The 288358-nt window shown below is 43.0% G+C and overlaps 1 protein-coding gene, 2 long non-coding RNA genes, 1 other non-coding gene and 1 pseudogene across 4 annotated transcripts in view; 3 read left to right on the plus strand and 2 right to left on the minus strand.

Annotated features, from left to right (window-relative positions):
• The window catches only part of LOC115932159 (U6 spliceosomal RNA), a 107-nt gene extending 75 nt beyond the window's left edge, over nucleotides 1-32 (minus strand). Inside the window, exon 1 of the small nuclear RNA XR_004068481.2 lies at nucleotides 1-32. This exon is cut by the window's left edge and continues 75 nt beyond it. This is a non-coding gene — a small nuclear RNA (U6 spliceosomal RNA).
• A 12864-nt stretch (nucleotides 33-12896) lies between these two features.
• Nucleotides 12897-136946, plus strand: LOC109029174 (uncharacterized). The gene is made up of 4 exons (XR_002008230.3): nucleotides 12897-13010; nucleotides 13174-13465; nucleotides 123009-123230; nucleotides 136857-136946. It is a non-coding gene; the product is annotated as an uncharacterized lncRNA (long non-coding RNA).
• A 7006-nt stretch (nucleotides 136947-143952) lies between these two features.
• On the plus strand, nucleotides 143953-144364 carry LOC101128984 (protein yippee-like 5; annotated as a pseudogene).
• A 64780-nt stretch (nucleotides 144365-209144) lies between these two features.
• LOC109029261 (uncharacterized) lies at nucleotides 209145-216936 on the minus strand. Its single transcript, XR_002008339.3, has 3 exons — nucleotides 216789-216936; nucleotides 211627-211728; nucleotides 209145-209467 (listed from the first exon to the last, which is right to left on the minus strand). It is a non-coding gene; the product is annotated as an uncharacterized lncRNA (long non-coding RNA).
• Nucleotides 216937-264859: 47923 nt separating this feature from the next.
• Nucleotides 264860-273685, plus strand: ZNF648 (zinc finger protein 648). The gene is made up of 2 exons (XM_004028008.5): nucleotides 264860-265079; nucleotides 268584-273685. The coding sequence occupies exon 2, from the start codon at nucleotides 268647-268649 to the stop codon at nucleotides 270351-270353; it is 1707 nt and encodes a 568-aa protein (XP_004028057.4). The 5' UTR covers nucleotides 264860-265079; nucleotides 268584-268646; the 3' UTR covers nucleotides 270354-273685.
• The last annotated feature ends 14673 nt before the right edge of the window (nucleotides 273686-288358 follow it).

Raw genomic sequence — 288358 nt, forward strand, 5'->3', positions numbered from 1 at the left:
AATTTTAGTATATGTGCTGCTGAACTGAGCACTAATCAAAAATTTTAATATTTCTTTCTGTGACTATTCCCACTGCTAGACGATGAGCTACTTTTATCTCTATATTACTAGAGTCTAGCATATAGGATTTGTCTCTGAGAGTGGGCTAAATAATTGTTGAACTGTGGTTTTTTTTTTGAGATGGAGTCTCGTTCTGTCGCCCAGGCTGGAGTGCAGTGGTGCAATCTTGGCTCACTGAAACCTCTGCCTCCCAGGTTCAAGTGATTCTCATGCCTCAGCCTTCCGAGTAGCTAGGATTACAGGCATGCACCACCATGCCTGGCTAATTTTTGTATTTTTAGTAGAGATGCAGTTTCACCGTGTTGACCAGGCTGGTCTTGAACTCCTGACCTCAGGTGATCCGCCTGCCTCGGCCTGCCAAAGTGCTGGTATTACAGCCGTGAGCCACTGTACCTGGCCTGAACTATGTTCTTAATCCTGGGCACCATCTTGCAAAAATCTGGTAATATAAGTTAAGTAGCGGCTTAAGCAAAGGAAGATTTCTGCTCATGAAGAATTTTATCTAAAGTAGCCGTTGAATTTACTAAATGAGTTGCTGAGTCTTGTTATTGGAATAATAATTGTATTAGTTCTCGAATAGCTATAAAGAAATACTTGAGACTGGGCTGGACGCAGTGGCTCACACCTGTAATCCCAGTACTTTGGGAGGCTGAGGTGGGTGGATCACCTGAGGTCAGGAGTTCGAGACCAGCCTGATGAACATGGCAAAACCCCATCTCTACTAAAAATACAAAAATTAGCCGGGCATGGTGGCAGGCGCCTGTAATCCCAACTACTCGGGAGGCTGAGGCAGGAGAATTGCTTGAACCCGGGAGGTGGAGGTTGCAGTGAGCCAAGATCATGCCATTGCACTCCAGCATGGGTGACAGAGCAATACTCTGTCACAAACAACAAACAAACAAACACCTGAGACTGGGTAATTTACAAAGAAAAGAGGTTTAGTTGGCTTAGGGTTCTGCTGGCTGTACAGAAAGTGTAGAGGCTGCTTCTGGGAAGGCCTCAGGGAACTTATAATCATGGCAGAAGGCAAAGGGAAAGCAGGCATGTCTTACATGGCTAGAGCAGGAGGAAGAGAGAGTAGGCCGGGGATGCCACACACCTCTAAACAAACAGATTTCAGGATACCTCACTCACTATCACCAGAACAGCTCCAAGGGGATGGTGCTAAACCATTCATGAAAAACTGCCCCCATGTCCCAATCACCTCCCACCAGGCCCCATCTCCAACACTGGGGATTACAATTGAACATGAGATTTGGGTGGGAAATACAGATTCAAACCATATCAATAATAATATTTCAATAATAATTCAATAGATACCTTTCACTGAGATTTGACCAAGGCCAGGTGAGGCTTTACTCACATCCTCACTTTTCATCCTCACACGACACAGTCAGGAAGAAAATGTCAGCATCACTATTCACAGAGGAAGAAGCTATGGCTCAGGGTCACCTGGTGTTCTGGAGGTCACACAGAGCAGGGTGCAGGCTGGGACTATGAGCAGCTCTGTAATGACAGCTCAGAAAGCCTCTAACACAAACTTGACCTCATTCTGCCTCTTTAGCATCACCAGATGCCTAGAAGTAGGGCACAGCTCTCCAGCTAGGACATTTCTATACAGGACCTGTAGTATCTATACAAAAGGGATCCTAGGTGAGAGTCTACATGTAAAAGTTAGTGGGGCTTACATTTTGGCCCAACTCCAGAAGAAACTTTCTAAACTAGAATTGTTTGAAGTGGAACCACTCCCAGCAGTGTTAGAAGCTTTGCACCATCCAGCTGGACTGTGCAACATCCACCAGGCATTGGAACAGGTCCTGACAGAGTAGTACCCACTCTCCACAGATCTCATTTCCAGGTCTCCATTCTCCCATTGTCCTGAGGTCCCCATTTCTCTCAGAGCTTCTGTATCTTGAGTATTCGATAAACATTGCTCGAACCCCTCTTAGTTGTCAGGTACTGTACCAGGTGCCAGGGGTGCAGACATGAATAAAAGAGAATTATCCTCAGGATGGTCCACTGAGGCAGAGAGATTCATTAACATTATTTTATTATAATCTGGTAAATGTTAAGATGTGCACTGGCTCCTATAGGATCCCAGAGAAGGGCCCCGGTCCTAACAGGAGGATGTCTGGAAAAGATGCCTTTTGAGATGAATGCCTCTTGAAGGATGAGGAGATGTAAGTCAGGCAAAGAAAGGCCATAGTGATGGGGCTGGGGGTGATGGAGAACCCTTGCCACTCTAAGAACCAAAGAATAGTGACTGGACACAGCGGTTCATGCCTGTAATCCCAGCGCTTTGGGAGGCTGAGGTGGGCAGATCACCCGAGGTCAAGAGTTTGAGATCAGCCTGGCCAACACGATGAAACCCTGTCTCTACTAAAAATATAAAAATAAGCCAGGCGTGGTGGTGGGTGCCTGTAATTCCAGCTACTCGGGAGGCTGAGACAGGAGAATCACTTGAACCTCAGAGGCGGAGGTTGCAGTGAGCCAAGATCGTGCCACTGCACTCCAGCCTGGGCAACAAGAGTGAAACTCCATCTCAAAAACAAAACAAAACAAAACAAAACAAAAAGAACAAAAAAACAGAACCAATGAGTATCTTTGAATCCCAGCATAGACTGCTTCCCTATCCCTCAGCTTTTCCCCTTTTCCTTCTCCCTGGGACTTTTCCCAGTCTTTTCCCGGGATAGAAAGCCTTGGAGTTCTCCCATTACCTGTAATTCTTACCTGTCTCCAGAAAGTCATTTATCTCTTGACCTCTGTTTTATTTTATTTATTATTAATTTCTTTTTTTGTTTTGTTTTGTTTTTTAAACTGAGTCTCACATTGTCGCCCAGGCTGGAAGTAGAGTGGTGTGATCTTGGCTCACTGCAACCTCTACCTCCTGGGTTCAAGCGATCCTGCCTCAGTGTCCCTAGTAACTGGGACTATAGGCGTGTGCCACCACGCCTGGCTAATTTTTGTATTTTTAGTAGAGATGGGGTTTTACTATGTTGGCCAGGCTGGTCTTGAACTCCTGACCTCAGGTGATCTGCCTGCCTCTGCCTCCCAAAGTGCTGGGATTACAGGCATGAGCCACCATGCCGCACCTTGACCTCTGTTTTAATTCTGATTATGTGCTGGAGTCTAAAAGTTCATTGTAAGGCAAACTCTCAGAGATAGTAACTCAGGAAAGGAGTGGAGAAGGCTCCAGACCCAGCATCTGCAGTGTACACTGGCCTGCGGGGAGCAGAGTGAGTGAACTGTGCATGGTGCACAGCACCACTTGAGGCCGAGAAACCCCTTGGCTGCCTAAACACCACTTAGCTCCTCCCTGGTGGCAACCAGGTGTGTGGAAAGAGCTTCCACTCCAGAAAGACCTGGAGTTAAATTCTGGCCCCATTTCCTAGCTTCTTCACAGAAAGTGACTTGACTTGTCTGAGTCTCAGTTTGCTTATCTGTAAAATTGGTAGGAAATAAGTGCCCTTCAGGGTTGCTCTAGAATTAAACAAGATGGCCCATGGAAAGAACTGCCGGGGAGGTGCCCAATCAATGTCGCTTTCATCTAGATTTCTTTGTGTGAAAGAACTGACTAGAAGAAAATACCCCACAGCAATCAATACTTTTTCCCAAAGCATTAGAATAAATTTAGAAATTTTGCACTTAAAGTCTTATTTGTGGTGGCCAGGCGCAATGGCTCACGCCTGTAATCCCAGCACTTTAGGAGGCTGATGTGGGCGGACCACTTGAGGTCAGGAGTTCGAGACCAGCCTGGCCAACATGGTGAAACCCCATTTCTACCAAAAACACAAGAATTAGCCAGGCGTGGTGATGCACACCTGTAATCCCAGCTACTGAGGACGCTGAGGCAGGAGAATCACTTGAACCCGAGAGGCAGAGGTTGCAGTGAGCCAAGATTGCACCACTCTACTCCAGCCTGGGCAACAGAGTGAGACGCCATCTCAAATAATAAAAATAAAATCTTATTTGTGGAAAACGTAAGCCTAGGGATATTCCTAGGGTCAGAGAGTGGGCAGATTTACAATTTTTTTATTTTTTTTTTTTTTTTTTTTTTTTTTTTTTTTTTTTTTTTTTTTTTTTGAGGCGGAGTCTCGCTCTGTCGCCCAGGCTGGAGTGCAGTGGCGCGATCTCCGCTCACTGCAAGCTCCGCCTCCTGGGTTCACGCCATTCTCCTGCCTCAGCCTCCCGAGTAGCTGGGACTACAGGCGCCCGCCACCACGCCCGGCTAATTTTTAGTATTTTTAGTAGAGACGGGGTTTCACCGTGTTAGCCAGGATGGTCTCGATCTCCTGACCTCGTGATCCACCCGCCTCGGCCTCCCAAAGTGCTGGGATTACAGGCGTGAGCCACCGCGCCCGGCTACAATTTTTTTAAAAAGCTTTAATATTTTATACAGATGGAATCACACTATGTTGCCCAGGCTGGTCTTAAACTCCTGGCATCAGGTGATCCTCCCACTTTGGCCTCCCAAAGTGCTGGGATTACAGGCGTGAGCCACCATGCATGACCCAAAGAGTGGGTGGATTTTGGAGGCAACTGGACTTGAGGATCTTTTTCCAGCAAATACTAGAACAGATCATCTGAGAGATGAATGTTGGCCCTCATCCCACTACACCTTCTGAGGGATATTCTGCAAGCACCCACATGTCTGACTCTGTCTCACAGTCCTTATATTATTGAGAGTCCTTTCTGTTATCTTACTTAAAGTTTCTTGTGCTTCAGCATAAGTCATGCTCTCTTTTCATAGCAAGGGAGCACTGCTACAAAATGGACATTTTAACTACATAGCAACATCCTGTTTCATCTGAAGCTCTGTCACTCCTTCATTTGCCTGGTTTACAAGTTATGATACTATAATGTGGAATGCTGGGCCTAGGCCAGACCTCTTCATTCACATGAGGAAACTGAGGCTCAGAGAAGTCCATTACCTAGCTATGATTCTACAGCCAGTATGGCACAAGAGCTGAGTTAGAACTCAAGTTTTCTGAGTCCCAAATTTAGAGTTTTTTTCTCTTCCCTTTCACTGAAGGGCTCCTTTTACTGGTCACATGTCTGGAATGACCCAGGCCCTTTCATATGTCTCTAAGAGCCAGTGTCAGATGTTTTATCCTGGGAGTCAGAAGACCCAAAAGTCCCAGTCTTAAGCCTCTTCAGAATTGCTCCTCTGGGCTGGGCGTGGTGGCTCATGCCTGTAATCCTATTTTGGTAAGTCAAGGCTGGGGGATTGCTTGAAGCCAGGACTTTGAGACAAGCCTGGGCAACAGAGGGAAACCCAGTCTCTACCAAAAAAAAAAAAAAGGATTTTTTCCAAGGAGAATGACAGCAGAGCTTTTGTTTATGTGCTTTTTAGGGATACCAGATACCATTGGTGAAGCAGGAATGTCTTTTGCAAACTGGGACCTTTGCATGAGAAGATTCAATTAGAGATAGATAGACAGATAGATATAAAAATGTAGTAATATGTATTGTAATTATATATGTATAAATTATGTAATATAATAACATATTTTATATTTTTGAATATATGTATTTTGGGGATAAGGTAAGAATCATAACTTCCACCGATTTTTTTTTTTTTTTGAGATGGAGTCTCCCTCTGTCGGCCAGGTTGGAGTACAGTGGCACAATCTCAGCTCACTGCAACCTCCACCTCCCGGGTTCAAGCGATTCTCCTGCCTCAGCCTCTCGAGTAGCTGGAATTACAGGCGCCCGCCACCATGCCCAGCTAATTTTTGTATTTTTAATAGAGACAGTGTTTCACCATGTTGGTCAGGCTGGCCTTGAACTGCTGACCTCAGGTGATCCACCTGCCTTGGCCTCCCAAAGTGCTGGGATAACAGGCATGAGCCACCGTGCCCAGCCACTTCCACTGATTTTTTAAAAAGGGGTCTAGGACGTGAAAAAGTCTGAATCATTCATTCATTATTCATTCATTCAACAATTTTTTTTTGAATGCTTATTTTATGGAAGGCACTTTACTAGGGCCAGGTAATGTAATGGAAATATGGAAATAAAATACACATGTTCCTACCCTCATAGCACTTACATTCTAGTGAGAGAACTAAATGATAAACAATAAACAAATAACACACAAAATGTCACCTTAGGACAGACTGCAAAAAAAAAATAAGCTAAGAATTACTGATCTGACTATACTTTGTATTTCTCTCTGGATTTTATATTTTTCACTTTCCTTCTGAGAAAGTCAAATTTCGCTAAAAACATACCCAATTTAACTTTTCAGTTATAATTTAAAGGATAGTTAAGTCTCTAAGTCCTCCAAACCTCCACTTCAATGGTTTTGTTTGTTTGTTTGTTTGTTTTGAGACAGAGTCTCATTCTGTTGCCCAGGCTGGAGTGCAGTGGCATCATGTCGGCTCACTGCAACCTCCGTCTCCTGGGTTCAAGCAATTCTCCTGCCTCAGCCTCACAAGTAGCTGGGATTACAGGCACCCACCACGATGCCCAGCTAATTTTTATATTTTTAGTAGAGATGGGGGTTTCACCATGTTGGCCAGGCTAGTCTTGAACTCCTGACCTCAGGTGATCTGCCCACCTCTGCCTCCCAAAGTGTTGGGATTACAGGCGTGAGGCGCCACACCTGGCAATGGGGTTGTTTTATCCACCGGGCTATTGAAGATGAATGCTGCTTTCCTCCCTGCCTTGCAGGCAGGCAGGCAGGCAGGCAGGATCATTCCAGGTCTCTAGAAATGACAGGTCTGTTTGCCCAGCATGAGCAATGTGGTTTCCCATTGCAGAATCTCCCTCCCTGTAGATTGCAGCTGCTGCTCGTGCAAGACTGAATGATCTGAAAGACTCAGAAAAACAGACCACCAAGATGTACCAGTGAATTTTTAAGATTTGTGAACTGTCAGGATATTGTTCAAAATTGTATCAGAGATTAAATCTTTGCTTATTGCTAAGTGAATTTTTCATATGTGCATATCTGTTTTATTCAAATGCAAGTGATTTACACAAACCCCCATCTGCAATCCTTAAGACACTCACAGAATGATGCAGTGTTAGGTAACTAGAATTGTGTCTATTTTTTTGTTGTTGTTGCCTCCCCTGCCATACCTTTTTTTTGAGACGGAGTCTCTGTCTGTTACCAGGTTGGAGTGCAGTGGTGCAATCTCGGCTCACTGCAGCCCCTGCCATCCAGGTTCTACAGGTTCTCGTGCCTCAGCCTCCCGAGTAGCTGGGACTACAGGCGCACACCACCACCCCTGGCTAATTTTTGTATTTTTAGTAGAGATGGTGTTTCACCATGTTGGCAGGCTGTTCTCGAACTCGTGACCTCAAGTGATCCATTCGCCTCAGCCTCCCAAAGTGCTGGGATTACAGGTGTGAGCCACTGCACCTGGCCATCGTACCTGTTTTCGAACTGGTTGTTCTAAATTCATCTATGTGAGTGGGCAGTAAAAAGAAGGGGTGACCTGTCAAAAATCTTACAACTCAAAGAAAACAAAAAATAAATAAAACAAAGAAAATAAAGTCCTACAACTCAATGGCAAAGGTGAAATTCAAATCTAAGACATGATTTCTAGATCTCTGCTCTCCAGGCACGAGATTAGATCCGACAGCCTGACTCAGATTACACCTGTTATGTGCATACGATATTATCAGAATGCTGTGGGGCTCCAGCCTATTAGAATTTTCTGTTTTAGCTGGGAGTGGAGACTCATGACTCTCAGCATTTTCGAGGCTGAGGTGGGAGGATCTCTTGAGCCTAGGTAGTCTAGGGTGCAGTGAACTATATGACAGTGCCACTATACTCCAGCTTGGGTGACAGAATGGGACCCAGTCTCTAAAAAAAAAAAAAATTAAATTTAAAAAACAAATTTTCTGTCCAGTGCTGTGGCTGCTCACGCCTGTAATCCCAGCACTTTGGGAGGCCACAGTGAGAGGATCGCTTGAGCCCGGGAGTACAAGACCAGCCTGGGCAGCCCAGTGAGACCCCATCTCTCCCCGCCAAAAATAAAATATTTGCTGGGCATGGGAATGTGTACCTGTAGTCCTAGCTACTTAAGAGGCTGAGGAGGGAGGATCGCTTGAGTCTGGGAGTTTGAGGCTACAGTGAGTTGTGATCACACCACTGCACTCTAGCCTGGGCGACAGAGTGAGATCCTGTCTCTTTGGTTTGTTGTTATTGTTGTTGTTTTCTTTTGAGACAGAGTCTCTTTGTCAACACTGTCTCTTAAAAAATTTTTTTTTTCTTGTCCTTACTAGTTTTAGGGAAGGTGTCACGCCATTGACTGAAAGGCCAGTTCTGATTTAGAAAAAAATAAACCTTTTCAATTAAATATGAAGATGTAGTTGTAACACTTTGGTCCCAAAACACAAGTAAATGACACTTAAAAAAAAAGATGTTGGTGAAGGGCATGGACATCACTTGGAAAGTGAGTCATGTAAGGTTAGCAATGAGATACCATCAGGTTCCCAGGTGAGTGTCTGAAGTCCCATTGGTTGTCCGAAGAGGGTCTGAATTGGTTTGAAATCAGCTGTTGACTTCTCTTTTTCATAACCTTTCTCCCTACATCCATCTTCACTGAGTTTCTCCCTGCCATTTCTTAATATATTGGATTTGATGAGGAGATGACATTCCCTTCCTCTGAGAGTCTCTTTGGAGACAGGCTTCAGGTCATGGTATTCCAGCATTTAGGCTACATGGCAGCCCTCCAGTGAAGGCATTGGAAAGTGTCAGAAAAGGAAATGGGCCTGAACTGGAGAGACAGTCCAGCTTCCTTCCCAAGGAGCCATTGGATATTTATAGAGAGCCAGGCCTAGGATGTATGCCCATTGCTGAGAAGGTTTTGTGGCCCGATCTGGTATACATTAGAGGCTCTATCTTTCCATCTCCTCAGTTCATGAAGCGTTGATTCCTGGCCTAGGAGAGACTGAAAGCCAAACCAAACAGGGGATTTTTCTTCCTTCATAGTTATTGTGAGCCAGCCAATTCCAGGATTTAAGCTCAGGCTTGTTAGGCTTTAGTCCTTCTGGGAAATGCCATCTGTTCAGAGAATGGCTTTCTGGGCAGCACAAGTGCTATTAATTCTATTCTAGTGTAGTTGCTGAATGGCAAGGCTCATATTATCCTTCACCCTGGGGGCAGGGAGAAAGGGTTAGGATCAGGCATTTGCCACCATTAAATCCACCCTCTTTTTTGTACGGTCTGCCTGTTGCCCCAGTTCACTGCCACACCCTCGCCCCACACATACACAACAGGCCTCTCCTTTAGTTTTCAAGCCACTACGCAATTGAAATGTTTGTGTGAATTTTCACATAAAGTCTAGTCTTTGTGTCAAATGTGCAATAAGGCTCAACATTTGCATAGAGCAAACAAGGAAGTCTTGTTAGGAAATTTGTTCCTTAGGAGCTTATGTCTTAAATTGGACTGGTGCCTTTTGTTGTCACAGTTGTTTTTATAATGACATGCACATAGGTTTGCCTTTCTGAATTCTTATGTTGAATCTACTGTTGGTTGGCACCTGCCACTAGCATAAATTTCTACTCTTTCAATCAGTGGGACAAATTCACATGCCAGTCGAGGCTGATTCACCTGTTTAGGGCTGTGAGTGATTTGAAGAGGACTACCTTCTCAGCACTTCTTTGGCCCAGAGTCACAGGAACAGTTCTCAAGAATGTGGTCCTGGTAAGAGAACTTGCAAAATACTTACACATTTCAGGAGTCCACAGTCTCAGGCAGAAGGAGAAGAGATATATCTGCTGGTTTGAAATCCTGGAGACAAATTTTTGTCCAATGCCCAGGAGAATTGGTTTTCTGACCAAAGACTCAGGGAGACTGGAAACTCTTGGGATGTGGATGACAGAGGAAGGGGTTAGGGATGGAGAAGGGAGTAGAAATCCATGTGTTCGGGACAGAATCAAAGACAGCATTCTTGATTTCTCTCTCCTTCTTACTCTTCATAATCTATTAGCAGGCCCTGTCAGTCCCACCTTCAGATCACGTCCTTGATGTCATTCACATCTCCCTACCTTCACTATCATCACCCTAGCCAAGCCTCTGCCATCTCTCACCTGGTCAACCCCAATACCTCCTCTGACTAGTTTCTGTGTATCTTCTCTTGCTGCATTCTAATTCATTCTCCATGTAGAAGACAGGGAAATCTTTTGCAATTGCAAATTACATCACAAGGCTTTCCTGCTGGCATCCCTTGGGCCACTCTCCTTTGTTCCTGGAATTCCATCAAGCCACCTACCATGGCCTACAGAGTCCCCGGTGTTTTGGCTCCTGCTCACCTCTTCTAAGTCTTCTCATTCCTCTCTCCCACAGCCACGGTGCTCCAGTCACATGGCCTCCACTCTATTCCTGGCCAAGCATTTTGGTTTTTTGTTTGTCGTCTTCTTCTCCTTCTCCTTCTCCTCCTTCTCCTTCTTCTTTCTTCTTCCTCTTCTTCCTCCTCTTCCTCTTCTTCTTCCTCTTCTTCTTCTCTTCTTCTGCTTCTGCTTCTGCTTCTTTCTTTTTTTTTTAATAGGGAGTCACTCTGTTGCCTAGGCTGGAGTGCAGTGCAGTGTCCCAATCACAGCTTACAGCAGCAGCCTCAACCTCCCAGGCTCAAGAGATCCTGCCACCTCAGCCTCCTGAGTAGCTGGGACCACAGGTGTGTACCATCACACCCGGCTAATTTTAAAATTTTTTCTAGAGACAGGGTTTCACCATGTTACCCAGGCCTGTCTTGAACTCCTGACTTCAAGCAATCCACCTGCCTGGGCCTCCCAAAGTTCTGGGATTATAGGCATGAGCTACTATGCCCAGCCTAATATGGATCATTTTAAGCCCTCCTCAATGTGCATTAAATACTGTACTTGTGTTCGAGCATGGTGGCTCATACCTATAATCCCAGCACTTTGGGAGGCTGAGGCAGGAGGATTGCTTGAGCCCAGGAGTTCGAGACCAGCCTAGGCAACATGGGGAAACCCTGTCTCTACCAAAAATACAAAAAAAAAAAAAAAAAAAAAAAAAAAAAAAAAAAAAATTAGCCAGGCATGGTGGCATGCGCCTGTAGTCCCACCTACTTGGGAGGATGGTTTGAACCTGGGAGGTGGAGGTTGCGGTGAACCGAGATGGCACCACTGCACTCCAGTCTGGGTGACAGAGCCAAACTCTGTCTCAAAAAAAAAAATACTATACTTGTTTACTGAATGATTGTTTATTTGCCTCCACTTACCCTTTGAAATTTACCAAAGATAAGTGACTAGGATTATCAACTATTCTTTTTCCCTGTTCCATCTGTTTTGAGTTAGGAGAAAGACAAAGCAAAATGCAATCTCACCAACAGCAATATCAACAAAAGAAATCCCTTGAGCCGTCTAGCCCCTAGCAGCTAGCCAAGGAAGGCAAGTTGGGATTAGGAAGAAGTGGGTAACCCGGAACGGCCACAGTAGGGATAAGCAGCTTCAGCAGCCAGAGATTTTCCCTTACTCTTAGGAGGTGACATAAGCAACTTTCCCAGAACCGTCTTGACACAAGCAGTAAATTAAGTAAACAAGGCAGAAGGTCGCCAGAAGCTGGTCTCACCCAGTCTTGCTGCGACTCTCTGGCATCATGTGGACTAGGAAGCTGGAGGGGAAGTCTTCTCATCCACCAGTCCACCTAAAAACAAACCTAAAAACCTTTCTGCTTGTGTGGCGGAGCAATTGCAGAACTTGTAGTCAAAGCGTGGTGGTGTAAGGGAAATCACTGTGGGGACTTGAAACACCCTAATGATTTTTTTTCCTAGCTCTCCTTTTAAGAGCTTCTGGAGACAGAAGGGGATTAAAACTTCAAATGAGGGAAAAGTAAAAACTCAGTTAACTCATTAGCTGGGCTCACCTAATTAATCTTGGTAGCCTGGGGCACAATTCAGCCCAACAGAATTTACTTATCTATGGAGATTTTAATAAGCTCTGAAGCCAGAGGCCCTGCCCCCACTGCTGTGGGATGGGAGAGTGGGTGCGGGGAGAAGGAGATAAGGCTTGGAGGTGACTAGTTCTGGGGACAAAAGAGCCCTAGGCAGGAGGAGCTGGCCCATGGCTTTGCTCCCTTCACTGGATCTGAGTCTTCCATTCTAACCTACTTTCAGCTCCACTTACTCATTCAGCCATTCATTCATTCCACAAATGTTAAGTTCCTACTATGCCCCAGGCTTGCTAGGGCTGTAAATTGACTACAGTGTTAAACAAGATATGCAAGAGCCCCAACTTCTGGAAATTTACATTCTAGTAGGAGGGCAGACAACTGAAAAATAAACAAGAGCCAGACATGGTGGTGGGTGCCTGTAGTCACAGCTACTTGGGAGGCTGAGGTGGGAGGATCACTTGAGCCCAGGAGTTCAAGACGAGATTGGGCAACACAGCAAGACCCAGTCTCTACAAAAATAAATAAATAAATAATACAAAACAAACGAAGCACAGGTAAACTGAGAAGTTCTGTGGAACAATTAAAGTGCATACCCACTGAGTAAAGACCTCTTTCAGGAAGTGACATTAAATCCAGTATCTGGAAGGAAGGCTTCCTCATTGCTTCATTTCATGCTTTGGAGATTTTATGAGTGCATTTCTCCATTCATCAAACATCTAGTGGTAGTATATAGATGAAATAATTTTTAAAAAAATTTAGTGAGCACCTTTTACGGCCAAACCCTTTGCTTGCTGGGCACTGCCAAAGGAAAGATAGATAGGTTAGGGATCTCCCCTAGACGAATTTATAATTGAGTGGCAAAGCCTGACAAGTCAACAAGAAAACACTTACGAAGGATAATTTGGCACAGCTGAGCCAGATGGTCTCTAAGGTCATTCATTTGTCTAAACATTCTATTGTCTAATAAGTTCCTACTGCATGTCTAGTACTTTGGGGATGCCCATTCTCTCCAAGGCTCTCATAGCCTAACTGTAGAGAAAAGGCTTACATGTATGACATATTAAGATTGTAGAAACCAGCACCTGTGGTAAATGATTCCTATGTTCTCACTTTGGCACCTATCTACCCCAGAGACCACTGAGGCTTTTAAGATCAATTAGGCCTAGCTCTTCCCCCTTAACCATTTTTTGGATTTCATCTAGTTTATGGCAAAATATACGCACATTGCGTTTTTGTTTTTTTTTTTCCAGGGACCTCTGAGAGGGTCTGGAATTAGGGTTCAGGTACCATCCGTTACGTGCTTTGAAGATGCCACTCCATCTGTGGGATTCAATTTACATAAACTGAAGACTATTCTTCTGAGTTGAAGTGAGGAGAGGCATCAATCACACTGGAAAATTATTTGATCTCCTGGAAGCAAAAAGCCCACCATGAAGTTGTTCTTGCCATGGACTTCTAGAGGAGCTGACTGTCCTTTGGGAAGCTACAAATACAGCCTTAAAATCTGTTAGCAGGGAAGAGAGGCTTTTTCTGAGTGATCAGGTAGGCGAATCCTCCTCTTCCTCCTTTTTTCTCTTTTCCATAGCCATCTGCAATCCCAACCAACCCAATCCCCTGATATTTTGCTGAAATCGCTTCCACTAAATTCCTGATGACCTCCAAATCCACTTGTAACTATGGAGCATCCGCATCTCTTGAAATTCTGTTTTTCTTTGGCTTTTGGGGACACCTCTCTTCCTTGGTTCTTGTCCTGTATTTCTGGCTGATTATCTTTTAGTCTTCACCTCCTTTGGCTGCCCTTTGAAATGGGTATTCCTGGAAGTCCTTAGTTTTCTCCTTTACTCACTCTATTCACAGTTTTGGGGCATTGATAACCAAAATCATGACTTCAGTTTCCATGTAGACATGGATTTCAAAACGGTGGGATCAGCTCTCCAAAGTGCATATGAGGTCCTTATCTGTCATCTGATTTTCAGACACACGTATTAAACTGCCTGCTAGACTTTCATTGGGTGAATTTAATTCTTAAACCAGTTGTCCTTTGTTCCAGTCTTAGAGACTGGTACTATCAAAAACCTATGGGCTATTTAGACTTCTGCTCTCTGTTATATCATTTGTTCAGTGGAAATATATTGATCTTTTACTATATTCTAGGCACTGGGCCATGTGCTATAGGTACAGCCTCTGCCCCAAAGAGACTCATAATCCAGAAGACAGGTAAACAATCAGAGAAACACACTGTATGATGTAGTCAGAGGGATAAGTACATGAATAGAAGCACGTACTAGATGCAAGACATAGAGAAAGCACAGCAGAAGACTGACCAGGAGATAGAATAGGAAGAAAGGCTTCCTTGAGGAGCTGATGCCTAGGATGGGTTGTGAAACACAGATGGGACCAGATGCAGAGGTGCATGCCTATAGTCCCAGCTATTTTGGAGGCTGAGGTAGGAGGATTGCTTGAGGCTGAGGTAGGAGGATTGCTTGAGCCCAAGAGTTAGAGCATGTAATGTGCAATGATGGTGCCTGCAAATGGCCATTGTACTCCAGGGTGGGCAACATAGCCAGACACCATCTCATAAAAAACAAATCAACAAACAAAACAAAGGGAATGGAATTCCCATGACAAGCAGGGGAGGTGTGGTGTTTTAGGCATTTCAGACTTCATGTAAAAGGTATGGGTGCTTGAAACCAAATAACATTTAACTAAAAAATATGGTCGGGCGTGGTGGCTCACACCTGTAATCCCAGCACTTTGGGAGGCCGAGGTGGGCATATCACGAGGTCAGGAGATCGAGACCATCCTGGCTAACATGGTGAAACCCCATCTCTACTAAAAACACAACAAATTAGCCCGGCGTGGTGGCGGGCGCCTGTGGTCCCAGCTACTCGGGAGGCTGAGGCAGGAGAATGGTGCGAACCTGGGAGGCGGAGTTTGCAGTGAGCGGAGATCGTGCCACTGCACTCCAGCCTGGGTGACAGAGCGAGACTCCATCTCAAAAAAAAAAACAAAAAAACAAAAATACAAACAAACAAACAAAAAATGAGCAGTTTGATATTGATGGAGTATAAAGTTTAAGGCAAGGGGAGATTTGACAGGAGGTGAGCCCAAAGTAGTAGGTAGAGGCCAAATCATAAGGGGTCTGTATAATAATAAGAGCAATAATAGCTACAATTGGCTGGGCTCTGGCTCATGTCTGTAATCCCAGCACTTTGGGAGGCTGAGGTGGGCGGATCACTTGAGGCCAGGAGTTCGAGACCAGCCTGGCCAACATGGTAAAACCCCGTCTCTACTAAAAATACAAAAATTAGCCAGGCATGATGGTGCATGCCTGTAATCCCAGCTACTTGGGAGACTGAGGCAGGAAAATTGCTTGAGCCCAGGAGACGGAGGTTACAGTGAGCTGAGATCACACCACTGCACTCTAGCCTGGGCAACACAGTGAGTGAGACTCCATCTCAAAAAAAAAAAATAGTAATATTAATAATAATAGGTACAATTTATAAAGTACACTTTACCTACAGAACCACTAGTGCTCAATCACCCTGTATTATTATTCACACTTTACAGCAAGGGACCTAAGAAGCTGCATATCCGATAGTTGTTTAGCTGAAATCCACATCCAGGATTCTTTGATTCCAAATTGTAGGTGCTGGCCAAGAGCTTTGGCTTATGCTTATAATCCTAGCACTTTGGGAGACCAAGGAAGGAGGATCACTTGAGCTCAGGACTTTGAGACCAGCCTGGGCGACATAGTGAGACCTCATCTCTACAAAACAATAAAAACAAATTAGCTGAGCATAGTGGCACACACATGTAGCCCCAGCTACTCAGGAGGCTGAGGTGGAAGGTTCCCTTGAACTCAGGAGTTCAAGGCTGCAGTGAGCTATGATGGTGCCATTGCACTCCAGCCTGGGTGACAGAGTGAGCTTTTCTCCCTCTTTCTCTCTCTCTCTATATATACATATACATATATATATATATATGTGTATGTATGTGTGTATATATGTATATATATGTTTGTGTGTGTGTGTATATATATATATATATATATAAAAAACCAAAGCTTAGGCTCTTTGCTGTCTACCATGCCTCACTTGCACGATGCCCAAATGTCCTTCCCTCATGGGGTTTATAATCTAGTGTAGGAAACATTAGCATCCACATGTCTGTCCTTTTGTGTGAGTCACTACTTCAGTTGGAGGAACTGGCACTGAAGCTATAAGGATGGAGGAGGATTACAAAAGCCAACCATGGCAAACCCATCCTTTTTGACAGTGGTTGGTTTAAAAACCAAGGCTTAGTCTATCAACTGATTAAAAGATATATAAAATGTGGTATATTCATACAGTAGAATATTATTCAACAAGAAAAAGGAATAAAATACTGATACATGCAATAACATGGATGAACCTTGGAAACATTATGCAAAGTGACAGAAGCCAGTCACTAAGGACCTCATATTGTATAGTTACATTTATATAAAATGTCCGCAATAGACACATCTGTAGAGGCAGAAAGTAGAGTAGTGGCTGCCTAGGGCTGAGGGGAATGGGGGAGTTGGAGGATGGTGGCTAAAGGGTAGGAAGTTTATTTTGGAGATAATGAAAATATTCTAAAAGTGATCGTGGTGATGGATACACAACTCTGTGAATATACTAAAAGCTATTGAATTGAATACTTCAAATGTTGAATTGTATGGCATGTGAATCGTATTTCAATAAAGCTGTTTTAAAACAGGCTAAAGTTAACAGTCCCGTAGAGGAAAAAGTATTTAGTGCAGGGTGAAGAAGGCTGGATGCCATGAATTGGGAGGGGAAGGGAGATGACCTCTGCTGTTTGTGAGGTCAGAAACTAGGGTGAGGCTGCCTTGGCCACAGATGGTGGTGGCGTATGGTTCTGAGGTAAGTAGACACGTTTTTAGTTCCCTAATAGTTCTTTCCCCTGGCTTCCCAGGCTTCCTACCCTGCTTCCCAGGCTTCCTACCCTGCTTCCCAGGCTTCCTACCCTGCTTCCCAGGCTTCCTACCCTGCTTCCCAGGCTTCCTACCCTGCTTCCTCACCACTTCCCACTTTGCAGATCATCTCTATCATCCAAATCTGACTTAGGCAGTTCCCTACTTAAAATCCTCCTGGGGACTCTTGCTGCCTTAGGGATAAGGCCCAAATCTTCACACTCCTTTGCCGGCCTATGAAGCCCCTTGTGGTGTTGCCCTCCCACGCCTCTGCTTTTGTCTCCCACGTGTATCCACAGCCACACTGGTTTGTTGTCTCACACCTCTGCTTCTCCCAGGGTGCTGAAATTCCTGCCTGGAATGCCCTCCCCCTTGCCTGACTTCCTAATCCACCCACCATTCAGTGTGCCTCAAATATCACCTCCTCCAGGAAGCTTTGGACTTGTCCAGGCTGGGCTAAAGGTCATCCCTCTTTTGTGTTCCTAGCACGCTTTTATGTACATTCTGGCTGTCTAATCTATGCACTTGTTATTACCCGCTTCCAGTTGTGTTAGTTTCAACTCTTAGTCTGAATTCTTACTACTTGACCTTGGCCAAGTTACTTAACCTCTCAATATACTGATCAAAAAGGGGATTAAAAACAATATCTTCTTCCTAAATGTGCTGTGAAGATTAAAGTTATTAAAAATAAGAAAAAATGTGTTAAAGCCATATATTATATACTGTATATATTATATATTAAAAATATATGTTCAAATGCTTTGCACAATGTCTTGCACAGTGTAAGCACTTCATAAATGAAGATTTTATTCTGGCTGTTATTATTGATCATTCATACTAAACTATAAGCCCCTTGAGAGTAGTGACATATTTATCTAGTCTACTGCCTGACATCTGGTATACTAGTATACTGCCTGACATCTGGTAAGCATTCAGTAGCTACCTGGGTCTATGTCTCTCCCATGTTTTCCAGGCTGGCTTTGCCACTTTAAGTATTTTGTATGCACAAAGACTTGGTAAAACTATAACTCAACTCAATTTTTTTTTTTTTTTTTTTTTTTTTTGCTTTTTCTTAATTAAGTAATCCTCCCTCCTCAGCCTCCACATAGCTGGGATTACAAGTGTGTGCCACCCATGCCTAACTCTACTCTTGGACTTTTTGATTTTCAAAGAATGTGGTAGTGTGGGGGAGGAGGAATTTGCATGGGGAAAAAATCCAGCTTTCTGAGACAGTCCCAGAAGAGATGAAGAAAGATGAGTTTTTTTACTTTGCCTAGGTGCCTGGAGGCTGGGAGGCTTTATGTGAACAAGAATATCTGCCTCATCCTTGAAGACAGAGAGGGAATCATTCCTTTCCATGTTTTTATTGGAACATTTGGAAATCCTGAGAACAGGGAGTTCATTTGTCAGATAAAGGCTCAGGCGAATGGGGAGCTAGACTAGATGGAGTAATTATTGTGGGTATATTTTCCAAACTCCAAAGAGGACAAACTACGGCTCAAAAGAATTGTTTTTATCCTGATTTGTGATTTTATTTATATAGAAAGTTGTGCAAAGATATAAAACATTGAAACTGCATGAATGAATTATCTTTATTAAAGATAGACAAAAGAAACAAGTGTAGTCAAAAATACTTCAGTGTTTGTAATGTTTTATGATAAAGAAGGTTTAATTCACCAGGCACATTGGCTCGCATCTGTCACAAATAAATAAATAAATAAATAAATAAATAAATAAATAAATATATAAAGGCCTGTCGTGGTGGCTCACGCCTGTAATCCTAGCACTTCTGAGAGGCTGAGGCAGGAGGATGACTTGAGCTCAGGAGCTCGAGACCATCCTGGACAACATAGTGAGACTTCCATCTCTAAAATAATAAAAATAGGCCAGGAGTGATGGCTCATACCTGTAATTGCAGCACTTTGGGAGGCCGAGGCAGGTGGATCACTTGAGGTCAGGAGTTCAAGACCAGCCTGGCCAACAGGGTGAAACCCCATCTCTACTGAAAACACAAAAAATTAGCCGGATGTGGTGGTGCGTGCCTGTAATCCGTTACTCGGGAGGCTGAGGCAGGAGAATTGCTTGAACCCAGGAGGTGGAGGTTGCAGTGAGCCAAGATTGTGCCACTGCATTCCAGCCTGGGTGACAGAGTGAGACTCCATCTCAGAATAAATAAATACAGAAAGGAAGGTTTAATTCAAGTTTTATTGCCCACTTTCACACTGAGCTATCTTTTTTTTTCTTACTAATTTCCAAGAGTTCTTTAAGAATATTGGTTATGATTCCAAATACATTATCTCACTTAGTGCCTTGCTTATTTATTTATTTATTGAGACAGTGTCTCACTCTCACCCAGGCTGGAGTGCAGTGGCGCGATCTCAGTTCACTGCAACCTCCGCCTCCCGGGCTTAAGCAATCCTCCCGCCTCAGCCTCCCAAGTAGCTGGGACTACAGGAACATGCCACCAGGCCTGGCTAATTTTTTATTTTATTTTTTGTAGAGATGGGGTCTCACTATATTGCCCAGTCTGGTCTCGCACTCCTAGGCTCAAGCGATCCATCTACCTTGGCTTTCCAAAGCTGGGATTACAGGTGTGAGCCACCGCACCCAGCCTTTTTTATTCTTTTAATGGTGTCCTTTGATTAACAGAATATTTACTTATTTTTTGTTTGTTTGTTTGTTTGAGACAGGGTTTCACTCTGTCACCCAGGCTGGAGTGCAATGGTATGATCTTGGCTCACTGCAGCCTTACCTCCTGGGTTCAAGTGATCCTTCCACCTCAGCCTCCGAGTTAGCTGGGACTACAGGTGCACTCCGCTACACCAGGCTAATTTTTAATTTTTTTGTAGAGACGGGGTTTTGCCATGCTGCCCAGGCTGGTCTCAAACCCCTGGACTCAGGCAATTCTCCTGTGTCAACCTCCCAAAGTGCTGGGATTACAGGTGTGAGCCACTGTGCCTGGCTCAGAATGTTTACATTTTAATGGAAGTCTACATTATCACTCTTTTTCTTTATGGATAGGTATGTGTGTGTATATGTGTGTGTGTGTGTGTGTGTGTGTGTGTGTGTGTGTGTTCTATTTAAGAAGTGTTTTCCAGGTGCAGCGGCATCTGCCTGTAGTCCCAGCAACTCTGGAGGTTGAGACAGGAGGATTGATAGAGCCTAGAGGTTTAAGGCTGTAGTGTGCTATGATTACACCTGTGTATAGCCACTGCACTCCAGCCTAGGGAACATAGTGAGATCTCATTGCTTAAAAGAAAAAAAAGAAATCTTTGCCTGTCCCAAGGTAATGATGATAGTCTATGTTTTCTTCTCAAAGCTTTATTAATAAAGAGAATGTCTAGATGGCTAATAAACATATGAAAAAATGCTCAACATCATTATTTATTAGGAAAATACAAATGAAAACTATAAGAAGGTACTTCTACACCAGAACAGTTAAAAAGTAAATAATACAGGCCGGGCATGGTGGATCACGCCTGTAATCATAGCACTTTGGGAGGCCGAGGCAGGAGGATCACGAGGTCAGGAGTTTGAGGCCAGCCTAGCCAATATAGTGAAACCGTGTCTCTACTAAAAATACAAAAATTAGCTGGGTGTGGTGGCATGTGCCTGTAGTTCCAGCTACTTTGGTGGCTGAGGTGGGAGAACCGCTTGAACCCAGGAGGCAGAGGTTGCAGTGAGCTGAGACCATGCCATTGCACTCTAGCCTAGGTGACAGCGTGAGACTCCATCTCAAAAAAAAAAAAAAAAAGAAAGAAAGAAAAAGTAAATAATACAACAAAAACTTGGAATATCAAGAGTTGAAAAGGTTGTAGAGCAACTGGAACTCTCATATTCTGCTGGTAGGTGGGTAAATTGGCACAGTAGATTACTGCAATCACGTTGAAAACCTTTTGGGCCATTGCACTCCAGCCCGGGCAACAGTGCAGGAGTCTGTCTCAAAAAAAAAAAAAGAAAAGAAAAGAAAACCTTTTGGGCAATATCTACCAAAGCTGAACATAAGCCTACCCTATGACTTAGCAATTTCATAGATAGGCTTATAACCAACAGAAATGTGTAAATGTATGCACCACAACACAAAACTTTTCACAGAAGTTGTACTCCCAGTAGCCCCAAATTGGAAACAATCCACAAGTCCATCAATAGTAGCATGGTGTGGCAGATATAGTCAATGGAATACTATGCAGTAATGAAAAAGACCAAATTATTATTAAATGCAAAAGTATATATGAATCTAACCCATATAATTTTGAACAAAAATAGCCAGACACAAAAAAGGACATATTTTATGATTGTATTTATATGAAGTTCAAAAAAGAAAAGCCCAAATATGGTGAAAGAATTTAGAATGCTGACTACCTTTGGTGGGAGTGGGGCCAGAGGTTCATCAGAATGGGGCAGAAGGCAGTGTATGAGGTGTAGATAATGTATATATTGATCTGAATGGCAGCTTTATGGTTGTATATATTTGTAAAAGTATATGAAGTATCATTCAAAGATTTGGGCAATTCAATGAAAAAGTTCAGGGAAAAAATGTTAGTTAATAAAATATTTGAATTGTAATTCTCACCATTTGTTTACAGTAGAAGTTGGTAGAGTATTGTTTTACTCATATTTGCATTTTTGATGAACTCAGCTTACTAAGTCATTGTGATGTTTGCTAACTTAACTCTTTCAGATATTGTTTGTAGGAATATTAGAATTTCTGTGAAATGTCAATGATTTATGGGATCTAGAATATTTAAATTTGATATAGTCCCCAAAAATACAATGAGTTAGGAGCTCTCTAAGATCCCTTCTGGTACTAAGATATAATGACCTGTCTGAGATCAAATATATATTATTAGTGACATATATTAATGTAATAATTTGATTATAAAAGTAATGAGATATAAAAACCAGTTTGAAGTCATGTATAGTAATCATAATAGTATCATCCTTTATTATAAATGAACATTTTGAGTTTTGGCTTCAGGACTGTTGACTAGATTTATATTGACTGCATTTTTCTTCAGAAAATGTTCCAAGTATTTGGATCTTATATTTTTGGAAGAGATTTTTCATATATTGTATGATCAGCTACTTACAACATATTGAATGAATGAATGAACAAAAGAACATGTTATTCATTTTTTGATGCTTGGTGCTAGGGTCGTAGTAGTAAAAAGGCAGACCAGCTCCCTGCCCTGATGGATGCTTAATATTCTAGTAGGAGAGACTGACCTTAAACCACCGACACAAGGCATTTGAGTGCTAGGAAATAAACATATAATCTGATCTAGGGGTCTAACCAAGGCTAGGGAATTGAAAAGAGTTCCCTGAAGAAGCTGGCATCAAAACTGAGAGGAGTTCAAGGTTGCCAGATAAAGTGTGAAAACTGAGGCCTCTAGGGAGAGGATCAGTACATTTCAAAGCCACAAGGAGAGAGAACAGCATGTTGCTTTGGAAGAAAAAAATTCCACTTGTTTGGACAAGAGAATTGGAGGAGAGATCTAGCAGCTATTAGATGTGGAAGGTGCTGTTTGTTCCTACTAAGGATACTGAACTTAATTCTAGGGCAAGGTGAAACCACACTGAAGGTTTTAAGCAAATGTATTAATCATATTTGTATTTTAAGAAATCAAACTAGAGTAGGAAAACTCTCTCTTTGGTAGAACCTGGGGATAAGAAGTAGAGCTGGAACTAGAACCCAGCTCACCAGGGACCTGGTCCCACACTACCCTAAGTTCTCCACTTTTTGTTGGTCTCAAGCTAAAGTAGGAAAGAAAGCTTGGTGTTAGAAGAGAAGCTTGAGAGTGCAGCCGCCCCATTTTCCTTCTTCACTGGCACCGTGCCATTCACTGGAGAGAGAGGAGGACTGACTCCCTACGCAGACCCATGGCAGACCCCTTTACAGGGGTACCCATCCTGTGGGGTGTACCCCCACTCCCCCAGGGACTTTTCAATCTTTTTATTGATTTTCTCTAGAAACACTTTTTTGGCAAGAGCAAAAACCCTGCAAATCATGGGTTCCTGTAAGACCCTCTTGGAATTCTGTGAAAGGGTAAATGTGACCTTGGAGAGTTATGGAAATGGATTGGTCTATTTTTGGAAAACAGCACCCAGTGAACTGAAAGCAGAAGTGTTTTCCAGGACAGACAATTGGTGTTTAAGAGAGAGAGAGAAAAAGAAACGAGGAAAGCATAAAACAGTTGTAGAAATGCCACTTTTGAAAGTGCATGCTTTACTTCTTGTTTCTATTTCTTCAAATCCACTGACTTCTGAAACCATGTAAATTTGTCTCTGCTCCTATTACTCTACTGAAATGTTTCCTGGCTGAGTCACCAATGACTCCTTTTTGCAAACCCGACAGCTGCTTTTTGGTGCCCATCAAAACCAATTGTCTGTCTTGGAAAACACCTCTGCTTTCCAGTTTATTAACCCTAGGCACTGAGTTCTGGAAGCAGGCCAATTGATTTTTATAACTCTCCAAGGTGACACCCTTTCACAGAATTCCAAGTGGGCTTTATGGGAATCCATTATTTGAGAGAGTTTGTGCTTTGTGGGGTTTTGTTTGTTTGTTTGTTTTTTAAATTCTCTTGACCCTCTCCAGTGGCAGAGAAACTTCTGAAACATCCTTCTTCGAGGCTTTGGCAATACTTTTCATTCTGGGTTCTCCTTTTTTCCCATCTTAGTTGGCTTCTCTTGCCTTGCATCCAATTAGATGCTGGTATTCCCTAGGGTTCTAATTGTAGATTATTTTTTCCACACTTGCGGAGCCCATGCACGAATGATGCACGGGTCCTCTGCTGTCATGCATCATTTACTGAAAGTTATTAAATGTCTATTTCTAGCTCCTGCATCTTCTGGGCTCTAGACCTAGAGTATCAGTAATTGCCTACTGGATTTCTTCACCTGGATGACCTAAAACCATGTCATATGCTACAAGTCGAATACCACATTATAAGCCCAAATATCTTTTTCATCCCTCGTCAAACTGCCACTCCTCCACCATTTCCTGTCTCAATTAATGGCACCAATATTTGTCCAGGTACCCACTCCAGAAACCTGGGATTTATCCTCATACTCTTCCCTCTCTTTCGACTGTGAGTTCAATATATTGTGAAGTTCGATGAACTCTACATCCAAGATCTTTCTTCCCACCACACTTTGCTATCATCCATCACCCATGACTTTTTTGTTGTTTTGTTTCTTTTCTTTTTTTTTTTTTTTTGAGACAGAGTTTTGCTCTTGTTGCACAGGCTGGAGTGCAATGGTGTGATCTCAGCTCACTGCAACCTCCGCATCCCAGGTTCAAGCGATTCTCTTGCCTCAGCCTCCCAAGTAGCTGGGATTACAGGCATGTGCCACCACACCTGACTAATTTCATATTTTTAGTAGAGATGGGAGTTCACCATGCTGGTTAGGCTGGTTTCGAACTCCTGACCTCAAGTGATCCCCCCATTCTGGCTCCCAAAGTGCTGGTATTACAGGCATGAGCCACCTTGCCCAGCCCTTTTTTAAATCCAGGTTTTCTTTGTGTCAGCACATCCCTCCACGTTGCTTCCCATAATGATCATCTTCAAAGCACACATGTGATTTTCTCTCTCCCCTTTTAAAAATCTGCAAAGACTCTCCATCACCTCCAGGATAAAGTGCCATCCCCTGAGGGTGGTACAGAGGCTCCTCTGCAGTGCAGCCCCAGCTTGTCTCCTGGAGTCTCCTCCTGCACCCCCTGCTGATTGAACATGCCATACATGTCCTCCTCCCTCTTTGCTTTTGCCACTGTTATTTTCCTGTTCTACCAAGGATAAACCCTCTCTTCTCACCTAACCAACTTTCCCCACTCTTCAAAGCCACCTAGGCCAAAGCTGTCACCCCCTGTGACTTTTCTTGATGCTCCTCTTCAAAACCTAGTAGAATAAATTATTTTTTGTTCCCTCAGCGCTTTGTTTATGTCTCTATATAGGAATTATTGGATTATTTTATAACTACTTGCCTTTTTGTTTGTCTCTTCCTCTCTCAGGGACCTTTCCTTATTAATACATCACTGTAATTCCAGAGTGCCTGGCATATAGCAAACACTCAATAATGTATGCATTTTAATGCTTCCTCACTCTCTTCTTTCTAACCCCTTTCTAGTCAGCTGATTAAGGTATAAACAAAACCCAACTCATATTTTTTCCAGCTGAACCAGTTCAAATGAACACAGCAGGCCCTGAGAAGTTGTAATAAGAATGAAAGATCAAGGACTTGGAGAACAAAGAGCACATTGAGTTGTTTCAGTAGTGTTGACTGGGATTGCACCACCCCCAAGTGCTTGCTCAGAAAATAACAGTAATGCTTTATAGCCTAATCTGGTCTTACACTTTCCAAAGTGGAGGCCAGCTGGTGTTAACAGCATCACGGTGAATAAGCCAAGTGGCGTGTGTGGTGTGTGTGTGTGTGCGCGTGTGTACATGCTGGTGAGGGTTTTTCAGTGACAGAGAAGGTGTTATCTCTATTTGGAAGGTGGGAAGCAGGGCTGGAATTGGACTGCTGATCCTCTAATGCAAGGCTGATGAAACTTTTTTTGTAAAAGGCCGGATAGTAGATATTCTAGGCTTTGTGGGTCATACATCTGTGTTGTACCTGCTCAGCTCTGTCATTGCAGCGGAAAAGCAGTCTTAGAGAAGATACATAAACAAATGAGTGTGGTTGTGCTTCAGAAAACTCATTTATGAACACTGAAGTCTGAATTTCATATGTTTTTCATGTGGCATGAAATGTTATTCTTGTTTTTGACTTTTCGTACCCCAGTGATTAAAAAATTTAGAAAAATGTTAACTCTTGGGCTAAGTGGGCAGCAGGCAGGATTTGGCCTGCAGCCATGCCATCGTTAGGCCCCGTGCTCTAATGCTTAGTTCATCACGACATACCCGGAGTGGCTGGATTTGGGGTGGGGTCATACGGAGGGTACTGACCTTATGCAGTACTGACTACGTGCCAGTCTCTGTGCTTCAGCACGGTGCATATGCCCACTCATTTCTTTCTTTCTTTTTTATTCTACTGGGTGTTCTCTGAACCTGTCATTCATTTCTTACAGCAAATGTGTGAGGGAGGAACTAGTGTCACCCAACTTGGCAAGTGATCAGACTGCTCACCCAGCTTGTAACTATCAGTGTCAGACTTTTACCCAGGTGTCTGGTTCTGAGGTGCATGTTCTTACCACCGCATCCTACTACTGCCTCCTATAGCAAAATATCATCGCCATGGAGATCATATGTGATGGGTTATGTTTTTCAAAAACACAGACATTCTTATCAAAATGGGGTCAATTTTCCAAAAAAAAAATTGGGGACAAGGAGGACCGAAGGACAGATGTTGACATATCCAGCTGTGGGAAGATTGGCTCAGAATCCCCCAGGACTTAATACACTTTTCTGAATTTGTTATCGAGTTCTTTCTCCAGAAATTTGGAGGAATGCAGATAGTCCTCTTACCCTCTCAAAAGATCTTCCCTCTTGCTCCCCTTCCACCCACCCACCCTCTACCAACACACACACACACACACACACACACACACACACACACACACACAGAGTTCCTAGTTGTGCATATTAAACTACTGTCAAGTAATCTATTTGGCATTAGTAGCTAAAGAACAGATGTCAACTTATTGCTGCTTCCAGAGGGCCCTGCCAGATGAATGCAAAAGTTATCAATTCTCCCAGTAGGAATTACCCACAATACTTTTGTGCCTGCCCTTTCCTCCCTGCTGTTTCCAGTTTCTTCTCCTTGGACACCCACCCACTCTGAATCCAACAGTTGACAGTGGCTCAAGGCTCTGACCACAGTGACAATGTAAGAAGAGTGGGTGGTCTCAGCCACCCTCTGCAGTTCTGGGAAGTTTACTCCAAGCTTTGCTTCTCCCCAGCCCCCAATTCCCCCTTCCTCCCTGACCTCATAAGCTCATTCCCTTCAAAAACCGGGGTGTGTCTGTCACCCCAGGCAGCAGCAGCTGCAGGCCCTGGGAGCTCAGTGGATGGTGATGCAATTCAGTTGGGGGTGGGGGTAGAAGCTGGTGGCTGGGTGAGGGAGATAAGAGGAAACAAAAGGCAGTTAAAAAGATCTGTCAATGAGAAGGATGGTTAGAGCCAGAGGAGGACGTGGGTGTCCCTGAGCTGATGTGAACCTTGCCTCAACTCCTTGGCTTTCTCCCAGTCCTTCTCTTCTGACCCTCAGGGGTCCCTGGAAATCTGCTACCTCCTGAGCAGGGCACTCTCCTCTCCTCTCCCCTCCCCTCCCCTCCCTTCCTCTCCCCTCTCCTCTCCTTTCTCTTTCTCTCTTTCTTTCTCTCTTTCTCTCTCCCTTCCTTCCTACCTTCCTTTCTTCCTTCCTTTCTCTCTCTCTCTCCTTCCTTCCTTCCTTCTTTCTTTCTCTCTCTCCTTCCTTCCTTCCTTTCTTTCTCTCTTTCTTTTTCTTTTTTGAGATGGAGTCTTACTCTGTTGTCCTGGCTGGAGTGCAGTGGCACGATCTTGGCTAACTGCAACCTTCACCTCCTGAGTTCAAGCGATTCTCCCGCTGCAGCCTCCTGAGTAGCTGGGACTACAGGTGCCCGGCACCACGCCAGGCTAATTTTTGTATTTTTTTTGGTAGAGACGGGGTTTTGCCATGTTGGCCAGGCTGGTCTCAAGCTTCTGGCCTTAAGTGATCTGCCCACCTTGGCCTTCCAAAGTGTTGGGATTACAGGCGTGAGCCACCGTGCCCGGCCCAGGGTAGTTCTAATACTTTCCCAGTAATCCCCTTTTTATCTCCTTTGCCTTGTTCCCCTCCTACTCCTCGAATCTTTTTGGAGCAAGCTCTGGGGGCGCATTTAGGTTGGGGCATAGCTGTGGAGCTACTGGCCACAGGTCTGTCTCTGAGCTTGGTCCTACAGGCCTGTATATGCCTGAGCCACCTTTTCCATAGGGCTTTAGCTCACCTTCTGCCCTGATATAAGGGTGATGGCCTTCGCCAGACACTGTGCTAGACAACAGGAGGGAGTGCCTGTGCCATGGGGTTGGAGGATCTGAGGGCCTTAGTACTGAGGTCACTCCTCAACTTTCAGGATTTTTTTTTTTTTTTTTTTTTGAGACAGAGTCTTACTCTATCGCCAGGCTGGAGTGCAGTGGCACGATCTCAGCTCACTGCAACCTCCGCCTCCCCAGTTAAAGCGATTCTCCTGCCTTAGCCTGCTGAGTAGCTGGGACTACAGGCATGTACCACCACGCCCAACTAATTTTTGTATTTTTTGTAGAGACAGGGTTTCGCCATGTTGGCCAGGATGGTCTTGATCTCTTGACCTCATGATCTGCCCGCCTCGGCTTCCCAAAGTGCCTGGATTACAGGTGTGAGCCACTGTGCCCGGCCAGGTCACTCAGCTTTCTTCTGGGATTCTTGATGACACTGGGAGACAGGGCAAAGTGTTCTACAGTTGAAAAACAAATTAAAAAATTATCAATCCCCACCATTACTAGAGTCACTTTTGCTCACAGTAAAAGACTTGGGCAGCACAGAAATATACAGGAAAGAAGAAAGCAAAGATCACCTATAACTCCAAACCTGGAGAAAACCTCTCCGGGCATTTTGGTGTATTTCCTTCTCTCTTTGTTCAATGCCTATCTTTATCTCTATCTCTGCTTATAATGCATGGTGTCTATTGGACATCGTGCTTGTCTCCCCACCCACATTGGCATTGTTTTCTGAGTATTTCCCATTAAAAGTTCTTCCAAAGCAATGATCATTTAATGAACAGGTATTCACCTTCCAAGATGAAGACAATGTTTTTATCTAGGTATTAGTATTGAATTAGTCTTGACTAAGACAATGTTCTTATCTAGGAATTAGTATTGACTATATTAACATCCCCATTTAACACCACACACACACACACTCACACATACACACACACACACACATTCACACATACATACTTCTGTCTGAAAGTTTATTAGGAAGGCAGGTAGATGAAACAGCCCTCACTGCAAGGCACAGGCCCTTTATGTGAGATCTATGGGGAGGATGTGGGGCAGGAGGCTGGGGTAAAACGTGGGCCTGGGAACATGGCTTCCAGCTACTCGTTGCCCCTCTTGAAATTCCCACCCCTTGACCTAAGAGCTTCCTCTGGGATGGAGTGTGAACCAGCTACTTGACAGGTGGGACCAGGGCTCAAAACTATGTGGGTGACAGGGTGAGGTGGCTCATGCCTGTAATCCCCGTACTTTGGAAGGCCGAGGCGGGCGGATCACATGAGGTCAGGAGTTTGAGACCAGCCTGGGCAACATGGTGAAACTTTGCTTCTACTAAAAATACAAAAATTAGCTGGGAGTGGTGGCATGTGCCTGTAGTCCCAGCTACTCAGGAGGCTGAGGCAAGAGAATTGCTTCAGCCTGGCAGTAGGGAGAAGGGGGGCAGCGGGCAGAGTTTGCAGTAAGCTGAGATCTCGCCACTGCACTCTAGCCTGGGCGACAGAGCGAGACTCTGTCTCAAAACAAAAACAAAAACAGACAAACAAAAAAACCCTATGCGTGTGTATGTTTTGATGCTCAAGAAAGTAAAATGGTCTCTGCAAAAAATAAAACTGGATTGGACAAGGGAGTTTTATCTGTTTTCCTGAGAGTGCCAACATTATGCTCCCACATCATTGTTTATATTCCACATTCCCTGGGTTGCCCTTACTCTGGCACATACTCCAGAACAGAATGCACTGTTTTCCTCAGTGATGGTGGCCAGCATACCCTGAAGGCCACCAGCACAGCCTATGGGTCCAGTCTCCAGAGGCAGGACAGAGGTAGTCTTTTGGATTCTTTGGGACTAGCACAGTACAGGAGAGTGGAGTGTAGGTGGGGAGGGCAGCCAACAGCAGCTGTGAACCCATCTCAAAGAAATCCCACACGAGGCTGGGCATGGTGGCTCACGCCTGTAATCCCAGCCCTTTGGGAGTCTGAGGCGGCTGGATCATGAGGTCAAGAGATCGAAACCATCCTGGCCAGCATGGTGAACCCCTGTCTGTACTAAAAATATAAAAACTAGCTGGGCATGGTAGTGCACGCCTATAATCCCAGCTACTGGGGAGGCTGAGGCAGGAGAATCGCTTGATCCTGGGAGGTGGAAGTTGCAGTGAGTCGAGATGGTGCCAATGCACTCCAGCCTGGTGACGGAGTGAGACTCCATCTGGGAAAAAAAAAAAAGAAAAGGAATCCCACACGAGCTTCAAGGGGGTGTCCCAAGGAACGGCTCTAAGACTCTAAGGGTCATGTTTCTCAGCTTTGAGGGTTAGCAGCCAGACGACCCAGGGACTGAGACCACTGGAAGTGGGAAAGAAGTGAGTAGAAAAATGAGGGTGAAGATGAAGAAATAGGAGAAGGGCTGGATTACTCAAGAGGGATACGATCATTCTGAGCCATCCAGAAAATGAGGGAATCATCAGGGTTTTGGTGGGATTTTTTTTGTTGTTTTTTGTTTGTTTGTTTTTTGAGATGGGGTCTTGCACTATCTCTCAGGCTGGAGTGCAGTTCACTGCAGCCTTAAACTCCTGGGCTCGAGAGATCCTCCTGCTTCAGCCATCCAAGTACCTAGGACTACAGGTATGCACTACCACACCCAGCTAATTTTTATTTTTTGGAGATGGGAATCTTATTTTTTTGCCCAGGCTGGTCTTGAACTCCTGGCATTAAGCCATCCTCCTACCCCAGCTTCCCACAGGCATGAGCCACTGTGCACAGTTTGGGAACCATCAGTTTTTTAAAAAATAGGATTTAATATTTAATATTTCACAAAGAGCATCTATGTATTGCCTGAGAGGATGGGGGAGGGTAGGGCAAAGGTAGAGAAGGGGAAGGTAATCCCTCACTTTTAGTAATTAGGGCCTCAGTTATTTTTAGTAATGCAGGCTCAACAGGTCCTGAATGGGCAGGAAGGAGATGTTAAAGGAGGAAAAAGAGAAAGATGGAAGATAAAAAAAGATAAGAAGGTCAGTGTGGTGGCTAATGCCTGTCATCCCAGCACTTTGGGAGGCCAAGGCAGGAGAATTGCTTGAGCCCAGGAGTTCAAGACCAGCCTGGGCAATAAACAGTGAGACCCTGTCTCAGGAAAAAAAAAAAAAAAAAAAAAAATTTAAAAAAGAGAAAGAAAAGCAAGTATGAGTATCCATTGGCAAATATGTACTAAGTGTCTACTATGTCTTAGGCTGTATGCTAAGAACTGGGAATGTAGAATTAAAACTTTCTGATCTGCTGAGAGAGAGAAGAAGGAGGAGGAGAAAGAAGAAGCAGAAGCAAGCAAGAGAGAGAGAGAGGAAGGAAGGAAGGAAGAAGGAGGAGGAAGAGGAAGAAGGAAGAAGAAGAAGAATGAAAGCTTTCAAGCCCTGCCTTCAAGGAGCAGTATGCCACAGAAACTTGGTGTACAGATTGTCACTGGTTGTGTTACTGGGCTGCTGCCGAGCTGCCATCCCTTTATGGTTGCTTGTTCTTCAGGAGGAAGTCCAGTCTCCACTGTTAGATGTAATTTGTCTTAGAATCTTTGGAGGGGCCGGACTGTATAAGGCAAACCAAACAAATATCCTTTTTCTTCATTTAAATAGGGTCTGGCATGTTTATCATTCATTCCCTTTTTTTCTCTTTTCTTTTCTTTTCTCTTTTCTTGTCCTTTCTCCTTTCTTCTCTCTCTCTCTTTTCTTTTTTCATTCTTTCAGATGGCATTTTGCTCTGCTGCATAGGCTGGAGTGCAGTGGTACAACCTCGGCCCACTGCAGCCATTGACTCTTGGGTTTAAGCGATTCTCCTGCCTCAGCCTCGGGAGTAGCTGGGATTACAGGTACACACCACCGCACTCAGCTAATTTTTGTATTTTTGTAGAGACGGGGTTTCGCCGTGTTGGCCTGGCTGGTCTCAAACTCCTGTCCTCAAGTGATCCGCCCGCCTCAGCCTCCCAAAGTGCTGGGATTACAGGCATGAGCCACCATGCCCAGCCTCATTCATTCATTTTTCAAACCTCGAGGTTACACCTTACTACTAAAGGCATGCTACAAAGGATCTACCTAACCATTTTTTTTTCTTGGCACTTTAAAGAACAGGGACCCTTATGACAGCCTCTCTCTGAGGCATTGACTATCTTGGAAACCATAGATTAGATTAAGAAGGGAGGTCAAAACATTCTTGAATCACTTAAAACTGGAGACTACATGGTTTCAAGATGAAACCCCTGGGTTGCACATTGGGAACTGACATGGGAAGTCTGCTTGGAGCTTCCTTTTTTTGGCTTTCGTTGGTATCCCAGTGGCTTATTGCCTGAGCAGAATCACTGAAGGTGTGTGATATGACTGAATCAATGCTCTGCGCTGGCAACCAGCAGCCACCTGCAGCCACCTGAACCACCAAAGACTTTTGGGACACTCTGCTGCTGTCATGCAAGGCCCAGCTTACAGAGATGAAGAGAGTGTGTTCCCTTCCCTTGGGTTGCTTACAGCCTAAGAGAGGAAGCAGAGAGGTAAACAACTGATTGCAGCTTTAAACAAAATCAAATGAGTTCTAAACTGTGGAAGAGGCACTGGGACCATGAGGACTCAGATGTGAGGGCACTTAATTTTGTTAACAGAAAACCTGATGGAGGGAATATTCATTTCAGCTGAGCCTTCAAGGATACATAGGATAGCACAGGTAGAAAAGATGGAAGGTGATTTTCCAGCTGAAGGAATTATAAGGGATTTGCACAGAAACATGAAAGCATGCAGTAGTTCCAGGAAAAGTAGCTCTTTGGAGGTGGCTTGAAGGGAGGGAGAGTGCATGGGGTGATTAAGTAAAAGTCATGGGCCGGGCATGGTGGCTCACGCTTGTAACCCCAGCACTTTGGGAGGCCGAGGCGGGTGGATCACCTGAGGTCAGGAGTTGGAGACTAGCCTGGCCAACACAGTGAAACTGCGTCTCTATTAAAAACACAAAAACTTAGCTAGGCATGGTGGCAGGTGCCTGTAATCCTAGCTTCTCGGGAGGCTGAGGCAGGAGAATCGCTTGAACCTGGGAGGCGGAGGTTGCAGTGAACCAAGATCGTACCATTGCACTCCAGCCTGGGCAATAAGAGCGAAACGCTCAAAAATAAATAAATAAATAAATAAATAAATAAATAAATAAATAAAAGTCATCTGAGAGACTCACAGGAAGAAACTACAGCAACCTGCCCACAGACGGATGCTTAGGTGGGAGGTAGTGCACGTAGCCTGGCATTCCAAGTCAGGCACACCAGAGTTTGTCTCTCAGCTGTCTTATTATTGCTGACTGATGTTGAACAACTTATTGAACCTCATTTTCATATTATATAAGTTGAAGATAATATATCTGCATTTTAGATGGGTGTTAAAGTGCTGAACGAGTGAAAATGACAGACCCTCAATAAATGTAGCCCTTTCTTTTTACCTCTTCAGGCGGAAACATAATTGAGCATCAGATGATTTTCTATATTGTCATTCATTTCACAGTTATTGACCAACTTCTCTGCATTGGGCCCTGTGCTAGAAGCTTGAAGGGTATTCAAAAATGCAAGCCATCAAAGAAAGGATAATATGGTTGTGAGATGATATGAGGAGAGATCAAAGGAGAAGTCAATGTCCAAGATAGCAACCCATCAGAGCCCTCACAAGGCTGCGCCCCATTCATGAACAAAGGAGCATCCAGGCAGTGAGTGCTGTGCGTGACGTACAAAGAGTGGTGTGCATGGTGGACAAAGAGTGCTGTGAGTTCAGAGTACGGTGAGGTCACTGAGGGCTGGGATGGGCTGGAAAGGTTTCAAGGAACAGGAGAAATGTGAGCCAGACCTGGAACCTAGTTAGCATTTGGAGAGCAGAATCACTGGACGTGTGTGAAGTGACTGAAGGAAGAAGAGAGGAAAGGAATGATTGTGTTAAGTGGCAAAAACCCAGCCATGGAGCGAGGTGAGCTTAGGGGAAGTCTGGTTTGACTGTATAGGAGGAGTCCTGGGAGATAGGGCTGAGAAGGAGATTGGTGTCAGATTATGGAAAGCTTTGGAGGTCAGGCTAAGGACTTCAATTTCCATGATAGGCAATGTGTTTTTCATTGTGTGCTCTAGGGCACACAGGTCCACCTCTCACCTACACCCTGCATTTTTTTAATGCCACTTATTCTGTAGTATTCATATACTGTACTATTTTCTCTATTAGAAATATGTGTCATACTGTGCCCTAAGCAAAACTATAAATTCCACAGGATAGGTCCCATGAAGATTTCCTAAGTTGACATGATTTAATGAGGTAGCAGATCTTAGAAGCTGGGAGGTAAAGAAGGTTTAGGGATGTCCATGGAGAAGCTGGGAGCATACTGCTCTGATGGTTTGTAGAAAGTGCCAGCCACTGCACTGTCTCCACACTTGATGCCTCTCCAAATGTTGATTTTAATGCTCTTGGAGTTGCCTTGATGGTTTGGACCTCTAGTTTGAACAATATCACTGTAGACCATATTTGATGTTACTTCCCATACACTAATATCAGAATCCTGAAATATAGGTGTGATGTGGTTTGGCTGTGTCCACACCCAAATCTCATCTTGAATTGTAACTCCCATAATTCCCACGTGTCATGGGAGGCACCCAGTGGGAGGTAATTAAATCATGGGGGCGGGTCTTTCCCATGGTGTTCTTCTCGTGATAGTGAGTAAGTCTCACAAGATCTGATGGTTTTAAAAATGGGCGTTTCCTTGCACAAGCTCTCTCTCTTTGCCTGCCATCATCTGTGAAAGACATGACTTGCTCCTCCTTGCCCTCTGCCATGATTATGAGGGCTCCCCAGTCATGTGGAACTGTGTAAGTCCATTAAACCTCTTTTTCTTCCCAGTCTCAGGTATGTCTTTATCAGCAGCGTGAAAACGGACTAATACAAGGTAGAAGGCGCATTTCTGCTAAAGGGTCTTAGATCTTCCAGATTCTTTCAGATTTTGCCTGATCAAACTCCTTCACTCTCCTAAAACAAACCAACCAAAGTAACAATAGAGCTATAGTAACAAACTCTTCAAGTAACAATACAACTGCTGTGTGTTTATAACTCCCTTGCTCTCTAGAGACCCCTGTGCTTTGATATTACCAGTTGCTCTTTCTCAGCTTAACTCCGAGGAAGAAATCAACCAAGAACCTTAGGAATCAAGTGACCAAGGGCAGAAAGCAAGAACGGTGCAGTGCAAACATGGCCTGCCTGGATGTTTGCTTTGGTTTAAAGAGTTACTAGGGATAGTATACTAACCTTTTATTTTGCAGGGGCCTTTACTTTCCTGGTAAATAGCTGTTTTTAAAGTAGCAGTTTCTCCATGTGACTGGGCAAACAGATCCTTAAAATAGATCTGACCCTTCTTTCTGTGGATCAGCCAGGGTGGCAGCAGTGACACCTGGGCCACTGGTCCCAGTTGCATGCCAGGAAAATAATCAAGCAGTAGTGTCTGGGTACTTTTCTATCCAGGGCACAGCTGTTTATCTCACTGCCTCTTGAAGCCATAGCCTGTGGTGGCCCCGACTACCAACAAGTAGTAGACTCCACACACAAGTGTCTGCAGCCCCAGGCACTGAGAGAGACCCTCCCAGTGGGGCATGCGCAGAGACTGCCTCACTGGCCTGGAGTAGATCACTTTGGTTTCACAGACTCTTTTTAATGTGGTTTTCCATAGCAAGGGCAGCTAACTGGGGTGGAGGTGAATATGGGGACTGGGAAGAGGCCATTTATAGTGGTTCCTACAAGGAACAAGGTCAGTGTCTCCCCTTCCCAACAGGAGCCTGCTCCTGCAGTTGGGGGTCTGTTGCTAGTAAGTTGACTGGGTCATGCCTAGCCCTCAAGGCCCTGGATGCTGACCATCCTCAGCCTGTTTTTCTGCCCCCCTCCATATGTATTTCCTGCTGGAGTAAGACCAGCTTTTTACAGGCATTCCCCAAAACATACACATACGTGAAACTTGTGCCAGTCTTCTCTTCTGGCCTTTGTTCATGCTGTTCTTTCATCCTGGTAAGTTCTTTCCTTTCCCCTGTATCCATTCAAATCCTTCCCACCTTTCAAGGTCTGGTGTAAACCTACTGCCTCCATAAAGCCTCCTCAGAATGTTCCTGTTTGGCCCTGGTTCTTGTCTCATTTCATGTGGGTCAGTTCAATCTCCCCATGTAGTTTGCAGGCCCCAGGAAAGCAGAGTCCATGTCAGGTCCTTTAAAGGTGTCACCCACATCCCCTAAAATAGCTCTCATTTCCTGTATCACTTATCTCTCCTTTGTAATTCACTGTTTAAAAAAATACCTTTTTTTCCCCCCATAAGTGACTGGGAATGATGCTGTTCACTTCTGAAATGCCCATAGCTACTAGCACAAAGCTGGTGATCAATAAATGCTTGCTGATTGGATAATTTATCAATGGCCTATATTGAAGAGAGAAAATAGTAACTAAAATGATAAAAGCTTGAGCATGATCCTTGATTCTTACTTTGGATCCTTGAAGATGAACACGTCTAAACACATAATGGCCTTTTCATGCAGTTCTCTTTCATTTAATTGCTTAAAGAGGAAGTTTGACTCCAGCCTCTCTTATATTCAGCTACAACCATTCAAACTAGTAAACTTTAAATGAACATCCTCACTGTACTGGATCCTGCTCATGGGATCTGAGGCCCTGCTCCTGGAGAAGAGAGTGGAAGAGGCTTTATTAGTCACCAACCAATCATTTCCCGCTTAGCCCTAATGGGGAGTAAGCATGACAGCTATGAGCAGTAGCCACAGGCTGTTTAGGGCAAGGGAAAACACAGGGAAGGAGATCCAAGGGATGCGAAGCTGGAATGAAGGATTTCAGCTTCCAAGAGCACAAACTGATTGATTCTCAAAGTACATACCGTAACCTGAAGTGATTCATGACCAATTATGCAAGTGGCATAGCAGACACCAGAACCAAATGAGACCTCCAAGGGAGGGAAGCCAGGCCAAAGCTCTCTCTGGGGAGCAGCCAAACCTTCAACAGTCATGGAACAAAGTCAGGAAAAGGCCCTGAGAAGAGCTTAATTTATCCAGGTTGCCTGCGGTGCCTGAGGGCATGAACTTCAGGGAAAAAAGAGCAAATGAGGAATTACTCATATGCCAGAGAGAGAGAGAGAGAGAGACCAGAAAAGACAGGACAATAGCTATGGCTGGTGGTTTACAACAGCACAAGAGGGAAATCTCACTAATGTTGACCAGCAGCAGCTGCCTAGCCATATCACTCTGTGTGTGTGGGGGGGGGGGGGGGGGGGGGGGGGGGTTGGGTGTATGTCTTTAAACTGAGGACCTTTATACTAGGGATTTAGGGTGGACAGAAGATCAGGAACCACATCAAGCTTCCACTACCTCTGATGGCTCCTAGAAAGGTAGTATTTTCCCAGAGAACTACATAAACAGCTGAGAGTTACAAAGGCAGGCCAGCTCATACCCAATGATTGGAGCATGCAATACCCAGGGTACAATAGCTTGGTGACATAATGGTAGAATCCTACCTACTGATGGATCACAGAGAAAATGCTGAGATCATTGTCAGTCTGGACAATGTTTCTAATTTGGAAGGAGTTGGAGGAAGCCATGATAATGGGTTATCTTGCCTACTCAAGGGTGGCTCTCAAAAGTAAGGTGGGCAGGAGGAAGCAGGAGGTGATGGAGCACTTGCTGAGTAGCTATTGGTAGTTTTTTGTAAATACGCTTTCATTCAATCCTTTGAGGTAAGTATCATCTCCAATTTATAGATGACAACACTGAGACTCATGGAGTTTACGTAATCTTAACAAGGTCACCCTGATGATCAGGATTGAAGTCATGGTTCCAACTTAGGCTGTTTGCTCCAAAGTCTGGGCTTTTTCTACCCTACTGCCGTGGTTCCTAGCTCTCTCTACACCTCTCAAGTCTAAAATCCCAGCCAGAGAGAACCTCCAGGGAAAGCCTAGTGTAATCAGGACATGGGGGTTGAGATTGTGAGCTCTTTGCTCATAAAACCTCCTGCATCTTGGAGCAATCAAAAGCTAACAATCAACCAACACCTTCCCTGGGCCGACCAACTACTTTCCTACTTGGAATTTCTTCCAAAGTGACATTTTTTTAGAAAATACACTTAGTGAGATGAAAGGTGACTGTTGTTGCCTTTTCTCTTTGCTTTTAGCATGTGATAACCTTTCTTTCTGGTCATGTCCCAGTCTTCTTGGTCTTTGCCCTCAGCACTGTGAAAGTGCATATTTGCCCAACCTTTATACCACATAGCTCTGAGCAGCACATGTTCTGATCTGGACTAAGTTCACTTAGCAGAAGAGTGGGTGGCCTCCTACTGACCCTTTCTGGAAACACCTGTCTTCAACAGGTTCTCCTGAGGCCCATCCTGGTGGCAACTGTGCTAGGATGGGGGCAGAGTGGGTGGGAGCCCATTTCTCCACAGGAAATCCAGAAACAGTCCCACCAACTTCTCCAGGATAGACCTTAAATGCCTTCACCCTCCCTTAAATCCTCCCACTTCCTTCCTTTTATCACTTCAAGCATTAGCTACATATCATTGTAACCCATGTTCAATACTCAAGAGGAAAAGAAACAATCAGAAACTCACACCTTGGCTTGCTTATTCAGAGACTAGGGTCCATTCTAGGAGTTCCCTGTATTTTCCCTTACTCTTCCCATCCTAAGGCTGGTGCTCCTTGGGATTTGGGCATCTTCTGTTCTCAGTGTATTCATTCTCCCCGGGCAATCTCATCCTTTATTATGACAATGATCACCATCTCAGATCTCTCTCTTCTTAGACGTCAGCACCCACCTCTCTACTAGACACCTCCATTTGGAAGTTCCTCAGGACAAAATACATGCTCAATAACTCATTGCTGAATGCATGGATTGTTTAAACCCCCAAAAATGGGCAGCTCATGCAAAAGTAAGCCTCTGATTTGTTGGATTTTATAGTTCCCCCTTTATTTTATTTTAATTTATTGTTATGGATTTGTGAGGCAGTTTGGAGTGGTGGAAGGATCAGAATCCTCAGAATTACAACTCTGTTTAGATCCTGACCTTGCTTTAACATCTGTTTCTTTTTTTTTTCCTTGAGACAGAGTCTTGCTCTGTCACCCAGGCTGGAGTGCAATGGCACGATCTCGGCTCACTGCAACCTCTGCCTCCTGGGTTCAAGTGGTTCTCCTGCCTCAGCCTCCCAAGTAGCTCGGATTACAGGCACGCACCACCATGCCTGGCTAATTTTTTTGTATTTTTAGTAGAGACGGAGTTTCACCATGTTGGCCAGGCTGGTCTCAAACTCCTGATCCACCCGCCTTGGCCTCCCAAAGTGCTGGGATTACAGGCATAAGCCGCTGCGTCCGGCCTTTGACATCTATTTCTATCTGTCTATCTGAAGGTTACAGGCTAAGCTCTGAGCGAGGCAGTATGGAGCCCCATCCAGGATTCTAGATCTGGTTCTGTTGCAAAACGGCTCTGTAGCTTTGGGCAAGTCACTTTGCCTCTCTGGATCTCCTAGTCTCTGAATAAGCGAGCCAAGGTGTGAGTTTCTGATTGCTTCTTTTCCTCCTGAGTATTGAACATGGGTTACAATGATATGCTTGAAGTGACAAAAGGAAGGAGGTGGGAGGATTTAAGGGAGGGTGAAGGCATTTAAGGTTAATCCTGGGGAAGTTGGTGGGACTGTTTCTGGATTTCCTGTGGAGAAATGGGCTCCCACCCACTCTGCCCCCATCCTAGCACAGTTGCCACCAGGATGGGCCTCAGGGGAACCTGGTGGTTGGATCTCCTGGTTGAATTGCTAAGCTGAATTATCTAAGACCCATCTAACACTTACCTTTCAGGGTGAAGCATTCTAGCACCTGTAGGTAGGAAGTGTTTTTCAGACTAACTAACTGATAGTTTTTTTCTGGAAGGAGATACTATGAATCTCAGCAACTTGGAAGAGTTCATTCTGTTTTTCTAAAACTTTGTTCAGACTCTCTGAATGAGGGTGATAACTAGAACTAGTTGTTGTTTTCAACACTATCCAAAATTCAGACTTCTGTCATGGTAGGTGTCCACATAGCAGGCTTAAAGATGAATGTGAAAATATCTGTCTCCACAGATGCCTATGTTTGTCTAGCGTGTCCACTTTCTTTCTTTCTGATACACAGACTTGCAGAGGCAGCTGTTGCCTGAATACACAGGCAAGAGTTTCTCTTCATGAGGCTTAGGCGGCCCCATTCCCCCACAGGATCCACCGCCACCCCTTCGGGTGTGACCACTCAATAAAAACAACACACTATAAAAAGTGTTTTTAAATCCAAAAAAAAAAAGAGTTTCTCTGCATGGATGATTGGCTGTAAGGGAGCTGCCACTGCAGGTTGATAACTGCTTGACAAACATGCCAGACACAAGAACCACGGCTCTAAGTTAACTTTCCATGTATTCACCTCAGTAGGTATGTATAGGGATGCTAGGTGTTTGAGGGATACTATTTAATTCTGATAGTAAATTTATTTACATTTTATTTTGTTATATATATATATATTTTAATAGAGATGGGGGTCTCGCTACATTGCTCAGGCTACTCTCGAACTCCTGGCTTCAAGTGATCCTCCCACCTCGGCCTCCCAAAGTGGCACCTAGATCTCATTTAAATTTTAATCAAAGTGACACAGACCCTGAATTTAAACAAGTTAAATGTGCTAAAAACACTTAACTCAGCAGTCCTGTAGCCTCCTGACCACCTTCTCCATGTCCTGTTCCCCAGAGGTACTTGCATTCAAATCTTTCACTCTTTCTAATGATATGTACTTTCATGTTTTATTTTATTTTTTATTTTTTTTTATTTATTTTTTGAGATGGAGTCTTGCTCTTGTCGCCCAGGCTGGAGTGCAATGGCGCAATCTCAGCTCACTGCAACCTCCACCTCCTGGGTTCAAGCGATTCTCCTGCCTCAGCCTCCTGAGTAACTGGGATTACAGGCACCTGCCACCATGCCCAACCAATTTTTTTTTTGTATTTTTAGTAGAGACAGGGTTTCACCATGTTAGCCAGGCTGGTCTCAAACACCTGACCTCAGGTGATCTACCTGCTTTGGCCTCCCAAAGTGCTGGGATTACAGGCCTGAGCCACTGTACCCAGCCATACTTCCATATTTCAAAGAATATGCTCATACTGATGTTGTTTAATTAATAATTTGATACTACTATTATTAGACAGGGTCTGATTATGTTGCCCAGGCTGGAGTGTAGAGGCTATTCACAGGCATCACAGTGCACTACAACCTCAAACTCCTGGGCTCAAGCAACCTCCTGCTTCAGCCTCCTGAGTAGGTGGTACTACAGGTGAGCACTACTGTGCCTGGCTAACTTGAAATAATTTAAACATTTTATTGTAGATGAGGTTTTAGATCTCTATTGCTCCCTTTTTCTTTTCATACAATTCCAGTTCCTCCAGCAGAGAAGTCAAATAATATTCAGCATTTAGATTATTATGACTATTGAAAGATTGTTCATGCTAAGCCAAGTATTGGATTATAATTTCAATTTTTGATTTTTTAGGTAATTAATGATTGCCTGCTTACATCTTTTGTTTTCTTATTACCTTTTTTTTTTCCTTTTTCTTTTCTTTTCTCTTTTTTTGAAACAGGGTCTCACTCTGTTGCCCAGGCTGGAGTGCAGTGGCATAATCACGGCTCACTTCAGCCTTGACCTCCTAGACTTAGGTGATCCCCCTACTTCAGCCTCTCAAGTAGCTGGGACTACAGGCATGCATCATCACACCTGGCTAATTTTTTGTAGAGATGGGGTTTTGCCATGTTGCCCAGGCTGGTCTTGAACTTCTGGGCTCAAGTGATCTGCCTGCCTTGGTCTCCCAAAGTGCTGGTGTGAGCCACTATGCCTGGCCCTTAATTTTTTTTAACCTATAGCTAAATCCCTCTACCCCATTCAACATCCTCTCTGTATAAAGTTCCATGTGGTCAGAGCAGGTGTCTGTGGAGGATGGAGATATTTTTACATTCATCTTGAAGCCTTCTGTGTGTACAGCGCTATTTTTTCTTTTTTTTTTTCCCTGTAGACCTTCCTCCAGGAGCTTCTGTCTTCTTGCTCCACTTTGGGTGATCCTCCAGGCCTGTAGCAAAGCTGTCCTTGTGGGACTTCCCTTCACGGTCATCCCAGGAATTTTCTTCATCTTTCTCTTATATTGCATCCCCTATTTCCTGCATCCCATGTTTTCCCCTTTCTTGGTTTACATTTTCATTTTGGTTTCATTTTATTTTCATTTTGTCACGGTCTCTAGAAATCTCTAGTAAAGGATACATAGGAGGCGAATTTTTAAAAAGTTTTGTTTGTATGAAAATGTCTGTATTTTATGTTCACATTTAATTGGGACCTTCAGTTGGTAATAGTTGAAAATAATTTTTCTTCAGAAAAACATTTTTTCATCTACTAACTTTTAGTGCTGATATTGAGAAGTCTATTGCTATTATTATCATGTGTTTCTATGGAAACTATTTTCTTCCTGGAAGCTTTTGATTATCCCTAGTATGTTATAATTCATTGTTTTTATTTAACAGTAGGGTTTGTCAGAGCTGGGTGCAGTGGTGGGTGCCTGTAATCCCAGCTATACGGGAGGCTAACAGAGGATTGCCTGGGCCCAGGAGTGAGTTCAAGACCAGCTTGGATAACATAGACTCCATCTCAAAAAAAAAAAAGTAAGATTTGTCAATGGATGGGCTACATCTTAGGGTCCTCAGGTGGCAAGTGGGCTTTTCCATACACACAATTGGTCTTATTTGGAAGACAGGAAATGCAGTGCAAAGGCCAGGACTTTGAAACGGGGTCAATGAACTAGTGTGGTAAAAGTTTAATGCTTTTCCTTCTGTCATTTAGGTGGTTTCCGCTCCCCTCCTCAACCATTCTTTCACTTTAGAAATTATCAAAGGGATTAGATAAGTGATTACCCCCTTGGGGTAATTTCAGATTCTGTCAGAAGCCTGGAAACTTGGACAGGATGTGAGGTTGGAATTTCAGTTCATTGAGCCTAAAGAGCACCCTCTTTGAGGATGGACACCAACAGCCACCTGGAAAAGACTGGAAGAATCCAATTCCACTATCAGTGGAATTGGAGTCAATGTGATTATGCCAAGCAAAAGAGTGAAACTGTTGTATAGATACGAACTTCTGATGCTATAAGTTTTTTACATTTTGTTTTCAAGACAGCAGCTTCTTGCAATATCACTCCATGATTATTGCTGTCAATCAGGAAGTAGCCTGTAACAGGATACTCATATAGAGAAATAATAGATAGCATTGCCTGCAGATAAGTTGAAATGCCTTCCCCCCGCTCTGAAAACTAGACATTTTCAGATTTAATTTATTTATTTTTGAGATGGAGTCTTGCTTTGTCCTCCAAGCTGGAGTGCAGTGGCATGATCTCTGCTCACTGCAACCTCTGCCTTCGGGTTCAAATGATTCTCCTGCCTCAGCCTCCCGAGTAGCTGGGTTTACAGGCACCTGCCACCACCCCTGGCTAATTTTTATATTTTTAGTAGAGACGGGGTTTCTCCATGTTGGCCAGGCTTGTCTCAAACTCCTGATCACAGGTGATCTGCCCACCTTGGCCTCCTGAAGTGCTGGGATTACAGGTGCCAGCCACGGTGCCCGGCCTGAGTTTTCAGATTTTAAATGAAAGGTACCTGATCTATGCTCCTTCTTCTAGCCACAGTCTGCCATGTAAACGTATCTGGTCTGTTCCTGAACCCAAGGGGAATTCTTTTCTCTTTCATCTATCCATCCATTTATGCATCCAATCATCTACCTTTATCCTACCTGCCTGTCAGACCAAGTCTAAGAAGCTTTGCTCAACTATTTAATTCTACTGATTTCTCTCTTTTTTGAATACCTGCCACATAGTTATTGCCATCCCTCATTTTAGCATGTAGCAGTTCATGACTTAGATTGACTTCAGCTGTAGTCACAAACACAAATGCCTACCAAGGGCCAGGCGGATGACGTATCTGAAGTCCGCTCCGTAAGTCAGTTAGTAGACCTCTGGGGACTGTGTGAACTGGAGAATGGGTGCTCTCAGTAAGGGACAGCTGCCCTTTACTCCAGTCAGTTGCTGCCCACCAAAAATCCAGGTAGATGTAGATGTTCCGGTTTTTCAAGAGAGAATAGATGTCCAAATTTTTATGACTTTTTAAAGTGGTGGTTTAACTTTACAAAATCACGGTGTAGGACAAACACAATGTGTGTTTCACACTGTACATTTGCAGCCTCTGAGGTGATGAGCTTCTTGAGCTTATTGTTTCTGAATTCCATATGGCAGCTCATACATTAACTAACATATACAGTAGGTGCCTGATAAATGCTTGCCACCCTTTCCAGAGCACCACATCCAAGCCAAGTAAAATTATTGCCTCAGCTGATTCTCTGTAGCCTGTAGGTGGTATAAAAAGAAATTTTCCCCTAAAACTTATTTATATATTAAAGATACCCTCCTTGCCCCCAAACCTAGTGGGGCTTGATGTATTTGCTTAGCAGGTTAAATGAACTATTAGTGTATTTAAATGTTTTTTTTTCTTTTCTTTTTTCTTTTTCTTTTTTTTGAGAGACAGGATCTCACTCTGTCACCCAGACTGGGGTGCAGTGGTGTGATCACGGCTCACTGTAGCCTCAAACTACAGGATTCAAAGGATCATCTCACTTCAGTCTTATAAGTAGCTGAGACTACAGGCACATGCTGCCACACTCAGCTATTTTAAATTTAATTTTATTTGTTGTAGAAATAGGGTATCACTATGTTGTCCTGGCTGCTCTCGAACTCTTGGCCTTAAGTGATCCTCCTACCTTAGCCTCCCAAAGTGTTGGGATTACAGGCGTGAGCCACGCACCAGGCCAGTGTGTTCTTTACTATCTTTAAATAAAACCTTCCCTCAACCTTCCATTCCTCTACGGCTACCACTAATGGTATAAACTTGCCTCTTATTTATCACATCATTTGCTTTTCTGTTATCCTTCCACATATACTGCTCCGCAGAAATCACGCTCAGTAGGACCACCAGTGACCTCTTCATTGTTAAACACAGTGATGCCAATCAGCCCTGGCCATCCCCTCAACTGACTTGAATCAGCTGATAGCATTTGATACTGTTGATCATTTCCTCCTTCTTAAAATTCCCACTTTTCCTGGTCTTTGCAGCTTTACTCCCTCCTACATTTTCTTCAGTCTTTCTGGATGCTTCTCATCAGGCTCCTTTTCCTGCCCAGTCCCTAAAATGCTGATTTTCTGCTGGTGTCATTTCAGGCTGTCTCCCCTCTCCCTCCACACATTCACCCTGGGTGACCTCATCCTCTCCCATGACTCTCCCCCTGCATGAGCGCTGATGATGCCCAGTTCCACCATCTCGCTCCAGACTCATCTAATCAGCTGCCTTCTGGCAGTGTCTGTCTCCATTGATACTTCTCACTCAGCACGTCCAAGGCTGAGCTCATCACTCTCGCTCCACCTCCCTTCTCCTCTTCCTGCATCCCTGTCCTCTGTGAGCAGCATCGCCATCTACCTTGTGGCCTGGACGTGAATCCTGAAACTTCCTCCCTGTGTTGGATTCTCCAGCGAGCACAAAAAAAGCACAGGCTTGGAACACCAGGGAAACAAACACAGAGTGCCAAAAAATTATTTCAAAAGTGTGTAGTGACTTACATGCATGTTTATAGCAGCACAATTTGCAATTGCAAAAATGTGGAACCAACCCAAATGCCCATCAACCAACGAGTGGATAAAGAAACTGTGGGGAGTGTGTGTGTGTGTGTATACATATATATATATATGATGGAATACTACTCAGCCATAAAAAATTATTAATTAATGGCACAGCAACCTGGATGGGATTGGAGACTATTATTCTAAGTGAAGTAACTCAGGAATGGAAAACCAAACATTGTATATGTTCTCACTCATAAGTGGGAGCTAAGCTATGAGGATGCCAAGGCATAAGAATGACACAGTGGATTTTGGGGACTCAGGGGGAAAGAGTGGGAAGTGGGTGAGGGATAAAAGACTACGAACTGGGTTCAGTATGTACTGCTTGGGTGATGGGTGCACCAAAATCTCAGAAATCACCACTAAATAATGTACTCATGTAACCAAACACCACCTGTTCCCCAAAAACCTATGGAAATAAAAAAAAAAGCTTAAACAAACAAGATTGTAGTGCTTTAAAAAAGCATCGAAATGCCACCCTAGAAAAAACAAAGCTTATTGGCTTTCTTATACTTATTTTACGATTAGACAGTACTTTTATTGTGGATGTTGTATACAGGGTGGACATAACCTTTCCAGGCTTAGAGCCACTAATGTTCTTTCTACAGCCTGATCATCCTCAGCCACCCTTTCTCCATGCCCAATTGGTTCCTAAGCCCTATTGATTTTGCCTCATTGACAGCAGCTGAACCATCGCTAATACTGTCTTAGGGCTTCTAGTTGTCTGTGACCTGGATTGCTATAGCGGCCTCTTGACTAGCTTTCCCTTCCCACCCATCTATCACAGAGATGTCATCTGTTTCTTGTATGTCACTCTTCTTCCTAAAATCTTTTCCTTGCCATCTAGTAACTTCAAGGGAAGTTTCAATCCCTCAGCCTAGCTGACAGGCTGTGTGCTCCTTTACCTCCATGCTACTATTTCACATGCAGCCTTCACTCTAGATTTCCTACATTTACCCTACTCCATGCACCCCTCCCCTCTACCCCTCCCCGGCTTGGAAGGGTCTGCGTGACAAGTGAGAGAAAAGGTGGGAGACTCTTACCCTGTGTTCTCTAGGGAAGAAAGGAATTCTCCCCATTTCTAAAAAGCCTCCAGAGGAGAAATGATCAGACATACAGAGATAGAGGTCAGCCAAGAAACATTTTCCTTCTGCCCTGGGCTTGTCTTTTGGTCATAGCTTTTGCCCTTAAAATGCAGGTAGATTTGTCACTGGGGCCACATGCAGAAGAGGGCCATTGTCTTCTTTCAATGTTCTGCTCAGTGAGAACATCTTCACGTCACCAGCCACGAGCAAGCTCGCTCAGCTGACACAGCTTATGTCCTCTATAAACAGGGCCCGGGAGAACGCTCTGTGTGCCTCTGGTCAGGAGCTCCGTGGCTCGGCCTTGGCAGGGAGAAGGGCATTACTCACTGGACCCCCGTCCTCTCCCCAACATTGTTTGCCCATTTTCACCAGGGGACTGAAAGGGGGATGGGGGAGGAGGGCGGGAGAACACAGGAGAGTGGAGCTGTTTGTTTTCTCCTTCCTGTTAACAATGCAACATCTGTTCCCCAGCCTGGCAGCTGGACCAAAGTGAATTGATGAGAGCATTCGTGCCTCTGGATCAGGGGGTGGAGAGTGGGAGAGGGAAGGAGGGAGGGCTGCCCCAAGGGCTGAAGCCTCTCTGAACAATAACAATAGCAACAATCATGAGAATATCTTCAACACCATTTGGCAGGCTGACTGTGGAGCCCACAGAGCCCGTGGAGCTGGGTAACTTGATGTTCCAGCAGATCCACGTATTGTAACGAACACACTGAACAGAGATCTGAGTGCCTTCTTTTTTTTTTTTTTTTTTTTTTTAAGAATCGCCCAATTAAAGGAATAGTGTTTACCTAGTAAATATCTATTTTGGCTCATGCACAGTGATAGAAAACATCTTTATTTACCTAAGAATGAATCTGAGAGAGGTGAAGCTGACAGAGGTGGAGTGACAGCAAAAAGGCAAAATGAGGGTTAACGAGGCAGCAGTGAGGAGAAAGAAGGGCCCACCTTCTCCTGGCTTCCTCCTGCCTCCCTCCTGTTCCTTCTAGTTCATCTTTGGCTACTTCCTTCTCAGCTCTGGTGTCTACTGGTGGCCTGTCCCGGGCTCAGTCTCTCCTCTACCTGCACTTACTCTCAATGTTTTTGTCTAGCCTTGTGGCAGTGGGATCCATCTAAATGCTGACCATTCTCAATTTATACCCTTGACTCCCCTGAAGGTCAGCCTCATGTATTCAACAGCCCACTTACCATCTTCAACTGAGTATCTAAAGTCATCTCGAAGCTAAGCATCACCAAATGAGCTTCTTGGGTCATCCATCCACCAAACTTGATCTTCCATAGTTTTCCTCATCTCAGCGAATGGCAATTACATTCTTCCTGGACTCTTCTCTTACTCTTATATCCCACAATACACTGTAGGCAAAGCCTGTGGGCTCTGTCTTAAAAATGCATCCCAGAACCTGGTCACTTCTCCCTGCCTCGACTACTTTGTTCCCTGTTCTAAGCCATCATCAGTTCTTTCCTAGATTATTACAACAGCTTCCTGACTGGTCTGCTTCCGCCTTTGTGCTGCCTTCCTCTTGCCCAGCCTGTTCTCAACACAGCAGGCCGAGAGACCCTGTAAAACCATGATTTTGATCAGATTCCTCCCCTGCTCAAAACCCCCATATGCTCCCCATCGCAGAGGAGAAGTCTGCGAGGTTCTCTCCAGTCTGGCCTCCTGCTAACCCTCTGACTTGTCTCACTGCTAACTACTTCAGCACTGCTGGCCTCTTGTGTTTCTAGAACATGCCAGGCACTCCCAGCTCCAGGCCTCTTCCTGGATGGCTCTTCTCTCAGATGTTTGCTTATCTTGCTTTTTATCTTTATGTCTTTACCCCAGAATTCCCTACCCTCATTTTTTGGTCTATTTTTCTCCATAACACTTGTCACACCTGAAAAGTTCCATCTTCCACTGATTTATTTTGTTTATTTCCACTTCCCAGTGATGACTGCACTCTGTGTGAGCAGGAATGCTTATTGTTTTGGACTCTGCTGTTCCCCTGGCACTGGAACAGTGCTTGGCACACAGAAGGCACTCAACAAACATTTGACGAATGCATGAACTGATGAATAAACAAACAAATAAATAAATGGATGCATGAATTCTGCTTTTATTTCTGGCAGAATGGCTATGATATGGTTTGGCTCTCTGTCCCCACCAAATCTCATCTTGAACTGTACTCCCATAATTCCCATGTGTTGCGGGAGGGACCCAGAGGGAGATAATTGAAACATGGGGGTGGTTTCCCCCATACTGTTCTCACGGTAGTGAATAAGTCCCACGAGATCTGATAGTTTTATCACGGGTTTCCGCTTTTGCGTCTTCCTCATTCTTTATTTGCCTGCTGTCATCCATGTAAGATGGGACTTGCTCCTCTTTGCCTTCCGCCATGATTGTGAGGCTTCCCCATCCACGTGGAACTGTAAGTCCAATTAAACCTCTTTCTTTTGTAAATTGCCCAGTCTCAGGTATGTTTTTATCAGCAGTGTGAAAATGGACTAATACAGGCTAGATTGCTAGAGGCACATCCTACACCCTCTGAACCAATGAGAAAGTGTTGAGTGTTTATTTTGGGTGTAGCATCTCTCTTCCCCTGAAAGAATGGTGGGTCAGAAAGGCAAGGTGGACTCTTTGGTCCTGGGGACCCATTATGGCTCTTGGGGAAAGGAATGTGGGACTGCCCTCAGTAAAAATCATGAACAAAGACTTTTGTTCCAGTTTACTGAGCTACCTCTGGTGACTTTTTCAGATTGACTGCTATTAAGTAGTCTTGGGAAAAGGCAGTAGATTACAGATGAGGGTGATATGAGGACAACTGTCACCAGACACAGGAAAGAGATGAAGAATGGAAGCTGTCAGGTTAGGGCCTGAACCCTATTCCTCAGCAGGCGGTCGTGACCCTTTGCTCTGTAATCTCTCTTGAAGCTACCTGGGTCCTTGGACGGTGGTGACCTTTCATATGATTTTGATTCTTGACTCATCTCTTTCCATCCTTTAGAGACCAGGGCTGAAAGAAAGAAAATGCGACAGCGTGGCTTTTCCTTGGGTTAATCAAAGGCTTACATTTGTACAATTTGCTAAGAACTTCCATATGGACTCCTTCAACATTGTTTGAGGGCCAATTATATGCAAGGAAACTGTGCTAAGTATTAATGATACTAAAGACAGCTTTAATACAGCATGATGAATGCCGTGAAATGTTAATGTAATTAAAGCAACACCAAAAGGTTGGTGAAATGTTAATGTAATTAAAGCAACACCAAAAGTTAGGCAGCTTATTCCTTTTATGTAGGTTAAAAAACAGATTTAGAGATTAAGTTGCTCAAGAATACATTAGAAGAGGCCAGGAGTGGTGGCTCATACCTGTAATCCCAGCACTTTGGGAGGCCGAGGCAGGTGGATCACCTGAGGTCAGGAGTTTGAGACTAGCCTGACCAACATGGCAAAACCCCATCTCTACTAAAAATACAAAAATTAGCTGGGCATGGTGATGGGAGCCTGTAATCCCAGCTACCTGGGAGGCTAAGGCAGGAGAATAACTTGAACCAGGGAGGTGGAGGTTGCAGTGAGCCCCACCCAAACCTGGGCAACAAAGCAAGACTCCATCTCAAAAAACAGAAAGAGTACATGAGATTAGAGGATCCCTAGGAAATGGATTTGACCCCATATGTTCTGGTGCCCAGTCCAGTGCTCTGACCTTTATGTTATATGCTATTCAAGGGTGACTTCCTCAATCATTTTCTAAGCCTACACATAGTCACACTAGTGCGTGGCCTCAGCTACCTGTTCTAGAAACACTAAGCAAAGAGGTGTATGAGATTGTTTGTCTTGAAGTCAGCTTGCTGAGGTGGGAGATAGGACCCAGACATCCTTGAATTAGGATTCTTAGGTTTCTGTCACTCACAATTATCTCAACTCTGCCACTTGTGATTGACACTGATGAAATTTTTTTAACCTTTATAAGCCTCAGATTCTTCATTTGTAATATGGAGATTATAGTTCCTATATCAAAAGGTTGTTACAAGGATTAATGAGCTTATAGTTATAAAGCACTGTATTAGTTTGCAAGGGCTTCCTTAACAAAATACAACAGATGGTGTGGCTTAAGCAACAGAAACTTACACAAAAAATAAAAACAAAAATAAACCAACAGAAATTTATTTCTTACAGTTCTGGAGCGTAGAAGTCCAAGATCAAGATGTTGGAAGGGTTATTTTCCTCTTTCATTTTTAATTTTTTTTTTGGGACAGAGTCTCATTCTGTGGCCTAGGCTGGAGTGCAGTGGTGCAATCTTGGCTCACTGCAACCTCTGCCTCCCAGATTCAAGCAATTCTCCTGCCTCAGCCTCCCAAGTAGCTGGGATTACAGGTGTGCGCCACCATACCTGGCTAATTTTTTGTGATCCACCTGCCTTGGCCTCCCAAAGTGCTGAGATTACAGGTGTGAGCTGCTGTGCCCATCCTGGGTTAGTTTCTTCTGAGGCCTGTTTCCTTGAGTTTTGGATGGCCATCTTCTCACTGTCTTCATATGGTCTTTCCTCTGTGCACCCTTAGTGTACCTTTGTGTGCCCTTATCTCTTCTTTTAAGAACGCTGGCCAAACTGGATTAGGCCCACCCTGATGGCCACATTTTAACTTAATGCCCTGTCTCCAAATACAGTTACATTGAGAGAATATGGGTGTTAGAGCTTCAACATAGGAATGTTTGAGGGACACAATTCAGGCTGTAACAACCACCTAACACAGAGCTTGGTATATAGTGTGTTAAATAAATAAAATAAAAGTAAAACCTAACACTTTAATTGAATCTCTGTTCTCAGCCTGTGCAGCTTCTTAGGAATGGTGAGTCCTGTAGGCTCGTTACCATGTGTGCTCCATCACACTTCTCTCTCGTAAATGCATCTCTCTCAAACTTCCAGAATGGTTCCTAGTCCTGTTATTTTTATACTGCTGGGTTTTGGCAGATTCTAAATTTACTCACTTCATATCCTTTGTGATTTTCTAGAATTTAGAAATATCCTCTCTCAGCTTTTAGCTTTTCAGATGGAATGGTCCCCGGCACAGCAGAAATATCCTGGCCCGGGAGTCAGGAGATCTTGGTTCAAGCCTCAGTTCTACTGCAAACCAGCTTTGGACAAGTATCCTCAACTTTCTGAACTTCTGATCGTCCAGATAAAGACAGTGGGTGGGTGGGGGAGGGGAATGGACTAAGTGCTACAATTTAATATTCAGTGAACATTTCACAGAACATGGTAGATAAAAGCATGGACTTTGGACTCAAGACAGATGTGGCTTTAAATCCCACCTCTACTACTTTCTAGTTGAGTACCTTTGGGCAAGTTACTTGAGCCCCAGTTCCTCATCTGTAAAATGAGAATAATGGTACCTCCTTTCGTAGGGTTGCGGTGAGGCTTACATGAAATAATGCATATAAAGTTCCTTCAGTATAATGCTTGGATGTGCAAACTCCCTTCCTAGCTTCACTGTATTACTGAGCCATCTTTCCCGGTGCTTATCTTTCCATAGAGCCAGCAACCAGACCACACACACTCTCTGCTCCAGGTGTAGCAAGAGATTGGTTTTGTCTGAAGAAAGAATAATGTTCTCCGTTTTGTTGCTGGTTCATAACGGTGTTCAGCATTTTGATTTTTTTTTTTTCACTAAAGGAATACATTAGTCTCATGCTCTCTGTGGGTCATAAATAGATCAATTCAACAGCAGGGGCCGGGTGCAGTGGCTAATGCCTGTAATCCCAGCACTTTGGGAGGCCAAGGTGGGTGGATCACCTGAGATCGGGAGTTCAAGGCCAGCCTGGCCAACATGGTGAAACCGTGTCTCTACTAAAAATACAAATGAAAATTAGCTGGGCATGGTGGCAGGCACCTGTAATCCTAGCTACTTGGGAGGCTGAGGCAGGAGAATAGCTTGAACCCGGGAGGCAGAGGTTGCAGTGAGCTGAGATCATGCCATTGCACTCCAGCCTGGGTGACAAGAGCAAAATTCCATCTCAAAAAAAAAAAAAAAAAAGAAGAGAGAAAGGAAAAAGAAAAATTCAACAGCAGGGTGAACAGGCACACAACAGTGCAACTGCTCAGTTAAGGCCTTCATTATAATCAGGATATGAAAATCAGTGTCTGCAAGATTTTTTCACTGGGTTTTATTATCATACTTTTTATAGTTTCTTATTATAGCAAAGTGTCAAATCATTTCTTTTAAAATTTTTGTCTAACCTTCATTGCAGTATATAATAAAAATTTATATGAAGAAGTAATATTAACTTTGCAGTATTAAATCCATTTTCCTTTCAAGCCATAGAACAAATGAAAAAATAGAAAAAGTGCTATGCCCTCCTCATTGTCAGTCAAGGCAAATATTTAATTAAAACTTTTTCTTGGTCCCATCTCAAGGGCTGACAGATGTCTAACCCCTAAGTACAAGTCACAGATCTATCCTAATAGCTCTCGAGATCATTGCTGGAGGATATGGTTGAAGGTAGTGGTAAGAAGGTGCATCCTGCTTAAAGTTAGTGACTCAATTTCAAACCAAACGGGTAACAGTTAGGTTTCAGTTGGGAGAGCATTTTGAAGTTCCAGGTTTATTCCACTTAGTTGTTTTTAAAATCAGAGGTTTTAATGCAGCTAAATGTTCTTTAAAAAATACTTCTGGCATTTTGTAAAAAGAAAGTGCACCTAAAGGGATGTCAAATATTCATCTAAATTTGATTCCCAAATGATAGTTTCTCAAGTGTTTAAAGACAGTTGTTATGTCTTGTGGGCATCTGCAATTTTCCTGGCTAAATTCTTCAGCTCCTTCAATGACTTCTAATGTGACAGCATTGCCCAGTTCTGAATGTCTTGTTCAGTTGTCATTCAGTGTGCTTGTCAACCTGAAAGTGATGAAGGCACCCAGAGATGAACTTACCACTTTGGATGTGGATTGACCTGTGAAAAATGAAGTCATTCTTCTCCCATCCCTCTGTGGAATTTTACCCTTCCATTAACCCTAGCCACGTAAGTATTAGTTTGTCAACAACATCACAATATTAATTTATACTTTCTTTTAGTCAGCAAAAACCTCTAAATGATCTGCTGTTATTTCCTTCTCCCTAATAAGAGTAATTTAAAAAACCTTTGGTTTTGAAATAATGATAGATTTTCAGGAAGTTGGAAAGATAGTACTCAGAGGTCTGGAGTATCCCTCCCTCAGTTTCCCCCAATGGTTACATCTTACTTAGCTATAATACAATAGCAAACCCAGGAAATTGATATTGGTACAATGTGTGGGTACAGTTTCATGCCACTTTATCTCTTTTTGCCTTAAAGGAATAATCTGAGCTCATTAAATAACAAACCCTATAACTACATAAGCATCTTCAGATGCCGTCCTCTTTTCTCCCATTTTGGAATCCTTTGTAACTATATTGTCAGAATTGAACTTTTGAGAGCTTCTCATTTAACTTGAACTTTCCTCTCTTAATATGTCTTAATCCTTCTCCAGACCGAAACAAAAAAAACAAAAGAAAACAAAACAAACCAACCAATCAAGCAAAATACTCCTCCCTCCGTTCTCCCCATATCGATAAATTGGCACCACCATTTGCTCAGTTACTCAAGCTCAGTTCTGAAAGACAAGCTTATTCCTCCCCTTCACTTATACCCTTTATCCAGTCCATTAGCAAATCATGGCAAATCTGCTTTCGGAATTCATCCAGAAGCCCCATCATGACCATCCCTGCCACATCGAAGCCACTGCCACTCTGGCCTCCACCACTGATCTCTGGCCTCCTCACTGACCTCTCCTCTTGCCTCCTTCCAGTCTGTTCTCCCCAGTGAGCATAGAGAGAGCCTTCACAGGAGTAATCTAAGTCACTGGCACTCTTCAGCTTAACCTCGCCAGGGGCATTCCACACAATAATAGCTAAATACTTATTTATACTGCACTTATTATGTGCCGAAGGAGGTTAGTGCTTTACAGATTGTCAGTCTTCACAACACTCCTGTGAGGCCAGCTGTGGCATGATCTACATCCTATAGCTATTATACATCCACCTATCAGAGAAGGCATATGACTATCCTGAGGTCTTACAGCTCCCATGTGGAAGAGTCAGGATAAGACCTCCACAGATTAGCTCTGGAGTGCACTCTATGCCATCCTGCCTTGTGCCTCACCCACAAAAGAATTCACATTTGCATGGCCTAAAGGACTGCAGCATCCTGCCCTAGTACCTCCCTGACCCCATTTCCTACCACTCAGCCTCCTCCATACACATTGGCATCTTTGCTGCTCCTTTGACATGCTAAGAGCGTAGCAAAACCCTCTGCAGCAGCACCCTCCTGCCAGCACCCCCCTGCAGTGGTACCCCCCTGCCAGCACCCCCCTGCCAACACCCTCCTGCAGCAGCACCTTAGTACCTGCTCATCTCTCTGCCTGCAATACTCTTCCTCCAGAAAGACTCATGGCTTGGCCTCATTTTATTTAGGTCTCTGTGCAAATGTTTCTACCTCAGACAGATCTTCCCTGACCACCAAAATAGCAGCCTTCCATCCTTGCCACTATCTCCCGAGCTTGCTTTATTTATTTTTAAAATAAACATTTTTAAGGAATACCTCCTGATTTACCAAAAAAAAAAAAAAAAAAAAGAATAGTACAGAGTTCCTGTATGCCTCACATTGGGTTCTTCCAATTACTGACATCTTATTTTGGTATAATACATTTGTTATAATTAATGAACAAATATTCATACATTGTTACTAATGAAAGTCTACACTTTATCCAGATTTCCTTAGGTTTAACCTAGTATCATTTTCTGCTCCAGGATTCTATCCAGGGTACCACATGATATGTAACTGCGATCTCCTTAAGCACCTCTTAACTGCCACAGTTTCTCAGACTTTCCTTGTGTTTTATGACCTTGACAGTTTTGAGGAGTACTAATTGGGTATTTTATAGATTGTCTCTATATTGGGATTTGTCTGATGTTTTTCTCATGGTTACACTGGAGTTATATGTTTTAGTTAGGAAGATCACGGGGGAAAATGCCATTCTCATCATATCATATCAAGGGTACATACTATCGACATGACTTATCACTGTTGATGTTGACCTTGATCATCTGCCTGAGCTGTTCTTTGTCCTGTTTCTCTACTCTAAAGTTATTCAAGTTACTCCCCCACAACCCCTTTTCATACTGTACCTTTTTGGAGGAAGTCACCCTGCACAGCTCACACTTAAAGGATGGGGAATTAAGCTCCATCTCCTTGAGAGTGGATTATCTCCATGTGTTATTTGGAATTCCTCTCTGCCTGGAAGGTTTCTGTCTTCTCTCCCCTTATTTATTTTTTTATTCAGTCATTTATGTGTGCCGGTGTGGACTTATGGTTATTTATTCTGTACTTGGGTTATAATTCAATGCTACTTTATTTACTTTCCTGCTCAGATTGTTCCAGCTTCGGCCCTGGGAGCTCTTTCAGTTTGCTGCTGTATCTCTTGGACGTACTGCCATCAATGTGGGGTTGTTTTGTTTCTCCATTTTTGAGTACTTTCTTACTTTCTGGCACTGTGTTTTAAGCTTATCTTGTACATATCCTACATTAGTCCTAGAATCAGCCATTTCTCCCAAGAGTTTGCTTTATTTTTCAATAACACTTATCACTACCTGAAATTATATGGTATATTTGTTTGCATATTTGCTTTTTATTACTCCCTCCCCCAATAAACAGCAGGTTCTGTGAGGATAGGAACTTTGCAGTATTCCTAGTTATTGAGTAGTGCCTGATACAAAATATATGCTCAGTTAACTTTGTTGAATCAGCTTCAGAAGTTGGTTGTTCATAACTCACAATTTACTTTTTGGCACATGGGAGTTTTGGCTGTCATGGTTATTTTTTCCTAAAGTTTTCCTCATCTTTGTAATCCTGATGCCTCCTTACTTGTTGATCAAAATTAATTCTGGAATAGCAGTTCCTTTATTGCTTCTTTAATTCTGTATCCAAAATAAGAATTTAGAGAAGTTCTGTTTTTTTTTAAAAGAAAATGAGACATGCAACTTTTTTCCAGATAACTGAAAACAATTTCCTACCACATCTATATTTTCTTTCTTTTTTTAAGACAGGGTCTTACTTTGTCACCTAGGCTGGAGTACAGTGGCATGATCGTGGCTCACTGCAGCCTCGACCTCCGCAGCTCAAGCAATCCTCCTGCCTCAGCCCTGTAAGTAGCTGGGACTACAGACAGACTATATATATATATATATGTGTGTGTGTGTGTGTGTGTGTGTGTGTATATGTGTATATATATGTGTGTGTATATATATATGCATATATATATGTGTGTATATATATATGCATATATATATGTGTGTATATATATATATATATGCGTATATATATACAGAGTCTCACCCTGTCACCAGGCTGGAGTGCAGTGGCGCGATCTCAGCTCACCGCAACCTCTGCCTCCCGGGTTCAAGTGATTCTCCTACCTCATCCTCCCGAGTAGCTGGCGTTACAGGCACACACCACCACACCCAGATAATTTTTATATTTTTAGTAGAGATGGGGTTTCACCATGTTGGCCAAGATGGTCTCGATCTCCTGACCTCGTGATCCGCCCGCCTCGGCCTCCTAAAGTGCTGGATTACAGGCATGAGCCACCATGCTGGGCCGATTTTTGTATTTTTTTTGTAGGGATGGGATTTCACCATGTTGCCCAGGCTGGTCTTGAACTCCTGGGCTTGAGCCATCCACCCGTCTCAGCCTCCCAAAGTGTTGGGATTACAGGCGTGAGCCACGGCGCCCAGCCCAAAATTCTGCTGGCATTCCCTCTTCTCTTCCTCTTTCCCTCTTCTCTTCCTCTTTCCCTTTCTAAAGAGGTGGCTACCAAATTGCCAATTTACCATGTGATAATTAAAACGCCCTTCAGGTTTCATAAATATTTATTGAGCACCTATTCTGTGCAAGGCCTTTATTAGGAATTACGGGTAAGGAAACTTTATGGCTCTTATAGTAGGGATTAATGGCAAGAAAGATATAGACAAAAATAATTAGAGCAAAGCAAAACATGTAAAATCCTAGTAAGGCAAAAGTAAAGTGCTTTGGAGGTTTGGGGCGCAGAAAACTGCATCTATTTGGCAGGCAGGGGAACTGGGAAACTGTCATTAATCCTGGGAATAGTTGTAAATGATGGTTATAGAAAGAAGATATATCTGGTAGAAGGTGCAGGATAACTCCTGACATGAGGTTGGGAAATTTAGTTACGTTTTGAAAACAGCAAGAAAAATAGTTTGCCTAAAGTTTATGAGCACATGTAGAAAAGCAGTGACAGGCAGGACTGGAAGAAGCAAGGGATTACTTTGGAAAGAACTAGGAATGTAGGTAGAGGAATTTGAAGTCAGAGGTGTTTGAGTTTAAATCATAAACAGGAATCCCAGAAGGTTTTTTAGGAAGGGGTTCTTTGAGGAAGAAGTTATCTTGGAGGAAGTTGAGGTGAAGGCAGAGAAAATGATCAGGCATGTTTTGCAATAGAGTTAGAGAGCATTAGTGAAGGCATAGACCAAGCTTGTGTCTGTGAGCATGAGAAGGTGAATAAAGATGCAAGGTGGAGCCTGACAGAACTTGACAGCCAGGGGGATCAAGGGGAAGGGGCACCAAGCATGATTGAAGAACTAAGAGTGACACCTAGGAGAGTGGTGGAAAGCCACAAACACAGACCAAGGGGAATGAAGAAGAGGAAACTATGAAGAGCCCAGTTTTGCTCCTTGTTCCTCTGGTCTGTCCCATCGGGGCAGCCATATAGAGGCCAGCTGTTTGGGAGGTCCAAATTCCAAGGACAGTGAGGGCCCTCTCTGGATAAGAGGCTGGAAGTTTTGCCTCTCCTCTCAACCACAGTGCTTCCAGAAATTTCTGATACAACTGACCACTTTGATTATACCTTCTGGTTCCTTAACTGCCTTAGGGAAAACCGCTGAAAAACAAGCCTCCTAATTCATTTGCCTAATGTTCCCAATAAGATGGACTCTTTCTTTCAAGTCATAAAAACAATCTCCATGTACCAGTAGTACAAGGAGTGAACCACTCAGCTTCTTGGTATATATAAACTTGAACTATGGATTGCATTTTTCACATTGGAGTAAATATGCCTCCAGGATTACCCCACTTGAAGGTCCCCTACATTCAGTAAATGGATAAAGAGCTCCCAGACTTGCTGACATACATCCCAATACTGGGATTACCCTGGTCTACTTTCAAGGTAAAATATTTTTTTAAAATGTAGTAAATTCCTATTTTTCACAGATTCTGTGTTTGCAAATTTTACTCACTAAAATTTATTTGCAGCCCCCAAATCTATGCTCAAGACACTTCCCTAATCATTCAGATGCATGTGCAGAGGGTAGAAATATTTGAGTAGCTGGACATACATGTTTCAAGCTAAGATGAAACAGGTGATGCTGTGCCTTCTTGTTCCAGCTCTCATACTATAAACAAGTGTCATTTTTGCAGTCTATTTAGTGCTAAATTTTCATATTTTTGCACTTTCTTTTGGTGATTGTGCTGTTAAAATGGCCCCCAAGCATAGGGCTAAATTGCTGTCTGGTGTTGCTAAGTGCAACAAGACTAAATGCCTTATGGAGAAAATACATGTGTTAGCTAAGCTTGGTTCAGGCATGAGTTATAGTGCTGTTGGCTGTGAGTTCAATGTTAATGAATCAACAATATATATTAAATAAGGTGTCTTTAAACAGAAATACACATAAAACAAAGGTATCTATTGATTGGTTAATGAAAATGTGGCCAGTGGCTTGTGGGAACACCATATTTCCCCTGGGAAAAATGGTTTGGCTGGCCTGGTGCAGTGGCTCACACCTGTAATCCCAGCACTTTGGGAGGCCAAGGCGGGTAGATCACCTGAGGTCAGGAGTTCAAGACCAGCCTGGCCAACATGGTGAAACCCTGTCTCTACTAAAAATACAAAAAAATTAGCCGGGTGTGGTGGTGGATGCCTGTAATCCCAGCTACTTGGGAGGCTGAGGCAGGAAAATTGCTTGAACCCGGGAATCGAAGGTAGCAGTGAGCAGAGATTGCACCACTGCACTCTAGCCTGGGCAACTCTGTCTCAAAAGAAAAAAAAAATGGTTTGGTATTCATAAATTCAGGGCTTACAGAAACTTTATAGAACATAACTACTTCAAATGAGTATCAACTGTGATCCCTTCTAAAACCATAGCTACATGCTAAAACACAAGATGCGGACAGTCATAGATGGGCTTTGAGTTCATCTGAGCTGAAATCATTCCAGTGGATAGATAAAAATCTGTCCTATCCTGAAGATCCCATGAAAGAGGCATCAGTACCTCCATTCTTTCACCATTGTTTATGTATACATGTATGTACGTACATACACCTTCATCCAAAAAAAGATTTGAAGTGACTTATTCAAAAGATAACATAAGCCAGAACTAGGTAAAATAAGAAGTGTTAAAGAGAAAGGAAAAGGAAACGCAGTGCTAGGCACAAGGTGGTACCAGGAATGAAGCAAATACAAAATGCACTCTTAGTCTGGGCCGTTGTGACAAATGTACCATAGACCGGATGGCTTGAGCAACAGACATTATTTATCATGGTTTTGGAGGCACTGAGATCAAGGTGCTGGGAGATCTGGTGTCCAGTGAGAGCCTGCTTCCTGCTGTGCAGATGGCTGTCTTCTTGTAGCCTCATGTGGCAGAGAACAGAGAGGCAGAGCAAGCTCCCTCATGTCTCTTCTTATACGGGCACAAATCCCATTTCACCTCCAAATATCACCACATTGGGGATAAGGTTTCAACATATGAATTTGGGGGGCACAAACATTCAGTCCGTAGCATACAGGATTGGATCCTAGGTATTTAACAAAGTTGGGTCATAAATCTAGCCCTAAGCTTTTGAGCAGGGAATGAGAAAAGGAAATGGATTCAGATATACAGGTTACAGGAATCATAAAACAAATATGACACTGTTTATTCAGAGTAGCTCAGATGTGTTTCCAAGTTCTAACAGCTTCCCACTGCACCTCTGATTCCTGCAAGTCCTTGCTGGACCCTGAAGCCTTGTCAGCCAGCACCTCCCTGCTTCTCCACCATGTTTCTCACCCCTCATCTCCTTTTTGTTCCTTGAACATGCCAAACTCATGCCTGACTTGAGGCCTTTACACCATGTTTTGTCTCTTTCCGGAATGCTTGTTCCCCACATCTTCACATGTTGAATTTGCCATTCAGGTCTCAGCTGAAAGTCTCATCTTCAAAGAAGTTTCTGACTTTCCAGTCTAAGAAGCCTCCCTTCCCTTATCTCCACCCTTGTCTTGCTTCACCTTCTTTAATTTTTTTTCATAACAGTTAATCACCACATAACATTCTTTTATTCACTTATTTAATCATTTGCTCATTATATATTTCTCCTATTATGTGAGGCCCATAAGCACAAAGACTGTACCTTCCAGAACACTGTCTGGCAAATAGTGGGATGCTCTGTAAATACTTGTTGAATAACGAACACTGAAACTAAAACTAGGGGAAACTTTTTCCAAAGGGTCCTCATTAAAAGGGACACTGAGCAATACAGTGGATATATTCTTAGCAGCACCCTCAAAGCAGACACAGTAAAGAGTCCCCAGAGATTCTTATTTTGTTTTTTTTTTTTTTTTAAAGACAGGGTCTCTCTCTTTTGCGCAGGCTGGACTGCAGTGAGGTGATCGTAGCTCACTGTAGCCTAGAACTCTTGGGCTTAGGCAATCCTCCCACCTTGGCCTGCTGAGCCACTGGGAATACAGGCGTGCACCACCACACCCGGCTTTTTTTTTTTGAGACAGAGTCTTGCCCCGTCACCCAAGCTGCAGCGCAGTGGCACAATCTCGGCTCACTGCAATCTGTGCCTCCCAGGCTCAAGCCATTCTCCTGCCTCGGCCTCCTGAGTAGGTGAGATTACAGGCACACCACCACACCTGGCTAATTTTTATATTTTTAGTAGAGACAGGTTTTGCCATGTTGGCCAGGCTAGTCTCCAACTCCTGACGTCAAGTGATCTGCCTGCCTTGGCCTCCCAAAGTGTTGGGATTACAGGTGTGAGCCACTGCACCCGGCCTAATTTAATTTTTTTTTTTTTTTGTAGAGACAGGGTCTCGCTTTGTTGCCCAGGCTGGTCTTGAACTCCTGACTTGAAGTGATCCTCCCACCTTAGCCTCCCAAAGTTCCAGAATTACAGGCATGAGCCACTGCACCCAGCCCCCAGTGATGCTTAATTAGTGTCAAGTCAGCTCAGAGCAGGAGGCAGCCAAGACATACCAGAGTAGTTCTGTCTACACTTTCTAGTTCTACTTTCTCTCTGACTGTAATCTCTCTTGTTGCAACCAAAGTCTATTATGCCATTTCAATAGATTCAGATAATGGTAGGCTGTTATCATCTGCCTAAAAAAAAAAATCATTTTATAGATGTTTACAATGGCATCAATTTGCATTATTTGGAAGGTCCACTGAATTAATATAAAGGTGGCTTTTTGGAATATATTTGAAAGAAGTATTTATTGTTATTGAGTAGACACTCAATAATTGATATAATTGCTAATACAAGCAGATATCTTCTGGGCCTATTCAAATTATTTAAACAAAACATTACGAATTAACTCATAACCCTATTTGTAAATTTATGTTTACTAAAGTCACTGACTATTCTGTACACTAGTAGTCATTAATATCTTTTTCATCAACTTTAAGATAGCACCAATTGTAAGCAACTCACATATTGATAAGAAAGAAAAAATCTAGCAATTAACATTATAAGACTCAGTTTTAGGATGTATCTCATTATCTATGAAAAAAATAAGAGCTAACATTTATTAAACACCTGTTATCACTTAGGCACTGTGAGCTAAGCATTTTACATAAATGTTCTCTTTTATTCCCTGCAAAATACAAGGGATAGGTACCTTTATGATTTCCAGTTTACAGATGATGAAGCTGAGGATAGTTATTCCATTTCACAAAGCTGATATATGACAGAGAGCTAGAGTGAGCTCAGAACTGTCTGACACTGGAGCCTGAGTTCCAAGCTACTATGTTTAGAATACCGTCTGTCTTAGTCTGTTTTCTGTTGCTATAGCAGAATAACTGAGACTGGATAATTTATAAAGAAAATATGTGTATTTCTTAGAGTTCCAGAGGCTGCGAAGTCCAGGGTATAGGGGCTGCATCTGGTGAGGGCCTTCTTGCTGCTGGGCACTCTCTGTGGGGTCCTGAGGTGGCTCAGGGCATTGCATGGTGAGGGGGCTCACGAGAGATGTCCAAACTGGCTTTTACAACAGATCCACTCCTGTGATAACTAACCCACCCCCTCCACAACCCATTAATCCATTAACCCATGAGTGGAATTAATCAATTTGTGAGGTTAGAGCACTCATAAACCAATCACCTCCCCAAAATCCCATCTCTCAACATTGCAGACATGAACTTGGAAGGTACACATTCAAACCGTGTCACCTTCTACAATCTTATTTACTCTATTGCTTTTCTTAGTCATATCCTCTTGGATCAGGGATGTGGAACCTTCTGTTTGTCTACCAAAAGAGTTAGTCAGTCTAATAGTGTATGCAAAATAAAAACAACCTAATTCAGTTTTTCCCCCTAAGAATCAAATTTATAAAGCCCTACACATTTTTCAAAATAAGAACTTAAAAATTTATTTAGTATGGCAGAGGCATTCTACAATGGCAGCTACTCTGAGTGATGGCATTGATTATTAGAGCAATATATTGAGAGAAATGAACCCAATGAAACTTTGGACCAACTTGCTCATTGTTCACAGACAGTGCTAAGAAAATTTTTAGCTCTAGGTTTTTCAAATGATGCAAATTTCTTAAAGGTGATGTTCACTCTAATGAGAAGAAACTGTATTTAAAGGCAGCCAAGTGACTTTCCTGTTTGTATTTCCTTGATTTATTTGTCCATTGCTCATAAATAGCTGGTGTAGGGATTCTCACATACTCCACTAACTTGGGTCTTCCAGACATTAAAATTAAACAACTATTCCATGGATTTAGAGGTTTGCAATTGGTTCCTTGACCAGGGGTGCACATCAGAATTACCTGGGAGCTTTCTCAAAATACGTGTGCCTGGGCCCTTCCCCCAGCCTACTTACATGGAGTTCCTAAGAATAGGCTGAAGTGTGTGCATTTTAAGTCTCTCTTCTGGATACTTTTGATGCTAGCTCCAAGTTAAGTGGTCTGGTATTAATTTTCATCAGAGCCAAATTTCTAAAGAAAGTGGTGCCTGGAGATGCCACAGAGCTATCAGTCAAAAGACCTGGCTCTACTTTTCCAGTTACTCATGACCATTTTCTCGATCTATTTCTCTACCTGCAAACTTTAGAAATGATCAATAAACCAATCAACAAACATTCAACACATTCTCACAGTATTCATAGAACTAAACTATAGCCTGGAAACTGTTGCGTACATGCATTCTCTCTTCTCCTTAATGACCTTGCTCTCTGCTTAAAAGGAAGAGTCCTTAACTCTTAGTCTGGCAAATTTAGCCTGGATCCACTTTTCCTGGATCATTCCAGGTACGAACCTCACAAACACATTCACATACACAATTTCTAATAGTATCTCCTCACTCCCCAGCATAGTAACACAAAATCCATATCATGATCTACATGACCTGCTCCTCCTCCTATGACCTCCCTGATTTAATCTCCTGCTGATTTCCTCCTCAGTCACTTGGCTCAAGCCACATTTTGCTATTTCTAGATCATGCCAGGCTTGCTCCTGGTTCAGGACCTTTGTGCTTGCTCTTCTGTCCGTCATGCTTGTTCCTAGATAACCACATGGCTCACTTCATCACTTCCTCCTGCACTTTACTTAAAGTGCTCCCCTCAGTGGGGCCTTACCTGGTCATGCTATCTACAATGTCAAACTCCATCCAGGCATTTCACACACTTCTTGCCTGTTTTACCTTTTCTCCCTATCCCTTATCACTATCAGCCTTCAAAGCCCATCTCAGAATGTGAAAAGAGAGAAGATGCCTAAGAAAATGCAATAAAAACAAAAAATAGACAAAACCCCAACCAAAAACCCCACAGGAGTTTGGTATTTCACTGTATAATGAACAATGAGAGAGGATAAAATTCCAGCCAAAGGCAGAGTAAATCCAACAAGGATGAGGAAGAAGGCGACAGAAAGGATATTCATTTATATGAATAAGCAGATTTTCTACTTTCTTTTTCCTTTTTCTTTTTCTTTCTTTTTTCTTTTTTTTTTTAGGGGGGATAGAGTCTCACTCTGTCACCCAGGCTGGAGTGCAGTGGTGCGATCTCAGCTCACTGCAACCTCTGCCTCCCGGGTTTAAGTGATTCTTGTGCCTCAGCCTTCCAAGTAGCTAAGATTACAGGTGTGTGCCACCATACCTGGCTAATTTTTGTATTTTTAATAAAAACAGGGTTTCACCATATTGGCCAGGCTGGTCTTGAACTCGTGGCCTCAAGTGTTTCACCCACCTCAGCCTCCCAAAGTGTTGGGACTACAGGCATGAGCCACTGCACCCGGCCAGTTTATATGAATAAGCAGGTTTTCTACTTTCAATACTACTTTATTTTTTTGCTCAAATTGTTCTAGTTTTGGACATTGGGAGCACTTTCAGTTTCCTCCTGTGTCTCTTTGACATAGCCCCATCAGTGTGTGTTTGTTTTGTTTATTTGTTTTTTTGTTTTTGTTTTTGTTTTTGAGCACTTTCTTACTTTTTGGCACTACAAGATGTTTTAAGCTTGTCTTGTATATATCCTGTCCTGGTCAAAATCTAGAATTTAAAGTATGAGAACACATCTCAAGGTAAAAGGACAAAATCAGATTCTATGAAGACTGCTAACAGTAGCAAAGAGAGAACACAGAAAATGGCCAACAAGAGGGAAGACATAAGAGTTCAGTAGTGATACTAGAGTTTAAGTAACAAAATAAGCAGTCAATTTCCATATAAGAATGCAAATGTGGCTGGGCGTAGTGGCTCACGCTTGCAATCCCAGCACTTTGGGAGGCTGAGGCGGGCAGATCACCTGAGGTTGGGAGTCCGAGACCAGCCTGACCAACATGGAGAAATCCCGTCTCTACCAAAAATACAAAATTAGCTGGGCGTGGTGGCATGCACCTGTAATCCCAGCTACTTGGGAGGCTGAGGCCGGAGAATCACTTGAACCCGGGAGGCAGAGGTTGCCATGAGCTGAGATGGCACCATTGCACTCCAGCCTGAGCAACAAGAGCAAAACTCCATTTCAAAAAAAAAAAAAAAAAAAAAAAAGAATGTAAACGCATTGTTATGGATTTCCCAGAGACTTGGTGGACAATGTTTGGTGACTGCAACGTTGCTGTGGGAGGGCATGCTTTTGCAGGTTTGCTGGGCCCAGCAGACATGGCAAGTCCTGGCTATCCATGAACTCAAGCACAGCAGCCTAACGGGCACATTTAGGGGAAAGCTCAATACAAGGAAAACCAGTAGTAACAACATGGCAGGACTGAGGATGATGCTACCTTAATATAGCATAAAGAATACAGATGTGGCCAGGTGTGGTGGCTCGCGCCTGTCATCCCAGCACTTTGGGAGGCTGAGCAGTTGGATTAGATAACTTTAAAAGTTATCTGGAACTGCTGTGGGAGTCTCACAACTGTTGTAGTCTCCATAGGCCCTTAGCTCATGGGTCATTTCAGATGTGGCAAAGTCACTTCAGGCTGACCACAGCTTTCTGGTTCCCTCTATCCTTAGGCTGCATAAGCATTTGAGGCTTTGAGGAGAAGATACACAGGCCAGGGACCTTGTCATGTAACGTCGACCACCCTGCTCCTGTGCAAGCTGCCATCTTTTTTAAAAAAAATCTGCCATCAGTGAGTACAGAAAAATAAAAGGTCAGCACTTCATATGGGTATATGACTGGGGATGGGGCAGGGGAGATTCACTTATGGATTAATAAAGATAGTGAACAAAGAAAGGGGACAGAGATTATTCTATGGTAATAAAGTAATTTATATCTGTTTTGCTATAAAATAACTATTTTTCTCTAAATCTAATGTTAATGTCAGCCAAAATCACCTCTATTCATTTATTCAATCATCAAGGGATATTTATAATCTCTTGAGTGTCAGTTTGGTACCAAGCACTTTTCTGGGCACTGGGATACATTATTGAACATGACAAGCTTCTCAGCCCTTCAGGACAGTTTGGAACATCTGGCTGTGGTGACCACAGTCTGTCAATGTTCCCTACTGCACCGAACCTGGTGATTTCCTCTTGAGTATAAGACAATACCACTCAATGAACTGGACAGAGACTTCATGAAAGAGGACCCAGGTGAATGCAGGGAAAGAACTGGGATGTTGGTTTTTACTAGTGCAAACTTCTGTCATTTTAGTGTACAACTGAAAGGGCTGCACATTCCTGTGGCTAATTCCACAATGACATGACCTCTTCCTCTGCCAACCCACTGTGCATCCTCTTTGCAAATTTTACATGGGCTTACATGTTAATTTTTCAAACCATCACCCCTTTCTTCTATTCCCTTTCCTCCAAAAGAAAATCCACAAAAACAAAGGAAAAAAAGCTCTGAAACAAGAAAGTGGAGGGTATATTTCCTTTTCATTATTTTGCCTTTTCATGCCCTTCACATCTGGCCTCTGCCACAACTGGTAGCAGAAATGCTAACCTATCATGAGAAAGGCTTTTCTGGGGAAGTGTGCCCCTGGCAGCAGCGACAGCAGTGGCAGGAAGTACAGGAAACCTCATGAGATGGCCTGTTCTTGAACACTTGCCAGCCTGCTTCTGCAGACTCATGAGGTTAAGAGAAACATGCAAGCTATCAGGGAGGTTATTGGAACAGAGCCCCAGTTGTCGATTGTTTAAGGTTCACTCATAACTGGCAAAATGACCACAGGGCACAACCACAAGAGTTCCAGTCACAGCCTGTGGCCCTGGTGCTACGTGTTGAGATACTTCTGATGTTAAGCCCCCAGGAAGGCTACTGGTTTGAAGCACCCAGGAAGCCCAGCAGTTAATGTTGGCAACAAAAGGCAGTTAAGTGAGGCTGGCTCTGCTAGTGCTGTGACACGTGGGCTCATGGTAAGACACTGTAACTGAAGCCTTGCAAGGTCATGTGAGAGGGGAGGGAGGGATGATAACCCCTCCCTGTTTTTATGAGGCAAGAAGGTGGCTGATTCTGAGGGAAAAGGGAAGAAGTCTGGGTCATAGACCAGAGTTAACCTCCGTGGAAGACTCAGGATGGGTCCCTGTGATTACTGTTTTGCATTTCTGGACAATTTAACTAACTGGTCACACGTGAATATAAGCTCTGAGATAAAGACACTGGGCCCAAGTCACCAAACTTCCAAAAGTTTCATCACTTATTATTTTTATTTTTGTTATATTTTTGAGATGGAGTCTCACTCTGTCGCCCAGGCTGAAGTACAGTGGTCGCGATCTTGGCTCACTGCAACCTCCACCTCCTGGGTTCAAGCAATTCTGCTGCCTCAGCCTCCCGAATAGCTGGGATTACAGGCTAATTTTTGTATTTTTAGGAGAGATGGGGTTTCACTATGTTGGCCAGGCTGGCCTTGAACTCCTGACCTCAGGTAATCCACCTACATTGGCCCAAAGTGCTGGGATTACCGATGTAGTCCCAAAGTGTTGGGATTACAGGCATGAGCCACCATGTCCAACATTCATCACTTATTTTTTTAAATATTTATTAATTTATTTATTTTGAGATGGTGTCTAGCTCTGTCGCCCAGGCTGGAGTGCAGTGGCGCGATCTTGGCTCACTGCAACTTCCACCTCCCAGGTTCAAGAGATTCCCTGCCTAAGCCTCCCAAGTAGCTGGGATTACAGGCGGCCGCCACCATGCCCAGCTAATTTTCATATTTTTAGTAGAGACAGGGTTTCACTGTGTTGGCCAGGCTGGTCTCGAACTCCTGACCTCATGATCAGCCTGCCTCAGCCTCCCAAAGTGCTGGGATTACAAGCGTGAGCCACTGTGCCTGGCCTCATCACTTATTATTAAGAAATGGAAAGATAGAGAGGGAAGGAAGAAAAGAAAGAAGGGGAAGAAGGAAGGAGAGGAGGGAGAGAGGGAGGGAGAGAAGGAAGGAAGGAAGGAAAAGAAAGAAACAGAGAAAGAAAAGAAAAGAAAGAGAAAGAAATAAGAGAAAGAAAGAAAAGAGGAAGGAACAAAGAAAAAGGGAAGGGAAGGAAGGAAGAAAGAAAAAGGGAAGGGGTGGGAAGGGAAGGGGAAGGAAGGAAAAAGAAAGAAAGAAAGAAAATTCTTCTGACAAATATTGTTTTCTGAACAGCAAGCTCCATTCTGAAAGTGCTGCATTAAAGCCAACCCGGAAGGACTGGACCCAGTCCTTAGTGGAGCCTTAGTGGAGCTAAGGCTCCACCCCATGTAAATCCACCCAGGCACATGCCCAGCTACTGCACCCTTTGGTTTTCTGCCAGATCTGGTCATCTGATTGCACACCTTGAGAGCTGGACCCCTGGGATGGTTTGGCTCTGCCTTTTGGACACAAAGGCACTAGGCCAGGCACAGAATTTAATGGGCCTAGCAGATGCCTTCTTCCAGCAACGCTGGTAGGTAGCCTAATTTGGAGGAAGAATGGGAGCCCAGCCATTCTATGGCCAAAGACTAGAGATAGGCCCTGGGCCAGTCACCGCTCAGGCCTTGGATTTTGAAAACCCACCCTGCCCCTCCTTTCTCCTGGAGGGGAACTCCCCCCTAGGCTGGAAACTTAAAGAGTAGAGCTGGGGATTGTGAGGCTGAGATGAATGACAGCCCTGGAACTGGGCCTGTGAGTCAGGAGACTCAGAGTGGGGCCCAACATTGTTGTGCTCAGTTGAGAATTATCATCTGACTCCTATACTGGGGATGCTGATAAGGCCCTTAACCCGCTGGTGGGAGTGGTGAGAGGCTTTCTGGACTGCTGATAATTTGGACAGAGGTATTAAATAATTGAATTATAAAATGCAGTTGATGATATAGATGCTAAAACACTTAATTTGTCTTTTTAAAGCAAGCTCCAACATCATTATTAAGTGGATTCTCTTCTCTCTGCTCCCCACCTTACACAGCTGGCTTGGAGATTTGACTCATCTTACACACTCTTTCTCAATCTGCCGTCAAGCTCCAATAGGGAGCATTTCTTTAACAGATACCAATGCAGCTAATACAATTAAAGGTGTATTAGAAAAAAAAAAACAACGAAAAACAAAAAACTCTTTTCTAAAGCCCGGGTGTGACCCATTTATTTAAGATAAGAGGGGGGTGCTCAACTTCTGTTGGCTTGGGGTGGAAGATGCAGGGTTTATATCAGTATGTCTCCTTGGACAACTACTAAAAATCAGCTGTCTCCACCACCATCACCACCAAAGACATAAAAACACACGAGAAACCCTGCCACATAGATTGCTTACAGGCTGGCCAGGCAGATAGATTCTTTGGTTTTGTTTTTGAGACGGAGTCTCGTTCTGTTGCCCAGGCTGTAGTGCAGTGGTGTGATCTCAGCTCACTGCAACCTCCGCCACCTGGGTTCAAGCAATTCTCCTGCTTCAGCCTCCTGAGTAGCTGGGATTACAGGCGTGTGCTACCATGCCCAGCAATTTTTGTATTTTTAGTACAGACGGGGTTTCACCATGTTGGCCAGGCTGGTCTCAAACTCCTGACCTCGTGATCTGCCTGCCTCGGCCTCCCAAAGTGCTAGGATTACAGGCGTGAGCCATCACGCCCGGCCTAGATTCTAAGCAGTATCTTCAACTAGAGCTATTGTTAAACATTGCTTTTTTGTTTTGCTTGAGATAAAATCCTTTTATAAGTAATACCATAGTCATCAAAAGGCTAGAATAAAAAAAAATTAAGTCTCTGCTCACCGCGAATATATTTCCAAGCAACATCCAAAGTAACAATCTTTTCTGCAACAATAATGTTGTGATGGTATAATACTTTTACCAGCCTTATCTACTCTGATCCTTATGATGACTCCCGTGAGGTAAATTAACCCAGTTTTACCATTCTCACTTTCCAGTGTGGATCAAAACCATGCAATATGCTGATGAAACATGTGCCTTTAAAAAAAATAACTCCAGACATGGTACTGGGCTAGAAACTATGATAGAAGCAGAATGCCTGCCCATGTGACACATCAGAACTGCTCTTTTTTTTTTTTTTTTTTCTGAGATGGGGGTCTCACTCTGTCACCCAGGCTGAAGTGCAGTGGCACAGTCACCACTCACTGCAGCCTTGACCTCCTGGGCTAAAGCGATCCTCCCACCTCAGCCTAGCTGGGACTATAGGCACACACAACCATCCCTGGCTAATTTATTATTTTTTTTTTTAGAGACAGAGTCTCACTATGTTGCCCAGGCTGGTCTCTAGCTCCTGGGCTCAATGGATCCTCCCGCCTTGGCCTCCCACAGTGCAGGATTACAGGTGTGAGTTACTGCACCTGGTCAGAGCTACTCTTCTTGAACTGGGTCCTGTCATATCCGTCAGTCATAAGGTCAGATGGCCCCAGCAAAATTCATTATACAATAGAAGTGGTATACACTTGGAACTGAGCAAAGCAGGAAGAGGGCACAGCAGGCTACACAGCAGAGAGCTCAGACTCCTGGCACCCACCACTGTTACACTGGCACCCATCCCTCTTCTAACACCCATGGCTATATGGGCAATTCTTAACCAACAGCTAAAGGAGGATCAAAAAGCCCAAGCTTGCTTTATGGATGGGTTGGCTTGGTACTCGTGCGCAAGTCGAATGTTGATGACAGCTGCACTTAGTGTCACTCAGGCCTGACCTTGAAAAAGACAGGGGTAAGAGAAAATCTTCCCAGTGAACAGAGCTTTGAACAATGCACATGCCTATCCACTTTGTCTGGAAAGAGAAGTGGTTCGAGGTTAGAATATATATAGAATTGTGTACTGGAGTATAACTCAGTCAGAGGTTTGGGATTTTATTTTCCAAAAATGACCTTTGCCCCCTGGGGCAGCTTCCCTTAGCCCCCGGACTGGCCTGTCTCCTCTCTGGGGCCCTTGCTGTACTCAGAGTGCCCCTCATAGGGTTAGGTGGCCTACTCTCTCTTTCTAGGGAGCTGATGGGCCACGATGGCCTAGAGTCCATAGCTTATATAGAGAACATGTCACAAATACTTTCTGAAACTCTATCTCCAGCTCTGGGTTAGGGCTCCTCCTGGCACAGACTTCTGAGAAGCCTGAACAAGGCCCTGTCATTTTCTATACGAGAATTAGTTAAGAACAATACAGATCTAATGCAAACATATTTAGGGGCATGTGGCAAGTAGGTTTAAATTTGCATTTATTTATTCATTTTTAATTGTAATTATTATCTTTTTAGATGGAGACTCACTCTGTTGCCCAGGCTGGAGTGCAGTGGTGTGATCTCAGCTCACCGCAGCCTCCTGCTCCCAGGTTCAAGGGATTCTTGTGCCTCAGCCTCCCGAGTAGCTGGGATTACAGGCGCCTGCCATCACACCTAGCTAATTTTTGTATTTTTAGTAGAGATGGGGGTTTCACCATGTTGGTGAGTCTGGTCTTGAACTCCTGTCCTCAAGTGATTCATCCACCTTGGCCTCCCAAAGTGCTGGGATTACAGGCGTGAGCCACTGTGCCTGGACTAACTTTGCATTTATAACAGTCTGGTTGAGCTTTGCAGGGAGAAGGAGAAGGAGATTTCTCAATTAGCCACTTGATTGGTGATATAACTTAAATATTTCAGATTGCAATTTAGCTCACAGTCAGATTAAGGGAGAATGAAAAACTATGCGGAGACCTTTCAAGAAATTTATTTAATCGACAAGCGCCATTTCTTTATCATGGAAAGACTGGCCTAGGAAAGCCCTGACCCTTTCCTCTTCTGGTTCTGCAGCTGCCTCAACATCACCAAGCTACCAGGAAAGCATAATATAAAAAAGGGCTCATCCTGGAGGATGATGCCCTTGTTGCCATTAATTCTTATAAAATTAAACTGGCAAACAAACATGCAAGAATCATGATCATGATGACAGTAGTAATATTTAAAGTAATACTATAAGGTAAAATTGTTATCTGTGGTTTTCAGCCTTTACTTTATATAAGAAACACTTGGGGAGATTTAAAAGGCACAAACACCTGGCCTCTATTCCCTGCGATTCAGATTCAACTGCTGTTGAGAGAGGAGCTAGGCATCTATGTTTTGTTTTTTGATTGATAAATAATAGTGTTAGCAGCAGATCCATACAGATCTGCAGCAACCTCAATTCCTTTTCTTTCCTTTTTTTTTTTTTGAGATGGAGTCTCACTCTGTTGCCCAGGCTGGAGGGCAGTGGCACTGTCTCAACTCACTGCAACCTCCGCCTCCCAGGTTCAAGCAATTCCCTGCCTCAGCCTCCTGAGTAGCTGGGATTACAGGCGCCTGCCACCACGCCCGGCTAATTTTTGTATTTTTAGTAGAGACAGGGTTTCACCATCTTGGTCAGGCTAGTCTTGAACTCCTGACCTTGTGATCCACCTGCCTCCGTTTCCCAAAGTGCTGGGATTACAGGTGTGAGCCACTGCGCCTGGCCAGCAACCTCAGTTCTTGCCTCCTCAGAAAAAAGAATTCAACCCAGGGGCATAAGGCAGAAGGAGAGACCCAGGCAAGTTATACAGAGGGAGTGAAAGTTTATCAAAAAGTTTAGAGCAGGAATGAAGAAAATACAGTACACTTGGAAGAGGGCCAAGTGGGTGACTTGAGAGATCAAGTGCGCAGTTTGACCTTCAACTTGGTGTTACGTATGTTGGCAGGCTTTCCGGGTTGTGTTACATCTCTTCTGATTCTTCCCTTGGGGTGGGCTGTCCGCATGTGCAGTGGCCTGCTAGCACTTGGGAGGGGCCACATGCACAGTGTGTTTACTGGCTTTGTGCACGTGCTCACTTGAGGCTCTCTTCCCTTACCAGTTGGGTGTTCTAGAAGGTCATATACCAGTTAAACTCTGCCATTTTGCCCCTGAGTGTGCATGCTTGAGCCCACTCGCCCACCTCCTGAGATCTTATCAGGAAGCTGCTGCTCACCAGTTTCAGGTGTTTTCTGTCTATTGGGAGACACTAGCTGCAACCAATTATTATTGATTTAGCCACCACCTGACCATCACCTGATGGTCACCTGACATTCCTGGTGCAGGGGGAAGTGAGGGGGCACCTTGTCCTGCCCTTCTCATGTCTGCCTAACTACCTACTGCTATAACAATAGCTGAATCGTTGTACATGTAATTTTGGGGACCATGTGATATTCTGATACCTGTACACAATGTGTAATGAGCAAATCAGGGTATTTGGGATGTCTATCACTCAAATAGTTATCTTTTCTTTGTGTTGGGACCATTATAATTCTTCTATTTTGAAATATGTAATAAATTATAGTTAACTATAATCCCTCTACTGTACTATCAAGTACCAGAAGTTATTCCTCGTAATTGTATATTTGTACCCCTTAACCATCTTCTCTTTATTTCCCCTCCCTACTTTCCTTTCCAGCCTCTGGTAACCATGATTCTACTCTCTACCTCTATCAGATCCACTTTTTTAGCCCTTACATATGAATGAAAATATGCAATATTTGTCTTTCTGTGCCTGGCTTATTTTGCATAACATAATGACTTCCAGTTCCATCTGTGTTGCTGGAAGTGACAGGATTTCATTCTTTTTTATGGCTGAATAATATTTCATTGTGCATATATGCCATATTTTCTTTATCCATTTATCCATTGATGGACACAGGTTGATTCCATATCTTGGCTCTTGTGAATAGTGCTGCAATAAATATGGGAGTGCACATATGACTTTGATATACTGATTTCCATTCTTTTGGATATATACCCAGCAGTGGGATTCCTGAATCATATGGTAATTCTATTTTTAGTTTTTTGAGAAATCTCCATACTGTTTTCTATATGGCTATATTACCACACATTCCCACCAACAGCGTAGAAGGGTTCCTCTTTCTCCACATCCTTACCAGCATTTGTCACTGTTTCTTTTATTTATTTTTTAACTTTTCTTTATTTATTAATATTAATTATTTTTTTGACAGCTCTCACTCTGTAGCCCAGGATGGAGTGCAGTGGCACGAACATGGCTCACTGCATCCTTGACCTCCCAGGCTCAAGCCATTCTCCTGCCTCAGCCACCTGAGTAGCTGGGAATACAGGCACACACACCATGTCCTCCTAAGTTTTTGTAGAAACAGTGTTTTGTCATATTGCCCAGGGTGGTCTTGAACTCCTGGACTCAAGTGATCCACCCACCTCGGCCTCCCAAAGTGTTGGGATTACAGGTGTGAGCCACCATACCTGGAATATTTTATTCTTTTAGAGACAGGGTCTACCTCTGTTGCAAGGCTGGAGTGCATTAATGCAATCATAGCTGACTGCAGCCGCAAACTCCTGGCCTCAAGTGATCCTCCTGCCTTGACCTCCCAAAGCACTGGGATTACAGATGTGAGATACCATGCCAGGCCTATTTTTTGTCTTTTTGATAATAGCCATTCTAACTGGAATGAAATTATATCTCATTGTGGTTTTGATTTGCATTTCCCTAATGATTGATGTTGGGCATTATACCTGTTGGCCATTTGTATATCTTCTTTTGAGAAATGTCTATTCAGGTCTTTTGCCCATTTTCAAATTGGATTACTTGTCTTTTGCTATTGAGTTGTTTGAGTTCCTTCTATATTCTGGTTACAAATCCCTTGTCGGGTGGATAGTTTACAAATATTTTTCTCCCATTCTGTAGGTTGTCTTTTTGCTTTGCTGATTGTTTCCATTGTTGTGCAGAAGCTTTTTAGCTTGATGTAATCTCATTTGTCTATTTTTGCTTTTATTGCCTGTGCTTCTGAGGCCTTATGCAGATAAATCTTTGCTCAAACCGATGTCCCGTACCATCTCCCCAGTGTTTTTCTTTTAGTTGTTTTATAGTTTAAGGTCTTACACTTAAGTCTTTAATCCATTTTGAGTTGATTTTTGTATATGGTAAAAATGAGGATCTAGTTTCATTATCCTGCATATGGATATCCAGTTTTCCCAAAACCATTTATTAATGAGGCCATTCTTTCTCCAATGTTCTTGGGGTTTTTGTCAAAAATGAGTTGGCTGTAAGTGCATGGATTTATTTCTGGGTTCTCTATTCTGTTCCATTGGTCTATGTGTCTGTTTTTATGCCAGGACCATGCTGTTCTGGTTACTATAAGGTTTCTGTCTTTTTAAAAAGCCCACAGAAAATTTAATGTGCAGTCTAGGTGGGAAACCACTGAACCAGACCTTTACCTATTACTAGGTGATTCCTGTCCCCATAGAAGAAAATACACTTGTTGTGACTGGGGATGAGGTGGGAGGCAAAGATACAAAAACCATCAGAAAGAGGCTCTACAGAAACCAGATAAATGAAGGCATATTTTCAATGATACCCCGTGAGTCTCTATATTCAACAAAGATCCTGTGAACCTTTCAACACACACTATTGTATAAAATCCACATTTCAAGCATTAGTCAAATTGTTTATTAATAGACTGTAAAAGTAAGGATATTGTTTTAAAAATTTCTTTGATTTGAGTTTCTTAAATGGGCAAGAAAATTTCCTATTAGAGCTTTGTTCTGTTTCTTACATCAATGAGTTATTTAACTGAAATTCTTTTTTATCTTTAAAATGGAGATAATGATTATTTTAATAACTTGAAAGTAGTTGTGAGGCCAAATTAGACAAAAGCACTTTTCAAAGAGCTAAACATTTATATATAGTACTATTATTATTTACTATTATTTCATTACATTTTCATTCCACATATGACTTGACTCAGTGGGCCTTAGTCTTGTTTTTCAAAAGGAGAATTTGGGAAATTACTCTGGTTATTATAATCTATCTTCTTAATGTCCTTATTTTTATTTTGGTTAGCATCCTTAGTAGCAAAAAACTAGCAGAAGTGCTAAATAGGTGACCCCCACCAAGTGACTCACAAAGGCAAAGTATTATAAAGTGTTCTTCTCTCCTAGGTTATTTAATAGTACTTTTTCTGACCCTATCTCTACTCTCATACTATAAAAATACTCATTTGAAGGCCCAAGGAAAAGCCAGTGATTTTAGTACACATGATCACAACAACAGAGCTGTCCACAGAGGGCTGTTGTCAGCACAGAGTGAGAAGGTGAATACGAAAACACTTGGTAAACTATGAGGTGCTGGGCATGGTGGCAATGGTGGTGGTGGTGATGATGGAGATGATGATGTTAATGACAATGACACACACCAGTTTGCTAATCCTGCATAAATATGTAGGAACATGAACTACTGGTCCCCACTAGACTAATAGGTGTACCAAGGAGATAGGACAGCCTCAGTAAAAAGGATAAATCCTGTGGAGTGAAGCCAAGGACTGACCAGCAATGACGATGATAGTTCTAGGTCTCCACCCCATCCCTCTCCAACCTAGGAAATGCCAAACAACTTCTATAGCAGTCTTCATTGGGTTTTCTTCTGCATGTTACTGTTTTTTTTTTGTTTTTTTTTTTTTTTTTTTGAGCTGCAGTCTTGCTCTGTCACCAGGCTGGAGTGCAGTGGTGCGATCTTGGCTCATTGCAACCTCCGCCTCCCAGGTTCTAGCAATTCTCCTGCCTCAGCCTCCATAGTAGCTGAGATTACAGGCATGTGCCACCACGCCTGGCTAATTTTTTGTATTTTTAGTAGAGACAGGGTTTCACCATGTTGGCTAGGATGGTCTCGATCTCCTGACCTAGTGATCCTCCCGCCTCGGCTTCCCAAAGTTTTGGGATTACAGGCGTGAGCCACCGGGCCTGGCCTGCATGTTTCTTCTTAGCTAGTTCACTGGAAGCTTTATTATACATGCCTCTTGCTTAACTAAGCTCCTCCTCTCACACCATCTGGGCAGGTTCCACCCTGGAGACCTTAGGATGGGACGCAAACATTGTCAAAGGGCGGAGTGCAGGAAGGCAGGGGCGGCGGCGAAGGTCTGTTTACTGATCCTCTGGAAAGGTTCATGAATTACTTGTTCTTACCACCGACTGACTGCTCATTCTCTCACAGCTAAGTGCTCATAAAAGAGCCACACTTTCGAGAGGAAATCTGTGAGCTAAGACTAAAAGCCAGGATGCTTGTTCTGAGTCAGAAACTTTCAATGTGACTGCAAGAAAGTTAGTCTTAGGTTTCTCGCTTGGTAAATGGGAATGACAGTACCTACCTTTCAGAAGTTATAACCTAGAAGTTCATAGGTTGAAATTTTGTTTACAGTTGTATTTTAAGATTTTAAAAAAAATGCTTTAAGCAGGACATATATTCAGACAGTCCTCATCATTCACTCCCTGTTGTTTTCCCAAAGTATTATCTAACTCAAAGCTTTAGTGAGGGGATACCTTGAGGTAATAAATGGAATGCCCAGGGGTTCATTCATTCCTTTAGCAAACATTTCACTGCTTACTAAATCCCAGAACCTAACCCAGCAAGGGCCTGGGGTTGCGGGGAGGAATGAGATGCCATGGCCACCCTGGGGGAGTTTCCAGTTTTGTGGGGAAGGCAGACACAGAAAAGCACTGGAAATAGCAAACTAACGCAGGAACAGTAAACCAAACACCTCATGTTCTCACTAATAATTGGGAGCTAAATGATGAGAATTCATGAACACAAAGAGGGGAACAACAGACACTGGGGTCTACTAGAGGGTGGAAGGTGGGAGGAGGGAGAGGAGCGGAAAAGATAACTATTGGGTACAGGGTTTAATACTGGGTGATGAAATAACCTGTACAACAAACCCCCATGCCACGAGTTTAGTTATATAACAAACCTTCACATGTACCCCTGAACCTAAAATAAAACTTAAGAAAAAAAGTACATGCAGTTACCCCAAGTGCTCAGAGCAGGCAGCTGCAATTCCATTTTGGTTTGAAGATTTAAATGACTTCATAGGCGAACAGGAGTGGGAAAAATGGAAAAAATTGGGTTACAAACTAAACCAATGTGAAAGATTTATTAACCTTCCAAAGAAGTTCACTTGTATTTTTTTTTTTTTTTTTGCAAATATAAGAAGTATCATTATCTCTTTTTTAAACATGGGGAAAGATGGTACTAAAATGATGTGAACTATATATAGGGTCAAGACAAAGAACATCTTGGCAGCCTAACTCCTAGCGAATGCTCTTTAAACAGTGCTCCTCAATTCTTGTACCTGCCTAAAAGTTGCCTTAACTTCTTCACCTCTTCTCTCTTTCACATTTGTATATCACCCTTCTCTGGCAATTTTTTTTTTTTTGAGACCGAGTCTTGCTCTGTCACCCAGGCTGGAGTGCAGTGGCATGATCATGACTCACTGCAGCCTCAAACTCCTGAGCTCAAGTGATCCTCCCACCTCAGCCTCTTGGGTAGCTGGAACTACAGGTGTGTGTCACTGTGTTCAGCTAATTTGTTTTTGTTGTTTTGTAGAGATGGGTCTCACTATGTTGCCCAGGCTGGTCTCAAGTTGTCTCAACTCCTGGCCCAAGTGATCCTCCCACCTCGGCCTCCCAAAGTTTTGGGATTATAGGTATGAGCTGCTATGCCCAGCTTCCTCTCTTTTTTTCCCCGTGCAGATGTGGCCCAAGTTCTGCCTCCTTTTTCCCAACTCCATCACCTTCCTTTGACTCCCTCTGGGTATTCCTTTCAGGCTAAGCTGGTGGCTGGCTGTGAAGTCAGGGAAAACAGTCACTCTCTCTAGCATCACAGCTTGTGGGGGCCTATGGCCATCCCACGCTGGTCTTATCTTTGAGGATTCTTCTGAGAAGTCCCATAGCTTCAGTAGCAGGTTTGAATGACTCAGGGGACGATTCTTTTGTTTCTTTAGGTCTCAGTGGCTCCTCTCTCTAAAGAACTTACATTGGATGGAGAAAGCAGAATCATCTCTACCTTAAGTGACCATTCCCGACTCTAGAGGGGACTTGATGTCATTCCTTCTTCTTCCTTTTTTTTTCGTCAGAGTCTGGCTCTGTTGCCCAGGCTGGAGTGCAACGGCGCTATCTCGGCTCACTACAACCTATGCCTCCCGGGTTCAAGCAATTCTTGTGCCTCAGCCTCCAGAGTAGCTGGGATTACAGGTGTCTGCCACCATGCCCAGCTAATTTTTGTATTTTTAGTAGAGACAGGGTTTCACCATGTTGGCCAGGCTGGTCTCAAACTCCTGACCTCAAGTGATTCTCCCTCCTCAGCCTCCCAAACTGTTGGGATTACAGGTGTGAGCCACCGTGCCCGGCCTCATTCCTGCTTCTCGAGGGAGACTTTCAATATACTCTGCACAAGCTTCCCATCCGATTTGCATATCACTTCTGAAAATTGGCTCCTAAAAGAAGCCAGCCAGTCATGTTGCGTGGTGTTTTTTCTGCATGGTCTAGCATGCCAAGTAGCAAGCTATACCTGCAGGCCAAATCTGGCCCACTGCCTGTTATGATGCAACCCATGAGCTTTGAATGGTTTTTACCTTTTGAAATGGTTGAAAATAATCAAAACAACTGTAGTATTTAATGATGTGAAAATTATATAAATTCAAATTTCAGTGTTCCTAAAGTTTTGAATGTTATCAATAAAAGTTTGGGAACTTTGTTTTCTCCCTTGCTATATAAGTATTTAAAGAATCTCTTTGAGTTTGTTTCTTTTCTTTTTCTTTTTCTTTTTTTTTTTTTTTGAGATGGAGTTTCCACTCTTGTTGTCCAGGCTAGAGTGCAATGGCATGATCTCGGCTCACCGCAACCTCCGCCTCCTGGGTTCAAGCGATTCTCCTGCCTCAGCCTTCCAAGTAGCTGGGATTATAGGCATGTGCCACCATGCATGTATTTTTAGTAGAGATGGGGTTTCTCCATGTTGGTTAGGCTGGTCTTGAACTCCGGATCTCAGGTGATCCGCCCGCCTCGACCTCCCAAAGTGCTGGAATTACAGGCGTGAGCCACCACACCTCGCCTTGATTTTGTTTCTTAGCCTTTAAGGCCTAAAATATTTATTATCTGATTCATTTTTTTTTTTTTTGAGATGGAGTCTTGCTGTGTCTCGCCCAGTCTGGAGTGTAGTGGTGCGACCTCAGCTCATTGCAGCCTCTGCCTCTTGGGTTGAAGCGATTCTCCTGTCTCAGCCTCCAGAGTAGCTGGGACTACAGGCATGTGCCACCACAGCTGGCTAATTTTGTATTTTTATAAAAATACTAGAGAAGGGGTTTCACCATTTTGGCCAGGCTGGTCTCGAACTCCTGACCTCAGGTGATCCACCCACCTTGGCCTCCCAAAGTGCTGGGATTACAGGCCTGAGCCACCGTGCCCAGCTGTTATCTGATTCTTTATAGAAAATGTTTGTCAGCTCTGTCCTTTTTCCATTTCCTTCTCATTCCTCTTTTTCCAGGAAGGAGTTGAGCTTCAGCGGAAGAAGTTTGTAAAACCTGCCTGAATGCCCTAAAAACTCCCCATTCTCTTCATGTGCTCCTAAATCCAAAATGTCTTTCTTCAGAAGGCTGAATCAGATGTGAAGGCTCTCTTCGACACTCTAGACCAGTGCTGCCCAATAGAACGTTGTGCAGTGATGGGAATGTTCTAGAATTGCTGCTGTTCAGTGTGTTAGCCACTAGCCACATGAAGGTATTGTGCATTTGAAAGGTGGCCAGTGTGACTGAGGAACTGAATTTTCAATTTCATTTAATTTTAATTAACTTAAATAGCCACATCTGTCTAGAAGCTAGTTTATTAGACAACATTATTTGTTCAGAGAACCTGAACAAGTGTCAGACTAATTCAAGAGGGAAGTAAGAGAAATTTTGGTGGTCAGCAATCCGAGTTCCTACAGAGAACCCTGATTTTTATACTGACTAGTTTTTAAGTTTGATTTGCTTATTTTGATTCTAATCAGCTTAGCAAACATTTATTGAGTACCTACTATGTTCCAGACATTTGCCCAACATTTACATATTAATGGTAGCATAGGTTCCTGATGTCAAGAGCTCTGAGTCTAGAAGTGAGATAACAAAGTAGGCACTTATTCTCCAAAGCAGGAGTAGTGTTTCCTCAAGTGCCACAGCTTTTCTTGTTCTTCTCTCTCTTTTTTGTTTTTTTTTTTTGTAGAGCCGGGGTCTTTATCTCATGCTCAGGCTGGAGTGCAGTGGCTCCTTCTAGGCTCACTGCATGCAATCTCAACATCTGGGGCTCAAGCTGTCCTCCCACTCAGGCTCCCAAGAAGCTGGGACCACAGGTGCGTACCACCACACCCGGCTAATTTTGTTTATGTTTTGTAGAGACAAGATTTCACATGTTGTCAAGACTGGCCTCAAACTCCTGGGCTCAAGCAATGTTCCTGCCTTGGCCTTCCAAAGTGCTGGGATTATAGGCACAAACCACTGCACCCAGCCTAGTCCCACAACTTTCTTCTCAGTGGCTGTACTGTCTCTTCACAATGGCGGTTTTACCCCTTGCTTGAACCTTCACTTTCTCAATTCTGGAAACTTCTACATTGCTCAGTGCTTCTTCCACATCTTGTAGATTCCTTATGCTTGGCGTTGGAAACTTCTTCCTCTAACAGTGGAGATTTTTCTTCAGAGAACCACTCCACCTGCCTGTTACTGGCTGATACATCTCTGACCAAAACAACTGTATACAGGACTAAACCTCAGTTCTTCAGGGTCAGGGTAGGAAGTCAGAGGTAAGAGATCCATAAATCTGTACTGCCCCCAAGCCACAGGCTGTCTCTTTGGATTAGCATAGAGTAGCAAATAGCCATGGGGCGTGTCCGTTGGGTCGCCTGAGTCTTGTGGAACTGGATTAGTGACATAACTGTGTTAGGCCCTGCTGCAGACAGTGCTCTCTCTGGAAGGACATGAGGTGGTGTGAGAAGTCACACAACTCGTTGTGAGACCACAGGGGCAGATAACGCCTCATCTGCCTTCATCACAATGCTTGAACCTTAATCCTTTGATGATAGCTTTGCCACATAATTTTTTTAAATCTCTGGACATTTTTCCAAACTCTGTTGAATTTCATTTTGCTGACTTCATCTCATCCTGTGTGTTCCAGGTACTGGTGTCTGGTAATTCTATTATAGCAAACTTTCTCTTGAGGGTTTTGGGGAAAAGAATGAGACATTCTTCATATTGACTCTGTTTAGAGGGAGATAGGGCAGGAGTCCAGGAGTGCAAATGGATAGACAGCCATAAGAGAATGCTTTGCCTTTGAGCAGATCCCAGAGCGTCATGGGCATCCGTTGGGGATGGAGCTTGACCAGAAGCCTGGTAAAGACTTATCCCCTCCCTAACCCCTACCCAGGGTCACTGCAGAGTGAAATTCTGGCCCATGGTCTGTCTCCCACGTGGTCAGCATGGCCTCTGTGGCAGACTGCTCTGGCTTTGCAGGTGCAAGATTTCCCGTGAGGCCATGCTGGAGAGCATCACCAGAAACAATTAAAAACACCCTCGGCCTATTGTCATGGTCACTTGTGAAGCCAAATGGAGAAGGAATGTGAGGGGGTAAAGTTTGGAGGGGGGCAGGGAGTGAGTGGGAAAGAAAGAATATGAAAGATGTCATCTGGGTGAGTTTGGGCCCATTCACAAGAATGCAGCAAAGTGCAGAGAGGTGGGGGTGTCTGCATGAACCTGAAATGGGCTCAGATGACTGTTAATTTATTCTACATCAGAATTTCCCCATCCAATCAGTGACCTTCCAAAGGAAAAGGCTATAGTTTTGTTGAGTGTATTTTCAATGTATTGTATATGTGTTTTTAAAGCTAAATGTGTGTGTGTGTATTTTTAAAATCAATTTTTAAATGTAATATGAATCTTCGCTAAGTTCATATCCTGAGTGCTCTAGGGTAGAATAAATTTAGTAGGTTTTTATTAGTACAGTAATAAGGGTGAATAGCTCAAAATGAATGCTTGAGGTTTGGAAGGTTGTATCCTCTCCTGAGTTTCTGGAACATTCTATTACAAGATTATTACAACCATTACTTTGGTTCCAACTTCCTAAGAGCCAATGGTTGAAGAACTTGGGCTCTTTCACCTTGGGCAGGCTAAGGGATGACCGAATTTCATGAAGAAATATAAATAACAATAACACATGGCTTCAGATTTGCTCAGGCCAAATCAAGAATAAATGAGCTGAAATAGCAGCAGAGAGAATTTTGGTTAAAACAAAACAAAACAAAACTCACAGACACATACGTTGTGTCTTTTACTGCTCCAGTCCTGGCAGACTCTGTGGGTGAATCCAGTTTTTTGAGAGGGAAAAAAATCTGTGAAGATATGAGCAGAGGCAGGTAAGCAGACTGAATTCCCAAGATCCAGCCGATGCTGTTTCTAGGAGGCTCCTCCTTTCCCTTTCTGACCTTACCTAGCCAGAGTTGAAGCTGCACCTTCTTAGAGCAAATACCAGCAAAGCTCCACCTAACGGGCTTCCCAAAAGAGTACCCTGGACAGAATACCCCAGCCCATAGCCCAAGTTCCATTTGACTTAAGGCACCCTGGACTTCCCTCAAAGTAGTATGTGCTTAGAAGACACTTTCTCCCCATGGACAACAGAAGTCCTCAGTGCCCTACAAACATGTGAAGAATGTCAGGAGTCCATCATGTGTCATGGGCTGAGCCTCCAGAGAACTATGTTCTACCCTGGTTATGTTGTGAACTGGTAATCAAGCAAGGGTGGGTAGCCTATCCTGTTTGGGCCTTGCTATCATCGCCTGTATCATGAGGGATATTTGACTAGATAATCTCTAAGATCCTTCCCAGCACTGACATTTTATAATTCTCCTGTAACGTGTGCTTTCCCTGTTCTACACTTAAGTTTCCAAACAGGGTCACATTAACAATGATCATTGCTGTCCGATGGGCTCCTGCATCCTCCACCCTCTCTGTGAGATCTCTCCTTTAGGTTTCATCAGGAATCCTCAGGAATCTTATGCATGTGCCCACATGATCCCGCATGGACTCTGCCCCATGAGGGTGCTGATGTCTGCCAACGCTGCTGCCACCATGTCCCCAAAGATATAGATAGTTACAGTCTCAGAAGAATTCAAGATCCCCCAAATGCTGCAGGATTAGCACAGAAGCAGACAGAATATTGCTCCTTCCCACTTTAGCTACCTTTTCTCCCCCGGCATCAAATTGTGCTGTTCACATCTCCCCTAGCTTCTGAAAACTGGCTATTGCAGCTTCAGTGTACAGTTTCTTTTTACCTGGAGCCAAGGGAGGAGCCTGCTGATGTCTGAAGTACCCAAGCCGGCTCCACTCCAGGGTATAGACTCCCACCACCAAAATCCCCTTCCAAAGTGACCCTTGCCCCGCCTTTCTGTGACACACACCCAGACAGGTCTGAATTGCTGAAATGAACGCTATTTAGGCTGAACTGGGGGCCCTGATATGCTATTTAAAGAAAAAAGAAATGAGAAATCATAGGAATCTTGAAGCTATTCATCTTGAAGACCATTCACGGAAGCAGTGAAATTAAACATAGCATCCTTCAATATATTCCCTCCACACATAAACTTGGGCTATTGTTCCTTCATAATGCCAGTTTACCTCTGGGAGTTTGAGAGGCGGGTACTCATGTCCTCTCAGCACAATCACCAAAGCACTGCACCAGGTATCAGGAGGAAACAAGAACAAATCTATTGTCAGGAAGCCTGAGGGTTGACCCAAACACAGCAGAGCTACGGAAAATTATTTTGGAAACTATTTCTTACATAGCTGCCTGCAGTTGTTCAACCTGATTCTTAGACTGGACTGGAAGAGGAAAACCACTCATCATCTGAGAAGCCTTCGTGTTGCTATTTTATTAAGGACAGAAACATAAAGAGAAAAAAATCCATGGTTCTGCCTCACTTTCTGCTCCCTCCTTGACTTTTCTCTCCACGTCTCAAGTACTCTTTATGCTCTGTGGGCAGTCGTCGATAGGAAAAAAGACTGATTTGATTTAAACCCACACCTTCCTTTTAAGGAGCTCCTTCCTGCTCACCTGCTCATTTGATTAACTGGGGGCACAAAGAGGGTAGGAAATCCAAGAGGCAAAAGTGAGGGACCCCAAATGATGCATGCAGAATCTTTAGTGGTGAACTGTTGGGCTAGAAAAGTTGTCACCGTGGAATCTAAAATGGGTTCTGTCGTTTGTAAGATCCTTTAACCATCCTACTTCTCTTAATAACCATGTGGGCTATCCCAAAGTAGATTCCGGTACCCTATTAGATGACACAGAGGGTATTATGAATGTGTGTTTAAGCCACAGTTTGAGCAAGATTGCATTTCTGTAGAATCATGATCTATGAAAACTTTCTGGTTGAACTGTTCATGTTACTAGTAAATCAATTTCATCAATTTCATTTTAAGAGAGTGTAGGAGAAGCTGTGGAGGAATCCTGCCAATGGCAAGAGTGAAGATGAAGCTCTATATGAAATGAGGAAAGGGGCAGACCTGCCACCGCAGAGCTAGTCCATTCTTATGGATGAAAGCCAGCTTCTGGGCCTTATTCATTCATTCACTTTTCATTTATTCGCCCATCCATCCACTCCACACATATTTCTGGAGCCCCTACTAAATGCTAAGCACTGCAAGTCTTAGGGACAGGTCAGTGAACAAAATAGACAAGCTTGCTGTCTTCTTGGAGCCTGCAGCCTGGAAAGGGAGTCAGACTAATATGACACAAATAAATTATGCAATTTTGATCATGGTAAGTGTTAGGAAGGAAGAACATAGGGTGCTATGAAAGCAAATAGGAAGAATGGTGAAGGGTCAGAAAAGTTTCCATGAGGAAAGCTGAAGGGTTAGCCAGATGAAGGAGAGGGGAGCCTGGGGAAATGATTTAAGCAGGAAATGATCCATGACTGAAGGGAGAGGCAGACAAATATATGTGTTGTGTGTGTGCGTGCGTGTTTGTGTATATGAATCTCAATGAAATGAAATCATCAGTAAGAAGCAAGTAGGCCAAACTCAGTGAAAAGAAGGGAAAACAAAATACAAATCAACCCCAGTAGGGCAAGAATATGCTCCTAAAAGTTGCCAACTGTGGTGGCAGGAGAGTGAGTGCAGGGTGCCCTCCACTCAGGCTAGTTTCCATCCCTCCCACATTGAAAGCAAAAGGCACGTCGTGGAAGGATGACATTGTCTTTCATTACTGAATCTCCAAATGGCTCCCTGAGTCAGATGGATGCTGTGAGTTCTTTATACATTTGATATGGTTATCAATGAGTAGAATGGCAAAGTTGGAGGTGGATATAAAACTAAAATTACTGAACATCAATGTTGAGGCAGGCAATGGCTAGGCACTTTGTGGCCATTATTTCATTTAACATTTAAATAGTCCTGCCAGGTGAATACTACACATTTTATAATCAAGAGAGGAACAGTAGTTCTGGGAAGGTGACTAAAAATGAATGACGATCAACCCACTTAAGTTGGTCTGGCTTCCATGTCATGGAATTTCTGCAGTGCCACTCTGCTTTGCAAGCTTAGGAGACCCCTGTTATGGTTTGAATGTTCATCCCCTCAAAACTCCTGTTGAAACTTAGTCCCCAATTTAGCAGTATTGAGAGGTGAAGCCTTTAAGAGGTGATTGGGTAATGATGGCTCTCCACTCATGAATGAATTAATCCATGTATGGATTAATGGAATAATGGGTTATCATGGGAGTGGCATTAGTGGCTTTAGAAGAGGAGAAATAGGCCAGGTGCTGTGGCTGACTCTTGTAATCTCAGCATTTTGGGGGACTGAGGCGGGAGGATTGCTTGAGATCAGGAGGTTGCTACCAGCCTGGGCAACATAGCAAGACCCCATCTCTACAAATAAAAACTTTAAAATTAAAAAAATAAAAAGTGGAGAAAGAGAGACCTGAGCAAGCACACTCAGTCCCCTCAGCATGTGATGCTCTACACCAGGCTGGGACTCTTTAGAGGGATCCTCTCCAGCAAGAGGGCCCTTGTGGAATCCTGAGCCATACCCTTAGACTTCTCAGCCTTCAGAATTATAAGAAATAAATCTCTTTTCTTTATAAATAACCCAGTTTCAGGTATTCTGTTATAAGCAACAGAAAATAGATTACAGCAAACCCATAGAACTCATTTGGTCCCAGTCAATGTCCTCCTCCAGAAAATAACAGAAAATAAAAAATAACAAAAAAACCCAGAAAATAACAAATTTTCTGGAGGAGGATATAGAGGCTCACAAAAGTTTAAGGGATTCATGTAAGCCTGGAATTATGGCAAATGTAAAGTAGACCTCTGTTTTCGCATTACTAATCCACACGTCTTTCCTGTTTCTTACTGTTATAAATCTAGTAAAAACACATACTTACTTGTGAATTATTAGTTTGCCAAAAGTACATATACATTCATTATTTTTCTTGAGTTATACCATTTTTTCTTGAGTTATCCCTGAAAACTTCAGAGTTGAAATATGTAGTGGGAACATCTTTTCAAAAAACAAAAACCCTACTATAAAATATATTTTGTAATGAGGCAACCATAATTTTATTATTTTTGTATTTTGAACTTTCTTAAAGCAGGAAATGTTTGTGTTGGACAACCAACTTGTGTTGTGCCTTTTATATCATATTCTATATTATATTATATTATATTATATTATATTATATTATATTATATTATAGGAAAGGAAAAACAAAGAAGGAAAAACAAAATACAAATCAACCACAGTAGAGCAAGAATATGCTTCTAAAAGTTGCCAACTGTGGTGGCAGGAATGTGAGTGCAGGGTGCCCTCTACTCAGGCTAACAAGAGTTTTGAGGGGATGAACATTCAAACCACAGCAGGTGTCTCCTAAGCTTGCAAAGCAGAGTGGCAATGCAGAAGTTCCATGACATGGAAGCCAGACCAACTTGAGTGGGTTGATCTTCATTCATCTTTAATCACGTTCCCAGAACTACTGTTCCTCTCTTGATTATAAAATGTGTAGTATCCACCTGGCAGGATTATTTAAATGTTAAATGAAATAATAATATTCTATATTATATTATATATAAAATTATATATATTCTATATTATATTATATAAAAGTTGGTTGTCCAACATAAGCATCTCCTGCTTTAGGAAAAGAGGAATATAATATTCATCTAATAAAATGGAAAGTCCTAAATAAAGTATGTTTAATTTGTTAGCTTCTCTAATAAAATCTCAAATCCAGAATAATATCTTGGTCCATACATTAAGTCGGTGAAATAATACCATAGAATCAGAAAGTAGAAAATGGTAACCAGTGCTCCATTAGGGAAGAATTCTACATTTGCGATCACAGAGTCGCTTCTAATTAATTGGTTTTGACTTTAGACATATTGTTTCATTCTTCTGGCCTCAGATTCTACATCTGGGAGATGAAGGGGTTATAGCTGATGGTCTCTGTACATTCCCCTCTAGCTTTCAAGTTCAGTAAGATAATGGGTCTTGAAGGTATATTTACAACCAGCCCATCCTTTCCTTCTTGGTCAATAATCCCCAGCTGTCATTCTCACCTGCTAGTTGTCCCTTAACTTCAATTTCCCACTCTTCCCTATAGGATCTTAGAAATACTAAAGGGAACATCTAATATTCACAATTCCTGGGCCTGAGCACCCCCTGGGCACACAGAGATAAACTGCTATAGCCCTGGAAGAAATCAGGGCTCTGCGAAGCCGGGGTCTAACTAAAGTTAGCACCAAATCCCTGAACTTCCCTGTTTGTACTATGAGACAAGAACTGTGGGACTTTCCTGACTTGGGCAGGAAAGGAGCTTGGAAGAATGAGAGGGACTGGGTGGCAAGCTCTATCATCAAACAGGCACTGCAGGGGCTCTGCAGGGCTGTCCCCAGACAGGTACATTTGGAAGGGAGGGAGATGAGGTAGGGACTTGGCAGATGCCCAGTGGATGTAAGTCAGTGGCCACACAGTGAGTGTACAGGGGCTAAAGGGCAGCCACTTGAAAAAATGTGCTGTTCAACTGAATAAGTTCACAAGGAACAATCCAAAGATTACTAAATATCAATTATTTGTGTTGCCTGAATTGTCCTCCAGTCCCAATAAATATCATGCATGCATTTCAACAGGGATTTTATCTTCGTGTATTTACCATTTTTGATGCTTTCTTTCATTTCTTTTACTGTTTTGTATACACACCTTCTGCGTTTATAGGCCATATAACAATTATTTTAAGCCTTTTAGGATATGGCTGTCCTGTAGTGAGGCACTTTTTTGTAGAGTATGTGCATGAGCCTGCGTATGTGTGTGGTGTGTGTGTGCTGCGTATGTTTGTGTCTGTGTGTGTATATGTGTGTGTGGTGTACGTGTCTTCATGTGTTTCCGTGTATGGTATATGTGTTGCATGTGATGATGTGTTGGGTGTGCACGTTTGTGTGTGCATATGTGTGGTATATGGTGTTTCTCTGGGTCTTGGCATGGTGTGTCTCTCTGTGTATTTGTGTTACATATGTTTGTGGCTCTGTGGGTGTTTATTGGGTTGTGTATGTGTGTAGTGTGTATGTTTGTGTGTGTTGTATGTGTGGTGTGTGTGTCTCTCTGTGTTTGTGTGTGGTGTGTATATTTGTATCTGTGTATGTGTGATGTGTCTCTCTGTGTGTGGTCTATTTGTGTGTGTATTTGTGCTGTGTATATTTGCAACTCTGTGGGTGTTTATGTGGGCTGTGCATGTGTGTAGTGTGCATGTTTGTGTCTGTGTGTGTGTGATGTATGTCTGTGTGTGCTGTGTCTGTGTGTGTATTTGTGCTATGTATGTGTGTGGCTTTGTGGGTTGTATATGTGTATGAGTTAACTCCTGTGTGCAGACTGCAGCCCCTCAGGCCTAGACTCTGGGCTCTTCTCTCAGGCCTAGACTCTGGGCTCTTCTCTCAGGCCTTAGCATCTATGCCAGGCAACTGAGATTTCTCAGGCACTCCTGGGAACTGTGCCTCGTGTCCCAGAGAGCGTGTGGAAAGCACTCTCTGCGGCAGGTGTCTGACAGCCTGCAGGGTTGCTATGTGCCTAGGGTGTGGCACACAACACCTCTGCGGAGGATGAGTGTCTGTGGTTATCAGCAGAGTCAGTGCACTGAAGAGGCCATTATCACGGGCACCAGAGTGCATGAATCATGGGGTATGTCATTTTCTATTTTAGAAAGAAAAAGAAAACATCTCGAGTGAATCAATCAATTCTCATTAGGCCCATTCATAGCCACATTGCCTGGTCCTCTTTCAGGAGCTGGAAGAAGTGGCCCACATCCAAATCCACCATTCAATCCATAGGCCTTTGCCCCATATTCTGGCCCCATTTCCTTGCTTGATGTGTGCACACAGCTCTGCCTCATGCTGTGAGTGTGCACACCTCCTCCGTGTCCCTCAGTCAGCCTCCTGCCTCCTGACTTGGGTCACACTCAGGAGGTAAAGACACTTTCTCTAGGCCACAGCATTCTAAGTTGGTGTAATTTTCTGTTTAAATGTATGATGAATGAACTCTAACATTCATTCAGTAGGTGTGGCCACATGCAGAGTTAGGCATTCAAGATGCAGGGAGGATTAGAAAAAATGGTAGTTAAGGGCATAGACTTTGATTAAGATAGAACCTGTTTACATTGCTTCTTCACCCCTTCCTCTGTGACCCAGGACAGACAAGGTAACTTCCTGAAGGCTCTGCTTCCTCATTTGTGAAATGGGCACTTACCTAACTGTGGTGCTGTGAGGCCAATGACAGCTGAAAGTGCCAGCTGTGGTGTGTGTGGATGGTCACTCAACCTTCATTCCTGCCTCTTGCTGGGCGAAGTTGGAAAGCTGAGCACCATGATTCCAAGGCTCCTTTGCAGTCGGGGTTCTAGAAGCAAGCTGTCTTCTGCCAAGTAGAGGCACTCAGTGCAAGATGTGCAAAGCAGAAGCTGCACCCCTTTGTAGCCATTTTGCTGGCCAGCAAAGCTGGGGAAATAGGAGGTTTTTCTGCATCAGAGTTCCAGAGTCCATTCTCCAGCTTCTTGGGTATTGAGAGGCAGGAATTGTAGCAGAGGCAGCAGTCACTTCTGGATTCCAGCACAGCTCCAGAGGTGCCCTAGAGGTGGTGGTTAATTTCTATACTGCTTTGTGAGCCCCAGCCTAGAACCTGCTCCTTCAGCCCTTCTAACCGTTTTGCAAGCACATTATCCCTTGACTAAATCCCTTCCTACTCAATGTAAGTGAAGCAATTTCTGTTTCCTGCACTGAATCCTAACAGATAAAGCTATTATTATTTGTATACAGAAGAACAAGTTAAAGTAATAGCAGCTGCCACATATTGGTTATACCATAAGTCCAGATTTTTATAGATGGTATCTAATTTCATTCTCCCAGAAAAATCACACAGCCCCTAAGGGGTCTAATCAGAGTGTGAACCTAGGTTTCTCTGGCACCAAAGGCGGGGTGCCAAACCATTATACTCCTCTATTCATGCTCTGGAAGAGCTCGCAGGTCAGGAAGGATGCATTCTGGTGAACAAATGGCTACAGTGCAGTGAGAGAGATGCTGAAAAAAACTGTGGGCCCAGGCCTATGGAGCCCAGATGAGAAAATGTCTAACTCTGCTAGCCTCGGAAGTCCAAGATGGAGTCTGATTCCCACCTTGGCAAGGAATCATGACCTCCAGGCTCCTTAAGATGTTGGGGACCTCTGCCTTGAAGCTCCAATGTCCTGTATCTCAAGAAATCATGATTTAGGAACTCCACAGAAGGAAGAAAGAAAGGGAAAAAGGAGAGAGGGAGGGAGAAAGCGAAGCAGGGAGGGAGGGAGGGAGGGAGCCCTAGCCTGCAGCGGCATTTGGCTACCTGGGGGGCTGAACCGTTTGTATCCTATTCTCAGCTCTTTTACCCAGGCTTTCAGGTACCATGGTTTTCTCACACACCTGGCCTTGCATAGATTGTACCACTCCTCACCCTTTTCTAGCACCTGGAAAATGGGTTTGCCTTTATTTGGTGGTTCCTTTTAATGTCTATCTTTTCAGGAATTGAGATAATTTTTCCTTCACCCTAATTTAAAGGCTTATGAACATATGTAAAAGCTTAGGAGTACCAATGTGTTTCTGAAAGGTATTTTTGTTTGTTTGTTTTGAGAAGGAGTCTTGCTCTGTCGCCCAGGCTGGAGTGCAGTGGCACGATCTTGGTTCAGTGCAACCTCTGCTTCCCGGGTTCAAGCAATTCCCTGCCTCAGCCTCCCGAGTTGCTGGGATTACAGGCGCCCACCACCATGCCCAACTAATTTCTGTATTTTTAGTAGAGACGGGGTTTCACCATCTTGGCCAGGCTAGTCTTGAACCCCTGACATCGTGATCCACCTGCCTCAGGCTCCCAAAGTGCTGGGATTACAGGTTTGAGCCACCACGCCTGGCCTGAAAGGTCTTTTAATACTGAAAAACAAACAAACAAACAAACAAACCAAAAAAAACCCAAGACTTATTCAGCTGCATCTCTAAATGAAACATGCATCCCAGCAAACAATCATAGCTGGCCTCCCTTATTAGGGACCTGGAGATCCTAGGCTATAGGAAATACATATCCTTTGCATTTGTATGCTTGAAATTTACAAAACAATTTTTAGTTGTTTTGTTTTTTAACTCTCAACTGATTTTTTAAAAAAAGATACAACCGATTGTTTGATCTGCTGCCTGCAAGATATTTTGAATAGGCACACTATTCCTGTTTCAGAGGAGTAGGTTGAAGCCAGAGTCCCACATCTTGTAAGTGATGGAGTTAATTGATGACTCTGAATTAGTGCATTTCCCTATTTTCCTTGAAAGTAAACCTTTCCCCAGAACTGCTGGAATAAAAGGTGTGGGGGTCTCTTTTTTGCTCTTCCTCTGCCTACCTGAAGCATGTGTGAGGAGCTGGCTCTGTTTCCCTGGGTGGAACCTGGAGCAGGAAGTCCCAACCTGCGGCATCAGCTCTGGAAGTAGAAGCAGGGTCCTGTGGAGGAGGTGGTTCCAGATGTAGGGCCTCTGATTTCTTGCCTCTCAGCTCCCTCATTTTCAGGATTTGCTACCACCCCCTAATTTCCAGGTAATGGTCTTGTAAAATTTTATGAATTGGACCATCAGGAGTGATGTGGTTAGGTTTTATGTACCCACCCAAATCTCATCTTGAATTAGAATTCCCATAATCCCCAGGTGTCAAGGGAGAGACCAGGTGGAGGTAATTGAATCATATGGGTGTTTTCCCCCATGTTGTTCTCGTGATAGTGAGTGAGTTCTCACGAGATCTGATGGTTTTATAAGGGGCTCTTCCTCCATTGCTCTCCTTTCTGCAGTCTGGTGAAGAAGGTGCATTTCTTCTCCTTTGTCTTCCGCTATGATTGCATGTTTTCTGTGAGGCCTCCCGAGCCATGCTGAACTGTGAGTCTGTTAAACTTCTTTTCTTTATAAATTACCCAGTCTTGGACAGCTCTCTATAGCAGTTATAAAACGGACTAATACAAGGAGCCTAAACCTTGAGCACATTTTCTAATTTCTAGCCCCTGGGTAACTGGCTCCTCTCTCCACATTTAGCCCCATGCCCATGGTCAGACCCTTAGCAGAGTCCTGGGCATGGGGCCAAGGAATTACAGAAGATTCTGGTCCCAGGACAACTGTTAAATGATTTCAGAAAGGTAAAGACCACCACATATGTGCACCTCAAAACAGTTTCAGGACACACAGGACCTCAAATACCACAGTGTTTTATAGAGGGCACAAAAAGGGGGCTTAGAAATTATTAAGCCTTCAAAAGAAAAGATGGTAGGAGGGAAGTAACAGTGGAGATAATGAAGCATTTGTAAGATAATGATATCAAAAATTACATTCAAATAGTATTTGCTGATTTCAAAAGCTTTCTCACCTGTATTATTTCATGTAATTCTCAAAGTAATAGTCTAAAGCTGGGTGCTGTGACATGCACCTAAAGTCCCAGCTACTTGGGAGGCTGAAGTAGGAAGATCATTTGAGCCCAGAAGTTCTAGGCTGTGGTGTGCTATGAATAGCCACTGCACTCCAGCCTGGGCAACACGGCAGGACCCTGTATCTTAAAAAAAAAAAAAAAAAAAAAGTAACAGCCTTGTGAAGTAGGCAGAGCAGACATTACCATGCCAGTGTAAAAGACAAAAAGCCTGAAGCTTGGGGTTGGGGTCTTCTGATCCCAAATCTAAATCTCCAGTGAAAATTAGGAGCAATATTGTATATAGCAACACCTATTTAAAAAAAAACTCTAATGTCCCAATTACCTGATTCTGGTTTCTGCCTGCTCAGTCTCCTGCAAATTCCCTCTTGATTGGTCCTGGGGGTCCCCAAGAGGTATTTCACATGTGTGCTCAGGAATAAGTTTCCTTTCTGATGGCTTCCCTGGTTCTGGGGCCCTGATGAATGTCATACTGCCCTGGATCACTGCCCAGACCCCACTATGTGGCCATCACCTCCCTAGAGCAGTCCTCTTTCCTGTAGCCCCAGGCCCCACCCTTTTTCTGGTAGCATTCACTTCCATTCCCCAGGCTGTCAAGGATATTTGGTGGTCTATGGCAGAATAGGAGAGAGTGGCTCTCTCTTCATGGAATCACACTTTGTTAGAGGCTCCCAAAGCAGTGTTAACATGATTCCAATGTGAGAGAGGTTAACTCAGACACCTAGGTCAGTTTTTATCTCTCCAGGGGAAGGGCTTGGGATGGATGCATTTAACAGCCATGCAATTCTGTAAAGTTCCACTCAGTATCTTTCCTCTGGGGCTTTATTCCTACCCTCTCAGTCTCTGTCAGTTTCTTAGTCAACCCAGGAACCAAATGGAGTCAAGTGCATATTTTGGATGAATTCTTTGTTGCTCAAAACTGAGGAAACAAGCAGAGTGGGACAACTCATTGTTCCTTAATCTCTTAATGCTACTATTTGGGTAGAGAGGAACTCTTGTCTTAATCCCCTATACGTCAGTGTAGTTTGAAGCACTCACAATCCAGTGACGAAGAAGATGGGCACAGTTCCTGCTGCCTTGGATGCTACAGTCTGAGAGGTCAATGGTACCGTGCCTGCTTTCTTCTTTAGGATGAATGTTTCATGGGAAGCTTATCTAGATTATTCACTCTCCTCCCACTCCCCTACCTGTATCCTCCACCCACGCTCCCAATTTACAAAAAAAAGTTTTTTAACTGAATTTTTATTTTAGATAATTGCCAATTAATGTGCAGATGTAAGAAATATTATAGAGAGATCCTTTGTATCACTTATCCAGTTTCCTCCCGTGGTAACATCTTGCAAAATTATAGAATAATATCACAACCAGGATATTGACATTGGCACAGTCAAGATACAGAACAGGCCAGGCACAGTGGCTCATGCCTGTAATCCTGGCACTTTGGGAGGCTGAGGTGGGAGGATAGCTTGAGCCCAGGAGGTCGAGGCTGCAGTGAGCCATGATTGCACCACTGCACCCAGGCTGGGTGACACGGCAAGACTTCGTTTCCAAAAAAAAAAAAGAAAGAAGAAAAGATACAGAACATTTCCATCACTACAAAGATACCTCATATTGCCCTTTTATACCCACCCCCACCTCCCCTCTCACCACTCCATCCCTGATCCCTGGCAACCACTAATTTGTTTTCTATTTCTATAATTTTGTCATTTCAGGAATATTGCATTAGCAGAATCATACATCACGTGATGTTTTGGAATTGTTTTTTTTTTGCTCTGCATAATTTCCCAGTTCTCTGGAGATTCACTGAAGTTGTTCTGTTTCTCGCTGAATAGTATTCCCTGGTATGGATATACATGTGTTCTTCCTTAATTTGGATACCATACTTGTATGAATACAGCCAAAGACTGCAAAGACCCTTTGGCAGGCCCTGTCCTTGATTCCTTGTTTTTCTGTGAGTTAATATTCCCAGGTTCTTTTCAGGTGAATACTGAAATTTACATAAATATGCATCAAATTTTGTCTTGCTAGCTTCAGCCTGCCAGATACTTCTGCCACTTGAGTCTGTCACTTAACATATTAGGCACCTCTCCCAGTTTTGTGTCATCTGTGAGTGATAACATGCACTCTCAGAACAAATTTGATATGCAAGTATTGAAGAGGACAGGACACAGGCACGACTCGCCTTCAGTCTAGCATAGTACACTTAAGCCTCTTTGGGCTTAGTTGCTTAGTGAGTTAGGAAGCCACCTGTGTTCCCACATCTTGCCCATGAGACTACTGTGAGAGCTTTGGAAAAATGTTTTGCTCAGATCCAGCTATACTACATTACCTGTTAGGTAATTCCACCAAAAAAGAAAATACGAGCTTGATGGCAATTGCTCTTAATGATCTCCAGCTGGTTTCTAGCATTGTGGTGCCTGTTTGTAATATTACACCATCTGCCTCAAGCACTTAGCCTGGCCTTTTTCTTATACTTCCTGCTCTGAACACAACCGAAACAATTATCTTTGTTGTCCTTAGGATTTTTACAAATCTCTGCTTTTTCTGAAACCGTTATTTGGAGGTCTTTGTTGTATCTTTTGTGCTTTCTTTTAAAATCTGAGTGCCCTGGACAGCCAAATTGTTAATTTCTCCATATTATTTTCTGCATGTACACACACACATACACACAAAGAAGATTGAATTATTTATGTTTATATTAACAAAACCTTAATTTTTACAATCTTCTAAGCCCCTTGAGATGTCTTATCTTTTGGAGTTATTGGCCACAGGATCATTCATTTTTGGTTTATTTTTTATGAAATCCACTTTTCTAAAGTTGAATATGTGACTAGTTCTTCCTGGAATTTTCTTTCTTAACTACTAGGTTGGTGCAAAAAAACCCGCAATTACTTTTGCATCAACCTAATATATGGTCTTTAAAACAGCATGGCTACCCTTCCCCACTCTCAAGATGCCTAGTTAAGAAGTGAGCGTTGGAGTCAGATAAATCTAGGTTGGGCTTTTGGGTTCTTTATCACTAGCTATGTAACCTCTTTAACCCTCGGTTTCCTCATCTGTAAAATGTGGATAGCTTCATAGAATTGGGAGGATTAAAAAAGGTAATTCTCTGCACATAGTGAGTACTCAATAAATGTTAGCTTTTATAATTATTTAAAGTATTTATTACTGTGATCAAACATGTTAAGTGCTCAATAAGTGTAAGCTATTGTTATTTTATTTATTTTTATTTATTTATTTTGAGACTGAGTCTCGCTGTATTCCCCAGGCTGGAGTGCACTGCCGTGATCTTGGCTCACTACAACCTTGGCCTCTCAGGCTCAAGTGATCTTCCCACCTCAGGCTCCTGAGTAGCTGGGACCACAGGCACATGCCACCATACCTGGCTAATTTTGGTAATTTTAGAAGAGATGGGGTTTCACCATGTTAGCCAGGCTGGTCTGGAACTCCTAGGCTCAAGTGATCTGCCTGCCTTGGCCTCCCAAAGTGCTGGGATTATAGGCATGAGTCACTGTGCCCAGCCAAAATTTTTTTATTTATTTTATTTATTTATTTACTTATTTTTGAGACGGAGTCTCGCTCAGTCGCCCAGGCTGGAGAGCAGTGGCGCGATCTCGGCTCACTGCAAGCTCCGCCTCCCGGGTTCATGCCATTCTCCTGCCTCAGCCTCCTGAGTAGCTGGGACTACAGGCACCCGCCACTACGCCCGGCTAATTTTTATGTATTTTTAATAGAGACGGTGTTTCACCGTGTTAGCTAGAATGGTCTCAATCTCCTGACTGCGTGATCCGCCCGTCTCGGCCTCCCAAAGTGCTGAGATTAAAGGCGTGAGCCACCGTGCCCGGCCCTTTTATTTTTACATGAAGTATCACATTCATTTCTTTATCCATGCTTAGCCCATATCTGAAATCATGTTTTGCTACCAAACCTTTCTTATTTTCTCCAGCGATCAGCTGGAGACATTCACCATTATTGTTATTCTTTCTGTTTCAACACCCAAGATTCTCTATCATAACTAGCTATTAGTTTTATCTAAATCTTTTCCTCTCTCCTCATCAAATGTTAATGTAAAGCCCTCTTGATCAGTTAATGAACCTCCTGTCAAACTCTGTCTTCCTGTTCTGTCTCTTGGCAAGAACCCATTTCTCTATTATTGTAAGCCATGGTCCAGGAAAATCAAACCTGTTTTTCAACTTGTTTATGAAGTGCGCACTTCCCTTTCAGTATTAAGGTCGTTACTTTCAACTGGAATATGAGATAAAATGACCCTCAGTGGATCGTAAGTGGGTGGCTGTTTGGCATTTTGTTTTTGATTTCACAGCCATCTGAGATACACCCCCAAATTTCTTTGTGCTGTATTGTCTCTCTCCATGAGGGTCAGTGACGGTGGGTAGCGGTCAACAGGCTTGGGGACTCTTGGCAGGCTCCTGTATGTTACAGACACCTGTGTCAAAAAATCAACAAACCTCCTGAGATTCCTGCTGGGATCTTCCTGCTCAACACCTTTTTCACCTGGCTGGCCTCCTTGCTGGCTCTTAAGTATGAGCATGGCTCTGCCTTTGGGGGTCTTTCACCAGATATGCGCCAGTATCCCCAAGACCTCATCTACATGTCCATATCCTATGTTTCAATAAGGTCTGCCCTGACCACCCTAGTTACAATTATAAGCTGCAGTGCTCTGATCCCCCTATATCACATTCTCTTTCTTCTTTACCCAGCTCAGTTTTTTTCCCATAGCAAATATCACCCTCTAATATATTAAATCATTAACTTATTTATTACAGTTATTAGTTATTGTCTAATACTCCCACACACAAATTGGAATGTAAAATCCATGAGGCAGAGACCTATGTATCCTGGGCACTTAGAACAGTTACTAATACTTATAGATGTTCAGTAATTGTTTGTCTAATGATAGATTACAATAGGACCCACAACCTACCTTTTTTATTTCCTTTATTCCTTTATTAAGTAAAGTTAGACTTTTCTAAGTATAAAATAAAATTGCTTGAAGTAAAAATTTGAAAAAAAAATCATAGATAGTAAAAATAAAATTAAACAGAATCCTACCACCCAGAAGTAAATACTGATAGCCATTTAAGTACTCTTGAGCAAAAAGAACAAAGCTGGAGGCATCACATTACCTGATTTCAAATTATAGTACAAAGCAAGAATAACCAAAACTGCACAGTACTGGCATAAAATGAGACAGACGATCAGAATAGGGAATCCGGAAATAAATCATGCATTTACAGTCAACTCATTTTTGACAAAGGTGTCAAGGACCTACACTGGGGAAAGGACAGACTCTTCAATAAGAGGTGCTAACAGAACTGGATATCCACATACAGAAGAATGAAACTAGACTCCTATCTCTTGCCATATACAAAAATCAACTCCAAATGGATTAAAGACTTAACCTTAAAACCTGAGACTATGAAACTACTAGAAGAAAACATTGGGAAACACTCCAGGGCATTGGTCTGGCAAAGATTTTGAGTAAGACCTAAAAAGCAGAGGAAACCAAAACAAAAATGGACAAATGGAATTGCATCAAGCTAAAATGCTTCTTCGTATCAAAGGAAACAATGATTTGCAAACTACCCATCTGACAAGAGATTAATAACTAGAATGTTAGGAGGTCAAATAATAGCAAACAAACAATCCTATTAAAAATGGGCAAAACAGCTGAATAGACATTTCTGAAAAGAAGACATACAAATGGCTAACAGGTATATGAAAAAATTCTCCACTAGTCATCAAAATAATGCAAATTAAAACTACAATGGGATATCATCTTACTCCAGTTTAAAGGGCTTTCCTCCAAAAAACAGGCAATAACAAATGCTGGAGAGGATGTGGGGAAAGGGGAACCCTCATACACTGTTAGTAAGAATGTAAAGTAGTACAGCTACTATAGAAAACAGTATGACAGGCCTGGCACAGTGGATCACGCCTGTAATCTCAGCACTTTGGGAGGCCAAGTGCTCAGGCAGATCACCAGAGGTCAGGAGTTTGAGATCAGTCTGTCCAACATGGTGAAACCCCGTCTCTACTAAAAATACAAAAAAATTAGCCAGGTGTGGTGGCAGGCACCTGTAATTCCAGCTACTTGGGAGGCAAAGGCAGGAGAATCACTTGAACCTGGGAGGTGGAGGTTGCAGTGAGCCAAGATCACACCATTGCACTCCAGCCTGGGTGACAGCATGAGACTGTCTCAAAAATAGTATGATATGATGATTCCTCAAAAAACTAAAAATAGAACTACCACATGATCCATCAATCCCAGCGTTGGATGTATATCTGAAATAAAGGAAATCAGTATATCAAACAGATATCTGTACTCCCATGTTTATTGCAGCACTATTCTTAATAGCCAAGATATGGAATCAACCTAAGTGTCCATCAGTGGATGAATGGATAAAGAAAATGTGATACATACACACAATGGAATATTATTCAGCCATAAAAGGAATGAAGTCCTGTCATTTGTAACAACATGGGTGGAACTGTAGGACATGACATTAAGTGAAATGAGCCAGACACAGAAAGCTAAAAATAAACTCATAGAGATAGGGAGTAGAGGCCAGGCACAGTGGGGCACGCTTATAATCCCAGCACTTTGGGAGGCCAAGGCAGGCAGATTGCTTGAGCCCAGGAGTTTAAGACCAGCCTGGGTAACATGGTGAAACCCCATCTCTACAAAAAATATAAAAAAATTAGCCAGTGTGGTGGTGTGTGCCTGTAGTCCCAGCTACTCAGGAGGGTGAGGTGGGAGGATCACTGGAGCCCGAGAGGTTGAGACTACAGTGAGCCAAGATCATGCCACTGTACTCCAACTTAGGCAACAGAGTGAGACCCTGTATAAAAAAAAAAAAAAAAAATGAAAGAGTAGAATGATGGTTACCAGAGGCTGGAAAGGGTGGTGGGGAGGAGGGATAAAGAGGGATTGGCTAATGGGTACAAATATACAGTTAGAAGGAATAATATCTAGTGTTCATAGCATAATAGTGACTATAGTTAATCATTTATTACATATTTCAGAATAACTAAAAGAGTGAAATTGGAATGTTTCTAACACAAAGCTGGGACTACAGGCACGTGCCACCACACCTGGCTAATTTTTATACTTTTAAAAATACTTATTTATTTATTTTTATTATACTTTAAGTTCTGGGATACATGTGCAGAACGTGCAGGTTTGTTACATAGGTATACACGTGCCATGGTGGTTTGCTACACCCATCAACACATCATCTACATTAGGTATTTTTCCTAATGCTATCCCTCCCCTATCCCCCTAACCCCCAACAGGCTCCCAGTGTGTGTTCCCCTCCTTGTGTCCGTGTGTTCTCATTGTTCAACTCCCACCTATGAGTGAGAACATGTGGTGTTTGGTTTTCTGTTCTTGTGTTAGTTTGCTGAGAATGATGGTTTCCAGCTTCATCCATGTCCCTGCAAAGGACATGAACTCATCCATTTTTATGGCTGCATAGTATTCCATGGTGTATATGTGCCACATTTTTTTTATCCAGTCTGTCACTGATGGGCATTTGGGTTGGTTCCAAGTCTTTGCTATTGTGAACAGTGCTGCAATAATCATATGTGTGCATGTGTCTTTACAGTAGAATGATTTATAATCCTTTGGGTATAAACCCAGTAATGGGATTGCTGGGTCAAATGGTATTTCTGGTTCTAGATCCTTGAGGAATCACCACACTGTCTTCCACAGCGGTTGAACTAGTTTACACTCCCACCAACAGTTTAAAAGTGTTTTTATTTCTCCACATCCTCTCCAGCATCGTTGTTTCCTGACTTTTTAATGATCACCATTCTAACTGGCATTAGAGGTATCTCATTGTGGTTTTGATTTTCATTTCTCTAATGACCAGTGATGATGAGCTTTTTTTATATGTTTGTTGGCTGCATAAATGTCTTTTGAGAAGTGTCTGTTCATATCATTCGCCCACTTTTTAATGGGGTTGTTTTTTTCTTGTAAGATTGTTTCAGTTCTTTGTAGATTCTGGATATTAGCCCTTTGTCAGATGGATAGATTTCAGAATTTCTGTCTCATTCTGTAGGTTGCCTGTTCGTTCTGATGATAGTTTCTTTTGCTGTGCAGAGGCTCTTTAGTTTAATTAGATTCCATTTGTCAATTTTGGCTTTTGTTGCCATTGCTTTTGGTGTTTTAGTCATGAAGTCTTTGGCCATGCCTATGTCCTGAATGGTATTTCCTAGGTTTTCTTCTAGGGTTTTTATGGTTTAAATCTTATGTTTTAAGTCTTTAATCCATCTTGTGTTAATTTTTGTATAAGCTGTAAGAAAAGGGGTCCAGTTTCAGTTTTCTGCATATAGCTAGCCACTTTTCCCAACATCATTTATTAAATAGGAAATCCTTTCCCCATGGCTTGTTTTTGTTAGGTTTGTCAAAGATCAGATGGTTGTAGATGTGTGGTGTTACTTCTGATGTCTCTGTTCTGTTCCATTGGTGTATATATCTGCTGTGGTACCAGTACCAGTACCATGCTGTTTTGGTTGCTGTAGCCTTGTAGTATAGTTTGAAGTCAGGTAGCGTGATGCCTCCAGTTTTGTTCTTTTGGCTTAGGATTGTCTTAGCTATACAGGCTCTTTTTTTGGTTCCATATGAAATTTAAAGTAGTTTTTTCTAATTCTGTGAAGAAAGTCAATGTTAGCTTGATGGGGATAGCATTGAATCTGTAAATTACTTTGGGCAGTATGGCCATTTTCATGACATTGATTCTTCCTATCCATGAGCATGGAATGTTTTTCCATTTGTTTGTGTCCTCTCTTATTTCCTTGAGCAGTGGTTTGCAGTTCTTCTTGAAGAGGTCCTTCATATCCCTTGTAAATTGTATTCCTAGGTGTTTTATTCTTTTTGTAGCAGTTGTGAATGGGAGTTCACTCATGATTTGTTTCTTTGTCTACTATTGGTGTATAGGAATGCTTGTGATTTTGGCACATTGATTTTTGTATCCTGAGACTTTGCTGAAGTTGCTTATCAGCTTAAGGAGGTTTTGAGCTGAGACAATGGGGTTTTCTAAATATACAATCATGTCATCTGCAAACAGAGGCAATCTGACTTTCTCTCTTCCTATGTGAATACCCTTTATTTCTTTCTCTTGCCTGATGCCATGGACAGAACTTCCAATACTATGTTGAATAGGAGTGGTGAGAGAGGGCATCCTTGTCTTGTGCCAGTTTTCAAAGGGAATGCTTCCAGCTTTTTGCCATTCAGTATGGTATTGGCTGTGGGTTTGTCATAAATAGTTCACATTATTTTGAGATACGTTCCCTCAATACCTAGTTTATTGAGAGTTTTTAGCATGAAGGAGTGTTGAATTTTATCAAAGGCCTTTTCTGCATCTATTGAGATAATCATGTGGTTTTTGTCATTGGTTCTGTTTATGTGATGGATTATGTTTATTGATTTGCGTATGTTGAACCAGCCTTGCATCCCAGAGATGAAGCCAACTTGATGGTGGTTGGATAAGCTTTTTGATGTGCGGCTGGATTCAGTTTGCCAGTATTTTATTGAGGATTTTCACATCAATGTTCATCAGGGGTAGTGGCCTGAAATTTTCTTTCTTTGTTGTGTCTCTGCCAGGTTTTGGTATTAGGATGATGCTGGCCTCATAAAATGAGTTAGAGAGGATTCCCTCTTTTTCTATTGTTTGGATTAGTTTCAGAGGGAATGGTACCAGCTCCTTTTTGTACCTCTGGTAGAATCAGGCTGTGAATCCGTTTGGTCCTGGACTTTTTTGGTTGGTAGGCTATTAATTACTGCCTCAATTTCAGAACTTGCTATTGGTCTATTCAGGGATTCGACTTCTTCCTGGTTTAGACTTGGGAGGGTGTATGTGTCCAGGAATTTATCCATTTCTTCTAGATTTTCTGGTTTATTTGCATAGAGGTGTTTATAGTATTCTCTGATGGTAGTTTGTATTTCTGTGGGATCAGTGGCGATCTCCCCTCTATCATTTTTTATTGTGTCTACTTGATTCTTCTGTCTTTTCTTCTTTATTAGTCTGGCTAGTGGTCTATGTATTTGGTTGATCTTTTCAAAAAACAAACCCCTGGATTCATTGATTTTTTGAAGGGTTTTTCATGTCTGTATCTCCTTCAGTTCTGCTCTGATCTTAGTTATTTCTTGTCTTCTGCTAGCTTTTGAATTTGTTTGCTCTTGCTTCTCTAGTTCTTTTAATTGTGATGTTAGGATGTGGATTTTAGATCTTTCTTGCTTTCTCTTGTGGGCATTTAGTGCTATAAATTTCCCTCTAAACACTGCTTTGGCTGTATCCCAGAGATTCTGGTACATTGTATCTTTGTTCTCATTGGTTTCAAAGAACTTATTTCTGCCTTCATTTCGTTATTTACCCAGTAGTCATTCAGGAGCAGGTTGTTCAGTTTCCGTGTAGCTGTGCATTTTTGAGTGAGTTTCTTAATCCTGACTTCTAATTTGATTGCACTGTGGTCTGAGAGACTCTTATGATTTCCATTCTTTTGCATTTGGTGAGGAGTGTCTTACTTCCAGGTATGTGGTCAATTTTGGAATCAGTGCAATGTGGTGCTGAGAAGAATGTATATTCTGTTGATTTGGGGTGGAGAGTTCTGTAGATGTCTATCAGGTCTGTTGGTCCAGGGCTGAGTTCAAGTCCTGAATATCCTTGTTAATTTTCTGTCTCGTTGATCTGTCTAATATTGACAGTGGGGTGTTAAAGTCTCCCACTAGTATTGTGCGGGAGTCTAAGTCTCTTTTTAGGTCTCTAAGAACTCGCTTTATGAATCTGGGTGTTCCTGTATTGGGTGCATATATATTTAGGATAGTTAGTTCTTCTTGTTGCATTGATCCCTTTACCATTATGTAATGGCCTTCTTTGTCTCTTTTGATCTTTGTTGGTTTAAAGTCTGTTTTATCAGAGACTAGGTTTGCAACCCCTGCTTTTTTATGTTTGTCATTTGCTTGGTAAATATTCCTCCATCCCTTTATTTTGAGCCTACATGTGTCTTTGCCTGTGAGATGGGGCTCCTGAATACAGCACACTGATGGGCCTTGACTCTTTATCTAATTTGCCAGTCTGTGTCTTTTAATTGGTGCATTTAGCCCATTTACATTTAAGGTTAATATTGTCATGTGTGAATTTGATCCCATCATTATGATGCTAGCTGGTTATTTTGCCTGTTAGTTGATGCAGTTTCTTCATAGTGCTGATGGTCTTTACAATTTGGCATGTTTTTACAGTGGCTGGTACCAGTTTTTCCTTTCCATGTTTAGTGCTTCCTTCAGGAGCTCTTATAAGGCAGGCCTGGTGGTGACAAAATCTCTCAGCATTTGCTTGTCTGTAAAGGATTTTATTTCTCCTTCACTTATGAAGCTTAGTTTGGCTCGATATGAGATTCTAGGTTGAAAATTCTTTTCTTTTTTTTTATTATTATACTTTAAGTTTTAGGGTACATGTGCACAATGTGCAGGTTAGTTACATATGTATACATGTGCCATGCTGGTGTGCTGTACCCATTAACTCGTCATTTAGCATTAGGTATATCTCCTAATGCTATCCCTCCCCCCTCCCCCCACCCCACAACAGTCCCCAGAGTGTGATGTTCCCCTTCCTGTGTCCATGTGTTCTCATTGTTCAATTCCCATCTATGAGTGAGAACATGTGGTGTTTGGTTTTTTGTCCTTGCGATAGTTTACTGAGAATGATGATTTCCAATTTCATCCATGTCCCTACAAAGGACATGAACTCATCATTTTTTATGGCTGCATAGTATTCCATGGTGTATATGTGCCACATTTTCTTAATCCAGTCTATCATTGTTGGACATTTGGGTTGGTTCCAAGTCTTTGCTATTGTGAATAGTGCCGCAAAAGAATGTTGAATATTGTCCCCCACTCTCTTCTGGCTTCTGGGATTTCTGTACAGAGATCTGCTGTTAGTCTGATGGGCTTCCCTTTGTGGGTAACCCGACCTTTCTCTCTGGCTGCACTTAGCATTTTTCCTTCATATCAATCTTGGTGAATCTGACATTCATGTGTCTTTGGGTTGCTCTTCTTGAAGAGTATCTTTGTGATGTTCTCTGTATTTCCTGAATTTGAATGTTGGCCTGTCTTTCTAGGTTGGGGATGTTCTCCTGGATACTATCCTGAAGAGTGTTTTCCAACTTGGTTCCGTTCTCCCCGTCACTTTCAGGTACACCAATCAAACATAGGTTTGGTCTTTTCACATAGTCCCATATTTCTTAGAGGTTTTGTTTGTTCCTTTTCATTCTTTTTTCTCTCATCTTGTCTTCATACTTTATTTCATTAAGTTGATCTTCAGTTGCTGATATCCTTTCTTCTGCTTGACCGATTTGGCTATTGATACTTGTGTATGCTTCACGAAGTTCTCGTGCTCTGTTTTCAGCTCCATCAGGTCATTTATGTTCTTCACTAAACTGGTTATTCCAGTTAGCAATTCCTCTAACCTTTTTTCAAGGTTCTTAGCTTCCTTGCATTGGGTTAGAACATGCTCCTTTAGCTCGGAGGAGTTTGTTATTACCCACCTTCTGAAGCCTCTTTCTGTCTATTTGTCAAACTCATTCTCCGTCCAGTTTTGTTCCCTTGCTGGCAGGGAGTTGTGATCCTTTGGAGGAGAAGAGGTGTTCTGGTTTTTGGAATTTTCAGCCTTTTTGTGCTGGTTTTCCCCCTTCTTCTTGGGGAAAAACCTTTTGTCTTTGATGTTGGTAACTTTGAATGGGGTTTCTGAGTGGACATCCTTTTTGTTGATGTTGATGCTATTCCTTTCTGTTTGTTAGTTTTCCTTCAAATAGTTGGACCCCTCTGCTACAGGTCCACTGGAGTTTGCTGGAGATCCACTCCAGATCCTGTTTGCCTGGGTATCACCAGCGGAGGCTGCAGAACAGCAAAGATTGCTGCCTGTTCCTTCCTCTAGAAGCTTCATCCCAGAGGGGTACCCACCAAACACCAGCCAGAGCTCTCCTGTATGAGGTGTCTGTTGACCCCTGCTGGGATGTGTCCCAGTCAGGAGGCACGGGGGTCCAGGTCCCACTTGAGGTGGCAGTCTGTCCCTTAGCAGAGCTCGAGTGCTGTGCTGGGAGATCCGCTGCTGTCTTCAGAGCCAGCAGGCTGGGACAGTTAAGCCTGCTGAAGCTGCTCCCACAGTTACCCCTTCCCCAAGGTGCTCTGTCCCAGGGAGATGGGGGTTTTATCTATAAGCCCCTGTCTGGGGCTGCTGCCTTTTTTTTCAAGATTCCCTGTCCAGAAAGGAGGAATCTAGAGGCAGTCTGGCTATAGTGACTTTGCTGAGCTGCAGTGGGGTCCACCCAGTTCAAACTTCCCAGCATCTTTGTTTAAACCGTGAGGGGCAAACCGCCTATTCAAGCCTCAGTAATGGTGGACGCCCCTTCCTCCAGCAAACTGGAGCATCCCAGGTCGACTTTAGACTGCTGTGCTGGCAGTGAGAATTTCAAGCCAGTGGATCTTAGCTTGCTGGGCTCCGTGGGAGTGGGATCCGCTGAGCTAGACCACTTGGCTCCCTGGCTTCAGACCCCTTTCCAGGGGAGTGAACAGTGCTCGCTGGCATTCCAGGTGCCACTGGGGTATGAAAAACAAAAACAAAAACAAAAACAACTCCTGCAGCTAGCTTGGTGTCTGCCCAAACAGCTGCCCAGTTTTGTGCTTGAAACCCAGGGCCCTGGTGGCATAGGCACCCAAGGGAATCTCCTGGTCTGCGGATTACGAAGACCATAGGAGAAGCATAGTATCTGGGCTGGAATGTACCATTCCTCAGGGCACAGTCCCTCATGGCTTCCCTTGGCTAGGGGAGAGAGTTCCCCAAACCCTTGCACTTCCCAGGTGAGGTGATGCCCCACCTTGCTTCTTTTTGCCTTCCGTGGGCTGCACCCACTGCCTAACCAGTCCGAATGAGATGAGCCAGCTACCTCAGTTGGAAATGCAGAAATCACCCGCCTTCTGCATTGATCTCACTGGGAGCTGCACACCAGAGCTGTTCCTATTCTTCCATCTTGCCAGCCCAGTCCTAATTTTTGTATTTTTAGTAGAGACGGGGTTTCACCATGTTGACCAGGCTGGTCTTGAACTCCTGATGTCAGGTGATCTGCCCACCTCGGCCTCCCAAAGTGCTGGGGTTACAGGCATGAGCCACTGCGCCTGGCCCATAACACACATTTTTAAGGTTTTTGCTGTTTACTGCTCTCCTTCCTTTCATAAGTTTATATGGAGTTAAAATTCTATGATCAGTGTATGAGAGTGTTTTCCCCTTACACTTTTCAAACTACATATTTCCATTCTGAGTAATCCTTTTTACAGATCATCTCAACTAGCACTCAGATCAATATTTGTCCAGTCCTGCCCTTCCTTGTCCTATGTGTACAGGACACAATGCTCCTAGCAAGAAAGTTCACACCCAATAGGAGGAATAACAGAAGTTTTTTTGTTTGTTTGAATCTAAAAATGCTGAGGGTGATTAATTCATGAAATCTTAATTTTTTTCAAATTATACTAGACTATCCTAAAGGAAAAAAGAACAAAGGCAAAATATTTTTACCTCAACCCATTGTCATATTGATAATCTTCAACTTTCTTTTTTATTTTTTTTATTTTTGTATTTTTAGTAGAGATGGGGTTTCACTGTGTTTGCCAGGCTGGTCTCAAACTCATGACCTCAAATGATCCACCCACCTTGGCCTCCCAAAGTGCTGGGATTACAGGTGTGAGCCACCATCCCTGACTGATAAACTTCAACTTTCAATATGCAGATCTACTTGTACATTTGTGATTCTTCAGAAATGGGACATGGCTGCTATTTTACCTCCTTTGAAGAAATCTAAACTTCTTGAGATCAGGAACCGTTCTTCTATACCTTTTATAGAATAAGTTAGAGAACCATAAGATGGTAGACCTGGAAGCAGCCTCGTATTTCTCTAGTCTGAGTTTTTCTACAGATGAGGAAAATGGGTCCCAGAAAGGTGGAAGAACTTACCCATGATCAATAGCTATTTAGAGGCCAGCTATTAGAACCTGTGTAACCTGACTCCTCTTTCAATGCTCTTACCAGTGCCTGCCCTCAAAGGTAAATCTATGAAGAAGAGAGAACACTGCCTGTCTTATTTAGAGTAGGTTAATAAAAAGCGCTTCTCCGAATCATTCTGAATTCCATTAGCTGGACTCATACAATGTTTGTAAGACTTGAATGGAATGTCTGCTTCCAAATAGTATGGCTTTCTCATGGGTCACTGGAAGGAATTAGTCATAAATGAACTCTCAGGAAAAGGTATGGTTCATCCACCATAAGGAGTTACTGAATATCAACCAATTAAATTTTGGAGTCTATTCCATCCAAGGACAATCATTTTTGTTTTGTTGTGTTAGTGTTGTAGATCAAATCTTTTATCCTAACCTTCTGTTGGCTGGTATGTGCTCACAACTCACCATCCATCCAAAGCAGATAAATACTTCGGAACATAAGAAAAACATATTTAGTTTAATTTGTTTGCATCCTGTTTTTAAATGACTTTTTCATGAACTGGAAACATTCAGATTAATAAAATAAAGATTTTAAATGGGGATGTACAATTAAGAAAGAGAAAACTAATTTCCAGCCACCATAAGAGGCAAAGCAGTAGCTGGGATTAAATATAAAACTTGACCAAGACTATGGTTGTCATAGAAAAAGATTAAGAAAGGGAAAAGAAACAAAAAGGAAGAAAGAAAAAGAGACAGAAGGATTGATATAGAATAATTCTCATTATCTAAGAGGAGGAGGTATTAAGTGATATAAGGTTCTCTATATCAATCTCAGAGTGGACAAAAAAGTTGAATTCTCATGACAATTTTTGATAAAAGCCAACCCCCCCCCACAAAAACATAAATATAGTAAAGGCATTTATTTGAGATGGTAAGGTGATGAGGTTCAAGTTTACAGGTATTTGGTATTCCAGGCTAATCTGACAATAAAAATTAAAATATTTAGAGGTATAGATAGATATCATGTTTCTCAGACTCTAAATGCTTAATAAATATAATAAGTTCAGCTAGATTTTTCGTATGACTTGAGAGTTGAAGTTAGACTTCCAGGAAGCTGTTCTATTTTGCTAATTAAAGACAAATGCATACGCTTGGGAAACTAGATAAGTGGGTGGAAGGACATGTGTTATAGCAATAAAGGAGCCTACCAATAATCTGATGAGGAAGGAAGTCATGCTTCTTCTAAATACAGGTGAACCGCTAGGATCTATGCCTAATGAAAACTCCAAAATTTGCTGGGCTAGAATGGCATGAATATTTCAAGTTGAGCCATCACAGCTTGGGCAAAACATTTGTAAGACTTGTGTGGAATGTCTACTTCCAAGTAGCATGGCTTCCTCATGGGCCACTATAATGAATTAGACTTAAATGAACTCTCAGGAAATTGTATGATTCATCTACCATAAAGAGTTATTGGATATCAACCAATTAAATCTTGGAGTCTGTCCCATGCAAGGACAATAATTTTTGTTTTGTTGTAGTTAGTGTTTCGCTCTTTTTCCTGGTTAGTGTAATAAAACCATGCTGTCTGCATATGCACTTGGGCTGTCCACTTAAAATTGGGACCTGAAACTTCTAAAAGACTGTTCCTGCCTTGCTGATTTTGGCAGTGGAGTTAGAATGCAAATTTTGCAGCTCTCTCTGGGAACCTACATTGAATTCTTTTACAGCTTAATTCATGACCAGTGAATGGGAGGGATGCATTCTTCCTATTAGCTAGACTTGTGAAATATTTTTAAAGGATGTTTTGATTGATTGGTTGCCTCATTGTGTTAACTGGGGGGCACCTCTCCAGAAACACTTGGTTCTGAGGCATCTTTTACAATATAAATCACAACGGGTCACTCTGTAGTCAAAAATCTTTCATGCCAGACGTGGTGGCTCATGCCTATAATCCCAGCACTTGGGGAAGTGGAGGTGAGTGGATCACTTGAGTCCAGGAGTTCGAGACCATCCTGGCAAACATGATAAAGCCCCATCTCTGTTAAAAATACAAAAATTAGCCAGGTATGATGGCGCATGCCTGTAATACCAGCTGCTTGGGAGGCTGAGGCACAATAATCGCTTGAACCCCGGAAGCAGAGGTTGCAGTGAGCCAATATCATACCATTGTACCACACCTGGGCACAGATTGAGACTCTGTCTCAAAAAGAAATGTGTGTGTGTGTGTGTGTGTGTGTGTGTGTGTGTGTGTGTGTATATATAGATATATATTTCATATCCTTACCTCACTCTTAAGTGAAATCTAAAGTCTTCAACATGATCCATTAGGCCTATGTGGTCTGGCTCTGCCTCAGTCTCCAGCCACCCGCCTTTGCTAGATAGGTTGAGGATCCTTAACCTTAAAATCCAAAATCCAAAATTCTTCAAAATTCAAAACATTTTGAATGCTGACATGACATCATAAATAGAAAATTCCACACTTGACCTTATATGATGGGTTGCAGTCAAAACAGTCAAAAGTTTGTTTCATGCACAAAACTATTAAAAATATTGTATAAAATTACCTTCAGTCTATGTGTATAAGGTGTACTCGGAACATAAATGAATTTTGTGTTTAGACTTACTATGGATATGCAGATATTCCAAAATTCAAAAAAAGCCCTAAATTTGAAACACTTCTGGTCCCAAATATTTTGGACAAGGGATAATCAACCTGTACTAGACTTTCTTATCTGCTTTTCCACCATGAGGCTTTTACCTCAGCTGTTCCTGCTGTATGAAATGTTCAACATCTGGATAGTTCTTTCTTGTCTTCTGTGTCTCAAGTTAAATGTTCCTTCCTAACTTGCTCCAATCCCAAGTTAGATTCTCTAATTATGCTCTGTTACAGTGCCCTGCACTTTTTCTTTGCAGTGTCTACCTCTGTTTTCAATTATGGCATTTATTTGAGTAATTATAGCTTACCAGTGAAAGACAAGTTCCAGGATTTCAGAAACCTGTTTGTTCTGCTTGATGCCGAATGCTCAGGTGACAGGAATTTAGCATTTCCTGAATGAATAGAGGTTTATAGTGTCAGGGCATTGGCTCCCTTGATTTTGGTCGGACCAGTAGGCATTGTGCTTAAAATATTGTTCTGTTTTGTTTTATGGGGTAGGTTCTTTTTTTTTTTTTTTTTTTGTCCTGAGATGGCGTCTCGCTCTGTTGCCCAGGCTGATGTGCAGTGGCACAATCTTGGCTCACTGCAACCTCCGCCTCCTGGTTTCAAGCGATTCTCCTACCTCAGCGTCCCGAGTAGCTGGGACTACAGGCACATGCCACCAAGCCCGGCTAATTTTTTGTATTTTTAGTAGAGACAGGGTTTCACCATGTTAGCCAGGATAGTCTTGATCTCCTGACCTCGTGATCTGCCCACCCCAGCCTCCCAAAGTGCTAAGATTACAGGTGTGAGCCACTGCGCCTGGCATTAGTTTAAGACAAACTGTATAGCAGACATTCTTTCCTTTCCGGCACTCCCTCTACCATGCCGTCACGGAGAAACATCTTCTTCCGTGGACAGTGGGAAGGGGTGCTCACTCTCTGCAGAGAGGACATATGGGAGCCCAGGTGCATGATCCAGGGCAGCATCTTCTTAGCTCAGAGGAGGGGTTGAGCTGTCTTGGAGGGCTGGGTAGAGTCAGGACCCAGTCAGCAAAAACCTGCATCATCTGGGTGCCACCCATGCCAGGAACAGTTAGCAGTAGCCACCTGCCCTTTCTCCCTTAGGGCAGCTATGGGCTGACACCTGAATTCTCCCTAGAGCCTCTAGACCTGAGGCCACCCTCAAGAGCAGTGTCCTCTGAGGGGAATAAGTGACCAAAAGGGATAGAAGCCTGGTAATGGCCTGTAATCAGTTTTTACACTAAAGGGAAAAAGTAGTTTAACCTAAGGTCTTCCTACTTCTTCATCCACCAAGGCTGAAAAAGTAAATATTATTTCATTAGGGGTTTAAGTTGACCTAGAAGAAAGGAGGACCAAAAATGCTGTATCCTTGTGGGAGATGTTGTGTGCCAAGAAGAGCCAGGGCAGGTGGCATGGTAAAAGCACAGGGCCAGAGAGTCAGGAGGTCTGGGTTTGAGTCTTTGGTTCAGGCCTCATCAGCTTAGTCACTTCCCCTCTCTGGGGTCCTCAATTTCCTCATTTTGAAATGAGGGGCCTGAGTGAGATAACAACTAAGATCCCTGCTGAGTTAACGCAATATTATTTTAAAAAAGAAGAGAGAAAGAAGGGATGGAAGGAGAAAAAAATGGGAGGGAAGAAGGAAGGAAGGTGGGATAACTTCTAATATCAGCAAGTAGAGTAGTAGAATAGAATTAATTTAACTATAAGTGACAGGAAACTCTAAATAACAGGGACAAGCAAGTTTGAGCCTTATTTTTCTTTCACATGAAAGTCTAGAGATTGGCTAAAAGGGAGGGTCAGGGACCCAAGTTTCTTCTATCTTGTTACTCTGTCCAGCATGGCTTCCGTTGCCAAGTTTGTATCATGATCCAAGACGGTGGCCAGCCATCTACTTACACTCCGTTGATGAGAACTTAGTCTTATGGCCACACCTGCCTGCAAGGGGATCTATCATATGTAGTTTTTGTTCTAATTAGCCATGGGGCTCCTACTGCTGAGGAGTAGGAGGAAGACAGATATTAGGGGATGTGTAACAGGCCCTGCTAGAATGGGCTTCCCAAGAAGGGTCAATTAGGGAGATGTCAAAAAATTGTAGAGCAGAATATCAGTACTGTAAATGGAATCAAGATCATTTAGAATCTGCCTGTTTAATAGTTTGGGCAAAATATAGGGCAAATGGAGCAATTAGCTTACTCCACATCTCAGGGAAAGGGAGAGCCTTGGTTTTGTACAGAAGGGAAGTCATGGTCAACAAAGGAAGAGAAAACAGACTCTTAGGGTCTTCTGTAGACTTAGGAGGCAGGACAACATAAAAGATTACGTAAGGAAGGAAAAAAATTAAATAAAAATAAAATGAACGGATAAACAAGATTCCCACTGTCCCTACCTACTATCCAGTTAAATTTTTTTTTAATTAAGAAAAAAGACTATGCAAGGAAACAGTGAACTTTGGCCCCTTAACAGAAAGAATCCAGAATCAAAAAACTTGAAACAAGACTGAGGGAAAATTAAAGTAGCCAAAGCAATACTCCAACTAAGCCAGATGCCTAGAATTTGCTTTCTTGTTGTAGCCTATACCTGAGATTCCTTGTGTTATCATTTCTGTGTCTGAGGTTGCTAGAGAATCACAAAAGAGGAGAAGGATAAAAGAGGTTAGAAAAACCAAGGCCTTTAGTCTCATGGTTGTAGCCCAAAGAGGGCATCCCTGCCTTCCTTCCCCACCTTCCACAGACTGTGAAAAAGAGTGGAGGAGCTGGTGCCCAGAAAGCTAGGAGATGACAAGTGAAACTTGTAGCAGGGAAGGGAGGGCCTGACACCTCCACAGGTGCTCATCTGTTACGAAGCTTCGGCTCCCTTACGTATACTTCTGAATTAGGAGGGAGACACCCAAACCCACATCCCAGGCAGAGGAAAGAGAGTAAAGCCACTTGAGAGAGGCCCGTCTTCACCATTCAACAATCTCTTCTGACCATGGTCACATCCTCACCCACCTCTCAGTTCTTTATAACTTCAGAGAGGAAATCACAAGGAAAAAAAAAGAAGACAAAGACAGGTAATATGTTAGTTAAGGTATGTGAGCTGCTGTAACAGCATAAAACAATAAAAGTTTGTTTCTGTCTCACCCACCAGTCTAACGCATGGGAAGGATGGGGGAATTCAGGGAGCCATAGCTCTGCCATCTTCAACACATGGCTGCCAGCATTGTCATCCCACAAGCAGATGGGGAATGAGCATGTGAGATTGCAAGTGGGAGGCTTTTATCACAAGCCTGGAAGTGGCACACATCACTTCTGCTCAGATTCCACTGGTCAGAACTCAGGCATGTGACCACATTTAACTCAAGGAAGACTAGAAGATGTCAAATATGTGTTTGCCCAGGAAGAAGAGGGAATGAGTTTGTGATCAGTCAGCAGCCTTAGCCTTAGTGGACATGAGAGGGCAGACAGAAAATTCAGAAATGATCTGTACCTATGGGGTACCTATGGGGTAGTGAGGGTGCATATCTAATTTTGCCTAAAAAAAGTATTTCAGACCACAGACTCAATGAGAAAATAGAAGGTTAGACTGGTTAGTCCTCCTTCACAAATCTTTGGTTTGTTTCCCTTAGTCCCTTGCATCATGACCCCACTGTTCAGCTCAGATCCGATTATCTCTGAGAGTTAGTGCACTGTGATAAACAGCCAGAGTCTTAGGGTTGCTAAGAATGCCAGTAATTATCAGGCACATCTAAAAAATTCGTGAAAACCTCTATATAGTTGCTGCCAATACTTGAATACTTTCTGCTTGAATACTTTCTATCCTGGAGAACTTTTTATCTTAAAAGACAACCTAAGCCATTAATTTACTAATTAAATATTTTTTTGAATGCATACCCTCCACCAGGCACTGGGAATACAAGGTCACAAAAAACTAGATCCAGTCCTTAAGAATATCACACTTTTGTACAATTTCTCTATTGTTTATGTTTGTTACATTGGGCCACAGTTCTGCTTCTGCTGATGGTACTTGTCATTACTCTCCATTGCAGAGGTTGCCCACGTATCTGAGTGAATTGCAAGCGCAATACAGTAGTCCTCTCTCAGACCCCAATCAACCTCACCCTAATTACCCCTAGAATCACCCTAATTATCCCTAGAAAAGTCAATCCTGGCTCCCATGTGACATTTGAAAATTGCCTACATGGCATTTTCCAAACCCTCTTATCCTCAGAGGACTTTTTGGAATCAGTCATTTGTCTAGTTGCAAAATTACTTCTGCCTTTCCAGTTTGGGTTTCTAAATTCTGCCTCTAGGTCCATTTCAAAACCTGTAATTGGATCATTCAGGGGCTGAGCCTGCTGCGAAGCATCTCAGTGCCCTTGTCCATATTCATCTTGGAAAAAATCCACCCATCAGAACTCACTTTATGTGGCAAAATATGCCCATGCTTTTCATTTCAAAACCACTTCAGGGGCTGCATCTGAAGAATGACCACCCACCTTTCAGCCACCTCTCACTTTGTGTTGCTAATTCAAAATATAATCTGTGCCTGGAAACCAGGAGGGCTTTCAAAATTGTTTTAGAAGATATTATAAAGATGAGTTGCAAACCCTCAGGATCCTCTTCCCTGACTCCCCACACCCCAGTCTCCCTCACTTTAGCTTAGCCTGCAGATGATCTCCCAGTCTTTGCTCTTGGCCCTACCACTAGGAATTCTTCCCTGATCAGTCTACCAAACTCTGCTTTAAAGTTGGCATTTGGGGATTGGTAAGCAAAAGTTATTCCTAAATGTCCCTATTTCAACATTTAGGCAAAGCCCATTACGGTTTTTAAGCTCTACTTATTTCTTTCTACTGGGCTTTTCCTGTTCTAAGTGGCCCTGAAAGGTTTTAATGACACAAGGAAACCAGCAGGAGCACCAGCAAGTGACAGATGCCCTTGGGCACCTGGTGTGCAGTATCCCACTTAGCCCCCCAACCATCCTGCGAGGCTGGCTCTATCATCCCAAGGCTGCACGTGAGGAAGTGAAGCAGAAACAGGTCAAGTAACTTTAACTTGTCTGATGTCACCAAGCTGGCAAGTGGAATTCAAATTCACATAGGCCTGATTCCAAAGCCAGAGCTCTTTTCTAACACTCCAACGAACTAACATCCTTATTTGAAGGTTGGAACTAGTAAGGCATATAATCGTGGACAAGGCAATTAAGTACCTCTCAACCTGGGGTTTCTTCACAAATGAAGGTGGACTAGATGAATGCTAAGGTCCCTTTCCCTAAAATGCTCTCTTTCTATTGATCTAGGGCTAGTGGACTCTGGAGGGAGAACTCACACCAATCTCAAGCAACAGCAGCAAGTAAATCAACAATAAACATTTATTTAGTCCCCACCCTATATGAGACAAATTATAGCTTTATTTTAATTATTCTAACAAGTCTGTAAGGGCCTGATTATTATCCTCCTTTTTATAGAGGAGGAGACCAAGGCCCAGAGAAGTTCAGAAACATACCCAAAGTCACACAGTTAATAAGAAGCAAACCCAGGAATGTCTGACTTTTTAAGTCCATGCTCCTGTGTCCACCACTTTACATTTGTAAGGAAGGTGGGGAAAGGATGGAGGGCAGATATTGTAAGAGATGGTGATTTAAGGCCAGAGAAATACCTTACAGAGCGGTCACCTGGCAGAGTGGTCAGAGGTAAATCAGTTGAGATAAGAAGAGGTGCTTAGAACAGGTAATTAAAGCCCTGTTCTAATCTCTCTTATTAGACTTTACTCCCAACCATAGGCAAATGTGCTACTTACTTCCACACATGGAGTCCTGGCCTGGAAGGAGCTTTGCCTGGGAGAGCTTGGCTTGGCATCCAGTCTTGCTTATGGAGACCACTTATTCCCTAAGTTAATAAAACTTTTGTGCATCACCCCCCATTCCCCCACCATCTTGCCTCTCTGGACTTGTCTTGCCTCTCCGGACTTTACCCTAGGTGACTTACAGAAATGCCAGACTTCTAGCCCAAGCCCTATCATGCCCAGTACTTTTCTGAGGCTGCTTCAAGTCTTGGTGTCTACTAGATAAGGCTTGCTGGAGTATGATATCACCAGCTGTAATGGAAAGGAACAATCAGTGGTGAAAAAAAATGAGACTCTGAAAAATAAACAAGGGTCCATGCCTGGTTATTCCAAGGTCAAGCCAGGTTTGCAAAGCAGATACCCAGCCTGATGGAGCACAAGCATAGGCTTTGGGACCTGGTAGATCTGGGTTTGGATAAGACTTGGCTATCCCCGCTTTCTGGCTTCAACTTAGAGTGTCAGTCAGTAAAATGAGGATGACTGGAACCTTGTAGGGTGGCTGTAAACATGGAACACATGCACGACACTTTAAGCACTTTGGAGAGACAGAGAGGAAGCAGGTCCTGTTACCACGAGTGTTAAGGAAATAGCATGAGAAAAGCCTTTTCCCTGCTTTGAGTACTCAAGCAAGGATCACCATTTTTCACACTGTTTTGCTTCTCCAGAAACTGGAATGTGACTATTTGGTGAGTAACACCAACAATACCCACTGGACACTAATGTTCAGAAGGTAGCCAGTCTCTGGAATTGAAAACCAGCTCATGGAGGCTGCTGGAACACACCCCTCAGAGCCTTAATGAAGGGGTCTTACAACTTTTTACATAGGGAATTTTCAAAACTCACCTTTTTTCACTTCAAAATAGAGATGCGGTAACTGCCTGAATGTGATTGTTATATAAGAAAATGAAGGAACATAGGCTAAAACCAGTAAAGGGAAAGGACAAGTCAGACATAGTAAGAATATGTCATCTGCAAAGCAGGACGGGCCGAGAAATGTGGGAGGGACGTCCAGGATGGTAAATGGGCCCCTTGTCATGCAGGCAGCCCTATGTCCTGGTTAATGTCTTTGTCCTGGAATTGTTTTCAAGAGCACTGCCTTTAATTCTTAGAGCCGTCCCAGTGTGGATGATAAAGTCTTGGGTCACCTAGACATACAGAATATAGAGGAATATAGGATATCACTCGCACATTTATGTGGGAGAGGCAAGCTATATATGCTCTTTGGGCTACAAAGCCCCAAGTTACCCCAGGCAGATGAACACTCAGGGAAGGAGCTTCCATAGCTACGCTGTCTGAGCCAGGGCACTCTTCCTCATATTTCTACTAAACCCCTCTGATGGTCACATAGGCTCATTTGGTGGCTGGTGAAATGGAAGTGGAGACAGATGAGAAAACAGGAGGGTGCGGGGGCAAGGGAGGAGGGGCGGGATAAGCCTGAGGAGTCATAGGATCATCAGTCAGCTATTCCATGCTATGGCATCAAATGGGGAAATGGACTCAATGACTGTGCTTGTCTGCTGTGGCTCAGTTTGTCTTTTTGGAAGGCAAAGGGATTGCTTAGAGCATGGTACCATTAGTCAGTGGCCTGGCTTGGCCTAAGTCAGTGTCTCCTTACTTCACCCTTTGTGTTCTGAGATTCCTAGGAAGGATCCTAAAGAGGTCACCAGTTTCTGACCATTCTGAGCCTAGAACATGGGTTTTTGGTATTTGTCCCAGTCCCACCAGAAGTGAATATGTGTATATGTGTGTCCGGTGTGCCTCGTGGGTGTGCCTCACTGATCCAGGATGTGCGCAAAGGCCTCACAGCCCCCATGCCCCACCTTGCTGGGCCCCCTGTGTTCTATTTTAACAGCTCAGGGTAGCCTGATCTGAGGTCCTTCCATCCCATCCCCTCCTTGTTTACTGGAACATTGGGTCACCGCAGTGCAGCTGGAATGCAATCTCTGGGCGATTCAGTAAGGCCAAGGCGGGCCCTGCAAGGCGTCATGTCATTGCGTTGTTTTTCCTCCCCTCCCACTGAGTTTTCTTGGAAGTTCTGAGCCAGGCTCAGTGTGTATCTCCAAAGATGCATTCCAAATTCCCAGCTGCTTGCAACTCAGCAAGTCTCACTGCCTCTCCTTTTAAAACCCAGGCACCCTGAAAGGTTAGAGATAAAAAAAAGCCCACACATAGGCAAAGGGGGAGTGAAATACTATATGGGGCCTGGAATGGGGGTGTCAAGCCTCTTGTGGTTTGCAACTGCCCATTGTCACATAGCATTCAACCACGATTTCCTCTCTTAAAAGCAAAGAGGAAAACAATCTCTGTGTAAGATGTTTTTGTGCCTTCATTGAAAAGAAAGAGGGGCAAACTTGTCCCCAGTCTGTGCATCAGGCCCAGCTGAGGGGCCTGGAGGTGGCTGTGCTGCCCTTTTCCTCCCTGAGCACAGATCTTGCCTTATTCTCCACCATCCTGAACTCTGGTGATCTATCTCTGTCAATCTCCCTATTTCCTGCTAACTTCCCTGCCCCCATACTTTTTTCCCTTTCATCTTTGTCTCTCCATTATGATTCCTTCCTTCCTTCCTGGACTAGAGGAAATAATGGAGGGCAGGGAGAAATAGCCAAACACATCAACTATTTAAAAATCACATTTATTTTTATTAAGAGTGAAAAAGGCACTGTGCTTTTCTTACATTTGTTCTTGCTGTTGAGTGATATATTGATAACTTAGGGATGAGCCTTGGGTTCTCAATGTGTGATCATCTTCTGACCTACAGCATCAACAGCCTTGGAACTTGCTAGAAATGCACATTCCCCAGCCCCACCTCAGACCTCTTGGGGGTAAGGCACAGAATCAGAATTTTAACATGTCCTCCAGGTGATTCTGTTGTGCATAAAAGTTTGAGAACTCCTGGTGTTAGAGGATTCTCCAAGGGGCTGGGGGTGAAAGGAGGTCTTGAGGTTTCTTTCTGCCCTCTGGATGTGAGGAGGATGGGGTCTGTCCTACACTGGTTAGGCCTGGCTCATGCACCTTGCCTTTCAAACTGGGGCAGGGGTGAGAGTGACAGTAAGGAGAGGAAGGCCTGGGAGGGAGTTAATGGTAGCTCTGCTGGTGTTCCTTGTGAGCTGGATTCATGAGCAACCCTCTGGTCAGGGATCTACAGCTTTCTGATCTTCACATTGTGTTCAGCTTCCCTCTGAAAGCATGTGAACACCTGACACATGTTATGTAATGATGTGGATTCCATCACTCTGCTTCTCATCTGACCTTCAGCAACTAAGCTGACTACTGGTTGTAGATGGAAGTTGTGAAATATATTGTTTATTTCTTTTCTTTTCTTGGACTAAAGCAAATAACTAAAAATAGGCTCTTTACCTTGTCAGTTCTGTTCCTATCTTCTGAAAGACTTTCAAGAAGAGCTCCAAAGATTATGAAGAGTGTTGGGATTATGAATTTAGACTCATGGTGTTTGGTTTGGTAGCTACTGGCCACATGGCTATTAAGCAATTGAAATGTGGACAGTTGGAACTAAGTCAGGCTGTAAGCATACAACACCCATCAGTTTGCAAAGGCTTAGTCCAAAAGAAAGTGTTAAGTTATTTCATGGATAATTTTTATGTTGATTTCATGTTGAAATGATAATGCTTTAGATATACTGGGTTAAATACAATATTTAAATTAATTTCACTCATTTTTTTAATATTTAAAAATGTGGCTACTAGAAAATTTAAAATTACAAATGTGGCCTATATTCATGGCTCACACTATATTTCCATTAGATGGTGCTGGTCTGGTATTCTGGGGTTCTGTGGGAGACTGTGCCAGAAACAAATACAAGCAGTGAGTGTAAATTATAGCATGAGTGTTCAGGTGAGGCAATGTAGCATAAGGCATGGTAGCTAATCTCTTGGCCTTTAGAGAAAAATATACTAGGGTTGAATCTAGATTCTGCCACTTACTTGGAAAAGTAACTTAACTTCTATGAACTTCAGTTTTCTCATCTGTAAAATGGGGTTGTCTGAGTTCCTAAATCAGAGGGCTTTTGTGAGCATTAGTTAAGACAATGAATGTAAAATATTCCTGACTGTTAATAAGTTCTCAATAATACCAACTGCTCTTAAGTAAGAAGAAATTCTGTTACAAGATGGTATTTGGCATTGATTATGGACTCTCTATTTCTGAGGGCCTTTAACATGTACCTGATGCTCCTCTATCTGTAATGGTTTGTGTGTCATCCTGCCCCAAAGTACTGAATACTTAAAATACCTTCTCAATGCTTCTTCAGCTGGAAATCCACAGCTGGCTATGCCTCACTCTCAACATCCCCTACCATGATACTACAGGTCCTTGTGGTGAAGAACTGGATTACATGGTGGACTGTTCCTGAACAGAGACCTATCTGGTATATTATGCTTACAAAACTTGACATTATATATGACATAGACAGTGAATGGGCTCTGCCAATGACAAAAGCCGTGTACTTTCTGAATGAGGAAAGCAGAGTCTATTCATTAGCAAATACTCCAGCCGAGCAAAGTCAGGACTGAGTGGAAAACTGGGAGGAAACTGTGATCCTGGCTTTGCGATTATTGACTAGCCACTAAAGAAGAGTTTTAGCCCTTCTGTCCATATGATAGCACAAAATATCTAAGTTAGATTCTTCCAAAGAGAAAACTGTTCTCTCATGAAGTTTGTATGCAGACGGGAATGAAAGAAAAGGAGGATAAGTGAGATGAAGAGTGGAGAAAATATCAAACAAAAAGGTGATATGCCAGGTTCCATTTTGAAAGACACTGAATGTTGCGTCGTAGTAGCAGATCTCCAGATGCAAAGTCTCTGAGTTTGCAGAATGCTTACACTATGATAAAGCCTGTAACAATTTGTTAGCCACTAACAAAAATGGTCCTGAGTTTTCTTCCATGAGTACTGTTTAAAACAATTACAGGAATGAAGAAGCAGAGATCATGCAAGGTGTTTCCATCCAAAAGTAGGCATCTCATGTCATCTGCTCTGGCCAGTATTTAACCTTGAGAAAAGAAGAAGTGTAGAGATGATGTACTTGCCTGAGGGATGGATTAAAAAGTCTTTGGTCTTTCTCTGAACGGTACTACTGAATTTATCCTCATCACCATCATCATTGTCATTGTCATCATCATCATGAAAACAGGTACCTTTGTTTAGTGCTTCTTACATGCCAGAAATTTTGCTAAGTGCTTTTTATGGTTGATCTCAATTAATTTTCTTGACAGCTCTTAACTACTATTAGTAGGCTATTTTTGCAGATGAGGAAGCTAAGGCATAGAGACATTAAGTAACTTGCTCAAAGTTAACGCCCCTGACATTGGGCTTGCTGGAATTTTCAAGCTCATTAAACAGAAATGCAAGTTGAGAGGGCTTGTGTATTACAGATCACAAAGGGAATCCCCAGATTAGAAGTCTTTAACATTATATCAACTGTAAGATACCTTTTTATAAGAAATATTTCATGATACCACATTTATTATTCAGAAATAAAATTAATATTATATAATCCACCTAAACACACAATACTTGAAAATCAATATTTTGTCATAAAGAGACATGAAATAGATATGTTTTACAATGAAGTAAATACATTTCAATAAGTAAACATTTGGGCACAATGAGATCATCAGATACTGGCACTTGTACACAGAATCACCATGAAAACTGCATCTACAAATGCTGACTACTCAAATACCAAAAGTGGTGTTGGCTCTCTAAAAAGGTAAGCAACTCTTAGAAAGTTTTAAATAGAATAAAGTACAATTCTACCTTAATTTATATGTTGATTACATTCTGGGAAAATTCAATATACATTAATAAAAACCGTGCAAAAAATTCTTTGTGTTCATATGTAAGGTAGAGTTAAGTTCCAGATCATATAAGTTTTTCAAGTTTATCAGTTATCCAGTAGGACATTCAAAAGGTGGAACAATTTTTCACTGTGAGGGAACTGTTCGAGGCACTGTAACAACATTGAACCCATATCCCTGCCAAGAAAATGGCAGTAACACTTTTGCCTCAATATCTGGGATACCAGGGATACTTTGCAAATTTCCAAAACACCTTTGGACAAAGGTTCTCTGCCAGCCTTGGCTGCATGTTAAAATGAGCTGAACTTTAATTCAAATACCAGTTGGTGCTTGGGCACAATCTGCAGAGACTCTGATGTAATTGGTCAGGCAGGGCTGCTGCCTTGCCATGAGCGTTTTTTAAGCTCTTCTGTTGAGTTTATTTAGTAGCCAAGGTTGAGAACCATGCCTTAGGGATGGTTCTGTCCCTTTGAGTACAACTGCCCCTAGCTGAATCAGATCACCAAATCATTGACCTGGTAGATTTTTGTCTTTTCTGCATCACAGAGTTATTTTCTGTCCAGAGAGAGTCCAAGCCCCTCTTAATCTAAGGAAAAACACCTCTAATGTTTACAAAGTAGGGAAGGGGGTATGTGACTCTAGGATCTGAGAAGTCAAGAACCTACTTTCAAGAAATCCCACAAGTCAAGTAAAGGATTAATAGCTTACTTGCAAATGTAGAACAAACAGGAAAAGAGTTAAACTAAATAAAAAACAAATAAACTGATTATTTGAGGAATAAACTTGTACTATAGTATGGCTAAACCCCTTCTACAACCCATAGTCATCCCTCCTTAGGCTAGACTTGGGCCTTTATCCTTGTAGGAAAGATAAACTTACAATCATCCTTCCTGGTCTGGAGGGAATGTCCATTGAAGCCTTAAATCAGAATGGCAGGTACATTTTATCTCCACCACCAACTTTATATGGATCAGATGTGGCTGGAGAGGGATTTGGACTGGCTAATTGAAGAATTCTAGGGTGGGTTGGTTAGTGATACATGTCATGGGCACAGAATGGGAAAAGGAGGGGAAGCACCCTCATTTTTCCTTTAGACCCTAAGATTACTGTGGGGAAGGATGCACATTTCTCAAGAAGAACAAGTAAGCTGCCTAGTTCTGGTCAACTTTTGGAACCTGATTGGATTTTACCATCACCATTATCATCATCCAATGACAGTTTCCATTTACTCAGGCCCAGTTATGTGCCTTGCACTTTACACTTTATTTATTACCTCATTGATTCTTACAACAACTCTATAAAGTAGACATTTTAATCAGAGTCTGGGATCCCACAGGTGGTAGAAAAACTAATTTTCAAATCTGGTCCTACCTGACTCTAAAGTCCTATGGTAAAATAATATAGAGCGAAATGTGGTCTCAGACCATCTTCCAAAGTGCTAATATTCTTTATCCTGCATCCGCATTGCCAGGATTCTTGCTCAAATGGTATGAGAGTTAACAAATACCAACTGTCAGGCTTACTGTACACATTCTTTTTTTTTTTTCTGAGACAGAGTCTCTCTCTCTCTCAACCAGGCTGGAGTGCAGTGGTGCGATCTCGGCTCAGTGCAACCTCTGCCTCCCAGGTTCATGTGATACTTTTGCCTCAGCCTCCCGAGTAGCTGGGATTACAGGCGCCTGCCATCATGCCCGGCTAAGTTTTGTATTTTTAGTAGAGATGGGTTTTTGCCATGTTGGTCAGGCTGGTCTCCAACTCCTGACCTTGAGTGATCCATCTGCCTCAGCCTCCCAAAGTGCTGGGATTATAGGCATGAGCCACTGCCCCCGGCCTGTTATTGTACACATTCTTATTTCTCAGCATTTTCCATCATTTCCTAGTATTTGATCCTGTCCATGAGTTTAAATGGAAAATTACTTTTAAGTAATAGGGGTATTTTTCTTATTGTTAATCTTTCTAAAATGTATTTTCCTGCTCCAGTGCAGTATAATAGAGGGAATGCAATTCATTGCCATAATACAACAGCTAGGGGGTACTGGCACATAATAAATACTTGAATGAATGAATTAATGTAATTAACATTTTTAGGAGAGAAGTTTTTAATTTTTATGAAGTCCAATTGATCCATTTTTTCTTTTATGGTCTTTCCTTTTTGTGCTGAATCTGAGAAATCTTGGCCTAATCCAATGTCATGAAGATTTTATTCTATGCTTTCTTCTAGAAGTTTTATTGTGTTAGCTCACATTTAGCTCTCTGATTCATTTAATAGGCATTACTTTTTATTGTTAAGATTTTTGTAGACATCAGGGTTTGCTCTATAAGCACACCTTAATCTGCTTTGCAGACACACATGAAGCAGTTTAAGAGTATACATGTGATTTTCCTTTCTTGAAACATGGTCTAAAAGTTGTTTTTTCCAGACGAAAATCTCTCACAGCATTCTCATCTTTATCATTTGACTCTTTCTCCTCCCCTCCAAAATCTCAAGAAACAGGAGACTCTAGTCTAACTAGTGGTGTTATCTGATATTTTTCTGTTTCAGAAAAACCCTGTCTAAAAAAAAAAAGAAGTATTGCTCAATACTTTCTACCCTCCATCCACTTAATCACCTAACAGCCCTGAGCACCACTCTCTAAAGTAATCTCCACATTGTCAACAAAATAATCTTCAACCCAGGGCTCAAGAAACAGACCACTGATAGGAACTTGAGGCCTGTGCCGGGGAGCTGCATTTACAAAGGCCAAAGGCCTTCCATTCTGGTTAACCTCTAACTACTCCTATTTCATGCTGTGAACACCCCCTGAGCAAGACCTCACTATTTAGGGACTTTTTTTGAGGAGTTGAGGGTCGAGTATGTGATTAAAAGAATCTTGTCCTGTGAATTTGTACAGCCCCTTGGAAGACTTGATTTCATAGCTGGAATGGCAACCAAGGTTTCTGTCCACTTACAATTCCAGTTACATTTTGTTTGTTTGTTTTTGAGACAAGGTCTCACTGTGTCACCCAGGCTGGAATGCAGTGGTGCCATCATGGCTCACTGCAGACTCTACCTTCTGGGCTCAAGTAATTCTCCCACTTCAGCCTCTCTAGTAGCTGGGACTACAGGTGTGCACTATGACACCCAACTAATTTTTGCATTTTTTGTAGAGACAGGGTTTCGCTATGTTGCCCAGGCTGCTCTTGAACTCCTGGGTTCAAGCAATCTGCCCATGTTGGCCTCCCAAAGTGCTGGGATTACAAGTGTGAGCCACCATGTCTGGCCACCTACTTGCAAATTTATGCAATTTTACCCTTTTGACATTCTGGGAAGAACTGAGCAAAAGAAAATGGACTTTGTTAGATCTTCATTAGGTATATGAAAGAATGTTTTGCCTCTCACAGGTGGGCTTGTGTCCTTTACTGTTTCTTTCACACACTCTTGCTCACAATCACTCTCCCGGAAAAATGACCTCCCCTTGCCTCTTCAAATCTTACCAACCCATTGGCCAGGACCCAACCCAGGTCTCTTCCTATGAATCCAACTACTCAGGTATTCTCAATGATCTCCCATTTCCCTGTCCTAAAAAAGGGCACTAATATACTCAAAGGTCCAGTAGCTAGGAGGGATGCTTTAGTACATAGAAAAAGAAGACACAACTCATAGCCATCAGGGAGCCTAGCGAAGGGACCAGACACCAAAAGCTTATTTTAATAAAGTGTTGGGATAAGAGATGTACATCAAAGTCAATGGGAACACAAAGGCTTAGCACTTAATACAGAGCAGGTTAGGCCAGAGGGTAGCATAAAGTCAGGGAGTGTTTTATGATGGAGGCAATAGCTTTTGTTGCATTTTGAGATTAACTTGATATAGAGTAGCAGTGGGGTGGTTCCAGATAAAACTATCAAAAGCACAGACAGAGCATGGGAAATCCAGAGAATACAGGTGGTTCAGTAAGCCATGGCCAGCCCACTGTCAGCTGGCTAATAATTAGGTGCTTCTTTTGACCAGTTTTAGTTAATTTTGTTTAGAGGAGAAGCTAGATGTTACAACAGTGGATAAAGAGGGCTCTCTGATGACAATATGCAATTGTTCTTCTCTATTTTCCCAAGTAAGTCAACTCCTTGGTCCCTGACTCAATCAAACAAAATTCTGATATCTGGTGAACCTACTCTTCTTAGAAAGCCATTTGGATTTTTTTTTTTTTTTTACTGTTACTTAAGCATGTCACTGGGGGATATCACTTCCCACCCTTAGCAGTTTATTAGAGGATCTCACAAGAAGCCCTGTCTGACAATTCACTTCTCTATGACTTGCTAGATTTCATATGTTAGAAAGCCTTAGCAATTGGCTTACCTGAAGGGCCTTACCCTTAAGCCAGTTTCAGGAGTGGTGGAAATATGGAACGCAAAACAGAAATGGCAAGAAATGTGGTTGAGTAGGATGTGGGTGGGAAACCAGATTATAAACACCTTTGAATGCCAGATTAAGGAGTTTGGGCTTGCTCCTGGGGGCAGGGGAGTCCAAAAGAAGATTAAGCCATTGACACATAAACTGAACCATAGAGATAAAGAATTGCTTATCTCAAATTGTTTTAAGGTACAAACTGGTCTCTTCTACTGAATGATGCATACATTTTCTGAGGGCAAAATTCCTGCCTAATATTTTCTTGGTGTCCTCTTTTTTTTCTTTTCTTTTTAAAAATAGAGATAGGGTCTTGCTATGTTGCTCAGGCTGGTCTCAAACTCCTGAACTCAAGCAACTTTCCCATCTTGGCCTCCCAAAGTGACAGGGATTGCAGGCATGAGTCACCATGCCCAGCCACTTGGTGTCCTCTTTGATTCCAGGCACATGTTTGAACAAATAGGAGGTTGTCAAAAATATGTTGATTGGTAGGTTTGAATGGCTACCAAGAGAGGCTGTATAGACCTTCAGAAAGAGATCTTGTGTCTCATATAGAATTAGATCGTTAAGCAGCAGAGAGTAGAGTCTGCATTTTTACCTAGGATCTGAGGCTCCTCTTCAATTCCTCCAGCCTATTCTAAATGGTTGTGTCTCTCAATTTGTCTCCCACTAGGAGGCAGCATCATTCCCTCTGCCCTCAGGACAGGAGCTTTTTAAATAAACATACATAACACATATGTAATTATATGCACATTCCCCCAATATAAACAAGCACGTTAAGTTTTGACCTTGATTGACTAGAAAAAATGTTTCTTGGAGACTTGGTCAATTAGCCTCAACCTAAAGACGGAGGGTTCTGGAACATACGACTCTGACCTCCAACTATCCCTGGAGGAGCTGCCTCCTATACCAATAAAAACTACTTTCTGAGAAGCATCTTCATGCATGATATTAATAGATTGATTTTGCAAGCAGGAATTGGCAAACATGATAGAACCCTATGGTAGGGAAAGAGCATTTGGACGATGTTGGATTGCCTTCCTGTTGAATTTTATGCAACCTTGGGTCCCTAGGGAGTTTCCTCAGAAAGCTGGTTCAGAGTGTGCCGGCTCTTGTGTCCCAGCCTGCTGTTTATTTCATGGTGGCTGCAGTAGAGCAGCATTTATGCTTATGTTAGCAGCTTAAAGCTTCTCGGAAAATTTGGAAAGTAATGCTCCAGCAAATAGCCAAAGTATGCTCTAAGCATGTTTTTCTCAAGGCCTGGGTTTTCCATATTACCTCTGCCAGGAGTGACAGGAAAATCAAGAAAAGCTCTTTAATTTGATCATCATTGTTGATATACTTGTTGTACATTGAGAATCTCAAGTTGTCCTGGGAAAGATTTGTCAATCAATTCAGCAGAACTTCTCAAAACTTGTTACATCAGAGGAGTTCAGGTTATTTCTGTGTCACAAGAGAGTACAGCCAAGGCCAAGAACATGGTCAGCCCCACTCAGACGTACAATTCTGTCAAAACAAAACCTTGGGCTGGCTTCCCACTTAAGCCTTTTAAAGAATAATTTGCTTTGACAGGCGATTGGTGCCAAGGCCAAAATTAGAAACTCCTATATGTGTGGGAGGCAGGGACCATGAAATGTTTTAGGAGAAAATTCAGCTTTTCCTCTTTTGGCCATTGCCAAAAGTCCCCCCAAGGTTTTCAAAGGGAAAGCCAACACCATTCCTTCAACGAACATGTGCTGAGCCTGAAATCTTGACAGGGCTGAGGACTGTCACAGTCTTGGAGTACAGCTTTGTCCATCACACCTGCTGCAAACGGGCTTGCACTCCAGCTAAGAAGCATATGCAAGGTCAATTCTTTCAGCTTTCCATGTAACACATTCATAAGAATAGATAATAAAAATAAAGGAAATATTATTTTTGAGAAGGAAATAAACATGAAAACAAAACAAAGACACCAACCCTGATTTCTAAGAGCTTCCATTACAGCGGAAGAGTCACACATGTATAAGATAAGTTACCATAACAGATAATTGCCACCCTTATAATATAGGTATTTTGTAAATTACTATGAGGTTGCAGAAGAAAGAGTTATTGAGAGGAGCTTAACTCTTTTCCTACAAAGATTTTGTAATACAAATGATGGAGAAAGCCTAGTGGAATCACCTACCAGGAAGATAGTGGCTTAGCTTCAGGCAGATCTTATTCATTTACTCTACAAATATTTATTGAACATCTATCATGTGCTGTTAGGCTATTGGAATCCATCAATGAATCAAAGAGAAGAGGATCCCTGTTGTGACATTCTAGGAAAAAAAAAACTAAAACAAAAACAAAATTGGCAATGACCAATTAAAGCATTTCTTCTTTGATAACAGGTAGAAATTAATTGGTTTTTGGTTGATGGGGATACTAAAAGCTGTAGAACATCATACCTTTTGATCCTGAAGTCTCACTAAATGACCACGTCAAGCAGTATGTTAGAATAATGACCCACCCCAATATCTACATACTGAAGACCACCATGCCGCTTCAAGCTACCAATGAGATGTCTCTGAACATACAGTTGGGAAGAGATGCATATAATAAAACAACCACAGAAACACAAAACCCTGAATCTTAGAACCAAAGCAATATTCAGTAGGTAAGGTGTCAATATTGATAAGAAATGCAGTGTTGCTGGCTGGCTTTCAAAAGAGAGGAAGAAGGTCATAACCCAATGAGTGTGGGCAATAGAAGCTGAAAAATACAACGAAACAGATTCTAACCTAAAGCCTCCACAAGAAATGCCATCCTGGCAACACCTTGATTTGAGCCAGTGAGATCCATGTTGGACTTCCAAACTATAGAACTGTAAGAGAATACATTTAGGTTGTTTCAAGCCACTACATTTGTTACAGCAGCAATAGGAAACTAATACACAAGTGCTCCTCCACATTTCCTAGCCTCCCAATCATGTAGGTGGGGCCATGAGACTTCATAGAATGTGGGTAGACATGATGTGTACCCCATCCAGGCCTGGATTCTGAACCTTCTTGTGCAACCTCCTCATAATCTCTCTCTCTGCTGGTTGGAGAACCAAATGCAGGAACTCAGTGGAGGATTTCAAGGAGGCTTTAGTGAATGGCAGAACCACTGGACACAAGCAGCTTGGGATCCTCAGTTGCCATTTGGAGATCTTTCCATGTCAGCATGTAGAGAAAGACCCAGTTCATTTTTTAGCAACTGGAAGATGATCCATTTTATGGAAGCACCATGAAGTATTCAACAAATTCCTAGTGATAGATTATTTGTATCCATTTGTTACTATAAACAACAGTGTGGTTATATCTATCTAGCTAGCTAGCTATCATCTATATATATCTGTTATCCATATAATGATTTCTTTGTATACTTACAAGCACATTCTTACAAGCGGGATTTCTGGCTAAAGGGTACTTGTATTTCTAAGGCTTTGTACCAGCTGTCCCTCCAGCCTGGACTGTTCTTTTTTTAGATCTTCACAAAGCTAGCTTCTTCTTATCATTCAGGTTTCAACTTAAGTAGTACTTGATACGATATCACCTGCTTTATTTTTACCATAGAACTCATCACTACCCTATCTTTTATCTTTTGATTTACCAGTTCATTTTTCCCTCTCTCCACTAGAATGTAAGCTCCTCTTGAGAGCTCAATAAATGTAATTGTTGGAAACATGAGTAAATGATGAATGAATGAATGAATGAATGAATGTTACATGTAGAAATTAAAAACAAGGCAGCAAAATGTTAACCGTGGTTATAGATGTTTTATTCTTTATGCTTATCTAAATTTTTCAAATTTCTTGACATAAAAATATCTGCTTTTGTATTCAGAAAAAGATCTGAAAAAACCTATATTTTTAAAGCATGGCTGAACCCACACAACAGTTGGGAGAACATAGTGAAAAATATCAAGAACCAAACTTAAATATAGTTTTGGAGAAAAGGAATAATGCAGAATATTGTTTACAGGGTATGTCTGGTTTTTATTTATGTTTTTGGATGGAGATGGTCTCATTTTGTCTATTTAGTGTTTTCTATATTTAGTGTTTGGTTATTTAGTGTTTAAGAATTTATTACAGATCAAGTGTATATACTAATTAATAGCTACATAGTGTTTTTGCTATTTGAATTGCAAATATGCTTAATTTAAAGAAATCTGTTAAAAAAGATAGGAAAGTTATTAGGATAAACCAACAAAGCTGAAGTAAAAATGTTTATAAAATCTATTTTTTTTTTTACATTTTTTGCCTTAATTTCCACCTTAGAAGGACCTTCTATTGGAAACTGGTTGCTCTTTACTTTGCCTTAGACTCATTTCTTTCTCTTTTTTTCTTAATTTTAGAGACAGGGTCATTCTCTGTCCCCCAGGCTGGAGTGTAGTGATGCCATCATAGCTCACTGCATCATCAATGTCCTGGGCTCAAGCAATCCTTCCACCTCAGCTTCTCTAGTAGGTGGGACTACAGGAGCGCATTACCATGCCCAGCTAATTTTTTCAATTTTGTAGAGATAGGCTCTTGCTTTGTTGCCCAGGTTTGTCTTGAACTCCTAGCCTCAAGCGATTCTTCCATCTGGGCTTCCCAAAGTGTTGGGATACAAGCATGAGCCACTTCATGGGACCTGAGACTCATTTCTTGTGTCTGATGAGGCCAGCTCCTCCTCCAAGGTGACGTGCTACAACCAAGGCACTGTAGCCCAAGAGTAACTATTGCTTCACATTGGAACTAGACAGCTGGCTTGTGGTTTCATAGATTTCATAAACATGTTTCAGGCACCGAGGTATCTGTTGCAACTCCAGATGCTAAAGCCAGCAAGGAAGCCAGCTCTATAATGATCAGTTGGAAAGCCAGAATTTGAACTCTGGACCTGATAAACTCCCAGTGTCAGCTTTAGGAGATGAAATACAAATTCCTTGGGAAATCTAAGTAACACATTTTTTTTTCCCCAATATACGTGCCATGGCAGTACAAATTTAACTGAGATAAACTGATGGTCTGGATAGGTTAAAGAAGATAATCACATGAGGTCAATAGCTGGGCTGAAGTAACTCTTGAATTTACCTGCTGTTGCTAAGCCTTGACTGCTGTTATGAGTCCTGATGCATGTAAGTCTCTGGGATATTTCCAACTATTTAAGAAATCTATGGGATGATGCTATAGGCTGAACATTTGTGTCCTCCAAAAATTCATATGTTGAAGCTCTAACCCCCAATGTGACTGTATTTGGAGATAGAGCCTTTACAAAAGCAATTATGGCTAAAGGAAGTGATACGGTTTGACTCTGTGTCCCCACCTCAAATCTCACCTTGAATCGTGTAATCCCCACGTGTCAAGAGTGGGACAAGGTGGAGATAACTGAATCATGGGGGCAGTTTCCCCCATGCTGTTCTCATGATAGTGAGTGCGTTCTCACAGGATCTGATGGTTTTGTTAGCTTCACTCAGCTCTCATTCTCTCGCGTGCCACCATGTGAAGAAGGTGCCTGCCTCCCCCTCAGTTTCTGCCATGACTGTAAGTTTCCTGAGGCCTTTCTAGCCATATGGAACTGTGAGTCAATTAAACCTCTTTCCTTTATAAATTACCCAGTCTTGGGTATTTATTCATAGCAGCGTGAGAATGAACTAATACATCCATAAGGGTAGGGCCCTGATCTGACACAGTTAGTGTCCTTAGAAGGAGAGGAAGAGAGACAGGAAGGTGCTCTCACTTTCTCTCTGTGTGTCTCTGTCTGTCTGTCTGTCTCTTTCTCTCTCTGCTCACCCACACCGAGGAAAAGCCACATGAACACACATGGAGAAGGTGGTCATCCACAGACCGGGAAGAGGACCCTCACCAGAACCTGACCTGGCACCCTGATCTCAGACTTATAGCCTCTAGAACTGTATAAAAATAAATTTGTTTTTTAAGCCACCCAGTATGTGATATATTCTGTTATGGCAGTCCAAGGACATTAAGACAGATAGGGACAGAAAGATGTCTGTTGGGAGTGAAGTCCCACAATAAAGGTTAAAAAGAAAAGTACCCATTCTAGTAAAGAAAATGTGCAGGCATCTTAGCCAGGGTCACCCTTTTTAAGCACAGGTCAGATTATATCACTCCTTAGTTTAGAAACCTTCCAAGATTCCCTGGACCTTACAGGACAAAGTTGAAACTTTTTGCATGGCTAACTTAGCCCTCCCAGCTCTACCAGAGCCTACATTTGAGGGCTCTGCTTCAGCCACCATCATCCTGCCCTGGTTGTGGCATGTCACCCTGGAGTAGAAGCTGGCCACAAAGGACTCAAGAAATGACCCTGGGTCAGAGTAAGAATCAACCAATCAGCGTTTCCAACAGAAAGTCCCTCTAAGGTGGCTTCAGCTTCTCTGCCTCAGAAGTTGGCCACAGCCAATGATAGCAATCTACTCATGGGGCTGTCCCTTCTGTCTTCTCATTGGTCTCACATTGATCCTCTCACTTGGCTCACCATATTCCCCCTGACTGAGGCATTTCTTCTGCTGATCCTTTCAAGGCCACCTGACTTCCTCCGTGAAGCCTATACTGATGCCCATTTCCTCCATTGCTATTCTATTGTTTTTAAGATGCACATTTGTTCACATCCTATCTTCTGTAGCAAACATTGTTGGTGGTCTGCCCAGATCCTCTTGGATTCTTTGTACCATTTCTGTGCACCTTTCCTCATATAAATGTGGGCTTCTGCTTCCAACTGCCTGCCCTTGCTATTCTCTTCAAAAGACTGCTCTAGGGCTTCCCAGAGCAGAGAGCTGAAAATATAATGTCCCCGGGCATCCTTGGCCCAGGACTAGTGCAGAAGTATGAAAGTCCAGTTCCTTCCCCCAAATCAGGACAGACTCTGAGATGCAACTTCCACCCCAGAGTTCCCCCTGGGGAATCAGGCTGCAGCTGCTGTCTTGGGACTTTGCTTGGCTTCCTCCCCTTCCCTGGCCTGCTTTCCTTATTCCCTTATTGGGTTCTGCTGGGAGCCCTTCCTAATTAATCAGTTGCACATGAATGTTGGTCTCAGGGTCTATCTCTGGGAAACTTGACCTAAGACACCATTTCTAAAATTGGAGTTCATCTTCTTATCAATAGCATTTTAAATTTGGTAAATAAGATAATAGCATTCTTAACTGAGTTCTCTTTTTACTATATACCAGCTCCAAACATAGCATTTTTCACGTGAAGATAGTTTACTGTGAATGCATGGGTCTCTCACTTGGCTCTGAGATCTTAAGGCTGTGCTTTGCATTCCTTTATCCTCTCATCTTGACTTCCAAGAATTTCTCTGTAAATGTGTGTTTAATGAACACATTAAACACAGTAGAAAGAAGGAACATGATTTTTCTCCCCCATACTGAAACAGAGGCTGTATCATACAGTTTCTTTCTATCTTAAGATATAATTATTTTAGGCCAGGTGCAGTGGCTCACACCTGTAATCCCAGCACTTTGGGAGGCCGAGGTAGGCGGATCATGAGGTCAGGAGTTCGAGACCAGCCTGGCCAACATGGTGAAACCCTGTCTGTACTAAAGACACAAAAAATTACCCAGGGGTGGTGGCGCATGCCTGTAATCCCAGCTACTTGGGAGGCTGAGGCAGGAGAATCACTTGAACCAGGAGGCGGAGGTTGCAGTGAGCCAAGATCATGCCATTGCACTCCAGCCTGGGCAACAGGACGAGACTCTGTCTCAAAAAAAAAGAAAAAAAAAAAAAAGATTTATGAACTGACCTAGCTATGTGAAGGGAGCAAAAGAGCAACAGCTATTCCAAAGTGAAACTCTGTTGTGTGTGCATGCATTTTAGAGTTGAATAGGAAAAGTACTCCATCAATAATATAAATAAATAATGTTTCAATCTGTGAGAGTGTTATCACATCACTGAAAAGAACTTGTAGGATTTTCATCCAATTTGAAGAATAAGTTTGGAGACAGGCAGCCTTTTCTCAGAGTGAGTGAAACTAAGGGCCAGCAAGAGTGTCCACCAGCCAGGAAGATGTGCCTTGGACAGTGGTTTAACATATGAGCCTGCATAGACAGAGAAGGGACAGATGATCTGGATTGCAGGTATTTGTGTTCAAGCTGCTCTTCACTTCAGCAGTTTTTATATGGTGTCCTCTCTATAGTGTAAGAACATCAGAGATCTATTCACTTAACAGCGGTTTCCTGAGAAATGTTGGGGAGATCCATCTGCTTATGGATAAAAACTAAAATAACTATCATTTATTGATCACTTACTATGTGCCAAGCACTGTGCTCAGCACTTCATATGCATGACTTCATTTACACTTCATAGCCCCACTATGAGGCAGGTACTACTACTGTCCTCATTATACAAATAAGAAAACTGAAGCTTAGAGGGTGTGAGTTTCCTGAAGTTAGCAGGCAAAGGGACAGTATTTAAAATCTAGGGCTGCTCAACTCCATAGTTCCTCCCTAACCTGAAAGAACCTATCTATGCAGTTGAGTAGTTTTTATCACTTTTTAAAATGAGTGAAAGAGAGGATGGGAGGAAGGGAGAAAATCAAATTATTTGAAGGTACCTTGCATTTTTGTCTTGTTACAGACCATGTACAAATCCAAGCCTGCCATAGAAGTTGTTACCCTACATAGAGTCCACGCCTGTTTGTCCAGAGTTTGGGAAAAGTCGGAGCACAACCTAGAATAAATGCGATAATGTATCACATGTATTCTTTTCCCTCTTATTTACATTTCTTCTGACAGAGCCCTGTGCTGCTTGTAGGACAAAGATGAGCTCCAATGCTTAAGTCTCATTATGTGTAACTTAGTAAAAATGTGAAGTTAGAAGCAAAAAACCACATTATAAGTGCATAATGACTGCAACTCTTTAAAGACATGAATATTTGGTGGGAGGAGGAAGAGAAGGAAATAAGTGAAAATGAAAATGGTCCTATTATCACTCATAATGGCATTATGAGTGATTTTTGCTACAATTTTTCAAACTTTCTGTGATCCTGCATGATTAGTCCATTCACTGAGTTGGTTGTGTAGTGATTGCCTACTGTGTGTAAAGCTCTCTATTCGGCAGTAGGGACGCATCAGAGAACAATGCAATCCCTGCCTACTGGAAGCTCATCATCTAGTAGAGCTCATCACCTAGCAATTCAACAATAAGATCCAGTAAAGTGTGACGAGTGCTGTTGAAAAGGAAGTTCAGTGTGTGATAGGAGCACATACCATGGATAATTAGCCTACTGAAAGAAGGGGGAGAAGTCTTCCTGCATGAAGTGCAAGAAAAATGATACCTGAAGGCCAGCTAGGGTGTGGGGAAGGTGAGGATCATACTAAATTAAAGCAGCAGCACATTGGGATGAAAGCCGAGAGGCAAGAACTTGATGAGTTGCAAAGACTGAAGTAAGCACAGAGCACATTGTTAGGAAGTGACAGAGGCAAGACTAGAGAGACATAGAGAGCTGAAGCTGTTAGAGGCCAGGTGAGTGCAGGTGCTGAGCGGAGCTCTATCCCAAGGCAACGGGGAGCTGCAGAAGAGCTCTAAGGGCAGAGTGATCTGATCATTCTTGGATGAATGACCTGACTATTTTTAGATTGTAAAAGGGTATCAACCCTTTGAGAAGAACAGAGAAGGTTTGATGTAGCTATCTTAGGAAAAAGGAGAGAGACCCAGTTGGTGAACCAGTGGTGGATTGGCCCATGTTTTCCAAACTCAACTGGTTGCTGAAGGTCATCATCTAGCAATTCAACAATAAGGTCCATTAAAGTGTGACAAATACTATTGAAACGGACACTGAAGGTCAAATTGAGGTTGGAAAACATGTTTAATTAAAGATTCATCTGAACCATCTGCTAGACAAGCTTGTCCAATCCGTGGCCCATGGGCCACATGTCACCCAAGATGGCTTTGAATGCAGCCCGACACAAATTCGTAAACTTTCTTAAAACATTATGAGATGTTTTTGCAAGTTTTTTTTAGCTTATCAGCTATCATTTGTGTTAGTATATTTTGTGTGTGGCCCAAGACAATTCTTCTTCCAACGTGGTCTAGGGAAGCCAAAAGATTGGACACCCCTGTGCTAGAATCCCAGTAAAGAACCAATTACACCAACCACTGCCTCCAAGAAGCTGGAGTTTGGAAATGTCTGAGTGAAAAGGGGTCAGTGTGGGGTCACTCTGATCAGAGCAATTGCTGGTTCTGAGGTGATTTCAGATCTCTGTCCCACCTGAATCCACATCACCATCTCTATTTTTGTTTGTTTGTTTGTTTCTTTAAGTGAGAGAGATAGCAGGCTGAGCACAGTGGCTCATGCCTGTAATCCCAGCACTTTGGGAAGCCAAGGTGGGAAAATCGCTTGAGCCCAGGAGTTTGAGACCAGCCTGGGCAACATAGTGAGCCCTCTTCTCTACAAAAAAATATTAGCCAGGCATGGTGGTGCATGCCTGTAGTCCCAACTACTCAAGCAGCTGAAGCAGAAGGATCACTTGAGCCCAAAAGGTCCAGGCTGCAGTGAGCCATGATTGCACCACTGCACTCCAGCTCGGGAGACAGAGCCAGACTCCATCTCAAAAGAGAGAGGGGCAGAGGGAGGGAGAGGGAGAGGAAGAGGGAGAGACTGCCAACAAGACTTAAAATCTGAGCCTGTGAAAGACTTGAGAGAGGTATCTCCTGGTTCCAGGCAGTAAGACATTGTGACTGCAGTTTTTACCACTGGAGGACATTGCTGCTCTCAGTCTTGCCTTTCCAAAAGGCAATGACAAGAAAATAGTTTTAGGGAACTGGTGATAAAGCATAGGTCCCTGCTCTCTAATTTACTTAGATGAAGCCACAGAGGCCTATAGTAGGATGAGGATGAGAGAATGTGAAAGGAGAAAATATAGAGAAATAAATATGCCACTCTCTTCTCCAAAGTCACAATGGCAGACAAAATTCTAACAGACAAGAATTTATTAGCCTGGAAAATGTGACAGAGTATCTGAAATTGGCATTGTGCAGTGTCTTAGTCAGTTTGCACAGCTCTAACAAATGTACCATAGACTAGGTGGCTTATAAACAGCAGAAACTTATTTCCCACAGTTGTGAAGGCTGAAAAGTCTGAGATCAGGGTGCTGGCGTGGTCATGGTCAGGTTCTGGCAAGGGTTCTCTTCCAGGTTGCACACTTTCCATCTTTTCACTGTATCTTCTCCTGTTGGAAGGAGAGTAAGAGAGTCTCTGGGTTGTCTTTTATAAGGTACTAATCCCATTCATGAGGGCTCTACTCTCATGACCTAGTCACTTCCCAAAGACCCCTCCTCCTAATACCATAATATTGGGGATTAGGATTTCAACATATGAATTTTGGGGGACATGAACATTCAGTCCATTGCATCAAGATATGAGTCATCTATGTTATTCCCCATAGCACACACATCATCTAGCACAGTGCTTAGTACAGAGAAGATGCTCAAAATAATTGTATAATGAGTGATTGAATGGTGTTCCTAGGTGGAGGACAGATCTGCTCATCTCAGGGCACCTGCCTCCTTCTGCCTTATGCCATACACTCATGGAAGGCTGCTTTTTTTCCCTCTAAATATCCATGGGGATTTTCATGTTGAAAAAAAAAAATCAGACTCTTGGCTGAAAGAGAATTTCTTAGCCTGGTGACATTATAAGAGATGAATGTTGAGCCAAGGCAGAAGAGAATGGGTTCAGTGTAAAGACTGTGGGTCCAGTCAGGCTGGCAGGAAACCTGAGAACTTCAAGGTTCCAGGTCCGTCTGAAATGCCTGTTGCTATGGACTGAATTGTGTCCCACCACCAAATTCAGATGTAGGAGCTCTAACTCCAGTGCTCATTGTGATGGTATGGGAGATAATTAAGTTTAGATGAGGTCACGAGGGTAGGTCTTCATGATGGGTTGGGATTAGTGCACTGGTAAGAAGAGGAAGAGATACCAGAGCTCATGCACTCTCTCCTCCCCACCCCAACCTCTCTCTCTCCATCATGGGAGGACACAGCAAGAAGGCAGCCATATGCAAGCAAGAAAGAGAGACCTCGTCAGAACCTGATCATGCTGGGACCCCAGTCTTGTACTTTCAGCCTCCAGAACTAAGGGGAAAACATTTCTATGAAGCCATCCAGTATGTGATATTTTGTTATGACAGCCAGAGCTGACTAATATACCCATAAATCAGCTGTAAAGGAGTTTGCCCACTGGTTTTGGTGGTGAGCTGCTAATATCATTCCGGTGGTGTGATGCCTGCTACCAGAAAGCTGCCATTAGAAATTCTCCCTGCATGAAAGTACAGCCCTTTCCAGCTGAATGAGCCTTGACAAACAAATTAGATGATTCATCCTATGCCTGAAGGCTGTTTGGCTTTGCTGGAATCCTTAGCATACCACTACTGAAGAATTTTTTAAAACATTATTTTGTTTTAAATAGAATCTATGTCAAGCATTAATTGTTATCTATGCATTGATGCTGGAAAAATTTATCATCTTGTCTGTCTGTAATGAATTTTTTAAAATTAACTTCTTTTTTATTTAAACTAATGGTCAGCACTAAAATGGTAAGCCCTCCTCTGATCTTCTGAAATAGGAAAAAGAAAGTAAATGAATAACAGCCACATACTAAGTTATTGAATTACAAGTGAACCAATAAATACTTAGATTTTATAAGCATTATTTTACCCTAAGAATCATAGATAATGCATGGAATCTCCAGTAGATTACATGCCCTGCTGCTTTTGAGGATAATACATGGGAAGAAGTTTGCACATTTAAGGTTTAAATGTGCCTGCCAAAAAACCATGTGCTGGTAACTTAATCTCCATTGCAACTGTGTTGAGAGGTGAGGTCTAGTGAGAGGTGATTAGGCCATGAGGGCTCCACCCTCATGAATTGATTAATACAAACCCACAGGATTGAGTTCATTCTAAAAGGGTGAGTTTGGTCCCTGGTCCCCAGCCCCCTGTGCCCTTCCACTATGAGATGACTTAGCAAGAAGACCCTTGCCAAATGCCAGCCTTTCCATCTTGGACTTCCCAGCTTCCAGAACCATAAGCCAATACATTTTTAATCTTTATACATTACTTAGTCTCAGGTATTCTTTTATGAAAGCACAACACAGACTAAGGCAGGATGGTTTGCATATGTCAACTTGATTAACCTGGAAGTATATTTCCCAGAGTTCCCCCCACCAATATGGTTCTTGATTGGAGTTGTCAAAAAAGAAATGTGCATGAGATTTGAAAGATTAAAGTGAAGCAGCATGATTACCTCTGAAAGTCATTGTGATTAGACATGATGACAGATGCAGAGGTGCTGGCAGATTCCAGTTTGTCCTTGCTGTCATCTGCTCTACATTCTACCTATCTTCCTACCTGACCCCACTGATCAACAGTGGTCTGAGAGTCCGGGCCTATCACCATATATTGGCAGTGGAGGCAGTTTCTCATGGGCTTCCCATGAGCTTGCCTTTGCAGTTTCACTTCTGCAGTAGGACATGCATGACTGTTACTTACTCTTGCTCTGATCTTTCAACTCTCCAGTGGCACCTTCACTTTCTCTGCTTCTTCCATAATTATGTAAGGTCTAAATTTTATAATAAATCCCTTGTTTCATAACTGACAGTGGTTCTTCTTTCCTGTTGGAATCCCAAGATGCCCCATGGGAGGGAATTATTGTTAATTACTGGAGGATTCCTGTTTGGAGAAGCATTACAGTTTGGACTCAGAGATACTGGGTACCCACCTCAGTTCTACCACTACCAGCTGGTTGACCTCATACAAGATATCTGACCTCTCAAGCCCCATTTTCTTTTCTTTTCTTTCTTTCTTTTTTTTTTTTTTTTTTTGAGACAGGATTTGGAGTGCAGTGATGTGATCTCAGCTCACTGCAACCTCCACCTCCTGGGCTCAAGTGATCCTCCCACATCAGCCCTCCTGAGTAGCTGGGACTACAGGTGCATGCCACCACCCCCAGCTAGGTTTTGTATTTTTTGTAGAGATGGGGGTTTCATCATGTTGGCCAGGCTGGTCTTGAACTCCTGGGCTCAAGCAATCCACCCACGTTGGCCTCTCAAAGTGCTCAGATTACAGGCGTGAGCCACCATGCCTGGCCCCCATTTTCTTTTCTTGTAACCAATAACATATAACATATATATATATATATACACACACACACACACACACATACATATATAAGCACATGTAACATATATTAACATATAACAAATAGCCAATAACATGAGCTACCTTATATGAGAGGGTCTTTGTGAGGTTTAGATGACATGTTGCATGTAAATCACTTAGTCTAGCAAATAGTAAATGCTCAGTAAATGTTAATTTTTTTTCACTGACAATTCTTGCTCCAGAATTGTTAGTTATTATTGAAGGAGCTTAATGCCTGAAGGGGAATCAGGTACTAGAGCCTAAAATATACAAAGAAAAGCAGACTGTTGAGCATAGGTGTTTTAAGGTTTGGGGAGAGCTGACGTTGGCAAGACAAGCAGGAATCAGCAACGGGTGGAGCACAACAGGGAGGCAAGATGGGAGGAATGGCGCAGCTCAGAAGAGAAGCTGTAAACATCAAGTACCCAAGCACCAGGGGAACAGAGACTTAAAACTGCAGGTTCAGAATGGGCATCACTCACTCTCTGCCGCGGAGCCCTCCTGCTAAGTCAAGCCAGGTCTCCCTGGGATCACTGGCTGCTATGTAGGACTTGGGGGATTTCTGGATCACTCTGCTGGTTCACAGCTGTTACTCTGCTTCAAGTATTGAAGAGGTTTTTTGTGGCACTAAAAGAAACGCAGAATGGCCAGCACCCATTTGGTCCCCTCTCAGAGTGTCACAGCAGCCATCATGGGGGAAGGAGGAGTTATGTCATACAGAAGCTCACACCTCAACCCTAGTAAAAGAGCAGAGATGCAGGGTGAATGTGCATGTGTGTCTGGGGTGGGTATAATGAGTGATAACAGCTAGGTAGATACCGTGTTCATAACCTCTACCTCTTCAAAGAGACCCAAGAAACTATGTTTGAGTTGGAATCATGCCTATGTTGGAGAAGAAAAAAGCCCACACTTCCTTCTTCCTGAACTAACTGCATTAGGATCGTGTGCAACTAAGGCATCACCCATAGGCAATGAAAAGGCTTTAAACAAATGGAAAAAAATCTGGATATCACATGGAATGAGAAAACATGATTAGAGAGAAGTGTAGATGTGTGACTTTACAGAAGGTTCTGGACATACTAATAGCTATCTTTGGCTGTCTGAAAGCCTTCATGGGAAGACAGGTTGGACATCAATGAATGGAAATAAAGAGAAGGTAGGTTTGCCTCAGTGTATCTCTGTCATTGAGGATTTCCAAGGAGAAGCCAGATGAAGAAGAAGAGGAAGGGAGTGATGAGGAGGAGAAAAGAAAAGGAAGAAAAAGAAAGAGGAGGAAGAAGAAAGAGGAAGAGGAGGAGGTCAGCATTTATTGAGCACTTCCTATGTACCAGGCATTGTTTTAAATAAGCTAAATATATTATCTTACTAAAATCTTACAGTATCACAACCCAGCATCAGGGGAAGCCCAGGCCAGCCCAGTGATGTCCACTGTGGGTTGCGTCCTACCTTTCACTTGCTGTAGGGAGGGTTGGTGTGTTCTTGCAACCCCTTTATTCTACTCACCTATGCAGGTTTTTAAAATTTCAGCTCCAAAAATGGGCAGAATTTTCCTTGATTATATTGGCAGTACCCATTTGTTTTCTCATGCAAACTGTGATATAATCCTGACCAATGGCTCAGAACTCAGCTCATCTCTACTAGGTGCACAGGCACCACTAGCAGGGAGTTTCTTTGTCACAAAGTAGTTAACCTACAGTATGGTGAAGCTCAAGATCGGATCATGCTCACTGGCTGCCACATGGTTCAAGGTGTGAGCTACAAAAACCGCAACGGCCAACTGGGATGGATCTGTGAGTTTGCCACTGAAGACAGCATTATAAGGAAGGCTGTGTGATTCCGAAATGTGCTCTAGTTGGAGAGAATGAGGGCTTTGAGGAGCATGTACCATTCAATAACTCTTGGAAGAAAATGAGCTCAATCCATCTTTTTCCAGGTTTCCTTCACTGAAAACAAAAACCTGCTTACACACACTGCCAACTTAGTATCAGAGTCAGGTTCATAAACTGTGGAACAAGAGGTTGTGAGAATCTAAGATGGAACCTTTCTTTCTTTTTTTAAAAAAAAATTTGTATTTTCCATGTAATAGCAGAGTGTGGAAAGAGTATTATGCAGATGTCATCAATTTTTCCCTATGTTTACATCTTAAGGCAGAAGAGTCTGTCTGCAACTCTGTGATGGGCTGTGTAAAGAAAAAATCTGGGCTATTAGAGTGGAAAAGTGTGTTTTATATAAAATTTGAAAGGAAATATGTCAAGAGCATGGGTTTTTAACTTGAGCTTCATTTTAAACTTATTTTTTAAACACCCAATTATTTTACCTGATTTGCTACCTTCAGAGAAGAAATCCAAATCTGGGCCAAGCACTAAGGACTCAGTTTTGGCATTACCTGTGCCGGCCAATGTGCCATATTCTTGTTGGAGATGAACCATAGCATTTTCCTTGCCAGTCTTGACCCAAAGGTGTCACCATTCCAGTTATTTATCACCATGTAATTGGTGTTGATTGGAAACTTTTTGTGAAATGGGGCAGAACTGCTTTGTTGTCTTTTTCTTTGTAACAAGCATAGTCATATAAATAAAATAATAGTTGGGAAAAAAATCTTACAATATCCCTATAAAGTATTGAGGCACAGAGAAGTTAAATAAACTGCCCATATTTACAGGATTTGGGATGATGGAGCTGAGACTTAAACCCAGGAAAGTCTGTTTCCAGATCCTATGCTCTAAACCACTACACTCTTTGATTTATAATGCAAGGAGATTCCTGTATCCAGCAGGAGTTCAGGTGTTATTATTTCTGAGCTTCCCTCCAACTTAGATCACTCAAGCTCTTTCCAGGGCTAAGATGGTTGGTATCCAGTGCCATTCAATAGTTATGGAACACTGACCATTCACCAGGCTCTGGGCTAGGCACTAGGGGCATTCAGATAAGTAAGACAAGACAGTCCTGTAATAGACAAAGTGCAGGGAACTTCCATGGTCCACAAAGACAGAATCACAGTCTTTCCTCTGAGAGTTGGCAAGCTTGTAAAGAAGGCAGTATTTGCTTTTGAAACACCCTGCTCTCACCTTAGCTCATTTTGTCACCACACTCTCCTTTCCAGTGTCAACCAGCAAACCCACAAACATCTCACTGTTGAGGGAGGGTTCCTGACCGTATGTGGCACTAAGAAGGCTGAGCAGCAGAGTAAGCATGGATATAACCAGGCAAACTTGTTTTCAAGGCTCAGCTCAGCCACTGCTGGGTGGAATAAATCATGTGTTTAAGGCAAAGCAGCCAGAGATATTAGCCCCGCTCCGATACCTGCCAGTTATGACTCATTCTCCCCACTTCACCTAAAGCTATCAGATCTGGACAGGAAAATAAAGAAGTATTGTGTAATCTGTGTAATCATTCCGAATTCTATAAACATGGGCATTATATTTAACTTCTCTGTGGCTCAGTACTTTATGGGACTATTGTAAGATTGTTTTTTCCCAACTATTACTTTATTTATATTACTATGTTTGTTACATGGAAAAGGACAACCAAGCAGTTCTGTCACATTTGAGAAAAATATATAGGTACACACACACACATATCTATATGTGTGTATATATATATGTATGTATGTATGTACAATTGTCCTATAACTGAAGATATTTATTGAGCCCTTGCTATATACCAGGCAGCATTCATAAGCTTTACCCATCTTAGTTCATTAAATCCTTATCATAACCATGTTGGATCAGTGTCATGGCAGCTACATTTTACAGATGAGAAAATGAGACACAGAGAAATAAAGCAAATTGTTCAAAATCACGGGGCTAGTAAATAGGGAGTCAGTTTAGCACATAAACAATACTGTTTCTGTCACTAAAATAGAAAATTGAGGCACTGAGAATTAATAAATTAGCCTGAAAGCCACAGTAGGGCAGTGAGAGGGTCAGAATGCCACCTGTTAAGTGTGTTCACCATGTAGGGGCCTGTTTCTACCACTCCTGTATCTCCCAAGAGGACACAGAAAAGATCCTCAGCAATCCTTCCTCCAACAAACATGGCTGTTGGTGGCTTTGTGTAGTGATATACATTCCTCAATGTCTATGTATGCTCATGTATATATAGGTTGGTGCAAAAGCATTTGCAGTTTTGCCATCGAAATTAATGGTAAAACTACAATTACTTTTGCACCAACCTAATACTTGCTTTTCAGGGTCCCAATTGCATAAAGGCTAATCCCTCTGCTCATCCATTTTTAGAATGTCAGATGCTAATCACTTCCAAAGAAGTGATTCTCTGCATTTTGCTCCAAGCATTGATCCATCAATTGCCTTTGCTCTTCACAGAAGTGAATCCGGACACTGGAGATACAAACGGTGCCAAAAACCTCTGCCCCTAAGGAAAGAAAAGAGGAGCATTGGATTGTTCCCTTCATAATCTGACAGGCGCTTGAGAAGAAAGAGCCCATATTTAATATGGTTAATGCATTTTGACTTTAGAGAAATAACAATTTTCATAGAAAAAAAGGGTAATATATTTCAAGAGTAAGAAGTCATACCATCAGATGAGAAAGTTCAAAGTATATCCATGAGACAGGAACTTAAATTCTGGACTGATTGTACTTGTATAATCTATAGCAGGTAATTAAACTCCATGAATCTCAGCTTTCTCATCTATGAAATGAACCGAGTTTTATAGATGAGGAAAGTTTGTCTGGCAGAGCATCACAATGCAGTAAATGCTACTTTATGTTTCAGTAGTCAGAAAGAGTAACGGGCAAAAAAGCATATTTTCATATTTTTTTCTTTTTTTTTTGACACGGAATCTTGCTCTGTCACTCAGGCTGGAGTGCAGTGGTGCAATCTCGGCTCACTGAAACCTCCACCTCCTGGGCTCAAGCGATTCTCCTGCCTCAGCCTCCCAAGTAGCTTGGATTACAGACGCACACTACCGCGCCCAGCTAATTTTTCTATTTTTGGTAGAGACGGTGTTTCACCATGTTGGCCAGACTGGTCTCAAACTCCTGACCTCAGGTGATCTGCCTGCCTCGGCCTCCCAAAGTGCTGAAGTGATTGCTTTAGTGTCCATCACCCAGAGACGGAGTTAATGGAGTTATAAGACTGCCTGAAAAGATTCTCTGAAACAAAGCCTCTGGCTTCATACAAAGCATCTCAACTCACGTTAAAAAGTTCAAGGAAGTAAATTTTAAAGTTGAAATTGTAGAACTTTTAGAAAAGAACCTACATCCAAATTCCTGCCATTTGAAGATAGTCAAAAATTTATTAGACTCAAAAAGCATAAAGCATAAAAAGTTAAAAATTGATACATTGGATTTCATCAAAATTAAAAATTTCTTCCCTTTGAAAGACATCATTAAGAAAATAAAAAAGTAAGCCAAATACTGGGAGAAAATAGTACCAATTCATATATTAACAAAGGATTTGTATCCAAGACATATGCAGAACTCTTGCAACTAAATCATAAGACAATCCAGTTAAAATGGACAAAAGACTTGAGCAGACATTTTACGGGAAATATATGAAGGGCTCCTAAAAGATGCTTGACATCGTTAGATAGATACACACACATTAAAACCATTCTGAGATACAATACATATTCATTGAATTACTAAAATTAAAAAGACCAACAAAATGTATTAGTTTCCTATTGCTGCTATAGTAAATTACCACATACTTACAACAACACAAACTTAATGTCTTACGGTTCTTGAGGTGAGACATCTGAAATGGGGCTCACGGGGCTAAAATCAAGCTGTCTGCCGAGCTGCATTCCTTCTGGAAGCTTTAAGAGAAAACCTATTCTTTGACTTTTCTATTTTTTTTAGTGGCTGCCCTTATTCCTTAGCAGATGACCACATCACACTGACCTGTTTTCATCCTCACATCTCCTCTAACACTTCTGCCTCCACCTTCCATCTTTTAAGGACCTTTATGATTATATTGGCTCACCTGGATAATCTCTTCATCTCAAGATCCTTAACCAGGCTGGGCATGATGGCTCACACCTATAGTCCCAACACTTTGGGAGGCCAAGGTGGGAGGATCGCTTGAGCTCAGGAGTTCAAGAGTAGCCTGGGTAACACAGCAAGACCCTCTCTCTACAAAAAATAAAATAAAATAAATAGCTGGGCATGACAGTGCATACCTGTAGTCCCAGTGGGAGGATCGCTTGAGCCCGGAGGTTGAGGCTGCAGTGAGCCATGATTGCACCACTGGACTTCAGCCTGGACAACACAGAAGAGTTCTCTCTCAAAAAAATACTAAAAAAGAAAAAAAGATTCTCAATCACATCTACAAAGTCCCTTTTGCCATGTAAGGTGACATATTTACAGGTTTTGGGGATTACAACATGGACATCCTTTGGGAGCTATTATTTTGCCTACTGCAAATATCAACTGTTGGTGAGAATGTTGTGATGGTTAATTTTATGGGTTAACTTGACTGGGCTAAGGGATGCCAAGATAGCTGGTATAACTTTTTCTGGTATGTCTGTGAGGATATTTCCAGAAGAGATTAACACTTGAATTGGTAGAAAGTAAATAAAATCACCCTTCATTGTGGGCAGGCATTGTTTCATCCATTGAGGACTCAAATAGAGCAAAAAAAATAAATAAGGGCAAATTCACACTCTCTGTTTAAACTGGGACACCCATCTTCACCTATCTTTGGACAAGAGTACTCCTGACTCACTACTGGCTTTCTTGGTTCTCCAGCTTGCAGACAACTTCTTGCCCTCTGTAATTGTGTGAGCCAATTCCCATAATAAATTATATACATACATAGAATCTCCCATTGGTTCTGTTTCTTTGGAGAACTTTGATTAATACAGATGTAGAATACCTGGAACTCACACTGCTGGTGAGAACATAAAATGATACAGCTATTTTTAAAAGCTATTTGCCAATTTCTTAAAAGTTTCTTACCTAACCACCCAGCAATTTCACTGCTAGGTATTTACCCAAGAGAAAGGAACACATATATCCACACAAAGACTTGCACACACATGCAACTTTATCATGTCCACAACCTGAAAAACAACTAAAATGTCCATCTACAGGTGAACAGATTTTAAAAAGCTATAAGATACAATATTATATTATACTCTAATAAAAATGAACAAACAATGGGTATATGCAACAACGTGAGTGAGCAAAACACCACCAACCACAGAAGAGAGAGTACATATTGTGTGATTCCATCATATAAAATTCTAGAATAAGCAAAATTAACATGTAATAACAGAATCACTTGGGACCCAAGTGGACTGTAGACAGGCAAGAAGAAATTCTTGGGGTGATGAAAATGTGCTAAATCTTGATTGCAGTAGTAGTTACATGAGTGTATTCATTTGTCAAAACTAATTGAACTCCATCCAACAAAGGAGTGCATTTTGTTGTATATTAATTATACCTCAATAAAGTTCAATATTTTTCTGTTCTGAGAAGGATATTAACTGCCCCCTCTGATGAGGCTAAATAACTTCCAGGAATTTCTTCCTGTCTAGCAAGAAGTTCTTCAGGGGCCATTAGGCTCCATTTCCTCTTACTTTGCTCTCAGTTGAGGTTAAAAAAAAAAAAAACTCTATGGAATTTGGATCTCAAAGAGATATCTGCACTCCCATGTTTCTTGCAGCATTATCTACAATAGCTAAGGTGCGTAAGCAACTTAAGTGCCCATCAACAGATGAATGGATAAAGAACATGTAGTATATATACACAATGGAATACTATTCAGCCTTGAAAAATGAAATCCTGTCATTTGCAACAACATGTATGAACCTGGGGGATGTTATGCTAAGTGAAGTAACAGGCACAGAAAGACTAATATCACATAATTTCACTCATATGTGGACTCTAAAAAATTTGAACTCACAGGCGGGATGTGGTGGCTCATGCCTGTAATCCCAGCACTTTGGGAGGCCAAGGCAGGTGGATCACTTGAGGTCAGGAGGTCAAGACCAGCCTGGCCAACATGGTGAAACCCCCATCTCTACTAAAAATACAAAAAATTAGCTAGACATGGTGGTGTATGCCTGTAATCCCAGCTACTCAGGAGGCTGAGGCAGGGGAATCGCTTGAATCTGGGAAGCAGAGGTTGCAGTGAGCTGGGATCGCACCGAGACTGCATCTCAAAAAAAAAACTTTTTTTTTTTAACTCATAGAAGAAGAGAGTAGAATGGTGGTTACCAGGGGCTGGGAGGTTGGGGGCAGGAATGGGGAACTCTTGGCCAAATGGTACAAAGTTTCAGTTAGACAGGATGAATAACATCTGGAGATCTCTTTTACAGTATGATAACTATAATTAATAATAACGTATTGACTACTTGAAAATTGCTAACAGTAGATTTCAAGTGTTCTCACCACAAAAATTGATAAATGTGTGAGATGATTGCTATGTTAATTATTTAATTTCAGTATGTATACTTATATCAAAACATCATAATGTACACTGCAAGTATATATAGTTTTGTCAATTATACCTTCATAAAACTAGGGGGAGTGGAGAATGACTCCTCAACAATCTTCAAGTGCTGTAAGGCACTTAGCCAGGACCTAAGTCCCCTGAAAACCATTCCTCCAGGAGGCTTCCTCCAACCGTAATTTGCCCCTGTGAATATGCCCATTCTCCCTATTGTGAAGAGCCCTAAGTTGCTCAAAATTGGAGAAATGACTGAGCCAAAACAAAGGGATGAGCTGCAATGTGATCACAAATTTGGAAGGAATCCTGATGGACTGTCTCATTCTGATTTGTTCTGCTTTCTCCAAGCTGGGTCTGTTTTACTCAAGCAATTGAAAAATGTCCATGAAATGCCACATGCTATGCCTTGAATTAATTACAACAGCTCTCATTTATTCAGACCTTATTCTGTCCCAGGGGCCGGGCCAAGTACTTTATGTGCATTGTATATAAATTAATCTTCCTAGCAACCTCATGAGACAGATACTATTACCACCTTCATTTTATGGATAATGGATTAAAAGTCAAAGTGGTTAAGTGCCTTCCTCTTTGTCAGTGGAGAACCAGGACTAGAATCCAGGGTTTTACAACTGCAGAGCCCATTAAACCATTGTCGTATACTGTTGATCCTTGTTCTCACAGATTTCAACATGTTGGGAGGATGACATAGAAACCTGAAACTAAGCATACAGGGAAGTGGGCTCTAGCCTATTTGAAAAGGCTCTGGAGGGCTGGGCGTGGTGACTCACATCTGTAATCCCAGCACTTTGGGAAGCCAAGGTGGGAGGATTGCTTGAGCCCAGGAGTTTGAGACCAGCCTGGGCAACATGGTGAGGCCCTGTCTCTACTAAAAATTAAAAAATTAGCCCAGCATGATAGTGCATGCCTGTAATCCCAGCTACTAGGGAGGCTGAGGTGAGAGGATCACTTGAGTCTGGAAGGTCCAGTCTGCAGTGAGCCTTGATCGCACCACTGCACTCCAGCCTAGGTGACAGTGAGAACTTGTCTCAAAAAGAAAAAAAAGGATAAGGCCAGGCACAGTGGCTCATGCTTGTAATCCCAGCACTTTGGGAGGCCAAGGCTGGCGGATCATGAGGTCAAGAGATCGAGACCATCCTGGCCAACATGGTGAAACTCCATCTCTACTAAAAATACAAAAATTAGCTGGGCGTGGTGTGTGCCTGTAATCCCAGATACTCGGGAGGCTGAGGCAGGAGAATTGCTTGAACCCGGGAGGCAGACGCTGCAGTGAGCCGAGATTGCCCTACTGCACTCCAGCCTGGCCACAGAGTGAGACTCCGTCAAAAAAAAAAAAAAAGAAGAAGAAGAAAAGGCTCTGGAAAAACCCTTTTCTACTCTCCCCTCTCTAACCTGTGCTTTTTCCACCCAAGCATCCTGGGCTTTTGTAATTAGCAGAATGCTTCCAGACTGATGAGCTGCATGCCACATCAAATTCCTGATTCCTGATATACAGAAGAGAGACATGAAGGAGATGCTTTTTAAAGAGTGTTTGCAGAAAGCAAGAACATGGCATTCATTCACTTAATCATTCTGGAGCTATTACTAAGCCAAGTCATTGTGTTGGTGCTGAAGATATATTAAACAGACTTGGATCCTATTCTCAAAATGTCATGTTCTAATAATTATCACCTCCTATCACACCTTCCCTGTTGTTGGCCAAATTTCACCTCCCAATCTGGACTGTCATCGTAGCCTGACACAGCCAGCCCTGGCTCTGGGATGACTCTCTGAGTACTGCTTCCCTGATGGGAGTAGGATGGCTGAGGTGTGGCGTTCCTGTGGATTGGCCAAACAATCATTCAGGAAGGAAGGAACTGGTCTCCCCTTTCCTGTTCTCCCTTCCCTTCTCAGTGAACTATAAGGAAACAGTGAAATAGCGGTCTGGGACTAGCCGCAGGGACCCTTAATAAATTGCTTCCACACATCCCTCTTGCTTTTTAATGGAAAGAAAAGGGGTGGAGTAGATCTCTTATACAATTTCAAAATTGAATTGAGTTCAGTTCTGTAAAATAAATTCTAAGTTATATCATAATGGTATGGGAACATAGAGATCTGAGCCAAGGAAACATGAACAGACTGTTCCTAAAAATAAAAAATAAAAGAAAAAAGTCTTGGTGCAAGAGCAAACATGAACAAAGGAGTAATTAGCTTCTCCAGATGCTGGGAGTTACATTTCCCTGAAAAGAAAGAAGTTCTGGAAAGCTGAGCCTTGGCCAGAGGCTCAGGCTGACAGTGAGTCACTCACACAGAGCCTGGCACATTGTAGGCACACTCTGCAGGTGGTTGCAGCTGTCTTGATAGTTACAGAGGACACACTATTCAGGATAGTACCTACTTTAGAGGGAGGATTTCTGAATTTTTTTTTTTTAAGTTTTTGTAGAGACTAGGTCTTGCTATGTTGCCCAGGTTGATCTTGAACTCCTGGCCTCAAGTGATCCTCCTGCCTCAGCCTCCCAAAGGGCTGGGACTACAGGTATGAAACAACATGCCTGGCTTTGAATTTATTTGTGAATGAATAAACAAACCTGTCATGGGAGCCCTTACTCTGTAGAATGGAGCAGGGCTACATGATAATTTAAAAGATACTAAATGGCTGTGTCTGCCAAAAAAAAAAAAAAAGATGGTTTTACTAAAATTCAGAAATGCATTGAACTTTTACTGCATTCTGAGCACATGTTATGGTGAGGGCAACAGTGAGTAAGAAATAGTATCTATTTTCTAAAAGCTACAATTTAGCATATGCATGTGTATGTATTATATGTATACGGGTAAAACCTGGTGCCATTTGGAATTTAAATGGCCACTATGAAATGAGAAGGGTGAGCTAGTGGGAATCAGCGGCCTTAGATGGACTCACTGGTTTATTCACCCAATTTGGAATTCATCCAAATCCATCACAATTTGTACTGAGGGGTGGCATGGGAAGGGTCAGTTATAAATGTAATAGGTATTATGAAATAATACATGTAGAGGAATAAAATCTATCACTCCTTGGAGAATCTAGGAAGTCTTTTTGGAAGAAGTTAAATTGACCTGAACTTGAAGGAGAAGTTAGGGCAAACATTCAAAGAAAAGGGAATCCCCAAACAAAAGTAGAAAGCTACAGGAATGGAAAGAATATTTGGGAAAGGGCTGAAAGACCCTGTAGAAACAACAATGAGCTGTTTGTCTTTACTCTGAAGCTATGAATCCTCAGTGCTCTGGTAAGCAGAGCTACTGCAAGACCTTCATAAGCCCCAAGAATAGAAATTATTATGGTATTTCCCCATATGCTATTTTAAAGTACTAAATTACAAAATAAGGTTAAGTCCAATAAAGTTCTCATTTTGCCCATTAAGAATAGTTTAATCCTTTAAAAAAACCCAAATATCAAATTCTTTTTTAAAAATATGCTTCAGAATCTCTGGTTTGAGATATTATTTAGAATAGGAGAAGCTTTGCTACAGCAAAAATGAACTCTGAAAACTCAATGGTTTAACACTCATGAGTTTGGTCAGGGTAGCCCCTATGGACAATTCTCCAACTGAATTCCACCTTTTAAAATTTATTTGTAAATTCAGAGATATGAGAGTTTGGTTTGCCATGTACTTGCAAATATTCACTCTCCCTTTCATCCAACGAAACTTCCAGAGAGGCATGTGAAAGTGATTTTTAAAACCATATGGTGCACCCTTCAAATTGAAACATTATTATCAACAGTAACAAAGTGGAAAAATGCATACACTTTTAAATTATGTTATCAAGATACTCCTCTCCGCACCTTTATTCATTGGACTTCAGATTGCACTTCCAACTCTACAACCTTCAGCTAAGGAAATGCTCTCAGTTTTGGCTTCCAGGATGCAAGGCTGAACAGACTTGGTCTACATTCTGGATGAATAAACCAGCGAGTCCATCTAAGGTCCCTGATTCCCACTAGCTCACCCTTTTCATTTCATAGTGGCCATTTAAATTCCAAATGGCACCAGGTTTTACCCTTATACATGTAATAAGGCCTTATATTCCAGTGACATTCTCAAATGAAGAAATGACATGCCTCATAAATTCAGAATATAATCCCAACTTCAGAAATGTTCAGCAGTAGTAGCGTTGTAGAATACCATTTTTCTGAACTACATCACTGTTACATGGATCCAAGTGACTTTCCACTGAATTAATTTGTTATTCAGAAAATATTTGAGCACATCATATGTTTCATACACTGAGTAATGGACAAAAGTAATAGTTATCATTTATGTATTGCTTACTATATTCTGTATGTTTACATAAACTTACTCATTTAATTCTCATAATGGTCATATGAGAGAGCTACTATTATAAGTCCCATTTTACACATGGATAGGATGACTATCTTAGAAAACTAAGGTGCAGAGGCCATAAGTAACCTGATTAGTCTATACCAGTGGTTCTCAGCCCTGGGGTGATTTTTCCTCTCTTCCAGGGGACATTTGGCAATGTCAGGAGACATTTTTAATTCTCATGACAGGTGGTGCTGAGGGACTATAAAGCCTAGGGATGCTGCTAAACATTCTATAGTACACAGAACAGCCCCCACAACAAGAATAATCCAGTCCAAAATGTCAGTGTTACTGCTATTGAAAAGCCTTGATCTATACCAGTTAGCACATGACATCCTTCTGGCAACTGTTATTAGGCCAATGATGAATGTATTACTTAATTTGGCCCAATCAGACTAAAGGAGGGGCCTTTGGGCAGAGGTTACTTCCATTCATTCTTTCCTACTGGATATGAACAGGAAGTGTGTGGCCAGCTGATATCCAGTGGCCGCCATCTTGTTGAATGAACCCATGCTGAGGACAGCAGACTGGAAGGACAGAAATAACCTCTGTCCCTGATGACATTACTGAATAGCACTGAACCGTATCTTTCCTAAAACCCAAGCCATCTCTGGACTTTAAGTATGTGAGACAATACATTTGTTTGCATTTTTCAAGCTGTGTGAGTGGGAGTTTTCTGTTTCAGGCAGCTGAAAGTGTCATAACCAACATATTTGGTTAATCACAAAGATTTCTTAGAAAATACAGCAAAGTCTCCTCCACGTGGTCAGATTCCTCTTCTGAAACTTATGCTTCTCCTTTCTGGCTGTACTTCGTCTTACGAGAAGATTAGGAGACAATGCTGTCAGCTAGGTTCTCCTTCTGTCTGAAAGACTACATAAGGTTGAGACTTCCTGGCACCCGTCAACAAGCAGTTAGAATACATGCCAGAGAAGGAGGGGAAGGCCAAAGGGGGATGCTGCCATCTATGTGGAAACATAGAATAATAGACACATGGACAAAACAGAGGGAAATGAATTGCTGAACTCTGTGGTAACGACACTCTGTTTATCGTAATAGATAAAATGGAAAAGAGGAGCTGGATATGTTTGGAGGAGATGAGCTTGGGAAGGAAGGCCATTCACAGGTGTCCCAGGTGACTTGGGACAATGTATTGAAGGAATTGGAAGAGATAATCTTTAAACATTGTTATAGCCTAGCATTTTATCATTTGAAACTAACAGAGATGCCAGCCTGAACTGTTTGGCACTCATACAGCATCCTATGGACTCCGATGGTGGCAGTGCCCATTATTTATTCCGGAAACCACAATCTTGTTATTGCCCAAGTACCTGTATGAGGTAGCATAGAGGGGCCCACCTCCTTTTAGATCATTAGGCACATCTTTAGAAAAGGGAGGTAGAAGCTAGCTTGCCTTAGGAAACCTGAGAATGCCTTAAAGGAAGTGTGTGGAATGACTTTCTTAAACATCTATGGCACGTTAGGGAGTGTTCTGGAGCTGCCATAGACAGGTATCATTTTGTTTTGAATGTGAATTATTAGGTTTTTTTTCTTTTTTTTTGTTTTCTTTTGGAGACAGGGTCTCACTCTGTCACCCAGGCTGGAGTGCGGTGGTATGCTCGTGACTCACTGCAGCCTCTACTTCCCTAGCTCAAACAATCCTCCCACCTCAGCCTCCTGTAGCTGGGAATACAGACACACGCCACCATGCCCAGCTATTTATTTTTATTTTTTATTTTTTTGGTACAGATGAGGTCTTGGCATGCTGCTCAGGTTGGTCTCAAACTCCTGGCCTCAAGCAATCCCTCTGCCTTGGTCTCCCATAGCCCTGGGATTACAGGCATAAACCACCACACCCAGACTTAGTTTGGTGTCTCAGCCCTGGAAAATATAATAATTTGAACATAATCTGCCAAAAATAACGTGTATTTATGGTGCCTGGTACTTGTCTCTACATTATATGTGCTTCCTCATGACATTCATGATTTCAATGAATGTCAATTCCCATTCTGGGTTTGACTATGAATAGCCAGTAAGCACACATTCCCCAGGGGGGCTAACTTCCTCCAGACCTCTCTGACATGCACAGAAAAAAAATCAACAGAGAAATCAGGCAAGAGATGCCAACATTCTGTTTCCCAGATCCCTAGACAACACAGCAAGAAAGACAGAGTTAGAAGCATGGATAAGTGGGTGCAGACGGCTCCAAAAAGTACAGGTGACACCACATATGTGTTCAAAGATTTTCTGACTTTAAATTCTCTCTGAAAAACTAGCATAGTCTATGGACTCCTCTCGTTACTGAACTCTTTAGCAAGACCACAGAGTTTCCTGTTTTTGCCTTTTCCCCAATTTCCCAAATTAGCTTTGATTTTATAATTTTGCAGTGATATCCAAGAAGGGTGGACTTTGCTGACGGTCCATATTCAGTGTTACTGCTGAAGTGCAGACACGTGATCCTGGGCTCTCCTGCTGAGCCTTGCCTGTAGACGCGTGGCTCACACGCACTCGTTTTGCAATCCATTTCTGTGCTACCACATCAGGCTTTTTCCCCTCTGAGACTGAAGAGAAATCGACCTACCCAATCAACTCTCTCACTTGCATAGGAGTCTCACCTGTCGTTAGTCCTCTGGAGCAAGCAGTTTCGTCTTAACCCAGTGGTGACAGCATCAGACACAGTTCAGTATTTTTCAAACTGCAGATCTAGACCTATTCGTGAGTCCTAAAATAAATGTAATAGATTACAACCAGCAATAATCCCAGCTATTCAGGAGGCTGAGGCAGGAATATTGCTTGAACCCGGGAGGCAGAGTTTGCAGTGACCCGAGATCGCGCCATGGCACTCCAGCCTGGGCGACAGAGTGCGACTTCATTTCAAAAAAAAAAAAAAGGTGAAATAAAGTAGATCAGATCAGAACTGTGGAAAGGAGTGGCCTAAAATCTTAGCGTGGCTTTCATGTGATAGGGGCAAGTATTGTATCACAAAACTTCAATTGTTTCTTCTGTTATATAAATGCGTCAATATGAATGCACATATTATGTCATGATGCAAAATTCATTTCTTAATGTGGGTTGCAATCAAAATAATCTGAAAGCTACTGAAATATTTAATTGGAATATCATTCTACTATCTCCAAATCTCTTTCTTTTGGGAAGTGGCAAGTATGTTGTTTATTTAGGCAACTGGAGAGAAATGCTTTTAGTCATCTACTACATAAACCCATGGACTCTGATATTTCTCTTAGGGAGTCTGTGCCACATGCTACCCAGAAAAATGCTTGGTAGTTCAGCCACCTTCCCTTCCTTTGGCTCCTTCCACCCCCTTAGCAGAACCCTCAAGAGGAGCAGGCATTGGGACTGGCAAGCTAAATTGAAAGATTGGAGCAGATTCCATATCCCTCCGATGAAATCCACTCAAAAACACTTAGTATAACATCTGTTATGGTAAACATCTGCTACTGTACAAGATGAGGAAAGGACAACCATTCTGTAATAGGTCCAGAGCAGAGCAGCTGTGCAAAGAGGGAGCAGAAACTTCATCCACTGCTTGGACATCATTCTTCTTGATGCTTCAAGTTTTTTTTGTGTGTTTGGTAAAAATATACATCACATAAAATTTACCATTTTAACTATTTTGGTACCAATTAAAAAGCAGTTTAGTTTCATAAGAAAAAGCATGCAAATCCAGGTATATTGTTTATTCCAAAATATCCAGGTATATTGTTTATTCCATGTTACTTCATGACCATAATAGTAGAGGGTGGCCATTCTGGAAATTATGTTAACATATGGGTAAAGGGGAGATATAAGAAAAACCTTATGCATAGGCACATGGATGACTCTAAGACACCTTTTTCTTACATGGTAAAGTGCATATATAAATGAAACACCATGCTGTTTTAAACCATTTTTAAGTGTGCAGTTCATTGGCATTAAGTATATTCACATTGTTGTTTAACCATCACCATTATCCATCTTCAGAACTTTTCCATCATCAGGCACAGTGGCTCATGCCTGTAATCCCAGCATTTTGGGAGGCCAAGTCAGGCAGATCACTTGAGCTCAGAAGTTTGAGACCAGCCTAGGCAACATGGCGAAACCCTGTTTCTACAAAAAATACAAAAATCAGCTGGGTGTGGTGGCTTGTGCCTGTGATCCCAGATATTCAAGCGGCTCAGGTGGGAGGATCGCTTGAGCACAGGAGGCAGAGACTGTAGTAAGCCAAGATCGCACCACTGCACTCCAGCCTCAGAGACAGAATGAGAACTTGTCTCTAAAACAAAACAAAAACAAAAAACAAAAAACAAAAAAAAGAACATTTTGATCATTCCAAACTGAAACTCCATATTCATTAAACAGTCCCCCGCTTCCCTTCCTCCCAGCCCCTGGCAAGCATCATTCTATTTTCTGTCTGTATGAATTTGACCACTCTCAATACTTAAGTAGAATCATATAGTGTTTGTCTTTTTGAGACTGGCTTATTGCAGTCAGTATAATGTTGTCAAAGTTCATCCATGTTGTAGCATGTGTCAGAATTTCATTCCTTGTAAAGGCTAAATATCATTCCATTATTTGTATATATTCAGATGTCATTTAAAAAATACCTTTGCTTCTCCCTGGCATTCACTGTGTCATACTCATTTTGGAACAGGAGCAGAGAGAGGAATGCTATGAAGCTATTATTGTTCAAAAAAGACCTGGAGACAGTGGATTGAAAATCTCACAGCCAAAACGCAATCTGGTGACTACCTTCTCTGGCTCTCATTTGCTGACTTTGGAAGTTTTAAAAGGTTAGAACAACATGCTTTTTTTTTTCTTTTTTTATTAGAATGCCAAACTTCAAAACCTTTTGAGAATATTTTTGGTTCCTAACTCTAGAAGGAGGGCCCAGCATCCCTTGAAAACAAGCTGATTACTCTCCCAGAAAAGCATCTCAGCATCTGTTATTGGGAAACAGGGGAATGTGCCTGCTTCGGTTTCTTTGTTTCTGTCATTCAACCCCCTCATCCCATTTTCCTTAACGGAACTTAACTATGATTTTTAGGGAAGACCTTATGCTAAGTGTAGTTCCTCTCTTCCTCACTATGCAGATTCTAGACAACCTAGATGCTCAGTAAGAAAGTGAACAGGACATTCATACAGAGTGGAGTTGTTATAAATGAGACTGGAACAGGGACAGAGCAAGGAATCCTCATGTTTAGGTATTTGATCTCATTATACTGAATGATTCAGCAACACATTCAGGTGTAAAATGCTGCTTGATAGGAGACATAGATACCGTTCATGTTCTCAGGGGCAGAATCCCATCTGAGCATGTCTGTGGGGCTAGGAGCTGTAGTCCTCATTCTTTGAGCGTGAGCCAACCGGTTCTGGTCACTACTCAATCACGTAATCATAGTAATGTTTATTGGGCTCTTACTATGGGCTGGGCTGGGCTGTTTCCTAAATGCTTTGCATGCATTCTCTCATTTAATTCTTGCAGCAACCCTACAGAAGGTTCTTTTATGATCCCTGTTTTACAGATGAGGACAGGTTGAGTAATTTGTATGAAGTCCCACAGCAATGGATGCTAGAGCTGGAATTCTAGCTCAGGTGGTTAGGGTCCAGAGCCTGCCTTCATTTAATCCTTCAACTCAGAAGCCTAACGAGTGATCAAGCTCAGTCTTGCAGGTGCCTCTGAAAGATCTTATCCAGCCAGTCCCTCTGGAGATTTATCATTACAAACATGGCAGGTACACAGGGATACGCTAAGGAAACATTGCAGGTCCCTCTGTTGTCACCTCACTCCAGGGACAATATCCAGTAAATGCAGCTTAAAAATAGCTCATTGAGGCATTAAAACCATCTACTTTTTAAAATTCACCAATTAACGGCTTTATGAATACTTATTAAATGACTAGCATTGTACTGGAAACTATGATGAATACAAAGAAATGTCACACGATCCTTATCCTTCATTAAAACCAGCCCCCAAGAACCTATACATAAAAGTGCATCATTTTGTGATACATGAGCACTAAGTAGTGGATGGGCCCCTTCAGGGAAATCTCTGTGTTAACTTTTTTTTTTGAGACCAAGTTTCACCCTGTCACCCAGGCTGGAGGGCAGTGGCATGATCACAGCTTACTGCAGCCTTTACCTCCTGGGCTGAAGTGATTCTCTGGAGTAGCTGGGACTACAGGTGTGTGTCATCACACTTGGCTAATTTTTGTATTTTTTATAGAGACAGGGTCTCACTATGTTGTTCAGGCTGATCTTGACCTCCTGGCCTCAAGCAATACTCTTGCCTTGGCCTCCCAAAGTGCTGAGATTACAGATGTGAGCCACTGAGCCCAGCCTGTGTTAACTTTTGATATGTAATGCCAGCACACTTCTGACAGAAATCATTATGCGTTTTTATCTCTAGAACAGACAGCCAATCACTTCCCACTTCCTCCGTACTGTATACTCCTGCTCAATCAATTCCTTTGATGATTGAAATATTCCTTTGCAGAATTTCTTCATTTTTTGCCATAAATAGGGTAACTAAGGCCAGATGAGTCTCAGAGCAAAATTATTCACTGCACACAAAAATTAAAATAACTCCATTTAAAACTAATCAGCACCAAAGAAGAAAGCAAGGTCAACACAGACATTTCTTCTATTTCCAACATAAGAGAAATCCCTCCTGGCTTTTTAGTCATGGTCATTTCTGTTCATTTTTTGGTTCATTTCATGTGCTTTTCCCTGGGTCTTATTTGGGTTGTTAGAATTAGAAATGACAATCAGTGAACCCACTTTCACTTAAGTCAAGCATTGCTTGAAGTTGGTTCTTGAACCCAGAGCCACTCTGGAAGAGTGAATAGATCACGTATTCACTAGGAAGAAAACTGGAACCTCCTTCTTTTGAAAAGTTTTAGTGTTGGCTGAAAGACATTGAAGGATACTCACAGCTCCAAAGGGCCAGAGGAGTGCACACCCTGGGGTTGGGAAGGACCTCTCCTCACACCAAAGGACATTTTCTCCTATGTATCTGCCACCCTGGCCCAAATATCCTTGGAAGTCAGTTGATCCCATGGCCTTGGCTTCATTCCAATCCAAGTGACCCCTGAGATGGTGTTTCTTTAGTGTGTCTAGCATCCACCAAAATCTGCATAAACCTGCGTGGGAATAATGTGAATTTTTAGAACTCCATTCAAGGCATAATGACTCTGAATCTTGAAGGTGGGGCTCAGGAGTCTACTGTATTTAACATTCCCAGGGTGCCTTTCCCTTTCCTTTAATCTGTCAGCCACTAAAAGGGCAGAGGGACTTTGGCCAGCTCAGATTTAGGGGAGGGACCATTAATTGACTTGGGAACAGTATCGGGCAGCAGAGCATCCCTTCCAGCAGGCAAGAATGATGACTAGGGAGGGCCAAGAGGAAGTAGTGACCAGTGGCCTTTGGCTATAAAAGAGCCTTGGGCAAATGCCAGAACTGGAAGGAAAGTTGGGCTCAAAAAAAACACAGCCTGATTAAAATTTGCCTATGGATCCAACAGCTTTTAATTCTCCGACTTCATGTGAAAACCAGGTATCTTCTTCCTATTCCTTGACACTCTCTCCAGTATCTACCCCCACTCCCAGCACCTCTTATCCAACCTGGACATTATCCAAAGTGTAGGTTAGATACAAATGGCAAGTTTATGAGGGGAAAAGAAGGGGATGTGGAGGTGCTGGGGAATTGTTGGTTGCCATGGGAACCCCGCCTGCTGCAGGGTCTGAATGGTTTTCTGTTTGCTGATGTCCAGTTCTTTAAGGCAGGCCCTGGCATCGGCAGGGACTGGGCACCACATCCTCTGTGTCTCCCGTTTCCGGCATCCGGCCCAGTGGCATCCACTCCAGCAGGTCTCCAGGATTGAATACTTCCTCCTGACCTCTTGTCCTGCTGCTGCTGCCCTCCCCAGCTGGGAAATGAAGGGAAGCAGAGGGTGTTTCCTAACTGTTTGAAGAGAGAGTTCTTGTTTTCCTCTTGCATTTCATTCTTTCTTCCCTTGTCATCCAAACATGAACCATTGGCCATTTGCCTGTCTCCTGCTGGCCAGCTGTCCTTGCCATTCTCAATTCTGAATTTTTATTTATCTTGTAGGAACTGCAGAATTTGTTTTCACTCAGCGTGGTACACTGGATGAGCTGTTGCTGTCTCTAGTTTGTCCTCTTAGATGTCACCTCCAGAAGCTGATTAGAAAGGCTGAAATGACCACCATCCAAAAGACCCAGGGGCATATTTCATGGTTTTAGTCTATTTGAAAGGTTGTTAGAGTAGGTTAGGAAAGACCAAGGCCTCTAGCTCAAGGTGGCCAGCTCATGCTGTGTATGGACTGTACACTATCATGTTGTAGGCCACTAATTTCTCATGCCAATCCCTCCAAGTGTCACTGGTTTCATATTTCTAGGCCTTTACATGGCCCATTCCTTCTGTTTGGAAAGTCCTTGATGCTCATTTTTACTTCGGCCCACCAAGCCCTGAGTGCACCGATCTTTGCTTCCCTCCCCAGCAGCATATCACAACCTCTCTCCTTTTCTAATTCACTTTGTTTGACACCAAGGTCTTTCTGCAGTTTTTAAAACAGACTTAGCCATTTTCTGCTTCAGGGCCTTTGCACACCCACGTCCCTCTGTCTGGAACTCTCGTACCTGGCTTTTCACATGGTTCATTCCTTCTTATTGTTCAGAAACAATCTAATAACCTCCTCAGCAAGGACTTTCTTGATCTCTAACGGGCCCCCTTCTTGTTCTCCCTATCTTAGTATCCTTCCTAGCCCTTCACATTTTGTGAATATTTGTTTACCTATTTATTGCCTGACTTCTAACTAACTATAAGGGCCAGTGAGACAGGAACTGTCTTAGTCTGTTTTGTGTTGCTATAAAAGAACACCACTGAGTGGGTAATTTATAAAGAAAAGAAATGCATTTCTTACAATTCTGGTGGATGAGAAGTCCAAGGTTGAGGAGTCTACATCTGGTGAGGATTTTCATGCTGCGTGATCCCATGGCAGAAGGGTAAGAGAGCAAGCATGTGTGCACGTGAGAGGGACTAAACTTCCTTTTAGAACAAACCCACCCAGCACAATAATGACATTAATCCATGCATGAGGTAGAACCCTCATGACCTAATCACTTATTAAAGTGCCTACCTCTCAATACTGTTGCATTGAAAATTAAGTTTCCAACACCTGAACTTTGGGGGTCACAATCAAACCATAGCAGGAACTTTTTCTGTTTCCACCAACTCTGTACTTAGAATGCCTTATCTCAGTATATGGTGCAGAGGGTACTCTTTGAATATTTATTGAACATACCAAAGAGTGGCTAATTTCTACTCATCTTTTTAAATTCCACCCTGGAGTCAGTTGCCTCTTTCTATAAATCCTTCCCAACTGCCTCTCCCACAACTCACTTCCCAGATCTAGGTTGGTGTCTGCCTGGGTGCTCTACTGTGTCCTGGGCCTACCTCCACATGCTGCATCATGGTGCCTGTTGGCAGTCCCTTTCTTCAAGAAGATGGTGAGCTTTGTAAAGGCAAGATTGTAACTTTGGTTTCTATATTGCAGGATCCAGAAAAATACCTGATATATAGAGATTGCTTTACTTGACCAATGTTGGTAATATGAATGACTGGATGATTAAATAAATGACCGTTAGGTGACATTTCAGAGATGTATAGAAAACTTGGTGTGGGGGCTACTACCAAGTTCAAAAAGAGACAGGGATAAGTTTCAGTTCTTATGTTTCCTGGTCCTTCATTTTATCTGATGATATTCCAGTAATTTAGACAGGAAGTAATTTGGTAAATGCCTTAAAGATAATTTAAACCAAGGAGTCCTGACTCTTTTATGACTGAAAAGACCCTATGTTTACGGGATATTATGATGTTCAACTTCCAAATGTTGAAACACTTGAGTGGGAATTGAGTTTCAGACACCTCTTTGGGCCTCAGTTTTTTCATCTGTAATCAGAAGGATGGATAAGATAATCTCTAAAGTATGTTCCAGCTCTAACATTTTGTGATTAAAAATAAAAATCAAGGCAACTAACATTAACTTTCCAATGCATTGAAAAATTCCCAGTGACTTTAGAGCTCACTAGAGATGCTCTAGGGAAGAAGAGAATCCTAGCTGAGAACCTCAGCTTTGAGCATCTCAGGTTTGCTGCTCTCCCTCAAGTTCAGGGTCACCTCCTTTCCCACATGAAGTGCGTCTTGGTTCAAAAGATTATGGGGGGAAAGCAGAATGTGAGACAAAGTGTATTAGGAGCCGAAGAGAGATGCTCAGGACATGACTGTAACTCATTGTTCCAGGGAGGAGTGATGCTAAGGGGGCAAGAGGCAGGCATGGCTGCTTCAGAGAGCATGAGAGGGCTCAGAAGGAGAGAGAGAACAAAGATGGTGGAGAAATTGTTATTAAAGTTCACATGAGTTGAGAGGAAGAAACATTGAGACAAAGGAAGAAGAGGATAAGAATAAAATGTAGCAGAAAAGTTACAAGTCCAGTAGTCAAACTTTGTATTTAGCTTAGCTTGGCCACTAATAATTGTGTGAACTTAAGAAAATCTCTTGACATCTCTGGTCCTTGATATCTGAATCTGTAAAATTGGGAAAAATAACACCCTTCCCACAACACAGACTATTTTTCAAATAGAAATAAACGTATGGACGTGAAACTGCTTGAAAAGAATTTTTTTAAATATAATAAATGAAACAACCAGACAGAAGATAAATAAGGAAATAGGGGACTTAAACAACACAATAAATAAACTAGGTTTAACATACATATATAGAGCACTCTAGTAAACAACAATAGCATTCACCTTCTTCTCAAGAACACATGGGACATTTTCCAAGATAGACCATATGTTAGGCAGCAAACTAATGCTCAATAGATTTAAGAAGATAGATATTGTACAAAGTACCTTCTACAACCACACGGGGATGAAGTTAGAAATGGATAACAGAAGTAAAACTGAAAAATTTACAAATTTATAGAAATTAAACAACACAACCTTTAACAACCAGTGGATCAAAGAAGAAATCAAGAGGGAAATTAAAAATTACTTGGAGATGAATGAAAATGAAAATATAACATACCAAAACTTATGAATGCAGCAAAAGTAATAGTAAGGGGAAAATTTATAGTATAATTTATTACTTTATTTTTTAATTTAATTTAATTTTTTTTTTTTTTGAGACTGAATCTTGCTCTCTGTCATCCAGGCTGGAGTGCAGTGGCATGATCTTGGTTCACTACAACCTCCTCCTCCCGGGTTGAAGCAGTTCTCATGATTCAGCCTCATGCTTCAGCCTCCAAGTAGCTAGAACTACAGGCATGTACCACTACGCCCAATTAATTTTTGTATTTTTAGTAGAGATGGGGTTTCACCATATTGGCCAGGCTGGTCTTGAACTCTTGACCTCAAGTGATCCTCCCACCTCAGCCTTCTAAAGTGCTGGGATTACAAGTGTGAGCCACTGCACCTGGCCTAATTTCCTTCTTTAAAAAACAAGAAAGATCTCAAATCAATAGCGTAACGTACAACTTAATGAACTAAGAAAAAAAAAATGGAATAACAATAAAAAAATTAATGAAACCAAAAGTTGATTCTTTAAAAACAGCAATAAAATTGACAAACCTTTAGCTATATGGACTAAGAAAAAATTACTAAAACCAGAAATGAATGTGTGGGCATTACCACCAATTCTACAGAAATAAAAACAATTAAAAGAGAGAACTATGAAGAATTACACGCCACCAAACTGGATAACCTAGATGAAATGGACAAATTTCTAGAAGCACAGAAACCTACTGAGACTAAATCATAAAGAAATATAAAGTCTAAATAGACCTATAACGAGTAAGGAGATTGAATCAGTATTCAAAAATCTCCCAACAAAGAAAAGCACTAGACCTGATGGAATCACTGGTGAATTCAACCAAACATTTAAAGAAGAACTAATATCCAACCCTTCTCAAACTGTTCAAAAACTGAAGAAAAGACAACACTTCCTAACTCATTCTATGAGGCCAGCATTACCCCAATACCAAAGCTAGGTAAAGGCACTACAAGAAAAGAAAATTACAAATCAATATTTCTTATGAACATTGATACAAAAATTACCAAAAAAATACTAGCAAACTGAATTCAACAGCATATTAACATGATTATTTATTATGACCAAGGGGGATTTATTTTTGGAATGCAAGGATGGTTCAACATACAGAATTGATCAGTGTAATATACCACATCAAAAGAATGAATGAAAAAAAGATCATATTATTGATGCAGAAAAAGCATTTGACAAAATTCAACACTCTCATGATAAAAAACACTCAACAAACTAGGAGCAGAAGTAAACTACCTCAGCATAATAAAAGCCATATGAAAGAAACCCACAGTAAACATCATACTTCATGGTGAAAGACAGAAAGCTTTTCTCTAAGATCAAGAAAAAGTCAAGGATGTTTGCTTTTACCACTTTTATTCAACATAGTACTGGAAGTTCTAGCCACAGCAATTAGGCAAGAAAGAAATAAAAGACATCCAAATTGGAAAACAAAATGTAAAACTATTTCTGTTTGCAGATGATATGAACTTGTATGTAGAAAACACTAAAGATCCCACAAAAATTGTTAAAATTAAACGAGTTCAACAAAGTAACCAGCTAAAAAGTCAACACAGAAAAATCAGTTGCATTTCTATACACTAACAATGAACAAGCTAAAAAGGGAATTATGAAAAAAATTTCATTGACTATAGCAGCAAAAAGAATAAAATACTTAGTAATTAATTTAACCAGAGAGGTGAAAGACTCATATGATTAAAACTATAAAACATTGCTGAGAAAATTAAAGAAGACATAAATAAGTGGAAATACATTTCATGTTATTGAATTGGAAGACTTAATATTGTTAAGATGGCAATACTACCAAAAGCAATCTACAAATTCAATGCAATCACTTTCAAAATCCAAAAACTTTTTTTGTAGAAATAGAAGAGCCTATCCTAAAATTCACATGGAGTTTTAAGGGATCCTGAATAGTCAGAATAATCTTGAAAAAGAACAAATCTAGAGGACTCATGTTTCCTGATTTCAAAATTTACCACAAATCTGCAGTAATCAAAACAGTGTGGTACTGGCATAAAGACAGACATACAGATCAATGAAATAGAATCGTGAGCCCAGAAGTCAGTCCTCACATATATGGTCAAGTGATTTTTGACAAGGGTGACAGGATCATTCCATGAAAAAGGACAGTATTTTCAACAAATGATGTGGGAAAAACTGGATATCCACATGCAAAATAATGAGGTTGAATCCTTACCTAACACTATATACAAAAATTAACTCAAAATGGATCAAAGATCTTAATATAAGACCTAAAACTATAAAACTCTTATAAGAAAACATAGGGCAAATCCTTCCTGACATTGGGTTTGGCACTGAATTCTTGGATATGACACCAAAACACAGGCAATAGAAGAAAAAATTAGACAATTGGACCTTACAAAAATTTTAAAATTTTGTACATCAGAAGATGCTATCAACTTAGTAGAAATGTGGTCCACAGAATGGGAAAAATATTAGCAAATAGTATACCTGTAGAGATTGTATCCAGATTATATAGAACACTCCTAAAACTCAATGAAAAAGCAAATAACCAAATTCAAAAATGGGCAAAAGACTTTAATAGACATTTCTCCAGAGAAGATATACAAATGGCCAATAAGCATATGAAAAGATTTTTAACATCACTAATCATTAGATAAATGCAAATCAACACCATAATAAAATACCACCTCACCTCCTTTAGGGTAGCTACTGTTTAAAAAAAAATCACAGAAAATAATGTGTATTGGTGAGAATGTGAAGAAATTAGAACTCTTGTGCACTGTTGTTGGGAATGTAAAATAGTACAGCCACTGTGCAAAACAGCATGGCAGGTTTCCAAAAAATTAAAAACAGAATTTTTATATTACTCAGCAATTCCAGTTCTGGAGATATACCCCAAATAACTGAAAGCACAGTCTGGAAGAGATATTTGTACACCCGTGTTTTTGGCAGCACTATTCACGATAGCTAAAATGTGGGACCAACACAAGTGTCCATTGATAGATGAATGGATAAGCAAATGGTGGTATACAAATACAATGGAATATTACTCAGCCTTATAAAGGAAGGAGATTCTGACATATGCCACAACATGGATGAAACTTGAGAACATTATGCCAAGTGAAATAAGCAGCCACACAAAGATAAATACTGTATGATTCCACTTATATGAGGTAGTTAAAGTAGTCAAACATCATAGACACAGGAAGTAGAATGGTGTTTGATGTGGACTAGGGTCAGGGGAATGGGGCGTTATTGTTTAATGGATACAGAGTTTTAGTTTTACAAGATGTAAGAGTTATAGAGATGAATGGTGGTGATGGTTGCACAACATTATGAATGTAGTCAATATCACTGAACTGTACAATTAAAAATGGTTATGATGGGAAATGTTACATGTATTTCATCATGAAAATGTTATGTGTATTTAATCAGATAACAATTGTAAAAAAATGTTTACTATGTCAATTAATAAGTCAACAAGTTTGCAAAAAACTACTTAAGAGAGTAAACGGTTTCCAAGACCTCTCAGGTATTTCAGAAAGGTACCTTTAGATTTTGATGGTAGAGTCACTAACTGATTAATAATGTTGATTTTTGTGCTAATTTAAAATTGTTCTAAATGCTATGTGATATCCTACATTATGTTTCAGAACAGAAAACTGAAATGTGAATAAAGTGTCAAGTTTAGTTAATAGTATTGTACTACTAGTACTAATCATAATGCTGGCTTCTTAGTTTTAGCAAATGTACCATGGTAATGTAGGATGTTAACATTTAGAAAATCTGGATGAAGGGTAAAAAAAAAATGAATAAAAGCAGAAATGATTGGGTCAACAGGATTAAGAGCAGAAAGATTTATGGAATAATACAGCAAAAAAAACCTACCAATTAAAGACATGCTACCAGGAATTTATAAATCACAAGGAAATGGATCAAAGAGGCCAGATAACTGTTTTTCTCCCCAAAGGCTTGGTCATATTTTCCCAATTGTTTAAAAGAGAAAAATTAATAAATGTTATCTTTATTTTGCCCAATGGTAACTTACAGGAACTGGAAGGGTTGGGCCAGGACATTGGGTTGATGGATCAAAATATGCTTTGATGGAGCTAAATCCCAGGTAATTACAGCCCTGGAAAGGTTCCCTGAACTCAAGGGCCTGGGCTAGTCTGCCCTCCAATCATCCATGCAGTCAGCCAGGGTGACAGAAAAACCAAGTGACCAACAAAGTTTGGAATCCAGAGCCAGAAAGGATAGGCAGAGGGGATGCAGCTCAAATACTGGACATTGATGGAAGCTGTAAAAGCTCATCATCAGGTAAGAACAGACCTTTAAATACAGAAGAGTGACAAATGAAAGCAGGCAGCTGCTGTTATTCCTACTCAGTTAGGGTTCAAATCCAAAATCCATACACAGGAAAATGGGTCAAGCTGGCCAAATCCATCTTCAGGGCCCCTTCTTGCATGGAGTGTCACCTCCAAACCAGGCAGTCCTCTAGTGTCTTGCCAACTAGGATGTCCTTCCTTGCTCCACGCCCTTGTATTGGGCCCACCTGACTTTCCTCTTTGCTGTGGCATCCCCATCAGCATTCCATGTTATTGGTAAGCCCTCTGAGCCTTTACCATCCAGCCCCCTAACCCTTTCTCTAGAGGCTTGCTATGTCTCCAAGCCAAGCACTAGCCAAACCTTGCTTATATGCAAATAGCAGAGGGCCAGAAGGAGCCAGCCCTCTAGGGTAGCCTCTTATGCTTCCTCTCTGTGGATTCCTAGAGCACACATCTATCAGCTTTTTTTCTATAATGGATCAGATAGTAAATACCTTAGGCTTTATGGGCCATATGGTTTCTCTTGTAACTACTCAACTCTATTGTTCTAAAACAAAACAAAACACACACACACAAAAAACAGCCATGGATAATATATGAATGAATGAGTATGGCTACATTCCGATAAAATTTATTCACGAACCTAAAATTTAAATTTCAGTTAATTTTCATATATTTTGAAATATTAGCTTCTTTTGACTTGGCCCATGAGCTATAGTTTGCGGATCCCTACCCTATTGCAGCACTGTCTAGTAGAGTATTCATGGGTGACTCCTGAGCACTTAAAATGTGGCTATCTAAATTGAGATGTGCTGAAAGTATAAAATAGGCCCCAGATTTTCAAGACTTAAAACCAAAAAATATAAAATATCTCAAGAGTTATGTTGATCACACTGAAATCATAGCATTTCAGGTATATCGTATTAAAATATACTATTAATTTCACCTAGTTTCTTTTCACTTTTTGAAATGGAGCTACTAGAAAACGTACATGTACATATGTGGCTTGCATTATTTTTGTTGGATGGCAATGCCAGAAAGGGAAAGCTGCAGCCTCCCCTGAATTAATTCATAGGTTAATTAGAGCACCCTTGGAGATCATCAGGCCTGGCTCTGAGAGGTGAAGTACTCCTCTCAAATCTCACAGCTGCTTGGACAAGGACTCTGGAGTTCTTGTGCTATCAGCCTGTGGCAATCCCATCACATCAACTCGATTCAGGTGAGATGAGGGGTTCTACCCCTGCAAGGAGCAGGCAGGGCCCTGTGATGAGGCTACATCCCCCAGAAAGTAAACACCATTCTGCTCTGTCAGTCCCCGATGTTATGATAACTTCTTTACAATCTTTCTCATTTACCAGTTCTATTTTTTTCCTCAAAGTCTGCCCCAGGGCCACTGATCAGCATTCTAGATGGACTTGTTAAAATATACAGATTACCAGCCTTGCCCCCAGAGATAGCAAATCAGTAGGTGTGAACTGGGGCCTGTGTGTCTGCATTTCAAAAAGAAACACCTTGGATGATTTTTTTTAAATTGTATTTTTTTATTTTAAGTTCTGGGATACATGTGCAGAATGTGCAGGTTTGTTACATAGGTATTAGGTATTTCTCCTAATGCTATCCCTCCCCTAACCCCCACCCACCAACAGGCCCCAGTGTGTGATGTTCCCCTCCCTGCGTCCATGTGTTCTCATTTTTCAACTCCCACCTATAAGTAAGAACATGTGGTGTTTGGTTTTCTGTTCCTGTGTTAGTTTGCTAAGAATGATGGTTTCCAGTTTCACCCATGTCCCTGCAAAAGACATGAACCCATCCTTTTTATGGCTGCATAGTATTCCATGGTGTATATGTGTCACATTTTCTTTATCTAGTCTATCACTGATGGGCATTTGGGTTGGTTCCAAGTCTTTGCTATTATGAATAGTGCTGCAATAAACATACATGTTCATGTGTCTTTATAGTAGAATGATTTCTAATCCTTTAGGTATATACCCAGTAATGGGATTGCTGGGTCAAATAGTATTTCTGGTTCTAGACCCTTGAGGAATCACCACACTGTCTTCCATAATGGTTGAATGAATTTACACTCCCATCAACAGTATAAAAGCATTCCTATTTCTCCACATCCTCTCCAGCATCTGTTGTTTCCTGACTTTTTAATGATTGCCATTCGAATTGGCGTGAGATGATATCTCATTGTGGTTTTGATTTGCATTTCTCAAATGACTAGTGATAGTGAGCTTTTTTCATGTGTTTGTTGGCCACATAAATGTCTTCTTTTGAGAAGTGTCTGTTTATATCCTTCACCCACTTTTTGATGGGGTTGTTTTTTTCTTGTAAAAGGATGATTCTTTACACACATTAACCTTTGAGTTCTGCTATTCCTGAGGTGGCTTTGGAATCCTGATCTATAATGACACAGCGCCAAATTGTTTTATATAGTAGGAAAATAGACTAAAGATTAAAATGGGTTGAAAGCCCTTATTTTGCAAGCACTATGTTCTCCTTGAGAGAAAGTAATCACATAGGTAACATAGTAACGACTGCAGCAGTAGCTTTTGGATAATCATGATTTCCCTTCCGTGTACACTCTCAGGTCTCTCGAAAAAAGAGCAATTTTGGATCTGAAAGGCAGCTTTGATGCCTTTGAATTCCTTGCAGATTGTGCCTTTTAGTACTCTGTACAACACCAGCTGCATGTGGGTGCGTAATATATTTTAAATAGTTTTTGTCAAAATATTCCCGGTGTGTGCAGAGAATGAAGGTTTAGCCAATACTCACCACAAATATTGCCATGGTTGACAGTTCTGCATTCTAGCACGAGCCAGAAATGCAGAACAATTTATGTGCAGACTTTAAATACTAGGGGAGATAAATTAGAATGCTGTTTCTTTTGCCATGGAAGGGTCTTTAGTTTGAGATTTTGCTGGTATAATGGTGCATGAAACAAATGACAACATGTCTATAAGATACATAATTTGAAAGTGTGGCCAGTGCAATCTCAATATTGTAGGTAAGATAAGAGTATTTTCAAATTAAAGTTAAGCAAAGAAATAATGCATTTATGAGAGAAGTAGCCACATCCTGTTTCAAGATGACAAACACAGGCTTCCCAGTTATGATCCAGGAAAGGGTTCAATTTTCCCAAGAAGACTTTGATGTGCCACTGCAATTTTAGTGTTAGTCAAAACATTTTAAATGTTGGCAATTGCCAGAAGGATGTCAGATACAAACTAAAAGATATTGTCTTAGCTTTGTGTAAACTCATGATGATCTATTACTTGGAATGCCTCAAGCAGTTAGACTTATATCATTCTGATAAAGAAATGGAAATGTTCTGAGAAAGAAGTCAAGTACAAGTATTTATGTATATATTAATTGATGCATTGAGCCAATATGTGAGTACCTAATTTAATGTAAGTCACTAGAAAATATATACAGAATTTGGTCTCAAGTAGCTAGGAGAAATATGAAATAGTGTGACCAAAATCCAGCAAGAAAGTGATAAGTATCATGTAAAGAATACAGGATATATGGTCCTATGGTGTTATTTCACTTGAGAGTGGAATCACTTCCATCTGGGGGCCACCAAAAAAGGCTTCAAGGAGGGAGGCAATATTAACCCAAAACCTACACTACAAAAAAAGTATAGATTTTGCTATGAGGATACAGGGAATAGGTGTTGAAAAGGGAAGAGTATTTTTATTTGAAGGGTGGTGGGAAAATGCAGGCACATACAGGGAACAGTCTGGAGCTTGTTGGTTCACTTGGAGCTTGGGGTCAGGAAGTAAGGTGTTGAGACCGCCGCCTTATATAAACACTGTACACGTAACTTTTTGGCCTGGAAATATGAGACCTTTAAAGCATGATAAAATAAATCTAAAGAAAACCAAAGGTTTCTACCAGGGGAAATTGAAATTCACAGATCTTATCGTATTAGAATTAAGGACTACTCTGTAATGATTGAAGACAGCATTAGCTCAAATAAGAGGAAGCACATAGAAAGCACTAATCTAATGAGAACTGTTGGCTGGGCGCGGTGGCTCACGCCTGTAGTCCCAGCACTTTGGGAGGCCGAGGCAGGCAGATCATGAGGTCAGAGTTTGAGACCAGCCTGGCCAACATGATAAAACCCCGTCTCTAGTGAAAATATAAAAATTAGCAGGGTGTGATGGTGGGCACCTGTAATCCCAGCTACTCAGGAGGCTGAGGCAGGAGAATTGCTTGAACCCGGGAGGTGGAGGTTGCAGTGAGCTGAGATGGCACCATTTAACTCCAGCCTGGGTGACAGAGCAAGACTCCGTCTCAGAAAAAAAAGAAAAGAAAACTGTTACTCAAGAGTTTATGTAAGCAGAACATTCAGATTCAAGAGGAATTGAATTATAGATAACATAAGACTGTCAGGTTGTTAAGAGAACTAAACAGTGTTTCAGGGGACCTTATGTGGTCAGTGGCTTGTAAAGAGTGTGATTCTCCCCCCAAAAATGCCTTAGTCCAAGAGCTTTTTTTTTTTTTTTTTTTTTTTAGACGGAGTCTTGCTCTGTCACCCAGGCTGGAGTGCAATGGTGTGGTCTCGGCTCACTGCAATCTCCGCCTCCCGGGTTCAAGCGATTCTTCTGCCTCAGCCTCCCAAATAGCTGGAATTACAGGCACCTGCCACCACACTGGGCTAATTTTTGTAATTTTAGTAAAGACGGGGTTTCACTATGTTGGCCAGGCTTGTCTTGAACTGCTGACCTTGTGATCCTTCCACCTCGGCCTCCCAAAGTGCTGGGATTACAGGCGTAAGCCACCGTGCCTGGCAGTCCAAGAGTTTAATTGATTCAAAGCTTGGGTTTGGGATTCAGACAGATCTGGGTCCAAGTCCTGTTCTATAGCATGCAAGATAGGTGACATTGAGCAATTATAGGTGAGCCTTGACTAATGCAGGGATTAGGAGCACTGACACCCAGTGCAATTGAAAATTCATCCATGTATAACTTTTGAGTGGCCAAAAACTTAACTACTAATGCCTACCATTGCTTGGAAACCTTACCTATAACCAGAAACAGATGATTAACATGTATTTTGTATGCTATATGTACTATACTGTCTTATTACAATAAAGTAAGCTAGAGAAAAGAAAATATTATTAAGAAACTCATGAGGAGAAAATACATTTATAGTACAGTACTGTAGGTATTGTTACTGTAAGTTTATGTTGTCTGTTTCTAAGATGAGTCCTCCATCTGAAATGGCAGATGCCACAGCTGCAGACCTCAGTCTATGGTACATATCAAGCAATTCAACTTCTTCTAGGAATGCCATGACTTTTCTCTATTTTTTGGGAGCACTTCCAACATTATTAGTGACACCTCATATGAGTCCCACAGTGTTACTCAAAGTTTATAGGAATGCACTAAACATGATGAAAAATAAGTGAGAACCAATTTACTGGAGAGACAAACTGCTCACTCTAGATGATCAGCATCACACAGTGTTTTAAGTGGATACTCATGATATTGGAGCTCACTGCAATAGCAGCAGGGGGTGACTCCAAACAGTTAACTTTATGCAGTGACAACTTAATACTACATCTTTATGTTTGTTTGGATTTCTCTTGACTGCAAATGGCACTGGTTTGTAAGTGTGTGTGTAAATTTTGATAAATTTTAACTTATTTGTACAGATTTGTATATTTTATGGTAGTAAATGATAAAATAGACTAACATCTTTTTATTCTTTATGTATTTGTGACATAACCTTTTCTTAATTTTTTGATATTTTTAGGCTACATCGTTGGTCTGTGAGTTTTTTTCAAATTTTCACAAATCTCCAAACAATATTCCAATATATTTGTTGAAAAAAATTCACCTGTAAGTTAACCCATGCAGTTCAAACTTGTTCAAGGGTGATCTGTGCTTTATCTAAGTTCCCTGATTGTTTGTAAACTGTTGATGATGATATCCACCCCTCAGGATTGTTTTGAGAACAACCATAGTAAGTAAGCAAATGCTTGAGAAGTGGTTAGCAGAATGTCAGCACCATGTAGTAGATGTTGGCTGTTGTTATTGCCTGATTTGGATGGACCATGGGCCCAATTTGAGGTGACATTTCCTTTGGTCTAAATTTAGGGTTTCAAAGGAGTAAGTATGTCAGTGCCTGCCTTCATGAGGGATCCTAATGAGCATGCATGTTGTATGTCACATAGCAACATACCCAAGGACTGTCCCTCTGTGTACGTGTAGCATTGAGTGGCCTGGGTCACAAGTGAATTTGATTTTAGGTATCTAAAGTCTTCAACTGTCAAGTTCAAAAATCCACACAAGACTAATCCTGTCTTGTTCCCAGGGCTGGGCTAAGACTTAGAGGTTTTTCAGGGCAAGAAATGAATAAATTAGCTGTAAGAATGTCAGGGCCAGGCTAAAACAACATGGTCTGAGGGAATGTGATATTGAGCTGGGATTGAAATCACAGGGAGCCATGGCTGGTCTATGCAAAAAAAGAAAGTTAAAATTGCTTGTAGGGGAAAAACACCAAAACACACAGCTTTCAGGAGTCAAGGCAAACAAGGAGAGTAATGGCCTAGTAAGAGAGAGGCCATGAGGAACCTACCTGGAAAGACTGAATGGCCAAACTAGAGGCCATGAGGATCCTATCTGGGAAGATTGAATTCAAAGCTGAATTCTTGAGCCAATAATTTACCCAAAGCTGGGCCCTGAGGGCCAGTCTCAAGAAGCTCTAAAGAAATGCAGTGGACAGAGAGTGGGAAGTTAACTACAGTGACTCAGCAGGGCTTGATTCAGCCGTCCCTTCCCCTTTGCAGACTGCTTTTGTCATGTGTTAGGTGATGTATGTTGTAATGGAGCAAGGATGTTGCCACCATGGCAACGTGAAGTCAGAGCTCTTCTGAGCTCATTTCTCAGAACCACTTCCCCCTTCCCTTGACGAGCTTTCTCATGGAGCCCTCTGTTACCAGTCTTTCAGAAGCACCTCCACAGAGATCTCCTTCTGTCGTCAGATGCTCCTATCAAAGACAGCTCTCCTCTTCTTCTGTCTTCCTCTAAAACCTAACCCCAGGTTCTCCTCAAAGGCTTCTTCCTGAAGCTTCTCCTGAGTTCACATATCTCTGTTATTTTGAAAAGAAACCCCAGTACTCAGTAACAGTCAAGATGTGAAAGAAATGAGACTGAATCAGAACAAAGTTGGACCTCGGATAGTGAACAATAATCACAACCTCCAATCTTCCTTTAGTATGAAAGCTCTGGTCTCTGAAGTCCCTCTCCAAGGTCACTGCCTGGTAAGGGTGGCAAGGGCTGACATAGGTCTTAGGTCCTTCCTAGCAACCTGGCTATGCGTGGGAAGGAATGCAAGTGTTTTCTTACTCTCGTACATCTTTGCTGTATCTCTTAGTTTTCGTCCACTCCTGCCTCTTGTCCCTGCATGTTTATCTCCCTGCCAGCAGCTCTCCACCTTTAGAGCTTTCCCTAATAACCTGAGGACTTCCAGAGTGAAGCAGGAATAGGGAGGCAGTGAGATGTAATAGGAAGATCTTCCCAGAGCTGAGATGTCCCAGGTGTTCAATGAAATATTTTGGGTTTGGTAGAACATTTTTTAAAAATATTTTTGAACATTGTCACTAAAAATAAAACCCAAACTCATCCCTTCTCCTTTAGATTTTTTCCCAGCTCCTTTGCACCAGACATTCAGTAACTGATACTCCTTGAGCATCTACTGTGTGCTGGGCACTATAATAAGCTCTAATGAAACAGAGAAATCAGAGTTCTTGCCCATAAGGAATGAGTATACAGTCAATTCCAAAGAAAATTCCAATTATATTTATCATTTGCTCACATACACCTTAGGGACCTACTATGTGCCAATTCAGTTTTTATCAAACATAGTCTACAGGCCTAACCTGATAAGTTTGCTGGTAGAGGAAAGGAGGTAGGAAAGTTGGTGCCTGCCACTGAGGGGTAGGGTTTAACAGTAATAGGAGAAGGAAGTAGGAGGAAGGAAGGAAGGGAATCGGGTAGGGAACCACGGTGTCCTCCTCTTGCCTGGGGCGATTGGAGACCCCCACATGCTGTTACTCACACCCATGCAAGGGGCTTCTTTGCTCATCATCTGGGTTTCCAGGTAGGGCTGGGCCAGCAGAAATCTATAGGGGCAGAACATCCCACCCTGGTGCCTTTCTCTGAGGCCAGGGCCCATGGGAAAAGCTAAGGCAGGGCTGTGGCCTCAGATTACACTGTCACTCCCACGAGGCAGAGGAGTTTGGAGAACAGGGTTCTGGCACCGAGGAAGGCCTCTGAATTCTGTCTCAAACCCATGATTAACACTGTAATCTTAAGTCACTTGACCACTCTGTGCCTCGGTTTTCCTCAGCCGTAAAATGGGGAAAGAGTACCTAAATCATTGGGTTACTATGAGAATTAAATAATTTAACCCTGCATAGCATATAGTTCATGCTCAGCAAGGGGTCACTGGCCCAGACAGTACACCAAGGACCCACACATGTGTCTTCTAGTCAAGCAAGCGTTCAACCAGACTCAAATTTTATCAAAAACTATTGTCATTATCTGAAGCACATGGTAATGAAGTCGTCTGAATAACTAGTTCAAAATTGTTTTGAACATAGTGATCCTTAGAAAATGAAAAAAATATATAAGTATTTTTCTAAACTGGAATGTGGCAGGGAGTAGATTAGGAACCCACTTTCCATCACTTTCCAAACATGACCAGGTTTAACTGGACATATTCTGACACTCCATCCTGGAGATGGCTTCTTTAAGGAGCAGTTGTTGGGCAACAGCTACTTTCATCATTTTGGTTAGAAACTAACCCTGAGTAACCAGTCTTATGAGAGAAAACAGTTAATGTCTTAAAAATCTTTCTGACTCCAACTCCAGTGAGTAGGAATTTTAAGTCATGAATACTACTAATTGTAATACCCTGACTACTGATTATCATTATAGCTAACATGTATTGAGACCTTACTAAATACCAGGCACTGTCATAAGTGCTTTGCATGCATTAACTCATTTAGTCATCAGAAATAACCCCCAAATTGGTGTTATTTTCATTTCTGTTTGACAAACAAGGAACTAAGGCACACAGATGTTGAGAAACTGACCTGTGGTCACACAGCTACTCTGCAGGCAGCTGGTACTGTGGCTCCTACGTGTAACTGGCCCTAACAGACATAGCTCCTCGCTGTTCTCTTAAACTTAGTACGTGGGGTTGAATATTCCTTTCTTATGGAAAGATTACAACAGTTTCATTTTTCTCAGTGAGGAAATTATTTTCATAAATTGAGTGGATTTATTCTACACACAAGGTATTAGAATCAACATAGTTTTTTTTTTTTTTTAAGGTTCTATGTTTCCATTTTACTTTTTTTTTTTTTTTTTTGAGACAGGGTCTGGCTCTGTCACCTAGGCTGGAGTGCAGTGGCATGATCCCAGCTCACTGCAACCACTGCCTCCTGGGTTCAAGTGATTCTCCTGCCTCAGCCTCCTGAGTTGCTAGGATTACAGGCATGTGCCACCATGCTCGTCTAATTTTTGTATTTTTAGTAGAGACGGGGTTTCACCATGTTGGCCAGGCTGGTCTCGAACTCCTGACCTCAAGTGATCTGCCTGCCTCGACCTCCCAAAGTGCTGGGATTACGGGTGTGAGCCATTGCGCTTGGCCCATTTTACTATTTTTATGCTTACTTTGTATCTATAGAAGTGATATAGGTTTTGCATGTAAAGTGAAATTATCACTTTTACTTCTGAAACAAAATGATTTAAGTCAGAAAGTCTGCTTACAGGAAAATTAATGTAGTATGAAGCAGTATTACCAGGTGTCTGTGGGTGTGGTTGTGTACCCTGAGGGTACGGTACCGCAGGGCTGGTATGTGTACCCTGAGGCTTGGTGAGCACCTGGTCAGTGAGCTGGTGTTTGCCTGGACAAGTCTGAGCTGCAGTTGACACAATGGCCATTGGCCAAACTGGTGGAAAGTTTAAATGACAGGTAAACAAAAGACTGAGGACCAGGAGGGGAAGAGCCGAAGAGGATGTAGGTATTACAAAGGAGAATTTGGGGAACATTCTACTAGCCCGATAAGTAGCCATGTGTTCAAAAATGTCTTTTGCCCTTCCCTGAGCCAGTCTTCCTTCAAAATGTTAACAATACCACTGTTTCTTTCATTCCAAGAAGCTTGATCTTCACACCTGACATTTCAGAGATCCTGTATCTTACAATTGATGTGTATGTTTAACAGAGAAACATTTTGCTTCTCCTTTCCCCCTAAAAGCTGTTATTAACTCACTGCTGTGTCTTAGTCAGTGGCTTCTTAGAGTCTAGAAAATACAGTAAGAGTGATGTACGAGAATACATGGTTTTGAATGTGGTGCTTAAGATACATCTTTGACTTAACAATTGCCTTAAAATCCTACCTTAACAAAAATTTAGCTCTTACTTTCAATTTTGATTTGCTTTTGATTAGACACAAGTAAGGAGTGAAGCCAGACACAAACCCAGCTCTTCTCATTTGAAGTTCAGAATTCTTTCCCCTGCATTCCATAATTTCTCCATATTTATCTCAGAGGACTATGCAGAATATGACAGTGGGTTACCATGGAATATCTGGGCAAGGAGCTCTAAGAATAAAACTCCAGGCCAAAGACAAAACAAGTATTCAAATCCCAAGGCATCTCTGTGAGATGACAGATGCTCTTGTCTGCTCTTCAGATCCGAGGGGTTTCCGGAGGGCCAGCAACCATGCCCCCAACACGTAGATGGCTTAGCTTGCCTGTAAGAAGGGCGGGCATTGTAGAAATCTGGACAGTTCTGCTGACCTTCCTCTTTCTGTCTCCCCACTCTTGATTTTTTATGTTAGTTCCCATGGCACACCCTCTTTGTGAGGTCTCTCCAAATGGAAGCGCAAGCTCTCCCGAAGGATCCCACACCCCACAGAGTGATCTCTAGGGTTGCCCATAGCAACAGCTGGTACCATGGAAAAAAGCCTTCCTTTCATCCGTCAGAGCTGGGCAGTAGGACCGTCTCCCAGGACCCCAGGAACAAGGTCTTTTTCTAGCTCTGCTATGGAAACTTGGGTGACACACATCACCTCTTGGAGCCTCAGTTTCCTCATTTACCAGATGAGGCTGATGTGAAGTCATTTTAGAGTCCCACTGAGGACCACTACTGTGATTTTCCTTCACCAACATGAGATACATGCCCCTGGTTTCAGGCTCTTTCCTGAAGCAGATCTTAGTACTGGGGAGGATGGACGGTGATGTCGCCACTGAGAGTGATGAGAGAGAGCAGACCCACCACCAGCTACCCTCCTGATCCTTGGAAGGCCAGTCTCACATCTCAACATTTCCAGCCACCTTGTTACCAACGCTTGTGGAAAATTTGATTTGGACAGAAGGGACTCCAGCCCCTTTTAAGTATAAATATGCTCATGCTTTAATTATTAACTGCTTAATGTTGTCATTGAAAATATTTATTTTAATACTACTCTAAAGGGTGAACATTTTTCACGTATTGACCCACAGCTGATTTCTTATCTGCTGTTACCAAGAACAAGAAAGGAGAGAATAAAGCTGAGGAAGGTGGCAGGCTCGATAAATGTTAGATTGAACTGTTCTTTTTAAGTGCATGCCCTGCCCTTATCACTGATATTGCCATTTTCTATTTTCTTTTTTTTTTTAAAGTGTATTTTGAAGGCAAATAAGAAAAGAGAGCTATGGTGTAGTCTGGAAAACCAGGGTGTTTACCGTTTAGAGGAACCAGAAGTTCATAAGGGCCTGGCTGGACTAAGAAATGACAGCTCAGCACAGGGAAGGGGGGGAAAAAAAACCAACAGCAGCAGCAGCAGCAATGCAAGAACAAAACATTTTAAGAGATCTGGCCAGAACTGGTCTGTACAAATCCCCAGCTTGGCCTTCCTCCTCCACTCCCGCTGGCTCCCAGGCCTGTTTCCCGGAATAGTAGCAGCCTTGCCTCCCCTTAAGAAACCTGCCCACAACTCACACTCCCTGCATGCGAGTCATGCACACTCATGTGTGTCACACCCTCTGCTCATCCCCCCACCCACTGAAGTCAGACCATGTGTGAGGGAGGGTGAGAAGCCGGGGAAGAGGAAGACAGCTCAGCTGGCTGGCCCTGGCCCCTGAAGAAAACAAGCAGAGGCAGGGAGGGAAACATACTGTTCCCTGCAATCTGATCACCTCCGTGCAAGCCTCTGGGCTACACACCCCGGCCCAGGCCCAGAGGCCACGCTAATGAGACCAGGCAGGAAAAGTGAGCTGGTGACTTCCTGGGCAGATTAGAAACACACTGTGGAGAAGTGGGGGCACGGTGAGGGTGTGCAGGGCAGTGTGGTCGAGGCTGGGTGTGGGGCTGGGGCATGGGGGCCCAGAAGGGAGCAGAAGAAAGACTGCGTATAATGCTGTCTTTCTGAGCCCTGATTCCAGCTCCTGGGGTGGCCCCCTGGCAGCTGCTGAGGCCTCACAGTGAGAAATCTGGAACAACAAAGGCTCTGGGACAAAAGACTCTCTGGCCAGAGGGGCTGCTGCTTTACAGGGGCCAAAAGCTTCACTTCTGAGGGGCATGTGGGTCCACCAGTGTGGGAGGCTGCAGGCTGAGAGGCAAATGGGGTTTATTGAGGAAAGGGAACAGATGTTTATTGGGCATTTGCTGGGTGCCCGGCATTAAGCTAGGCTCTTTTTATGTATTTCACTGTGTTTGAGATCACTGTGAAATCCTCACTGCATCGGAAAATGGGAAGCAAATAGCTTTTTTCTTTTTATTAGGTCAGTGACACCTAGAGTTCGCCCAATATCACATCAGTGCCATTTGTTTGAAAAGTTAACCAGAGGCCAGCTGGGATTTTCGTCACTAGGAAAACAATATAGCATGCGCTTCTTTAGCTTCCAGCCCAGGCAAGGACCTTCGGGGGTGTGAGGATGGAAGTATGTCTTCATGCTTTCTCCTGTGAACCGCCAACCCACAGAACTGCTGGACCCTCAGCCCTTCAAATCCATCCTCCAGGAAGGTGTCTCTCAAACCTGCGGGGCCACCGCTGAAGTTCTCCCACGGACTCTACTCTAGCGCCCTCTGGTGGCCACCACTGCCAAGCCGGGTTGACTTGACTGGGAATTTCTGGTTAATAGCAGCTACGTTAATATCACCTAGCCCAGCTTTGTGAAGGTTCACTTGTGCTTTTACTTTACCTCTGATCTCTGCGTTATCATTACTCTTTCCATGTTTCCACAGCCTTTGTCAGTTCTCTGCTGCTTCATCTACGTTATTTTCATGGGGACCCGTGTTATTTTCATGGGAACCCCAAAATCAGGGAGATGTTTTCTTACCAAGATCTTTGTTTTGTACTGTGTTGCCAGTGGACCAACTTTTTTTATTGGAATTTTTTTTTTATTTTCTGGAGTATCTTTCTCCCTTCCTCCCCTTAGGAATTCAGGACACATTTCTGAAAGATTGGTTTTACTATGTGAGAAGCACAATGTTGTATACTATTTGAATTTCAGCTTCCCTTGTCCAGGGACGGAGTGTGGGCATGCCACCTCTGTTCAGTTATGGGGTGAGTTTCTTGGCCACCTGGGACCCCTGCCTCCCGCCCGAGAATGCAGGTGAGAGCGTTTGCCCCTGGTTTTGACCAGGATGCCCAGTCCTGGTGTCTGAATTCCACCCATGAAGCCTGACCAAGCACAGTGGGAAAATCAGCCTATGGCCAATGGACATGGAGGCCAAGTTTGAGGGAGAGGGAGTTTGCCCAGAGTGGCAGCTGCAGATATGATCTGAAGGGTAAATGCTCACTGTAAAACAGGAGGGGAGCCAAGGTCAGAACCAGAGAGGCAGGGTCAGGCAAAGGGCATAGAGAAGAGCAAGAAGCTAGAGAGAGGAGAGGAGGCACACAGTTGGGACCAAAGAGGCCAGGTGAGATCTGGGAGGGGATGGTGAAGAAGCACAAGGCAAGGATGCCAGGGCTCTCATCAGGGGCCTGCTGTGTGCGGCATGGGTCTAAGAGGGTAAACCACAAGTCTGCAGATCTGTAGAACCTAAGCTCTACATTCACAGAGCCAAATGTACTCTCCAGATGTCAGGTTACTGTTTCTCCAGGGAGGCCCGTCAAGACCACAGGTAAATAGAATCCCCAGTAAGCCAGCCCCATGGCACAATTCCATGGATATAGAGCATGGGTATCTCTGGGGCCTTTGTCACACGAGTGTAGCTGGTGGATTAGCAGGGCCTTTATTTATATCGGGCTTCATTTACTTGTTAATTTGTTCTTTAATCATTTATTCACTTTTATTTGACCACTGTTTTCAGGTGTCTACTGATGTTCTAAGTAAAATCCTGGGTAATGGAGCAGAAAGACAAATAAGATATGGTTTTGACTATTGTAAAGTCTGGATTTTCTGATTCAAAATTCAGTATTCCAGCCAGGCATGGCGGCTCATGACTGTAATCCCAGCACTTTGGGAGGCTGAGGTGGGCAGATACTTGAGGTCAGGAGTTCAAGACTAGCCTGGCCAACATGGCGAAACCTGGTCTCTTTTAAGAATACAAAAATAGGGGCTGGGTGCGGTGGCTCATGCCTTAATTCCAACATTTTGGGAGGCCGAAGTGGCCAGATCACCTGAGGTCAGGAGTTCAAGACCAGCCTGTCCAACATGGTGAAACCCCCATCTCCACTAAAAAATACTAAAAAATTAGCCAGGCATGGTGGCAGGCACTTGTAGTCTCAGCTACTTGGGAGGCTGAGGCAGGAGAATTGCTTGAACCCAGGAGGCAGAGGTTGCAATGAGCCAAGATCATGCCATTGCACTCCAGCCTCAGCGACAGAGCAAGGCTCCGTCTCAAAAAAAAAAAAAAAAAAAAAAAAAAGGCTGGGTGTGGTGGCACATGCCTATAATCCCAGCTACTCAGGAGGCTGAGGCATGAGAATCACTTGATCCCAGGAGCCGAAGGTTGTAGTGAGCCAAGATCATGCCACTGCACTCTATCCTGGGTGACAGAGCAAGACTCTATCTCAAAAAAAAAAAAAAAAAAAAAAGGAATCTCTGTAGTCTCTTTGGCTAATCTCCAAAATCCTGCTTCAGGCTCCCCAAAGCCAAACCTTCGCCAAAGCTTTTATTTGAAGCTGAGGTGGCAAAAGGATAACCACACAAATTCCTTGAGCTCTGCAGGTAAACAGCTAGGTCCAGGTGAGGCTACAGGGTGACCTCACCCAGCCTCAGGTCATAGGCTTATAGTAAGCCACAGCTGCAGGTGTTATCTGCACCTTAGAGAATTTCTCCAGGCTTCACCACCTGAACTCTGCTACAAACCCTTCCCTTCTCTGTGCTGTTTTCCCTGGATCATGATCCTAGAGTCTCCTTGCCTAGGTCCTCTGCTTTGATGATGAATCTCTGGAATGTTGCCCATGAATTTAACTTCCATTTTTCCCTTGGATCCCTCCCTCACCTCTATGCACTACATCCCTCTGCAAGATTCCTAGAGCCCCAGCATCCCCGGTTTCTAAGATACAGCGTCCCAGCCTCTGTCTAGCTCCTAGGGTTCCTGCTTGTTTAGAGAAAAGATCAGGGTTGGGTTCTACAGCCTGAGATGAAACTTGGCTGTTTCCACCCATTGCAACACAGGACCCGAGAGCCAAGATGGATGAGAACAAAGTAAAAGTTAGTTAGGAACAGGTGAAGGAGCTGGGTTTTTGGTAATGGTAGCTAAGGCAAGCTGGGATTTTCAGTTTCTCTATGGGCCAGCAATCCTGAGTGCTTCAGATTGATTTAAAGGGTCAGAAATCAGGAAGGCAGATGGTTGTCAACTTTGGTTGCACCTTAGGATCACCAGGAGAGCTTATAAAGAAAACCATGCAAACTCCAAGTAAACATGCTAGAATGCAATTTATGGTGGTAGATCAGCATTTGATGTCACTTATTCAGGATTCCAGTGCTGAATCAGAATCTGAGGCTGCATCTGAGATAACATCACTGGAGTATAGGCCAAGGGCAGCAATGATCCCATCTCATGTGCCAATTCTGATTAATCTACAGTGGCTCCCTAGAACACTGTACTAAAAGAAGTTGGGAGGCTTGGTCTGTGCTGAATGAAAAAGAATGCAATGATCGGCTGGGCGCGGTGGCTCACGCCTGTAATCCCAGCACTTTGGGAGGCCGAGGAGGGCAGATCACGAGGTCAGGCATTCGAGATCAGCCTGGCCAACATGGTGAAACCCATCTCTACTAAAAATACAAAAATTAGCTGGACGTGGTAGCGCGTGCCTGTACTCCCAGCTACTTAGGAGGCTGAGGTAGGAGAATCTCTTGAACCCGGGAGGCAGAGGTTGCAGTGAGCCGAGATTGGAGGGCCACTGCACTCCAGCCTGGGTGACAGAATGAGACTCCATCTCAAAAAAAAAAAAAAAAAGAAAAAGAAAAAAGAAGGAAGAGAATGCAATGATCAATTAGTGATATCTGGCCCGGGCAGGCTAGCATAGTAGCCCAAGAGCATGATTATTATAGCTAGAAGGACTGAAGTTCCAGCCCTATCTCTGCAACTTACTAGCCAAGTCTTTAAGCAAGTTACCTAACCACTTTCAGGCTTGTTTATTATCTGTAAAATGCAAATAGATTATAGCATCTGCTTCACAGGGTTATTGTAAGGATTGTTGAGATAATTCATGTCAAGTGCTTAGCACTGTATCTAGTAGAGTGCTCAATAAATACAAGTTGTTATTATCATAAATATTATGGGCCCAGATGTGGGGCAAGGCAGCTTGTGTTCAGCATATCTGCCATCCCAGGTGCAGACTTATAGGAGTCCTTGAAAAGACTTGTGATTAAGACACCATTTAAGGGCACTTGTAGAGACAGTCAGGACTTCTTCGTTTCTAGGATATTATTACAAGAAGTTTTCAGTTGATGTTGATATTTTGCTTTATTCAGATTCTCTCCAAGAAGTCCTTTGAGCTCCAGCTATACTGAACAACTTGTTTCCCCAATTCATTGTGTTCTCTGCCTTTGTGCCCCTGCACGTACTGTTCCTGCCTGGGATGCGTGTCCCTACATTACCTACCTATGCCCTATGCTCTGGGATAGTTCACATAAGATTGGCATTATCTATTTCTTGAATATTTGGTAGAACTTTCCAGTGAAGCAATCTGGGACTAGAGTTTTCTTTGTAGGAATATATATATTTAAATAAAGGACAGATTCTCACTATGTTGCCCAGGCTGGTCTTGAACTCCTGGCCACAGGCAATCCTCCTGCCTCAGCCTCCCAAAGCACTGGGATTACAGGTGTAATCCCACTGAGTCTGGCCAGATATTTTAAGTGATATATTTAAATTTTTTTAGTTAAAAATTGTTCGGGTTTTATATATATTCTTGAATTAGTTTTGATAAATTATAGGTTTTTTTCTTTTTAAAAAATCCATCTTTCTGTTTATCTCATAATCACAATACTATCAAAATATCTGGGGGAAATTTTTCAAGAAAAATTAGAGAACGATAAGTACAATAGAAATTTTTGGTTAATTTGGAAAGATCTAAAAAATGATAATTATTTAGGTTTCTAACTATAAAATTGTAAGTGACTAGGTATTGACAAGTTCAGAAAAGCTCAAGGTTTGTAAAAATGTTCAGCCTAGTAAGATTCCATAGTGTGACAGCCTACTTATTTCCGTGGAGCCAAGGGAATTCAACCTGAAGGACAAAACAAGGACTCTCCTATCAGAATCCCTGCCACCTTCTCTGTGCCTTACTCTTCATGACTGGAAGAAATTTTCTCCTTCCTTAGAGATGGGAATGCCAAGTCATATTCTCTCAACACCATGCCTTAGAGTAGAACCCTATGCTCAGACCCCTAAAGTATTATTATTATTATTTTCCACACCAATAATAGGAATAGAATTTCCACTGGGAAATAGGCCATCTAACTACAGAACACTTGTCTTGTCATTAAAGGCATTATTTGGGTATGCACCTCCCCAGTACTTTTTCCCTTTCCCTGACTGGGAGATAGTGGGAACTGGATCAATTCCTTTGGACCCAATGAGGGGAGCCACCTGTTGGAGGTAGCAGAGCCATCCGCTGATCCTTGATTACCAAATTCTGGACCAATATATGAAAAAGAAATTAACTTTATCTTGTTTATGACATGGCACTTTAGAGACATATTTTGCTACAATTGGGTCTGTACCTTAGCTAATATACTTAATAATGAGGGAACTGCAGGCATTGGTTTGATGCTTTACACTGCACGATTCTCCAGAAGTCTTATATCCATTTGTTTTTTGTTTGTTTGTTTGTTTTTTGAGACAGAGTTTTGCTCTGTCACCCAGCCTGGAGTGCAGTGGCATGATCTTGGCTCACTGCAACCTCTACCTCCTGGGTTCAAGTGATTCTCCTGCCTCAGCCTCCCGAGTAGCTGGGATTACAGGTACCTGCCACCCCGCCTGGCTAATTTTTGTAGTTTTGGTAGAGACGGGGTTTCACCATGTTGGCCAGGCTGGTCTCGAACTCCTGACCTCAGGTGATCCACTCACCTTGGCCTTCCAAAGTGCTGAGATTACAGGCATGAGCCACTGCACCTGGCCCTTAAATCCATTTGAATTTAGTCCTAACCCAACTGAGATAGGTCAGTGGGCAATTACGTCTAATGGAAATAACCAGCTGATTATATGCAACTTAGTTTTCTATTTTTTCCCCCTTAGAATAGGAGGTACATTTTTATTTTTCAAGAGAATTAATTTAACGGCTGCATAATGAAGACCTATTTTTGAGATAGTAAGTCACTGTATTTTTGGTGTAGAAAACAGTTCCTTGTTTTCCTATGGCTTCTCCACCCATTGTGACACTGGCATTTCCTTAAGGGGAAGTTCAGATACAGCCTAAAACAGCACTTCTCAAACTATCTGTGGTAAAGGGTCATTAAAAAAAAAATTCCAATCTGTCATTTTAAAAGATGTAATCAAAGTATAAATTACTAGAAAAATTAACAGACATAGACATAAGAGGTACAAGATTTTAATTAAATTCAACAACATAAAATTGCTCTGCCAAATTTCTATAAAAGTTTCCAAATATTCTCAATTCCTATGCTTTATTGTTGCAGACAGTAACAAACAGTTCACACACAGAGATCAGAGCCTGGGTAGAACTGGTCCAGAACAAGAGATCATTCCTGAGCTTTCCATTTGAAATTAGACTCTTTGGGTCCATGAAGAGGAATTCACCTTGAAAGCCAGGATTTATTGAGAGAGAAAGGGTTTTCTATGTTTCCAAAGATTCCCTTTATATATCCAGAGCAGACCTGAGGGGTCTGAGCAAAGGGTTCTACTCTGAGGCACGGTATTGAGAGAAGCAGGATATGACTTGGCATTCCCACCCCTAAGGGAAGAGAAAACTTCTTCCAGTCACGAAGAGTAGGGCACAGAGAGGGTGGCAAGGATTCTGAGATGAGAGTTCTTATTTTGCCCTTGAGGTTAAATCCCCTTGGGTCCATGCAAACAGCCAAATATATTTGGGGAACCCCCAAACTGCTTCCCTGGGTCTAGCTTGGGAAGACTGTGGGTCTCTCAGAGTTGTCCTCACTCAGTATAGCATCATGTCAATCTGGCATGGAAGCAAAAGCCTGCCATGGCAGAGGGAAGTGTCTAGAATGATGACCCCAATAGAGCAATCTCAGATTCCGTGCCTATATGTGGCGTCAGCAGATCCAGTTCTGACTTTGTTCCAGTAGGGGAACATAGAAGTACAGAGAGGCTTGTTGGATGGGAAGAGGCCTGAGGTCAGAGGGAACAGAGGGTCCTTGTGGGCACAGGCAATGATGAGATCCGTAGTCTTTGGCAGTGAGAGCCACTAAAAATGTCTTAAATAACATAACACATCTCTAAGAATCATCAAAACTACAATGCTGAGACAAGCAGCATTGCCTTGTTGATTTCAGTTTTTGGAATGTAAATTTCTGAACAGTAACTGCTGCTGTAACTGAATGGAATGGCTTCAAAATGCTAAAAATTTGTTAAATAACCTAGGCAGGTTCAGCCAGGGCCGTGATAACTCTTCTAATTGAGGGTTGAGAGATACTGAGGACAAAGGCCTTGGAGTTAGACTGATCTGGGTCTAATCTTGGTTCTGCTATTTACTTGCTCTGCAACGTTAGGAACATAATTTCTCTCCTAAGTAAAACAGAGATAGGAATATCTACCTTGCAGCGTTGTGGTGAGGATTAGCAAGTATGCATGTAAATAGCCTTAACCCTGGGTATTCACTGAATACCTAGAAGATACTTGAGAAATGGAAGCTCTTTTTATATTGATTTGGGCTTTGCAAGCTGCTAAGAAACTGACACCCTCCTCTTTCAGTTCTACTTTCTTTAGAGAAAGAAGCAAAAGATTCTCATTAAATGTATTCCACGAAGAACAGACTGACACCAACCTCTTCATATGCCTGAGATTTCTATTTTCAGCAGAGCCCACTCCAACTTCAGAGGGAGAGTGTATTACAGTTTTACTATTAATCAGCATTATCTGATGACAGACTTGTTGACTGTGAAAGTCTGGTTTTACTTATTTCGTTTTATTTTAGTAGACAGAATGCCTTATTTTTTTTAAACAGCTTTATTGAGTTGTAATTTATGTACCATACCATTTACTAATTTAACGTGTGCAAGTCAATGGCTTTTAGTACATTGATAAAATCGTGCATCCATCACCAATCTCAAATTCTAGAACATTTTCATCTCCCCGCAAAAGAAACCTTATACCTACTAGCAGTCAAAGCCATTTCCCCACCTTACCCCTCAGCCTCTGATAAGAATGAATCTACTTTCTGTCTCTATAGATTTGCCTATTCTGGACATTTCATATAAATGAAATCATATAATATGTGACCTTCTACAATTTGGTTTCTTTCAATTAGCATAATATTTTCAAGGAAAAATCCCTTATTCAATGGTGAAGATATCTTATTATGTCACAGGAGTTCAGAGAGGGCCATTCATTCCTTTGTAGTGTCTTCTTGAGGCCCAGGCACTCTTTGGATCCTTTCTCAAGCCCAAATTTACTGTCACAGGAACCCCAGGTCCACAACAGCCACTTAAGAGCATCAACTTGCACCCCAGACTTGGATTTAAACACTTTGGATCACTGAATCCATATTGGCAGTGGAGCTGATGTGCTTGAAATTAAGATGCATTCTAATGCTCAGTCTCCGTTCAGGCACTAACATGTAGATCTCCCAAGGGGTCTATAGACCCACACAGGAAGCTGGCATAGTGGTGGCTTTTGAGGCAGACTCTATAATCTTGAGAGGTAGGTGTGTCATTCAAGCTCCTGTGGTTAGATAGCTCTGGGGGCTGCTAACAAAAAAGGAGAAAAAAATGTCCTGAATGTCACAAAATCTGCACTGAATTCAAGTCCAGTCATTCAGCTACTCCATTCTCTGTTATTCTCCTTGTGGAATTGAAATCTCATAAAACAAGGTGTGTGCATCACAGTTCGCAGAGGTGCTCTGCAATGTCACTAGAGGAAGGAGGAGAGGTTGCAGCCTAAATTATCCAGGGCACCACGGTGGGGAGTCAGGGGGGTGCAGTTCCCAGAACAGAACAATCGACGTTCAGCTAAATAAAAGGCTCCAAGAGACTTAAACTGTTCAACAGACAGCTTAGAACAAAAGTCACAAAACAAAATTGGCCTCAACGTCAAGGTTAACCAACTGAAAATAAATAAGCATATGTGTAAGAAAATCTTAAAAGCCAACTGGCAAGTTTTGCAGAGGCTAGGCAGTAGTTTGGCCCCAAGGCCAACGGTGGGGCTAAAGTTGGGTCTCCCCCTGGGTTACCAAGGAAGCAGCTTCTTTAGCCAGATAGGATACCAATAACCGAGAACAGAAGGTCAGCAGCATTCTGAAATAGATAATAGGCCAAGTCATTTTGTAAGATATCCCAATGTTTCCTTCTAACTTAGTGAGAAATTATCCCAGGCATAGCAACAGTCACCAGAATTTTAATGCTAGAACAAACCTCAGAGGTCACTAGTCTGATGTGCTCTGTTTCCAAATTGGGAAGTAGGGTTTAGAGAAATTAAGGGACTTGACCAAAGTCATACAGCGATGGAGTTGCAGGTCCAGGAGATCCCAGACTACCTGACTCCAGTTCAGTGTTTTTTATATCACACAGCCTGATTCCTAATGTGTGGCCTCTGGGAATTCTTGTTTCCTAATGGCACTATGTCTCATGTGGGCTTTTATTACAAATCCTATTTATAGTTAATAGCAACAGTATTAACAGTCTTCTGGTGGTAAGAACTACCTGCTCACCAGTTTTTGTTTTTCAGGCTGAACACTGACTATAGGAGATTGCAATATACATGTTTTTCATTTCCCTGTTGGCAAAAAGAGATTCCTAATAAATCTTGCTTTCTGAAGCTGCCTCTAGGGATTGTGGGTAAAATTTAGGATATTTATTCAATGTCAACAAGAAAACAGTTTCCTCATACTCGAAGTCAAGGTGTATATTATCTAGCTTAGCAACTAAATCTGGCCCATACAGAGAAGCAGTAACTCTATAAGGCAGGGTTGATTTGTGAGCTAAAATAATAAGCTCTGTGAAGTTCCTAGAGGAGTGCGGGTGAGTGAGGGGTGTGGGTGACAAGGGAGGGCTTCATGTGGGAGATGGGAAGGCTTCATGGCTTTTAGTATATTGATAAAAATCATGCATCCATCACCACTGTCAAATCCCAGAACATTTTCATCTCCCCAAAAAAGAAACCCCATACCTATTAGCAGTCATAGCCATTTCCCCACTGTATTAGTCTGTTCTCTCATGGCTATAAGGACATACCCAAGACTGGGTAATTTATAAAGGAAAGAGGTTTAATTAACTCACAATTCCACAGGGCTGGGGAGGCCTCAGGAAACTTACAATCATGGTGGAAGCGAAAGCAAACATGTCCTTCTTCACATAGCAGCAGGAAGGAGAAGAATGAGTGCCCAGAGAAGGGGGAAGCCCCTTATAAAACCATCAGACCTCATGAGAACTAACTCATTATCATTAGAACAGGATGAGGGAGACTGCCCCCATGATTCAATTATCTCCACTGGACCCCTCCCACAACACATGGGGATTATGTGAAATACAATTCAAGATGAGATTTGGGTGGGGACACAGCCAAACCATATCACCTGCCTTATGCCTCAGCCTCTGACAACAACTAATCTACTTTTTTCTCTATAGATCAGGGAAGGCTTCAGGTGGGAGGTGGGACATAAGCCAGCCTTTAGATACAGTAGGATAGAGCTGATGAGGGGGGTCTTTATGCCAAGAGAAAGAAATAAGAGGAGTGAGGGCAGAGCCATGGGAATGAGCAGAGCATTTTCATGATGAGATGGCTAAGCTGGAATAGAATTAGGTGTGGAGTACAAAGGAATAAGGCTGGATGATATAGTTCCTGGCAACCCAGAAAGAGGATCATAAATAGAAGCCACAGAGACATTTTAAGCAAAGAAGTGGCATTAATGTAGTTGTTCTGGCATGCAGGACAAATTGAAGGACACATAGACCAGAATCATGGGAACCAGTCATTACATCTCTATTGCAAGACACATCTATAAAGCACCAAGGGTCTGAATTAGGCATCCCAGTACAAGTAGAAAGGGAGTTACAGGCATGGCATACATTTCAAAGGAAATATTGGGCCCATGCCACGTGCTTGTGTTTCCCTAAGGTAGCCTTTGCTCATTCCTCCTATTGCTGAAACAACAAATAGTTTTACTTACGAATATTGTGTTTTCTAGATGTCTATATATTGATATTTGTATGTTTCTCATGATTTACTTGATTTTCCAAATGTCTAATTGCTTTAGATGAGGTTTAAATTTTTGGAAGAATTTTTCAGGGTGGAGTTATCATAGTACTTTATAGTCTTCAAATGACATGTCAAATATTTTTGAAATCTTTAAATGCTCTGAAGTTTTCAACATATAGTATATTAGTCAGGCTCTTGCTGTTTCAGGCTACAAGAAAGAGACACGGTCGGGGGCAGTGGCTCATGCCTGTAATACCAGCACTTTGGGAGGCTGAGGGCGGTGGATCACCTGAGGTCAGGAGTTTGAGACCAGCTTGACCAACATGGCAAAACCCTGTCTCTACTAAATACAAAAAGTTAGCCGGGTTTGGTAGTGTATGCTTGTAATCCCAGCTACTTGGGAAGCTGAGGCAGAAGAATCGCTTGAACCCAGGAGGCGGAGGTTGCTGTTGGCCGAGATTGTGCCATTGCACTCCAGCCTGGGCAACAAGAGCAAAACTCTGTCTCAAAAAAAAAAAAAAAAAAAAAAAAGAAAAGGAAAAAAGAGACACACCCAGTTTATGCTAAGTGTTGGAGCTTTATTGTTGGAATTTACAGGGAAGTAAGGGAATGGGTCAAGTGCTCAGCAGTTTTGCAACCATTCTGTGTTCCACATTCTGGTCCAAGGCTTTCAAAATGGAATGCACATTAGGCCTAGACTGGACTGGGGAGCAATAAAATACTTTGACATGATTCAGGTTACTGCAGAGACTCCTGTGACCCTCCTTTTCTGTAGTATCTTTTACATTTCCCAAGAGAGGATGTGATTGCATTGTTGCTATCCAGTGTGAAGGACCACCACTGGATAGAGTTTTTCCCCAACACAGCACATTGAGTAGTGCTCTGCATCATAGTTAATCCATACTTGATTGCGTTTGACTGAAGGCCAGTTCCTATAGTAATTAGCTGTGGCAGGGCTGATATCTCTCATCACAGATGAACTGAACCGTAATTATTCAGGCAGAAAGAAATGCTTGGGGTCTCTTTGCTTGCAGAGGTCTATGGCAGACACTCAGAGCTTCCTGTCTAGTTTATATGGGTCGGATGATAGTAGAAACGAGTGTATGGAGATGGTATAGTGGGAGGAATTATCTTTACCCAAAAGAGGCATATGATAACTTTCTGAGTTTTAAACTTAGGAAGACAGCTGGGTCTCAAATGGACAAGAATTCCTACATATTTTGAGCTTATCCCTAGCTTCTGCTTACATCGAAAAGTAAAATTTTCTCTTTTCCTCCCCTAATGAGTCAGAAAATATGGTCCCATGGCATACGTGGGGATTGTCGTGACTATTTTATTGTGGCTGTTATTGGAGATTAGATACCAGAGAAGGTCAACTGATCGACTTCTCTTTTTTTCTTCGTGTAGTCAAGGATTATCTAAATGAACTTGTCTGAGGTTATCAGCAACCAATGAATATTTAGTAACTCCTTTATATAAGTAAGAAATAAATATCAGCTTCAAGAGGTCATCTCATGATTTCATCTCATAAAGTAGCTTTGACCTATTGGAGTGGTTCCTGGAATATTTTGGGTTGAAAAGGATTCTAAGGTTTTGGTCCTTCTCAGAAGGAAAGAATGCCCATAATGATTAGTGACGAATACTTGAAGACAGGAGGGAGGGAAAGCACCATGCATGTGGTACTCATCAACCTTCTTATACCCCTCGCGTGATTGTCAATAGGCACACTCTCCTCCCTACCACATCCCAATTCACTAGATCTAAAACTTGGAGATGTTATGGAAGCCTGATTTTTTTTTCTTTTTTTTTTTTTTAAGACAGAGTCTCTCTCCGTCACCAGGTTGGAGTGCAATGGCATGATCTCAACTCATTGCAACCTTCGCCTCCCGGGTTCAAGCAATTCTCCTGCCTCAGCATCCTGAGTAGCTGGGACTACAGGCGCGGGCCACCACACCTGGCTAATTTTTGTATTTTTAGTAGAAACGGGGTTTCACCATGTTTGCCAGGATGGTCTCGATCTCCTGACCTCATGATCTGCCTGCCTCGGCCTCCCAAAGTGCTTTTTTATTTTTATTTATTTATTTACTTACTTTTTTTGTTTGTTTGTTTTTTGAGACTGAGTCTTGTTCTGTCATCCAGGCTGGAGTGCAGTGGCACGATCTAGGTTCACTGCAAGCTCCGACTCCCAGGTTCATGCCATTCTCCTGCTTCAGCCTCCCGAGTTGTTGGGACTACAGGTGCCTGCCACCATGCCCGGCTAATTTTTTTGTATTTTTAGTAGAGACGGAGTTTCATCATGTTATCCAGGATGATCTTGATCTCCTGACCTTGTGATCTGCCCACCTCGGCCTCCCTATTTATTTATTTTTTTTTGAGACAGAGTCTAGCTCTGTCACCCAGGCTGGAGTGCAGTGACACATTCTCAGCTCACTGCAACCTCCGCCTCCCAGGTTCAAGCGATTCGCATGTCTCAGCCTCCTAAGGAGCTGGTATTGCAAGTGTGCACCAATACACCCAGCTCATTTTTGTATTTTTAGTAGAGACAGGGTTTGCCGTGTTGGCCAGGCTGGTCTCAAACTCCTTACCTCAAGTGAGCTGCCTGCCTTGGCCTCCCAAAGTGCTGGGATTACAGGTATGAGCCACTGCACCTGGCCATGGGTGTCTGACTTCTTTTGCTTTATTCCCACTCAAGTCTGTGTTATTGACAAAGCCTTTTCAAAATCTCTCCTTTTTATTCCTCTAGCTCTAACCTTGGTCCAGACACCAGCTGTATAGACTATCAAAGCTGCTGTCATTTAGAGGGGAATAGTAAGTATAGTCCAGGGGATGTCAATTGGAAGCCCAGAAAAAGTCCCACAGTTAGCAGATCCCTGGGACTCTCACCATATCAAGATTTAGTCCCCCTCAGCCTTCCAGGTCTAAAAACTCAATAACGTCAGTGCCCCAAATTGGACATAAAGGGAAGTAAGTTATATGAGTCAAGTCATCGGAGACTGATATATAAAGCATTACAGCAAAATATTTACCAGCCTTGCAGAAAACTGTAAAGTCCCCTGAGCTACACATTTGTCCCTGGTATGGACTCTCCATGCAAGTCAGTACATGGTCGGAAGAGGTTCTGGTGAGCCTGAAACTGAAGTTGTAAGCTAGTTGTGTGATCCAAAGGGAATCAAGCCATGATGGCCCATCTCCACCCAGATTATCTTATCTCCACTTGCCCTGGGTTGTTCTGGGTGAGCACTGCCATGCTCCAACCTTTGCTGGCCATCATGCTGATGATGCACCCTCGTTAGCATGCTGTTCAATGGCATTGACATCACTTGGCTACTTTGGAGCTACTCCATTCACTTTGATCTGAACAACTGCCTCGTAATATGGAGTGCTGAGTTTTATTAGCTGAACACTTGCAGGTTTGGGGGTCCCCCACTCTCATGCCCTCCTTGCCCATTTGCTGACTGCTTAGCCGGCCTCACCACCTCCAGAAAAGCCCTTCCACAGACAGTGTCTCAGGAAGTCCTCACAATGTGCTTGGGAAGCAGGTAAAGCATGGCTTACCACTCCTATTTTACACAGTAGGGAGCCAAGGCTCAAAAAAAAAAAACAACAAAAAAAACCCCAAGTTATCCAAATTGTCATAGTTTTGCTGCAGCTTACGTGCCCCAGGGCCAGGCCTGGGACTGCGTCTCCTGACTTAGGGGCCCATGTTTTTTCTGCTACCTGCCTCCCTGTTCTTTCTCCATTAAAGTTGCCAAGATAAAAGTTCCTACTCACTGCTCAGAGTGAACTTCCTAACAATGGGTTTTCAGGCCGCCACCCGGCATCTGACTCCCAGCTCCCTATTTCCCTGATTTTCCTTTCTGCTCAGTCCGGCAAACCCTGCTCCTGTTCCCGCTTGCCTCTTTGCTTCAGCCCCTGCCTTGGCAGCGCTGAGCACAGAGAAAACAAGTTCAGGGTGTGCTTCTGGGTCCCGTTTGAGTGCCCTTCCCCAAGCTTCACGGGATATCAGTTTGGCAGGTCACCTTCTGCTGGCACAGGGCTCGGGGACCTTGAGATGGCGAGGGGCGGGGGAGGGATGACCAACTGAGAACTGAATATTTTCAATGCATGTTTGACTCTCATTTCCATTCAAGGCTCCTCATTAGGCCACAGATGCACCGCGGACCTGTTCTTCCTTTTGGGTTGGCAGGCGCAAAGCCCCATTAGCAGTAATATGCACCAGTGGGACTCCAGGGAGAGGAAGAAAGCTGAAAGGGCTGGAGTTCCTGGTCCAATTTTTAAAGAAAGGAAGAGAATAAAAGGCCCATAAAACTCAGAAACACTTCTTCCCTTGGCTCGTTCACATGGAAATGCAAGTCTGATGATCATGGACAAGGAGGTGATGGCTCCAGGAGCAGGGGTCAGGGTGACCTCCAGCTCCTCAACTCCAGCCCTGTGTGCACCAGCAAGGTTCACCCCCAAGCCACCAGTGCCAAATGGAAAAACTTTATTGTCATGTCTTTGAACACTTGGCAGGAAGTACCACGGGTGTTCCAATTATTAAACTAATAAGCACTCGACCTTGGTCAGCCCCCTTTCTGGTGCACGTACTCCTAAGAGTTGGATGCTGGGAAAATTCCCGATCATGCATGAGGTGCCCCTTTGATTGCTATATTCATGATATGGGGCAGAATGAGGATAGCAGTAATGACTTTGGCAGTGGCTCTCCAAGATTCTTCCGAAGGGCTGTGCGTGCAGGTAGGGTGAGCTCAGGCCCGGGAGGTGCCCGGGATAATACTAGGAAAGGAAGCTTTAGCTCTTGTTTCTTGAAGCCTAAAGAAGCAGATATTGAAACGAGATCCATGTTTTGCAACCTAGCCTCTTAGTGACAGATGTAGAGAGAGTAGTACTGCCTTTGTTGCATCATTCTGCTTGTTACTTAACCTGTGAGCACACCTGCCCTGAGCAGAGCATTACAGATGACGCACAGAAAAATGCCAACCCTGGTTCCACTGGCACAAGCTTCACCTTCATTCACTGGAGCCTCAGCCCATAGCCACCCAGGGAGGCAGGCAGGGTGGTGTTAACCTTCCCATCTCACAAATGAGAAAACTGAATTGGCATATAAATGATTTGTACATGGTTAAGAGTTAAGACTTGAACCCAGGACTTCTGACCAACTCCAGTACTTTTTTTTGCAAGAATTTATGTTCTGAAAAGATCTCAAGCTAACCCACATGGTGAGGATTGGGAAGGGACATCAAATTTGGGACTACGATTAACTCTCAGTTTGAAGACAGCTTTCATGACATCTGGGCTTCCCAAAGAACCACCAGTTACCAGGCTTTCTGTAAGAGGCCTAAGCTGAGACTCTCATCTCCAGGGATAGGCTAATACTAACATCATCAAAACAGATATGCTGTGTCCTTCAGTTTAGAAAACTGACTTCCCCTGCACAGTTTCACATTGTGCTCTCTACCTGGAGGCCAGGTTTCTCATCACTCCTGCCACTCACTTAAGCCTCCCTCCATGGCTGCTGACTTCTTTCTTCTCTTTCCCTGGGTTTATTGCCCTTCTTGCTGCCTTCTCCACTTTGCTATTTGAAGATGATTGCTGATGGAGATCAGAAAATTTTATATCAGCACTTTGTATACACTGGAGGAAAGAAAATAGAGAAAGGGAAGATGCAGCCAGCCATTTCTCTGTTTTACCCGCAGGCCTGGACAGCAGCCTTTTCCACTTGCCTCCTCCGACCTGCAGTCTGAATTCCATCACCAGGACAGGGCTTGCCCCAGGGAGGGGACCTCCTTCTAGAGCATTCAATGAAGCTGCAAGTATGTTGGTGTCCACAGTCAGCAGACCCTCTCATGACCATTTATTACATACCTGGAGTCCTCTTATCTGTCAAATAGGAATGGTACCGTGGAGCTGCACCAGCTGGCGTGTAGCCTCAACAGCCTAGGGTGCTGCCTAGGGAATAGAGGGGCTTAGAAAAAGAGGTGATTCCTCTACAGTGACACATCAGAGGCAAAACCAAGGCTCATTTCTACTTGTGTTAATCTCTTTTTTTTTTCCTGTAATCTGTATGATTGAAGGATTGAGAGGAGTATTCTGCATCTTTTTAAATGGCAAAATAAACTGTTCAGGTATCCACTGTTAAGGTAGAGGGGAATGTGGTGTTGCAAGAAGAAAATTGCCCTGCTAGCACAGATATGAGAAGACAACAACTCCCAGAGCATGCAGTCAGCACCATTACTTTCCCTTAACTCCCCAAGGTGCCCTCCTTGCATTTATCTTTCTCTCCTACATTGACCTTCACTGGAGAATAAAAATTAGAGACAGTGAGGAATTGCATGTGATTTGTACTGGGTTCCTGGATCCACGCCCTCCTTCCTAGCCCTGTTTCTCCAGGCTGGCTCCACTGTGGCCTTAATAAACAGAGGGTGGGGGGCTGATGAAGACATGCAGAGAAGACTTGACTGCAGTCTGTGGTGTGGGCTGGCCTGGGTACAAGTCAGCAGAGGCACATTCCATCAGTTGGCAATGTTATGAGCATAATAACTTCCTTAAGTGATACAGGTTGTAGTCTTGTAGCCTAAGTTCTACAGAGCTTCTTTAAAATGTTTTCTAAGCATGTTCAGCAATGGCAGTTTACTATTAGTAATATAAATCATAGACCAGTCACAATGTCGTTTCTTTTTAATATTCCCAATTTTCTTACACTAAGTCTCTGACCAATATCAAAAAAAAAAGATTCTTCAATTCATATCATCCTAATCTAAATGAATAAGTCTATGAAAAATGGCTGTTTCCATGTTAGCTTCTTTGGACTACTTTGGAGCAGTTTTGGTTTTCGACACTAGCCCCTCTCTTCCATAATGCCCTCCAGGTTCATCCATGTTTTTACAAATGGCAGGATCTCATTCTTTTTTAGGCTGAATAGTATTCCATTGTGTATATGTACTACAGTTTCTTTAGCCATTCATCTGTCAACAGACACTTTGATTATCTTGGCATTGCGAATAATGCTGCAATGAGTATGGGGGTGGATATATTTTCATCTCTTTCAGGTATATACCAAGAAAAGGGATTGCTGGCTCATCTGGTAGTTCTATTTTTAATTTCTTTCAGAACCTCCATACTGTTTTCCACAGTGGCTACATGAATCTACACTCTCCCCAACAGTGTAGTAAAGTTACCTTTTCCCCCCACCCTCACAAACACTTGTTATCTCTTGTCTTTTTGATAATAGCTATTCTAACAGTTGTGAGGTGATACCTCATTGTGGTTTTGATTTGTACTTCCCTAATGATTAGTGATGTTGAACATCTTTTCATATACCTGTAGTCATCTTTATGTCTTTTTTGGAGAAAAGTATATTCAGGTCTATTTTTTGATCAAGTTATTTATTTTTCTGATACTGAGTTGTACAAGTTCTTTATATTTTTGTATATTAACTCCATATCAGATACATGGTTTGCAAATATTTTCTCCCAATCCATAGGCTGACTTTTCATCTTGTTGATTATTTTCTTTGCTTTGCCAAAGCTTTTTAGTTTGATGCAGTCCTATTTATTTATTTTTGCTTTTATAGCCTGAGTTTTTGGTGTGACATCTAAAAAATCCTTGCCAAAGTGAATGTCAAGGAGCTTTTTCCCTATGTTTTCTTCTAGGAGATTTTGGTTTCAGGTCTTACATCTGGGCCTTTTATCCAATTTGAGTTTATTTTTGTGTATGTGTGAGACAAATTCCAATTGGATTCCTCTGCATGTGGAAATTTAGTTTTTCCAGCCCCTTTATTTCCACATGAAAGATTCTTTCCTCACTGTATTCTCTTGGAGGCCATGCCAAAAGTTAGTTAACCATATATGCTTGTGCTTATTGCTGGGCTCGCTATTCTGTTCCATTGGTCTATGTGCCTGTTTTTATACCAGTACTTTTTTAAATTACTGTAACTGTATAATATAATTTTAAGTGAAGTAGTGTGATGCCCCAACTATGTTTTTTCTTTCTTGGAATTGGTTTGGTGATTCAGGGTCTTTTGTGGTCCCATACAAATTTTAGAACTGTTTTTTCTATTTCTATGAAGAATGCCATTGGAATTTTGATAAAGATTACATTTAATCTGTAGATTGCTTTGGGTAGTATGAACATTTAGAATATTAATTCTTCCAGGCCTGGTGCAGTGGCTCATGCCTGTAATCCCAGCACTTTGGGAGGCCCAGGTGGGCGGATCACTTGAGGTCAGGAGTTCAAGACCAGCCTGGCCATCATGGTGAAACCCCATTTCTACAAAAATTACAAAAATTAGACAGACCTGGTGGTGCATGCCTATAATCCCAGCTATTCGGGAGGCTGAGGCAGGAGAATTGCTTGAACCCAGGAGGTGGAGGTTGCAGTGAGCTGAGATCGTGCCACTGCACTCCAGCCTGGGCAACAGATTGAGACTGTCAAAAAAAAAAAAAAAGGAATATTAATTCTTCCAATCCATGAATGAAGGATATCTTTTCATTTATTTGTGTCTTCCTTCTTTCTTTCTTTTTTTCTTTCTTTCTTTCTTTTCTCTCTTTCTATAGACAGAGTCTCACTCTGTCACCCAGCTGAAGTGCAGTGGCACAATCTTGGCTCACTGCAACCTCCGCCTCCTGGGTTCAAGCGATTCTCATGTCTCAGCTTCCTGAATAGCTGGGACTACAGGCATGTGCCTCCACACTGGCTAATTGTTGTATTTTTTGTAGAGATGGGGTTTTACCATGTTGGCCAGGCTGGTCTCAAACTCCTGATCTCAAGTTATCCACCCACTTTGGCATCCCAAAGTGCTGGGGTTACAGGCATGAGCCACTGTGCCCAGCCAATTTCTTTCATTAATGTTTTACAGTTTTCTTTGGATAGGTCTTTCACCTCCTTGATTAAATTTATTCCTAAATACTTCACTTTTTTTTAAATGATAGGATTGTTTTCTTAATTTCTTTTTTTGAAGAGGTCATTATTTGTGTACAGAAATTAAACAGATTTTTATATGTTAATTTTGTATTCTGCAAAGTTACTTATTCATTTATTAGTTCTAAGAGTTTTTTCTGGAGTTTTTGGGATTTTCTACATACAGGGTCATGTATTCTGCATGTATTACTTCTTTCTTTCTGATTTGTGTGCCTTTTATTTCTTTTCCTTGCCCAATTGCTTGGTTGAGTACTTCCAATATTATGTTGAATAGAAATGACTAGAGTGGACAGCCTTGTCTTGCACTGGAACTTAAAAAAAAAAGCTTTCAGTTTTTCCCATTGATTGTAATGTTAGCTGTGAGTTTTTCATTAATGGCCTTTTTTTGAGTACCAAAACAGTACCCAAATGAGTTCCAGGGCCATAGTAGGTACTCAATAAAATTTTTAAAATTGTGTTAAACTTTCCTTCCAGTGAAATTCACTGATCATAAATATACTATTCAAAAAATGTTAAACAAATGTACACCCCTATGTTATTAGTTCCCTTGTATATGGAACACTTCCATTATCCCAGAAAGTTCCTGAAGACTATCATCACCCCTGAGGCTGCTAGGCTGGAATTTAAGAAGAATGTTAGTTTTCACTGGAGCATAAATCTCATTGAAATGAATTTGAGAGAAAAGTTCTAAAATCTAAAATCAAAAAAAGGGGGGCGGGGAACCACACAAAACTAAGAACTCCAAGTTGTTCTTGTCCTAATCTTATCTGCCTCCCACCCAGAATCCCACTGAGGTATATCTTAGACTGTTCTGCAGTAAAACCTGGTTGCTTTTCCGAAGCTTTCCAGAATTTCTATCTAGTGAACAGATGGCATTGTTTTCATACAAAGAGCAAAAGAATTTCATGTATTCAAACACAGAAAACTTGAGAAAACACACAGAGCATGGGTAGTTACTATAATAGAGGAAAGAACATGATATGTCAACAGAGAGCTAGACTCTGTCCAAAACAAGAATCCATTTGGATCCTTGGTTGGTTATCTGGACTCTGCAGGGGAGTGTCAAAATTGAGGGTGTGTGTGCACTGATGTGCTAAAACAGGTGCAGGCCTGGCTAGGGTTTCATTCACAAGCATGACTGAATTGTTCTTTCTATATACAAAGTTCCTATTCTATGATTGGCCTTGAAAACACAGAGATAACAAAAAATGTCCAGTTCCTGCCTCCAGGGCTTGCAGCATGGTGGTGGAGACAGACTTGTAAAAGAGCCACACCGCAAATGAGAGCAAAGAGTAGAAGCTCCTAACTCAGCCTGGAGGAATCAGAGGAGGCTCCTGGGAAGAAGATGTCTGAGTGAGGGTCATGAGGTGGCTGGGAGCTGGCCAGGGAAGGGGTGGTAATGAGGCAAAGGACAAAATGAAGGCTTTCCAGACTAAGGGGAGAGGGTGAGCAAGGGCGTGGAGGCCCCAGGAGCAGAGTGAGTTCAGGGAGGTCATACAAGCAGTTCCTTATGGCTGATAGGGCAGGGAGTAGCAAAACATGAGGCCAGAGATGCAAGCTGGGGGTTAGAAAATATCTGAATGTAAGGAAATATCTGAGCACAACATTATACAAGTTCATGCAAATCACTTGCAAAACAAGATGTATCCTGTCAATAAACCTATTCATAAGGTTGAGAGGGTGGACACATTGGTAACAGAACCTCACTGCCAAGATCAACAGTTTGCATGCTGGAAGAATTATTTATGTATTCATTTAATCTAATCACATGTATACGGCATGTGCTAAGTGCCAGGCACTAAAGGCCCCCATGATAAATTCTATATTCCTAACACAATGACTAGCACTTAGCACTCTGTCCAAAGTGAGCATGCCATAGATAATTGTTGAATGAATAAATGAATGACCAATTTATGCTTCTGTCGAAAGAGTTTACAGTCTAGTGGGAGAATCAGAGAGGTAAGCAAATTATATTCTATCAAATCATTATACTTAGGATAGGGCAGGGAATTCATCTTACAAATGTCTGCAAGGGCCAGGCAAGCAGAGTAACTAAATGAAAAGATCTCCTGGTGTAAGACAATAGGGAATAGTGCAGACCACAGCAAGTGGTGAGTATGAGCCCATTCTAAAGGGGAACAGCTGCTACTCAATTCCAAACCGATTAGGATCAAAAGGAGCTAGAAATTTGTATTTTAGTCAAAGGAAATGTTATTTTCTAAATTGGTTGCTCCCAGATGCTCAGGATTCCAGCAGAATTAGCCTGGTATGGAGGCAGTGATTAGTAGGAAAGAGACCTGACAAGCTGCCTTTCTGGATGGACGTAGTATGGGATTCAGTAACCTCTGTAATCAGAAGGGGACACCACAGCCCTCAGTGCCAAGAGGGTAAACCATGTTAGGTGCTGCCAGCATCCAAGACCCCTGCTCCTCGGTAGCCCTTTGGGCTCCTGTGAACCTAGCGAGACCGTAACTTTAAGTCAATCTCTGACCTTCTTAGGCCTGACCCAGGCTCCAGGGCAGCTCCTCCCCCAGACTGCCACGGGACTTCTGTGGCAGTGGCTAATTCCCTGGCCATGGGGATCTGTTTGGGGCTGTTTGTTTTGCAGAAGAAAACAGAAGGCCGCAGTGTATCGGAATTCTGCCCCTCCTCCTGCACTACTGCCTCCCCCACCACATGAAAGCTGCTGAGCAAACAGAGAAATCAAAGATGATTATACGCTGCTGGAAACCCGCGTGCTTCCGCCTGGCTGCATCTCCCTGCCAAACTGTTATGTAAGCTGCAGCCCCACTCAGGCCTGGAATCAAACAGAGATGCCATTTAGAGCCCTCCCGTGACCCGCTCATCACCTGTAGCCTGGCTCAAACCGTGTCTCACCTGGAGTAGACCTGCCCAGGGAGAGCCATGCATGCTCTGTGGCTGGCAAAGTGGCTTTTCCATTTGTTTTGGGATTTCCCTCTCTGCTTTCCCATCCAGCACAGAGGTATGGATGGGTCAGGACCAGGCGTTTACTTTGGTTAGATTCCAAATGACTAAGATATTTTATGATGGAAAACTCCATTTGACAATCCCAGGGAGTTGAGTGTTTTTCACCCTCCTAAGTAAATAATTCCCTTTGGCTGTTTAGATATCAGAGCTGAACAAGTGGCTCTGGAGCCCAAGATGACCTCCTGGCCAGAAAGGGCCTAACCGCACTGCTCTGATGACCAGTACTTATTTCTATTTAGGGATTCTGGGCATCTTCCGCAGCCCTAAACCACCTAAATGGACTTATAAGAGCTGTTCCTTAAATGAGTCAGTGACTTGGGTAAATGAGCTGAATTCTCAGGGCTTTATTTTTTTTCTTTCTGCATCACTCAATGACTCCACAATAAGTGTGCTACAAGTCTTAAATGCTAATATTGGATTTCAGACACTGTTACAGTTATATCTGAAGTAAGATGTCAGGCTGTTTGGCGTTAACAGTGCCCAAGAGTTTATATTCGTATCTATTCAACGCTGACCTCCATTACTCTCTCCCTTTTGCAGCCTTAACTGACCATGCTCCGATGTGAGGGGCTCAGATCTCAAGTAGAAGAGGCCTGAACTTTGGAGTCAGATAACACCTGTATTGGAGCTATAGCTTGGTCTTTCAGAGCCTATGGGACCTTGTGCTGTGGCCCAAACCATGCTAAATCCCTGGAGCCTCCCGATTTCCCTTAATTTTCCTACATTCCATCAGAAATGCACAAAGATTCCAAGAGGGCCAATTCTGGCTTTGGAAAATGATTCACCATCCTCCACCTCTCACTTGTTCCAGTATGGAAAGGGTGAACAGGAAACCCTTTGCTATTTGGTGAGATCGACCCAGGAGTGAGGCATTAGACTGGAATCTCTGGACCCTCATCTTTTTTTTTTTTTTTTTTTTTAAGACGGAGTATTGTTCAGTCACCCAGGCTGCAGTGCAGTGGCACGATCTCCGCTCACTGCAACCTCCTCCTCCTGGGTTCAAGCGATTCTTCTGCCTCAGCCCACCGAGTAGCTGGGATTACAGGTGCATGCCACCACATCGGCTATTTTTTTGTATTTTTAGAAGAGGAAAGGTTTCACCCTGTTGGCCAGGCTGGTCTCGAACTCCTGAGCTTGTGATCCCCCTGCCTCAGCCTCCCAAAGTGCTGGGATTACAGGCATCAGCCAACACACCCAGCCCTGGCCCTCATCTCTTTTCCCACTAATGCTGGAGGGGGCGCCTCACAAACCAAGACACCAGCTAGTTGTTGGACTCACTCTTGATGACCAAGGTGCCGTATCTAGTAATTGATACAGGTATCTTTTCCTGGGAATATGAATAGCAGGTTCTTAGTCCTTGCACAGGCATTTTAAAAATGCACAAACCAAAGAAGAAATTGCTTTTTCCAGATCCCAATCCCTAGCAGGACTAGTCAATAGGTCCCTGTATCCAGATAAGAGAAGGGATTTATGGGAGCATCCCATAAGCACATGGCAGGGAAAGAGAACAAATTCTAAATGTCCTGAGAACTGTTTTTTACCAAGCATTGCATTGTCACCATGCTGTAAAAGTAATAAACTTCCCTCCCATTGTCTGAATCTAAATAGGGGAACCAACCTCCAAGTCCAGCCCCCTTCCTCAGGGAAACTGCTTCTCACTGTGCTTCAACATGACCTTTGGCTGAGAACTAAAATGTGAGTCTGAATTTGGTAAAGCTTGGATCCTTTCACTCTTCCCAACTCTCCCAGTCCAGAGGGATAAAAATCCCTGCTCCTAAAACCCAGTGGTCTCTGTGAATGAGCTCATCCAACTCCTGCTGGCTTTCTGGATAATAATGAAACTCACGTTGACCAGTCTTTCTACATTGTTTTATATATATATAGTTATATATATATAGTTATATATATAGTTATATATATGACTTTATATATAATATAAAGCTATATATTTTTTAAATTTATGAAGATAATACTGATGTTGTTGGGACAGAAGCCTGAGAATTGAGCCTTTTTGTGTCCCCTTTCTCTCTCTGTCTCCTCCTCAGACCCTCAGATTTCCACCTGGAGAAAGGGGATGAGAGTAGAATGAAGTTGAATCATCTTGACTAAGGGAGGTGGTTTCTTCATCAGACATGCCCTCTTAACCTGGGTGGTAGTTGGAAGCTGAGGCAGGCAGGTAATAGGTAATAGCAGCCTAGTTAAAGCATGGAGACTGCATCAATGCCACCCTCAACCCCTCAACAAATGGGGCACAACTAGAACAGGATGTTTAGGACCAGAGAACGCTTTCACATGCCTGAGAACAAACAGAGTAAAAAGACTGGTCAGCCTATCCGCTGATTTGTGAGATCAGCCCCTTGGAAGCCTTTTCTTCCATCCCAGGCATTATGACTGCAATTCAACAACTCTTAAGAGATGCACAGAGGAGCTTGAATCAGGAACATGGGGTTCAATGGTTACAATTCCCAAAGATGTCGAAAACAAAGTTTAAAAAGTATGTGACCGTTTTGTCAATTATGTTTTCTCTATAAAATAAAAAAAAAAAAAGAAGCTTCGGGTATCACTGACATGTATCTTAAGATTTAGAGTTACACAAACACTCTAGTATATAATTTTTGAGCTTCCGCACTAACGTTAAGCATTAATAATTACTGCTCAGTTTAATCTAGGCCATAATGTTATATACAGTAAATGAATTGTTTCTGGAAGTTTCTAAGAATAATTCTGAAATATGGATGTGGCTGTGGAGAATGAGGGTTTTTCTTTTCAATAAAAAATAATCTTTTTTTCTTTTTGCTCCTCCCCCAACTTTATTTTTTACAACAGTTTTAGATTTACAGAAAAATTGCAAGGAAAGTACAGAGCTCCATGCACCTCTCCTTCAATTTTTCCTGTTGATAACATCTTACAGGAGTATGGTACATTTGTTATGATTAACAAATATTGACACATGATTGTTAATTAAAGCCATACGTTAGAGAATGGGGATTTTACAGAAGGTTGGCATTAAAACTTCCCTGAGGTATCTAAACTCAGGCCTTTCACATGGCGGAGAGAAGCCTTTGCTGCCTTTGGATCTTCCCATCGCCATTCCAGACTGCCTGCTGCTTTCCCGAGTTCTTTCTGCAAGGGGCAAAATGTTTTCTGGTCAAAAAACTTGGTTGTCCATCATGCAGCAACAGCCACATGTCTTTCTTTTAAGTTGTTCTTGAAAGCAATTTATAATAGCAGTGGAGTGAATTGGCTAAGAGTGGTGATTTTGGAATCAAATAGATTAAAATCCAGTTCTGTCACATATAAGCTGTTATTTTATCAAGCTTTATTTTTCTCATCTGTAAGGGGTAATGATCATAGTGTCTTCCTCATTAATTTGCTATGCGTATTGAATGAAAATGTTTCAGAAGCACCCAGCATCATGCCAGGCATATAACACTAGTTCAATACTGGTACCTATTGTTAAGCTTAACAGGTGAGCTTTTTTTGAGAAGCAACTATGGTCAACAAGCTAGTCAATGAGTAATCTAGATCAATTTGATGAAAAATAATTTTTCCAACAAAGATCAGCTTCAAAGAGCAGTGGGGAGAAGAGACATCGTTGTGGAAGCATAAACTTAATTGCCTGAAGAATTCTCTTCACATTGGAAAGAACAAGGCAAGTATAGGGACTACTTATGTGAAAACATGTGAGGAATCCCAGCCTGGGCAACATGGTACGACCCCATCTCCACAAAAAATACAAAAATTAGCTGGGTGTGGTGGCGCATGCCTGTAGTCCCAGCTACTCAGGAGGCTGAGGTAGGAGGATTGCTTGAGCTCAGGAGGTCAAGGCTGCAGTGAGCCATGATAGTGCCACTGCACTCCAGCCTGGGTGACAGAGTGAGACCTTGTCTCACAGTAAACAAACAACACATGCGAGGAGGTACCCACAGGCTTTTTCTTCTTTACCATTCTGCTTGAAAGATTAAGGCATCAGTAAATGTTTAGAGCAGCAGATATCTCTATTAGAGGCATTGCTGAGGGACAGATGATGTCCCAGAGGGAATTAGGAGCGTTATGGAGACCTGGCTCCTGCCTTCCTATTCTCCCCCTCCTCCCTCACCACCTCTTCCAATTCTGCAGCTCTGTGGATCTACTGCAACACATCAGACAGGCAGGCTCTCTGGGCTGGCCAAGTCCTTTCTGGCTGTACTCCTTCTGCCTGGGTGCACCACCACACCTGCACCTGGCTATTCATCAAGACTCAGCTTGGCTATCTCTTCCTCTGGAAAGCCTTCTCTGGTCACCACCACCCTGGTTAGCACACGCTCCCATAGGTTTCCAGCCTCCATCCTTAGGCTCTAACCCACTTCATCACCTCTCTGCCTCACTCTGTTGGGAGTACCATAGGTACGCAAGTCTAGCATGGTACCCGGGATGTGGTGAGAACTCATAAAATGTTGCCTCGTGCCTATTCTCTGAGCATCTGCAAGCCCAAGGGCTTTTGATTCTTCCCTCAAATGCTGAAGTGGAAACAGCTAGGGGAGGCACGTAGATGTAGCGAACGTTGCCTAGCTACACCTGATGCATAAAGGAGAAAACTTTAAAGGTGTCTCTATAAATAATATAACTAAAGCCAGTATAGGATTAAACAGTAACAGATAAATTATTTCATGCAGTGGTTTCCAAGCCCCAATGCAGGAAATGATGTTGGTCTGTTGTGAAGTTTTCCCAGGTTAATGGGGATTTTCCTCAAAAAATGGCCACTGGTCTCATGAGGGTATTCAGTGCTGTGGGCAGGGACTCTTGGCTAAGAATGGCCCCAGAGAGGGGGTCGCCCTGGTGTCCACTTCCTTCAGCACTCCCAGGAGAGATGCTTGGTCTGTCCTAGCCCACCTTCCTAAATATTGTGACCACTATGACAATACAGTGGAGGCAGCAAAAGTGAAGCAACTCCTTTGAGGTCACACAGCTACTAAGTTTTGAAATTAGGATCCAGGCCCATCTGTCTGACCCAGAGCATTTAACCTCTGTATTCCTAAGCAACCGGCATTTACTCATGTTATAGGCTTGGTGCTCAGAAGGACAGAGTCTTCTTGTATGAGGCTGAGCTGGCAAACCCAGGTCCATTTTACATGTACATGTATTTCCAGGCTGGATGGCATTGGCGTCCATTTATCATTTAGCAAACATTTTATACCACCTAATTCCCTTCCCTCATTATCCTGTGGGTCTCTCTAGGACTGGGGAGGAAGGCAAGATTCCAGGGTGGATAGAGAGGTATCTTAATACCTTATAATACTTACCGCACAGTAGTCTCTACTCTGCACTTGAGGATTACAGTAGTATTCTCAGAGGGAGGATTACTGCCGTGGGTTGAATAGCTCGGTAATGGACTCCAGAAGTCCCTAAATAGGTAAGTTGGATAAGAGCTTTGTATTTCTTTAAATAGGTAAGTAGGTCATTGCTGGGATTTGGTAATTGTTTTTAACATATAAGATTATTTGTAATAACCTTGGTATTTTCTTGACATAAAATTTAGTCTTATATAAAACACCCACTATAAGACACTCAATAACTTTTTGGTTAAATTTTTAGCACCTTATGGTCTATAGGACAGCACTATACCTGCAGCTGCAGCATAGATTCCCACCCAAAGAGGCCCTGGGCCCCACAGCAAAGTATTCTCGAGGTGCGACTCCACACACAGCCCTAAGCAGTGTGGGCTGAAGAGCCCCTAAGATCAGGTGAGCCGGCCGGCTGTGTTAGAGGAAGGTGCTCCCTGACCCTGCTGAGCAGCTGCGATAGGCGGAGCCGCTATTATTTATCTCAGGATGATCATCTCGACTGAAAACATTCCTTCCCTCTAAGGTGGTGACCTAGATCAGAGGTCAAATGTGAGCTGATCAGAAATGAAAACCCATCAAGCAGCCATGGAAACAGAAGCCGAAGAAGGCAGACCCACACCTTTTCTCTGGCTTCTGTCGTTTGAGACCCAGAGCGAGTATAGCCTTGCTGTTCCCTCCCTGGGAGTTTATTCTGTGGTTTTGGCACAAGACGGCAATCTGGGGGAGCAAGCAAAGTCTATGGATATGGTTGCCTTTTCTCCTCTAAGCCAACTAGTGCCTTGTTTTTCTGTGAGCCTGCCACTGTGGGAAAATTGCTAGAGTGTAAAGTTTCCCTCTTTGTCCCCAGCGCACTTCATTTACCAGTGAGCCAAGCTGGGAACAGAGCCGCCTCTCACACAGCTCATGAATGACTCCATTTTCTCAGGGCAGCCTGTGCCTGCCCATTGTCTAACTGTCATGGCCTCTTGTATAGGTGTTCCCTGCAGTCCAGGCTGTTATGTAATGCCTGGGCAGGGAACACTGCGTGAGGGCAAGAGAGATCAGAGAGAGGAAAAACCCAGAGGGAAACCAAGACCAAAACGTCTTCCTGGAGAAGAAAGCGGGGGAAATGCTAGCCATTTGTCAGCTCTTTTCCTCTGGCTTGTTTGCCTGAGTGATAAACTTTGATTGCTGGCATACAAAGCCCCACGCTGGCTCCAGGAGCACTTCTCTTTATACCTATAAGACAGGATATGCAGTTCCCCTACGCCAGGGCAGCTGCCACCTAGGTCCTCCCACTGGACTGTGACAGAAAATCCTCCCCCTCTCTTATGACCTAGGAGCAAAGGACTTTCCCTCTCCCAAGGCTCCACTTTCTATTTCTCCTTCTCCTGCTATATCTTTGGCCCAGTGAGCTTCTCAATCCTGTTCAGAGAAGCACACACCTTCCGTGGGCTCACCTGTGGCGATTTCCAGGTAGTCTTGACTCTTCATCAGGCTCAGTGTTGAGAGGCAGCCATCACTTGGCATCCATGAATGGCACCCTTACCCCCATAGTTGTGTCACCTGGCTGCCATGTTCTGGGCTTATGTGTTCCCCATCATTCCTTTTGGCCACACTACCAGTATTGTGGTAAAATGAAGGGAGGTGAAGGGGTGTGTATCATTCTCTGTCTGCCCTAGCATCCCCTGCCAGCTTGTTCTGTAGAATACTAGCCCTGGGCTGGGCGCAGTGGCTCATGTCTGTAATCCCAAGCACTCTGGGAGGCCGAGGCAGGATCACCTGAGGTCAGGAGTTCAAGACCAGCCTGACCAACATGGTGAAACCCCGTCTCTACTAAAAATAAAAAAATTAGCCAGGCGTGGTGGTGGGTGCATGTAATTCCAGCTACTAGGGAGACTGAGGCTGGAGGATTGCTTGAACCCAAGAGGCAGAGGTTGCAGTGAGCTGAGATTGCACCATTGCACTCCACTGGGTGACAAGAGCAAAACTCCATCTCAAAAAAAAAAAAAAAAAAAGAAAGAAAAAAGAACACTAGCCTGGGAGCCACAAGAAGAGACTTTACAACAAGTAAAATAGGATTCCATGGATAGATATCATGGGGGAACGCTATATACTCTACCCCACTCATAAAGTCACAATGATTATTAGCATAATAAGACCCTGAAATGTTTGCAGTAAAGAAACCGATATCACTGTGGCGTAACATTTTCCAAACTTACTGAACATCTGGTCTACAAGCTCCATGAAAACAGAGACTTCGCCTGTTGTTCATGGTCGAATACATACTTCATAGCTCTGTTTGTGGGTATTCACTAAGTGTGTTAAATTGAAGTGAATTTAACTGAATCTTCATTCCAAGTTGTATCTATTAACCCTGCAGAACTAAGGTCCCACAGAACAAACATTGGCAAATGCTGGTTGATACCATGCACTAATGCTATCAATTACAATGACGAGATGGGAACACGAGCACAGGGAGACCCACGCGGAAATTTTTCTGGTCCTCACGTAAGAACAGGCTGCAGAAGATTGCTCTGTTCCTAGCTCTTTAAAAGTGCCTGGCCCACCCATGAGCCACTCCACAGGGAAGAGGGTATGTACATGTTTCTGGTGCTCGCATAGACCCCCTTCTGACTTGTCCCCCTACCCTCTCTTGTTTTGCTCACCCTGTTCCTTGATCCCTTGGCTTTGGAGTCTGCCTCACATTAGGTTCTTCTGATCTGATGCTTCTCTTTGTTATTAAAAAAAAAAAAAAAATCGGCCAAGCACAATGGCTCACACCTGTAATCCCAGCAATTTGGGAGGCCAAAGAGGGTGAATCACCTGAGGTCAGGAGTTTGAGACCAGCCTGGCCAACACAGTGAAAACCCGTCTCTACTAAAAATACAAAAATTAGTTGAACATGGTGGTGGGCGCCTGTAATCCCACCTACTTGGGAGACTGAGGCAGGAGAATCGCTTGAACCCAGGAGGTGGAGGTTGCAGTGAGCTGAGATTGTGCCATTGCACTCCTGCCTGGGTGACAAGAGTGAAACTCTGTCTTGAAAAGAAATCATGAAAAAAACCCAAACAAAACACAACCAAAAATCTTATCTCAAGCTTGCTAACTTTGGCTTAGTTAGGTGTAAGAAAACCCTAGATTTGGGCTGGGCGCAGAGGCTCATGCCTATAATCCCAGCACATTGGGAGGCCGAGGCGGGTGGATCACCTGAGGTCAGGAGTTGGAGACCAGCCTGATCAACAGGGCAAAACCCCAACTCTACTAAAAATAAAAAAATTAATTGGGCATGGTGGCAGGCACCCATAATTCCAACTACTTGGGAGGCTGAGGCACAAGAATTGCTTGAACCTGGGAGGTGGAAGTTTCAGTGACCCAAGATCACGCCATTGCACTCCAGCCTGGGTGACAGAACATGACTCCATCTCAAGATAAATAAATAAATAAATAAATAAATAGAAAACCCTAGATTTGAATCCAGATTTTGCCATTTCCTGGCCGTGAGATTTTTAGAAATTTCTTGGGCCTATCAGAACCACATTCTCCACTGTGTAAAATGAGGATAGTAACATGTGCCTCAGAGTTGTTGTGGGAATTAAATGAGCATGTAAGCCTTGCACAGTGGCTGGCATTTGGCCAGGGCTTGGCACATGGCTGCTATTATTACAATTGTTCCTTCCCTTTCAGCTCTGAGCCCTGCCTGCCGCCTTCATTTGGGCATCCGCCCAACTCCAGGTGAGCCTCTTTCTCTCTCTGCTGGGTTAGCTCCATGAGACCCAGCTGGCTAGGACTCTGGTCCACATTTCCTCTGCCTCTGGGGACTTCTCCCTCCTCATTGGTCCCATCATCGCTGCAGCCTTCAGTAGTTCCTTGGACTCATCCTTTTACCACTTCTTAATCTCTGTTTGGGGCCCCCATAGAAGGAAGTAACCCTTCATTAGCCGAATGTTTTGTAGTTTACAAGATTCTAACACAGCACCCCACTTAATCCTCATCACATTGCTCTGCCTGAGTTATCTGTCTACAGATTAGAAAAAATGTGACTCAGTGACTGCTTCACTCACACAGCAATCAAACATCAGAGGCTGGATTGGTATACAGGTCTGGCTTCAGATGGAGCATCTCTGTCAGCCCTCACCACAGCTGCCACCTGGATAACTGTGAAGCATAGTCCTATCCTCTGGACCCTCAGGACCCTGCCACCACCATCCACTTTCTACCTCCACTTACGATCTGGCACAGCAATAAAAGAGGCCTGCAGGGAGAGGGCATGGGGTGAAGGAAAGAGATAGAGGAGGAAAGGTAAGGTACTGGAGTAAAGAAAAGAACAAAGGGTGGTCTTCCCTTTTAGACGTTCTTTATATCCCATCTGCAACAAATGTACAAGACCTAGTGACACATTCTAGATCATGTAGGCATCTAGGATGCCTTTGTCTTTGTAAATCACAGAGCCTGTGGATGTGGGTTCCTGTGAAGGAACAAAACATGGTCTGGTGCAGTAAGCAGAGGGCAGCACCATGGACAGTCACCCACCTGTCTTCTAATCATGGAGGCACGAGCGCTAGAAATATAGTAAGTAGCAAGGAGAGGAGAGGAAGGGAGGGGGGATTCTTCTTTCTCTGTGGAAAGAATCATGCACTCTGAAAAGCAGGACTTTCGCGTTCTTCTCTGGGGGTGGTGAATACCATTTTTGGAAAATCAGGAATGTGATACACATGTACAAGAAAGGAATGGTCATCCCTTACCCTCTGGTCTGGAGGTACCAGGCATAGCCTGTCACATGCTTCTCTTCCTTCTGGACCACTTTAATTATTCTTTCTTTCTCTAGCTTCCCAGAGGCCCTGAATAAATATCTCCTGTGTTATATTCACCCAGTAGCCTGGAAACAAAGAGTTTAAAACACTCTGACTTGTCATTTCTGTCTGCCATAAAGAGCATATCAAGAACCTAAATTTCTACTTTTTTACAGAAAAGGGATTAGATAATACTTCTGGTTTGAGCTCAGGTCATTAGGGGTGTTCTCACTACATATTCCTGCATAAGAACCCCTCCAAAAATGTAGTGGCTTAAAACAGCATTTGTTTCACACACAAATCTGCAGTTTTGGCAGGGTATAGAGAAAATAGCTCATCTTTGCTCACCTGGCATCAGCTGGAGCTGCCCTGAAGCTTCATGACAGATATGCAAGTGAATGAGCCTTCAGAAGTTTCCAGCTCCCAGCCTTTGTCTGTCAGTTCACTGGGAAGACGCAAAAATGAGAGCTAAAATAGCTGGGGTTCATTGGGCCTCTCTCTCCCTCTACATGATATCTCCATATGACCTTTCCAACATGCAGCTTCAGGGTAATTGGATATCATCATAAAGAGCAGCTCAGTGTTCCCAAGGTGTGGCTTGCCTCCCCGCTCCCCCCCCGCTCCCCCCCCCCACCACACATTTTCACTCTATTATCCAGGCTGGAGTGCAGTGGTACAATCTTGGCTCAATGCAACCTCTGCCTCCTGGGCTCAAGCAATCCTCCCACCTCAGCCTCCCAAGTGGCTGGGACTACAGGCATGTGCCACCAAGCCCAACTAATTTTTTTTTTTTTTTTTTTTTTTTTTGAGACGGAGTCTCGCTCTGTCACCCAGGCTAGAGTGCAGTGGCGCGATCTTGGCACACTGCAAGCTCCGCCTCCCGGGTTCACACTATTTTCCTGCCTCAGCCTCCCGAGTAGCTGGGACTACAGGCGCCTGCCACTGCACCCAGCTAATTATTTGTATTTTTAGTAGAGACGGGGTTTCACCATGTTAGCCAGGATGGTCTCGATCTCCCGACCTTGTGATCCACCCGCCTCGGCCTCCCAAAGTGCTGGGATTACAGGCGTGAGTCACCACGCCTGGCTACGCCCAGCTAATTTTTGTATGTTTAGTAGAGACAGGGTTTTGCCATGTTGCCCAGGCTGGTCTCCATCTCCTGAGCTCAAGTGATCCACCCGCCTTGGTCTCCCAAAGTGCTGGGATTACAGGCATAAGCCACCATGCCTGGCCAGGTTGCCTTTCATAACCTAACTTTAGAAGTTATTCAGTATTATTTCCATGACATTATACCCATTGAAGCAGTCACAAAGCGAAGGGGAGATGGACTTCATTTCTTATTGCAGATGGAGGTGGCAAGGTTCCAGAACAATATGTGAGACTAGAAATATAGCTGTGGACGTTATTTGAAAATTCAACTTACCACAAGGGTTAAATCAATGGAGGGGACACAAACGTGTTGGGTTACTCGTTTCTGAGCTGTCAGACACTGAACTAATGAACTTTTCTTTTGCCTTTTGGGGGTTATAAGTTGTAAGAGAATAAGCAATAAAACCAAATGGAGACCCAGTCATTTGTAAAAAGCATTCACTCCCTTCTTCCCTGGGTCGCTTCTTCAAATCACTGGCAATAGGCATCACCATTATTGTTATAAAGCTAAGGGAAGCTGGGGTTTTTAGAGCAAAGGTGAGAAAGTTGATAGCGATCGTCTGGATTAATCGCAGGGGGCAGAGACCCTCACTAGCTACTGCTCCAGCAACTGAAATAACCAACTAGGGAACTTATCATTTCTGCTGAGAGAAGAGTTTTACTCTGAGGTACCAGGGAGATGGTTCCATGACATAAATATAAGGAATTGGTTAGGATGAGGAATGAATAAAGGCATAAAACAATGTACATTCCAATCCCACTAGGAAGGAAGGTAACATATTAATAACGATAATATATTAACAAATGGAGCACCATCCTACAGAACACTGAGTCTCTTTTGATGGAGAAGATGAAAAAAATGTCAAAATATGTGAGGGCCCCAAAATGAGCAAACGAGAGCTCAGTATCAACGTGCCTATCTTGCTGTGTTTAAAAAAAAAAAAAAGTCGGCCGGGCGCGGTGGCTCACGCCTGTAATCCCAGCACGTTGGGAGGCCGAGGCGGGCGGATCACGAGGTCAGGAGATCGAGACCATTCTGGCTAACACGATGAAACCCCGTCTGTACTAAAAATACAAAAAATTAGCCGGGCGCAGTGGCGGGCGCCTGTAGTCCCAGCTACTCGGGAGGCTGAGGCAGGAGAATGGCGTGAACCCGGGAGGCGGAGCTTGCAGTGAGCCGAGATTGCGCCACTGCACTCCAGCCTGGGCGACAGAGCGAGACTCCGGCTCAAAAAAAAAAAAAAAAAAAAAAAAAAAAGTCAGCTTTGAAAATAATATGATAATCACCCATTTATAAGCTAGAAAATATAATGGATCTTTAAAATATAATATTCATAGTTATAGATATTATTTAAAATTAAGAGAAAAATACACTCAAGGAACAACAAAATAAATCCCACCCATCGAAATGACTAAGACACCTAGACAATATAAATTCTAATTTTGATTAATCTTAATGTTTATTATTCAATTTAGTTTTTCAAACTGTTACTAAGGGCCTATTAAATGCCACCATTAAGCTGGAGTGCTTCAAGTTTCTTACAGATAGGTGAGGGTGACAGTCATAAAAAACTGATTATGTGGGGTGGTCTTGTTTTGTTTGTTTGTTTGTTTTAGACGGAGCCTTGCTCTGTCATCCAGGCTGGAGTGCAGTGGCAAGATCTTGGCTCACTGCAACCTCCACCTCCCGGGTTCAAGCTATTCTCCTGCTTCAGCCTCCCAAGTAGCTGAGATTGCAGGCATGCACCACCACATCTGGCTAATTTTTATATTTTTTGTAGAGATAGGGTTTTACCATGTTGATCAGGCTGGTCTTGAACTCCTGATCTCAAGTGATCTGCCTGCCTTGGCATCCCAAAGTGCTGAGATTACAGGCTAATTATGTGTTTTGATGACGCTTTGCCATAGGAGCAAGTGGAAGGGCCACTTGGACTAGACTCAAGAGGCAGAAGGTGATTCTTGAATAATAAGTAAAGTTTTAAATAGGGGGAGAAGTAAGGGAAGAGAAATTCATGCAGAAGGAACAGCAGGAATACTTGGAAGTATACGTAATATGTTTGGCAGTTTTAGACCTTGGACCTCACAAAGGTGAACAGTGGAAAAGGAGGTTTGAGAGATAGGTAAGGGCCAGATTATGGAGAGTTTACCAACTGTGGCAAGGAGCTTAGACTGTCTGTGGACAGTAGGAAAGCACCAAAGGGCTTTAGGCAATGTTGTGTCAGTGTTTGAGCTCTCTGTGGGGATGGTCCAGAGAGGATAAAGGTGAGACCAGTTAAAAGGCCAATGCTGACCTCCAGGTGAATAGTGATGAGAACTCACATTAGAGCAGTCACAGTAGAGATATTCAGGGTGGGGCAAATGTGAGAAATATGTAGACACTGACTCACCAAGCTTGGTGATTTGGATAGGATGCAATAAGAGATAACCCCTAGGATTCTGGTACAGGCAACTGGGAGGATGATGCAGTGACACCAGATACGGTAGTAAACACAGAGAAGGAGAGTAAATTAGTAAGGGAAAAGGAGATGATGCTGAGTCCAGTTTGAGGCATGTTGAAGCTGGATTGACAGGAATAGGTCCTTCTAGTATTTGGCACTGGACCACCATCCAATAGTCTTCCCCAGTCCTAGGGACTCCTAGAAAGAAACTAGGCTAGTCTTGATCTTGATAATCTCTTGTAATATTTGGGATAGGGGAGCAGAGAATGGAAGTCTGGAATTTATAGACGTGTTCCACTTATACCATTTAAAAATTTTATCTTGAAAAGGAAAATTGAACAAGGAAGACACCTGATATACTAGATGAGGATTATTTTAGGTTGAGAAATATAATCCATATAGAAACTATCTTCATTTGAATTTTATGTATTTCATCCTTTTACTTATTCTTTCTTTTACTTACAAATACTGTCTGAATACATACTATGCTAAGTGCTAAGGATATAAAAGCAAATGAGATATGGAGACCATCCTTAAGAGACTCGCATTTGCATATTAAATTATTTTGGCTTTTGTAGCTAGCAGTGCAAAATTCCGGTTCAATTTTAAACAATCAGTTTTTTCAGTTGAGGCTAAAGATGGTTTAGTGTTAAACAAAAGAGTACAGGATTTATGGCTAGGCTTATCTGAGCTATTCTAGATGCATCACCCTAGATAAATTAGTTAGACTAGCCAAGTTTGAAGAAGGAAAATTAATTCAGAGCAATTTTCCTGTTGAAGATAACCAGAAACTTTTTTTTTTTAAAAAAATGAGAACCAACAAGAGAGAGAATATAATTACTGAACCAATTTGGAGGCTTAAAAAAGTAAATTGGAAGATAAGGCTGCTCTGTCCTGGGAGCATTTGGCAATTCATGAGGGGTTGGAGAAAGGGTAAGAGGCTAAATTAAGGGAATGGATTATATTCTAGGGCCTGCCAAGGTGAGGAGAGTTGCTGGTAAATCTCCCCATTTCAAATTGAGATACTGAAGAAGAATGAACTTGAACTACATAAGGCTTCCTAGACACTTCAGTTTACAATAATCTCAACTGCCTGGCAAAAGCAAATGTAAGTCCTTTCTCAATGAAGAATACATTTCTATAAGCAATTCTGCACGTACAATTATTAGCACATAATTTAAATATAGCCACATGAGGGCAGGTACGGTGGCTCATGCCTGTAATCCCAGCACTTTGGGAGGCCAAGGTGGGTGAATCACTTGAGGTTAGGAGTTTGAGACCAGCCTGGACAACATGGCAACACCCCGTCTCCACCAAAAATACAAAAATTAGCCATTCTCATAACCCCGTCTCAAAAAAAGTAAATACATAAAAATTAAAAAAATAAAAAATAGCCACATGAAACAGGAAAATATGACTAACAAAATAGCAGAAACAAGGACAGTAGAAATAGATCCACATGAAGTCTTACAGATCCACATACAGTCTGATTATTTAAATAACCAAAAACATTTTATAATATAAACATGTTGTGCCAGTCAGATTTCCAACCAGACACAGATGGAACCACCAAACTATGATAATATGAGGGATAATATTATTCCTTAATAAAGGAATAATTTTCAAAAGTATGGGTAGTGATGGGGAGAGATGGGGTCCAATACTCTGGGGCTATTAACAATGAGGAGGCTTTACCACCTGTAGGCTTGAAGAGTTACAGGGAGGGAGGAACTATCAGAATCTAGAGACAGAGAGTCTATGGTCAGGGAATGTGGCCAGCCCACAGTGACCCCACAGGAAGAGATCAGGTAAATCAGTACCGAATCTCACTCTCCTCCTTCCCTGTGGTCCTACTGGTACTTTACTTTAGCCAAACACAGCTAGAAGCCAGAGGACAAGAAAGTTAATTGATACAGTCCATGCAGATCAGGTTCCTGGAGAGGCAGCAGAGTGGAGAGAGTGAAGATATATCCATAGAGGTGAACAGAAGTATATAACATGTGCTGTTATTTTTTCAAGAAAATAAATGATTAAGGACTTAGCAAACTAGAAACTATATAAAAGAAACAAAAAGAAGTTCTAGAATTAAAAAATATAGTAGTCAAAATTGAGAACTCAATGAATAACTTTAGCAATTGTTGAGACCCAACAGAAGAGAAAATTTGTGAAGTGGAAGATAGGTCAGAAGACAATCATAGAATAAAGCATGAAGAGGAAAAGGATGGAAAGTCTACAAGAGATGGTAAGAGGTATAGAAGATATAGTGGGAAGATCTAGTATATGTGTAGTTAGAGTATCAGCAGGCAAATAAAAGGAGGAAATAATGGAAGCAATATCTGAAGAAGTAGTGGCTGAGAAATTTTCAAACTCAAATACAACTAGAGAAAAAGGGACAGATTACTCTCAAAAGAGCAACAGTAAGACTTAGAGCTGACTTCTCAACAGTGGAAGCCAAGAGGCAGTGAAATTACATCTTTAAAAGGCTGAAATAAAATAGCTGCCCATCTAAAATGTTATGATAAGAATTTAAAAATCTATCAAGAATGAAGATTTTTTTAAGTTATTTGATTTCATTTTGTTTTCAGACAGGGTGTCTCTCTGTTGCCCAGGCTGGAATGCAGTGGCACAATCTCGGCTCACTGCAACCTCTGCCTCCTGGGTCACCTCAGCCTCCCAAGTGTCTGAGACTATAGGTGCACACCAACACACCTGGCTAATTTTTGTATTTTTGTATTGGATGGGGTCACACTATATTGCTCAGGCTGGTCTCAAACTCCTGGGCTCAAGCAATCCTCCTGCCTCAGCCTCCCAAAGTGTAGGATTACAGGCGTAAGCCACAGGACCCAGCCAAGAATTTGTAAGAAAAACTGCATTAAAGCAAAAACCAAGGAAATTGTCACCAGCAGACTCATAACTGAAGAAAACATTAAAAAGTTCTTCAGACAAAACAAAAAAGTATTTCAGTTAGCAAGTTGGAGATTAAGGGAAGAATGAAAAGCAAGTCAAGAATAAATATGTGGTTGAGTCTAAATAAATATCAACCATACAAAACAGTAGTACAAAGTATGGGGAGTTTAAAATATACAGAGAATCAAAATTCACAATAACAATGACTGGGAGAGGAAATCAATGAATTAACATCTAAAAGAATTAGTAAAAACTAGTAATTAGTAAAATTAGTAAGAACAGGTAACTTCCAAGTTAATAAATGGGAAAAGTGAAATAATCAAAATTCATCTGTATATAAACATACATATATGTGTGTATATGTATGTGTACATATACACACATGTATATGCATATACATGTGTAATCAGTATTCATCTGTATATATCAAACTTCATCTGTATATCAACATACATATATGTGTGTGTAATATATGTGTGTGTATGTATATGTATATATACACGTATATGTATATACATATACAGTGATAGATTAATTTGCTTAACTATAAGTAATCATTTCACTATGTATATGTATATCAAAACAGCATGGTATAAACCTTAAACATGTACCATAAAAAGGCACTGTTGGGGATAAGAAAGACCTACTTCATTATGATAAAGTTGAATTCACCAGGAAAATATAATTCTAATTTTCTACATACTGCTAACATAGCCTCAAAATATACAAAAGAAAACAGAAAAACAAATTAACTATCACAAATGGTAGACTTTTAACATACTTCTCACAGCAAATGGTATAACTAGCAGACAAACATTAATCATATAGATTTGAACAACACAATCAAATACACTTGACCTAAAGAATACTTACAAGACATGCACACTATAATTGCAGGGTACAATTTTTTTCCAAGCACACAAGGAAAATTCACAGAAATTTACCATATGGTAGGTCATAATGTAAGTCTCAATAAATTGCAAAATATTGAAGTAATTCCAAGTATTTCTCTGGGGAAAAAGTGACAAAGAGATAACTAAAAAATCCTCATATGCTTGAAACTTCAAAGAAATCATGACGGAAATTAGAATAAAAAAATGTGAAAACATCATTTTCCCCAAAACTGATCTACAGATTCAATGCAATCTCCCTGCCACAACCAAAAAAAAGAAAGAAAGAAAACAACAGTTTTTCTTTTGTGGAAATTGACAAGCTGATTCTAAAGTTTTTATGGAAATGCAAAGGGATAAACACAACCAAGACATTCTGAAATAAAAACAAACTGGGAGCGGTGGCTCATGCCTGTAGTGTCAGCACTTTGGGAGGCCAAGGCGGGCAGATCACGAGGTCAGGAGATCAAGATCATCCTGGCTAACACGGTGAAACCCCCTCTCTACTAAAAATACAAAAAATTAGCTGGGCATGGTGGCGGGCGCCTGTAGTCCCAGCTACTTGGGAGGATGAGGCAGGAGAATGGCGTGAACCTGGGAGGCAGAGCTTGCAGTGAGTCGAGATAGAGCCACTGCACTCCAGCCTAGGCAATAGAGTGACTCCATCTCAAAAAAAAAAAAAAAAGAACCTGGGAGGACTTGCTCTACTGGATATTAAACCAATTAGTCTGGGAGTGGTGGCTCACTGCAACCTCTGTAATTCCAGAACTTTGAGAGGCTAAGGCAGGAGGATCACCTGAGGTCAGAAGTTTGAGACCAGCCTGACCAACATGGTGAAACCCCGTCTCTACTGAAAATACAAAAATTAGTCGGGTGTAGTGGCACATGCCTGTAATCCCAGCTACTTGGAAAGCTGAGGCATGAGAATTGCTTGAGCCCAGGAGGCAGAGGTTGCAGTGAGCTGAGATCACGCCATTGCACTCCAGCCTGGGTGACAGAATGAGATTCCGTCTCAAAAAAAAGACGAATTATAATGATTAAACTATAGTGTTTAGGATTAATGCATAGGTGGTAAAACTACAATGAAAAGCAAACAAGTGATTTCCACAAAAGTCAGGGTAGTTTTTTCCTTTGAAGGGAAAGGAGGAGGTAATAATTGAAAGGCATCAAAAGGGCCACTTCTGGGATTCTGGCAATATCTAGTTCTTGATTTTACCTGGGTGTTTGCTTTGTGATAAATCACTGAGCTGGACATTTTTTGTTTTGTGTACTCTTTGGTAGGTGAGTTATATAGTTCACAATAAAAAAAGTTTTATATACACACACACAGTTAACGCCATATATATGTTAAACACCTAGCTTCATGCCTGGCACATAATAAATACTCAAGAACACAAAATCACTTCTCTTCTTTCTTTCTAGCATTCCACCATTCCTTCTTTCTTTCTAGCAAAGAAAAAAGAAAAAAAGAAAAATGTGAATTTTCATAAACATTTTCCTAGTACATGCACAATCTTTCTCGCTTTCTTGCAACAATCTCACTGTCATGGAAACTGCAATTAAAAGTGGAGCCTGTGGAGAGAAGGAGAGACAGGAGCACAACAGCCTGAACTTGATTACCTCTTTGCAAGAGGAAATTCTCACTGATAACTGAATTCTGGAACTCAAAACCTAAAGTACCCATTAACACATAATATGCTTGTTGGCTTTATATTTTTAATTTTCCCTTCCAAAGCAACAAAGCAAAACCTTTGTTTAAAAGCTTCCCTTTGCTACAGGTTGCAGTTAATCCTATAATCACTGGGTGAATGTTTATCGAGCCAGACATTCTTTGTGGGTCAGAGAAGCAAGAGGCCAGCAGTGGAGGTATTGTCTTGCAGGCGACTGCGATGCAGGAAGAATGTGGTTAGGTGAGGTTGGGTGACAGGCACAGTGGGCTGTGGGCTGCAGGGATCCCTGGGACAGGCATGCTCCAGCCTGTGTCCACTAGGCAGGATGTCTGTGCCTGCCCTCATGCCTCAGCTCCTTCCCACAGCCACTTGACATGTTGGGAGCTGGGGTAAAGCCTAATGATACTTGGGGAGAAGACTTCAATTCTATCAGCTGAGAAATCAAAGACATTCGAAAATCAAGGAAGTGCCAAAGACTACTTTAAAATGATCTCTGCCCAGGTTTCCCCCATTCCCTGAAACATACAACCAATTCACCTGAAAATTACCAACTTGGAAAGAGATGAAATAATAGATTTCTGTGCCTAAAAATGATCAACAAGTCCAAAAGGCCAAAAATTGAAAGCACAAAGGACATTGGGGGCTTATTTTCAGCTGATATTGAAATTTTTCCTTGTGACCTCAAAGGAAATTCCACCTTTAGCAGAGATTTGCTCTGGAAGGGGGATTAGACTAGAATTCCTTATGGACTGGGAAGGAGGTAGAAGACAGGGGAAGGTATTCAGGAGAGGACATCTGCACCCCATGTTTTTAGACCTGTGGAATTAGGCAAGAGACATTCTGCTGGTTTGGTAGAAGTGGGACTCTCTGAAGACTAGATTACGTATTAATTAATTCAGCGTATAGTTATTGAAGACCTACAGTATGCCTGTGCTGTGCCGGCTGCAGGAGTTCGACCGGAAAGCCAGAGAGGTGGTGTCCCTCACCACATGGAGTCTATAAACAGAAGAGCAACAGGGCATATTGGTAGACTCCAACTGGGCCAGAGAATGATATGGTCATTTTTCACATAATTAGAAAAAGCAATCCTAAAATGTATATGGAATAAAAAAAGAGCTGGAATCGCCAAAGCAATCCTAGATAAAAAGAACCAATCTGAAGGCATCACATAACCCAACTTCAAATTATATTACAAAGATATAGTAACCAAAACAGCATGGTACTGCGATAAAAGTAGACACATAGACCAGTGGAATAGAATAGAGAACCTAGAAATAAAGCCAAATACTTACAACCAACTGATATTTGACAAAGATCAACAAGGCAGACAAAAACACACACTGTTCAATAAATGGTGCTGGGAAAACTGGATTACCATATACAGAAGAAGGAAACTGGATCCCTATCTCTAACCATATATAAAAATTAAGCTGAATTAAAAGACTTAAATTAAATTTAAGACCTGAAACCATAAAAATTCTAGAAGGATATCTAGGAAAACCTCTCTGGACGTTGGCCTATGCAAAGAATTTATGACTGAGACCCCAAAAGCAAATGCAACAAAATAAACACAAAAATAAATAAATGGAACGTAATTAAACTAAAAAGCTTTTGCACACCAAAATAAATAATCAACAGAGTAAATAGATAACCTATAGGATGGGAGAAAATATTGGCAAACTCTACATCTGACAAAGGCCTAATATCCAGAATCCACAAGGAACTCAAACAAATCAGCAAAGGAAAAAAAAATCCCATTGAAAAGTGGGCAAATGACATGAACAAACATTTTTCAAAAGAAGATATACAAATGGCCAAATAACATGAAAAAATGCTTGATATTCCTAATCATCAGGGAAATGCAAATTAAAACCATGATGAAATACCACCTTATCCCAATCAGAATAACTATTACTAAAAAGTCACAAAAGCAATAGATGTCAGTACGGATGTGGTGAAAAGGGAACGCTTATACACCATTGATAGCAATGGAAATTACTACAACCTCTATAGGAAACAGTACAGAGATTTCTCAAAGAACTAAAAGTAGATCTGCCATTCAATCCGGCAATCCCGCTGCTGGGTATCTACCTAAAGGAAGAGAAGTCATTATATCAAAAAGACACCTGCACATGTATGTTTATAACAGCACAATTCACACTTGCAAAGATATGGAATCAACCTAAGTACATATCAACTGGTGAGTGGATGAAGAAAATGTGTGTGTTTGTGTGTGTGTGTGTGTGTGTGACCTTTGGAAGCTTCATTCCTTACTGATTTCTTCATTAGCAAAGCAGCAAAAACCCTCATCACAGCGATTCCAATCCCATTACCATCATCATGTTCATTGCCAAAGTTATGAGCATTACATGACGAGCATTACTAACATGTCCTCTATAATCCTTCTATGTGACACCAACTTCAATACTTACGAAATGCTTTTAACCAAATTAGAGCAAGGAGAACTTTAACATTTAGAGGAATAGATGTGTGGCCATCTCCTTTCACAAGGCAAAGTCATCACTCCTACATAGGTTCTCACAGATGGTCCACAGGCACCTTGGGTAGGACCCTAGTCAGTGTGAAAAGCTGAGCAAAGCAGAGCTTTTCTAAGCCCTCGAGTCTGGCAGGACTGCAGTACACAGGTATGCCTGGTCATAGACTGCCACATGGTGGGATTTTACTCTTCCAATGTGTAAGTCTTTTCACCATTGAGTTGTAGAATCATTGAAGACAAGACTTGCCACTCTTCCTTTTTATTTCTCCCTGGATACCTAGAACTAATTCTGGGTGTTCATTAAATTCTTGTCCATAGAACAATTCAACAGATATCCACGAAATGTTTATTGAATGGCTCCTGTGTGACAGGCACTGTGCTAAATAAACAGATGTTGTTTTTAAAGGTCCAAGGAACTCCCCAGGTAGGTGTTTTCTATGACGACACTGTTATCAACTGCTTTCCAAAACACAGCCCATCAGATCTGGGTTTATCCCTAGAATAGCTGCATCCTTGAAGTGACGGGAGGGTGGCATTCTCTCCCTTCACAAACGCCAGCTCCAGCCCAGTGTCTACTGTGGGTTGGGCCAGTCCTTGCCCGAGTGAATCATGGTCTGCTGCTGAGCTCAACAGGCTAGAAGCAAGTTACTGCCACAAGTTGTATGGACCAGTAGGGCACCAAAGTCACTCAGAGACAAAGCTTAAGGCTGTTACTGGTTTATTGTGCATTGAATTGCTTTCTGAAATTCTGGTAGTGAGATTGAGGAGAAAGTGCAGTGGGAGGGATAGGGTGTTAGAAAAACAGGTAGGGAGAATCAAGCAAGGGGAGCATTTCAGAGTGACATCAAAACTGTGTCAAGTGTCTTCTTCAATGGTTGTAAAGGTCAGAGCAGCACTTACAAACTTTGTCCCCTTGATAAGGGGAATGAAACAGAAAACTTGAATGTGGTTATTTTACCATGCCTGTTCTTAGAAAACAATCCTAGAAATGACTCCTGTTGGCCAGCCTGGTTCTTGACCCGCTTTCAGAGTTTCAACCTGTAGATACCTGAGCACACCCAAGCAGGTTCTATGCAGACAGAGCCGTCTTCTGCATGTACTTTCTAGGAAACCAGGTATTCAGGGACGAGGTACAGCATCCTCTGAACCTGCACCAACATCCTGAAAGCTGATGCCAGGTCAGGATCTTGCTATGGTGACCACAGATTTCCTGGAAAGCTGTTGTCTTGCCTGCAGAATGCTGGCAGAGTTGTTCTTCAGATAGCTCCTCTCTGGTCTCCTACTCCTCTTTTTATCCATGTCCCAGGGCAAAATGGCCATGCAGCTGAAGGCTGTAGGGACATTCAGTCTTTCCTATGACCATTTTCTGCCCACACTGATGACCTCCTTCTAGATCTCTGCAAGAATTCAGACCTTCCCTGAACCAGAAGTAATTGTGGCATTGGCAGAAAGTTGAATCTCTATACTCCAAATGCAATGGGAAAAAGGTCTTGTGGTACAGCAGCCACGGCTCCCTGAATCAGATTGGCTTTGGAGAGAGCCAGGGCCAAGAGCCTTCTGGGACAGGGTGTGAGGAGTACCTCTCCTAGTCCCAATGGGATGCCATGGTCAGGAATACCTTCCCTCCATAAAGTATGGAGAGATTAGAAAATTCACCCTTGACCTCTCTGCTGCCTCAGAGGGTGACCATCTTCCTTATCCTCTGCCACAATCCACCTGCAGCAAAGGGGGCCACACTTCCTCCCTACCTTTCTCTGGGGCTATTTAGCCTGGAAACAAGACTATCAGTGAAATAACACAGCAAATTAAATTCCAGAGCCACACACCACAAAATCTCAGAGTTGGAGAGCCTGTCAAGTCTGTCCATTGCTATCTCTCACAGATGCAAGCCGGCACTGCACGACCAGGCTGAAGGACCATCTTTTTTCCTTTCTAATTAAAGAATCGTGTTTCCCTTTCTCTGGGCTATAGACTCTCCGTGGCCTTAGGCATTCCTCATAAGATATGACACCAGGTACATGGCCAGCCATGGTCTGGGGCATACAAAGATGAATGAGACAGAAAAACCAGGTAGGCAAATAAGTACAATGCCCCAGGGGCTCTACGGAGCCACCTGCCAAGTGCTGTGGGAAGTTCAGGGAAAGGTGCAGTATGCGGCAGCAGGAAGGATTCTGAATGCCTGATGTCTGAGCTGGGTGCCTGGAAGGATGAATGGGATATAGCAGATGAGCCAACAGGAAGAGGAACTAGCACTGATTCATTTATTTATGTCTTCCTTCATTCCTTCCTTCATTAATTCAACCAGTCTTTACTGAGTACATGTTTTGTGGCAAGATCTGTCCAAACAGAAAAAAAAAAAAAAAGAGAGAGACAGAAGTATTATTGTCCCTGCCTTCAAGCAGCTTGCAGCCTAGTTGTGATATAGGTAAGAAAAAAGGCCAGAATACATGGTGAGGTAAGGCAACAAAAGGTAAGGGAAAAATCAGGTGCTTTGAGAGCCCACAGAAGGTACTAACTCCACAGATGAAAGCATGGTGTGAGAACAAGTGTAGTAACCTGGGGAACAGGGTGGCCAGAGCATAGAACCCAACAGGAGAGTAGAGGGAAATGAGGCTGAAAGAGATAGAACATGAAGAGTCTTCCTTAGGCAGTGAAGAAAAAAGCACTGAAGACTTTAAACAAGTGAGTGATATGATCCTATTTATGTCCAAGGAAGAAAACTGGGAGCAGTGTGGGGAACTGGTAGGAGAGGCAAGAGGTGGAAGCAGGAGGACCAGAAGGTTGCAGCAGTTTTCACAGGTCCCGATTTTTCTCCTGTGTATGCACCCCAGTATGTCAGTTTCCCTTTTTAAGCATGATGCCAGAATGGAATAAAATATTCTAGGTGTGGACTGACCAGCACAGAGGTGCCGTAAGATAGTTAGTTATTATAGATGACACTCCTATGTTTTTTTTGCTGGGGAAGGCTATATATTTTGGTAACATATCACAGTTCTGCTTCATATGGAGCTTATTATCAACATAAATTCCTGGGCCACATTCTCATTTACTGTGGCCAAACACTGGTTCCCTCATCTGACATTTAGATATTCAGTTATTGGTAGCAAAATGCAGGAATTCCCAATCATTCTTGTTAAGTGTCATTTTGTTAGCTCTGACTATTCATCGAATCCACCAGAATTATTTGGGATCCTGCATGTTTTGACAATGTATCTCTATCTTGCCTAGCTTTGCAGCATCTGCAAATTGGAGTATCATTCCCAAGATGCTCTTATTTGATCCAATTTTTGTCCAGGCCTTGGAGAGAGAGGATGGAATAGGCCATTTATAAATCCAATAAAGCTGCTTCATAAGACACCATATTGCCATCATGTTCAAAGATGTCAGAAGAATCTTTTTTTTTTTTCAAATACCATTTTGAAATCTGGACAAACTATGGCATTGTTTGGGACAATTTCTAAATAAAAGAATGAGCTTCATCTGGCAAAACCTGTTCTTGGTGACCCAATCTCGAATCCTGGTCGTCACCACTTTCTAGGTACTCATTCCTCCTCCTCTTCTCAATGTCTTAACATTGGAATACCTGGGAGCTCCGTCTTTGGACTTCCTCCTTTTTTTTTTTTTTTTTTTTTTTTTTGAGACAGAGTTTCACTCTGTCACCAGGCTGGAGTGCAGTGGTGTGATTTTGGCTCACTGCAACCTCCACCTCTTGAGTTCAAGTGATTCTCCTGCCTCAGCCTCCCAGGTAGTTGGGACTACAGGCATGCGCCACCACCCCCAGCTAATTTTTGTATTTTTAGTAGAGACAGGGTTTCACCATGTTGGCCAGGATGGTCTCGATCTCTTGACCTCGTGATCCGCCCGCCTCGGCCTCCCAAAGTGCTGAGATTACAGGCGTGAGCCACCGCGCCCGGCCTGGACTTCCTCTTTTCGTAAGTTACTTTAGTCCCTTGTAGCATTCTCATGGATGTACCTCTCCAACCTTGGCCTCTTCCTTGATCTCCAGACACATGAATCCAACCACCTGCCAGATTTCTCTTCTTGAATATCAAATAGAAATCTCAACTACAACACATCCAAAAACAAGCTCCTCATTTCTTCCTGTCACCTAAACCTGTGTCTGCACTCCTGTAGGCATCCCATTTCAGTTAATGTCCATACCATCACTCCAGCTGATCAGGCCAAAATCCTTGGAATTTGCCTTGACTCCTCTCTTTTTCTCATATCCTCATTCAATCTATTAGCAAAATTCAATTGCTTCTATCCAGAATCTGACTGCTTGTTAGACCATGTCTCTGCATGCCCATAGCTACCAGCCTGGTTCCAACCATCATCACTGCACAGTTTATTAAAACAGGCCTGTTTGCTTCCACCGTAGCCTCCCTTCAGTCTATTTGCAACACAGAGGGAATGTGTTAAAATGTAAATCAGAGCATGCCACTCTTCTGGTCAATGGCTGCCATCTCTCTCTGGGTAACGTTGCTGGTCCTTACAAGGGCTTTCAAATCCCTGCCTGATCTGGCCTCCTGCTATCTCTCTGACCCCATCTTCCACCCTTCTCCCTCCTAGTTTCTCCACATGAGGCACACTGGCCTCCTTGCTGTGCTGGGAACACACTGGGTACACTTCCCTCTTGGGCTCTTTGCACTTGTGGTTCCTTCTCCAGAGAGTCACTCATCTTCAGATTTTACTAAAAGGTCTTCTTGTCACAAAGACTTTACCTGACTTCTCTCTTTAAAATGGTCACCCTCTCATTCTAACATTATGCATCCTCCTGGCCTGCATCGTTTTTCTCTGTACCACCTATTAGCAATAAACATGTTATATATTTACTTATTTTTAAAAAGTATATGTCTCCCTTTACTAGACCTACTACATGAAGAAGGCATGAATTTCTGTTTATTTTGCTCAGTGCTTGATTCTCAGGGCCCAGCATAGAGCCCGACACACAGTAGGTACATAACAATATGTTAAATAATCATAGAGTCAGAAATTTTGCCTGGCATTGATGGCATTGAGAAAAATTCACTTCTTGTATTTGAAAATTGGAATGCATTTGTTCATCTCTGTTTTCTAGACTTTCTTGTGGTTGCCATGATGTTTTATAGATCACTCACAGAAGATCAGCCATGTCATGGTAGCAGCAGCAACAAGAACTAACAGTTATTGAACAATGAATAGGTGTCAGGCCTGGTGCTTAGACAGCATCCTATTTAAATCCTTAAACAACCCTGTTAAGTAGGTAATATTATTTTATCCACTTACCAGATAGAAAAACTAAGGCACAGATTGATTAGGTAATTTTCCCAAGGTCACACAGCTAGCAAGTGTCTGAGCCAAGACTCAAACTCAGGTAGTCTAGCTCCAGGGCTTATGCTCTTAAATTCCTGCATCTACACTACTCTCTTCTTAAAAATTATTTTCGAACTCTGGAATGTAATTCATTTGGGCTAGAATATTTCAGTTAATTTGAGGAATAAGTTTTGGTCTTGTACACTCCTCATTCTTTGGAGATTTCAATGCCTTCTATTCAAAACTCCTGCTCTTTTTGGCTTAAAATCATTCACTTTGACGAAAATGTTGGGAGGAAAATTAAAATGGGTAGGAATGTTTCTTCTGTCGCTCAGGAACATCCCACCATCCATCCACAGGGACAGACCTAAGACTCCTTTGTTCTTCTGACTCAAACAAAGCTTTAGAAAGGCTCCTGTGTTAACATTTTTCTGATATCTTGGTTCAACATTCTTAACATGACTCTTCAGTTCTACGTCAGTCTTTTCTATTTTTATGTTGTTTTTGGTCAGTGGCCACTCTTTCCACCTTTCGTACATGTTTTCTTTAAGACTGAGCTCATCTGAGTTTCCTTTGTAGCCACTTGGTCCATTTATTTGCTTCTGTTTATTAAGATGGCCTTTTCAGATTTCTTGCACTCTTCTTTCATTTCAGGAGCAGCCGAGATCACGCTGCTAGAACCTCCTCCTCGAATGCCCTTCAGTGGGTACTCCTATTTGGTTGATTCTACCACAGTCACGTTCCCTGTCCAATGTGGAGGTGGTGTTGGGAGGGGCTTTCCAGCAAGGGTGACATTTCCCAGTCCCATTTATGATGGGGGAGGCTGGTGGTGGAGTTCTGGCCAGTTGGATGTAGGTGGGAGTGATATATACTGCTCCCAGGACTAACCCAAAAAAGCCTTCCGACTCTCCACACCCTCTCTGCCTCATCTGCTGGCTGGATGTCTACACTCCAGCTGATTTTGGAAGCTGCATGTTGCATATGGCAGTTCCTCCATCAGCCTGGGTACCTGAGTAATTCCTTTCCAGATTGTATTTTGCAGAAGTAAGAAGTAAACTTCTATGGGTGAAGCCACCAGGATTTGAGAATTTGCATAGTACAATAGCTAGGATACCTTAACTAATATAAATTCTGTGCCAATTTTTCCATAAGCCTATTGAAATCTCCTCTCTAGAGAAGTCTACTGAGAGCAGGCTTCTCTTCCCACCACTGCTAGCTGTGTGGGAAAGTGGGTGCGTGCCCCCAAGAGCCTCACGGTCTTCCCTTCACAAGCGATCCTTCCCCATCACACGAAGTCCACCTCATAATGTCCCTCGTTGGACTTTCTGCTTCTGGGAGAGAACACTGTCCATGAAGCAAACAAAAAAAAATGAAAGGTAGAGGCAGCTCGCTAAGCAGCTGGGTGGAGTAAGGGACTACCTGGACCCTATCAAGAAGGAGAGGAGAACAAGCAGCGAGAGTGTTGAGGGAGGGGCCTGGGTTTGGTTCTTCCTGTGAGGGAGCCTGGAACACACGCCAAGCTGTGCCAGAGACTTCATTCCACCCTTGGGCCAGGCCAAGAACCAGGCACTTGTCCCTTCTGCATCTGAGGCAGCAAGAAGCTGCTGGCAGCCCAGTCACTGAGTGCTTGATCTGTGCTTTGTGCCGCCTTTGTGCTGTGATGACAGTCCCAGCGTTCCCAGGACAGATGGTGAATAAGAGCAGAGTCCAGAGGGAGGAGAAAGTGGAACCAGGCTGGCTGGACCCTCAGCCATAGAAGCTGCTTCCTAGAAGGCCCAGTTCAGGTGCATAATAACCTCACAGTGGAGCTTTCTGGGACAGTGGGTGTGGCCGGGGGCCCTGGAGATGTGGCAATTAGTTTGTCCTATTTGGAAGTAATATTAAACAACAATAAACACTTACTTATAAAGCATGTACTAAGTGTCAATCCCTGCTCTGAGTGCTTCACACAGATTAACTCAGTGAATCCATAAACAAACTGTGAGGTGGATGGCATTCTAATCCCATTTTACAGCTGAGGAAATTGAGGTCTATGGAGGTGAAATATCTTGTCTGGGATGCCATAAGTAGCCTGAGGTGGAGTTCTGGCCCCTGAGTCCATGCGTTAGGACCCCAAAGAGCAGGGCTGATTAACACTCACCAACAGAAGGCAGGTGGAGGAAAAGGCTTGCTTCAAGCCTGACACACAGTGAATGCTAATTGCACCTTGCCTCTCCTCTTCCAGCCGGTTGCCATGCTGGGATTCTGTAGGGCAATTGGCACCATTCCAGGTTTCAAAGAAGGAGGTGGCCTTTGTGTGGTGTCAAAACACTGAATTAGAAATCAAAAGACCTGTGTCTCAGTTACCTTTGTGGTCTTGGGCAAGTCACTTAAGCAATCTGACTTCTAATTTCTGCATCTATAAAAGGAACATATGCCCCTTATAGGTAATAGAGAAAGCCTATTACCACTGTCAGCCCTTGGTAGCACTTAAATGAGTTGGTTGAGTATGGATCTGACCCAGGATTCAATTCTAGGTGGATGAGATATTGTGGGACAGGTAGGGGCCTCTCAAGTGGGAGGGACTGTAGTGCATTAGTGTTTATTTTGAGCATTGATGCCCACAGAACTCATTGCACTTGGGCCATCACCTGCTCCAGTCCTCAAGAACAAAAATCTTACCGTCCCTGAGCAGCCTAGAGCAAGGTCATACAGATGACGTGTGGGACAAAGCCTCACTTGGGCAGAGTTGGCTCTTGCCCGCTCAACTGTGAGATGCAGGACAAGCCCTGAATCCCACAGGGTTTACCTCGAATGCATGCCCTGGGTTAGTGAGTAATCATCGCTGCATGAGGAGTCCCTGCCCACAGCTGCTTCCACCGTCTGATCATTCCCCAGAGACCACATTCAAACCCCAAAATTGGAGCTGACAAGTTCTTATTTTTCTTTATTTTGTAATTGCTGTTACTTCTGGGGCTTGCAATGAGAGCAAGGATTGGATAATAGGCTTCTGGCCTGGAGAGATGAGATGGGAATCTAGTTAGTCTTTTGGCCTCCACATGAGGTTTTCATGGATTTCATATTCACACCTCATTTGGGGTCTGAGACTGTGGGTGATTTTGTCCCCATTCCTGCCCACATCTGTCCAATGGGCTGTTACAGTTCTCGGGGTCCCCACTCTCTGGACATGGTCATGCTCAGCAGGCCCCTACTCCCTGACTCCTTGAGCCAAGAAGGCCATTCACGTGGTTTCTCTGTGCTGCAGGGCACTGTGTATGTACAGGGAGCGCAGGCCTTAAAGGAGGGGCTGTGTCTTTGTTGAGCGTGAATGTGTGATGGATGCATGAGGTTTCAGTCATGTCAGCCAGTGCCCATTTAAGCAAACACCCAGGACTAGATGGAGCAGGAAACCATGAGCCTCTGTGGCTGACTTGGGAGATACCTTCTTTCTTTACAAGTCTGTTCTGGAGTCAGTGGTGCTCCTGCCACTTCAGCTGGGCTCAGGACACCGAGTGCAAGATGCAGTTTCAGGATCTGGAATCCACAGCGCTAGTGGGCTGCTCAGGGGAGGCTGGGAGAGGTGTTTCTCTTGCAGATGCCCTGGATGGCGTGGGTTCTGCTAGGTGGCTTGGTGAAGGAAAGGGCAGGATCCGTCTCACACATTCCAGGCACTGTGGGGGTCAAATATGAAGAGCAAGCTTACTTTTTCCCTCTGATATTTCTCTTGCCTTCTATAAAACAGAATGTATATTCCCTTCCTGCCACTCATCAGAGCATCTTACAAATATTGACTCTGTGTGCTAAAGGCCTACCAGGGCTGCAAGGGCCCAGGGAAGCTCAGCCGAGCTCTAGGGCAGATGTTAAGGAAAGTGAGGAAGAGGACCTCTCTCAGGGCTCCTGTCACAGAGATGCTAGGGAAGCGGCCATCAAGAATTGCCAGAACAGCTTCTTTACAGCCAACGATGCTAGCCATGGCACCCAGACCCAAGTTATGGAGCCCACTGGCTCTGCGGATTCCAGATCCTGAAACCGCATCTTGTATTCGGTGTCCTGAGCCCAGGTGAAGCAGCAGGAGCACCACCGACTCCGGAACAGACTTGTAAACACCCTTCATCTAATGGATGGGCCCAGCTCTGTGCTAGAATTCAAAGCTTAAATGAGACTCGGGCTTGCTATTGAGGAGGCACAAGTCAAGGGGAGGAAACAGGCCCCCAAGCAGAGATACAGATATACATGGTGCTTCACCCAACCCACAGGCAAGAGCACCCTGGGCTTCTCTGCAAGGTCAGCAACTCAGTGGATGCGACCTCTGCCACAGCTCCACAGGGTCTCTTCCCTTACTTTCGGAGGAGCACCCATTGAGCACTCAAATCAACACCCTGGGTTTAGCAGCCACTCTGTGATCCCAGCACCACGGGGTGCTGCTGGAAACCTAAACATTTATTCTTTCACTCAAAACGCTGAGCGCCTACCAGGCGGCACACATTGCACTGAATGTCAGAGCCAGAGATCCTAAGGCTCTGAGGTGGGGAGGACAGAGCTGGAGGCAGATTACACACCTTAAAATGTGGGTGCAGAGGTGGGCAGGGAACACCGCTGGGATGTGCCCATGAGGATGAGCCAAGACGGAAGAGCTGCGACTTGTTTACCAAAAGGCATTGACGGCTCGATGCTCCGTCTTCCGTGGGAATTCACCCAGCTTTGTTCAGATGTTACTACCTCTGCCCTTCCCAGTTCCTACCCCATGAAAGGGCATCTGAAGGTGCTGACATCAGAAATGGCAAGTCAGGACACACGCAAGTTCCACAAGGCTTCCTGCTGCCCTGCCCAGCCTCTTTGCAGCCGCCTCCTGCAGCCCCAGGCACAGGCCTGACTTTGGTACAGTTGAAGTAATGCCCCAGTTTTGCCCTGGGCTGGGACTGCCACCTGGGGCAATAAGGGTGGTTGTTTTCCCCTGTGGTTGCCCTCCTGGTTACCTTAGTGACTCATGGAGGCAGTGGGCCAGCCTGAGACAGAGGAGCAGGGGTCTGGTCCAGGGCCAGCCTGGGGCTCTGATCCGGGGCTGCCCCAGATGTCCAGATCTGACCAGGAGCTATGAGGGAGGAGCCTGCTCCCATATAGCCATAACTTTTCTGTTCTGAGCTCATCAGTGTGGCCTGATAAAGTCTACAGAGAGGCCCTCAAGGAGGAAGAAAGAAAAGGCAGGGAAATATACTTTTTTTAGCCAGAGCTCCATCAGCGAGTACAGAAAGAGAACATTCTCCTAGGAGAAAGCAAGGCACACTCTGTCCTCAAGGTGCCGTTTTCCCCAAGCAATAGAGGCAAGGCCAGATGAGCTGTGGAGGGGCGGAAGATGAGCTTGTGGCTCCCCACCCTGTCCCTTGCATGCACACCCACCCTCAGGGGCTGCAGCTGGGGTGGCTGAGAGGGGAATCCCTGGTTCAGGCTTTCCTTGTCTTACACAAACTGAGAAGGAAGCCTTGAGAATGCTGGTAGTGCATGCAGGGTGGAGCTGAGAGGGCGGAGAATGAGGTTTTTCACCCACCCTGTGCGCCCTCCTGTTTCCTCCACCCTCCCTGTAATCTCAAAACATCCTGACTTCACTGAGCAAAGGCCCCAAGCTTTTCATGGAAGAGCAGCACCTTGCAATAGCCCCAGAGTCTGAAGATAACATCTCCCTTGCGGTGGCAAGAAAAGGCAAGGGTGCTCAGGAGAGTGCAAAAGTCCTCAGGCCCCAACCAGAAGTTCTGCCTCTGAGGTCCTCAAAGACACGGGCTCCATCTCCTGCTGTTCCCGCTTTGATTTTAGGGTGTTGCTTTGCTGTACTGGTGCCAGTAGCGGCCACACTGCAACTCTGCTTCAGGCACAAGGATTGGGGTGGGACCCTGTGTCCGCTCTGAGAGCATTTCTGCCTCCAGCCCTCTCTTGGTGCTTGTCCTTCATGTCCTTTTTTGGTGTGAACTGGGTTCAGGAGAGAAGCCCAGGCCCTGCCATCTGTGGTCAATGCACACACTCCAGGAAGTTGTCTTAGGGATCAACCAGGGGCACCCACAAAATGGACTGGGGATCATGACTGGCCTTTCCAACCCACAGACCACCTTCATTCCACTCAAAATAGCGCAGCACTGACTCTACTTAAGAAGGACGCTCTGATAACACGCTGGTGACTTTCACCTAGAAATGGAATCCATCCTTCAGGGCCCGGTCCCCTTCCTGCCTCCATGATGAAACCTTCCTGTCCCTTCCTGTCAACCCTGAGGCGCCACCACCTTCTCCTTCCCGTCATGTATTCACAATAGTTAACATCCACGGCTCTCTTCCCCTGCACTAGGGGCTGGGATGGGGATGGAACGGGGTGCCCTCTATCCCTGAGTTCCTTCCCATGCAGAGATGTAGAAACAGTCATCACGCATGGTTCCATGAGAGATTCCAAGAAAATGCACAGCAGCTGCAGGAGTCCCCAGGTAGCATCTGAAAAATGATTTCCTGAAACACATAGGGTTTGGATGGCGGGGTCAGGAGAGGAAGGACTTTCTGGCAGAGTGGAGATGGGAAACAGTGGATGGATGTGCAGGGAACCACCAGGAGCTGGCCCCGCCAGAGTGGGTCCCAACCAGGCCAGCCATCCAGTGGGCGCCATGGGCACCCGAGCTTTCCTCCCCCAGGCTTCACTCTCTTTGACCACTTTCTGCCCAGGGCCATCTGTGGGCAGTGACTTGGGGAGGCTGCAGGAAGAAGGGACAACAATTGAGTCACTTGTTGTTAAAACCCAAAGCCCGCCACCCCGGCCAAGATTTTCCACATGGGGGTAGCCCTGCCAACGTGTGCCCCCAGTCAACATCAAGATGTCCCCCACAGGCCTCAATGTCACGAAGGACTCCTGAAAATACTGCCTGTTTGAGAGGGGACAGAGACTAACTGTGAAATACTCCTCAGTTTCCCTGCTGCTTACCCAAGAGCTGGGTTGAAGCTCAGCCTGGGGCGCCACTGCTGGGGTGAGGTGGGCTGTGTCAGGCCAGCCACTCATGCCAAAGCTGAAGATAGGATGAGAAGGAGAGAGGGAGTGCCCACTGGGGGGCATAGGGCTGTGCCCAGGAGGGCACTGCTTGTCTTTGCAACCTAGCAGCCATCTCTGGCGGGATGCCTAAAATACCTCGGTCAGCCTCCCAGCTGAGGGAGAGCAGGAGGCGTGCGCTGGGGTCTGCGTTAGGTTTTCACAATGGATAAAATCAGTTCTGTGATTGAAAGGCGAGGCCTTGGGAAATTAGTCACACAAGGGAGAATTGTGCCTGCCTCCATCAGAATCACCTGAGGATTCCCAGGAACCATCCAAGAGACTCTGATGCAGGGGTTCTAGGTTAAGGCCTGAGTCCCTTCTCTCCCTCCCTCCCTCTCTCCCACTCTTCCTTCCTTCCTTTCCCATGCAAAGCCCCTAGCAAAGCTTAGAATAAGAACATGTGGGGCTGGGTGTGGTGGCTCACGCCTATAATCCCAGCACTTTGGGAGGCAGAGGCAGGAGGATCACTCGAGGTCAGGAGTTCGAGACTAGCCTGGCCAACATGGTGAAACCCTGTCTCTACTAAAAACACAAAAATTAGCCGGATGTGGTGGCGGGCATCTGTAGTCCTAGCTACTCAGGAGGCTGAGGCACAAGAATCACTTGAACCCAGGAGGCGGAGGTTGCAGAGAGCCATGATCGCACCACTACACTCCAGCCTGGGCAACAAGAGCAAAACTCTGTCTCAAAAACAAACAAAACCACGTTGGATCCACACATAGCTATAGATCCCTACTGTGTGCAAGGCAGCTGGCATCCTGGCCCTCTGAGACTGGCCTAGAGGAGGCCTCCTGGTGACTTCCTCCCAGAGCTAGAGAGGCGGTGTCCTTTGCCTCTGTCCTGCTGAAGGGAGTCCCTCATCCAAGGGGCAACGCTGCCACCTCCTGGTCAGTCTTAGAACTGTCCCCCACTCTGAATGCCTGGTGTAAATAGAGGCAGGGAGCCGGGAGAGGCCTCCCTGTCCTCCCTCTCTGGCTCTGCGTTTGAATATCTTATTCTAGGAAGTGGAATGTCCCCCAAACACGCGCCTCTTTTGGTGCCTCTTGTTTAAGTCTATCTTCCCTGGGAAGCCACCAGTCAACAGGTGGATCTCACTTACCCACCACTTTGCCTTGAATTCAGTGCAAGTCAGCATGTGTTTGTGGAGCACTTAATATGAGGGGGCTGGCAATACAGAGGACAATAAAGCAAAGCCCCACTTTTGCAGAAGGGAGTGAGAAGTGGGAGTGATTCATGAATATGAGTAACTTCTATCTGTGGTGATGTCTGAGCTGAGTCCTGAAGGATAAGCCAGCATTAACCAGTTGAAAAATGGAGAAGATTCCAGGTAAAAGGATGAGCAAGATGTGAATTGCTGGCCTTTTAAATAGAAACTTAATTGCTATATTTTTAATGCACCTCTTTGCTGCCCCCAAGAGGACAGACTACAAACCTTTTCCCTCAATTTCTGGGCAGGTTTAAAAGGTTAAGAGAAAGGAAAAACAAGTTTTTCAGTTGCTAATCATTAGGGTTTAGGGGCCCTCCAGGTCTATGGTGAAAAACAAGAGGGAGGCCTGGGTTTGAGAGACAAAGCAATGCAACCCAAGGAAGCAGGAGGCAGGGAAGATGCCTCCCCTAGTAGACAGTTCTCTGGGTCAGTGTGAGGAGAGGACTCCAGGCCACTGGCCCACCCTGGTCCCCGCAGAGCCCCAGAGAAGTATCAAGCCCCAGAGGGAAGTGTCTGCATAGTGCCAGGAAGCTCTGGATGTCAGCCTTACAATGAATTCCCAGGTCCTCAGAATGGCAGAGATGCATCCTGAAGCCAGAGACCTGTGATACAGGCTGAAAGAGCCCCAGATGTCACCCTTGTAACCCACTTGGACAAATGCCCAAGGATCAGCCTCCTTGACTCTATGAGGGACTCAAGAACTTTGATATTGTCCCAGAAGTAGAGAAATACCAGTTCAAACCACAATGAGGAAATAAAGGAACTCAATGTTCTTGTACCAGGGTTTATAGCAGATTCATATAGGTCATGGGTGCAAAGGAGATCAAGACAGGGCCCCTGTTATTGAAACAATTAGAGAGAGAGCAGTACACTTCTCAGTGATTTGGAGCAAAACACTTGTCCTCTTGGCCTTGGTTTAATTTTCAGTGACAGGATGAGGAGGATGAGCATAGACTCTCGAAGCCCTTTCCTGCTGTAAGAGTCTATGGGAATGGAGATCACATGTACTGTGAGAGATGGAGGGAGACACAGGATGGGTCAGAATGACCAGAAGAGTCTTCGTGAATGTGATTTTGAAAACTGGAAAGAGGTAAAAGAATTTAGGGTGGTGGGAGTGGCCTGTGCAGATGACAGACCAGGCCTGGCCAGTTGGAGAGGGAGGTTCTATGGAGGAACAGCCCGGAGACAGCAGGAGGGCAGTGGGTGGGTGTCAGCACTCTCCCTCCCTTTAGTAGAAAGGGAAAAGACAGAGTTCACAGTGGAGAAAATAGGAAACATGGACCTGAGAATCCCTACTATATATATATGCGTGTGTGTATATATATATTTTTTGAGACAAAGCCTCCCTCTGTCGTTCAGGCTGGAGTGCAGCGGTGTGATCTTGGCTCACTGCAACCACCTCCCCCTGGGTTCAAGTGATTCTTGTGCCTCAGCCTGTAGAATAGCTGAGATGACAGGCTTGTGCCACCATGTGTCTATTTTTTTTTTTTTTTGTATTTTTAGTAGAGACGAGGTTTCACTATGTTGGCCTGACCTCAGGTGATCCGCCCGCCTCGGCCTCCCAAAGTGCTGAGATTACAGGTGTGAGCCACCATGCCTGGCCCCCAACTATATTTCTAGCAACTTTCATGTTGAGCAGATGCTCCCCAAAGCCCTTCCTAAACAAGCCCTCAGACATTTGTGCTTCTGCCCTTGACTGGTAGAGACATGTTACATGTGATGACTGTGTTTCCATTGACACTGTGTGTACGCTCAGGGAGAAAGCACAGGAAGGCTGTGGGCTGTACGGACACCACCATGCTCCGGAGCTCCCTGCTGAGCCAGCCAGTGGGAGCTGAGGGCAGGCAGTCCATGCTCTGCTACCTCCTTTCCCTAGAGCTTTTCTTTAGATGCCCCCAGTCTGGTCAAAAACAAGCATTCTGAGCTGTGAGATGTTCTGGTCAGTGATCCCAGAGAAGTTTTATAAAGTCTTGAACACAGCCAGATATGCCTCAGTCCCACACTGTTGGAACCTGATTTAATCTTACTCTGACAACTTAGAAGACACCAACTTTAGAGGTCTATGAGTGTTGGTATAGACCATGGGCTCTGGAATCAGACTCCAAGGGTCTGAATCTTTGCTCTGTCACTTATTAGCTATGTGACAAAGGGTAATTTACTTAACCTCTCTGTGCCTGTTTCCTCTTGTACAAAATGGCGATGAAAGCATCTGCCTGTGTTGCTGTGACACGGGCCTGGCACCTGCTAAGCACACAATAAATTTAAGTCACGGTCATCTCGCAAGGCATCGGTATTACTCTGTAGTGTCAAGTTAGAGAAAGGAAGTCTGAAAGCTTATAGTTTGGAAGGGGCCTGGGAACATTTTATAGTGATTCCATTCCATTGTTCTCTTGCTTTTTATCTTCTTGTCATTAGGATAACATGGAGAAGGTGTCCCAACTAAAAAGCTGGTGAATGAAACTGTCTGGGTGGTGGGTGGGAGGCCACTAGTCCAGGACGTTCTGCAGCTCTGGCAGTTCTACGATCCTAGCCAATTTTCGCCCAGATAGCACTAGGCCTTGTCTTGTGCCCCAGAAGGCTGTGGTCACTGCGCTCCCAGATGGCAGCTCTATACTTGTTCTAGGGCCAAACACAGAAGGGGCCAAACTTGATAATACTCTGCTTCTGGTCATAATTCTTCTGCAAAATTGTTATATATACCTCTTTATATATAAAGACAAAAACTCATCCTTTAGTGGCCCCCAGAGACCCCAGGAAAGAGCCCAACTCCATAGCATGTCCCGCAGGTCTGCTGTGGGACACTCACCCCTATAGCATCAACCCCATATCCTGCTACATTCCAGCCACCCTGACCAGCTCATGGCTCCCCACACTCTCTCAGTAGCCCCCACCCTCTCCTCATTAACTCCTGATCATCCTCAGACCTCTGTTTAGCCATTTTCTGAAACTCTCCCACTGCCCACCGCCCACCTCCACTACCACCCCCACCCCCCCATCACCCCCACCATGGTTCATTTAATAGTTTCTCCTGTGTGCTCCCATGTGCTCTGGGTTTACCCCATTGAAGCCCTTAGGACACTTTCAAACCACCTGCTCCCCTCTTTGCTTCATCTGACTGTAAACTAACTTGAAGATAGAAACTGTGTGTGGATTCCTATTGCTTCAGTGGCACCAAGCACAGCACCTGATTTAAAAAGGGTGTTCAGCAAGATTTCTTAAGGAAATGACACTCAACATGAGACTTAAGGGATTGGGGTGGGGAAGAGGTACAATTTCAAGAAAGGAAAGAACATGGCAGCAAGTGCAAAGCCCCCAGGGTTGGAAAGAACTTGATATATCCAAGGAACATGCTAAGGACAGTGTGGCTGGAATGTAGAGAGGTAGCGGGCAGGTGGCAAAGGATTTGGTCTGGAAGGTTCAAAGCATGGTGGGAAGTAATTGAAACATGTTACACTGGATAGAAACAATATCCTATATCCTCAACATCTTCTCTTCCCCTTTTTGCTCTCATGAAACATGGCTCTCTTCTGAGAATAGCTCCTTCTCAAGTGGAGGATTAATTTTCTCTTCCACATCCCTCCTACCACTGGGTGGGGCAAGTGTCTTCCTCACTCCTTTGCTATTTCAGACCAGTCTTCCTCTCTTAAAGCTCCCCAGCTTTGAATAAGCAGCCTGTGGCATCCACCACTCCTCCATGAAGTCTCCCACAAACCCCAGAGGGCTTCCTCTCATTCCTTATATGGATCTCAGCACCTGGTTCACCATCATTTTCACCAACCCCACTTGTCATCATTCTAAGAACTACAACTCTGTGGAGCTGGCTTTTTGCTTCCCTGAGTCTGTGAGCTCCTCTTCTCCAAGGATCTTGTCCTTTACTCTATCAAATATGCAAATGGCCCAAATCTAAAGCTTGTCCTCAATAACAACTGCACTCCCTCTGCAGTCTCAATTTGGTGCAACTCCCTCTCTGGCCAGCACCTCCTTAAACTTCCCAGCTCGCTGCCCCTGAAATCCCACCACCACCCATCCTTCCACCCAGGGGAAGTCTGGCCCTTCCACCTTTTAACTCGTCCTGCTCCCCTCAGGCTCTCTCTCCGCATCTGACTTGGCTTCAATTCCATGGTTCATCACATTAGTCACTTCTTTTTCATAACCCCTCATCTTTAGTACCTTTCTTTAGTTTCGTTGTATTTGTCTGGCAAAACTCTAACAATGGTGAACTCCAAGCTTCTGCCCACACAGCCAACATGTTGGGGGAAAGCACACCATCTTCCTGGCTGGCCTAATTTCAATTCATGACCACTAACCTTGCGTGGGCCTTTATTGCTACCTGGCACTTATGAACCCATTCACTCTGCAAATGAATATTTTATGCCTTTTTTCTTTTTAGACTTCCCACACTTCCTCCACTATCATCCATCTCAGCCAACGACCTTACTTCTTATTTTGCTGAGAAAAAGCAACCCTAGCAAGAGTACTTCCTCAAGCTGCCACCTCCACATCTAGCCACACCCTGTGCCTGTGTCCATGACTTCCGCTCTCCTTTTGCTGTGGACCAGCTGCCTGTGCCGAGGCCACTCCTGTACAGGCCCTGAGTCCCATCCTCTCTTACTTTCTCAAGGACACAATCCTATTTCTCTATTCCCACATAATCACTCCTTGAATAATCTGTTTAGACTCACAGACTACAATTCCTCTCCTCCCTTAAATCTACTCCAATCAGGTTTGATCCCCATGTAGCTTAATTGGATGGCCAATTCTTAGTTCTCATTAATAGGAACTCTCAGTAGTGTTTGACATCATGTGGCACTCCCTTCTCCTTGAACCATTTTCTTCCCTTGATCTCCAGAACATCACAGACATCTGACTTCTCTTCAAACCTTTTGTCCACATCTTTTCACCTCTTTTGCTGGGCATTTCTCATCTCCCCTACTTATGAACATTGGACTGGTCCAGGGCTCAGTCCTCGAATCTCTTCACTGTATACGCTCCCTCGGTGACTCATAGAATCCGATGGCTTTAAGTGTAATCCACACATTGATAATTCAAATTGTATTTTCTACCAAGATCCTCATCTTGAAATCCAGATGCCTCTCCAACTGTCGCATCAATGTTTCCAAGTGGAAACCTCATCCAAACTGAAGCTCCTGGACTTTCTCTCCTAAACTCTGTTTCTCCCACAGTCTTCCCCTGCTCACTTAATGGCAGCTCCATCCTTCTGGTCGTTCAGGCCAAAAACCTTAGAGTTGTCCTTGACTCCTCTCTTTCTCTCACACCCCATAGCCAATATATAACAAAATCATGTTAGCTCTAACTTTAAAACATATCTAGAAATTGACCATTTCTTACCATTTGTGACAACTCTGGTCCAAGCCACCATCATCCCTCACCCAGATTACTGCAAAGCCTCCTAACTGATCCTCCTGAGTCCACCATTGCTCCCATCAGCTGTCTTAAAATAGTAGCCAGAGTGATCTGGTTAAAATATTACTCAGAGAAAATGCCAAACTCCTTTCAATGACCTGCAAGACCCTATGTGATCTGGCCAGGACTTCACCTCTTCCTTCTCTTCCCACTGCCCATTCCATTCACCTAGGTGTCCTTGACCCGCACATTTCAGGCCTCTGTACTGGTTCTTTCCTTTCTGGCTTCTCCCAGATATTTGCACATCTTACTCCCTTGCCTCATTTAAGATTTTGCACGAAAGTCAGGTAAAATACACAAAATATAAAATTAACCACCTTAACCGTTTTTAAGTGTACAGCTCAATGATATTAAGTACAATGATCCTCTATTTACAATGGCTCAACTTAAAATTTTCGACTTTACAATGGTGTGAGAATGTACCACATTCACTAGAAACTGTACTTCAAATTTTGAATTTTGACCTTTTCCCAGGCTAGCAATATGCAGTGTGATACTCTCACAATCTGGGCAGCTGCATCAAGCTGCGGCTGTCAATCAGCCACGCCATCACAAGAGTAAACCGTGATACTCTCCCGTGGACTGTGATGCAGATGATTCTGTTCAACTAGAGGCCAATGTAAGTGTTCCGGACATGTTTCAGGTGGGCTGGGCTCAGCTGTGATGCTCAATAGGTTAGGTGTACTAACTGCAATTTCCACTTAGAATTTTTTTCACTTATGATGGGTTTATCAAGATATAACCCCATCATAAGTTGAGAAGCATCTGCACATTCATATTGTTGTGAACCCCCATCTCCACCATCCATTTCCAGAGCTATTCTCATCTTATAAAACTGAAACTCTATACCCATTTAAATAGCAATTCCCCATGCCTCTCTCCTTCAGCTCCTGGCAACCACTGTTCTACTTTTTGTCTTTATAATTTTAACTACTCCAGGCACCTCATGTAAGTGAAATCATACAGTATTTGTCTTCAGTGTTATTGGCTTATTTCACTTGGGATAATGTCCCCAAGGTTAATCCACGTTGCAGCTTACGTAAGAATTTACTTCCTTTATTTATTTATGTATTTATTTTTATTTTTATTTTTTTGAGATGGAGTTTCGCTCTGTCACCCAGGCTGGAGTGCAATCGTGCAATCTCGGCTCACTGCAACCTCCGCCTCCTGGGTTCAAGCAATTCTCTGCATCAGCCTCCTAAGTAGCTGGGATTACAGGCACCCACCACCATGCCCACCTAATTTTTTTGTATTTTTAGTAGAGATGGGGTTTCACCATGTTGGCCAGGCTGGTCTCAAACTCCTGACCTCAGGTGATCCACCAGCCTCGGCCTCCCAAAGTACTAGGATCTCAGGCGTGAGCCACCGCATCTGGCTTTACTTCCTTTTTAGGGCTGAATAATATTCTGTTGTATGTGTATACCACATTTTGCTTATCTGTTCTTCTGTTGAAAGATATTTGGGCTGCTTCCAGATTTTAGCTATTGTGAATAATGCTGCTATGAACATGGGTGTACGAATATCTCTCCAAGACCCTGCTTTCAATTCTTTTGGGTATCTACCTAGAAGTGGAATTGCTTGACAATGATACTTTTAACTTTTCAAGGAACCACTATACTATTTTCCACTGTGGTTGTACATTTTCACGTTTCCACCAACAATGGACAAGGGTTCCAGTTTCTCTGCATGCTTGCCAACACTTGTTATTTTCTAGGGTTTTTCTAATGGTAGTAGTCATTCTAATGGATGTGAGGTAGTATCTCATTGTGGTTTTGATTTGTATTTCCTGAATAATTAGTGAGTATCTTTTCATGTGCTTATTGGCCATTTGTATATCTTCTTTGGAGAAATGTCTATTCAAGTCCTTTGCCAATTTTGTAATAAGGTTGTTTGGATTTTTTGTTGTCGAGTTTCTGGAGTTCTCTATGTATTCTGAATGTTATTCTCTTATCAGATATATCATTTGGAAGTATTTTCTCCCATTCTGTAGGTTGCTTTTTCATTCTGTTGATAGTGTTCTTTGATGCACGGAAGTTTTTAATTTTGTGAAGTCCAGTTTGTCTATGTTTTCTTGTGTTCCCCATGTCTTTGGTGTCCTATTCAAGAATGTATTGACAAATTCCATGTTGTAAAGCTTTTGTCCTATGTCTTCTTCTGAGTTTTACAGTTTTAGCTCTTATATCTTTGATCCACTTTGAGTTGATTTTTGTATATGGCATTAAGTAAGGGTCCAACTACAATATTTTGTAGGTGCAGGCCCAGTTTTCCTAGCACCATTGTTTGAAAAGGCTATCCTATCCTATTGAATGGTCTTGGCATCCTTCTCAAAAATAATTTGACCATATACGCAAGGGTTTACTTTTAGGCTCTCTATTCTATTCCATTGTCTATGTCTATCTTTATGCCAGTATCACAGTTTTGATTACTGTAGCTTTGTAATAAGCTTTGAAATTAGGAAGTGTGAGTCCTCCAACTATGTTTTTTCTTTTTCGAAATTGTTTTGGCTATTTTGAGTCCCTTGAGATTCCATAAAAATTTTAAGATTTTTTCATTTCTACAAAAATGGTTATTGGGATTTTGATAGGAATTATATTAAATTGGTAGATTGCTTTGGGTAGTATTTACACCTTAATAATATGTCTTCCAATCCATAAACATGAGTTGTGTTTCCATTTATTAAGTCTCCTTTAATTTCTTTCAAAGATGCTTTGTAGCTTTCATTGTACAAGTCTTTCAGCTCTTTAGTTAATTCCAAAGTATGTTCTTCTTTCTGATGCCATTGTTAATGAATTTGTTCTCTTACTTTCTTTTTAATGTTGCTTACTGTTAGTGGATAGAAATATTGTTAGTGGTTAGAAATGTGTGTTGACTTTCTATCTAGCTTCTTTGCTGAATTTGTTTATTAATTCTAATGGCATTTCAGGGGACACCTGCATTTTGACCTCACTGGTTTTTTTTTTTTTTTTTTTTTTTTTTTTTGAGATGGAGTCTCACGCGGTAGCCCAAGCTGAAGTGCGGTGGCGCCATCTTGGCTCACTGCAACCTCCGCCTCAGGGGCTCAAGGGATTCTCCCTCCTCAGCTTCCCGAGTAGCTAGGATTATAGGTGCACGTCACCACGCCCAGCTAATTTTTTGTATTTTAGTAGAGACGGGGTTTCACCATGTTGCCCAAGATGGTCTCAAACTCCTGAGCTCAGGCGATCTGCCTGCCTTGGCCTCCCAAAGTGCTGGGATTACAGGCATGAGCCACCACGCCCAGCCATTGACCTCACTTTTTGCTGGATAAAATCTATTATTTTGGCAACAGGCCCTTTCTCGGTATAGTGCTTTTATTTTATGGCCAGTCACAGGGGACTGGCTAGGAAAAAGATTTGGTCCCTGCTCTGAAGGAACTTCCAGCCTGTGGTAGGGACGTAGACGGTTATAGAGAACTTCAACAAATATGGACAAATATGGAGAACAAGGAAGTGTTTTAGGGATATGCAAGTTAACTATTTTTTTTTTTTTTTTTGAGACAGAATCTTGCTCTGTTGCCCAGGCTGGAGGGCAGTGGCGCTATCTCGGCTCACTGCAAGCTCCGCCTCCCGGGTTCACGCCATTCTCCTGCCTCAGCCTCCCGAGTAGCTGGGACTACAGGCGCCCACCACCACGCCCAGCTAATTTTTTGTATTTTTAGTAGAGATGGGGTTTCACCATGTTAGCCAGGATTGTCTCGATCTCCTGACCTCGTGATCCGCCCACCTTGGTATCCCAAAGTGCTGGGATTACAGGCATGAGCCACAGCGCCCGGCCGCAAGTGACCTATTCTAAGTTATAAAATGTGTAGGGACAAAGTTGTTTATAACATCTCCTTATTATCCTTTTAATATCTGTAGCATCTATAGAGATGTCATATCTTCTGTTCCTGATGGTTAAATTTAGGATGTGTTTTCTCTCTTTTTTACCTAATCAGTCAGATCAGAGATTTTTCAATTTTATTGATTTTCTCAAGAATCAGCTTTTGGCTCCATTGTTATTGTTTCTGTGTCTCTCTCTCTTTTTTTTTTTTTTTTTTTCTGGGATGGAGTCTCGCTCTGTCGCCTAGGCTGGAGTGCAGTGGCATGATCTCAGCTCACTGCATCTCCTCCTCTCAGGTTCAAGCAATTCTCCTGCCTCAGCCTCCAGAGTAGTTAGGATTACAGGCGCATGCCACCACGCCCGGCTAATTTTTGTATTTTTAGTAGAGATGGGGTTTCACCATGTTGGCCAGGCTGGTCTCAAACTCCTGACCTCAAGTGATTCACCGACCTTGGCCTCCCAAAGTGCTGGGATTACAGGTGTGAACCACCATGCCCAACCAATATTGTTTTTCTGTTGTATTTGTTTTCTATTTTTTCCTTTTGACTGTAATTTTTATCATTTCCTTTATTCTAATAACTTTAGATTTATTTGATTTTCTTTTTCCTAGTTTCTTAAAATGGAAACTAAAGTCATTATCTGAGACCTTTCTCCTTTTATAGTATAGGCTTTTAGTTCTATAAGCTCCTGATGGGTACAATTTGTGTTTGTTTTGTTCACTGATAAGACCCTGAAGCTTAAATTGGTGCCTAGTAAGTACTAAACAAATATTTGTCAGGTGAATGAATTGATGCCTCCCTCTACCCAAAACTGTTTGAACGGTTCCCATCTGACTCTAGATAAAGCCAGTTCCTTACATAATGTTCATGGCCGTACACAATCAGGCCCTTGCTACTCTGTCCTCTTTTCTTGTTGTCTTTCCCTTAGCCTCACTGGCTGTCCATCAAACATGCCAGGCAGGATCTGAACTCGTGGCCTTTACATTTACTGTTCTGCCTAGAACACTCTCTCTCTTCCCTTCCCTGCATCCCCCAAACAAGAGAGTCACGTGGCTTACTCCTTCACTTCTTTCAGGTACTTGCTGAAAGTCACATCAGAGTCTTTCCAGATAACCCTCTACTCACTTCCCATCCTCTTGCCCTATTACCACCCACTTCCCACTTTATTTGTCTCCATAGCACTTCATAGTTTTCATCACCTTCTAAAGCACTCTTTCGCCTATTTTTTTTGTGTCCTGGCAAGAATGTGAACTCCTTGGAAGTACAAACGTAGTACCTTTTTTTCTTTTCCTCTTCCCCTCTTCTCTTTCCTCTTTCTTCTGCTCCCCACCCTCCTCCTCCTTCTTCTTTTATCTCTCTCTCTCTCTTTCTCTCTCTCTCTCTCTCCCCTCTCTCTTTTCCTGCTATATCCTCAGGCCTTGAGCAGCATCCAGCTCATAGCAGGTGCTCAATATATATTTAACAAATTCATAACTTACAAAAAGATTGCTGTGGTTGTCATGTGGAGAATGGATTGCAGGGGAGCAAAAATGCTCACATGAAGACCAATAACAAGGCAACTTCAGTATTCCAGGAAGTAGGTGATAATGGCTTGTGCTAGAGAAGTGGCAATGGTGGTGAAGAGAAGTAAGTTACTTCAGTATACAGTTTGGAGATTAAATCAATACGACAAGCTGATCCAAAAGACAAGGTGGTGAAAAAAATCAGGGTAAAAGAATAACTCCCAGGATTTTGGCTTAACCAAGCCGATTGTTGATGGTGTCATTTATTGAGATGGTAACATCTCAGAGAGGAGTAGATTGGGGGATTCAGTTTTGAATGGTTACGTTTAGGATGTTAATGAGTAAAACCAGGCAGTTGAATTATAGAGATCTGGAATTCAGAGATATATTTTTGGTGGTTTTTAGAATATAGGTGAGATTTCAAGCCACGAGCATGAATAAAATCACTTAGAGAGAACATATGGAGAAAACAGAAGAGAGAAGAAGAGAGGAGAGAAAGGAATAGGAGCAGAGAAGAGAAGGAAAAAGGGGAGATAAAGGGAAGGGGAAGAAAATATTAAAGAAGAGAAGAGAGAAGAGGAAAAGAGAGGTAACAGAAGAGATAGAAGAGGAGTGGAGAGGAATGGAGCACTTAGGGCCAAATTCTGAAGAATGCCAACATTTAAAGACAGGAAGAGGTGGAAAAGAGACATATGAGGAAGCCAGGAAAGGAAAGTAGGGGAGGAGGGAGAGGCCAACCATGTTTACTGAGGCTGACAGTTTCAGTAAGGGACAAAAAATGTGTATTTTGGCTTTTCCTAAATGGAGGTCAACGACCTTGACTAGAGCAATTTCAATTAGATGGAGGGTACAAGCTAGAGTGTAACAGGCTTGAAGAGTAAATGGAATGAGAAAAAGTGGAGACAGCATGTGTAAATAAGGGTTTCTAGAAGCTGGCCTGTATGGGAAAGAAGCAGTAAGAAAGAAAAGGCCTCTCTTACCTAGGACAGCATTGGCCTCTGCAGCTGGGCTGAAGTGGGAATTGTAGGTGCTACACCCGGGTACAGAGGTACACACATGAAGATGTGCTGCCCAGATCTTCCTCCAGAGAAGCACTTGCTGTGCAGCTGTGGGGAATGCAGTCAGCAGACACCCTTTAGCTGTCAGCTCCTTCAGAGTCTGCCTCAACTGCAGAGAGCTGCCTTGTCCGAGATCATAGCCTTTCCACTGCCTCCTGTATCTGGTGACCTGGATATTGAAAGAGCTGGCCTCTTCAGCCCAGTGCTGGGCACTCTGCCCAAGGAAACTTGCTCCAAAGCTTTCTGCCAGGTTGGCTGAGGCTTTGTTGGGCCTCATCTTCCGCTACCCAATTATGTTGATCCCCCTTTCCTTCAGAGATGTTGGTCCCTAATATAACATCTTGTACCCCCAAATCAAAATTCAACTCACAAGAGAAGTCCAGCTACCCAAAAATATCATAGAAGAGATGTGACATCACCATTGCTTATGTACAAAATGCTTTGGGATGTTTCTTAACACTGAAGAGGTTAGGTGGTTGTGCCCACCAGAAAGGCCAAAGTTTTTGGGATACCAAGGGAGAACCAGAAATAAGGAAGAGCCAAGTCTTCTTTGCTCCATAATGGTCAGACCAGCTGCACCCAAAACATCATGTTCAGTTTGGAAGCCATGTTTGAAGAGACCCGTAAACATCATCAAATGCTGAGTCCTGAATAGAGAAACTAGGACTACAAAAGGACTGCAGTTCTTTTCTCATTTTTTCCCTCAGCTACCAGTCTCTCCATGTTTTCTACTTTTTGAGAACAACGCAGCTGTTATGCATTGAGCTCTTGCACTGTGCAAGGTGATGATGAAATGTTTGTCTGCATAACACATACAGAAGTTCCATAAGAGAGGCGCTGTTAACCCCATTGCCCCTCCTACACAAACAGGCCTGAGACAAGCCAGAGAACTTCATCAAGGTCATACAACTAGCAAGTGGCAGAGCAGGGATTTGAACCCAAGCCCTTCTGACTCCAAAGTTGTACTCCATACTCCTGCCTTTTCTCATTATATAAGTTGAGTATCCCTTATCCAAAATACTTGGAATCAGCAATGTTATGGATTTCATATTTTGGAATATGTGCATATACATAATGAGATATCTTGGGGATGGGACCCAAGTCTAAACACAAAATTCATTTATGTTTCATATACACCTTATATACATATTCCAAGGTTAATTTTATATGATATTTTAAATAATTTTGTGTATGAAATAAAGTTTGCATACATTGAGCCATTAGAAAGCACAGGTGTCACTATCTCAGTCACCCATGTGGACAAACCAAACATGGTTGTTTGGCATCATCATCATTCCTGACTCTAACTGTGGATGCTACCAATAAGCAATCATTTTCCTATACTTATTTACACATAAGTACTTAAACAGTAAAAAAAGATACGTTATTAATACAATGAAAAAATAATGTGTCTGGATAAATAAGCAGCACAGGAGCATCACCAGAATACCTGTATCAGCTGTCAGACAACAGCAGCAACAAACAACAGGCTTTCAGCTACAATGCTGTGTTTTGATTAAAAGGTCATTGAACGCTGTATTTTTTTTTTTTTTAGGTGAGGAGAAACATCCAAAGCAGTGGGGGGCCAGGAGGTGGGTCCCTTAGGATGAGGAGGCATTCTGAATAAACTGTGTGTTGTGTACCTGTATTTTGGCTATGACCTGTCACATGAGGTCAAGTGTAGAATTTTTCACTTTTGGCATCATGTCAGTGTTCTGAAAGTTTTGGATTTTGGAGCATTTCAGACTTTGGATTTTGAGGTTAGTGGTGCTCAACCTATACTAAGCAGATGGCTACAGTAAGGCTGTTCTGAAGCTTGGCGATGTCTTCACCTCTTAAGAGGAAGAATCCTAATGGGTGAGGGTAAACCACCCAAGGAGCCGATGTGGGTGTGTAGCCCAGAAACACAGAGCTGAACAGGCTCAGGAAGCCCCCAAGTCCACTGAAGGTGCTGAAACAGTGTCACTGGGACAGGGATGAAACTATAGCTGGGTGCTAACTAACTAAGGGGCAACCTTTACAGTTGAAGATGTGTCAACAGGAGAATGGCCTGCCAGGGTCCAGGAAAAGGGACTTGGCAAAGCGAGAACTTAGGTCTATCCCCAGTACTGCCCATATAGGTTGTGTGAGAGCAAACCTGCAGCTGGAGCCACAGGTAACAGGGCCCTGTGCAGTTATAACCGGGAACCTCTGTTTTAAAAATCACCCATTTCCTTTTCTTCCTTCCCTTCCCTCTTACCCCTTCATTCCTTCCCTCTCTAGACAATCCCCTCACCAGTGCATGCTTATCTAATTATGCTCTTGCCTAAGAAATCCCAGAGGCTAATATTGAAACAATCCAGGTGCCCCACTCCTCCCATTTAGGGGGAGTTGTGAACAATTGAGCCAAAATCAAGCTAATACCAACCAGACCTCCTGATGAGCAATTAACCAAGAGAGCCATTGGAACAAGACACACAAGTCCAGTACCCTGTACCACTCCCACATGTCCCCTATACCACATATCCCTTTTAAAACTCTATGGTAAGTTATAAAATGTAAGATGGTACTTTAGAATGCTAGCTTGCCATCTTCTGGGTTTGCTGGCTCTGCTTTTCCTCCCAGAACCCCTTGCCTCTGGCTTTGCAGCAGCAAGCAGCTGAACCTGGGTCCGGTTACACAGCCGTGTCCTTGGGGTGCAGAAGAGGCACCAGGCTCCTGATACCAGCCCCAGCTCTGATTCAGTGCTCTTGGTGCTGTAGTTCAACTTGTCTACACTGTCCTATGCATAGAGCCAGGCTGGTGAGCCTTCAGGAATGTCCTGGGATCCTCGGCAGTCCCGTTTTTCCTGGTAAAGAAGGACTGCACATCACTGTGCAAAGGGCCTCTGCCATATCTCATCCTCCCTCCCCTCCTAAGTGAGAAAACCTGGCTGAAGAGCAGAAGCTTGCTCTCCAGAGTAGCCATGCCTGGAGCCCTCACACCTCTGCCCTTCCCTAACTAGCCTGGGCACCTGGGGTGGAGGTGGTGACAGGTGGGTGGGGGAAGCGTGTCAAAATAGAGTTTTTGTCTCTGCAAGGCCAAGGACTGGGTCTGGCCCAGGCACTTTCATCTGATGAGGCCCAGCTATTAGCAGATTGTTGATACTTTTTATTCCAAATGTAAGATTTCAATTCTACATATGTACAAGAATGTAATTTGCTTCATTGATGTTTTCAAACATGATGACATAAAATTGCTCAAAGTATGCCTTTATATTTTTATACCTTACTTATATTTTATTTCTTTTTAACTCACCCAGCCCCCACTCCCCATTAGATTTGCCAGAGGTTTTCATGGTCTTTTCGAAGAATAGACATGCTTACTGTTCAATATAGGCAAAACCAGGCCACAGCTCATCCTGCCAGGAGAATCCACACCTACAGAGGGATGCCGCACTCCAGCAGCCCTATAGGAAATTTCTTTCAAGAAACTTGCTTCACACCCGTGGCCAGAGTGCTATGAAGAGAGGTCCTCTCTGGTTACGTTCAGTGCAGCAGTTGAAAGAGGAAAAGGGAGTATGTTTTTATGGAAACCTCAAACGCCCTTCCACATCTCCTGTGAATTACCTCTGTGTTCAGGCAGCCGAGCTAGACAGCTGCGAGGAGAGGCGTGTGGTTTTGATGGGGGCCTTGGAAAGAAAAGGCCCCTTGTACCCTGGCCAGCGCATGTAGGTGGTGTGACCTGGGAGGACAGCGGAGCCAGGAGCTCCGCAGCTGTGTTGGAAGCCAGGCTCCCAGCGGCAATGTTCCAGGGAGCCAAAGGGGGAGCCAGAGAGCCGGGAGGCTCCAGCCTGGTCCAGAGAGAAACAGACAGCACCTGTCCAAGGCGGTAAGCAAGGATCAGGGAATATGGGGGAGAATTCCGGACGGTGGCGAGGCCCCTGCCTTCCCCTTCCTCTCTCCTTCCCTCTCCTTCCCTCTCCTCCCCTCTCCTCCCCTCCCGCCTCCCCCCTCCTCCCCTCCCGCCTCCCCCCTCCCCTCCCCCCTCGCCTCCCCTCACCCCTCCCTCTCCCCTTCTCTCTCCCCTTCCCCCTCCCCTTCCCCCTTCCCCCTTCTTTTCCACTCCCGTCCCCTCCTTCCACTCCCCTCCTCTTCCCCCTCCCCTCCCACCTCCTCTCCCCGCTCCCCTCGTCTTCTTTTCTTCTTTCCTTCCTTCCTTCTCTCTCTTTCCTCTTTCTCTTTTTCCTTCCTTCTTTCTTTTCTTTTCTGTGTTGTCTTGCCTCTTTCTTTCTCTTTCTTTTTTCTTTTCTTTTTCTTTTTCCTTCCTTCCTTCCCTCCCTCCCTCCTTCCTTCCTTTGTTCCTCCCTTCTTTCTTTCTTTCTTCTAAGAACAGAGAGGAAAATTTTCTTTTCTTTTTCCTTTGAGACTCGGTCTCACTCTGTTGCCCAGCCTGGAGTGCAGTGGTTTGATCATGGCTCACTGTAGCCTCAACCTCCTGAGCTTAATTGATCCTCCTGCCTCAGCCTCCTGAATAGCTGGGACCACAGGTGTGTGCCACCACATCCAGCTAATTTTTAAAAATTCTTTGTGAAGGTGAGGTCTCCCTATGTTGCCAAGGCTGGTCTCGAACTCCTGGGCTCAAGGGATCCTCCCGCCCCAGCCTCCCAAAGTGCTGGGACTACAGGTTACAGGCATGAGCCACTGCACCTGGCCCCAGATTATTCTTATGTACAGCAGGGTTGATGCAATGTACAATGTTTTTCAACTGTGTTTGACCAAGAATCAGAGCAAACCAGACTATGAGATACAGTCTTCATTATATACCCCCAGACTATGTTTATAAACCTAAAACAAAAATTACATGAAACTATACTTTTATGTGTGAGACACTTTGATATATTCTACTGTCTTCTGTTCTATTCTAAAAAAGAATGTTGGTTGTGGCTCACTAAAGTGATTCCCTGTCATATTCACAGATTGTGTCCTGCAGTCTGAAAAACACTGACATAGTAAAGCTCAACAAATGTTTGGTGAGTAAATGAATGATCGAACAAATAAATGAATACTTCAATCTAAACACCAGTAAAACAGAGGGGCTGCACTAGATAATTTCTTAGATCTCTTCATTAAAAATACTGAGGTCGATGCCTTTGTCTTTAAATTTCCAACAGCTTCATCATGCCCCTGAGCTCTGGTAAGCCTCAGTTGAAGGGATTCCCACTGATACAAGAGATCAGAGGGTTCTTTTTCAATGTGTTTATTACGTAAAGATAAGCAGTATCTTCCCTTCTAACCTCCCCAGACCTTCTATCCCTGAGCCCAGAAGGACCAGCAAAGTCAGAACGTAAACCTAAGGTATAGAAGATTCCCAGAAGTCTCATTTGTGGTGTTCTTCCTCAGTTTTCTACAAGGTCCCAAGGCTGAGATGGAATGTGGAGGAGTGGAGGCCTGAAGTCTCTGTGGCCTTGAAAGATGTGGTAGTCAGTGTGGGCCAAGACAATATGCTGCTATGCCAGTAGACAATTTGAATCTTCAGCCTCTTGTACCCTGAGGGTTCCATGAACCCATCCAACTGCTTGCAGTGAAGCCCAACCCACTGCTTGCAGCTTATGCTCCCTCGGCCTGGGCCAGGGGCTTCCAGGGTCATCTGGCAGGGTCACTATAGTGCAATGTAGGTCTTGAGAAGCTTGGAAAGGGCTGGTCTTCTGGTGAGCTCCAGAAGTGGCTCCAGAGACCACTGCCTCAGTAGGACCTGGTTATACTGAGTAAGGGCTTCAGAAAGTTTGAGGAAAAGGTTCCAGTGGAGACCAGAGGTGGGTTCTCTGGGTTCTCTGTTGTTTAGACAGGAGGTAGAGGTGATTTCCTACCCCATATTATATTGTTAGCTAATACTGATTGGGCACTTGTCCATCCCTTGTACTCTGCAAAGCACATCATCTCATTTAAACCCCACAACAACTCTATAAGCTAGATATTAAATATTATTATTAGCCATAATTTACAGATAAAGAAACTGGGGCACAGAAAGGTTAAGCAACTTGCTCACAGTCATGCAGGGTGTAGAAATAGGATTTACCCAAGTAGCCTGATGTCAGAGCCTGTATGCTTCATCACTACACTGTGCAGTCTTCACCAGGGCAGGTGGTGTTGAGTAGTGAAGAGAAGGCATTCTACCTGGCACTGTTCTGCAGGGGGTGCCAGGAAGTACTGACATGTGATGTCATTGCCTTATAATGTCATCCCATCCAGAGCACAAACCTTCCACTCTGTCATTGATTGCCACGTATGCCAAGTGTAGCACGCGATGACAGACCCAGGTTTATGACATCACTGCTCTAGGAACGTTATTGGCCTCAAAAAAGGCTGCTTGGTCAGTCTCTCAGTGGGAATGTTTGGGGCTAGGAGATCAGAATCAGAGAATGGCACCCTTCTGGAAGCAGAGTAATTAAGGGCTAGCATTCTGGACGAACAGGGATGGAGCAAAGGTATCAGCAAGCTCCCAATAGCTCTAGGATAAAAATAATAAGGGTTATAACTTATTGAAAAATGACTATACAGCTAACACTAGACCAAATGCTTTTAAAATGTGGTTTCAGGTTATTTTACAACCCTATCATGAAATTATTCTTATTCCCATTTTATGGGTGAGGAGCATGAGGCTCAAAGAAGTTAAGTAAATGGACCAAGATCATCAAACAAACAGAAATGGGATTTAAAGCCGGGCCTTTCTGACTCAAGGTTGTGTACTGAGTTCCTGTCCAATTCTGCTTTCTGCATGTGTATTCATACTCAGCAAAGTTTGATGCCTGCATGAAAAACAATATTTAAAGTCTCCACCATGTATTGGCCACTTAACTGCCTCTATCACTCCTCCTCAAGGATGATGAAGGGCTGGGGCAAGAAGATTAGATGGTATACCTCACCAACCATTCACACTGTTTGGAAGCAGCTCAGGCAGATTGCTGTGATGACAGCTGGCAGCAGAGCAGGGGGAAGAACATAGGCCAGTGTGGCTCATGTTCCACCATGTCACTCCACTCCACCCATCCAGTCCATGTCATTGATAGGCACAAATGAGCTCCTGCACCATGCCCATCAAATGCCCTTCTCTCTCCCAGATGCCTTGTGTTCCTCCTTCAGTCTCTGCTTTTTCCTCTTCCCAGACAGGCGGGCAGACCCTTGTTTTCACTACTGCCAGTCAGCAGCTCAGAGGAATTGCCAGATTTTAGAGGCAGACTTGCAAATAATAACCAATACATAAAAGAACACCTACTTTGTTTCCATGCTTAAGGAACTGGGCAGAATGACACAGATTTCAGAACTTCCTAAAAGCAGGAAAAGGATGTGGCCTTAGGGAAACGGCCTTCCACTCTCCATGTCTGGTGGTCCTTACAGTGAGTGTTGGAAAGATTAAATGAGACAGTAAATGTGCTTGTGCTGTCAAAAGGGAAACACACCCAGGAAACAAAAGGGATTCCTGTCCCTTGGAGTCTGAGCAATAGGTTGACCAGTGGGATAGGCAAGACCTGGGATTCAGATCTGAGGCCTGATCTGCACCCACTATGTGCCACTCATTAAGACAGTGAAGTCTCACATAGATAAAGGCACATGGCACTTCAAAACAGCATTCTTAAGATGGCTTGGAGGATGTATCAGGGTAGGTGACTCAGGGAGATAAGGGGCTTGTGTACATCTTGTCTCTTGTAGCCTCCAGGCCAGTCCTGGTCCCATTCACCACTAGGTGGCCTATCCCATACCAGTGAGATGGCAACACCAGTGTGTCTTGAAAACCAAGGAGGACTCACGTGGACAATTTAACGTGGAAGTCCCAAGGTGTCTGATAATTACTCGGTTGTTACGGTTTCTAGAAATAAAACATGATGGAAAACAGGCTGTCCAGGCTGAATGAGGAATAGGTGATGAGACTGTGCAGGCACTTAGTGGGAACCATCTCTCTGGGCAGCAAGGCTGAGGGAGAAGAATGCCTTCTGGGGGAATGACTATAGTGACCACAGATACACAGGTCACATAGCCTTGGGGAGGAGGGACTAAGAGTTTCCAGGAGGAAATAAGGGTAGAGTCAAGCAAAGGCCAAGCATGCAGGCTCTGAGGGACAGTGTTTGGGAATCTAATGTGGTAGTGGTTAAGAGTGCAGACTCTGATACCTTGGCTCAAATTGCAGCTCCACTATGTAGGAACTGTGTGGCTGTGGCCCTTAAGCTGCCTATGGCTCTGTATCCTCCATCTGTAAATGCAGGTAACACTAGTAGTAGCTGCTTCGTTAGGATGTGATGAAGATTAATTGGGGCATTGTGTGTGGCATGCTAGCATAGTGTTAGCACTAGTAACTGCTCAATAAATGTACCATTGCTGTGAGGCTGGGAATGGGAGGGACATACACACACACACTCATCCCAGCTCCAACTTTCATCTCCACAGGCTCCTTCACAATCGGTGAAGAATTAGGTACTTTCTTGCCAAAGACAGCTGAAGCTCAAAGCCTGTACCATATGGACACTTGGGATATTTTGAGCAACCATGTTGGGATGCGGGCTAGTGGCAGCACCAACTGATAACATGGCTATGGGAGCTATTTTAAGTGTTCACCTACTCTCCCCATCCCATGCTCTCCCCAAATGCCAATGGTTCTCAACATTTTTTGGATCATGGCCCCTTCAAGAAATGGATGGCTACCAAGGATCCTCTTGTCAGAACAGCACATGTCCACATATCTGCCACATTCTGCACTTTATTTCAGAGGCTCTATGGACTTCAGAATTTGAACCCTATTCCAGATATTCAGACTCAGAGACCTAGAGGTATGTCTCTGCTGCCTGCCTCTTTCCTCTGAAACCATGCCTTAAAAACACCAAGGGGACATTGAAACCTGCTTTTCTGGATCACATTCTGAAAACTGCTGTTCAGAAGAGTTGCAGCTTCAACAGGGCCACAGGGATATAAAAGAAGCCCTGGAATGATGTCTTCCCTAAAAACAACAAAATCATCAATAATGAATAGGAAGAACCAATATTGTGAAAATGGCCATACTTCCCAAAGCAATTTATAGATTCAGTGCTATTCCCATTAAACTACCACTGACATTCTTCACAAAATTAGAAAAAACTATTTTAAAATTCATATAGAACCAAACAAGAGCTTGTAGAGCCAAGACAATCCTAAGCAAAAATAACAAAGCTAGAGGCATCATGCTACCCAACTTCAAACTATACTACAAGGCTACAGTAACCAAAACAGCATGGTATGCTACAAAAACAGGCACATAGACCAATGAAACAGAAAGAGAACTTAGAAATAAAACCACACATCTACAACCATCTGATCTTCCAAAAACCTGACAAAAACAAGCAATGGGGAAAGGATTCCCTATTTAATAAATGGTGCCAGGAGAACTGGCTAGCCATATGCAGAAAATTGAAACTGGCCCCTTCCTTACACCTTACACAAAAATTAACACTAGATGAATTAAAGACTTAAACGTAAAAGCCAAAACTATAAAAGCCCTAGAAGAAAATCTAGGCAATAACATTCAGGACATAGGCATAGGAAAAGATTTTATGAAATCGCCAAAAGCAATTGCAACAAAAGCAAAAATTGACAAATGGGATCGAATTAAACTAATGAGCTTCTGCACAGCAAAAGAAACTATCATCAGAGTGAACAGACAACCTATAGAATGGGAGAAAATGTTTTCAATCTATCCATCTGACAAAGGTCTAATATCCAGAATCTACAAGGAACTTAAGCAAATTTACAAAACCCCCCACAAACAACCCCATTAAAAAGTGGGCAAAGAATGTGAATAGACACTTCTCAAAAGAAGACATACATGCAGCCAACAAACACATGAAAAAAAAGCTCAACATTACTGATCATTAGAGACATGCAAATTAAAACCACAATGAGATACCATCTCATGCCAGTCAGAATGGCGATTATCAAAAAGTCAAGAAACAACAGATGCTGGCGAGGTTGCGAAGAAATAGGAACGTTTTTACACTGTTGGTGGGAATGTAAATTAGTTCAACCATTGTGGAAGACAGTATAGTGATTCCTCAAAGATTTAGAACCAGAAATACCATTTGATCCACAATCCCATTACTGGGAATATACCCAAAGGAATATAAATAATTCTATTATAAAGATACATGCATGCATATGTTCAATGCCGCACTATTCATAATAGCAGACTTGGAATCAACCCAAATGCCCATCAATGATAGACTGGATAAAGAAAATGTGGTATATATACACCATGGAATACCATGCAGCCATAAAAAGGAACAGGATCATGTCCTTTGCAGGGACAGGGATGGAGCTGGAGGCATTATCCTCAGCAAACTGGCAAAGGAACAGAAAACCAAACACCGCATGTTCTCACTTATAAATGGGAACTGAACAGTGAGAACACATGGACACAGGGAGGGGAACAACACATATTGGGGCCAGTTGGGGGAGTGAGGGGTGGAGAGAGCATCAGGAAAAATAGCTAATGCATGCCGGGCTTAATACCTAGGTGAAGGAAGGGTTGATAGGTGCAGCAAACCAGCATGGCACATGTTTACCTATGTAACAAACCTGCATATCCTGCACATGTATCCCGGAACTTAAAATTTTAAAAAATCATCAATAATAACAATGAAAACAGCTAACGTTTTTGGGTACTTGCTATGTTCCAAACACCGAACTAAGCTCCTTACATGCATTATCTCATTTAATCCTCCCCAAACTTCCATGATGGCAATAGTATCCTGGTCCCTGTTTTGCAGATGAGACACTAAGGCACACAGAGGTTAAATAACTTGCCCAAGATCACACAGCTAATAAGTAGTAAGATTCAAACCCAGACCCAGACCCTGCTGTCAATCAGTATACTTTGTGACCACCTAGTGACGTCACAGGAACCACACTTCCATCAACTATTTTAATGCCCTGAATGCTCATCCTAATAAATGCACATTAGACTTGAGCGGGTAAAAATTCTGAATGTACTGAGTCTTCTACCTTGGGCCAATCCTTCTCTTCAAAATGAACCTGCATGGGAACCAATGCAGAAAGTGGAAAGAGACCCCAGACAGGCCTGGCATCTGTATGCGTAAGACAGAAAACCATCTCCCTGCACCCCTACTCCCAGTTAAAAGGCTGTGGGCATCTTTGAGCCAATGAATGGGCTGCTACAAAGAATTCTGGGAATCCCAACCCCTCACAGTTCTGCAACTCACAGTCCTGCAAAAGGTGAGTACTAGAATAGGGAGGTGGGCATATAGGCCAAATACTCTGTTCTGCCTTCCAGGAGGGAAAAAGCATGCTACCCAGGAAGCTCACAAGTGACATGTGGCCCATGGGCATACCAGGGCTAAAGTGAAGGATGGACTGCTCTGTGGAAGGAAGGAGTGAAAGTGAACAAGAGGCATAGGGCCACCTGCAGGAAGACTGAGAGGAGGGAAGGAGGAAAGCTGGCTTTGGCAGGGAGGGGAGGCAGGAGCAGAGGGAGCCAGAGGATCGGTTCAGGCAGTGAGAGAGGGCAGCCCCACTCTATTTCCCAGGCTGCTCTCTGGATGCAGGCAGGAAGGTTGAGTGTATTACACTGGCCCCACCTCCAGAGGCTCTCTCTGCAGCCGCTGGACTGGACACAAAGCGTGAGAGACAGAGACACCATCTCTGCTGATTTGTACCTAACTGGTTCCTGTTGCTGAGAGCCCACGTGTCACAGAAGCCAGGGCAGAGGCCCCACACTGCTGTCTGCATTTCCCAGGTAAGCAACTGTCTGTGTGTGAGCCAGGAGTGGAGAGCAAGGCCTGAAGGCGGTGAGCAGAGAAGAAAGTAGGAGGCGGCTACCTAGGATGCACTTTAGTACAATCTGGAAAGAATGAAGGAAAGAAGAGGGGTATGGGCTGGGGTTGCAACAAGCCCTTAGGGTAGGCTTCTGCAGAGTGTTGACGGATGTATGAGGTTGGGGAGTCAAAGGCTGCATTTGGTCCACTCTTGGTGGGCAAGTGCAGAGGAAGTTCCAGCAAAGGACTGCTCTGACAGCCTCTGGGGACTAGCACATCTGGGGAGCAGAGGGGCCCGCCATACCATGGCATCAGTGTTCCTCTTTCAGACCAGGTATATTTGTGCAGAGTTTGCCAGAAAATCCCTCCCTGTGCCCCTGCCTGCCTCCAGGTCTTCCTGGTGGTCGAGAGCATGCTTGTGGCAGCGATAGGAGGAAGAAAGCAGGACATATTCACTGGGGATATGGCTTCAGATGGAGGAGGGATACCTCATCTGAAAAGAGAGTCTCCTGACGGGCTCTGGAGAGGAGATTGGTTAGCTAGTGGAGGGCTGTGTGCCACCCTAAGGAGGCTCCCCTGTGGCCCAGAGGAAAAGAATGACACACAGACTGTGGAAAATGGGGTATTTGTGCTGGAGGTGGGGTGGGGAGCGGGTAAAGTCAGTGATCTGTGAACAGTGCCACAGAAACAGGCAGTATGTTGTCGTAAAGAGGGAAAGAGACCTAAGACATGCGTTTCATACAAATCCAGCATCCCTTTGCTTTCCCTGCTGGGGGACCCACAGCCCCGGATCAAGCCTGCTGGTCTGAGCAAGTTCTATGAGGTTGGCTAGTGGTATGTCCCCTCTATGAACTACACATTCACTCCCTAAGATCCACTATGCTGAAAATATGTCAGACCTGGGCTCCTGTCAAAAGGCATGCCAGTTACCCTCTGCCATGTGATGGGTGAGGGAAGCAGTGAGAGAAGAGGAGTGGTCCCTGGGCTTTAGGGCACAAAGAGACATGAGATGCTGAATTCCAGTCACAACTGCAATGTGTCCTCCCTCCATCCATGGCTTCTGTATCCAGAGTAGAAAGTGAGGATTCCTCCATACTGCTCCCTCTTCACACACACGGGGTAACTGGGCTCATGATCGGGCAGAAACCAGGGAAGAACAGTTTAATGAGATGGGGATAGGGTTAATTGGACCAGCCAAATACAAAGATCACTCCTTTTATCCAGTCTGAGATGGCAGTGAAAGGTGGGCAGAGGAAGAGAGAAGGAGCTTTCAGAAGGTAAATACTCAGTGACTAATACTCTTGAGCACCCCAGGCAGTGGCCTCTGCAACATGGGTCCTGGCTCTGATGGGCAGCCACTGGCCTCTCTCTTTGGCGGAGGGCAATCTGGGTCAATGAAAGCAGGGAGGAGCCCAGCAGCGAGGCCCTGTAGCCAAGGTTCCTTGGCCCAGAAAACACAAGGGGCTTTGATGCCTGCAGAAAGCCACGGCTTTTCACCCCAGGATGCTGCAGCTGCTCTTGGGCACAGCCCAGCCCCAGAGCAGGCTTCAGTCTGAAGGCTACAGCTGGGAGGCAGGACCATTTGGGGCTTAATGGCCTTAAAATTAGAGAGAAACCCCACTGCTGCTGTCTATGAGCTGTGTGGCCTTGGGCAGGCAAGTAACCTCAATAAAGCTCAGTTTCCTGGTCTGTAAAATTGAAAGAATAATATAGTAATAATAGCATCTATCTTTTTTTTTTTTTTTTTTTTTTGAGATGTAGTCTCACTCTGTTACCCAGGCTGGAGTGCAGTGGCACGATCTCAGCTCACTGCAAGCTCCGCCACCATGCCCAGCTAATTTTTTTGTATTTTTAGTAGAGACGGGGTTTCACCATGTTAGCCAGAATGGTCTCAATCTCTTGACCTCATCATCCGTCCGCCTCGGCCTCCCAATAGCATCTATCTTAAAGTTTGCTGAGAGGAATAAATGAAATTATGTTTGTGAAGCACTCAACATAGTGTCTGGCTCATAACATGTGCCCAGAAAAATGAGAGTTTTAATACCCCCTCTGGGATTCTCAGAAGTTTCTCTCCAGACTAAAGCAGATTTAGCCCTCTGGTCAACAGTTGTCCCCCTGGAGAGGCCCTCAGTACCCTGCCTCTCTAGTAACTCCTTTAAAATCTGTCACTCATCCAATCCTTGTTAACCAATCCTCCAGCAGGCTTTCTCCATGTCTTCAACCTAAAATAAAATAAGTTTGAAAATAAAACCCAAATGGCTCTCATGTCTCATGTGTTATGTTTGAAATCCTACATCTGGCTTCTTGAGTCAGGAGATGTGTACCCCAGTGGACATCTGTGGTATGCCAGGGGATCAATATGGCACACTTGGGGGAAGATTAAACATTTAAACCCAGGTAACTTTAATACTCTTTTCTATAAAACAAACGCGACTGGCAGGGCACAGTGGCTCATGCCTGTAATCCCAGCACTTTGGGAGGCCGAGGCAGGTGGATCACAAGGTCAGGAGTTCAAGACCAGCCTGGCCAAGATGGTGAAACCCTGTCTCTACTAAAAATACAAAAATTAGCCGGGCATGGTGGTGGGCACTTGTAATCCCAGCTACTCGAGAGGCTGAGGCAGAGAATCACTTGAACCAGGAGGCAGAGGTTGCAGTGAGCCAAGATCGCGCCACTGCACTCTAGCCTGGGTGACAGAGCGAGACTCCGACTCAATTAAAAACAAAAACAAAAAAAATGAGACATAAAATGTAAACTCTCCTGAATGTTTATGATGAAGCAAAATTTCAAAGACAGGTCAAGCTCTCAGTGGGCATCCTCTGCCCCCGGGTGCTTATGGGTAGCCTTCCTGGCAGTTAGGAGTTCCTCAGAAGTTACAAGGGCCTGAGAAGCCCCGCTTAATCAGTGAGGGGCAACTGGTGCCTTCCTGACTCACCCTCATTCTCCCAAGGGCTGCTCCTTATCTTTGGAAGAGGTGGCCTACACAGCCCAGGGCCTGAGAGGTAACCCTAGCTGACACCATCATGGGATGGCAGACTTCCATTCCTGGCAGGGACAGCAAAAGCCAGCCTGGTTTCCAGCTTCCTGAGTGGGGGACACTGTAAGAGTGTCTTAGGAGGACCACAGCTTGGTTCCTACCCTCTCATCGAGTTGTCCCCCATGCTGACAAAGGACACATTTGGTTAGTGGTTGGGGATGAGCACCCTAGACAGAACAAGGCACAGCTGGCACCCAGCAAATGCCCCACCCTGGCTATTCCTGACAGCATGGTCTCCTGGGGCTTATAGCAAGTGGGATCTCCAGAGGGAATAGGATGACTGGAATTTTCAGCAGAGCCAGGCCTCTGTCCTCAGTGAGGCTCAACAATATGCCTGACATGGAGACCAGTTGGAAACAGAGCTATAGTGGGAACCTCAGTCCCTCTGCTCATGAAAGTGATTAAGTACATTCTTTGTGATTTTCTCTTCGTACTTTTCTTTTTGCAGGTATCCTGAGCCAAGCAGGATACTCCTCCTCAGAGGAGCAGGCAATAGAAGCGCCTGAACATCATGGCACAAGTGGACTCCCAGGACAGGTGGGGAGAGGCGTCTCCTCTCAGCAGCTTGACTGAGGAGGCTCATGACACCCAGATGCTGAGCATGAACTTAGAGAGTGACGATGAAGATGGTGGGGAGGCCGAAAAAGAGGGCACCGCTGACCCGGTGGCCTGTCCAAGGGGCAGCTCCCCAGTAACACACGAAAATCCTGACTTGCCATGGCCCCATCCACTGGGCAAAGAGGAAGAGAAATTCTCTGACTCCTCCAGTGCTGGGGGCATGGGGCAGAAACCAGTGGAAATGTCTGGGAAAGCCAGTTGGAGCAGAGATGTGACAAAGATCAAGGAGACCCAGGGTTCCCCGGGAGCAAGCAGAGCTCTGGGTACCCTTCCCAGTGGTCTCGCACACAAATTGTTAGGTCAAATGCAACCTCTTGGGGACCGACTACCTGCGGGTGATGATGGAGACTCGAGGGCAAACCAGGACGCAGTCTTGGATGTCCCATCCAGCTTCCCCAGCAATGGAAAGTATCTCTGTGCGCACAAAAGTGTAGACACGTCCGCAGGGAACTCTTCTCTGTTGTGTTTCCCCAGGCCGGGGAGCAACTGGGACCTTCCCACGCAAGAGACACATACACCAGCCCAGGCGTCGGCCACCCCAGCCAGCCTGGCTGCCGCGGTCCTGGCAAAAGCGCGGAACAGCAGGAAAGTACAGAACCAGGCGGGCCGGCGCGAGGGCGGAGAGGCTGAGGCGCGTCCCTACAGGTGCCTGCGGGGCGGGCGGGCCTTTCAGAAGCCCAGCAAGCCGCTGAGCCCCGCGGAGACGCGCGGCGGCGCCGCCAAGCGCTACGCGTGCGAGCTATGCGGGAAGGCCTACTCCCACCGTGGCACACTCCAGCAGCACAGGCGCCTGCACACGGGCGAGCGGCCCTACCAGTGCTCCTTCTGCGACAAGGCCTACACCTGGTCCTCCGACCACCGGAAGCACATCCGCACCCACACAGGCGAGAAACCCTACCCGTGTCCAGACTGCGGGAAGGCCTTCGTGCGCTCTTCGGACCTGCGCAAACACCAGCGCAACATGCACAGCAACAATAAGCCCTTCCCGTGCTCCGAGTGCGGCCTGACCTTCAACAAGCCGCTGTCGCTGCTGCGCCACCAGCGCACGCACCTGGGCGCCAAGCCCTTCCGCTGCCCCGCCTGCGACCGGGAGTTCGCTGTGGCCAGCCGCATGGTGGAGCACCAGCGCGTGCACTCGGGCGAGCGGCCCTTCCCCTGTCCCACCTGCGGCAAGTGCTTCACCAAGTCCTCCAATCTGTCCGAGCACCAGACGCTGCACACCGGCCAGAGGCCTTTCAAGTGCGCTGACTGCGGCGTGGCCTTCGCGCAGCCCTCGCGCCTCGTGCGCCACCAGCGCATCCACACTGGCGAGAGGCCCTTTCCTTGCACGCAGTGTGGCCAGGCCTTTGCCCGCTCTTCGACCCTGAAGCGGCACCAACAGATCCACTCCGGGGAGAAGGGATTCCTCTGTGCCGAGTGCGGCAGGGCCTTCCGCATTGCCTCTGAGTTGGCCCAGCACATACGAATGCACAACGGAGAGAGGCCCTACCAGTGTGAGGACTGCGGCCAGGCCTTCACCAGGTCCAATCACCTCCAACGACACCGAGCCAAGCACGGCACCTGCAAGAAGGAGCCCATCCCTTCCTCCTCTGACGAGTGAAGATAGCATCGTCGACCTCACTACTTGGAACCTTCCCAGGTGGACCCACTCGCATGGTATTGCCAGCCTCACTGGTCAGCCTCGCCTCCCAGTAGGTCGCGGGTCATGAGTGGTCTATTTGATTATTTATTTGATCCCTTGAACAGAAAGTCACCACCGAGAGAGCACGCAGGTGGGTGGTTTCACATCAGTGGTTCTGAGTGTCCGAGGTCATAAGCAATTGGAAAAGGGAAAGACAAAGTAGTGGGAGCTGATCAAACGTTGAGTTCCTTGGGTTGGGGAACCTGAATCAATCAGAAACTGCTTCTAGAATTACATGCTGGGCACTGGGCAGGGCTCCAGGGATAAGGTGGGGAAAAAGACTAACCTGTCCTACCCTCAAAGCCATATGCAAATACTGAAAAGAAGGCATGAGGGGCTGGTCCTCTTTAGAGAAAGATGCTTTTTGGTTTTTATATAAATAAAGGAATCCCCAGAAGTGGTCCCTGTGATGAACTCCCCCGAAGCAACGCCGTTTTTGGAGGAACTCAAACCCAGTCCAACATCCCATCATTTCACTTGACTGCAGAAATGGCTTTACCCTTAGGATATATCTTTATGAGTCTTGGCTTTGAAGTGGAGAAGGGCTTTATCTTAGAGAAGGTGGTTTATGTCATATTCCAGTTATTCTAGAAGTTCAGGACAGCCTTAGCATCTGAAAAAGAAGCCCATTCCTCTTTATAGTGGAATTTAGTAAGTAGATCTAACCCGAGTCTCCCCCACAGAATTCATATAAATTCATATATGCCTTCTCTCTGGCTGCCTCTTTTCCTGTTTGCACTCTGAGGGCTTAAGTCATATGTGATATTTACAAAGCAATTGGCCCATTTACAGAGAGACATATATAATTTCTCCACAAAGGCTTGACCATGGTTCATGAAACCGTTTGGGTTCATTTAAATTTGTCTGAATCGTTAGTCTTGACTTGAAGTGAACAAAACACCCTTTGCCCAAGTGCCATTGGCTTGTCTGCATTTCAAAATCATTAAAACCAGGTATGGAAGCCTACGTGCTCACAGTTATCTAATGAGGTTATTTCAAAGTTTGCATTACTAACAGCCATTCTGCAAAGTGTATTGATGCGTATAGTGATCTGTATAAAGTCAGTAGTTTTTAGCTGAACCTCAACTGTGAGGAATCTATGACTCCACAGATGTCCTTGGTGCACATAGGCAAACGGCACTTCTCATCTTACTGAAGTTAAATAAGATATTCCATAAGAAGGTATAGTGCCCTTTTTGGGGGAGTACCTTTAGTATATTCCTAAAATTGCCACCAAAGAATGCCAAATCTGAATTTCTCTTGGTTTCCGCCTGATTTGGAACTAGGGTGTGACCTCTAAATAGCATTCTCATGACACATGGGGGCGCCAAAGAGAAGTAAGAGAGATAGCTAGATAGCTAGATAGTCTTGTGTCTTGTTTGACCAAGGTAACCTTAATAAAAGAGTCCCTCCCCATCCTTTACTGTTGATGGGACCTTGGGCTTCAGTTTCTGCATCTGCATTGGCAAAATAGAAATGATAGTAGTAGGTAAAAGTTAGAGTGATCCTACTATATGACGGAAACTTTGGCTGGATGCAAGAGCTTTAAATTGGTAGAAAAGTCACAAGATGAGCTTGTGACTATGAAGAGAGCAAAAGCTAAATTTTTTTTCTAGATAATCAGTAAAATATTTGAAGACTGAAGGATTACTCCTTTTCATTGTATCCTTTCTTGAAGATGGTCATTAGTATAGTTTTTACAAATTAAAAAATTTGGTTTTGTTTTATAATTTTTATGGAGTTGTTCGCCAAAGCCTGGTTGCATAGGAGTCACCTGGGCTGTTTGTTAACCATATAACTTGCTGAACCCTAACCTTGAATACTGATAAAGGTCTGCAGTGTGGTATCTAGGTATGGCTTCCACATGGGCATAGCTTTGGAGAAGGAGTGAGCGTACTTGTTAATAGGCAGAAATGCTGGATTTGCTTGTGCTGGGTATCTTTGGTGCTGTATACTATGTTTCTGGAATATAAGGGGTAGAATGTACTGAACAGGTCCAAGAGAAGTTCATTAGTCCTTCAGGCCTTTCACAAAACAACTCAGATTTTAAGGAAAATTGTCCCAACCAGTCTTTTCTCACATCAACTGCAAGGGTCATGCTGAGTAGGTATTAGAGAAGAAAGGAATCCCATTGGAACCAGTAGTCACAGATCACTGGACCAGACAGTGGTACACAAGTAGAAGGCAACAGTACATGGAGTGGACAAAAGAGAAGCCAACCAGCTGTGAGGTGGCTTGGGACAAATTCTGCCCAGTAGAGTCTGTCCATTCAGAGTGGGGGTAGTTGAGTCACATCTTTGGAGAAGAATCAATGCTTGAAGACAGGTTATTCTGTCTTGCATTTGTGCCCCAAATTATGCCGAGCTACTTTCTGGTTTTCTATTAACCTACTGTACATCACAGCACACAATCTTATTTCTCTGTTATGTAATTAAAAATCAGGGTAAAGCCAGGTGTGGTGGCTCATTCCTGTAATCCCAGCACTTTGGGAGGCTGAGGTGGGAGGATTGCTTGATCCCAGGAGTTTGAGACTAGCCTGGGCAACATAGTGACACCCCCATCCCTTTAAAAAAAAATTTAAAAATGAGCCAGGTTGGCCAGGTGCGGTGGCTTATGCCTATAATCCCAGCACTTTGGGAGGCTGAGGTGGGTGAATCACCTGAGGTCAGGAATTCGAGACCAGACTGGCCAACATGGTAAAACCCCATCTCTACTAAAATTACAAAAATTAGCTGAGCATGGTGGCAGGTGCCTGTAATCTCAGCTACTCGGGAGGCTGAGGCAGGAGAATCGCTTGAACCCAGGAGGCGGAGGTTGCAGTGAGCCAAGATCACACCATTGCACTCCAGCCAGGGTGACAAGAGTGAAACTCCATCTCAAAAAACAACAACAAAAAAAATGAGCTAGGCGTGGTGGCACACACACATAGTCCCAGCTACTGGGGAAGCTGAGGCAAGATGATTACTTGAGCCTAAGAGGTGGCGGCCGCAGTGAGCTGTGATCATGCCACTGCAATTCAGCCTGAGTGACAGAGTGAGATGCTGTCTCAAAATAAATAAAATAAAATAAGGGCAGGGCCTTCTTTGTGACAAAAAGAATTTAAAGCTTCTCTCTGGGTTAATGCTATTTCCACAGTACAGGTTGCCAAAATTAATTTGAATATACCCAGTAAAAATGTTCATTTATAAGTTTCCACTTAATAAAAATTCCCCTGATGGGTTCACCAGTCTATAGTGCTCATGACTTGTATTCTTTAGACCATAATGATAATAGCCAACACTTACATTGTGTTCAGTTTGTGCCAGGAACTGTTCTAAATGTTTTATATATGTTAACTGTTTTTTATTTTATTTATTTTTTTTTTTTTTGAGACGGAGTCTCGCTCTGTCGCCCAGGCTGGAGTGCAGTGGTGCAATCTCGGCTCACTGCAAGCTCCGCCTCCCGGGTTCACGCCATTCTCCTGCCTCAGCCTCCCGAGTAGCTGGGACTACAGGCGCCCGCCACTGCGCCCGGCTAATTTTTTGTATTTTTAGTAGAGATGGGGTTTCACCGTGGTCTCGATCTCCTGACCTCGTGATCCGCCCACCTCGGCCTCCCAAAGTGCTGGGATTACAGGCGTGAGCCACCGCGCCCGGCCCATGTTAACTGTTTTTTAAAGCAAACTTATAGTGATTCTTATCCCCATTTTTTTAAGATTAGGAGATCAAGGGAGAAAGATACCACAGCTAGAAAGTGGCTGGCATGGTAATGATGTGACATTTAGACATGCTTGCTCCAGAGACTGTTCACAGGGCCAACTGCCTCTGTTTGGAATGGAGTTGTTGATGTGCATTTTTAAAGTGGATGACAATAAATTCAATTTAAACGATGATAAAAATTGAAACACAGCACAGCAGAAATCATGGCATGACTCAGGAACAAAGACCTGTGAATGACTTAATGGATCTGGGAGAGTCTGGGTTGGCAGCTCTTAATCATTAATGCCTTGGGAACTGTCAATAACCTAGCCAGGGGGAATAAATTGGAGTTAAAGGAGTAATACTTCCTTGAAGGCCCACTGTTGTTTCATATCACTGGCTAAAGAAACATTCTGTGCCTGTGCCTTACACAGAAAAATATACCAGCAGTTAATCTTGGCAGTCAACATTTACACACTCTATACTCTAAATGCATGCACATTGAAAAGCTATATTAACCTGATATGAACACAATAGATCACCCAGGAATTCCAACTAGAGCTTTAAAAATCTTGCTTGGAAGAAAATTTTGTGTAAAGCATTAGTTTAATTGCCAGAACACTCAAGCAGATGTCATTGCTAGACTCAGAACTAGAATACGAACTACAAACTCAATGACCCATGAACATATTGCCAAAGATGGAGTGACTCAATGTTTCATCAAACCAGAAGAGGGCAGCTGTTTAAGTTGACAGGAAAGCTCATTTTTAACATCAATTTCCCTCTTTCCATTCTGCCTTAAACCATGCCAGTACAATTTTTCCACTGTCTAGATAATGTTTTTATCTCTCTCTCTCTCCTCCTCATTTTTCTCCTTAACCACCCTCACCCTACAACTTTCAGTCAAATTGGTTCAGAGTTTCACTGTTTAGGAGTGTCAGGAACTCAGCAGATTGGTTCAGCAAATGAATAGAACTGCTATAAAATATAAGTTATCACTAAGATTTAAAGAAAAACACCTCTTGCTAAAAACAAAGAATACATGGAGGAGGCCAAAAACAGGGATAGAGGGAATCTCTTGTGGTAGTTCAGATGAAGTCAAGGACAAGTGGGGACAGAGGTAAGATGAGAAGATGCCAGAGATTTCAGGGGTGGAGTTAATAAGACTTGGTGAAAGGATAAAAATAGCTACCATTTAGTGAACACTTTTTAGGGATTGGGCACTACATTCATTATCTCAATTAATTCCTACAATAATCTGTTATGAAAGGTCCTTGAAAAATATTCCCACATGGGGTCTGCTACAATTTTCCTTTCCAGGAACGCAATCAAGATTAATAGGTCATGCTATTGTCTGTTATTGTTAAGCAAAGGTCAATAAGGTCTACGTGTCCTCTCTAAGAATAGGCTGCCTGTCTGCAACAAGGAGAATATGTAGCAAATTTCTTGCCTTTTGGTTTAGAAGTTATGCCTGCTTACATTTTTATTTTTCATCATCACTGTGGTGGCTTTAAAAATGTGTTCACAAATTCTTTGACATACCTCCCTTCGAGAGTGGAGCCTAGTTTCCTTCCCTTTTAGTGTGGGCTGGACTTAGTGACTCGGTTCTAATGGATAGAATAAAGCAGAAGTGATGGTGTGTGACTTTGGAGGCTAGGCATAAAAAGTACTGTGGCTTCCATAGGATACTTTGTTTCTCTTTCTCTCTCTTTTTCCCTCATTCACTTGCTCTGGCAGAAGACAGCCACCATGTCATGAGTAGCCTTGTAGAAAGGCCCTGTGGTGAGGAACTGGGTGTTCCACCAACAGCCACATCAGTGAGCTTGTAAGTGGATCCTCTATCCCCAGTCAAGAGTTCAGTTGACTGGAGACCTGGCTGACTACTTGACTGAAACCTCATGAAAGACCAACAGCCAGAACTGTGCAGCTAAGTGGCTCTCAAATTACTGATCCTTGGAAACTGTGTAAAATAATAAATACTTGTTTTTTTTTAAGATGTTGAATTTTGGTTGGTAATTTGTAATGCCACAATAGATAACAAACAATAATATAAAGAACAACTTCCTCCTAACGAGTAAGAGACTAGTCACCACAAGCCCTGATTTCTACCTTAAGTAAATTGCCAGAAGGTTTGGAAACATGTCTGCTTCCTCTTGCCACATTCTCTCCAATGGCCACCCACTAAGGCTGGTTGAGGCCCAGTTGTTGCATAGGTACCCTTGTGTAATCTGTCCCATTGCCAAGTGAGCCTTAATAGCTCCAGGGCCCAGGAAGAGGGAGCCTTTGAGAAGGGGGCAGAAATACCTGGACACCAGTATCACATCTGATAAGGAATTTTAAGTATGAATCCCTTTTGGTCACTCTCTTTCTTGGTATATTTCAATTCTTAATTCAAAGATAAGTAAATTAATGTATGGTCTTTCCTAGAAAGGGGAGAAATTCCTAGTTCTCCAGAGCCTAAAACACAGTCCTTTGAGGGCAATATTATAATATTATCCCCATTTTGCAGAAAAGGAAACACCATGCAAAGGATTACTGCCAGTAAAATTACAAATGTGAAGGAAAGCATTTATTACAAGTATACTAAAGATGGTGCTTTTGTATTGATATACCAGTCCTGAGAAAAGTAGTAAAGAACTAAGGATAAGGATGAAATTAGAGTGAGTCTGAAAATCACTCCAGAGTTTCCAAAATGCTATAACCAATTAGATCTGCAACTGTTTCCTAAATCTTCATGATGAAAGTGCTTCTGAACCTTTTCTTGAATCACAAGCTACTTGAGAATCCAATAAAAGCTGCGGACCCTATCAAAAACCCCTCATTACTGATGTTTTGTGTTACAATTTCAAGGAGTCACAGGCCTCCTGAAGCCCATCAACTGGCCTAAAATAAAGATTCTCTTTTGAATTCCACTTCCAAATATGTCTCCAGCACCAAAACCCAGGAACTGAAGTCAGTTATAATAGCAAAAGGGCTAACACAGACTTGCAAAGTAAGCCCTATCAAAGACTATCTTTTGGATAATTTTTAAAAGAGAAAAACAAACAAGGTAACTAAGACAGCTTATACTCCAAAGTGGTAAACAAATTTCTTCAAATACTGAAATGAATGTATTGCTGATACAGGAAATCAGTCATGTTATGTCTTATAACTGTAACGATTACTCTTGGAATATATAAATGGTATATGTAGTTTGAAAAATCATCCAAATAAGCATTGTCACAGCTTTTAAGAAAAATAAATACTTTCTTTTGAAAAGTACAAATAATTAATGACAAAGATAAACCAGACTGCAAATGGACTTGAGGAAAGAGGCTACATTTACAGTCAGAACTGCATGCCAACCATCACAGGGATTGCAATTACGGAAAACTTCAATAAAGACTAGTCCTTAAGAAACCAAGTAGAACACCAGATTATGAAAATGGCTTGGCTCCTTGATAAGGCTTATTTATTTGAGAATTAAATAATTTTTACAGTTGAGTTTATCAACTATAAAAAATTATATATATAAATATATTTATATATAGCTTATCAACTATAAACTCAACTGTAATAATTTATTTAATTTTCAGCCATTAGTAACAGTATTATCTATACCTGTAAGTACCTATCTTATTCTTGCTAGAAATAACCACAGCATTTCTGAGGGGGAAAAAGTGCATTCTTAGATTTATTTCAAGCCATTCATGAGGGGCAGGGCCTGGAGGAGAAGCCTGAACTGAGTAAGTTAGTGACAGAAAACTTATTTTATTGAATAGATCTTAATAGACATAAAAACAAAAGGTGGAGATAAACTTGACAGCTCAGCCACTAGGGTCCCTCCACTTCATGAGTCCATCATGCCTCCTCAAGGTCCCTGGCTGAGTGACAGCATGAGCAGAGGAAGCACGGGAGACTGCTTTCTCTCCAGAATGAATCCGCTGATAGGGTTGCAGGGATACCAGCTGAGTGAAAGTCCCCCACACTCATCTCAGTAGAAAGGCTGCACTCTAGAGTGCATTTATTGGTATCTTTTTCACCTGTCCACTTGGACAAAGGCCACACCACACTCTTGGCATTTTTGTGGCTTGCTCTGCTGAGGGGCCACCTTAAGTCTTGACAGCAGGTTTGATTTGTGAAACCCCTTACAGCAGAGAGGACAGATGTGTGGTTTGCAGTCTTCCTTCCCTGTGTTTTGTTCATCTGAACTGTGCTGGCTTTGGTGTACCATGGACTAGGGATCTCTCACAGTACACTTTCCATAGTCATTTTGGAGCACTCCATCTCATGCACATTACACAGGTGCCTCCAAACATCCACTGTGCGGATGAAACCTTTATCACTTTCAGGCCCCTTACATGGCTGGTCTCCAGAGTGAATCAATTTGTGCACGCATAGGTTGGCAGCCCAGAATAATTCCTTGCTACATGTGGGGTGACAGTAGGAATCCTCCCCTAAATGGTTCTGCTTATGCTCCTGAAGTCCTGTGAGGTCCTAAAAAGATGTCCAACAATTGTGCTGTTGCTCAGAGCAATCTTCTCTAGAGATCAGATCTATGTCTTCATCATAAAATGTCAACAAGGATCATATTTTCATCATCCTCAATAGACTCTCCCTGAAGTTCTTCTGAGTGCTCAGAACAATATGATTCTATGCCTTCATCCTCATACTGTAGGTTAAAGTTGGTTCTAGAAGTGACCGAGATCCCTATAGGGGTTTCACTGTGGGGGTGGTAACAGATTTCATAAGTTTCCTCATCTTCACACTAAAGTTCTACCAGAAGCTCCTGGCAACCTGAGAAAACTGCTAAGATACAGCCAGCAAGGAGGGTAGCCAGTACTCCTCCTGAATATCCATATGCAGCCTTAATTCCTGATTTATCTTTCCTGAGCTCAGGCTGGAGTCATCTGAAGATGCCTTCTCTGTGTCCTGGGCATCATCTGACTGCCTTGCTACCTCTATGTCCATTCTCAGGCCACTGGGCTGGGTATTTGTTTTTGGCTTTTTGGTGAAGGTCCTTTGGCCCTACATACTTCCTAAACAGTTTTGACATAGCTTTATTTTAACTTTTAAACATCCTAAAGGAAAAGAAAATAACTTTTATTCATAGAATTTGCTAAAATCTACTCAAGGAACTACAAAATTATTTACATTTTTCTCAATAGATAAATGGTTTCTATTTATTTAATTTGAGACAGAGTCTTAACTCTGTCACCCAGGTTGGAGTGCATGGTGTGATCTCAGCTCACTGCAACCTCCATCTCCTGAGTTCAAGCAGTTCTCCCAAGCAGAATCAGGCCTCAGCCTCCCGAGTAGCTGGGATTACAGGCATGCACCACCATGCCTGGATAATTCTTGTATTTTTAGTAGCGATGGGGTTTTGCCATGTTGGCCAGGCTGGTCTCAAACTCCTGGCCTCAAGTGATCTGCCTGCCTTGACCTCCCAAAGTTCTGGGATTACAGGCATGAGCCACCACATGCGGCCAATAGTTTCTAATTCCAAAAAGAAGTAGAACAGTAGTTGCTTGACCTTCAGTCAAGATGGTGTTGGAAGTTTACACTTTAACCACCACTCCTAAAATACATAGCAATGCAATTATAGATAAGATATAACAAGAGAAAATACTTAAAATATAGCTGTGCTTAAAATTAAGATTAAAACCCTCATGGACTATAACTAAATAGAAATACAATGCAGTAGTTGAGACTAAAGATGTAGGCTTGTTGGGTTCTGTGTCTGAGAATTGGCAGAAGTGGCTGAGAGTACAGTTCCCAAAGTATAAATATATAAAATAAAAATGAAACTTAGGTAGAAAAAGTTGTGTTTACAACCTGTGAGATACTTATACAAAGCTGCATAGCTGGAATAGCAGTTGGAAGAAGATACATCCTCTGAACCAAGATGTGGTCACAATAAGAAGAAATTAGTAATCTAGAAGACAAGCAGGAGAGAAAGGGATTACAATGAAAAGTTGGTTCTTTGTAGACACTAATCAAAAAGAGAAAGCACTAGCAGGACTGTTAAAGAGAAAAGGGAGAAAGGCACCAAAATATTAGAAATGAAAAGGGAGGCTAAGCATGGTGGTTCATGCCTATAATCCCAGCAGTTTCAGGCTGGTCTCAAACTCTTGGCCTAAGTGATCCTCCTGCCTCCGAGGTAGCCTGAGGCTAGAAGGATCACTTGAGCCTAAGGCTAGGAGGATTTTTGAGCCTGAGAGGTCAAGGCTGCAGGAGGATCACTTGATGCCAAGAGTTTGAGACCAGCCTAAGCAACACATTGAGACCCATCTCTACAAAAAATAAAGTATAAAAAATTAGCTGAGTGTAGTGGGTACACCTTTAGTCCCAGCTACTCAGGAGGATGAGACAGGAGGATCACTTGAGCCCAGGAGGTCGAGGCCACAGTGAGCCATCATTGCACTGCTGCACTCCAGCCTGGTGACAGTGAGATCCATCTCTAAAAAAAAAAGAACTAGAACAGAATAAATAATATTTGAATAAACTAAACCACCTAGTGCCTGTAAATTTAAAAACTTCAATGAAATGGAAAAGTTTCCGGAATAATATAAATCATCAAAATAGCCCTGGGAATATAGAAGTTCAAATCAGGCTGGGTGTTGCGGGAAGTCAGGGACCCCAAATGGAGGGACTGGCTGGAGCCGCAGCAGAGGAACATAAATTGTGAAGATTTCATTTTAATATGGACATTTATCAGTTCCCAAATAACACTTTTGTAATTTTTTATGCCTGTCTTTAATCTCTTAATCCTGTTATCTTCATAAGCTGAGGATGTACGTCACCTCAGGACCACTGTGATAATTGTGTTAACTGTAAAAATTGATTGTAAAACATGTGTTTGAACAATATGAAATCAGTGCACCTTGAAAAAGAACAGAATAATAGCGATTTTTAGGGAACAAGGGAAGACAAGCATAAGGTCTGACTGCCTGCGGGGTCAGGCAAGAAGAGCCATATTTTTCTTCTTGCAGAGAGCCTATACACGGACATGCAAGTAGGAAAGATATCACTAAATTCTTTTCCTAGCAAGGAATATTAATACCCTGGGAAAGGAATGCATTCCTGGGGGGAGGACTATAAACGGCCGCTCTGGGAGTGCCTGTCTTATTTGGTTGAGATAAGGACTGAAATACGCCCTGGTCTGCTGCAGTACCCTCAGGCTTATTAGGGTGGGGAAAAACTCCCCCCTGGTAAATTTGTGGTCAGACCGGTTTTCTGCTCTCAAACTCTGTTTTCTGTTGTTTAAGATGTTTATCAAGACAATATGTGCGCAGCTGAACATAAACCCTTATGAGTAGTTCTGTTTTGTCTTTTGTCCTGTTCCCTCAAAAGCATGTGATCTTTGTTATGCTTTTTGCCCTTTGAAGTATGTGATCTTTGTACCTACTCCCTGTTTTACACCCCCTCCCCTTTTGAAACCCTTAATAAAATCTTGCTGGTCTGAGACTCAGGCGGGCATCACGGTCCTACCGATATGTGATGTCACCCCCGGTGGCCCAGCTGTAAAATTCCTCTCTTTGTACTCTTTCTCTTTATTTCTCAGTCGGCCAACACTTATGGAAAATAGAAAGAACCGACGTTGAAATATTGGGGGCAGGTTCCCCCAATAGCTGGGTGTGGTGGCTCATGCCTATAATCCCAACACTTTAGAAGGTAGAGGTAGGAGGATCACTTGAGCCCAGGAGTTTGAGACCAGCCTGGGCATCATAGGGGAAACAATGTCTCAATAAAATATTAAAAAATTAGTCAGGTGTGGTGGCGCACACCTGTGGTCCCAGCTACTTGGGAGCATGAGGTAGGAGGATCGCTTGAGCCTGAGAGGTCAAGGCTGCAGTGAGCTGGGATCACACCAGTGCACTCTAGCCTGGGTGACAGAGCAAGACCCTGTCTCAAAAAAAGAAAAAAGAAAGAAAGAAAGAAAACATTCAGGCCAGGCACAGTGGATCACATCTGTAATCCCAGCACATTGGGAGGCCAAGGCAGGCAGATCACTTGAGGTCAGGAGTTTGAGACTAGCCTGGCCAACATGGTGAAACCCTATCTCTACCAAAAAATATAAAAATTAGCCAGGCATGGTGGCATCTCCTGGTCCCAGCTACTTGGGAGGCTGAGGTGGGAGGATTGCTTTAACCTGGGAGGCGGAGGTTGCAGTGAGCCGAAATCTTACCACTACACTCCAACCAAAAAAAAAAAGCCAGGTGCGGTGGCTCATACCTGTAATCCCAGCACTTTGGGAGGCCAAGGTGGGTGGATCACCTGAGGTCAGGAGTTCAAGACCAGCCTGGCCAACGTGGTGAAACCCCATCTCTACTAAAAATACAAAAATTAGCCAGGCATGGTGGTGCCCGCCTTTAATCCCAGCTTCTCAGGAGGCTGAAGCAGGAGAATTGCTTGAACCTGGGAGGCAGAGGTTGCGGTGAGCCAAGATCATGCCACTGCATTCCAGCATGGGCAACACAGTGAGACTCTGTCTCAAAAAACAAAACAAAACAAAACAAACAAAAGACAAACAAAAAATTTCAAATCAATAAGCACTAAAAATTATTAATCTATTGTTTAAAATTTTATTCCCTTTCCCTCAATCTCCAAATAACTTAGGCTTACATGGTTTTACAAGTAAATTCTATCTATCTATCTATTCTTCAAAGAATAGATAATCATTTTCTAATACAGACTATCCTAGAAAATAAAATGAGAGAGGGCAACTTTTACATAAGACTGGATTAAGAAGATATAAGGGAAGAAAATTATGACTGCATCTCATGTGTAAATACGAATATAAAAATCCTAAATAAATGTTAGCAAATAAAATCCAATAGGGAAAAATAAATCCTCAAAACCAAATAACAATGAAACAAAAAAATATGACTAAGGAAGATTTATCCCAGGAATAAAAAGATGTTGCAATATAAAGAAATTCTACTGAAGCAATTAACCACATTAACTGATTAAAATCAAAGAAACAGGATAATCGTAACAGACATGATAGAAAAAGTATTCAATAAAACTCACTAGAAATTCATAATAAAAACTCTTGGAAACTATGAAATTAAAAGACACCTGTTTAGATTTTCTTGACAACAGAGGTTAAGACAGAGACCAAAGTACTAAGTACTCGTTTTGGGAGATGATTCCAGGAAGTAGGAGTGAGGCCACAAGGAGGATGAAACAAGCAAGGAAGGCAAGCCAATATAAGGGTGTGTGTTATCAAGATTGCTGCTATAAGCAAGAAGCTCTCAATACCACTGAGACTTCTAGGAGTATACAAAGAATTGTCCATCAGAGAAAAATAAGACTAGAGGCTGAGGCATCTATTCATAAGCTCCCATCCACCAATGATTGACATATGCCCACAGGCAACATTAACACCCCCAGCCCAGGACTCCCAGGTTGTACCCACACTAGGACTGAGTGGGCTCCTGTGGTTTCTGAGAAGGCCTGCTATTGCAGAGAAGTCATTGGGCAAAAGAGAAAGACACGTGGCATATGCTTGAGGTGAGATGCTGTTAGCATAAGCCACCAATGTCTGCTATAGCTGCGGCTATAATTAGAGGTGGACAGAGGGGATGTGATGCTGGGTACCAAAAATGTCTATCGTAGCTAACTAACAAAAACCTACAACTGACTGGGTGTAGTGGCTCATGCCTGTAATCCCAGCATTTTGGGAAGCTGAGGTGGGCAGATCACTTGAGGTCAGGAATTTGAGACCAGCCTGGCCAACATGGTGAAACGTCATCTCTACCAAAAATACAAAAATCAGCCGGGTGTGGTGGCTTACGCCTGTAATCCCAGCTACTTGGAAGGCTGAGGTGGGAGAATCGCTTGAACCCGGGAGGCGGAAGTTGCAGTGAGCTAAGATCATGCCACTGCACTCCAGCCTGGGCAACAGAGTGAGACTCTGTCTCAAAACAAAACAAAACAAACAAAAAAACCTACGACCAACATCATAATGGTGAAATGCTTTAAAGTCAGAAACAAGAGAAGGAGCCTCCTGTTATGAAAATTACTGTTCAACATTGTATCTGAAGGCCTACCTGATGCTATAAGGACAGAGAAGTATAAAAATTTAAAAGGAAGAGACAAAACTGTATTTGTAGATAAAATAACTGCCTACAAAAACAGTCTAAGAAAATTTACAGATAATTCATTAGAACTAAACACAAGATTACCCTATAAAAATTAATAGATTTCTATACAAGCAATAATCAATTTTTAAAATGTAATTAAATAATATTCATATTAACAGTAAAATCTCTGTGATCGTTGGGAATAAAATCCAATAAAAGATTAACAGAACTCTTATGGACAAAATTATAAAATGATATTGAGGAACGTAAAATAGAACCTTATAAAATACAAGATAGATTAACTTTATGCTCATAGATGGAGGGACTCAGCACTATAAAGATTAAATTATCTGGAACTTAAAGTCAACACATTCCCAACAAAAACTCCAATGCATATGTTTTAAGGACCTTGAAGAAAATGGTTCTCAGATTCATGGAAGGGTTGAAGTCCCATAAATGGCCAAAATAATTCTGAGAGGGAAAAAATAAAAAAGAAACATGGAGGGGTAGCCTGACCAGTTAGTAAGATGTATGCCACAGCAAGTCATTTTAGAGTCATTGAGTCCGTTTTATATTGACATAACATTAGACAAATATTTTCATAAAAACAGACTAGAAAATCCAGAAAGAGACCCAAGCATACATATAGGCTCTTGGTATATGATAGAGCGGGCATTACAAATCAGTGGAGAAAGATCAAGTTATTCCATAATGGTGTTGGAACAACAAGATATACATACAGAAAGAAAGAAAATTAGATTTCCTCCTCATGCCATAAAAGATTAAATATCCAAGTGTAAATAACAAAATGTTAAAACTCTAAGAAGTAAACTTACATACCTTTATAGCATAGGAGATGATTTTCTTTAACAAGACATTAAAAGGAAGTATAAAGGAAAATAGGCTGGAATTAGACCACATTAAAAACTTAAAAGTTCTGTAAAACAAAGGGTGACATGACTAAATATAAAAGACAAGTGACAGATTGGAAGAACATTTATGACATATATACTTGTCAAAGGACGACTATCCATAATCTATAAATAACTCAGACAAATCGATAAGGAAAACATATCAAAAACATTGGCAAAGACTAAGAAAAAAATCTAGAAGAAACATGAATTACCAGTAAACATGGGAAAAGATGCTCAACCTCAGGAATAAACAAGGAAACCCAAAATAAAGTGCAACTCCATTTAACTTCCATTAGATTGGCAAACATTTCACAAATTTCACAACCTCCTTATGCAATTCACTGAGGACGCAACATCTCTTGTATAATATTCCTGACAAAAATGCACAACCGAATCAAATCACGTGTAAACCATTAAGCAAACCCAAATTTAGGAACAAGAAACAAAATAACTGTCCTGTAAAATTCAAATACATCAATGTCATGAAAAATAAAGAAAATCTGAAAAACTGTTCCAGTTTAAAGGAGATTAAAGAAACATGGCAGCTAAATATATTGTATGTTCTGGGTCAGAAAAAAATTGCTAGAAATAACTTAATTGGGAAAACTGGTGAATTTTATAGTTCTACATCAATGTAAGTTTCTTGAATTTGATAATTTTATCATGGTTACATAAGAGAATACCTTTGTTCTTGGGAAATACATGTGTGAATATTTAGGACTGAAGGGTCATGATGTCTGCAATTTATTCTGAAATGGATTAAAAAATTGTATAAGTAAAAAATAAATATGTATGAAGGGAAGAATGTAATAGAGGCAGGAGACAGCCAAGGGTCCCAGGCGAAAGCCCTCCTTCAAGCCTAAAACAACGTGAAGGCTCAAAAACCAGACTGCTGGTCCGGCATGGATGAAACCTGCCCTTTCCTGACTGATTCTCTCTGAATAATGCTCACCTGTGCACTGGGGAAAGGGGTGGAGCCAGGGGAAGTTCATTCCATTTGAAGGGGGAGGAGCCTGACCTCTTCAGTTCCTGTGTGGTGGCCTGGGATTCAATCTGTAAGGTGGGGGCCTGCTAGCAGGACTGTCTCTAACTTTGCTGAGAGTTCCTCTTTCCTTTTTTTCTTTTCACCCAATAAACCCTGCCCTACTCACCCCACAATGCGTCTACGTGCCTGAATTTTCCTGGTTATGTGACAAGAACCCCATTTTTTCCTACAACATTTTTGGTGCCCAGAATGTGGGATCTGAGGAAGATTCAGTAAAATGCAGACCCAAAACCTCTCACTTTCATTTCTGAGCCTTTTGGTCCTATGGCATTTTTCTTCGTTTTTCAAGACAGTAACAGCACCTATCTTTTCTTTTAAAATATTGCTGGTGGTCCACACCCACGTCAGTGGCGGCAGGCATGTGCAGGACGATTGGGTGAGCTGCAGCTCCCAACACCCCTTCTCTCCCAGGGGGATACACGGCTGTGTCTGCAGCATGTGTGTAAGGTGAGGTCACACAGAATGGGAATGAGCCACAGCCACTGCCCAGGCCCCAAGGCAGCCCCAAAGGCCAGACTCAGTCCAAACCCAGGGGAAAGGAACCATTTGCTTTAAGAATAAGAGGTTCTTTCCCCAGGCGTCTTTCCAACCCTGCACTTTAAACTTCTTTCCTTTTCTCTACCCTGTCAGCAGTTAACTTTTAAGGAGTTGTTTTGTTTTGTTTTTGTTTTTGCTTTTTGCTTTTAGAAGATGTTTTACTAGGCCAGGAATGATAAGGATCACTGTTTATATTCTCTGCAAAGTTTTTTTTTTTTTTTTTTTTGAGATAGAGTCTAGCTCTGACACTCAGGCTGGAGTGCAGTGGTGCTATCTCAGCTCACGGCAACCTCTGCCTCCCAGGTTCAAACTATGCTCCTGCCTCAGCCTCCCAAGTAGCTGGAATTACAGCCACGCACCACCACGCCTGGCGAATTTTTGTATTTTTAGTAGAGACAAGGTTTCATCATGCTGTCCAGGCTGTTCTCAAACTCCTGACCTCAGGTAATCTGCCCAACTCAGCCTCCCAAAGTGCTGGCATTACAGGTGTGAGCCATTGCGCCTGGCCACTCTGAAAAGTTTTAATTAGGTAAAAGGATTTGTGAGGTTGGTCTTAAGCTGTAGCCAATCTGGTGTGCTTTGCATGATTTTCTGTATAGTCAGTAGCAAACTTTGCTGTAGGCCTCCATCTTTTTTCATGTGCCTGGGAGCATGACCTGTAACCACGTGGCAATATTTTGTTTATCCTCTAACACTTTACAATGGCAGCTGATTCAATCCTGGCTTAGGGAGTGAGTACTTTCAGGTTGATAGCTGTGTGGCTTTTGCCATTTACTGATTGCTATTTACATTAAAGGTAACCTTTAAATGTTCTAAATTTTGTAAGAACTGCTTACCCCCTTTGAAAATACCTCATACACTTGCAGTTAAATCATAACCTTAATTAAGACTTGCTGGTTTCACCTGTGAGGTTACGTTTAGTAAAGTTTGAAAGCCAGAAATATTGGCACCTTGGTGAGGCTAAAGTAGGATAATAATGGAGTTAAAAGGATTTTCTTAGAGCATTCTCAGCTTAATTAAAACTGGATATCCAAGTTATAGGTATATTTAAAAGGCCTTTATGTTTTTTTTTTCTTCGATCTTGTTTTGCTGGAAAAATTTTTTTTTTTCTCAGCCAGATGAATTCTTTTTCTCCATTTTGTCTTGCCACTCTTAATGCACACATGAGAAGCCAATAATCCAGTTAGGAGATTGGCAAAGGAAAACTCTTATGGCTGATGGGTTTTCTTCTGCCTATCTGTGTAGTTACATATGTGTTGTGATTGTGATGTCTATTTAAAAAAAGCTCTAATTAATTGACTTAAAGAAGGATAAGTGCTTGGATCAAAAAAATTTTTAAAGGTTAGATAAAAGCTGTGGTACCCTTCAGTTCACATGATTTTAATCTTTGAAAAGTAAAAACAGCTTTAAAGATTATTGGTAAAGTGCAGATGTCGTCAAAATGTAAATAGGTGGACTAGATTGTGCAGGTCAGATACTAGGTTTGCTAAATGTTTTGGGGTTATCAACTGCTTTCTTGGTTTTTGAGAACTGCTCAACTTCCTGCCTCACAATTGGTAAGGCCTGGGGACATACAGAACCAACCACACCCTTAATTATGCTGGAAGGAGTCAAACCTTGGCTTCACTTAGTACATAATTAAAACAATTTACCAGGTTTTACATTAAAGTTAAAAATTGTTAGG

This window comes from Gorilla gorilla, chromosome 1 (genome assembly GCF_029281585.2).
Source record: "Gorilla gorilla gorilla isolate KB3781 chromosome 1, NHGRI_mGorGor1-v2.1_pri, whole genome shotgun sequence".
NCBI classification, from domain to species: domain Eukaryota; kingdom Metazoa; phylum Chordata; class Mammalia; order Primates; family Hominidae; genus Gorilla; species Gorilla gorilla.

What these genes read in the sequence shown, in the direction of transcription:
- ZNF648 (XM_004028008.5), top strand. Translation starts at nt 268,647, where the DNA reads ATGGCACAAGTGGACTCCCAGGACAGGTGGGGAGAGGCGTCTCCTCTC.